The following is a 261,754-nucleotide window of genomic DNA, read 5'->3' on the forward strand; positions in this document are numbered from 1 at the left end:
CCCATAAGCAGTTGCTCCCCATTCTTTCTGATGTCTTCCATCGGCCAGACCCCTGTGGGGAGCAGGCATGATCCTAATATGCCCTGCCATCCTTTAAAGTTCTGCACAGCAGCATGCAGATGCCACGGGGCCCCCGGAGAGCATCAGGGTGTGTGAGTGGGCATGGCCTGTTGGAGAAGCCCCCACACTCATGTCTCCAGCTCTGAACCACGAGCCCCAGGCCCTGTGTTTCTTGCTCTGCCCCTTGGGGTCCCCTGACCACTCTCACTCCCCTCCCATCCATGTTCCAATATCTCTCCTTGCGTTTGTCGTTCCATCCCCTCTGGTAGTGTCCCCCTCGGGGTCCGCCAGCTCTAGACCCTGCAATGCGAGGACGAGCACCCTCAGGGCCCACAGGGCCTCAGAGTCAGGCCTGCACTGCGCTTGCCCGGGCTGCTCTGTTTGCTGTGGCCGTAGCGGGCTCAGAGCCCTTCTGGGGTCTGGTTTCCCTGCCGGTGAGGTGTGGGGGGCTCCTGCCGTTCCGATCAATGTCCCCCTGGCCCTTGGTTTTCATATGATTCCAGCAAAGCCATACTCGGCTCGTCCCCTTTGTTCTTTATCGGGGTCATTTGTGTTGCAAAGCACAGTGGCATTCTGTCGTTAGGCTTCCCAGACTGTGGAGGTGAGGAGCCAGGAACAGGCCTGACTCTCAAGACGAGTCCTCCCGCCTTTCTCCCTTCCCCATCTGGCTGCCTTCTCTGGGCTGGTCCACGCTGGGCCCTGGAATTCAGAAACCCGAGTCTTCCAGAGGGAGGGAGGCAGACACTTGGCGACCCGGGGGCTGCGAGGGACGGGTCCTTCCTGGGAGCTCTGCAGGGCGGCGGAACCAGGAGACAGCACAGGAGTTGAGCTCTGAGGCAGAGCAGGAGGCCCTGGAGCAGAGACGAGGGGCTGTGTGGGGTACGGCGCCCCCTCCCCAGGCCCACCTAGGTGGGGGTAGATTCTCAGCCCAGGAAAATTATGGGGAGGCCCTTGAACCAAAGTAGGATAGTGGTGTTGGGGTCCGGGAGACAGAGGCACCGGCAGGTGAGCGGGAGGAAGGAGGACTCGGTTTATTTCCTGCTCATCTCCCCTCACAGAGGCGCACTCGCCATCTAAATAACCAAGAGTGGTCCTTCTCCAGAGCACCTACAGTATTCCTCAGCGTAGATTCATCTGGCCATGTACGAATACCCAGAAATTACCGCTGCCACCATGAAATGCTTCCCATGAGGACAGAATTCAGCAACACAAAACATCTCAGAAAGGCAAAAGGAGGTTAGCGTCGTTTATAGTTTTCTAAACAAAAATAGCAAGCCACGGGACACATTGTGCCTCCAAGTTTTGGGTTTTTTGTAATTCTAGATTTACACTTATCTACAACAAACTATAACTCATAAGCAACGAAAGCGTTGCTAGAGCATTTCATTCAAAAGTTTTGCTAACTGGCATCAAAAGAGACACAATAACATGAACTCAGAGCCCTGTTTTGATCTGCTGTCACCAAAAAATGATAAAGATGGGGAGAAAAGAGAGCAACGGAGAGCTGCTGGACTCAGCAAAAACAACTCCACTCCTCTTTAAAAGTTTACCTTTAAAAAAACACTTCAAAGTCTATTTCAACGTGTGTATAACAGTCTTTTAAGAGGTGCCTTGCAAAGGTAGGATGCCCTTTACTCCCTGTGTGTCTCCCATGCTGGCAGACGTCCACCCATCAGTTTGCTGAGAGCAAAGTGGACAGTGAGTGTGAGCCAGGCCATCCGGGGCAGCCCAGGGTCCCAGATGGAAAAGAGCTGCTGGTGCTGTTCGAGGGGCCTCATGGCAGGTGCCTACCTGGCAGCTCTTTGCCCACACTTCTCAGGCCCCTGGCCCCAAGGCCAGGCTTCTGTCCACACCATTCAGAAAAGGCTCTTATGAGGTCACCAAGTATCTCCATGGTGGACCCCAAGACACACTTTTTGGTCTTGGGAGACTGAGTACACAGACAATGGCCCGACCGTCTATAAAAGTGGAGCCCTGACCCACAGCTGGCAGCAGCCAACCTGGGAAGCCAAAATGCCCCCTAAGCAATCACAGGGGACACCGTATCAGCCCGCTGGGGCTGTGTAACAAAGATCACAGGTTGGGCAGCTTAAAGAACAGACATTTATTCCTCACAGTTCTGAGGGCTAGAAGTCTGAGATCAAGGTGTGGGCAGGCTGGTTCCTCTGAGGCCTCTCTCCTTGGCATGTAGACGGCTGTCTCCTCCCTGTGTCCTTACATGGTGGTCCCTCCGTGCGTGTCTGTCCTGATCTCCTCTTCTTAGAAGGACATCAGTCAGATTGGATTAGTGACCTCGTTTTACCTTAATTACCTCTGTAAAGGCCTATCTCCAAATACAGTCACAGCCTGAGGTCCTGGGGGTTAGGACTTCAACGTAAGGATTTGAGGGGGACACAACTCACCCATAACAACACCCCATGTCTAGTTAGCTGCCTCACCTTCTCCACCAACACCATCCCCTCAGGCCACTTGAGCCGACCTTTTCCACTGTCAGTGTCCCCACCAGCCCGCCTGTGCTCTGGAGAAGCCCCCACTTGTCCTGGGCGGGGGGGGCTTCCTCCTTCCCACAGCCATGTCATGCTGACCACTCCCCTGTCTGTTTTCCTGCTGATCTGCGAGCTCCACGAGCCAAGGAGGGAGGGAGGAAGGGTGCAGGGGCTCATTTTTACTTCCTCATAGCAGATCAAGGTATCCAATGCCCTGATCACATGATTTTAGAGAAATGACACCAGACGATCGAGTTGTATAAATATTTTCCAAGACAGGGCCGGCTCCGTGGCTTAGCAGTTAAGTGCGCGCGCTCTGATGCTGGCGGCCCGGGTTCGGATCCCGGGCGCGCCCCGAGGCACCACTTCTCCGTCCAACGCGAGGCCGAGTCCCACGTACAGCAACTAGAAGGATGTGAACCTATGACATACAACTATCTACTGGGGCTTTGGGGGGAAAAAAATGAATAAATAAAATCTTTAAAAAAATAAAAAAAATTTTCCAAGACAAATGCACAAACCCATAGCCATTGTATGAAGTTTGCAAGAACTGTTTCCATAGTATATCAAGCCTCTCAAATATAATTATTATATTAGAACTACTTAAAAGCTGAATTTGAATCACAAATTTCAAACTTGCGGTGTCCTTTTTGGACTTTAAACCAGGAAAAAAATTCCTGGTCTCAAATATTTTCATAGGCCCTTGAAAAGTTCACAGCCCCAGTTTACAAAATTGGGCATGATGTGCCTGATCAGTCAAACAGCCCACACAACACAGGGACACACTGTGCCAACACAGAGAAATTCCAATTTATAAAGGGTCACAGCCACCACTGTTTACAGCAGCATCATTCACAACAGCCAGGACGTGGAAGCAACCCAAGTGCCCAACGGACAAATGGATAAGCAAAATGTGGTCCATCCACAAAGTTAAATATGATTCACCTTAAAAAGGAAGGACATTCTGACACAGGCTACAACAGGATGGGCCTTGAGGACAGCATGCTGAGTGGAATAAGCGAAAAACAAAAGGACAAATACTGTGTGATTCCACCTCTATGAGGTCCCTAGAGGAGTCAAATTCATAGCGCGAGAAAGTAGTGGTGGGCGCCAGGGGCTGGGAGTTGGTGTTTAATGGGGACAGAGTCTCAGTTTGGGAAGATGAGTTCTGGAGATGCACAGTGGGGATGGTGGCACAACAATGTGAATGTGCTTAATGCCACTAAACTGGGCACTTAAAAACAGTTAAGATGGTGAATTTTACACTGTGCATATTTTACTCAGGCACTGCTCACAGACGCTGGAGGCGGAGTCATTTCTGAACCAGAGGAACAGCATGTTCACAGCCTAGTTATGTCGAAATAGTCTTCCATGCATGAGTCTGTTTTCTTGTATATTTGTTTATAAATCTTTCAGATCAGACGTCTTTCCACAGTTTTCCTTCTAAACATCAAGGTCAGGTATGATTCCACAGTAACTCAATCGGCCAAATAAAAGCTTGATGCCAAATCTTGCAAATACATGATCAATTATTATTATTCCCTACACCATAGCTACCACATTTTCAGCACAAACCCCTCATGTTGGTGCCATACCCACTCTGCTTCCCTCACTCCCTACAGCAGCGCAGGGAGACCAGCTTAGCCTCTGGTACCCATGAGAAAGGCAAGGTCTCTACTCAAAGGCATACTCCTGTCAAGGGCACTGGGTCCCCACGAGGCGGCCTCTGCCGAACTTACAGAAAAACAAAGTATGCGAGTAAATGTGACTTTGGACATTCCTTGCAGAAAGATTCCCCCTAGCAGTTGATAATTGCTTAAGTATTCAGAGGTCCTACCTTTCTATCTTGGGTCCCACCTGCTCCTCCGTGTAGAAGTGAGACCGGCCAGGCTGTAATTCCAGAAGAGACTCCAACCCCCAAAGTGAAGGATCACACAGGAGCAAGGCTCCAGGGAGCCCAGGGTGAAGCTGTCACAGAATCAGTGGAGCATCTCCCAACCCCTCCTCCTCCTCCTCCTTCCTGTCCCCGCCTTCAGCCCATGAGAAAGTCTTTCATCGTTCCAAGTGAGAGACTGAATGTACGGTGGACAACGGCCGAGCCACACATGACAGCGGGACCCCGGCCCACGTAAGCAGCCCTGGCAACCAGCCACAGCCTCTGCAGCACTCAGCCCAGATGGCCAGCACTGGATCAGTGACCGCATCCTCCCTGGTTTTGCCCCATTTCCAACACAGGACCAGCCTGAGAAGCCAACTATGCCCCCTGATCAATCACATGGGATGCCCCCACCTGGTTAGCCGTCCCCTGCTACCCCCACCAACACCCCCCTCACGGCACCTGGAGCAGCCTTTTTCCACTATCCGTGTCCCCACCTGCCTGCCTGTGGGTCTGATTGAGGTTGGGGGCTGCCTCCCAAGCTCTAGATAAATAGCCTGTTCTCATTGGGGTGGTCTTTGTTTACTCCTGCACAGTTTGTTCGTTCAATAAACAGTCACTGACTTATTTATCATTGACTATGACCCAGGCACTGAGCTGGGGTCTGTGGAGGAAAAGATGGTGTGTCCCTTGTCAACCTACGAGTTCTTGGTCTAGTTTGGGAGATGGACTCATCAACAAACAGGTGGCATAGAGTGTGGTAGACACCACGAGGAGAGGGGTGGGGACGCCGGGAGGGAGGACCCGGGTCAGCAAGGAGAGGACTGGCAGCACTGCAAAGAGGCCTCTGGGTCCTGCAGGGGAGCGGAGGGAGGAGAGAGCTCCAGGTAGAGGGAGAGGAGGGAGACGGGAGGAGGGCACAGCCCGGGGGTTGGGGGGTGGTGGGAAGGGTCAGGCCCTGGAGAGCGGGGAGCCAAGTCCTAACTCTCGGAGTCATGAAGGGTTTCAGGCAGGGGAACGCCAAGCCCAGAGAGTGTTTTAGAAAGCTCTGGGCACGATGTGAGACGGGATGCGAGGCTGGAGCTGCTGAATCTAGGCGTTGCGGGTGGGGAGCAGAGCAGAGAAGCAGATGCCTGGAAGGAGAATGAGGTTCGATGTTGACTGGATGTGGGGAGCGAGGGAGTGAGGGCTCCAGAACGACTCCCGGGCTCTGGTGACAGGGGGACAATGGTTCCGTTGCTGCCCATGCCTAACAAAGCACCCCAAACTCAGGGGCCTAAACGGGCACTGGGCTATTCTCTCTCAAGTCCTGTGCTTTGACTGGGCTCAGGGGGGCAGTTTTCACTCAGAGCCACTTGGCATGGCCATCAGACGGCAGCTGGGCTGCCTGAAGTTACCTAGGACTTGACTGGGCTGAAGGTCCAAGACGGCTCCTTCACCCCAAGTCTGCTGCCATGGATGGCTGGAACAGCTGGAGCGCGTGGCCTCTCTCTCTCCATGCGGCTTCCTCACAGCATGGCAGCCTCCGGGTGGCCGATGCCTCTCTCCATGGATGTTCCAGAGTCCCTGGGGATCTGCGAGGCTCTGTGACCTAGCCCAGGAGTCAGGCAGCACCACTTCACCGCATCGCCAGGAAGGAGTCTCAGAGGCAGCCGTGGTCTGTGTGAAAGGAGAAAAACGATGAGTTATCTGAGCTGGGGTGGAGTGTTTGAGAGCCATCAGCTGAAACCAGAGGAGTGGACATTCTTGCCCAGGGAGAGCGTTCGGGGTGAGGATGGGTGGGGAGACTGGTAATGGGTGTGGGGTTTCTTTTAGGGGTGATGGAAACCTTCTAAAATTAGACCATGGTGATGTTTGCATACCCTGTGACTATACTAAAAACAATGAATTGCACACTCTAAACGGGTGATTTGTATGGCATGTGAATTTTATCTCAATAAAGCTGTTTAGAAAAGGAAACCTATTTGAACTTTTACTTATAACTTGGTTGTTTTACATTGTTATTTATAGGTAAAATTTTTATTCCATTCTTGCCAGAGAGCAATATTTCCTTTTAACCAAAGGTTTTAGAATTCAATTGATAACTTAATTTTTTCACTTGTAAAATGCCTTTTTAAGTAAAAAACCATTATGAGATTCAGTCCTCCTAAGACTAATTTTTTTAACCTATTTAAATTTATTAATGCAAATTACAGATTTTAATTGACACCTTAGTTGTCAGTCACAAATTCTGTGGTTGGGCAGCACTCACTTTCTCCCAGTCTGGAGAGTCTGCATCAGTTTTCCCTTGATTTCTTAATTTTTCTTCCAGCAGGCTTTGTGACACCTTCTCTAAACATCACAGTAAGCGTTTGGGCTCTCCCAAAACCATGAAACATAGGCTCCACACTGAATTTGAGAGACACTGGAGTTCTAGGGGATGAACCCTCATAACGCAACCTGCCTTCCTAGACACTCAAGCGCCCCTTGTCATCCAACATATTCTCCTGTCGACACAGGGCAGAAGACACATCCCAAACAATAAAAGAAATCATTAAATTCTTGGACAAACTTGAGATTACACAGCATACCTTTTCTTCTGAGAAAAGATAAGGAAAAACATTCCATGTATTCACAAGACAAAATCTCTGCTCACAGCCAACAGGGCAGTGCTTCCCCACAGGAGGAAGGTAATCTGCAGTGTGGAGAAATTCTCCCAGTTGGTATGGGTTTCTCTTCATCACTGGAATTCAGATCTTTCACCCAGACTTTTCTTAATGTCATCTTGCCTGGAGCCCAACAAGTCACACCAACCCGCAGAGGCAAGTCTTGTCCAAATCGGATAATGTCCTCCAATTATTTCTCCCAGCTCCCCTGCTCACCTTCCTTCTTGAACCTGTGACTCTGTTTTGGATCTGCCCTCTGCATCATTGCTCCTTCTCCGTCACAACCCCGGCTCTGTGTTCTGCTCTGAGCCGCTCAGCATTCCCTCCATTTGGTCTCATGGATGAGCATGTTCTCTTTTAGTTCATCTAATGGAATCATGATTTGGGCCCCAGAAGACTTTTTAATGCTCTACCCACACCCCCTGCAAGTCCTCATCACCTTTTTTGCAAAACTGATCCTTTTGTTAATGTTGAGTATCTTTTCATGTACTTACTGGCCATTTGTATATCTTCTTTGAGAAAATTCCTATTCAGATCCTTTGCCCATTTTTTAAATTTTTTTTTGTTATTTTGTTATGGAGTTGTAAGAGTTTTTTAGATACAAGTCTCTTATCATATATATGATTTGCTAGTATTTTCTCCCATTCTGTGAGTTGAGGAAGATTGGCCCTGAGCAAACATCTGTGCCAGTCTTCCTCTATTTTGTATGTGGGATGCCTCCAGTGTGGCTGATGAGTGGAGCATGTCTGCACCCAGGATCCAAACCCACAAACCCGGGCCACCGAAGCTTTAACCACTCGGCCACAGCGCCAGCCCCTCTTTTCACTTTCTTGATGGTGCCCTTTGAAGTGCAAAACCTTTCTTTTTTTGCTTATACTTTTGTTTTCATTTGTAAGAATCCATTGCCAAATCTAAAGCCACAATATTTACTTCTATGTTTTCTTCTAAGAGTTTTTTGGTTTTAGCTGTTATATTTAGGTCTCTGGCGCATTTTGAGTTAATTTTTGTGTATGGTGTGAGGTAGGAGTCCAACTTCATTCTCTTGCCTGTGGATGTACAGTTGTTCCAGCACCATTTGTTGAAACACTACTCTTTGCCCATTGAATTATTTTAGTACCATTGTCAAAAATCAATTTATTTTATTCTATTTTACATATTTATATTTTATTTTTTGGTTCTCAAATCAATTCCATAGATCTACATTTCTATCCTTATGCCAGTAAGTAGGAGTGGAATTGCTGGGTCCTATGGTAACTGTGTAGCTTTGTAGCAAGGCTTGAATTTGGGAAGTGTAAGTTCTCCAAATTTGCTCTTCTTTTTCAAGATTGTTTTGGCTACTCAGGTTCCCTTGCATTTCTGTATGAATTTTAGGATCAGCTTATCTATTTCTGCAAAGAAGCCACCTGGGGTTTTAATAGGAATTGTGCTGAAGCTGTAGATAAATTTGGGAAGAATTGCTATTTTATTAAGCCTCCATTCTATGAACATTAAGCCTTCTAATCTATGAACACAGAATGTCTTCCCATTTACTTAGATCTTCTTTAATTAAAAAAACATGTTTTATAGATTTCAGAGGATAAGTTGTACACTACTTTTGTTAAATTTATTCATAAGTATTTTACTCTTTTGGAGACTATTGTAATTGGAATTGTTTTCTTAATTTTCCAGATTGTTCATTGCAAGTGTTGTAAATATAACTGATTTTTGTCTGTTGATCTTGTATCTTGCAACCTTGCTGAACTCGCTTATCAGTTCTAATAGTTTTTAATGGATTCCTTAGGATTTTCTATCTACAATATCCTTTCATCTGCAGACAGAGATAGTTTTACTTCTTTCTTTCCAATTTTTTCAAATTTCCTGCTATTTGCCCTGGCTAGAACCTCCAAAACAATTTAAAAAGAAGCGACAGGAGACCATCCATGTCTTATCGTAGGGAGAAAGCATTCATGTTCTTCACCATTAAGAATGATGTCAGCTCTGGTTGTTTTGTAGGTATTCTTTATCAGGTTGAGAAAGTTCCTTCCTATTCCTAGTTGGTTGAGTGTTTTTATCATGAAGGAGTGTCACATTTTGTCAAATGCTTTTTCTGCATCTACTGAGATGATCATGTAGTTTTTAATCCTTTATTTTGTTGATATAGTATATAACATTATTAATTTTGGGATAGTAAATTAACCTTTTGGTCTTCTAATATTTTGTTGAGAATTTCTGCATCCATGTTTAAACAGAATATTGGTCTGTTCTTGTGATGTCTTTGTTATTTTTTTCCAGGGTAATACTAGCTTCATAGAATGAATTGGGATGTGTTCCCTCCTCTTCTAACTTTTAAAAGGTAACAGTTCAAGAAGAATTAACACCAATCCTTATCAAATTTTTCCAAAGAAATTGAGGAGGAAGGAACTCATTATAACTCATTCTATGAGGCCAGTATTATCCTGATAGCAAAGCCAGGCAGACACTAGAAGAAAAGAAAACTATAGACCAATATCCTTTATGAATATAGATGCAAAAATCCTCAATAAAATACTAGCAAACTAAATCCAACAGCATATTAAAAAGATCATACACCATGACCAAGTGGGAATCATTCCAAGAATGCAAGGGTGATTAAACAATGAAAATCAAACAAGGCAATACACCACATTAATAGAATGAAGGTTTAAAAAATGCATGATTATCTCAACTGGTGCAGAAATTTTTTTTTTTTTTACAAAATCCGAGACCCTTTCATGATAAACTCAGAAAAGTAGGAAAAGATAGGAACTTCTTCAACATGATAAAGGGCATTTATGAAAAAGTCACAGCTAATATCATACTCAGTGATGAAAGATTGAAAGCTTTCCTCTCAGATCAGAAATAAGACAAGGATGACTGCTTTTACCACTGCTATCCAACACTGTACTGGAAGTTCTAGCCAAAACAATCAGGCAAGAAAAAGAAATAAAAGGCATCTAAATCAGAAAGGAAGAAGTAAAACTGTCTTTGTTTGCAGAAGACAGGATCTTATATATAGAAAACCCCAAGGAATCCACAAGAAAAGCACTAGAGCTAATAAATGAATTCAGCAAAGCGGCAGGGTGGAAGATCAACCCACAAAAATCAGTTGCAGTTCTGTACCCATCAATGAGAAATCAGAAAATTAAATTAAGAAAATAATTCTCCTTACAACAGCATCCAAAAGAATAAAATACCTAGGAATAGATTTAACCAAGGAGGTGAAAGAGTTGTACACTAGAAATGACAAACATTGCTGAAAGAAATTAAAGGAGATGTAAATAAATGGAATGACGTCCCATGTTCATGAATTGGAAGACTTAATATTGCTAAGATGGCAATACTACCCAAAGCAAACTACAGATTCAATGCAATCTCTATCAAAATTCCAATGGCCTTTTTTGCAGAATTGGTAATGCTGATCCTTAAATCCATAAGGAATTGCAAGGGGCACTGATTAGCCAAAACAATATTGAAAAAGAAGAACAAAGTTGGAAGACTCACACATCCCAATTTCAAAGCCTTCCACAAATCTACAGTGAACAAAACAGTGTGGTGCCAGCATAAGGATATACATATAGAACAGTGGAATAGAATAGAAAGTCCAAAAATAAACTCTACGTCTATGGCCAATTGATTTTCAACATGGGTGCCAGACCCTTCAATGGGTAAAGAGTAGTTTCTTCAACAAGTGGTGCTGGGACAACTGGATATTCACATGCAAAAGAATAAACTTGGACCCCTACCTCACATCACATGCAAAATTAACCCAAAATGGATCAACAATCTAAATATAACAGCTAAAACCATTAAAATCAGAAGAAAACAGAGGTAAATCTTCATGACCTTGGATTTGGCAGTGGCTTCTTAGAAATAACACCAAAAGCACAATCAGCAAAAGAAAAAAATAGATAAATTGAACTTCATCAAAATTAAAAACTTTTGTGCATCAAAGGACATTGTCAAGAAAGTGAAAAGACAATCTACAATGGGAAAAATATTTGCAAATCATATATCTGATAAGGATCTAGTATTCAGAATATATAGAGTATTCTTATAACTGAACAACAAAAAGACAAACAACTCCATTAAAAAATGAGGGAATAGATATTTATCCAAAGAAATTATTTATTCTCTTTCATCCACTAAGATGGCAATAATCACATGAGCAGAAAGTAACAAGTGTTGACAAGGATGTGTAGAAATTGGAACCCTTGTACATTGCTGATTGGAATGTAAAATGGTTCAGCTGCTTGGAAAACAGTTGGTAGTTCCTCAAAAGTTAAACAGAATTACCATATGACCCAGAAAGTCCACTCTTAGGCACATACCCCAAAGAATTGAAATACATATTCAAACACTTGTATATGAATGTTCATAGCAGCACTAGTCACAACGGCCAAAAGGTGGAAATAACCCACATGTTTATCAACAACGAATAAACTGTGGAATATCCACACAATGGAATATGACTCTGCCATAAAAAGGAATATTGTACTGACACATGCTACAACCTGGATGGACCTTGAAAACATTATGCAAGTGAAAGAAGCTGGACACAAAAAGACAAATATTGTATGATTCCATTATATGAAATATCCAAAATAGATAAATCCATAGAGACAGAAAGTTGATTGGTGGTTGACAGTGTATGGGAGGAAGGGGGTGGGCGAGTGACTGCTTAATGGGTATGGAGTTTTCTTTGGGGCTGATGAAAATGTTTTGAAAGTATATAATGGTGGTTGCACAACATTGTGAACATACTAAATTTCACTAAACAACTGTACATTAATGGTTAATTAGATGCTATGTGAATTTCACCTCGAAGAAAGTGTAAAAAATGTATCATTTTGTGAAATCCTACGACGTCTGGGATTTGCTGCAACATAACGAGGTAGAGGTGGAGACATAAAAAGTTAAAAAAAAAAAATCCTCAAGTGGCAAACAAAAATGAAACAGGTCGGAAGTGGATAAAAGCATAGAGCTGGGAGCCACGGCCGAAGTCCCGGGGGAGGAAAGCGCAGAGCCGAGCGGCTCCGACGTGCCTCTGCGGATGAAAACAGGAGGCCTGTCTGGGCAAAGAAAGGATCCTGGGTTTTGTCTGAACCCAGGGGCAGGGGCGCCTTCGCTGAGCTTCAGAGGACCGCGGGCAGGAATCAAGGACGGCCCTTCCGAAGTCATCTCGTACACCTTAAACTTACACAGTTACATGTCGATCGTCTCAGTAAAGCTGGAAAAAACATTTTAAAATGGGATTGCCCTTCGGGTGAGCGCGCGTTGCCCATCAGACACCGGTGGCGACGCCGAGGCGGCTGGCACTTGGCCGCGTCTTCCTCCCGCATCTTAAGAAAGTCCGCCCTCACCACCCCCCACCGGACTCACGGCGTCCTCCCCCGGGGACGCGCGGGTCTCGTCCGTTCTCGCGCCCCCACCCCCCATCCCCAGAGCAGCAGCCCCGCGCTCGGGCCCCACCTGGCGACACCTGCCAGGTGCGCTGGATGTCCTCGCCACGCGCCCCCGCGCGCCGGGGACAGGACCTGGGGGGGACGCGCGGGGCGGGGCGGGGCCCGCGAGGCCACGCCCGTGGAGGCGGTGCCCCGGAGCCCCCCGCCCGCCCCCAGCCCGCCCGTGCGGCCGCGGCCCGACCCTCCCGAGCTCCGCGCGGCGGGGCCATGGCGGCCGCCCAGCCCGAGCCCCCCGCGGGGGCGGCTCGGCGCCTGGCCCGGGGCTGCTGGTCCGCGTTCTGGGACTACGAGACGCCCAAGGTGATCGTGGTGAAGAACCGGCGCCTGGGCGTCGTGTACCGCGCCGTGCAGCTGCTCATCCTGCTCTACTTCGTGTGGTGGGCGCGCAGGCCGGGCGCGGGGCGGGCGCGCCGGGGCCTCGGGGAGGGGGCGGCTCTGGGCTGGGGCCGAAGAGAACGCGAGGGGCCGCCGGGGCTCAGGGGGCCGAGAACGCGGGGTCCCCGGGCTGGGGGCTTCAGCCTGGCCCCTCGGGCCCCGCAGAGCAGTCCGGGCCCCCGAGAGGCGGTGACGCAGCCCCAGCCCCGCCGAGCCGAGCTGACCCCGCAGGGGAGGGGTCCCGGGGTCGCCCCAGAGCCGGCGCTGCCCGCCCCACAGGTACGTGTTCATCGTGCAGAAGAGCTATCAGGACAGCGAGACGGGCCCCGAAAGCTCCGTCATCACCAAGGTCAAGGGCGTCACCTCGTCCGAGCACAAAGTGTGGGACGTGGAGGAGTACGTGAAGCCCCCCGAGGTGCGCCGGCCCCCCGCGCCCCCGGGGTGGGACCGAGGGGGGACCGAGCTGCCCACACCGGCCGACCGCCCCCTCTTTCTGGGCTCAGGGGGGCAGCGTGTTCAGCATCATCACCAAGATCGAGGTCACCCCCTTGCAGACGCTCGGAACCTGCCCGGAGGTGAGGCGGGTCCGAGGCAGAGCTGGGCTGGAGGGAGGGCTCTGCCTGGTGGGCTGCGGGGCCCGAGCTGTGCTTGGGGCAGACGGTGTGGGCCCTGACCGAGCCGTCTCCTCCTTAGAGTATGAGGGTCACCAACGCCACCTGCGACTCGGACGAAGACTGCGTGGCCGGGCAGCTGGACATGCTAGGAAATGGTCAGTGTGCGCTGGCGGGGGCGGGCCGGGGGGTAGGGGGCGGGCAGCCGCTCACACCTGAGCCGTGTCTGCCGCAGGCCTGCGGACCGGGCGCTGCGTCCCCTACTACCACGGGGCCTCCCAGACCTGCGAGGTGTCCGGCTGGTGTCCGGTGGAAGACGGGGCTTCTGTCAGGTGTGCACGGCCGGTGCCCCCCCACCCCCACCCCATTTGGGACCCAGCTTCCACCCCAGCGCGACTCTGCTTTGCTCCTTTCTGCTCATTGACCGGAGGCAGGCGGGGATGGGGGGTGGGGCATTGCAGGGAGGAGGGGAGACTAAACACCCAGTCTGTGCCTCCTCAGCCAATTTCTCGGTAAGATGGCCCCAAATTTCACCATTCTCATCAAGAACAGCATCCATTACCCCAAATTCCAGTTCTCCAAGTAAGAGCCATCACGGCGTGGTGAGAGGGGATGGGCTGGGGGTGGGAGCTCCTCCCGGGAATGTGGAATATGCTGGTGGGAGGGGATGCAGCTTCTGCCGCCTCCCCACCTGATGCCACTGGGTCCTATCCTTAGGGGCAACATTGAGAACCGGAAGGATGGCTACCTGAAACGCTGCACATTCCACGAGGTCTCAGATCTCTACTGCCCCATTTTCAAGCTGGGCTTCATTGTGGAGCAGGCAGGGGAAAACTTTACAGAGCTGGCACACACGGTGAGGGGGCAGGGAGGGAGAGTGGGCAGGACAGCTCTCCTTCCAGTGCTGGCTCCGACCTGCACACCCTACCTGCACGTGAAGGGTCTGCTACAGCTGAGTCCCTTTGCAGTCTTGGCCAGCCCTGGCCCTGCTTGGGCACAAGGAGAGAAACATGATCGGCTGACTCATGTGGGTATGCATAGCTCCTGCTAAATTATTGACTCCTGGTCACACAGCTGGCCGCTAGCATCCCCTCATGCCTCGGAAGGGGGACAGTCAGCAAACCCCTCTGGCTCTCGGCCCTGAGCTACCCCAGGTGCCCCACAACCCCACCCCAAGCCTCTTAAGGGTTCTCTGTGTGCCCTCCCTGACCAGTCTCTGTGCCCACTTCTGGGCAGGGTGGTGTCATCGGGGTCATTATCAACTGGGACTGTGACCTGGACCTGTCAGCGTCGAAGTGCAACCCCAAGTACTCCTTCCGGAGGCTCGACCCCAAGCATATCCCAGCTTCATCGGGCTACAACTTCAGGTACCTTGGCCTTGGGATGCCTGGGTCCTCGTCCCAGGCTGTGGCAGCTCCAGGGGCACACAGGGCAGGTGCCCAAAGGCCCAGGGGTGCCGGCTGCCAGTGGAGTCTTGGAGCTGCCCCCTTGGGCGATGGGTGGCCATACTCCTCAGGGTCGGGCAGCCATGGCTCCGGCATTGGGTCATTCTGCCCCAGGTTTGCCAAGTATTACAAGGTAAATGGCAGCACTGCCCGCACACTCATCAAAGCCTACGGGATCCGCATTGACGTCATCGTACACGGACAGGTAAGCCCGCACGCCCTGCCCGCCTGGGATTCGGCCGGCCAGAACTGAGCTGGTCCATCCTCCATCTCCCCACCCCTCCCTTGAGCCACACTCGCCCCAGACCTGGCCGCCTAAGGCAGCATCTTCTCCCCAGGCAGGGAAGTTCAGCCTGATTCCCACCATCATTAATCTGGCCACAGCGCTGACCTCCATTGGGGTGGTAAGGAACACTCGCTGGGGTCGGGGGGCGTGGGGGCCTGCCAGAACCTTACGCATCGGTCTTGCTGGCCTCAGGGCTCCTTCCTGTGCGACTGGATCTTGCTAACATTCATGAACAAAAACAAGGTCTACAGCCATAAGAAATTTGACAAGGTGTGTACACGGAGGCACTCCTCAGGTAGCTGGCCTGTGACCCTGGCCCTTGTTTTGGGCCAGGCCCCTCCCCCACCCTGTCCCTGCTCCACAGAACCAGGCCAGGAGGGCCGACTGCAGGACGAGGGGCAGAGCCAGGCCGGGGCCATCCTGCCCCCAAGGGCTCGCCCCACCTCTGCCCCCTCCGAGCAGATGGTGGACGCTCCTGAGCAGGGTGCAGGACAAGGGCTTTGTGCCTCCAAGCCTTCCCAACAGGACTCCGTGCTCACGGACCCCCGAGGTTTGGCCCAGCTCTGAGCCAACCCCCCTACCTTCCATCATGCTGCACTGAAGACCCAGGCCTGGTAGGCCCCTGAAGTCTGCAGCCCCACGAGAGTTAGCCCGTGGCTCAGACTCACACGGCAGACCCAGGGCCCTGCCTATGCACCCCAACACTAAGTCTCCACGAAACTGGGACCCAAAGGACCCCCAGGCACCCAGGCAGTGGGCTGACAGGAAGAGGGCAGCTCCCAGCCTGCCCCCAACCTCCTCGGTCTATGGAGAGGGGCAAGTTCCTGCCTCTTCCTCCTCCCTGCTGACCTCCCCACAGGCTCCTGGCCCCTCCCCACCCACTCAGCCTGCGCCCAGTGGGAAGGGGCCGGCCCACCCCTGCTCAGACCCTTTGCTCGCCTTGTAGCCAAGAAATCACATGTCCAAAATCCAATAAACCTGTGACCAGAACCTTCCAGCCTTGTTTTTGGGGAAGAGTATCTTGAGGCCCTGAAGACAAATGTGTGGTGGTGGGTCCTTGTGCACGGGGCTGTTGGTGTCCCTGTCCTTGCTATCTCCCCTCTAACTAACCTGGGTGCAGAGGGTGCGGGCACATCTGCTGCCCCCATGGCGAGCCAGGTCACGGTCATGTCTGACCAGGGGGCCAGTGGAGGTGGGGGACAGAGGCTGAGTGCACGAGTAGCCCAGGACTCATCCCAGCATCCACCTCTGTTAGTGCATTTACCAGCTTTCTGCAGGAGTCATCCCAGACCCTAAAGCTCAAGATATGGGAAAAGGATGGTGACTCTGGATGAGGAAAACCAGGAGAGAGATGAGAGCTGTAGCCAAAGAAAAAGAAAGCTTAGGTTTCACTGGCTCTTAAACCAAAATGCCCATCTAGGTTCTGAGCCTCTACTTAAAACAGGGGCACAGGCGGGAGCAGGAATCTGGTGCTGGGGAACAGGGATGGACAGGGCAGGGCAAGGTCAGAGGAGCACAGGGCGCTGGCACCAGCTACATCAGGCCTGCGGGTAATCGGGTTACTGCATCCTTGGATGCTACAATGGTCATTACATTTAGTGGCTCCACCTGGCCCCTGTCTGGCCAGGCCTTGCTCTGATGTGCCCCAGAACTTGGCTGGATGGTGCTTCAACAACAGCAGCTATGGTGAGTGTGCGGGTCTGAGGCACGTTCCCAGTACCTTGCATAGATCATCCTACCTGTGATCTCATCACTCCCAAGGTCAAGGGGAAGGGGGTTTCAGACCCCATACCAGCCCCAGGATCCCCACATCTGAATAATGTTGGCAGGTGGCCAGAGCTGGTCCTCCCACCTGCCCACACCAACTAGGCGGGCACCACTGGCTGGAGCCAGCAAACACTTGGAAGCCCCTGCCCAGCCACCTTTGCAGACCCTCCTGTCCTTGGGACACTGGCTCCACAGGTCACCCAAGTGCCTGACACCCTGAGGGTCTGGCTCACAGACGTCCAGCTCTAGTTTTGGAGAAACTGGCTTTTCCAGTTGGGGCTAGGCTGCAGCTCAAGACTCAGAGCCAGAGGCTCAGGTTTCCCATTCCCAAACATGCAAGTGACCCTGGGGCCCTCCACTGCCCCAAATATCCCCAACCCCTAAGCCGACCTCCAAGGGAACAGCTGGGAGCTGTGGAGATGGCTCGGAGCCCAGCGCCCCCTGGTCCTGCTGCAGGGAATGCAGCAGCAGGGTGAGGTGTGTAGGCCCCAGGCCCCATCTCTACACTCCTCCACTCCCCTGGGACTTCTCTGGCTTCGCTTCCAGGAAGCCTAGTTAGTCCTTCTCCTCCTCCACTCGGCCCTAATTTGATTTGCTTTCCATCTGGGGGCTGACGAGGGCTCCGTCCACCTTCCAGGCAGCATCAGGTTTCTTGTGGCCATTGGGCCTGGACATGCCCGGCAGGCAGTACCCAGGGACCCACATACCCGGAGGAGCAGACATTAGCTATTTAGTTTTCTTCCCTTCCAGAGACTGAGGCGCCATGCACAAACTTGCATACAATAAAAATTTTAAGAAACACAAAATTCAAAGTGTAATTCTGAGTGACACTCAGAAAAATCAGACAGCAAGGACAAATTGAAACAGGCTGAGCCAACAGTGGGGTCCCCACAGCCTACCCGGGGCTTCCTCTGAGGCACCCATCCGGGGTTTCTGAGTTGATGATTCACTTTTAACATTCGCAGCCTTGCCAATTTGGCTGTTTTTCTTTTTCTGCTTCCAGTCACATTTAGTTAAAAGTGAGGTGCACAGAGTTGATCTTATGTCCTGGGGTTGATGACAGGAGGGAGGGAGAAATGAGCGCTCACCAAAGGCTTCCTGAGGTCATCGGAAAGCAGACTCCCCAGCCTAGCGAGTTCCCCTCTCCCAGCCCCACCCAGAGGGAGAGCAGGGTGAACACATGGTCCCACATCTCTGTGCAGCAACAGGGTTCTCTGAATAAGCTGCTGTACGTGTCCCATGTTTAAGGAGCCATGGCCCCAACAGACCCTCTTTGCGTTGGGCTGCAAACCCTGAGCCTGGGTGCCCTACTTGGCCATTGGGGATTGGGCAGGCCCACGAGGTCAGAGGTCTTGAACAGATCCTTGAGGCTGAGAAGCAAGAACAGAACTGCCTCAATGCTGATAAAGTTGCTGTTGCCGTTTTCTCCCTCCCACCCCAACCCCTCAGAGCTGAAGGAAAGAACTTAAAATCTCGTTGGTAAAGAATATTTTTCTAAACTCCAGGTGCTAACATATGATGTTCAAGTCTGTGATAAATGGTGTGCGTCTACCTTCCCCTGGGCCCTCGGGCTCCCTGCTGCAGGCTGAGAGCAGAGCACGGCGGGGTGGGTCCTCTTCACAGCACATGCAGGTTCAGAGGGCAGGGATACCGCACCCCAGCCAGCCCACGGCTGTGACTGAGCCCTGGTGTGAGAAGCCCAGGTCTGAGACCCTCCTCCTCCTGGGCCCTCCCGCCCCCTACACAGATTCCGGGCCTCACTACAGACCAGGTAACTGTGCTGTGATGCAGACACCCCTGCAGATTCTGCTCTGATCGGGAAGTCTCCACAGACAAAGAAGCCCAAGTCCCAGGAACATGATAGGAAAGATGCCCAGGTCCCCACGGGATCAGGGCTGGATCCCCTGCAAGTGGCCCACATCCCACTGGCGTGAAGCTGGGGGACAGCGTTTCTCTGTGGTAACAAGTGACTAGAGAGCAGGAGCTGCAGGCTCCCATTTGGGCGTCACCTTACCCTGGGTCTGGCCTCCAGCCACCCTCAGAGACTCGGCTCAAACAGAAGACCCCCAAGGACATCTTGGAGCAGCAGAGGAGAGGGTGAGGAGGGAAGGGGCCGCAGGGAGGACTGTGCAGCAGCAGCAGAGGCCGCACATGTTTATTTAGTGAGAAATGACCCCTCGGGGCCCCTTGCTGGAGATGCTTCTTGGGCCAACAGTGGGCAGCCCTGACCAAGGCTGGGGGCCCATGGAACCTGGAGGTGAAGCCACTTCCTGCTCTGCCTGGTTCATGCTTTTCTTCTGGGCCGCATGACCCGCTCCCCAAAAGCCCTCTGAGGATTGTTTTCCTTGGTGCCCCATCCTGGACGTGGTGATGAGTTTGGGAAGTCGGGGCAGAGAATGGAGACACTGCTCGGCTTGCTAAAGGCCCAGCTGGGGGTTCTTCTGCAGCAGCCACTCCAGAGACTCCATGAGGTATGACATGCCATAGTGCTGGGCAATGTTCCGGAAGATTCTGATCTGCTCCATGAAGACCTGCAGACATGACCAGTTGCATTGAGACCCAGTCCCAGAGGAGGTGCAAGGAGGCAAGACCGAGGCCTGGGCATGTAGGAAGAGAAGCAGATATGGGTGAGGGTCAGAAAGGGCAAATGGCGAAGGGCGCAGCAGGGTCGCTGCCCGTGGGAGCCCCCACCTTAGCACGGATAGTGAGGGTGAAGTCCCCGGCACAGCCACAGTACACAGGCATGTTGGTCTCCTTCACACCCCGGCACTTCAGGCAGATCTGAAACAAGGAGCAGCCCTGGTCAGGAGCCTCCCCTGCCCAAGCCAGTGCCAGCTAGTCACTCAGTGCACGCACCCAAGGGGCCCTCCCTGCCCCCCATGGCCTTTACCTCAACTATGAATAAAATTCAAGACTTTATAACAGGCTTTATCCAAATATGCCAGCTGCTTCCCAACATCCTCACTGTGGACATCCCACCCTTGACTGAGTCCCAGGGCTCCCTCACCCCGGCTCGTTCCCTGGGGCTCCCCAGTCCATTACATCTGACACCGCTGTTCTCTGCCTGGACCCTGACACCTCCCTCAGGTCTTCACTGAGATGCCCCCTCTTGGTGAGACCGCCCCTCCATCTAACACTGAATACCTCCCTCTTTCACACATACACACACTCCCTGTTTGTTCTTTTTACACTTACCACCACTTACCCACTATCTTGTTTACTGTCTATCTCCCTCAATGAAAGGTCCATAAAGCCAGCACTTGGCCACTGTAGGTGCCCAAGAGATGCTGTAGGAATGAGTCAATTGAGCTTGTGGACAAGGCCTGACCCAAGAGGTGGTCACCTCAGAGGACCAGGTTATGACTTAAGACCTGTGTACACCCCTAGCTGTCCATGGGTGCAAATCACTTATCAAGAAGCCCTCTGGGGGCTGGCCTTGTGGCCTAGTGGTTAAGTTTGATACACTATGCTTCAGCAGCCCAGGTTCAGTTCCCAGGCGCAGACCGACACCACTCGTCGGTGGCTATGCTGTGGTGGCGACCCACACACAAAATACAGGAAGACTAGCACAGATGTTAGCTCAGGACAAATCTTCCTCAAGCAAAAAGAGAAAGATTGGCAACAGATGTTGCTCAGGGTAATCTTCCTCAGCAAAAAAAAAAAAAAAAAAAAAGAAGCCCTCTGCCAAATGGAGGGGTGGGTTGGGGTGGAGCCAAGCCTCCAATACCAGGCCCCACTGCTCACCAGGTCCTGCAGGGTGAAGGCCATCAGTTTCTTCTGCAGGGCTTCCACCAGGGCCATCTCGATGACTGAGGAGTCATAGGCGACCTGACAATTGGAGCAGAGCCACTGAGGCAACACGGCCCCATCCTAGGCAAAGAAGGAAAGGGACCAGGTCACCCCTCTGTTCAGCCCTCCTTGGCTGCATTTCCACGTCTGGCTGAGAAGACCCCAGCATTGAGAAGGGACTGGAGGGAGGAGAGCTCTTGGGTGAGAGCTGCGTTACTGCATGCAGCTGGCTGCTCGCCCACAGCTCCAGAGCACGCTCATATCACCATTACCGTCACTTACATGTTTTCAGGACAGTGTTCTGGAATGTGGCAGTTGAGCAGCTTAAGAAAGGGTACCTGTTTCTAATTCACATCAGCTAGAAGGGGGCCCAGCAGGTGCAACCAAAAAAAGGTGGGATCACTCAAGAGCAGGCGCTGCAGGACCTTTCTGATCACCTGATGCCTGGAAGTTCGGAACCTACCAGCGAGGGGCCTGTGGGAGCTGGCCCACCTGAGAGAAGGAGGGGTCTTTGCACAGGTCCAGGTCCCGGCAGAAGTTACAGCTGTGGCAGATGACCTCAGGGAGCACATAGGAGCGGCAGGGGTCTCGGAACTGGGCCTCCTCCGAGAACTCGCCAACATCCACCAGGCGGAGCAGGTCCCGGTTCAGCTTGTTCACCTGGTTTGTGATGTTCGTGTCCAGAGACAGGACCTGCAGAGAACAGAGCCCACGTCAGGGACAGCTCCCGGGGCCACCCTGCTGCTCTGTCTGGACTGGAAAACCCTGCAGCCGACTCTTCAAGCCACAGTTTCTCAGCATCATCTCATCCCTTCCTTATGCCATGAGAAGCATCAGAGGGGAGAGCTGCCTCCTCTACATCATAGTCCCCCATGGGGCCACTCGACTGGAGGCCCTGCTGCTCCCAGGTCTCAGGAGGTTGTCTGCCCCAGGGGACCAAGACACATCTAAGTTTGCTCTACCTGTCGTCCTTACTGGCTCCTTTGTCCTCAGTGACAGGCAGTCCTAAGTCTTCTGGAGCTTTACAATCTCATTTGCAAAGCAGATGATTTCAACCTTCCACAGTGGAGGGAGTCCCAGGCAAACTTAGAAAGGTCTCTTCAACACACACATGTGTTAGAGCCTGCAGTGCTGGCACTGGAAGTCTGGCTCTCGTGGTAGTGCCTAGAGAACTACAGGCAAGTCATCTAACCCTCCTGTCTGTACATGAGAGACGACACAACTGACATCTTTTAGAGGACTCTTCCACCCCTAATACTCTACTGTCAGCACAAAGCCAAGAGCACCACAGCACCAAACACCACTTAGAAGGCTTCTTCGGGAGGAATGTTTATGGTTGAATTTGAAGCCCACTCTAGCTAGTGAGACAAGTAAATTTTGGCAAGTAGGTGAATCTGCAAATACGTATAACGAAGATTGACAGCCTGTTGGGCAGTATAATACTGTTTAAAAATATATATACATCATATGTTTCCTACACAAATGGACTGAGTTAAAAGAGACAGCAAAAAATGAAAAGAGGGGGGCCGGCCCCGTGGCTTAGCGGTTAAGTGCGTGCGCTCCGCTGCTGGCGGCCCGGGTTTGGTTCCCGGGTGCGCACCAACGCACCGCTTCTCCGGCCATGCTGAGGCCGCGTCCCACATACAGCAACTAGAAGGACGTGCAGCTATGACATACAACTATCTACTGGGGCTTTGGGGGGAAAAATAAATAAATAAATAAAATTAAAAAAAAAAAAGAAAAGAGGTTTCACTGGTAAATTTATCAAACGTTAAGGAAGAAATAATACTGATTCTACACAGTATCTTCCAGAAAACAAAAGAAGAACAATCCTAACTCATTTTATGAGGCTAGCATCATCCTGATAACACCACCAAACAGAGACAGTACAAGAAAACAACCATCATGTGTGCACACTCAAAAACTTTCAACAAAATACCAGCAAAGTGAACCCACCAATACATAAAAATGATAACACATCATGACCAAGTACGATTTACCCTAGGAACACAAGACTGGATCAACATCCAAAAATGTGTAAGACAATATGATCATCTCAATCGATGCAGAAAAAGCACCTGACAAAATTTAACATCCATTCATGACTAAAACTCTCAGGAAACAAGAATTGGAAAGGAACTTCCTCAACCTGCTGGAGGCGTCCCCTCAACAATCTACAGCTACTATCACACTGAATGCTTTCTCCCGAAGATCAGGAACAAGGCAAGGATGCCCACTCTGACCACTTCTATTGAACACTGTATTGAAATCCCTATCCAGTAAGGGAAGGAAAAGACATAAAAGGCATACAGATCGCAAAGGAAGAAATAAACTGTCTCTATTCATAGAGACCTGTTTACATAGAAAATCCTGAAGAATCTACAAAAAAGTTACTAGAACTAGGAAGTAAGTTTAGCAAGGTTGCAAGATACAAGGTCAATATACAAAACCCATGTATTTCTATACATTAGCAACGAACAATTGGAAATTGAAGTTTAAAAAAATCAGTGCCATTACAATAGCACCAAAAAACATGAAAACCCTAGGTGCAAATACGTGCAATATTCACATGCTGAAAACCTCAAAACACTGATGAAGAAAATAAAAGACCTAAATAAATGGAAAGACATAGTGGTTCATGGATTGGGAGCCTCAACATTAAGATGTCAATTCTCCCTAAATTAATCTATAGATTCAAAACAATTCCAATCAGCACTCCAGAAGGATTTTTTCTTTTTTAGAAACCAATATGCTGATTCGAAAATTTATATGGAAAGGTAAAGGAACTAGAATAGCCAAAAGAAATTCGAAAAAGAATAAAGTTGAAGCATTCACACTAGCTGGTTTCAAGACTCGCTGATAAAGTTACGGAAATCAAGACAGTGTGGTATCAGAGAACAGATAGACATTTAGATCTATAGAGATCCAGAAACAGACTCATGCATATATATGGACAGTTAAGTTTTGAAAAAGGTGCATAGATGATTCAATAGAGAAAGGATAATCTTTTCAAAAAATAGTGCTGGAATAATTGGACATGCTGATGCAGAAATATGACGCTCAGTCTATAATATGCACACTGTACAAAAATTAACTCAAAATGGATTACAGACTAACTGTAAAACCTAAAACTATAAAACTTGTAGAATAAAACATGAGAGAAAATCTTTGTGACCTTGGTTAAAGCGAAGATTTCTTCGATATGACACCAAAAGCTCAAACCATAAAAAAGTGATAAATCAGATCAAAGTTAAGAATTCTGCTCATTGGGCCGACCTGGTGGCTTAGCAGTTAAGTGCGTGCGCTCCGCTACTGGCAGCCCGGGTTCGGATCCCAGGCGTGCACCGACTCACCACTTCTCCGGCCATGCTAAGGCCACGTCCCACATACAGCAACTAGAAGGATGTGCAACTATGACATACAACTATCTACTGGGGCTTTGGGGAAGAAAAAAAAGGAGGAGGATTGGCAATAGATGTTAGCTCAGAGCCGGTCTTCCTCAGCAAAAAGAGGAGGATTAGCACGGATGTTAGCTCAGGGCTGATCTCCCTCACAAAAAAAGAATTCTGCTCATTGAACTCATTGAAGAATACTGGTAAGAGAATTTTGAAAAGGCAAGCCAAAGTTTGGGAGGAAATATTTGGAAATCACAAATCTGATAAAGGACTTGTATCCAGAATATATGAAGAACCTCAAAACTCAACAATAAGAAAAATAGCCTAATTTTTAGTAATGGGCAAAAGATTTGGACATTTCACCAAAGACGTATGGACAGCAAACAAGCACATGAAAAATGCTCAGCATCAACAGCATTAGCAAAATGCAAGTTAAAACATAATGACACACCACTACACACCTATCTGAACAGCTAAAATCCTGAAACTATCACGTTCTGGCGGGGATGTGGAGCAGCTGGACTCCAGTTACACTGTATACCACTGATGAGAATGCAAAAACAGAGCCGCCACTTTAGAAACATGCACTTGCCATATGACTCGGCAATTCCCCTCCTAGGTTTTTACCCAAGAGAAATGAAACTTAGGTTCACACAAAAACCTACACGAGAATGTTTACAGCAGCTTCACTACTAATCATTAAAAAGTGAAAACAATCCGAATGTCCTTCAATCAGCGCACAAGTAACAAGCTATGGTTCTTCCACACAATGGAGCATACTCAGCAAGGAAAGGAACGAAGCACTGAAACAGGCAACAACATGGAGGAAGAGCAAATGCATTTTGCCAAGTGAAAGAAGTCAGACCTAGAAGGCTACACAATCCATGATTCCACACATGTGATATTCTGGAAGAGGTCACAATGCAGGGACAGAGGACAGAGGACAGATTGGTGGTTCACGGGCTGTGGGTGGGAGGAGGCATTGAGCCCCAAGGGGCAGTCCGGGGAAATTCTCCTGGGTCGTGCCAGTCTGTACCTTGCTGTTGGTGGCACAGCTCTATCCATCTGTGAAAACTCCAACAGCTGCACTCCAGAGAGTGACTTACAGCACGTAAATTTTAAAAAGTAAATGAACACAGGACAGGGACAGACAGGTCAGCATGTGCCAGGGGTGGGGGCTTTAGGGGGTGACAGAATGTTCCTTATCCTGACTCTGGTGGTGGATACATGCTTATGTGCCTTTGCCAAAACTCATAGAATGCACACTAAAAATGGTGAATTTTACTGCATGTAAATTATACCTTAATAAAAACAAATTTAAAAAATTCTGAAGTCCACTGAGGAATTAAAATGGTACACTAAACTGTTTCTTCACCACAATCAGATGTCACTTGATCCTGAGGCATCCCGCCACTGTGAAATGCAGTTTGCTGGGAGATAACTTAATGGACAGTAAAGTGCTCTGTGAGGGAATGACGCCTTATCTGGCAATATTATTCCACCATTGATTCAGCCTGCCTTTCCCAGAAAGGCATTTAGCATCCAAGCAAGCTCTCCTCCTAGGTTCCATAGCAGCCTGGACATTTTGGGAGGTCTGTCCAGTTCCTGGTCCAGCCCATTAGCCCCACAAGATCCATGAGCACCTGCCATTTCACTGCTGTCCTGCTCAGCCTTTCACTAGCACCCCCAGACCATCCCACCCCAGGGCCTTTGCATCCCCTCTGCCCAGACGTCATTCTTCCCTGGGATCCACCCACGGTTAGACCCTCCACTTCGGTCTCAGCCTCAGGCCCCATCAGAGGGCCTTCCTCACCTGCCCCGCCCCTCCAAGCCCACCTCACAGCTCCCCTGTCCCTCACTGATTTGTTCCCCCCTCACTGGAGTGCAGGCTCCACGAGGACAGGGGTCTTGCCTGTCTTGTGCACTCTGCCCCAAATGCCTCACACAGTGGCTGCATGGAACGGGGTGCAGCATTTATCCTTGTGGAATAAATGAGGGACTTACTCCCGGCACCTTTGCCTCTACACATGTTAGTGTGAGCATCCTCACCTTGCATACATATTTGATGAACTCCAGAGCAGGGTTATTGAGCAGCAAGTGAGAACCGGGGAGGACAGGAAACATTTCTGAGAGCTCGGTTGAGTTCCGAGAGCCCGTGACTTTCTTCTGAATCTTCTGAGTGATGGTGAAGAAGTTTTGAGTGAGTTCATTTGCCACATAATCTTGAGAGAAGGTGATCATTCCTGGGAAGAGAAAGGACATGGTGCCTACTCCCAATTTCACAGTGATAAGCATGTCAAGGGAAGGACTCGGGGACCCTGCCCTGGAGTTGCAGACCCCCGAGGACCACAAAGGGGTCAGGTCACAGGCACACAGTGGTGGCCTCGTGCAGCAAGGGAGCACTCACCAGGAAGGGCTCCAGCTGCTCCCTGGGCCTCCTGGGAGGGCTGGCTGGCCCCCCTCCTCCTCACAGGGGTGCTCCCTGGGGCGCTGCGCCTCAGCTCCTCCTTCATGCTGTGGTACACAGCCACAATGTACGCTGCAGAGAGAGGGACAGTAACAGGCCTTGAGAGTTGGCAATGCCCAGAACACCCCAGAATCTGGGGGGACCCTATGGCTGGTCAAACAGCCAGCCAGACTGGGATGAAATGTCATTATTAGTGATGATTCTATTTGCTGCATTTAGATGACCCAAAGTCAGTTAGAGAAATGGGAGTAAGCAGGGCACTTGCCGATGTCCAAGTTCACACTTAGAGAGAGCGCCGTATAAATGAAGCAACCCACATGAACCTCTCCACCAGACAGTGACAAAAAGTGGCTCAGAACAAAAACAACCCTCCACTTCCAGAGTCAGCACACCTCTTGAAAAACTCCACCAGGCCCACACATTTCCAAAGAAAGCTTAAGAAAGCGAAAGACTCAAGGACAAGTAGACAACAATATAAAATAATCATAAATGAAACCATCTCTGGTACCATACACATAGGTGTAAGTATGTCTATCTGCTGACAGTTTAATTTATAGGCTCATCATTAATTGATCTGTTCCAATGATTGGCTCTGAGTTACAACGGGTGTTTAATTTATATGCTTCATTTGCATATTAACCTAGACAACGTGGTTTGTAAACACTAAACCTTCAGACCCAAATCAAATATAGGAGTTCCTTACAACTGAAGTTGGGCCTCAAAGACCAGCCAGTGGACAGTTGATTCAGGAAATGTCTAATCTTTCCTGCTCGGCGTTTATCTTTAGTCACTATATGTGCACACACACAAATCTTGGGGGCAGAACTATGAACCCTTCGGTGACACACCTGGGGGCAGCCATCCTCACCGGCTTCTGTGAGAGGTTGAGGGCCTGGGCAGAGGACAAGGGTCTCCTCTCGGCCTTCCAGGGTGGTGTGCAGCCAGGGTGCCTCTCAGGAACCCCCACGCTGGGCACACTCCCACCAGGCCTGATTTCCCAACTGTTTACCTTCTTGCGATGCAAACGCACCAGGGCCACATTATTCCCACTGCATGACTCAGATGTGATGGCTAGTGTGGACGGCTCACCTGAAACAATCATGAGGAAGTAGCTCTGGCAGGAGGCTGCCTGCGGGAGAAACTGCAAGATGTTCCAGTTGTTTTCTAGCAAGTCCTCCACATCTGGTTCCTGTGTACCTTCCTCCTCCTCCTCAGGTTCCTCCTCCTCCTCCTCCTCCTCCTCTGCTCTGCCCACTTTTTGAGAGTCTTGCTATAACACAAAGACAATCCCAGCTGGGTTTTCACCTTAGCAGCATCACACCATGGGAAGTGGACCTGAGTGGAGTCATTTTAATCCAGAGTCTATCTGATTGCATTTGTCTAGTGAGATGTTCATCAGTCATGTCATTCCCCAGTCATGTCATTCCCCAAGCCTAAGTGAGATTCCTGAAGGACAGGTCTATGAATGAGGTCCTTTATGCAGCGTGCCTGGTGCACAGAAGCACTCAGCATATAGGTGACCATCATTCTCATTCTGCTCTTTCAGAGGATTCGCTTTAAAATTATTCAACTCCCACGTCCCAGGCAGGAAGAATCAAGGGTGCTTCCCAGGTGATGTTCTCCTGTTTAGAGTCCTTGGACACAACAGTTCTACTATGGATCTGGCTCCACTGCAGACACCCCCTGCTTGACCAAGTTCCTCTCCCTACGGCACCTTTGATTTCAACATGTGAACCCTGACATTGCCATCCTCAGAGCAGCAACCATCACTGCCTTCCCTTGATCAGTTGACACTGCCTGTACTTCCTTCCTCCCATTGAGACCTCTACGGACCTCCAGACCCCAGCATCCAAGGGCAGCCTTCATCCCTGTCTGCTCTCAGCAGCACGTCTCCTTCCTTCTGGAGGCACTCTTCCTTTGATTCCTGAGGCCCCATCCCACGGCTCCCCTACCCGCTGGCAGCTTCCTCCATGAGGACCCGCCCTGGGGTGGGCTCGGTCCTCTCAACCCACACTCAACCCCAGGTGACCTCACCAGCCCTAGCTGCCAGGCTCACGAATGACTCCAAATGCCCACCCTCACCCCTCCCCAGATGCCCCTGCCTCCACCTGACCTTCCATGTCTGCACCTTGCACATACTGAGCAAACGTCAGGCGTGGCAAACGTTACACGCCCTGACCAAGTATGGGTCCCCTCACCCCACACTTGGTCTCTTGCCCCGTCCATCTCGTAACAGACACCTAGGTTCACACTCCCGGGCACAGCCCACACACAGCCCATACTCCCAGGTATCACTCCCATGCCCTCGGGCATCACCCCACATTCATCCCACTGCCATGACCACTCCACCTTCCATACCCACCTCAGTCCTCCTCCCTGACTCTGCCCTGCCCTGGACCCTCCCCTGGGCTGACACTAAGCAGGCTCCTACTCAGGCCTTGACCTCCTACAGTTTTGTCCACATAGGGCCCAAGTGGAAGACATGCCCTGATATGGCCCTGCTCAGAATCTCTCCATCACTAAAAGCCAAGTCTCCATCACTGCCCTCAGCCCCAAGTGGCCCGGCCCAGGCAGCTCTCTGCCCCATCTGTGACCACTGCCCCGCCCTGCCCTGTAAATCACAGCTGCTTCACACTACAGTTGCAGGCACAGCCTGCTCGCTCGCTCCCTTCAATCTCCACTTTCCAGTCATCCCCTCAGAGGCCTCCTCAACCTCCCCAACTAGACCAGCCCCTGCCCCCATGGCTCGCTCTCCGCCCTTACCCTGCTTTGTGTTTATTCTGAACCCTTACCATCCTGACTCTGTGTTCCACATCTGCTTGTTTAGTTGCCATGACCCCTTCCCTAGCAGACTCCATGAGACCAGGGACTCTCTCATGTTTGCTGCTGCGTGACCAGGGCCTAGAACCGTGCTGGGCAGTCGGTCCGTGACCACCAGCGTGTGTTCACGGGAATGAACCCTAAAGGCAGAGCAGTAAAGTCATTCAGATTCCAAGCTCAGCTCTCCAAAACTGGTTACCTCTTACCTGTCCACAATAAATGCTAGATGGAACATTTCCTTTGATTCCACCATAGTTAGAGGGATCCATCCAGAGAAGAAATTCCCAGCATCGAGAGAAAGAAATTGTCAAGGAATGGAAGATCTCTTTAGAATGGATGCTAAAAAGAAGCAAAACAGAAACTGCTTAATGAAATCAATAGTTTTTTCCCTTTTTCTCCACTTTCCTTCTTTTATTTTTACGCCTATCTGCTTACCCTCTACTTACTTAAAAATGAATTTAAGTGGATTCACATTACATCACCTCTCAAAGTTTCTAGGGAAAATGATAAACATTATGCCAAGGAGACTTCTGCATTTGCCGGGAGAGGTTTTAACAGGGACTGGATGGAGGGAACGAGAAGCAAGAGCTACAGAGGGAGAACCCCGGAACCTTCCGAGGCTTGCCCTCAAGCATCCGCAGAGCATGGATCACACACGTGTATGAGAAAACTACACAAGGCCAGGCAAAGGACCCCCGGAGGGCCTGCTCCCACACCGTCGGAGAGCCTCAAACTCTTGAGGCATCGGGGTCATGCTCACAAGAGTCCTGCTTCAACGATGGGGGATAATGAGCTCTGGACGAAACGCTGCTCTGGCCCTGCCTACAGATCTCAAAAAAGTGCCCCAAAGGCCAAACTGTTTCTAAGGAACATAACTTAAAAGCTTAAATATCTACAGGAATGCAAAAGTATTCAACAGACAAGGCGAGATTCACAGTGTCTGGCATCCAATCCAGTATCACCAGGTTTGCAAAGAAGTGGAGAAATATAACACGTAATAAGGAGAAAAACCTATCAACTGAAAACAACTCAGGGCTGACAGAGACATTAGAATGAGCAGAGTAGGACATATAACAGTCATTATAACTGTGTTATATGTGTTCCAGAAAGCTAGAGGAAAGATTGAACTTGTTAAGTAGACTCTAAAATATATAAAAAGATCCAAACCACACTTCTAGGGATGAAAACTACCATGTTTGAAATGAAAAAGACACTGAATGGGATTAATGGCAGATTAAACATGGCAGAAGAAGATAAGTGATTTTGAAGACACAACTGAAATTATCCAAAAAGAAACACAGATGAAAAAAAGACTTTCAAAAAAAATCCACCTACAATTCTATACCAGCGAAAATATCTTTCAAAAATGAAGGTGAAACAAAGGCTTTTTCCAATATCCAAAGGCAGAAAGAATTCGTTACCAACAGACCCACGCTACAAGAAATGTCACAAGAAGTCCGTCAGCAGAGGGTTAATGGTATCGGAGGAGAACACAGAGGAACGAGGAATGCTAACACCTGTTGGTGACGTACTCCACGTAGGCAATGGCATCTTCGACCCGCCGCTTCTTCGTGCAGAGGATGATGCGGTTGAAGTTGGCATAGATGACCGACGACCCCAGGCGCTTGAACTCGGCGATGAGCCTGTGGACCAAGTTCAGAGTCAACGGTCGAGACGCTACAGAAAATACCAGAAGACACTATGAGAAAAAAAGCTGATGGTCCTGAAGCAGAAAAGCCATTCTAAATACACTTAGAACCCAGAAGCAACAAAAAAGGGTAAAGATTCCTGCACTGCAAAAACCCACCATAAACAAAGCCAAAGATAATCACAGACTGAGGAAAAAATGTGCAACTCATATCACAGAAAAATGGCTAATTTTTACAAAGAAAGAGCACACACAAATCAATGAGAAAAAAACAACAAAATTACAGAAAAATAGGCAAAGAATATGAAGAGAAAGTCCAACTTCATTCATAAGGATTGTAAGGTAAGAGTACATCGAGATAGCATTTTATCCCATCAGGTTGGCAATAATACTCGTGATATTGGTGGGGGTGGGGGTGGGGGTGGGGGACACACACTTCTGATCACTGCTGGTAGTACAACCTCTACAGAGAGCTCTTTGGCAATATCGATCCCATTAGCACTTATCTACCTAGTTATGGTAGCTATCAGACCTGCAACACTGTTACTTCCTGGAGATTATTCTACAGATATATTCACAGGACCTTATGCACAAGCCCATTCCTTGGTTGGTTATTTGTAACAGCATAAGTTCTGGAAGAAGCCTAAATGTCCATCAGTATGGTACATCCACACGCAGATCTCCAAGATCTACTATTAACTAAGAGAAGCGAGGTGCAGAATAACAAACACAGTGTTCAATGTCTTGTGCAAAAAAGCGGCAGAAAGACTATGCATCGAATAGCCTCTCTCTGGAAGGACACTGCACAAAGCTGCAAGGGCAGCTAAGCTTTCCCTGGGACCCTTTTGATCACTAAGGACCACTGGCCCAGAAGTGGGTTCTGGATCCCAGAGGTGCTGAGCAGCCATCTCTCTGGTTTTGGGGACGAGGGATCAGCCCAGCCTGAAGAAAGCCGTTGGTGGCACTCACTGCAGGAAGAGTTTCTTCATCATGTTGTAGAGCGTGCGGTGCAGAGCAGGGTCATGGAGCAGCGAGGACGGGGACCGGAGCCAGCGGTAAAAGTGCACTACCTGGTTGTCAGCATAGATGTTGCGGTACTGGGTGATCTCCCTCACCCAGCCCACCACCATGCTCTTCAGGATTCTGGAAGAGAGTACCGAGGGCGTCCCCCACTGTCGCTGGCAACAGCTTTTCTCCATTCTGCTGTCACCTTTGCCCCTTCTCTCCTCCCTGTCCAAATTCCATCGTTCAGCCCACTCGGCCCTCTGCAACTCATCTGCATCCCTCAAACCAGGTCAAGCCTCACTGCCTCACTCAACACAACTTCCCAAACCCTCCGTACATGCTCAGTGCCCAGACAGAGGCAAGAAGAAGACAGCAGGTGCCCTTCAAGAGAAGCATGATGCACAGCAGCAGGTGTGCAACCTCACTTGCTGGGAAAACCAGGAACAAATTCAAGAGATCTACAGGGCCTCCTCTCCTGCATACCAGCCACGTCCTAACTGTCTGCTTCACCACCATCTCTGTTAAACTGCCCCGGATGACTCCACAACAGCATGGGAAGCCATTCCCTCAGGGTGACGGTTCTCCATCTGCAGTCTGGCCCACCCCTCAGGACTGAAGTGTCTGCTTCTCTGCCCAGACAGCCCCTGGCCCCAACCACACCATGTTACTTCAGCCCCAAGCCTCTCTCCAGCAGTCCCCTGGCCTACAGCCCCTCTCTGCTGTTCCCCAAGTCTTATCCTTTTGTGAGAAGGCAAGAGGAGTGATGGTTGAAGAACACGGTCCTGGAATCACAAGACTTGCTCTTGAACGACAACCCTTCCACTCAACCGCAGTATGACCACAAGCACGGTATCAGTCTCTCTACCTCAGTTTCCCCATCTCTGCAACGGGTGACAGCCACACCACCTCGTGGGCTGTTGTGGGGCCATTAAGAGCGCATATGCTCCCTGCCAGTGTTGCCCCGTCCACAGTAATTCTCTCCTGACACCCAAACTCTGCAACTTGTACCACTTTCTGCCTGGCTTAACCCATGTTTATGTCCTGCTGTTCGTTCCAAAGCAGATACTCGATAAACATTCACACCCCAAGTTTACTGGAGATTTCCTATGGGCAGGCCCCTGGCCACGGGAAGGGAACCAGAACTGCCACCCATTTCCAAGGGAAGAGTCTAGCCCCGTGTTGGTTTCTGGCTCTGCTGACCAGGCGGAGGGAAGCCCCGGTGACATTGTCCTAGCTCTTAGTTTCCCAAAATAAGGGCAGAGTATAAAGGATTTCTAATGCTCCTTGTAAATCCCAAACTCAGTGACTCTGCCTTTGGAGAGGAGAGGGCACGAAAAGAACAAAAGGTCAGGGGGATGTTCTCAGAAATGAAGGAACTGGCACCTGAAGGTGCTGGAGCAGAGGGCTGTCTCGTCATAGCTGGCCAGGATGCTGGCGGCCTGATTGCCGGTGATCATGTCCTCCAGTGAGGCCTGCTGGATCACATCGAAGCTGACACCCACACTGTCAGCCCCCTCCATGTCGTTGACATGGTGAGACTGCAGGATGGTGTTGACGGCCAGGTTCTGAAGGTCCAGCTCCACACACACTGCATACAAAGACACCACTACTTGTGACTCACTCCTGGATCTAGAGCCTGACCCCACCAAGCACCATCTCAGAAAAGTTACTGCTGCCCGGGGTGGCCGACCAGCATCTGACTTGGGCTGAGTGCAGAGCCCGCCCCGCTCTCATCCCACGCCCTCAGAGCATGCCCCACTCTCATCCTGCACCTGCAAAGCCCGCCCCACTCTCATCCCGTGCCTGCAGAGCCCGCCCCGCTCTCATCCCACGCCAGCAGAGCTTACCCTGCTCTTATCCCACACCTACAGAGGTCCCCCTGCAGGGTCAGCTCCCACACTGGCAGAGTCGAGCTCTGGGCATCAGCAGCTGGGCATTCTTGCCACCACAGAATGGCAACCAATGCAGAAACACCAGCTACTGAGGTCCCCATGTGCCTCACCCACCCACCTGTGGAGTAACAGCCTGAACTGTTGATCTCCACGGTAGCCTGGTCATCGAACTCCATGACGAGGCGGTTGTCATCAGCTTCCTTCCCGCCCAGGTCAGGGCGTGACGTGGGGGACAGCCAGAGCAAGTGGTTGTGGCGCTGGAGATGGCGGGCAAAGAAGAGGTCGGAGCCAAAGGTGGAGATGTCCTCAGGCAGATTCCCAACGGGGATGTGGAAGTACCTGCACAGGGACACACAGTCAGCCCCAAGGGGCACGGGGTCAGCCCCAAGAGGCGGACGGCACCTGGGGAAGGCTGACTTGCCACCAGAGACTCATGAGGCCGGCAATAACCAAGATGGCCAGAGCCGCAGAAATGCCAAGAAACACTCCTCTGCTCTGCTCACCTGCTCATCTCAAAGGCCTGTGACAGACAGGTGTCCAGGTTGAGGTAGTGACGGATCATACGCCGGGCTCCATGGCGCTGCCAGTCCAGGACTCCATAGCTGATCTTATCGGCCATGCGGATAGGCACCAGTGGGAATTCCTCCAAGACAGGAACCTCACCAGTCAGCCTCTTCAGCTCCCAGTTGGACTGAACAGCGATGAGTGTGGGCCCGCGGCGCTCCTCCTGGGTGCAGGGAGGAGAGCGGCTAAGCGGATCTGGCCTGGGGGAGCGGGGCGGGGGTGCTCGCACTGTGGGACCTCGACCGCACTCACCTTATAGGCCAGCAGGAAGCGCTGGATGGCTCTGCAAATGGTCTTCAAGTCGGTTTCAGCCCGAACTTCAAAAGTGTGTTTAGGAGGGGGCAGGAGCTCGGGGCCCAACTTCTCCAGCAGGAGACTGTGCTCGGCTGAGTAGAGGGCGCTAAGGCTGGGCATCTGATTGCTTCGCACCTGAACAAACAAGGGCCACGTCAGCCCTCTCCCTGCCAGAAGGAGGCCGGGCAGCCCTGAGAGCGGTGCAGGTGGCAGACCCCGCCTCAAGGTTCCACTTCGAATGCAATCGCCATAGGCACTTGTGAGCAAAGGCTTTTGGAAACAAGGCGGGGGGCTTACCATCCTCCTGCCCAGCAATCTACTCCTCCCCAGATCCCACCCCAGTGAGGCGCTCCCGCAGGCCCTTGCCCAGGAACTCACACTGTCCAACACAAACACAGACGCCCTGCGCTGAGAGGGCACGAAGATGCCGAAGAGCGCTTTGTGGCCCTGTGTGTGATGATACAGGTAGATGTGGCGGATGCTGCCTGCAGGAGGACACGGCCCGTCACTCCAAGATGTGTGGGAGGCAGGGCCGAGCGAGGGCAGCTGTCATGTACCATACCTGGTTCCAGGTAGCTGAACTGGGCCAGAGAGCGCATCTCCAGGTGCTCGAGAGCAAAGGTTTCTGTTTCCCTGCCTGAAAGGTGCCTCACCAGCTGTTTATTGACCACACACACACAGCCCAGCTGCACCAGGGCCCGGAACAGTAACGGAACCTGGAAAGGGGGCAGACAGGGCGGAGTGAGGGCTGTCTGGAGAGGGCCCACTGTTGGGGCACAGCCTACCACTCTCAGGGGTCTTTGGCAGATATGCTGTTGAAATTCACTGTCTGTGGGGTGGAGCCCATAGTCACTGCTGCTGGCCTATCCATGCTCTATGTGGGTGTCCTTTCCTCCATTCTGTCCAGTTGGATCCTGCACAGTTCAGCTAGGAAGTTACCTGAGTCTCGTATACGCCCTCGATGTCCGGGGCCGACAGCTCGGTGTTGATCTCATTAATGTGTTCTTGGTACATGTCCTCCGGCACTGAGTACTCATAGAGATTGTAGACCATGTTGGAGCGAGGAAGGACTCGATTCACCTGGGGACAATATGGCGATGACCTTGTCACACGGCTAAGTGGTAATGTTTGTTGGACGCACACCTACTCTTACACATGCACACACATCATCTAAACAGTCCTCTGACTTCCAGTGCCCACACCAGGGGGTAAACCCCGCAAAGCCCACCTCTCTCAGTGAGTGAAACTAAAAGCTCTGACATAACCTCGAGAAGCCACCTGAGGCCTCTGAAAAGCAGATAAGCTCTGACTGGGTGGGCAGGTGTTCCCAGTTTATTTTCCTCTGTTCTCTCCTGGGTTTAACCTGAGGGTACAGGCCACAAAAACCCCAAGAAACCACGTTTTCTTGGTTGGTCACAGGACTGAGACAGGAGCACCTGGGGGAACCAGAGAGGTGGGGGTCCTGGCTAGGAGCAGGTTACCCAAAGGGAAAAATACCCTGCAAAGTCACAACGCCATATCACATCCAAGACAACACAGGAACTCCAGATCTTCTGTTCTCTGTCGTCCTATACCCTCCTCGTCCTCTTTCTACATCCACTTTCTGTTGAATCTTCTGGTTGGAATCGAGTTTCACCTTCTCCACAAAGTCTCTTCAGTCTAGCTCCCAGTTACAAACAAGCAAGTCTCATCTCCTCAACCAGACGTCACCTTGTTATGAGATTCCTAGCACCTAACCGAGAGATGTGCACCAGACAACCACAGTAAACGGGTTTAGGGAGGAGTTAACTGGGAGCTTGGATAGAGACACCAGCTGAGAGCCTACGAGGACACCACAGCCAAGGGGAAGAAGGCACGCACAGAGGACCATCCACTGTAGGACTCCATTTATATGAAATGCCCACAACAGGCTAATTTAGGGGCAGAACGTGGACTGGTGGCTACCAAGAGCTGGGGGAGGGGAGAGAATGCTAAGGGGTCCGGAGTTTCTTTTTGAGTGATGAAAATGTTCCGATTGTGAGGGCTGCATGACTGTGAATATACTAAAAGCCAATGAATCGTACACTTGAAATGAGTGAACTGTATGGCAGGCGAATTACATCCCAATAAAGCTGTTAACATCAGAAGGGCCTACGGAGACAGAACCTGCAGTCTCTGACAAATGTCCACCTAGTTCCTTCCCTGCTATGTGGACATCAGATGCAAGAGGATGGCACACCCAAGGCAACACCACCAGCAGCTCCCATCACTGAGTACAGACATCGTTTCAGTGAATTCTTACAGCACCCCGAGAAGGTTCTCAGGAGACGGAAGCTCCAGAACACCTTGTTCAAGGTCAGACAGCTCACTAGGTCTTTGTATCTACAAAGCCCGATTCTTTAGGTGGCCTCCATCGTTGTAGACAACCTCCGAGGCTGAGCATGCAGCTGATAGCAGTGACCAGCAACAGCAGCTGCCTCCTATACCTTGTGATACGAAGGTCCCTCCTCCGCTTTAGCCACCCGCTGGTTCACATAAAACACGCGGGGAATGTTCAGTTTGATGCAGTACAAGTCACTGCTGATGACAGCCCACAGCCTGAACAGGCCAGGTTGGCTAGTCTCGCTGATCTGAAAGGGAAACAGATCATACAGCAGTGTGCGTCTTACCTTGTCACAGAAAGCACTCCATACCTGTGGACAGGCCACCTCCCAGGAGGCCTGCAGCACCAGCCCTGAGCACAAAGGCAGGAAGGTAAAGGCCTGTCCTTTCTCTTCCATCCCAGACTGCAGGATCACAGAACAGGATTGCGAGCCAGCCAGACACCCCTTCCCATTGGCCATGCTGCTACCTTTGGGGCACCCCACCCTCCCATGGATAGCTGTCCACACCTGCACAATCTGCCACGGAAGGTCCAGAATGCTGCGGGCGGTTCTTCGCAAGAAGCCCCCCAGCCCTGTGGTGGGCCCGTCTCGGATGGCCCCGGGCCGTGGTGCACCCTCTGCCACCTCCAGACGCTGCCTCTTCTTGCGAGCCAGGCGCTGTCGGGCTTGCAGCTGCCACTTCTTCTTGTGGAACCGAAGCCAGACCAGCCACTCTTCCTGGGACAGATGGCGGAGCAGGTCAAGAGGAGGAGATGGCAAACACAACGGAGGAGCACGCAGTAAAGCAGAAGCGTCCTTCCACAGCAACGAAACTGTGCAGCTTCTAAGCGCTCTGCAAGGACTGGGCATCTCTCACCAACCACCTCAGGGGTCAAGACCCATCTTGGGCTCCTATGCTACTCAGCAGACCTTGAAGGGAGACAGCTCGGGGCCCGACCAGCATCCCTGCTCCCTCCTCCCACTGGCCACTCCAGACTGCCTAAGGCTTCTTACCTGAGTGGTTCCAAGGGCCGGAGGCTGCCCCAAGATCTCCTGCCAGGGCACTGTCAGCTCCAGGTCCTGTGACTCCTCCTGACTCTCCCAGACAACCCGCTTCCTCTTAGTAGCAACAGGAACTGCCAAGGGAGGTGGCTTCACAAGGCCGAAGTCCTCCATGTCAGGAGCACCAAGGCTCTGGGTCCCTTCCGGAGCCTGGACCATGCCCACCTGCAAAGACCCAAAGGAGACTTAAATCCTTCATCAGGGGATCATCTGAATCGGATACATGCACACAAAGACATTCATTTACAGACTAATCTGTTTTTAACTTTTAATAGTGCAGAGGTCAAACAGAAAATGTCACTCAAGTACAGTCATGTGCTGCAGAATGACATTTCAGTCAACAACATACCACACATACGACAGTGGTTCCATGAGATTAGTACCATAGACCCGGGTGTGAAGTAGGCTGTACCATCTACGTTTGTGTAAGTACACTCTATGATGCTCACACAATGATGAAATCGCCTAACAACGCATTTCTTAGAACATATCCCGGTCGTTAAGCAACTCATGATTATACCACCGTTATGAAGCAAATGTTTATTTTTCTGTGTTTGCTCCAGAACGCTCTCCTTTTCACAATAAAATATTGTGAAGAATAGGTAAAGCCCCCTTCTTTCTCCCTCCCAGCCCCCAAGCGCAGTGTCTATCCCTCCCCACACATTCTATACTTATACTTTATACATAAACAACACACACCGCTTTAAGATGCAGTTTTATGTAAATAGATCCTACTGCAACTTGTTTTTTTCACTCAATAATCTGTTTTTGAGATTGACCCCTACTGATACATGTAGACACGGTCCACTCATTCTAACTGTAGGATATTCCATTATACAAATAAAGCAGCCTGCCTATCCACGATGTTCTAAACAAAGAACAGTTAGTTTCTTCTCTTTCAGAACGACAAATTGGGATTCAGCAACCACCCTTCCACGTGTTGCTTGAAGAACTTGCGTTTGCTCTCCCACCAGAAATACGAACAGGCTATTTCCCCACGTGTCAATACTCAATGTCACTATACTTACTCATTTTTTGGTGTGACGTGGTATCTAAACATTTCATTTTGCATTTACCTGACAGTGAGGTTGACACTGTGGTAGGCAGCCTTCTAAAATGGCCCCCATGACCCCACCTCCAGGGTTCATGCCCCTGTCTGACTCCCTCCTGAGTGTGGGCTGGACCCAGTGACTTGCCTCTAAAGAACAGATTACAATGAAAGTGATGGGATGTCATTACTGAGATCAGGTCATGAAATACTGTGACCTCTGCATTGCTGGCACTCTTTCTGGCTCTTATCCAGTGCTCGCACTGAAAAAGTCAGCTGCCATGCTGTGAGCTGTCCTACGGAGAGGTCCACGGAGCAAGGAACCCAGGATGGCCTCCACAGGTGAATCCTGTCACCAGCCACCACAGACAGCTTGGAAGCACATCCTTCCCCAGTCACTGGGGGAAGCCTTCAGACGAGACCACAGTCCTGGCTGACACCTGACTGCAGCCTATGGGAGACCCTGAGCCAGTGGACCCAGCTAAGCTGGGTCCAGAATGCTGACCCACAGACCACAGAAAGTGTGAGATAATAATACACGTGTGTTGTTTAGGTTGCTAAGTTCGGGGGTCACCTGCTACACAGCAATAGATAACTAATATACATGCTTATGGACCATTTCTAACTTTTGTACTTTCCAAGTATCTTCTTCAAATTGTGACTTGTCTCTTCATTTTATGGTGACTTCTGTGCTATAAAAAAGTTTGCGTGTTTGTTTTTGTTTACTTTCTATTATAAAAATTATGAAAGTACAGTAATGAAATCCTATGTTATTATTCAGATTCAACAATTATCAACATTCATTCTGCCATTCTTGTTTCAGACTATAGAAGATTTAAATTTTAATTGAATTTATCAATCTTTCCCTTTATGATGTGTTTTTTATGTGTACCTTAAGAAGCCCTTTCTGGGCCGGCCCAGTGGCATAGCGGTTAAGTGCGAGTGCTCCATTTCAGCAGCCTGGAGTTCGCAGGTTCGGATCCCGGGCACGCACCGACGCACTGCTTGTCAAGCCATGCCGTGGCAACGTCCCATATAAAGTAGAGGAAGATGGGCACGGATGTTAGCCCAGGGCCAATCTTCCTCAGGAAAAAAGAGGAGGATGGTTGGCAGTGGATGTTAGCTCAGGGCTGATCTTCCTCATCAAAAAAAAAAAAAGAAGAAGCCCTTTCTACTCCAGCATCATCAGGATAGTCTCCTGTGTTTTCCTCTAAAGATTTTTGTTTTCTTTTTCAATTTAGATCTTTATTTGGAATTTGTTTTTATATTCAGTGTGAGATAGCAACTTACTTCTTAAAATAGGAAAAACCATTCCCCCCAGCATCATTTATTGAATAAGCAGTCTATTCTCTCCCTAATAATTTGTGATGCCACCTCTGTGATGTATCAAGCTGCCATATATATTTGGATATGTTTCTAGGCTCCCTATTAGTTCTATGCTCTATTGTCTTATCAAGATTTACAGTGAGTAGTGGTTAAGTGCTCGCGCTCTGCTGCTGGCGGCCCGGGTTCGGATCCCGGGCGCGCACCGACACGCCACTTCTCCGGCTATGCTGAGGCCGCGTCCCACATACAGCAACTAGAAGGATGTGCAGCTGTGACATACAACTATCTACTGGGGCTTTGGGGGGAAAAAAATAAATAAAAAAAAAAAAAAAAAAAAAGATTTACAGTGAGTCCTGTTATATACTAAGATAAATTTCACCTCCTTATTCTTCAAAATTATTTTGGTTATCCTTCATCTTGCTCATCATATGAATTTTAGGATTAACTTGGCAAGTTTCATCAAAAATTTTTTGCAGATATTTTAATTGGAATTATGTTGAATTTTACGGATTAACTTGGAGCAAACTGTCATATTCCTTCCATCCATGAACACGGCATATATCTCTACTTATTTAGGTGAATTTTTATATGCTTCAATAAAGTTGTATAATTTCTTTCCATACAAGTCTTGCACACATTTTGTTACCATGGATTTATTCCCTGGTATGTTACTTGTTATTATAAATGGTATCTTTCACAAAATATTTTCTAATTGTCTTTAGTAAAAAAGAAAGCTATAGATTTTTATATATTAGCTTTGTATCTTAATAGTCTTGTTGAAATGTCTTATTAGTTAAAACAATTTCTGGATTTCCTTACATTTTATGTGTTAACAATTATATTACCTGCAAATGACGAGTTTTACATCTCCCTTTCAATCCTTAAAATTTAACTTGTTTTTCTTGTTTAATTATGCTGGCTAGGACCTCCAAACAATTCTGAATACAAGTGGTGGTAATAAGCACCCATTTCTTGTTTCTTACTTTAATGCTTCTAATGTTTTGCCATTAAGTATAAGGTTTGCTATTGGGTTTTGGTAGACTTTATTAGAGAAGCATCTCATCTTTTCTGATTTTAACTGCTCAAAGTTTTATCGTGAACAGACATTAAAGTTTATCAAATGTTCTTTCTGTATCTATTTGAGATGATCCTCTAAGTCTTCTCCTTTAATAATAAATTAACAGATTTCTCCTAAGATTAAGTAAATTAGCAGATTTCTAAAGTTAAACAACACCTGCCATTCTTTGCATAAATCCTACTTGGACACAATGTTACTGTTTTTATACTCTGCAGAATTTAGTTTGTGGCTATTTTTGTATCTATTGTTCCTAACTGACAATGGCCTGACTTTCCTTTCTTATCCTGCCCTATCAGTTTGTTATCAAGGGTACCAAAAGAGCTAAGGAGCCTTCTCCTCTTTTTTTATTCTCTGAAATAATTTGTTTACAATGTTGGGTAAAATTCCTCTGAAATACCATTTGGGTCCAGTGTTTGTTTCTTTTTAACTATGATCCAATTTTTTAACTGCTAAAGTTCTACTCAGGTTTTCTATTTCTTCTTAGGTCAATTTGTTTTTTTGTTTGTTTGTTTGTTTTTTCTTGTGAGAAAGATCAGCCCCGAGCTAACATTTGATGCCAATCCTCCTCTTTTTTCTGAGGAAGACTGGCCCTGAGCTGACATCCGTGCCCATCTTCCTGTACTTTATATGTGACTCCGCCACAACGTGACTCTACAAGCAGTGCGTCGGTGTGCGCCCAGGGTTCTGAACTGGTGAACCCCGGGCCGCCACAGCAGAGCACGCGCACTTAACCGCTTGCGCCACCAGGCCCTCTTCTTAGGTCCACTTGAATAGTTCTTCTAGGATACTACCCATTCCATCTGAGTTTTACAACTGTTTAGCAGAGAAAGGTAATTTTCATTTTTTAGGCTTTACTATATCTGCAATTATGTCTGTTTTCATTAAAATAAAACCCAAAATATCTATCTTGACAAAGATTTGCCTATTTCCTAAGTCTTTTCAAAGGTCAAGGTTTGGTTTACTATCTGTTTCATTCATTCCTTTCATTCTACTTCCTGGGTTTACTCTGTTGTTCTCTAATTCTTCCATTGGAAGCTAATTTAATTTTCTATTTGTTTTTCTTTTCTATTATATGCATTTAGATAGATAATATGCATATAATTACTCTTTAGCTGTATACTACAAATTTTGATAGTATTTTCATTAATGTATCTAATTTCCATTTTTGACTTCTTTGATGTATGAATTATTTATAAATGTTTTTTCTTTTTTAATTTCCAAACAACATAGTCTATATATAAATTATTTGGAATCTGTCACAACTTACTTCACGGCGTATGTACAGTCATTATTTTGTGTGTTCTTGAAAAGAATGTGTATTCTCTAATTACTGAGTGCAAGTTATATTTCTTCACTAAATATAGTTCCTAAATCTAGTTAGTTGTGCCACTCCAACCTTACATATTTTTACTAGTTTTTGATCTGCTCAATTGAGAAGATGTGTTAAAATCTCCCAAACTGACTGGATGTCAATTTCTTCTAATTAGGTAAATTTTTACATTATTTAATTGGAAGCTAAACTACTAGAATTATTATATATTTCTAGTGAATTGTGACTTTCAGTATTATTTAATAACCATCCTTATCCCTACTAATATTTTTTGGCTTAAAGTTTATTTTCTCTGGCATTAATTTAGCTACATCAGCTTCGTTTTGGTTAACATTTACCTGGTTAACATTCACCTGGTATATAAAAGATTAAAAGATTCATCTTTTTAATCTTTCTGTGCCCTTATCTTTTATGTATAGCTCTTATAAATAAGACAAAGTTAGATTTTAAAAATCCAATTTGAGAATCTGGTTTTTAGTAGGAAAGTTTGTATTTTGCTCTGGTCTAAAGCTCATTTTCCATTTTCAGCACCTGAGAATTTTCTTTTTGCTCTTCTGATTTTAGCTATGCCTTTCATTATACTGTCTTCAGCATTTTTTTTTTAGTGTTTCTAATAGATTTTTATTTTAGTTTAGAAAACTGAAGTCTCAAGGTACAGTGATTCATTCCAAGTTTAATTAGTAGTCTAATTAGTACACCCTATATTTACATATAAGAAGATAGTTTTTCACCCTTAACTGATGAAGCACAATGTGTTTCCTATCACAAAAGAACACCACTGGGAAGAATTAAAGAGTAAAGTACCAAGGAGTACATTTTTAGAAAGAAAGAAAAAAAATTCTAGATGGTTCAATGGAAGCATCCAAAATCAGGACAGCAGCATGGGGACTCTGGCGCTCTGGGTGCCCTCGGGACCCTGCCCAGCCCCGACCGTCGTGGCCTCCATTGTCCTGGCCAGGCCCCATTACCTGTCTCTTGCCCTCAAGGACGAAGAGCTCACTGATTTTCTTCTGCTTGTAGACGTCATTCTTCTCCAACAGTTTTTTGTGCAGCCAGTCGGGGTGTTTGACACGTGGCACTGGGTTCTTCACCTACACGAAGGTGACACTGATCACTTGTCTGACTCTGCTAGTTGGGGCCAGGACCAAGTTTCTGAGGCTTTGAAGCCACTCTGGCCCTGTTTCCACTGGCTCTCAACCTCACCTGCTGCAGAGCTGCAGGAATCGTGATGATCTTCTGTATGGCACTTCCTAGCCGCTCGATGTAGTAGTCCCAATCCAGAATCTGAGTGTGCAGGAAACGAACAGCAGGGGTGCATAAGAGAAAAGCAGCAGCACTACGCTCCACTCGATGCCGAGCACTGTACTGAATGCTTCATGTGTCTTATTTAATCCTTTTAGAAATTCTATGATGAAAGGTGCCCATTTCACAGAGGAGGAAACTGAGGTAGAGAGCTTAAACGACTCTCTAGATCAGAGCAAGTAGGTGGCCGAGCCAGCACTAGAACCGTGAGCCAGAACCCTTGGCCTTAGTCTATCCAAGAGAACAAAGGGCCTCCCTGCCTCTGGCTTTTCTAGTTTTTCCCTAAAGTGTAACCATTTCCTCACCCATCACATATCAGAAAGGAGGAAGTCAAAAGTGAAGACTTCAGACAAAATAGTGACCCAAGTGAGGGACACTCTGCTCTGTCTAGCTCTCCTAAACTTCTAGGAGCAGAAAAACATCAGCACGCACCGTCCGAATATCAAAGTCTTGAAGGGAAGAACTCTTAAGCCATTTCCGGAGAAAGTGCTTCCTCACCGTGGGCTCTGCCTGGAAAATGGCAAGTGGGATGGCCCTGGGCGAGAAGAGACATAAAACTCACAAACGTGAAAATCTCCCTAAATCCCATCACAACGCTCATCAGGTGTACATGTATTTTATGTGGAAATAGGACTTACAGCCTAGGTTGCAACCTATGTTTTCATTTCATGTTGGTATTTTGTATAAACTATACCTTATATCTAATGCTTATCATATTTAATAACTAAATAATACTTCATTTTATTAAAATGTCATGGTTTAACGCACAATCCCCCCACCGTTGGCCATTTGGTCTGTTGTGTTCAGCCACTGTTAACAGAGCTGGTTTACAAATGTCCTTACGTAAGTTATATATTCATGTGCATGCATATAATTAAACATTCTTAAGGTGTTATTTGTTGGGTAAAATACAGGAAGAGTCTATCTGCTTTCCTGAAAGAATATGTCACTCGCAAAGCAACAGGGCCCCTCTTCGATTCATTGGAGGAAATATTTGTTATTATAAAATATTATAAGCATAAAGAAACTTAGAAAGGACACACTTGTGTGTGCACCCACCTGGGCAGCCACACCTAGCCCTATCAAACTTCAAGGCTTGTCACTTTTACTTCACATGTGAAAAAATAAAGACAAGGATGGAGCCCCCTGTGCAGCTCTCCTGACCCTCCTCATACAGAAGTAAACACAATCCTTATTGTGGTGTTTATCAATCCCAGGCAAGCTTTTATACTACTCCTATTTGTATGTACCCATGAAAAAATAAGAGTATCTTCCATGTTTGTAAACTCTACACAGATGAAAGTATACTGTATATATCATCCTGCAACTTGCTGTTTTTGTTCAACAGTTTTTGAGCTCTATCAGGGTTGTAACATGCAGCTGTGATTCAATCATTCCAAAGCCTGTATCGCATTTCACTGCATAAAAAAATACATTTACCCATTTCCTGGTTGATGGACACTCATGGTATTCCCAATTTTGCTATTAAACACAATGTAAACACATGCGGTGGTAATGCAAGGCATGTCCCCAGAAGTGCTCAACTGTGGGGTGAATCAGGCATCTCCTACTTCATGCACTGCTGGTTTCTCTCCAAAGTGACTCATCCACACTCCTGTCTACACGGTGAGTGCTGGTCTATGTGGTTACCAACAACTGGTTTCATCAGACTATTTCCAACCAATGGGTGTTTTTAAATTATGCATTTCCTGATTACTGTAGTTTGAACATCTTTGCATGTACTGTCCATCATTTTTCTTCATTTGTGAACTGCTGTTCATATCTGTTGCCTACTTCTTCTTTAGGATGTTTGTCTTTTTCTTATTGATACATAGAAATTCTTTATTTTATTCTGTATATAATCTATTTTAGCCTTATATCAAATTCCTTCTCCTTTTGTTATGTCTCTGGGGATTTCTTTTTAAGAAGATATTCACTGTGTCTCATTCATTTTCTTTTCCCTCCAGGCCTTTCTAGCATAGGTTAGAACACTGATTATTGAAGTTTCTATCTTTATCAGTTATCTACTGCTGTATTACAAACCACCCCAAAACTCAGTAGACTGAAACAATAACCATTTTTTTGCTTGTAAGTCTGTAATGTGAGTGGTCTCGCCTGGGGGAATTCGTGTAGCTGCAGTGGCCTCCATTGTAGGTGTGGCAGTTGTTGTCAGCTAGGCCTCTCTCTGCTCACGACCTCTCAGGCTCCATGGCCTGGGCCTCTCTCTGCACACGACCTCTTCGCCACACCAGGCAGCAAGAGGCCAAGAGCAGGCCGGCCCCGTGGCTTAGCGGTTAAGTGCGCGGGCTCCGCTGCTGGCGGCCCGGGTTCGGATCCCGGGCGTGCACGGACGCACCGCTTCTCCGGCCATGCTGAGGCCGCGTCCCACATACAGCAACTAGAAGGATGTGCAGCTATGACATACGGCCATCTACTGGGGCTTTGGAGGGAAAAAATAAAATTTAAAAAAAAAATTAAAAAAAAAAAGAGGCCAAGAGCAGAACACAAGTCCTCTTACAACCAGAGTTCAGCAGTCACATGTCACTCCTGCCACATGCCATTGGTCATAGCAAGTCATAGGACCATCCAGATTCTGGGCAAGGGGAGAAGACACACCTTGTTGTGGGAGGAGCAGCCAGCTCCATTACCAAAGTGTCATGGATGCACTGCCAAGACGGTCTTCAAAACAGTTTCTCTTGATGGTGCTTAGCATTTTCCCGTGTCTGCCCACCTGTTCTCAAGACTTGCCCATGGAGCCATTTCTAGTCCCCGAGCTCTTGGCAGGAAAACTCAGCCATGGTCATGGGATGACAGGCAGAGTGAGTCCTTTCTTTCATCTTATGCACCAACAACAGGAAAAACCAGGCTGTCAATACTCTGTATTTTCCTGTTTCATTCACACAGTCTTTGCACAACTCAAATGGTCCAATGGCACTGGGTGACAGAACTGCCCTGCTGACCCTGAAGTTTCCACAGTCGGGACTGGACACTGCTATCTGATGGAATCCTTTGCTGTTGCCTTTGTCATGTTCCAAAAGCTAGAGGACATTTCCTTCTGGCCATAAAGGGAGTTGGGAAACTTGGCCCCCTCAGTGCAATGGAGCCTTAGGTGCTGGAGCATTCTGTGAGGCATGCCACTGTGACCTCTCCAGCCAGGGCCGCATCAGTCTCCTTGAGGATGCGAGTGATGTGGCACCCTGTCCTAAACCTGAACTGGACCTTGTGATGGGGCCCATCATAGCTGACCCTCCAAGACACTCCCATACCTCTATGCCTGAGAGGGTGCTTTCGGTCTGGCCTCCCAAGAACCTAAGCCCCAGGTTCCCTGGGGCTCCAGGTGGACGGGCTTACCACGCCCTCTCAGGGGTCCTGCCAGTGCCCCAGCAAGCCTTCCTGTCATCTGATCTCCAGGGGGTCAGAGGCCAAGTCCCTCCCTCTTCTAACACTTGGCTGTTCCTGTTCTTTTTAAGGAGCTCACCTCTCTATGGAGGGACAGAGGTTCCACAAAAGACACAGGTTTCCAACATGAGAATCCAAGTCCTTAAGGAATTGCTTCCTTAACCCTGGAAACCCCTACCTCTCTGTGACCGGAGACCCCTCTGGCTTCCGGGAAATGATGTAGCGGCAGCTCAGTCCTGCGTCTTTCACCATCTGATCTCCCAGGAACTCGGCCAGGCGCTTGGCCGTGCTGATGGACGTCGACTTCTGCTCCCCATAATCTTCCAGCTTCCGAGACATGGAACGGTTCTCAGAGATCAGCTCAAACAGCTCAGAATCAGGCATGTTGGCTGCCTGGAGAAAGAGGCAAGGGGCAAAACATCACACAGAGGTAAAGGAGCCTCACCCCAAGCTCACCCTGGACTTTCCTCCCATGGAATCGTGCGTTTCTCTAGCCTGATGAGCCGACGGCAGCAGCGGAATGGGGCTGTCACCAGTGTACAGCAATACTTAAGAAAACCACGCACAAAACTTTAACTTTTATTAAACTATGCAGAAAATATCAAGAAATGTTTATTGAGCCATAAGCATCAATGCTGCAGAAAAAGGAGAAGGACAAGACAAGAACTGGTGATTTTTCCTCTAAAAGGAAGAGAAAGACAGGGAAGGGAGGAGCCAAGAGGGAGGAAATAGAGAGAGACTGGCCAGCTGGAGAGCCACTGGAGCAACTGAGGAGCCAGTGGTATTCCTGGTCGATGAGGAGTCCGAGGAGCCTGAGGACAAACAGCCACATCTGTTCCCGTGCACACGCTCCTTTGCACACGCAGCCCTGACCCCCCGCCCCTGCCCCTGTGCACCCGCATCCCTGACCTCTCGCTCCTGATCCTTTGCACACGCAGCCCTGACCCCCCGCCCCTGCCCCTGTGCACACGCATCCCTGACCTCTCGTTCCTGCTCCTTTGCACACGTGGCCCTGACCCCCCGCCCCTGCCCCTGTGCACACGCATCCCTGACCTCTCGCTCCTGCTCTTTGCACCACGCGGCCCTGACCCCCGCCCCTGCGCACACGTGTCCCTCACCTCTCGCTCCTGCTACTTTGCACACACGGCCTTGACCCCCCGCCCCTGCCCGTGCACATGCGTCCCTCACCTCTCGATCCTGCTCCTTTGCACACGCGGCCCTGACCCCCTGCCCCTGCCCCTGTGCACACGCGTCCCTCACCTCTCGCTCCTGCTCCTTTGTACACGCGGCCCTGACCCCCCGCCCCTGCCCCTGTGCACACACATCCTTGACCTCCCACCTCCAACATCCCATAAGATTTACTTGGCTAACGAGAGTTTCGTGTGATCTTCCCCCTTGTGCTTACTCTCGTGTATGGGTCAACTCTATGCAGAACAAGATGATATGCCACGAAACACAGGAAGCCAGAAAAATGTTCTAGAATATTCGAGTATTCCTTTCTCCCAGAAAGCCTCCTCCTAGCAAACAATGCAGGAAAGGAGGGAATGGCATCTGTACAAAGATGTTTGATGCAACATTATTTATAACAGCGGAAACCTGAAGCCTGATACCCAACAGTAGTGGACTGGTCTGTAAATTAAGCCACGCAAACTTGATGAAATACAAAGACTACAGAGCAACATAGGCTAATGATAAATTCCACAAGAAGGTGTATTTAAGGATAAGGCAATACTGTCATTTAAGTTGTAGAAATTATGTGTGTGTTTATAGAGCCTACAAAGATTTAAACAATCAGGGCCAGCCCTGTGCCTTAGCAGTTAAGTGCGCGTGCTCCGCTGCTGGCGGCCTGGTTTGGATCCCCGGCGCGCACCGACGCACTGCTTGTCGGGCCATGCTGAGGCAGTGTCCCACATACAGCGGCTGGAAGGATGTGCAACTATGACGTACAACTATCTACTGGGGCTTTGGGGAGAAAAATGGGGGAAGAAAATTTAAAAAAAAAATTTTCAAAAAAAAGATTTAAACAATCAAGCTGATGTGATCATCGGTAAGTTTTTCTCTTACCATTCCTGTTACTATTGTGTATTTGCTTCCTTCACAGAATCCTGTCACTGGATGCAGAAACTGAGGGGGATTCTGAGAGGCACTGGAAGTCTTGGGATTTTGTCAGAATTAGCCTGAGTTCATCTGTCACCTGCTCCTCCAGGAGCCCAGGGAATACTGGGTCCCTCTGCCCACAGGATCCCTCAGAGCCAGGTGAGGAGGAGGGCGGCCTTACCTTGCTGTACAGCACATCCAGCCAGTAATCGGCCACCTTGGCAACAGAGCCATACACTTCCTCTAGGGTGCTGCCCTTAAGGAAGGCCTCAAACACTGAGGACTGGAAGATTTTAATCAGCTGCAGCTCCCCGCGGCGCTTGACCTCGAAGCCCTTTAGCTCAGCCAAGGAACCATCCTCGTTGAACACAGCATATCTAGAAACACAGGTGAGCACAGCAGTGAAAGACAGCCTGGGATCCTGGCTTTTTGCCTTCCTCCTTTTCTTTCTGAGCCTCCCCTCCAGCATCCATCAGGCAGCAAACACCTCTCCATCCTGAGGTTTATGCTTCTCCAACATAAAACAGATTTAAGGGCCTGGAGCCTGTAGAACCAGAATCTAACAGGTGGAGAAAGAGCTGGTGGCATCGGTGGCAACAACAGCTTTCCAAACTGAATCAAAAAGGTCATAACCAGAATTGAGGTCTGTTTCCATCCTGGCTCCTGGTCCGTTTCCTGGATGGGTTGCTAAGTTTCATCCTTCCTTTTCCTTTCCCAAGAACAAAGGCTGTGGGACTCCTACCTCTTCTTCAGTTTCTTCCCTTCTTCCTTGGAGGCTGGAAGGATCATGGCAAGGTAGGGTCCATCGACCTCAAAAAAGATGCTGTTCTCTGAGTGGGTGACATAGGTGAGTGAAGAAGGCTCAGCCAGTTCCTGGTACTGATCGTTAGTGAAACCTTCCTGTAAAACAAGCACGTGAAGAGTGGGCAGCCTCACTCATAATTGTCCAGACCTGGGAACAACTGACTGCCCTCCAAAGAGTGGACGGATCAGCAAACTGGGGCTCTTCTGTATAATGGACACCACTCAGCAAGAGAAAGGCATCAAGTTCTGACACACGTCCAAGGTGGATGAACCAAAGTGCATTCTGCTAAGTCCAGGAGGTTATACACCATGTTTCCATTCATAGGACATTCTGGAAAGGGCAAAATCATCGCCCAAAGAACACACTGGGGCAGCCAGGGTTTGGGGGTGGGGAGAGGGGCTGACAATAAAGGGGCAGCTCTCAGGAATCTGTGGGGTGTCTGTGGATGGAGCTGTCCTGTGTTGCTCTGTCGTGGTGAACACCAGACTCTACATGTGGGTCAAAACCCACAGAACTGCACTCTATCAAGAGAGAATTTTACTGTAAGTAAATTAAAAAGCATTTAACCAGGACATCGAGTGTCCCCAAGACAGACTGCAGACTGGGACAAATGACCCAAATGCATTATCAACATATGACAGAACCCTGCTGAAAGGCTGGGGAAGAAAAGAGCTGAATTAAGTGACTTTGGCAAACCCTGTTTTGACTAGGGAGCATAAGACTAAGGTCAAAAACAGCTTATGCAAACACTGCAGTGCAGCTATAGATTCATTGCTCACAGCAGTACATTCTGATCTATTTTACACATACTAAAGTTGAACAAATAAGTAAATATATTGAGAAAATTAGAGACAGGTTTCTCACTGCAGAAGAAAGAAGTTACTAATAAAGAAAGGGGACTAGATTGGAGCCAGATATATCAATACAGACTCACCTTATATATTTAAAATGTATGTGCAAATAGACAGAGAAACAAATAGATATGTGGGGGGGGGCAGCATACATACACACATTTCCTGGCTCAATGCACTGTGAGCAGCTAGAAGCAGTGACACCCCAGCAGCAATGGGCACACCAGCACCTTATTTTGGTTTCTAACACCATTCTCCAGTGAAAGAAACCCAGGCTTCTTGGAGAAATGGCTTATTCTAGGGCTGGAACAGGGAAAATGAGGCTGGAGCATCTCGTAGCACCAGGAAATAACAAAGTGCTTCAAAAAAACCCAAACCCAAACCCAAACCCAAACCAGAGAACAGGGGCATATCTCAAGAACATGTGGGTAAAGGTGAAGAAGCACCCAGTGGCCAAAAGGGAACAAGATAAGCAACAAAACACACCAGGACAGCACTGGGCTACAACCCAAGACCACAGATACCCACGAACCCATACTGATGCCACACACGACTAGGTACAGCAGTAAGCGAGGGAATAAGTGGGAGAGAAGTGGACAAGCCTTCCTTACAGGATTCCAGTTAATAAATGTACAAGGAATGAGGGAAATGGAATCACCACAGGGGAAACCACCCAGAAAACACCAGTGCTGACTACTGCAACTAGAGCGGCCGAAGGTGCTGAGACTAGTGGGCCAGAGTTTAGGGAGAAACGGGACATCTGCATAGCCTCAAAATATCTCCTCCACAGTATTTATTAATTACTGTGGTGGCTTTAATATATGGCCAGACTCTGACACTCCTTGGTCTTCGAGGGGAAGCTTAATTCCTCTCCTGGGTTGTGGACTCACTGACTCACTCCCAGAACATGACTGTGGGGAAGCCAGCAGGCAGCAGCTGCACCAAGTGACCGGCAGCACAGACCCTGACACTGGGCACCAACAGAATGCCAACACACGGCATGTCATCTCTGTGGCCCTCCTCCAAAAAACCCAAATAACCTCAATCCAATAACAAGAACCAACAGACAAGTCCAAATCGAGGGGCAGTCAACAAAATACCTGAGCAGTACTCATTGAAGTGTCCTGGTCATGACAGACAGGAAAGACCGAGGGGCTGCCAGACTGAAAGGGACTAAGGAGACAGGACGACTAAAGGCAGTGTGGGGTCCTGGAAAAGCTGAGAAACCCAAATAAAGACTGTAGTTTAATTACAGTGTTGTGCCAACATGAATTTCTTAGTTCTGACAATTGTATTGTGGTTTATAGAAGATGTTAACACATTAGGGGAAGTGGGCTGAAAGGTATATAGGAATTCTCTATCTTTGTAACTTTTCTGTAAGTCTAAAATCATTTCAAAATAAAAAGTTAAAAGCAAGATAGTCTGGGTGCTACGCTGAAGGGGAACACAGACTCACTCAAGTAACTTTTAAGCATAGCATTTTCGGTACAGATCCGCAGGCTACAGAAAAACAATCTGAATGGTGGAGGAAGCGTGGTCTGAAATTAGGAAGCAGAGTGTGCCAGTCAGAGAGTCAACACAGCCCCCTTTCCCAAAACCCTGTCAGAGCGGCGGCGCTAGGAACCCAGGCCCCGATGGTAGCCCCTCGCTGGAGACCCAGACTCACCTTGACCATGATGTTTAACATGGCCCCAGGGTAGGAGATGGTCACCTTGGGCTTTTTCATGTTGGTCGTCTTGATGACAAAGTTTTCAGGGAAGCTGTTGGGCAGGACGCACCATATTCCATCTGTGTCCAGCTCTAAGGGCCTCCTTCAGAGAAGCAGAGAAATGAGGCCACAAGGATGCTGGACAGTGGCCCCCACACAGTGAGAACCCAGTGTCAAGTCCTGACAGCAGACAAGGCCCTTCCTGGCCATGAACCCATGAAACGAAACATCCACCAATTTCCAACTCCATCTTTGCCAACCTGTTTCTTCCCACTCCCGGACCTCCCAGCTTTCCCTACTAGGCCACGCCACACCCATGGCTGACCAAAGCGCAGCGCTCACCCAATCTGCTCGATCAGCTCCCGTGCCTGGGTGATGATGTTGGCCCCCGTGAAACAGACAATGCCGGCCATCTCCATGGAGTACCACCGGGCCCTGCGAAGGACAGTCACAACTGGGGGCGAGAGAGGCTCCCTCCAGAGGGTCATGAGGCAGAGGGAGAGAAGGATGTCAAGAAGGGGATGTCTGAAGCAGGGAAGGAGAACTAAGGCGGAATCTAGCTCTGTGCTGAGGACACTTCTCTGTCCCTACTTCAGGGTGTGAGGCTCAGCTCAGGAAAGTTCTGGAAGAATGCAGCACGCTGCCACTGTAACAGCTTATGACCTCAGCCTCAGCAGGACTCAATACTAGCCCAGATGGTCACGTGTTCCCCATAAGCCTTCTCCCACTCTGCCCATCATCATCTCATGCCTTCTCCATTCTCCCAAACCCCAGCTCATCCTCCGACTTCTCAGAGAAAATACAAGCCTGCAGACACCCTCAGCTTCCCGCCTGGCCACCTGACTCATTGTTCCTACACAGGGTCTCAGCTAGAGGTGTCAGGTGACCTGAGGCCAGCCCATTCTGCCCATGGAACTCTGCTCAGGTTCTAGCCTTGCTCTCTGCCCCTCTCTCTCTGTCATTAAAAAGCAACAACAAATACACAAAGGACCCTCCCTCAAACCTAAACCCTGACGCCACCACCACCTTTCTCCTTCTCCAGAGCCGCTCGTGTTGACCCTCCTCATGCCCCCTACCCACAGTGGCCAAGCCACTTTCAGTGACCTGCTCTCCCCATGGCCCCCACTCACCACTGTGTCCAGTGGACACACTCGGGCCCCACTTTGCCTCACCTCCTTGCAATGCCCAATCCTGGAAACACCCTCTGTATTGGCTTTAAGACCCCCTACTCCTGGCTTTCTCAACTTCTCAGCCGGCTTTACACCTCTCATTAGTCACACGGTGTTGCTTAGCAACTGCCCAGACCCTCTCCACATCCCCAAATGATGACATTCACTAAGTTATAAATAAGCCAGAAACTACCAAACCGCTGCCTCCAGCCTAGGACATTCAGACAAACACGTCCAGTGATATTGATCTTCCTCAGCATCCTAGACCTTCTGAGTCAGCACGGCCCTGCTGCTCAACCCCCCACCCCAGCCCTGCTCGCTCCCAGATTCCCTGGATGGAGGCCTACAGGTCCCTGACTCTCCCCTCTCGCCCATTCGTTCACTCGCCCTGCAGGCATCCAGAGCCCCCAGGAAGCAGCGCACCCTTTGCGCATGACGTAGCCATAGAAGGAGTTGAGGATGCACTTGTGCGCCAGCTGTAGGGAGTCGTACAGCACCTCCATGTTCCTGCAGCGCTTCACTTCAGCCGCGTCACCCACCTCCATGGCTGCTGAGAGCTTCTTTTTCCACACCTGAGAACCACACAAAGACTGATCACCTCCTAGATTCTCCCAGCTCACATTCTTCAGTCAATGGCCCAAGGTTTCAATAATTTGAAAATTTCAAATCCACAGAAAACACAGTACCGTGAAGATTGTACCCACTTCTCCTGGAGGAACTACTGTTGTTTTGCCACATTTCCTTTATTCCATTCTCTCTCTCTATTAGCACAACCCATTGAAAGTTGTAGATGTCATGACCCAACCCCTCTAAATACTTCAGCACACAATTTCTAGGAACAAGGACATTCTCCTACATAACCACAATACCATCACTACACCCAAGAAATTTAATGTGGATATAGCACTGACTTGTCCCTTACAGGGTCTGCACGACTCCCAGGCCAGAACAACAGGGTGGCTTCTCACATGTTAGGAGTCACCTTTAATCTACAACTGTTTCGTGTACGGCAGATGTCCTGAAAGGAGTTCTAAACACAGAGGAACATGTCCACGTCACATTTTTGTTTTGTGAGACCAATGACTAGGAGAAAATATTCTGTTACAGCAACAACCCACTTGGACACCTCAGACTTGGGGCAACTTCACTCTCCTGGGACAGAACCCAGAACCTGACAGCTGGCTGGAGAAGCAAATGAAATCCACGTCTGAAGACCAGCAACAGAGGCAGGGGTTTTGCTCCACCAAAGAGGTCCAGGGGCTTCTAATCCGAGTCCTGTTATTCAATTTACTCTTAGTTACTGCACTCGACAAGCTGAATTACAGGATTTCTCAAACAACAGACCTCAGAAACCGCTGACAGGCAGAGAGCAAAGTACACATCATTAGAGGCAACATCTTAAGATAACAGTTTACTCATTAGCCATCAGATGGACCAACTGCTTATCAGGTCCTGTTTCAAGCACTGGAAGACGGACACAGCAAAGCTAACAAAGGACCGTGTGCTATTCTGAATGGTTGCAATGGAAACGTTCTGTTTACTGTGGTGGTGGTTACACTGCTGTGTGCGTTTGTCAAAACCCACAGAACTGCCCACCTGAGAGGGTGAGATTTACCCTATGTCAATTTCACTTCAATAAAGTGGACACGACCACCAGGGAGGGTGATGGACATGGGTGCTCAGGGGCATGTGAACTCACTCTTGCCTGAGCAGCATTTCTTTCCCTGTTTGCTGAGTTAGATGCTGTCACAGTGGTCAAACATTTACATTCTCCTCCTGTCTGAGAACATTTCACCTTTACTCCCCCAGCTCATGTATTCTCCGTACCTAGAAGAGTGTCTGGTACATAACAGGCACTCAACAAACATCTCAAACGAATGAAAGGCTCCACAGAATTTGTATCAGACTGGAAGCCATCAGATCAGGAACACTGGGCCAGGGGGGTGGGGCACAGGACCCCAGTAACACCCAGTCCCAGCCGAGGGACACATGGTGACACCTGGCCCTCATGTCCACAGACAGGCTGCACCCCCAGGAGGCCGAGCCTCAGCGAAGAGGCCAAGGGACAGCTCCCCCACTGTGCTGGTGGGGGTCGCGTTGGCAGATCAGTTCCCCCTGCTTCACGTGAGGAAGCCAGTCTTAGCTAACAGGTGTCACGGGGTGGGCTTGAGACACCACATTCCCGGCTTCTGTGATATGGCTGGCCATCCTGAGGCCAAGGCGTCCTAAGACGAGGAGCCAGGCCTGTGTGTGTCTGTGTTAACTGGACTTAGGTGAGCAAGAGCTACCCAGGAGGTCCCTGATAAAAGCAACTGATAAAGACATGCAGAGAAGGCCATAAATATTTCAGCAAATTCCCCATCCAATGTGAGAAGAATTTTTTTTTAAAGGTTTGATAAAGAAAAAAAAAAATTAAGATACTTATTGAGTGCCTACTATGTGCCAGGTACTGCATTAGACTCTGAAGGAGACAGTAACTACACTTTCAGCACTTGTCTGATTCGGGAGATGGATGAAGAAGTAACCTAATAGTTATAAAGTGAGATGGTGTGGCAGTTCCTCAAAAGATTAAAAATAGTTACCATATGATCCAGTAATTTAACTTCTGGGTACATACCCAAAAGAACTGAAAGAAGGAACTTGAAGAGATATTTGCACACCCATGTTCACAGCAGCATTATGCACAAAAGCTAAAAAGTGGAAGTAACCCAAGTGTCCACGGACAGATGAATGGATAAACAAAATGTGGTATATACATACAACGGAATATCATTCAGCCTTAAAAAGGAAGGAAATTCTGACACATACTACGACGTGGATGAAACCTGAGGGCATTATGCTAAATGAAATAACCCAGTCCCAAAAAGGCAAATATCATACGATTCCATTTATACGAGGTTCTTAGAGGAGTCAAACTCACAGAGACAGAAAACAGAATGGGAGATTATTGTTAAATAGGTGTAGGCTTTCAGTTTTGCAAAATGAAGAGTTCTGGAGATGAATGGTGGTGATGGTTGCACAACAATGTGAACGTACTTAATGACACTGAACTGTACACTTAAAAAAAGTTGTTGTGTTATGTATATTTTACCACAATAAAACAACAACAACAATAATAGTAATAATAATAATAATAAAACGTGATGATAATTGTCTATCAGGGCAGGGCAGGATGCGAGATGATCAAGCAGCAGGGACCTTTTTGAGTCTAGCAGTGAAGGAAGGTCTTTCAGAAGAAATAACTCAACCTGCTTAAATATAAAACTATTACCTGTTGATATTACAGCTGAGGTGTTGCTATGTATTTTCCTTGATCCAACTGGATTAAACATGTTAGTAAAAACATTCCCCTAACTCTTCCCAGTCTGAGGTCAGCAAACTAAAGGGACACATGGCAAATACCATAGACGTGTGGGCCTCAGTTTCTGCCGCAGCTGCTCACCTCCCTGCTGCAGGGGAACACGGCTCGGTTCCAATAAAACTTTATTTATAAAAATGGCCAGCCCACCACAGTTTGCTGACCCCTGCTCTAAATAATTACTTCAAAAGCAATCATTCAGAATAGTTGCAAGGCCTCAGGCCCTTAATTCTTTAAAATTAAAAACAACTAGCATTTATTGTCTGAATGCATGTGCCAGCCCAGAGGTCAGAGAGCAATGCATCCCAGTTGGGGGAGCCACGACTGTCCAGACAGCACTAGACAAGGATTCTCATCCCAGAAACTAGACTCTGTTCCAACCTCACAAAGGTCAGACTCACTTTGTGGAGACCTTTAAACTCATAGCGCCTGTCCCGGAAGGCGCGCACCGTGTCCACATAGAAAGAGTTCTCCCGCTGGCAGATGGTGGTGAGGCGCTCCTCCACCTTGGTCACATGGATCTTCTTGTATGCTTTCCGGCAGTAATCTGAGGCACAATGGAGAGCAGGGAGCACATGAGACTCAACACAGCAGACAGTTGGACCTTCTGGACAAGGCCAAAGAAAGCTAGGATGCAAGAATGTCAATAAACATGGCTTTCTAGGTTAACACAAAGGAGCAGAAAAGTCAGAAAGATATGCTGCTAGTTTGTCATATCAGACAGAGGGCAGCCCCAGTACAAACGGGCCAAATACGCCAAGACCACAGCGGGGAGAGGTCATTATCTGAACACTTGCCAAAAGAGAAATGAAGAAAGGAAGCCTACAGGAAGAACTAGTTCACACAATCTGATCTGGTTCAACAACTGGTTTAACTGACCTCAGGCTGTGATGTACCAACACAGCCCAACGCAGGCCCAAAAGTCAGAGGAGACACAGTTTTTAGAAAGCTGCAGCTAAGTCCCAGGCTGCTCACCTGCCAGCCTCCTCTTCTCATATTTAGCCTGCTCCTCTCGGGACAGCTCATGGAAGGCCCGGGCTGGGCCCTCTGGGGTCAAAGGAGGGAACTTCTCTGACTCTAGCTGGTGCTGGATCCGATGGTACTCACTGCGACTGGCTGGCACTAGGAGGGGTAATGGGAGAAGAGTCTGTGATAAAGAACTGCCCACCTGCTTCCCGCTGAGCAGCCCCACCTGGGGCCGACACTCACTGAACTCGCCCCTCCACTGCCAAGCCATCTTCCTTTGGCAGTTTGCTCCAGGCTTATTGAAGTCACAGGCGGCGCATGTGGCCTCGTCCACCATGGCAGAAGGCTGTGGAGGGGATGGAGAGGGAGCAATTAGAGTTCAGGCAGAAAGAGCTTGATTCTGATGTGGGAATCTGTCTTACCTGTAGGCGGTTTGTCAGGATGATGTTGGGGTACATGGCCCCCACATCCAGGTGGTAGATAAGGGGACACTCAATTCGGTTAGGAACATCTTTCAGGGAGGCGAGCTTGGTCTTAATCTGATCACACACCTAAAGAGAAAGGGGAAAGAAGTGGAGGCTAGTGACCAAGATAAAAACTGGAGACTGCACAGCCAGAGCAACAAAGAAAGCACCACAAGTCCCAGATGGATGACTAACAGTGGCCACCAACAGCAGGCCCCAGAGGTGCTGGAGGCTTGCAGGAAAGGGCAGAACTCTAATGAGGACAACATCGTGGGAAATAGCAGCCTCTACCCCAGAACAACTTTTGGGGTTGGGAGAAAACTGCCTAAGACTGTCTGTGGCCCACTTGCCAGTGAGTACAGGACCCGGCTGGAGTATCAACAGCTACCCTTCCTGGGCGCCCCCGCGGTGCAGGCACGTGACACGCTGTCCCCGTCCCAGCGAGCCCTCACCTGATGGATAAGAAGGCTCTAGAGGTAGCGTGGGCTCAAGCACAGGCCCTCTTGGACCAAACACCAGGCTCTGAACCGCATGGTTCTAGACTGTCTCCAGCATTACTTTATAAACCAACGAATCAGATTTCTGTTTCCAGTTAAGGGTTGAGCTGTTAGCCTAAAAACTCTCCTGATACCAAACACCTAGAAATCCTGCATGAAATATGAAAACTATCCCTGTAAATGCAGAACTGAGCTTCTAAGTTATCCCAGAGTGCAAAAGTGAAGAGCAGACTCAAAACCAGAGCAGTGAGTTAACTCAGAGGGTGCCTAACAGAAGCTGGACCCTGTGTGGGGGTCCCCAGGACCACCCGCAGGGTTTGGTCACTCACAGTGAAAGGACGCAGCTCAATCAGCAAAGGGAAAAGGTGCATCGGGTGAAGTCAGGAGGAGTCCAGATTCCAGCTGGGATGAGCTTGATTCTTCCAGCACCAGACTGTGACAACACGTGCCAAGTGCTGTCCCCCAGGGAAGCTCCTAGAGACCCAGCACCCAGGGTTTTTATTGGGGATGGTCACATGGGCACCTCAGCCTGCATGTACTAAAACTACGGACTCCCATGGGCCGGCTCCGTGGCTTAGTGGTTAAGTGCGTGCGCTCTGATGCTGGCGGCCCGGGTTCGGATCCCGGGCGCGCCCCAAGGCACCACTTCTCCGTCCAACGCAAGGCCGAGTCCCACGTACAGCAACTAGAAGGATGTGAACCTACGACATACAACTATCTACTGGGGCTTTGGGGGGAAAAACATGAATAAATAAAATCTTTAAAACTACGGACTCCCAGAAGGAGAGCAGGTGCTCAGCATAAAACACAATGTTTGCACAAGCAATGTAGCTACGTGAGGCACTCCTATCAGAGAAAGGCGAGAAACCTCCTGAATCCCAAGTTCCCAGGTGCCAGCCAAGGGCCAGCCTTGCACGCAGGCCTTTCTGAGGACGGCCATCTCACGCCCACAGTGTGAGCTCTTCTGCACATTTCTCATACCTCCTCGGAGAAAGGCAACCTACACACTACAGGAAGATGAAATGCAGAGCCCCAAATAAAGGCAGGACTCTCAAAGGCCACTTCTGTAAAATGATAAACTAGAACAAATCTGCTCACCAAAACCACCACTATTCTGGGCTTTGGACGAAGAAATGTCTTCCCTGAGCACCTGTCACCACAGGCCAGCCCTTCCAACAGGTCTGTAGTTTATGTACTCCAGTTGGTCTGGGAACCCTCCAGCCAAGGAACCAGATAAGAAGGAACCCCAGGCAGGCGTCACTTCTGTGGAACCAGGCAGAAACAACCCTAAAACTACCTGATGGCCCTCAACAGGCTGCCTGGGACTTCCTGCTGAAGATGAATTCACATTCCAAAACTACAGATCATGGGAAGAAACACCCAAGACCAAGAGCAGACACAGTGGGAAGAGACCCCTGAGAACTTCAGAGAATAAACCTCCTGGAGTAAATGCTAAAATGAGCATTGCTAAAAATACTAAAGACCAGAGGCAGCTGCGTCAGGTTGCAGGAGAAGATGGCAGTCTCCACAGACAAATTATGAAAACAGAATATATACATATTGGGGCTGGCTCCGTGGCTTAGCGGTTAAGCGTGCACACTCCACTGCTGGCGGCCCGGGTTCGGGTCCTGGGCATGCACCAATGCACCGCTTCTCCGGCCATGCTGGGGCCGCATCCCGCATGCAGCAGCTGGAAGGGTGTACAGCTATGACATACAACTATCTCCTGGGGCTTTAGGGGAATGAATGAATGAATGAATGAATGAATAAATAAATAAATAAATAAAACAGAATATATAGCCTGAATGAATGAATGAATGAATAAATAAATAAATAAATAAAACAGAATATATAGCCTGAAAGTAGAATGTGGACCTAAATATCCAGAAGCTCCTCCACCAGTTAGATTTGTAACCAAAATTAATATGAATGGAATAAATAATTCCAGTGCAATGGTGGGTGCACGGAGCATACCGGTGTTAGCAAAATGGCAAAATTCATATAGCATTAAAGTTGTACTTCAAGAGCTAAGACGTCTAATGATGTCCAAAAAAAAACATGAAGCTTCCACAGCCACCAGAAGGACAAACATACAACAATTAATTTTAGTGGATCTCAAACTTGTCTTAAATCAGCAACCTTTTACTCATGTTAATGTCTTGATTAAATATCACGATGCAGAATACCCACACATTAACTAAAAGAATTCCAGCTGGTAAACATGACGTGGACATTTGTAAGAACATATTTAATATATGTACACCCATTATGTTTTTAGGTAACAGGAGGAAAAATGCAGCACAATTTTTTTTCTCTTAAGGCATTGTCATTTAAGCATAAACCTGGAGTACTCAAAATGGAATTCAGGTTTACAAGATGAAAGCATGGCGAGAAGCGTCAGATGGCTATTTAAGCATGTGTGTTTCTGAAAAGTAAAAATCTCAAGAAGGAAAAACAAATAGCATGCTTTATCCATCTTGCTTAATGAAAGAGCTTCAGTTGAAATTGTCTAAAGCAGCAGGCACAATGAATATTGTCATAAATTGCGTTAATTTTTGAAGCAGTGTGGGTGCTAACTACTAGTAGTATCAAAAATATGTTCAGGATTGGGGCTGGCCCAGTGGCACAAGTGGTTAAGTGCACGTGCTCTGCTGCAGGGGCCCAGGGTTCGCCGGTTTGGATCCCGGGTGCGCACCGACGCACCATTTGTTAGGCCATGCTGTAGCGGCGTCCCATATAAAGTGGAGGAGGATTGGCATGGATGTTAGCCCAGGGCCGATCTTCCTCAGCAAAAAGAGGAGGATTGACAGATGTTAGCTCAGGGCTGATCTTTCTCACACACACAAAATATATATATATATATGATCAGGATTGTTTTTTTGTTTGTTTTTTTTCTTTTTTCCCCCAAAGCCACAGTAGATAGTTGTATGTCATAGCTGCACATCCTACCAGTCGCTGCATGTGGGACGTGGCCCCAGCATGGCCGGAGAAGCGGTGCGTCGGTGCGCACCCGGGATCCGAACCCGGGCCGCCAGCAGCAGAGTGCGAGCACTTAACCGCCAAGCCACGGGGCCAGCCCTGTTCAGGATTGTTTTGATACCCATATTTATAATTAAAAAAAATTTCATGGGTGAGGTCGATGAATTTCTATTAAAAGTTGTTCCTGTGTATTACATGTAACAGACATGGTAAATATTTGTTTACAGTGTTTGACAAACCATGCATTTAAGAGTAAGGGAAATCAACAAAAAGGAAATAGGTGTATGAATATGTGATTTTGAGATTAAAGATAGTCTTAAAATGTAAATAAAATGTGGAACATGTCCTCAAAAAAAAAAAAAAAGAAATACTAAGGACAAAACAAACATCTAAAATACAGGAAGAGAAAGAGTCCCCTTTAAAAAAATACATAAGTAAAGCACATTTGAAAAAGAACCAACAGGGCCAGCCCCGTGGCTTAGCAGTTAAGTGCGCATGCTCCACTGCTGGCGGCCCGGGTTCGGTTCCCGGGTGCGCACCGACGCACCACTTCTCCGGCCATGCTGAGGCCGCGTCCCACATACAGCAACTAGAAGGATGTGCAGCTATGACATACAACTATCGACTGGGGCTTTGTGGGGGGGGGGAATAAATAAATAAATTATTTAAAAAAAAAAAGAAGAACCAAGAGAACTTTCAGAAATAAAAATATTGTCCTAAAAAACAAAAAATAGTCACTGAAATCATATAAGTCTCAATAAAGCTCAACAGGCTTCTTTTTTTTTTTTTTTTTTGTGAGGAAGATCAGCCTTGAGCTGACATCCACGCTAACCCTCCTCTTTTTGCTGAGGACGACCAGCTCTGAGCTAACACCTATTGCCAATCCTCCATTTTTTTCCCCCCAAAGCCTCAGTAGATAGTTGATGTCATAGTTGCACATCCTTCTAGTTGCTGTATGTGGGACGCAGCCTCAGCATGGCCGGAGAAGCAGTGCGTTGGTGCCCGCCCGGGATCCAAACCCGGGCCACCAGTAGCGGAGCGCGCACACTCAACCATCAAGCCACGGGGCCGGCCCTCAACAGGCTTCTGATGGTCATATATTTTTGTTCACTCCCCACAACGTAATACCCAGTTAAATCAGAACATTAGGTATGTACTTATTTTGATAAGTTTATTTTGTACAAAACGTACACAACACCAAAATTTGAAAACTACTATATTTAGGAGTTAATCTAATAATATTTATTAGATAATTTAATACATTGGCATTCTTAGACAAATTGGCTAAAAAAATCGTTTAGATCTGGAATTAGCAACCTCTGTACAGGACCAGATAATAAATACTTTAGATTTTCTGGCCACACACAGTCTGTCACATTTCGTTTTTTACAACCTTTAAAAAATGTAAAAACCATTCTTCACTTGCTGGCTGTACAAAAACAGGCCTCATGGGGTGTAGTTTGCCAACTTCTGCTTTAGACATTCAAGAGGAGAGAAAACTGAAAAACACCTAAATAGACGCAAAAATTAGCCAGAAGAAAAAAATTAACCAGGAGGGTGGCCATCTTATTTTTTTTTTTTTGTGAGGAGATCAGCCCTGTGCTAACATCCGCCAATCCTCTTTTTTTGCTGAGGAAGACGGCCCTGGGCTAACATCTGTGCCCATCTTCCTCCACTTTATATGGGACGCCGCCACAGCATGGCTTGCCAAGCAGTGCGTCGGTGCGCGCCCGGGATCCGAACCAGCGAACCCCGGGCCGCCGCAGCGGAGTGCGCGCACTTAACCGCTTGCGCCACCGGGCCGGCCCCTGGCCATCTTTTTTTAATAAATACATTAAATTTGGTAAAGTCAGATTAGAAAATCACTTCAATGCAAAATTGCCCTTGGTATTAAAAAATTCCATAAAACCCTCCAAAGTAGTGAAAATAAAAAACACACCCAAATTTGTAAGGAAAAAATGATTAAAAGAAATAATATCTATCATACAGAACAGGACACACCAGAAACGTAATACTTATTATTTCTCATTGAATTAATCATTAAGAGAACAATCACTCTATCCTTCTCCGCTCTAAGGCATGTTCTAAAATACTGCTTAGGGAGGGAAGACGAGAAGGTCCAAGCAAGAAGGGAGGAAGGCTGGGATGACTAAAAAGCTAAGTTCGGATGGGGGGACTACACCTGGACATGTCAGATGTTGCTGTGAGCCCCCAGCTGACACCTCCAACTAGCCGTGCTCCACACCACTGCCGGGATGATCACTCAGGAACACAAAGGTGACCCTGTGGACCTTTTCCTAAAGATCCTCAGCTGCCCTTTAGGGAATACTCTCAGGGACTTTGGAAACACCTAACAAGAGATCTACCTGTCATCTAGAAAGAGCTCACTTCTGGATTCACTAAGGCGTCTGGAGGCCCCTGATGAGCATCAGCCTCACTCTCCTCACTCATTTAGTTGTTTCTTAGACTTGAAAGCAATATCTTTGTTCCTTGTAAAGCATTCTTTAACTCATATTTGTTATTCAGCCTAGACTCTCTTCTTCCCAGGTTGGTTCATTGAGAGTATATGATAGCTGTAGCTGGCAAGAGCTGCACAGTACTTTACAGTTTGCAGAGAATAGTGAATCTGCTACAAGATGTTTCTTGAAATCAATCCTAAAACTGGTAAAAACTCCAAACCACTAGAATCACTGAATATGCTGTAGTATTGAGTAGTGCGAGACCCGAGGTGTGCCACGTCCAAAGGAACAGAACCAGCAAAGTGGGAGGTGCCTGGGGTCTCCAGTCATGGGAACACTTTGTAAATGGCGCTTTCTAACTATTATTTGATGGATTTTATAGTCACTATATCCTACTCTGTAATATGCAGAAATTTACTGTCATCATTTTTATTTTTTATTTATTTATTTATTTTTGTGAGAAAGATCGGCCCTGTGCTAACATCTGCCAATCCTCCCCTTTTTTGCTGAGGAAGACTGCCCCTGGGCTAACATCCGTGCCCATCTTCCTCCACTTTATATGGGACACCGCCACAGCATGGCTTGCCAAGCAGTGCGTCGGTGTGCGCCCGGGATCCGAACCGGCGAACCCCAGGCCGCCGCAGCGGAGCGCGTGCACTTAACTGCTTGCTCCACCGGGCCCACCCCCAACTGTCATCATTTTTAAAGTCTCCTTAACAACAAAAAATAAATAAGAAGCCTCCAGTGGCTCCTCACTGCCTACAAAATAAAGTCCAAGTGAACTGGGCGTGAGACCCGTCGCCTGCCTTTCTCCATCCCATATCAGCCCACCACCTGTTCCAAGAGCCAGCTCAGGAGCCCATCGCCTCCTCTGCGAAACTCTCCTACTCACTAAGTCGGGTCATTCATCGTGACCACGACACTGCCCTGTCCTGCCAGACCAGACCGGAAGAGACCCTGTGTCTTCTATCCCCGTGCCCAAGCACCAGCACGCAGTAGGCACATAATAAACCTGCTACTGAAAGAAGCCAGTCTATAAAGCAGAGCATGTGAACAGACGGCTTCTCCCGCCTCCCTGCCGAGTGTTACCTCTTGAAAGTTGGTGACTTGCTCCATGGGCACCTTCTCCTCTTCCTCAATGGCATGACGCATGGTCTTCTCCACCCGCTGCAGCAGGAAATCAAAGGCAGCAGGATTCTAGTGCAAATGATAGAGAGGACACGGGTGAGATGGGAAAACACCCTGGTACCACCCAACCTACCTCAGTTAGGAGGCTGCAGAGAGAATGCTCCAGGAGGAACCAAGTGCTTGCCCTGCAGTGCCCTAGATAAGGGCAGGCCAGACAAAGGACGTCCAGTGAGGGGCCCTCAAGGCGAGAAGTGGGCAAAGGATTTACTTCAGCCCTTGTGGCTTCGGGGTCCCACCCCAGCACTCGATGGGAAGAGGCCCAAGCCTCAGGAAAGCTGGGAGGGGCGCACCATCCTGAACCGGCAGGGGATGTCACTGCGGAACACGCCTGACTCGAGAGCCTCCACATGGCCGCCCACATAGGTCTCAGCGTCCAGTACGTGGCCATCGTCTGTCAGCTTGTTGAACTCCTGCTCCTGTTTGTTGGGGAAGATGATGTTGGCGTGGAACGCCTGCACCATCAGCAACGCCTCGCACAGTGTCCCGGAGCCCTTCCGCAGCACCTACAGGGAAGAGCCAGGCTTTGAATCAAACACCAAAATCCCACAGCCGCATCCGCCTTGGCTGTCCGGGACCCGATCCGTTAGGTAGTGTGTTGAGAATGGTTTGAGGGGCCAAGCGAGACACTGACCTCATCAGGCTCCATGGGGATAATGGTGCACAGGGCAAATATAAAGGGGTGGACGTACTTCATGTACAGGTAGTACGTGGCTACGGCATCCGACACCGAGTACGTGGCCAGAGTCTGAGGAGAGAATCAGTAAGTCAGGTCAACAAGGCACCCAGTGAGCACTGCACCAGAGCGGAAGGTGAATGCACGGAGGTGGTGCACATGCCTGGGGCTGCTCGGTGGCCATCCGGCACATGTCCTCAGGGTCCAGCTCCACGGGGTCGTAGCCCAGCTTGGCTTTGGCAGCTGCCTTGAGGTTATGGCTGCCCACAGGAAGGTAACTATCCCTCTTCACCCACCTAGGAAGAAGATTGAGAGCAAAGGCCAGAGGTGATTCCAACATGAAGCCCAGGAACCCGTGGGGGGGCAAAGCTGAACATATCACAGGAAGACACAGAGTCCTAACAGGTACCTCAAGGATCTCCACCAAGACCCTGCATGCCGCAGGCCTCTTGTGAAAACCTTTCACCCAGATCCAGTTAATTTCACAGATGTACCCCCAAACACTAGGAGATGCCAGAGCCAGTCTTCTCAGCCCTGTGGCCTTCCCTCTCACCCTCAGAGAAATACAAAGGTGAGCGGGCAGGAACCCACACCCTCCAGCCTCTCCCAGACCCCTCCGCAGCTTGTCCCTTTGGTGCTGCTGGGGTCGCCCTGCTCTCCCCTCAGGCCCGTTGTCAAACTCCTCTACTCTCCTTACACAGTCCTTTCAGCATGGAAACACTCAAGGCCACTTCATGCCCCTCAACCCTGTGCCCCTCTCCACTTCCTCCTCACCACTGACACCACTGTCTCCCTGAGACCTGTAGCTTCCTACTGGCTGCGTCCAGTCTCACCCCCTTCAACCTCTCTACGCTACTGGCCATCCTCTCCCCTAGAAATGCCCCGCTGTGGCCTCCCTGGCATCGCCACCTCCCTTGAGGGCCCCCACCTCTTTCCTTTTTACTCCTCTTCTCGAGTCCATCCACTACCACAGTTCTTACCACGTTGCTGTGCCTCATGGTCTCTGGATCATCCACGTGGATGGGGCTGCCAAGTCTGCTTCTACCTTGAATGTGAGCTCTGCCCTACCCCTCAGGAGCCCATCCCAAACCCTGAGAACCAGCATTCCCCGTGCCTCATGCGCCCCTCCTCCCCAATCCATAGATTCCCATGTCCAGCCCTCTCTTCACCCATTCACATTACGACTCGGCCTGCACCCTCCAACCCACGTGCCATAACACCAAGGCTAAACAGAAAATGGATCAAGCTTTAAATGTGTCGATGGCTGTCCGTGATGGCCAAGATAAAACCCACCTTTCTCACAGGGCACAGAAGGCCCATGAGACCTCCTTCCTCTCCTGGTGCTCCCTTTGGACACTTTGGGCTACCTCACATGCTTATCCTGAGCCTAGACACCTCAGCCTGTCTGGACACTGTGCTTGTCCTTTGAGAGATAGCCTGGCTGCCGCCTCCCAACCTCATGTAGAGAAGCTGAGGCCCCTCCAGGAGCCCCCGAAGCACCAGGACCTCACTCTACCAGGCCTTTCTTTCTGGTCTGGCTTACCCACCCCAAGGGCCGATGCTCAACATCTGTTTGCTGACTGAATGAATCATGAAGAAACGATGAAAGACAGCACATCCCTAGATCTGGCCAGAGCTGGCAGCTGCTGTCCTCTCAAGTGATGGGAGCTGCTTCTCAGAGGCCATCTTCCTCCCTCAAGAGGGTGTGACAGGACCAGCGTGTGTGAGAGGGGAGCCTTGGATCTCCCTCACAGGAAGCCCTTGAGACACTAATATGAGCTTCCGGGTAAGCTGCAGGGCCTACCTGAGACAGTCCATGTGGATGCACTGGGACGCCTTGTACTCCCCCTGGCTGTCCTTCTGGAATCCTATTTCCTGGTACATGCTCAGTCCGTGGACCGCTGCTCTGGCCTCCACAAACGGCCTAGGGACAAGCACAAAGGGGCATTTAGTCTCTAATTCCGTCAGAGACAAGGAAGACTGCCCCCAGGGGACACTCGAGCAAACCTGGGAAATCCTAACGGAGTGAGGAGCCCACTCACGCCACCAAGTGGTGCTCCTCATCCCCTTCCCCCAAACACCTTTTCCTTCCATCTTAACTGTTTCTAAGTGTACAGTTCAGTAGTGTTAAGTATACTCACATTGTCGTGCAACATCCCCTCCTGAACACTTTTTAGTTACTCACAAATTAGACATAAGACTCACCAGTCAAAAAAATCCCCGTTGTAGGTGACCACAATGGTGGGTTTGGTCTCCTGGACATGTTCAAACCATCTTTGGATGAGATGAACCTGAACTCAACAAATCATAGCAGTCAGTCGCTTTTTCTCTTCCTCAAGCTATTTCCAAGTACCTCTCCCAAAGTTCAGGAAAGGCAACCTCACGTCAGCCCTTTATTTCCACCTCCTACCCATGCCTCCAAGTGAACAAGGACCACACCACTGACAACCAAGTCCAGTGAGCTGCTGTTCTGATTAGATAAACGCCAAGGCCTTAAAAGTGTCAACATGCCTCTTATTCCCATTTTACCCCAAATATTGGGCAGTTTCCCAAGTGACACCTCTTTACCTCATCGGGTTCATTGAAGACACAAAAGGGCCCCTCATATTCTGGCTTGGGAGTGAACTCGAAATCTTCAATATCTTCTGAAACAATCTCCCTGTTGGTGATGAGGTAGCCCTGGGAAGTTCATTAGCAGTCAGCGTGAGTTAGAGACACAACGTTGAAGATACACCTCTCAACACATGGACCAGAAACTCGAACTACAAAAATCTCTGCAGCGGGGCCGGCCCTGTGGCTTGGTGGTTAAGTGCGCGCGCTGCGATGCTGGTGGCCCGGGTTCGGATCCCGGGTGCGCATCGAGGCACCACTTCTCCATTCATCCTGAGGCCGAGTCCCACATACAGCAACTAGAAGGATGTGCAGCTACGACACACAACTATCCACTGGGGCTTTGGGGGGAAAAATAAAATAAATAAAATCTTAAAAAAAAAAAAAAAATCTCTGCAGCAACTTGAAGGTGCCCTAGTTTCCTAAGAAGAGACACACTACTTAAATCCCAAATGTCTCGGATTTCTATTGGAAGGCAGGAGCATGGCTGGATGTCAAAACAGCTTGCTTGTTCACTTTCTTGGACTCCACTCACTCATTATTTACCCAAGAAATACCAATTGTGGGGTGGATGCTATTTTGGCTTGGGGACTAGATGATGTCCCTGTTCCTAGGGAGCTTATATGCCAGAAGGCACTGCTTACCTGACCATCAATCATATAGGAAATCATCATAATCTGGTCAGTCTCAGCATCAGGAAACTTGAGGGGCAGTTTGGTCGTCTCAATGTCAAATGCCAAAACCACAGGGTCCTGGAGGGACAAAACGTAGTGTTAAGTTGGCCACAAACAAAGCTGAGATCTGGAGACCTCAGTGGTCCTCTCGACACCCACCACCTCCACCTCCAACTCCAGTTGCTAAAAGCAAGAGTCAAGCTGCCATGGGAAAAGGTTCCAAAAGAAGTGGGACAGGTATCTTGGGGTTGACAAACCTATGTCAATACCACGATTCACTGATGGTATGAAAATTAAAACATGTACGAGAAAAGGCTAGAGCAGCTGATTCTAGGAAAAGCCTAGAATTACAGAACACCTGAGTCTCAAAGCTCTTTAAGATGCATTACCTCATTTTGACCTTGATGACAATCCTGACAGGAGATTGCAGTACAGAGCCAGTATCTTCATTTTAGAAACGAGAAAATGGAGTAGAGATTTTCCCAAGATCACAAAGCCATCCTTGAACCAAGGCCTTCCAGTTATGAACCCATTTTTCACATCACTTTGTTATCAACCACCCAAAATGGAAGTCAGAGCTTTCCCTCAAACATTCAGATCCAGCCTAGCTCAAATACTGATGTCACGTGGTGATGTATAGATGCAAAGTGAAATTAAACTCTCAGGTCAGTAACTGATGATAAAAGTGACTACTCCATAATTCTTTTAAGAAAGTATTTGACGAAAAAGCAAACAAATCGTTGAATTAAATTCCCCTTTCAGCACTGAATTAGATCTCTCCAGAAAAAAGTGGAAATTCAGGATGGAGGAAATGCAAGCAGTACTTACGGGTCGTTCAACAAGGTCATCCCGGCGGGCAATTTCCACTGGAAAGGCGTTTCCTCGGTATCTGACATTGTACCAATGAGCCTGCAGGACATGTAGTACATTAACTAAAGAACTTGACTTCTGTCCAGGGCAGTCTGTTTCTCTACGGATTTATCCTTCAATATCACCTCCTGGCTGTTAGGAATTGCCTGTAAGCGATGGGCCACTCACCACATGGATCTTCAGGTCAATGGAGAGGCGGATGTGGTAGGGCACATCATACTCTCGCATGTCCACAATATTGTCCAATTGGTCAGCGATCTTCTTAGAGGTTTCCTCTTCATCGATAATCACACTGCCTCCTTGCAGAACACTGCAAAATGGAGAGAGAGAGCAGGTTCTCAACTACACTCTGCTAGGGGCTAGAGGAGGGGAAGACTAGAGTCCAAACGGAGTAAACACAAAAGGTACATTGAGGTGGCTCAGATGACCAGGACAGGCCTTTCTTAAGGAATGACCTTGGAGGACCCCCCTAGCTGAGGAGCAGACACAAGAAAATTCAGCATACACTTAGGATGTGTGCGTTTTCTAGGATTCAAGTTACACCACAATTAAAAGAAGGAAACACTCTGTGACTTGGGAGGCACATCTACAGACATGACCCATCCTGGTTGAGCTTGTTTCATCAAGAAAATGAGGATGACAGTAACAGGCCTACCAGCAGGAGCATCGTGAGGTAACAGCCACAAAACTCTCGGCATGGTGAAATGAATGGTAAATGGTAACTATTTCTGTATCGTAGTTATTCTTATCATATCCAAGGGGGAAAAAACCACCACTAGAATATTCACTCAATATTAGTCCACTAAGCTTCCAAATACTGAATCAACTATTAACGGAAAAAAAGGACAGACTGAATTTAGAAGGCTCAGGCCTCTGGGGACTCAGTCTCTGGTTATATCTTGCAATACACTCTGAAAAGTAATTTATGGGCCATAGGGGGAGGGAGGCTACAGAAATGTTCAGCCATCACAAATTGATATTCTTTTGCCAGAGAATATGATAGTTCTTCTGAAGTCAACATAACTTTTAATTAGCCAAGATTCCCTCTTCTTAATCTCTTACTCTGTTTCCTATTACTGTTTTTTGGTGTGTTTTTTTGTGAGGGAGATCAGCCCTGAGCTAACATCCATGCCAATCCTCCTCTTTTTGCTGAGGAAGACTGGCCCTGAGCTAACATCCGTGCCAATCTTCCTCCACTTCATGTGGGACCCCGCCACAGCATGGCCTGACAAGTGGTGTGTCAGTGCGCACCCGGGATCCGAACCCAGGCCGCCAGCAGCCGAGCACGCGCACTTAACCGCTAAGCCACGAGGCTGGCCCCTCCTATTACTGTTGATGCCTAAACACTTGATGAACAGTGTTTGGTGTCCTGAATTTAAATTTTTCTGTATAAAACCCAAAGTTCTCTGGAGAAGATGTGCTACGTAAATCTAGGCATTTAATAAAATTAGTAGACAGTTTAACACTTGCCATAAACCATGAAAACAGACTTGTGTTAAGGTTGTGGGATCAGGACTCTATGTCTTTACTGTTACAGCAACTCAATTTGGAGCCACAAATCCACCCCCTATGTAAGAAAAGGACAGTGAAAATGTAAAATAAAACACAACCTGGGAAGCCACCATTTATTTAACACAAATGGAGCATTCAAGAAACTCTACCTAATTGCTCAAGTGTTTCCACATCAAACAAAGCTGATCATTAAGGTAACTTTATTGATGAGTTTTCCCACCTCCTAGCCATGTTGTCAACTTAGGAAAGATGGGGAGCAGTCCTGCTCTGCTTATGAGAACGAAGCTGACCTGGAGAGCATGGCTGTGTAGGTGTCGCTGGCACGGCCCTGCTCCCGATTCTTCTTCACGGCAGGGGAGATCTCCTTCCTCACTCTGACAAGGTCCTCCACGGTGTTGAAGGACAGCTTAATGTAATTTCGCTTCAAACCCACCAAGTGATTTGGCTACAGTGAAGAGATCGTGCTCATGAGTTCAAGAGAAAAAGGACTTTACTGGGAAATCAAACGAGAGAAACCCAAAGGTAAATGCACAAATCAAAGAGTCAGCAACTCCAAAGCACCTTGCCCAATCCTGCGTGTTCTCTAAGAGGACGTACGGACAGTCCCAAAGCCCCAGCATCTGTACTGCCCCACACCCACAGTGCTGAATTTGGCCTCTTCCCACCTCACCCCATGGGCAGGGTGGACTCGGCCTCATTTACCCTGGAAGGTCCAGGTGATACTCACCAAATCCAGATCCTCTTTGGGGACAGTCTCTACTTTAGCAATTTTACCCTGAAACTTCTTGGAGAGAAAAGATGAAACTTCTCGCTCACAACCCTAAATCAGGATCAGAATGAAAGGACTTTCCGTCAGTAAAATCCATTTCTTTCCTTGCTTGTTTCTCTAGAAGCCTCTTGATTTCCTGTTCTGGAGCCCCCACAGGACGAGGCACAGGTCATGTGATTCTATGAACCACAGACTTACCTTTCTGGTTGCAATGTAGAAATATGGCTTGTAGGGCAAGGCCACCTGCAAGAGTCACCAATCCATCCAGGGGCAACAAGAAAGAAAAATGGGAGAAAAGTGAAGACAGGCTGTTTGCTGTTCTACCTGTAAGCACCCTAGATCAAATGCATCCTTGACCTTGACATCTCTTAAGGGAGATGGTGCAACAGGAAATTAGGAACTGTGCATATTGCAGGGGCAAGAGTCTAAGAAACATAACACCGCTCATCTTTCAGTCTTTCTGAGCTAGCTTCTCTTAGGACATCTTAAGTGGGGACTAACGCCACTTCAAGGGGCCCATGTTCCCCATGGCCTTTGGGCAGCTGCACACTAGAAGCCTCCCAACCTTTCTCTTCATAGTTGCAGAGACAAATGAACACTGATTATTTTGGGCCCAGCCACGCCACATCACCGAGTAGGTGTTAGCTTCTTGGAGTTCAGGGGCTTACCTTAAATCTGCTCCCGTCATCTTGAATAAAGTAGTAATCCACTGCACTGACCAAGCGTTTATCTTCATCTAGAACCTCAGTCTAAGAGAGAATCAGTCAACATGGCACCAAGTTACCCTCTACACAGTACAAGAGCCCTTTCCTCTGACTCTTTGGGAAATGGAGCACTCTAAAAAGAAAACCTTTCCCCACCCCTGCATAAACAGTACCAGCTCCATTCACAAGAACCACATCATAACAGCCTCCAGACAGGGATTTCTCTCAATTTCTCCCTCATCCTTGAAAGCTTTATTCTTATGGGTAACAGGGACACCCCTCACCTTAGTCTTCCCAGTGGCCTCTTTATGGCCCAATGATGTTAAAGAGGAAAGCAGGAGAGCTACAAACAATCCCATCTCTACCTGTATCACCCAAACAGGTTCCTGCCAGGTGTCACCCACTCTTCAGACAAGGGCTATGTCAGAACAAGGGGTGCAGCTGCCATCCTGAGTGGGAAGAGGACAGAAGACAAGCCCAGGTGCTTACAGGGTGCATGTTGATAAGCCAGCCTGTCTTCTCACCAGGCTCCTTGAGTCTCTCAAAACCAAACCGCAAATCCATCTTATCCGTCCACTGACTGCGCTCCAGGCGCTTGAGCGCGGAGACAGAGGAAGAGGGGCCATCATCCCTGAGTGAAAGGAGGAGAGAAATCCAGTCTTCACTGATCATGACGCCACCCACTCCTGCAACCCTCAGTCCACCCAGGGTAAGCATTTCAGATGTGACAGGGTAGATGCATCTGCATCCCTGAAAAGCCTCACATTTGGCAAAACAGCCCATTAAAATAACAGGACTCATGGGAAAAATATGACTGGAGCAGGACCCTCAAAACCTGTTCAACTCTGTAACCAGAACACTAATGAAAACAACAATCATGTCTGGATGCTCCTGCCTCATGGGATATTAAAAATGCACAGGGCCGGCCCCGTGGCTTAGCGGTTAAGTGCGCGAGCTCTGCTGTGCGGCCCGGGTTCGGATCCCGGGCGTGCACTGAAGCACAGCTTCTCCGGCCATGCTGAGGTCACGTCCCACATACAGCAACTAGAAGGATGTGCAACTATGACATACAACTATCTACTGGGGCTTTGGGAGGAAAAAAAAAAGGAGGAGGATTGGCAATAGATGCTAGCTCAGGGCCGGTCTTCCTCAGCAAAAAGAGGAGGATTAGCACGGATGTTAGCTCAGGGCTGATCTTCCTCACACACACACACACACACACAAATAAATAAATAAATAAAATGCACAAAGCCCAGCATTTCACTCTTGGGCATTTATCCCAGAGAAACAAAAACTCACATTCACACAAAGGCTTGTTTGTGAATGTTCACAGTAGCTTTATTCATTATAGCCAAAAAACAGAAATAGCCCAGATATTCCTCAACAGGTGAATAGTTAACCTGTGTTATATCCATCCCAGAGAATACTATTCATCAATAAAAAGGAACAAACTTACTAACACATGCAATAACTTAGATGGATCTCAAGAGAATTATGCTAAGTGAAAAAAACCAACCCCCCCAAAATTATACACTTCATGATTCCACTTATATAGCATTCTTTTGTGTGTGTGTGAGGAAGATCAGCCCTGAGCTAACATCCATGGCAATCCTCTTTTTGCTGAGGAAGACCGGCCCTGAGCTAACATCTATTGCCAATCCTCCTCCTTTTTTTTTTCCCTTTTTTCTCCCCAAAGCCCCAGTAGATAGTTGTATGTCATAGTTGCACATCCTTCTAGTTGCTGTATGTGGGACGCCACCTCAGCATGGCCAGACAAGCAGGGCGTCTGTGCGCGCCCGGGATCTGAACCCAGGCCGCCAGTAGCGGAGCGCGTGCACTTAACTGCTAAGCCATGGGGCCGGCCCCCTATATAGCATTCTTGAAATAACAAAATTAGAGATGAAGAACAGATTAGTGGCTGCCATGGATGAGGGGGAGGGAGGAATGGAGGTGGCACTGGCTATAAAAGGGTAGCATGCGGGATCCTTGAGACAGAACTGTTCTGTGTCTTGATTGTGGTGGTGGTCACGAATATACAATATGCACCCAACTAAATACACACACAGACATAAATGAGTGTCTGTGCATTCTGTCTATGTCAATTTCCTGGGTGTGACATCCTGCTCTAGTTATGTAAGATGTTACCATTGCGGGAAACTGAGTTAAGGGCATATGGGATCTCTCTGTATAATTTCTTTTTTTTTTTTTTTATAATTTTATTTATTTATTTTTCCCCCAAAGCCCCAGTAGATAGTTGTATGTCATAGCTGCACATCCTTCTAGTTGCTGTATGTGGGACGCAGCCTCAGCATGGCCGGAGAAGCGGTGCATCAGTGCATGCCCGGGATCCGAACCCAGGCCCCCAGTGGCAGAGCACGCGCACTTAACTGCTAAGCCACAGGGCCGGCCCCTCTCTGTATAATTTCTTACAACTGGATGAGAATCTGCAATTATCTCAAAATAAAAAGTTGTTTTTAAATTTATTTTTTAAATATTAGTTCCCAAATTTATTAGTTTCTTGCTAAAATGGAATTAACAACACCTACCATACAAGATTTTTATGCATATTATAATAGACAACAAATGTAAACGCCCTTTGAAAACTGCAAAGTTGGCAGCACAGTACAATGCATAAAAGAGCAAGAATATTGATGACTAAGTTGGATGGGATTCTAGTTCTGCCAAAACCGAGCACTAATGATTAAATCACATGATGCATATGATGTGCAGATAGGGTTCTCTGTATACAGTGGGTGCTCAATAAATAGTATGTGTGATATTTATTAAAGATCAATACAGGGGCCGGCCCGGTAGTGCAGCGGTTAAGTGCGTGCGCTCTGCTTCGGCGGCCCGGGGTTCCCAGGTTCGGATCCCGGGTGCGCACAGACGCATCGCTTGTCAAGCCATGCTGTGGCGGCATCCCATATAAAGTACATGAAGATGGGCATGGATGTTAGCCTAGGGCCAATCTTCCTCAGCAAAAAGAGGAGGATTGGCATCGGACGTTAGCTCAGGACTAATCTTCCTCACCAAAAGAAAAAAAGGAAAAAAAAAGATCAATACAAATATAAAGGCATATCCACTTTTAGTTGTCTACAAGGTAAAATTTTGTAATGACAGTTATTTGAAACAAATCAGTTCAATGAACTATTCAATTCATCTGTGTTTTCAGTCATGTAATTTGAGTTGGAAAAATATTTACTGAATGCTTTGGGTACTACTCTGTGCTAGTCCCATGTAAATGACGCACAGTACTGGCACAACCCCTGAGGTGGCCACAGCACATCTGGGAAGGTGCATTTCACATGAGTCAGTAGGAAAGTGAAACAAGAATGTTTGCAATGTATTGGGCTGCATGGTTCAGCCTCAGTGTATGAGCGTTTAGAGAGGGCAGTGATCCAAGCTAAGCCATTTTCTCCTTTACCTAGTTTATAGACATTGAAAGATGGCTTTAATTTCTATACAGCAAAGTCATTAACCATATTTTTACAGAGATGTTTGTTTTAAACGCACAAAAACAAGAGAGCCGAGATGCTGGTTTATGACTGCTGAGCACAGAGAAAAGTGCAGCCTGCCATCTGAGATTTGTGCAAAGCTGAGGTACACCTCACTGGGGAGGGAGGCCCTGGTGCAAGCGCTCATATGAAGTTTGCTTCATATGAAATTTTCTTCAAATAGAGCCAACAGGGCACATAACTGTGCAACACTCCAGCTAAGAGCTTTTTCCTTTCCTAATGAAGATTGTAATTCTACCCCTCTATTCCGATCCCCTTGCCTAGGGAAAACTGCAAATGAACCAATGTAATCGCCACATTTTACTGACATCATTCTCCTGTTTATCAATTGCATATGAGCTAACTGGGGTTAGGGAAACACCTGTTGCAGCAGAATAAACTATACCTTAAAAACATGATATATCTTCCGGGATGCCTGGGTTTAGATGTCAGTACAACCACGTATGGATAAAAATGGGGATATAATATTGCTCTGTGTGAGAGGAACTATCTTAACTGACAAGGAAACTCACTTCTCAGCTCTATAGTACCAGTACATCTGCCTCAAACTTCCCAAGCCTCTCTGGCTAGGATCTTGTAACAACTCTTCACACGGATTTTATCATAAACCTTAAAATAAGTACTTGATGAAGACTTTCCACCACCAGAACTATCTAAACCTGTTAGGATTCTAGAGCTTAGGTTCATCCCAAATGGTTCACAATCTTTAACTCCGGAGGTGTGATTTCATCTAGATAAACCAGAATAATTACAGTTTATCCATGTTCGAAAGAGAACAATCCTTCCGTTTACTAGCATTCCCACTTAAAAAAAAAAAAATTGTTAGTTTCTTCTTTAAACCACAGTTCTGAGATTCTGAACCTGTATATTTTTGGCAAGAAGGTCTATTTATTTGTTAAGCCAAGTATATTCTCCACTCCTCAAAAATGTATAGCTAAGAATCAATATCCCATGTCTTTTTGTCTTAATGTAAATAAATGAGTTACTTTGTAAAGCAATGAGCAGAGAAAATATGCACGTGTTTAGAGTGATGCTCTAAACACAAGCAAGTGGAGGGCCGGCCCGGTGGCTTAGCAGTTAAGTGCGCGCGCTCCGCTGCTGGCGGCCCGGGTTTGGATCCCAGGCGCGCACCGATGCACCGCTTCTCCGGCCATGCTGAGGCCGTATCCCACATACAGCAACTAGAAGGATGTGCAGCTATGACATACAACTACCTACTGGGGCTTTGGGGGAAAAACAATAAATAAATAAATAATTTAAACACAAGCAAGTGGAGGTGGTGAGTGGAGATGGTAAATATCTATTTCCTGTGCAGAATCGACCAGATTCCCACCACTCTGCATCCTCAAACAGGCATATGTAGATACACTAGTTCTCATTCTTGCTAGACTGCTCTCCCTAAAAGTGTTCTTCCAAAGAACAGGGCAATGTGGGTTGTTTCACAGTAATCCAGGTCTCAAAGACATTCCCTCCCAACAGGAATAGACATTCATTCCTTCCCTTCCATCGCCTCTCACTTCCCAGGATCTGATTCCAGCTCCTTGCTAAATGTTTCCAGGTTCTTAGGATACCACAATTCTTGATGAAATTATATGACCATTCCATCTCTGACCACTATTAGATTTCTCCACAAGGTGAGTGTTTTCAAAATATTGCCCTATCATTTTTTTTTTTTTGTGAGGAAGATCAGCCCTGAGCTAACATCCATGTTAATCCTCCTCTTTTTGCTGAGGAAGACCAGCTCTGAGTTAACATCTATTGCCAATCCTCCTCCTTTTTTTCCCCTTTTTCCCCAAAGCCCCAGTAGATAGTTGTATGTCATAGTTGCACATCCTTCTAGTTGCTGTATGTGGGACGTGGCCTCAGCATGGCCAGAGAAGCGGTGCACTTAACCACTAAGCCACGGGGCCAGCCCTGCCCTATCATTTGACCTTGCAATTCCACTTCTAAGAATTTATGCCAAGGAAACTGATGTACGGGAAATAATTTCTTTTATGTAGATGTTCATCACAGATTTGTTTATAAGAGGGGTAAAAAAAGGAAGCAGTCTAAATAAGCTAAATATACAAAACAGAGATCAAAGAGAATTAAAAAAAAGGTTTGAACCAAGTTTGTGCAGAATTCATGTCCTTAATTACCACAACATATTTCACCCATTGTTAATTCATCAACAGAAGTGGATAGAGAATTGTTTCTTAAGAAACACTCTTCCTTCGCCTGAACATATTCCTTGGGTCACCTCCACTCGGAGAACAGAATGACCTATTTCAAGATTAGGATCCTTACTTTTCACAAAAGATTCTAACACCTGTTGTAGGCAGAATAATGGCCCCCTCAAAGATGTCTACGTACTTATCCTGGGAACTTGTGTTACCTTACACGGCAAAAGGCACTTTGCAGACGTGATTACATCAAAGATTTTGAGATGGGGATTATCTAGGTAGGCCCAATGCAATCACCAGGGTCCTTATAAGAGGGAGACAGGAGGGCCAGAATCAGAGAGAGACAGAGACTGGAGGTGTGACCCTGTTGGTTTTGAAGACGGAGGAAGGAGCCACAAGACCAGGAATGCAGGGGGCCAACGTGGCCCCTAGAAGCTACAGAAGGTGAGGAAACAGATTCTCCCCTAGAGCCTTCAGAATGAATGAAACCCTGACGACACCTTTTTTTTTTTTTATTTATTCCCCCCAAAGCCCCAGTGGATAGTTGTATGTCGTAGCTGCACATCCTTCTAGTTGCTGTATGCGGGACTCGGCCTCAGGATGAACGGAGAAGTGGTGCCTCGATGCGCACCCGGGATCCGAACCCGGGCCACCAGCATCGCAGCGCGCGCACTTAACCACCAAGCCACAGGGCCGGCCCCATCCTGACGACATCTTGATTTTTAGGACTTCTGACCTTAGAAATGTAAGAGAATAAATTTGCATTGTTTAAGCCACTAGGTGGTAATTTGTTAACAGTAGCAATTGGAAACCAACACACCACCATACTGTATGACTGTTTACTCTCTAAAATACCTGGATTCACTTTAAATCAAAAACACAGGAAAACTGGATTCCAGGCCTTGCTAGAGAACACACATAAATTCAGTCTGAGGTCCAGATCTCACGAAAGTCAGGACTGAATGCAGGGCTGCCCATGGAACATTACTCCAGGGCCTGCAGCCCTCTGCACTACATTCCTCCACATACCCTGCGTTCCATCCTCGCATCAAATGCGCTGATTAAGCAGATAAGAAACCCGCTCACTCGGATCATATCTCCTCCCAAAACTGTTTTCTCTGAGTGGCACATCTCACTTTTTCTCCCGTGATAGTACAAAATCTGAAAAACGGAGCTAGTAGTCACAAAGATGGTAACTACCGTTTACCGCCCTTCTACATGACCGACGCTGTCCAAGCGCTCTGCGCGCTCCCCATCAATTCTCACGACAGCCCCGAGGGGGACTGGCAGCACGCCGTTTCGCGGCAGAAACGGAGGCACATCCCCCAGCCCACGCCCTCGACCGCTGCCGCAGGGGCACGCTTGCCTCCCAGGCCTGCCGAGAGAATTCAACGAGGTAGTCCACGTGTCGCGTGGGACCAGGGCAGACAGGGAAGTTGACAGCGACGACGGCTCCCCACTACCGCGGCCTCGCCTGCTGTGGGGACGGTACTGAGGACGGCGCCGGCGCGGCGACCACCAGCTCGGGCAACACTCCACCCCTGAGGCCCGCGCAAGCACGAGACGCGGGTAACGGCACCCGCCTCGCAGGCGCCCCGTGAGGACTGAGGGACGCGGACAGACAGCGTCTGCCACAGGAACTACCGCTCCCGTCACGACCGCCGTCCTCCACGTCTCTCAGCCGCTCTGAAGACTGCGTTCAGAGCGGAGCGTCAGTGGCGGCTCCGCGCGCCGGCGCGCGAGGAAACCACGCGGACGCGCTGCTCCGGCCCCGAGGAGCCCCCTCCCCCCGGGGGCCCCCGCCGCCCCCTGGCTCCGCCCGTGTGAACACGGCTGCGGAACAGGGGCCGACGTGGCGCCGCGAGAGCGCCCCGGGGACGGGGCCAGGACGCGGCGCCGGGACACCGCTGACCACCGGCCGCACGGCCGTTCCGCCCGCCCGAAGGGGCAGCCGAGACGCGCAGACCCCGCGGCGGGCGAGGCGCGGAGCGAGCCCGCGCGGAGGCCACGGCGCCGGGCGCGTCCCTCAGCGGAGCCCGCGCGGCTGAGGAGGAGCGCCTGCGGCCGCCGCCGACCGCCGTTCGGGCCCGGCGCACACGGGCTTCCTGCCTGGCCTCAGGGGGACCCCTCGGCTGCGAGCCCAGAACCTCCGCAGAAGGGGAGGGCCAGCGCCCGCCCGCCCGCTCACCGGCTCGCCTCGCCGTCCGCGCCCGGCTCGGCGCGCCGCCGTCCGCTGTTCCTCAGAACCATCTCGCCGCCGCCACTTCTGCGGAAAAATTTGGCGCGCTCCCACCAACTCTCGCGAGAGAGCGGAAGCGCCCCGCCGCCCAATCAGGATGCTCGTTGCGCCCCGCCCCACCGAGCTCCAATCGCCGCCGGCGCCCGAGGGGAGGTGGCCCGTCGGGGAAATTAGACGAGGTGTGCGCAGGCGCGCGGAGCTCCAATCGCCGCCGGCGCCCGAGGGGAGGTGGCCCGTTAGGGACTCCGGGAAAAGTGTGCGGAGGCGCGCGCCCCGCACGGCGGGGTCTGCGGGCGGCGCTGCGGACCGCGGCGGGGCGGGAAATGTCAGGCCGTCCCCGCCCGGCGCCCCGCGCCCCGCTCCCGGCGGGCTGAGGCGGGGCCGGCACCCGGGCGCGCGGCGAGCGGGAGGTGATGGCGCCGGCGGCGTCGAGGCTGCAGGCCGAGCCCGGGCTCGGGGCGCTCCCGCGGCGGGCGCTCGCCCAGTACCTGCGCCTCCTGCGGCTCTACCCGGTGCTCACCAAGGCGGCCACCAGGTCGGCGCGGGGGGACGGGACCGGGCGGGGGCGGCCCGGAGCCCGGACGGCCCCGGTGACCCCGCTACATAGGTGCCTCTTCCACGGGGGTTTGAGTGTGAAAGGCAAGAATCCCCGTGCCTCTGAATGACCCTCCAAAGACCTTAAATTAACCAGAAAGCTCAGCATATGCGGTTTTGTGTCTTCGGTTCCGAAGAGTAACTCAGGCGCTCTGAAATGTGAACTCCAGGGAGCCCGACTAAAGGAGTGCACGGAGGACTGCCTGCAGACCTCTGCGCCTTTGGTCCCGCTGCCCTGGAGGGAGCGTCCCGAGACAGATGGGGCCCAGCTTCTCGCACAGCTTGTCTGTGCCTGCGCTTGTTCTGAGAGTTAGGATGGCGTTGAGGTAGATGCCTTGAGGAGCGCACAGGAGGCCTGGGCAGGGTGGGAGGTGTGCAGGTTTGCCTTCTGCGGCAGCCTTGCATTTGGGAGAAAACTGAAAGCGCTCTCGGTACTGCTGGGTAACTCCACCCTTTGATTTGGAGCACTAAACTTTTTATGAGACATCTCCCCCTTCATTACTTTAATTAATTTCATGAGTTTGTCCCTTTTTACTAGTTCAGTCTTTTGTAAATATGTACAGCGTGCTTCTTGCGTGCTGGGCATCGGCAGTGATTAAGATAGGTAAGGTCCTTTCCCTCATGCAGCTGGCGTTCTAGTGAAGAGCCAGACAAAAAGCAGATAAATATGTAACACAGGTAAAGTGGTCAGGGAAGTTTTATCTGAGGAGGTGACATCTGAACAGAAACCTAGATGAAGAGAGGGGATAGGCCATGCAAAGAAGGGAAGCAAAAGCTCTCCGGACAGAGGGCACAGCAGGTGCAAAGGTCTGGAGGGAGGAGCAAGCTATTGATGGAGGAGTAGAAAGAAGGTCTGTGTCCCTGGAGAAAATGAAGAGTGAGAAAGGGAGAAATGAGAAAGAAGTAGCCAAGGATCAGATCAAGAAGGTCCTTATCGTCCATACTAAGAAGTTTGGATTTTATAGCTCAGAGAGCTTCTCAGAAGGCAACTATAGACCAACCCTTGGAGCGACTGTCTCCACCGTTTTATTGAAATTTTACAGGGAGATCCCTCATACACTTTGCCCAGTTTCCCCCATTGGAAACATTTTGTACAAACAAAATTGTAGTACATATCACAACCAGAACACTGGCATGGATACAGTCACAGATCATATTAAGACTTCATACTCAGCTTTGCTTGTACTCGAGTGTGTGCCTATGTTTAGTTCTGTGCAGTTTTATCACATGTATAGGTTTATGTATCCACCACTACAGTCAAAATACAGAAAAGTTTCATCATAAGGATACTTCCTGTTGCCTTTTTATAACCACACACTCCCCCCTCCCACATGGTAACCTTTTGCAAAATTATAGTATAATATCACAATCAGGATATTGACATTGATACAATCCACTAATTGGAAAGCTTACTGTACTCCTGTGTTTTTGTGTGTGTGTGTGTAAGTTCCACTGTGTCTACGTTTTTATGTAGAAGCCTTACACTGTGGCTGCTGTAATAAGGACTCCTCTCCACCCCTCCCCAGCATAATCTCAGGAACAGATGCCCTCCTGCAGTTGCTCCTGTTTTCTGATTACCTCTCTGTCCACAGTGGCATTTTGTCAGCACTTGGGAACTTGCTGGCCCAGATGTCTGAGAAGCAGCAGAAAAAAGAAAACTGCTCTCAAAAGCTAGATGTCAGTGGGCCTCTCAGATATGCCATTTATGGGTGAGTTCCATAAAGGGGCTGGTTTACCCAGTAGCAGACTAAGTGCTACAAAGCTAGGGTATCAAGAGCAAGTTTCTGAAATAATCTAATTTGGAAAAATAATTTTTAAAAAGCTTTGAAGTAATCATGGGAAAAATCAGAACGGTGGATAACATTAACCACTTATTTTATAGTTTTTATGTGGTCCTTATTTTGAATTGCATGGGTTGAGGAGGCTGTCTTAATTGGGCTGAGAGACCTGAGGGCAGATAACTCACCTGACCCTGAAGTCAGACTTCAAGACTCAAAGACCCTGAAAGAGGAAAACAGACTCAAATGTGGTCAGTTTCTGTTGTTATTTTCATATCAAAAACATCCAGAAAAGAAATACTTAGGTATCCTGAAAAATGTCCAGTTTCTGAACCACTTTTTTTTTTTTTGTGAGATCAGCCCTGTGCTAACATCTGCCAATCCTTTTTTTTTTTTTTTTTTTTGCTGAGGAGGATTGGCCCTGGGCTAACATCCATGCCCATCTTCCTCTACTTTATATGGGATGCCACCACAGCATGGCTTGCCAAGCAGTGCGTTAGTGCGCGCCCGGGATCCAAACCTGCAAACCCCGGGCCACCGCAGCGGAGCGTGCGCACTTAACTGCTTGCGCCACCAGGCTGGCCCCTGAACGACTTTTTGAATTGCAGTAGCACAGAGATTCAGGAGTTTTACCAATTAAGTCCACCCTGAGTTCTCTGGCCAACAACAGTGTTTGTATAGATGGATTATTTTGAAATCTTTTGCAACAAGAGTGATTTTTTTTCAGTTCAAAATTTACAAATATCATTTTTGTATCTGTGAGCATGCTAACTTTAGTCATTGCAGCTTTTTCTGCAATATATTTAGTTGTAATCCCCCCGATGGGGGGGCAGGGTTGAGTATACCCGAATCACCTGGGAGGCTTTATCCCATCACAGTTTCCATCCTCAAGACTTCCCTTCTCCTCCCACTGTGAACTCCGGCTCTAGGCCACTTCACCTTCTGTGGCAGGGTGGGAAAAGACAACTGAGAACCACTTGTTTAAAGACTTTCATTGTCAGGTTGGAAGACCCTTGGGCTCTGTCCATCTGTCATTGCTGGATTTTATGGAGCTGTGGGTCTGTTGTCCCAATAGATGTAGTGGCTGGGTTCAGTTCTCTCCCAAGCACTTTACACTTTGGAAGAACAGTGGCAATACACACAAGCCAGTGTGCTCACTAGGTTTTGCTCTTGCTAATTACCCAAGAGGGTTTGATGAAAAGTTCTAACACCAGTGATGCTTCCAGTTATTTATTACCAAGCACCATCTCTGAGCCAGGCCCTGTTCTGGGCACTGAACAGACAGGCATGATCCTGTCTTGTGGCGTTTACCTTCTAGGGGCGAAGAGAAAGCACTGTGTAACTAAACCAAGGAGATTGTGACATGTAGTGATAAATGCTATGAAGAAAATGAACAGGGCCTGGAACGGAGAGTGGCTGGGACAGCGGTGGGTTCATCATGCAGGGCAATCAGGAAAGAACTCTCCAGGCTGACAGGGTTGAGAAGGAGTGGGCCACGTGAAGATTAGGGGGATCCAAGACAGGAACAAGTCTGGTCTGTGAGAGGCAGGAAAGAATGCTTGAAGTAGATTCGAAGAAAGCATATTTTCTAGAAGGATCACACAGACCTTTGTGGTCAGTGCTGAGGGACTACAGGGAGGCAGGCTTTAGGACCTGGGGTTTGGGGGTGAAGCTGGACCCCAGAAGGGCACGTCCAGAGAGGGGCAGTCCAGCTCACCCGCCACCACGGTGCCACAGGTTCTTCTTCACAGGGCCACTGAGTCACTTCTTCTACCTCTTCCTGGAGCACTGGATCCCTTCCGAGGTCCCCTTGGCAGGGGTCAAGAGGCTCCTCCTGGACCGCCTCCTCTTTGCACCGGCCTTCCTGTTGTTGTTCTTCTTCATCATGAACTTCCTGGAGGTTGGTCTCTGCTGTAGTACGACAGCTCTTCATTTGGCACAGGGATTCTTAATCTGGCATCGTGGGTGGAATTCAGAGGGTCTGTGAGCTTTTTGCTACACTCAAAGTTTCGCATTTTCTTTTATGAATGTCGGAAGCCAACCACAGCGTATTAACAATACCTGTTGGTCCGCAGTAGAAATCACAGATATTTTGATATCACACATAAGTTCATTCCTTGCACCTGCTGTCAGGTCTCGTCACTGAATGTTAATAAATATGCACATATGCTAGTCTATCATAAAATTGTTTTCTGAATATTTTGATAACTGTATTTCAGTATAATTGGGTCCTTTGTAGTCCTATATATTTTATTTTATACATTACAAAACACGATTCTGAGAAGGGCATCCGTAGGCTTCATCAGACTGCCAAAGAGATCCATGGTACAGAAGTTTCAGACCCCTAATGATGTCACAGAAGCCTGTGCTAAATCAGTGCCTAGACATTGTAAGTGCTTTGAAGAGGTTAACTTAGCAGCATAAACTTAACATCAGAACCCACCACATGAAAGGTGTGTTCACGTGTAATCACCGGGCACATCTGTTATCCTAATGTGTCCAACCTAAGTCCCTTCTCAGTTCACTGGCACCTTCAAGCGCTCACCATCTCCTCTCTGTCCGCTGTGTGCCTGAGATGTGTCACGTTCTGCCCTGTAAGTAATTTGTTTCAACCAATCACAGCAGGTAAATGATTCTTTTTTTTTTTTTTTTATAATTTTATTTATTTATTTTTCTCCCAAAGCCCCAGTAGCTAGTTGTATGTCATAGCTGCACATCCTTCTAGTTGCTGTATGTGGGACGCGGCCTCAGCATGGCCAGAGAAGCGGTGCGTCGGTGCGCGCCCGGGATCTGAACCCCGGGCCGCCAGCAGCGGAGCGCACGCACTCAACCGCTAAGCCACGGGGCTGGCCCTGGTAAACGATTCTCACTCAGGTTTTATTTTGAAACAGCATCTCGAGTTCTTGTTACTGAGAACACCCCTTGTTGTCTAAAGTGACCCTGGGGGGAGGTAGGAAAGATGTTTAAACTTAACTGTGATTGCTAATAAGTCCCTAATAGTAAACTAAGAAATGTTTGGAAGTCCTTAGGAAATCTGAGGTAGGAGGAAGTAAAGGGTGCCCACATTAGAAATGAGGGTACCACAGTGTTTTCTTCTTTTTTTCCTTCCAAATATGAAGGGAATATATTTTCATTAAAAAACAAAAACCCTGTATGTTATGTCAAATGTTACCAAAGTGCATAGAGTACCCAACACATAAATGATATGTGTGGGACCACACTATTCCACACACACTACAGATGCTTCTGCTTCTAGCATTTTTTGATCAGAGACATCGTGTGTTACAGACTGCACAGCATTCCACCATCTGCCTGTCCCTTTTGTGTAAGTATTCCTGTTTGGTTAATTCCTAGAACTGTGTCCCAAAAGGCTGTCCTTGTGTGTCCTCCATGCAGTGGTGCAGCATAACAGCAACAGCTGACCTTTATTGACACTTGCCTTGTTCCAAGCTCTGCGTCCAGCGCTTCGTGTCATGTGAGCCCCACGTCAACCCCACTTGACAGCTAAGGGAGCTGAGGCCCACTCGGGAAGTAACTGGCTTTCGTGTCCTTGAGTCGGGATTCAGACACTGGCCTTGTGACTCCAGCTTTTCCCTCCTGGCTTTTTCCCCTGTGTCAGGCTGTCCCCCCACACCCTTCACCACCCTGATTGTACTTTTCTTTTAAGGAGTTTGCAATCTCATAGGTGGAAAATATTTTAATTTACATATCTTTATTTGAGGTTGATCACCTTGTTATATGCTTACCTGCATTTCTTCCATGAACTTTGCTTATATTCTATTAGTGTCCTTGCTTTTCTATTACTGATTTGTATATTTTTATATATTAAGGCTATCAATCCTTTGCCAAATACAAGTTGCAGATATTTTTTCCATTTTTTAGGTGTTTGTCTTTTAACTTCATATAAAGTTAGAACATTTGTATAAAGTTAAAAATTTTAAGTTATATAAATAAAGTTTTTTATAGTGTCTTTGTCTATTCTGGAGTTTAAAAAATTCATGTATTCAAATCTAGCATTCTTTTCTTTTGTGGTCTTCCTTAAAGGAAGATACTGGAAACATTCTCCTATACTTTCTTCTTCTAATAATTTTATTTTGTACATTTTGATAAACTCAAAGATAATATTCTATACTTTCCTCTAGTATTCTTCTGGTTTTATTTTTATTTATAGTGGGAGATATACTTCTGTCTTGGTGTTTTCCACTTAAATAGTAAGTTGTCTGATTACTGTTTATTGGACAATTCCCGGAATTTTGTTTTTGTTGAGGAAGATTAGCCCTGAGCTAACACCCATTGCCAACCCTCCTCTTTTTGTGAGGAAGATCAGCCCTGAGCTAACATCCGTGCTAATCCTCCTCTTTTTGCTGAGGAAGACTGGCTCTGAGCTAACATCTATTGCCAATCCTCCTCCTTTTTTCTCCCCAAAGCCCCAGTAGATAGTTGTATGTCATAGTTGCACATCCTTCTAGTTGCTGTATGTGGGACGCGGCCTCAGCATGGCCGGAGAAGCCGTGCGTCAGTGCACGCCGGGATCCGCCCCAGGGCCCAACCGTGGCCGCCAGTAGCCGCCCGCTGGCACCTAGCCGCTAAGCCACGGGGCGGCCCCAAAACCCTACAGTTTAAAAAACCAGTGTGCTAGGGTTTGGGGCCCTGCAGACCCTGGTGCCCCAATTTCCGACCCACCGCAGTGGGGACCGCTCACCGTCTGCATCTCCCTCTTCTCCAGGGGAGGGACACGGCCGCCTTCGCTGCCAAGATGAGGAGTGGATTTTGGCCGGCGCTGCGGATGAACTGGCGAGTGTGGACCCCGGTGCAGTTTATAAACATCAACTATGTCCCTTTGCAGGTGAGGCCGGCCGGCACCGCGCAGAGCCAGAGGGGCTTCACCCTCCACCAAAGACCATTTCCCACCAGCCTTTTTTTTCTTGCAACAATCTGGTTTTCTCGAATCTCGGTGTCGCCCCACGTTCGGCACTCCTTCTGGGGCTTTCCTCGCCGTCCGGAATCCTTAACAGTTCTGGATTCGGAGCGGGTCTCCCAAGCGGTGCCCACGCTTCATCCATGGATCCCGCAAACGTTTACAAAAGCCCCCCGTCCAGGGACAGCGCTCGGGGTCTCTGGTGACGAAGCGTTCCCACTGCCCGCGCAGCTGCCCAGGGGCGGCCTCACCTGCAGTGACGTCAGAGGCGCACCTGAGCGGCGGGTGGGAGGGGCCCCGAGGGGCGGGGCGGCCCCGGAACGAAGTGCCAAGAGAACGCGCCCTGCGGGGCTGTGAGTGATGGGCGCTCCCTCCGGGGGCATCGGCGGCGGCCGGCCAGGAGGTGGAGGGACCAGGACAGTGGGAGCCGGGAGGGTCTGAGCAGGAAGCAGCCGCCGGGCCCCCTGCAGAGCGGGCGCAGCTGGCCGGCCAGGCGGCTGCACCGATGAGGACCGCGCGCCACGCCAGCGAGGGAGGCCGGCGCTCCCGTCTGTGGCCCGGCCCCACCATTGTCCAACCTTTACACACCCTGCACGGCCCATCTGTGTCGGGCGCCCAAGACCACTCCCAGGGTTGGAGATTTGCTAGAAGGGCTCACTGCCGAGATTTGTTACAGCCATGCAGCAGGGATGTACAACTGGATCCTAGGAATCCCGCGCAGGCTTCCTGTGCGCCCTCCCTCCATGAGGGTCACACAGAGCAAGCTCTCACCCACCAACAAAATGCAGCAACACGTGGTCCATGTTACTGCCCAGGGAAGCCCATTGGAGACCCAGCGACCAGGGTGTTTATTGGGGGCTGGTCACGGAGGCAGCTCTGCCTGGCACATACCCAAATTCCAGACTCCCGGGAGATTCCAGACTCCCCGGAGAGCAGGTGTTCAACGTAAACCACTTTGTCTTTGCAAGCAGTCTAGGCACAGGGAGCCATTCTTATCAGCTGGGGAAGATGGCAACACTACCCGGCCTCTCCTAGGACAGCAGCCTCTGGCCTGCACGTTAACCCTTTTCTGCACACCATCTAAGTAACCTGCTTGAGACTAGCTCATAAAGGCTGGTTCCACCCCTGCCTGAGAGAGAGGAGAGAAAGAGACCTGGGCACAACCCCTTGGGAAACAGCTATATTGGAAGGATGGGAAGAGGGCAGGAGGTGCCAGCTTTGTAGACACACACACACACACACACACACACACACCAGGAAGGAGCAGGAAGCCAGGAGAAGGCACAACAGACACTGCAGCAGATGTTGCAGGGAGTTAAAGCAAAATGAAAATCAGTTTCCATTGGCTTTAAGGATGACCCTTATCAATGACCTTCCCCAGAGCAATTTCAGTGGTGGGATGGGGCTGGAAGCCAGATTGCTGTGAATTGAGGAGTGGGTGGGGAAGTAGAAAAGAAATTGCAAGTCTAGAAAATTCTCTCAAGAAGTTTGTGAAGAGGTGGGGACAAAGGACAGTTAGAAGAGGGCCAGGGGAGGGGCCGGCCCCGTGGCTTAGCAGTTAAGTGCGCGCGCTCCGCTACTGGCAGCCCGAGTTCGGATCCCGGGCGCACAGACACACCGCTTGTCCAGCCATGCTGAGGCGGCGTCCCACATACAGCACTAGAAAGATGTGCAACTATGACATACAACTATCTACTGGGGCTTTGGGGAGAAAAAGGGAAAAAAAGGAGGAGGACTGGCAATAGATGTTAGCTCAGTGCCTGTCTTCCTCGGCAAAAAGAGGAGGATTGGCATGGATGTTAGCTCAGGGCTGATCTTCCTCACAAAAAAAAGAAGAAGAGGGCCAGGGGAGAAGGCTTTGAAGCTGTGTTATATGCACAATGCAGATGCGCACATGCTCACCCTAAGGACGGGAGGGATGGGATTGGGATAGGCAGAGAGGCGCTTTAGACAGAGGGCCCTTCTTCCCTATGACAAGAGAGGGGAGATGACTGTTTACTGGGGACTTCCCGTTCACCCCTTCTCTTTCCTCTGGGAGGACAGAGGGCAGATCAGGCTGGACTGAGGGGAGAGGCTGAGGGATGGGTATTTTGAGGGGCGTAAAGGAAGGGTAAATTTGTGATGAACGGGAGAGGGAGCTGACTGGAGACCCTCCTGCATGGGCCTGGGCTTGGGGGAGGTGAGACGGCAGGGATGAACGAGGTTTTTCCAGGGAGCGCAACTGAGGGACAGGAAGGTCAGGGAACTACCGCTATGGGGCGTGGATTCTGAGATACACAGAGAAGGAATAACAACGTGAGGAATGGCTGAGGATGGGGAGAGGCTGAAAAACGGAACTCTTGTGAGTGGTTTAGGGACAGCTGCAAGGTTGTAGTCCGAGTTTCCATTTTAGGCGGTTGCAGGTGAGTGCTTAAGGGACAGTGGAATTTAGTCAACAAATATTTATTGAGCACCTACTGTATGCCCCACTGCTCTGGACACTGGGAATACAGTGATTAACGAGATAGACCAGACTGCTACTTTCGCGGAGCTTATGTGCCGCGGAGACTCAGTAACTGACTAAAGGTCATGTCAGGTGGGGGTACGTCTGTCAGATCATTGAAGCATGGTAATGGGACAGTGACACGTTAGAGTGAAGAGCAGGGCATGGGCGTGTCAGGGAAGGTCTGGGTAAAGCCACCCGCACAACCGCGGGCCCTGGGGTGAGAGGCTAAGCCAGGAGCTAACGTGCTCAGTAGAGGAAGGTAAGGGACAGTTACTGTTTTACCTCCTCGCCTGTAAACATCAGGCAGCAGCTGTTTGTCCTCCTCACCCTTCTCTGCTGGGGGCCGAGCACAGTGCTTGTACACAGTAAAGGCTCAGTAAATACAATAGTGGGTGGGCGCACCGCCCAACGAATGAACTCTGTCCGGGGGGCCAGTGCCTGATAAGTGCGGTCAGGGCCTTACACTTACACGGCCTGTCTGTGTTCTTTGGCAGTTCCGGGTGCTTTTTGCCAACGTGGTGGCTCTGTTCTGGTATGCCTACCTGGCCTCTCTGGGGAAGTGAAGATGGCCTGGAGAGAATGTCAGACGCACTGCTGACACAGGTCCGGGGGAAACGCTCATCTGCCCAGGGTGAGAGGAGAAACAACCCAGCCCGGACTCTATTTGACTCTAGATCATGTGATTCAAGATGCTCTAAAATGATGGAGAAATAGAAACCTATTAATGTCAGAATCTTGTGTTTTAAAAAGGCAATAGCTGTCTTCAGGTGTTGCTGCCCTAGAAACTTAACACACAGTAGAGATGATTTCACTTGTCACCTTGGATTGAATTAGGATCACAATAAAATTTAAAGTAGCTTTTTCAGTGGTGATTTTCTCAGAACGATTGTTGTTTCTTTGTAAAAAATGTGTGGCCAGAGGGCTGCCCTCAGATTTTTTTTCTTTTTTTAAAATTGTGGTAAAATGTACAGTGCTACTGCTTAGCTACCTGGCGGCATAGGAAAAAGGGCCTTTTAGACCACGATGTTCCTCTGGCGTTCTGAGAGGCCCTATGATGAATATATGCCACGCTTCCTGCTGATTTCTTTCTGCTCTCCTATTGCTCATTGACATTAACCCTCCCCGCCCCACCTTCTCGCTCGTAGAACACTCCTTCCTGGTAGTATCCCATCCTTGTTTCACAGATGCCATATCCCTTGGGATCTTAATTATATATTTTTTGGAATTTTCTTCTGTCCCATATGCTGTTTCTATTTTCTCAGTGTTCATTTGTTTGTTTGTTTTCTTGTTTGTTTGTTTGGATCTTTGTCTTTCAAGATTTCCTCAAATGTCTGTTGATCCTTGATTGTGCAGCATTGTTGGAGAGTCACAGCCACTCAGGCATTCTCTGAAGCTTAGTGTATGTGGGCTGCACTTGTCAAATGGTACCCTCACTGTGGGCTGGCCAGTCATGACCCAGTTCTGTTGGGGATCAGGCATTCTTAATGACTGAGGCCTGTTCTCTTGGGCTGGTCAGTTTCCCCAGAGAGGAATCCTTTAATTTCTTGCCTGGAGGGAAGTATGTTGGTTGTGGTGGAGCATGGTATAAGCCTTGTGGCCAACGTTCCGTGGCTAACTGTAGGAAAGGGGTTAGAGGTCCCACCATTAGTATGTGAACTTCATATGATCTCATCTTTATTACTGCATCCCAATCTCGGCTGTCTGGTGTTCCCAAACCCAGAGTCCTTCTGGTTAAAATCCTCTGGAATGAAATTTCTCTAGTTTCCTGCCATGAAGGAGATGAGGTTTTCACCTGAATGTACAGGAGATGGAGGGCGTGTAGAGGGCAACCTCTTAGAGATTTTTAATCAGTCCTCCTGTATTTAACCCCACCCACCGTCCTCAGAGGTGGAGCTAGTGCCTGTAACTCCCCAGACTCTTCTAGACTCTCTGGACTAAATGATCTTGTTTCTTGGCTTCCCTCAATGCAGGCAACTGATGTTCCATCTTCTCAGGACAATAATAATCTGATTTCCAGATTCCAGAATTTTGTCAACTGTTCTTTTTGTTTCTTCTTGTGGACTCAAGTATGTCCTTGTGGATTTGTCTTTTCTTTTCCTTTTAAAATCTTTGTAAATCTTCCTTTTAAAATCTTACCCGGTGGCGTAGTGGTTAAGTTCACACACTCCACTTCGGCGGCCCAGGGTTTGCAGGTTCGGATCTCGGGCGCGGACCAACGCACTGCTCATCCAGCCATGCTGTGGCAGTATCCCATATACAAAAAAGAGGAAGATGGGCACAGATGTTAGCTCAGAGCTAATCTTCCTCAGCAAAAAGAGGAGGATTGGTGATGAATGCTAGCTCAGAGCCAGTCTTCCTCTCACACACACAAAAATAATAAATAAAATAAAAATTTAAATCTTTTTATTATCGTTTCAGTAAGTGACCTCCTAGAAGAAGGAGACATAAATGTTTAGGTTCAAGACATCATGTTTAAGCAGAGTTCTGGGTTTTTCTGTGGAATAGATTCAATCTCCAAAATCCAGAGTGATTTTTTAAAGATGTAAATCACATCATGTCAATTCCCAACTTAAAAACCTGCAAAGATGATCTAGCAATTCCATTTGTGGATATACACCCAAAAGAATTAAAAACAGGGACTTGAAAAGATATTTGCATACCCATGTTCAGAACAGCATTATTCATAAAAGCCATAAGGTGGAAGCAACCCAAGTGTATTCAGCCATAAAAAGGAAGGAGATTCTGATACATGCTACAACATGGAAGAACCTTGAAGACAGTATGCTGAGTGAAATATACCAGTCCCAAAAGGACAAATACTGTCTGATTTCAATCATATGAAGTCCCTGGAATAGTCTAATTCAGAGACAGCAGAATGGTGGTCACTAGGGTCTGACGGAGGGGAAATGAGTTAACAGTGAGAGACAGAGTTTCAGTTTGGGAAGATGATCAAGTTCTGGAGCTGGACAGTGGTGATGGTTGCATGACAATGTGAATGTACTTAATGCCACAAAACTGTACACTTAGGGCTGGCCCAGTGGCACAAGTGATTGGGTGTTTGCGCTCTGCTGCTGCAGCCGGGGGTTCGCCAGTTCGGATCCTGGGCACGCACTGACGCACTGCTTGGCAAGCCATGATGTGGCAGTGTCGCACATAAAGTGGAGGAAGATGGGCACGGATGTTAGCCCAGGGCCAGTCTTGTTCAACAAAAAAAAGAGGAGGGGGCCAGCCTGGTGGCTTAGCAGTTAAGTGCACGTGCTCCGAGACTGGCGGCCCTGGTTCAGATCCCAGCGTGCACCGACGCACCGCTTCTCCGGCTATGCCGAGGCCGCGTCCCACATACAGCAACTAGAAGGATGTGCAGCTATGACATACAACTATCTACTGGGGCTTTCGGGGGGGGGGGGGTGGGGGGGGTGGGATTGGCAATAGATGTTAGCTCAGAGCTGGTCTTCCTCAGCAAAAAGAGGAGGATTGGCAGATGTTAGCACAGGGCTGATCTCCTCACAAACAAACAAACAAAAAAAGAAACTGTACACTTAAAATGGTTAAGATGGTACATTTTACGTTATGTGTATTTTGCCACACACAGTAAAAACAAGAAAAAATCCTGTCCCATGTCCCACAACCTCAATCCTTCCCTGGACCTAGAATCCCAAGCTCTCATCTGCAAGGCCCGCCTCCCACCCCCCACCCTGCTGCAGCTCCTCGGCCCTGAAGCGCGGGTGCCCCAGGGCGCCTTCGCAGGCCCGCGCCGCCGGTCCCGCCCGCCCCCTGCGCGCGCAGGTGCGCCGTCGTGCCCCCGAAGGCGGCTCCACGGGGCAGCGGCGTGCGAACACTTCGCTGGCAGGCAAGAATAACTCCGCCCCGCGAGTGCTCCCGCCCGCACCACCACGCCCCCGCGTCTCTGTTCCCGGAAGTCTCTGGGGCCGCCGGCGATCCCCACGGGCCCCGCGCCACCCATCGGCCGGAAGCGGACGCCCGAGGAAGCGTGTCCCTCGCGGCGCGCCGTCGGCGCCGGAGAGCGCCTGCGCGGGGCCGGCGCGGGAGGGCCGGTATGGCGTTCCGGCAGGTGCTGCAGTTGGCCGCCTGCGGCCTGGCGGGCGGCTCGGCCGCTGTGCTGTTTTCGGCTGTTGCGGTGGGAAAGCCTCGCGCGGGCGGGGACGCGGAGCCGCGCGTGGTCGAGCCGCCAGCGTGGGCAGGGGCCGCGCGCCCCGGGCCCGGCGTCTGGGACCCCAACTGGGACAGGTGCGGGGCCGGCGGGTGGGGGCCGGCCTCCGTGCCCTCCGTTCGGGCCGACGTGGTCGGCGAGGCAGAGGGGCGGGCGAGGCAGGCTGCGGGCGGGTTTCTTTTTCGGTTTTGGCCGCAAGACGAGCTGCGATGTGGGCGTCCCTCGACCCCTTAGCCTCAGCTCCCGGTCTGTCCCATGTTCCACCGACCCCTCCTCTGAGCCTCGGCTCCCCTCTGTCCCATGTCCCACCGACCCGTCCTCTGAGCCTCGGCTCCCCTCTGTCCCATGTCCCACTCCCCCCTCCTCTGAGCCTCAGCTCCCGTCTGTCCCATGGCCCCCCCCCCCCGAGCCTCAGCTCCCGTCTGTCCCATGCCCCCCCCCGCCTCAGCTCCCGTCTGTCCCATGTCCCACCAACCCCTCCTCTGAGCCTCGGCTCCCCGTCTGTCCCATGTCCCACCCACCCCTCTAAGCCTCAGCTCCCATCTGTCCCATGTCCCACTGACCCCTCCTCTGAGCCTCGGCTCCCATCTGTCCCATGTCCCACTGACCCATCCTCTGAGCCTCGGCTCCCATCTGTCCCATGTCCCACCCCTCTCCTCTGAGCCTTGGCTCCCCATGAGTCCCAGGGTGGTTTTGAGGAACGAATACAACGGTGCCTGGACAGTGCCTGGCACACAGGGAAGCCCAGGGTGGTCATTTTCAGTCCTAGACAGAGGACTGGGACCTCTCTGTAGGGCTGTCATCCTTGTTTCCTACTCTCAATTTCTGAATCCTCGAATTGGATGATGGCATATTGATCCTGTCTTTGCCTAACAGCTGAGAGAAAGAGATGGATGTTGGCTGAAGAATGATGGCCTGGTGCTCAGAAGGGCCTCTTTGCAGGGAAGGTGTGCAAGGACTTGACCAGCAGACATCTTGAATAGGACCATGAGTCTCCAGGGGTCTTGGGTCAGTACCTGATCACTAGCCACAGGTCCTTAGTGAGCTCTTGAAATGTGGCTTCTGTCATCAGGAAACGATGTTTAGTCTTGTTTAATGTTAATTAAACTTAAAAACCAAAGCAGTGCAGATTTTTTATTGTTTATGTGTTGAAATGATAGTATTTTTTGATAGATTGGATTAAATAGAGTTATTGAAATTTCATCTTTTTTTTTTTTACTTTTTAAATGTGTCTACTTGGAGATTTAAAATTACGTCTGTTGCTGGTCTGTTTTATTGGACAGCACTGCTCTGGAGTCAGGGAGTGGCCATCATGGGATGGTTCACCCAGTCCCAGCTCCTTAGTACTTGATACTTTGCTCTGAGTGAGGGGGCACAGAACTAATACTTATTTTTAGCCCAGTTATATCAGGAACTTCATAGGTAATCATTTTTCTCACCTTTGATTTTAAAAAAATAAACATTTTAGAATAGTTGGAGGTTTACAGAAAAATTGCAGAGCTAGTAGAGTTCCTGTTTACTCTACACCTAATTTCGTCTGTTGTTAACATCTTACACTAGTATGGTATATTTGTCGCAAGCGGTGAACCAACCAAAATTGATATGTTATTATTAACTGTCGTCCATGCTTTATTGAGATTTCCTCAGTTTTCACCTATTGTCCATTGTCTCTTCCAGGATCCTACATGACAGTTTGTCCTCATGTCTCCGCAGGCTCCTCTTGGCTTTGACAGTTTCTCAGACTTTCCTTATTTTGATGACTTGGACAGTTGTGAGCAGTGCTGGTCAGGGCTTTTGTGGAATGTCTCTCGACTGGGATGTGTCTGGTTTTCTCATGAATAGACCAGGTCATATTCTCTTTTTTAAATGTCGGTACAGTCTTCCTAATTTCTTAGGTCTTTTTAAGGAAACAGATTCACTCTGAGGTTAAAGGATTTGCTTGAGGTAGAACCGGACTCCAGCTTTATTGGTTGAAGCTGTATTTGCTCACTGAGTCTAGATTTATGGAAGCAGGGGCTGTCCATGCTGGAAGGTTCCAGAGCCTTATCCAGTGAAATCTCCAGCCTCTTCCTGGGTCACTTCATCCAGTTCAGGCTTCCTGTGTCTGTGCCTGTAGTTCCCGGATGTCTTCTCGGCTCAGCCGCAGGCTCCCACGTGCCTAGCCACGCAGCATCTTGGCCTGCTTGTGCTGCGGGCACCCCAGGTTCACACGGCCCCGCCAGAACCCTTGAGTCACCACCACTCCCCTCAAAACTTATTCTTCCATGACTCTGTCTCAGCTAAGTACATTGTTTTCCCAGCTCTGCCTTTTATTAACTTCAGTTCCGTGAGCCACCAGGCATGCCTGTCTTCACAAGACTTGGTCGTTTCTCAGCATCTTTGCTGTGGCTGTCCCCACTCTGTCAGCTCCTTCTCAACATTCCAGCAGCGTCTCCGATAGACTCCATGGTAACAGGAATGTTTTCTTCCTCACTGTCCAATGTGATAACCACTATCCTGTGTGCATTTAAAATTTGTTTAGTGCTACTGGGGAAATACGGTTTTATTTAATTTTCATTATTTTGAATTTAAGTAGTCACATGCCTAGTGGCTACTATTGGACAGCACAGTTGCAGACTCTGCTTCAGTGTCCCCTTCAGCAAGACCACACTGGCCGCCCCGTAGGCACTTCCCAGCTGCCCTCCCACAGCCACGCCTTCCTGTCACCTGGTTCCGTTTTCTCCGTGTCACTGATCACCTTGTTGTTATTATCCACCTCTCCTTACTAGAATGTAAGTTGCACAAGGGCTTTGTTTGTTTGTACTGTTTACCATCCAGTCGCCTGGAACAGGCCTGGCAGCACTCAGCTCTGGGCTGAGTGAGATGTGCCCCAGGAGGCTGGCCTCTCCAGAGCCGGTGGCAGAAAGCAGAGTGCCGAGGGCACTGGCTTCTCCCCTGTGCCTTCCCAAGACGGAAAGACCATCTTGTCAGAAATATCCAGGGTGACTTGTGAACAGGAGTCAGAGGACATACCATCTCATATTTCAACATTAGGCGAGAACCACTGTCCCTGGTCAACCTGCGGAAGAGGAACCTGGAATCTGGAGAAGAGGAACTGGCCTCCAGGCTGGACCACTACAAAGCCAAGGCCACGCGGCACATCTTCCTCATCAGGCACTCCCAGTACCATGTGGACGCCTCCCTGGAAAAGGACCGCACTCTGACACCCCTGGGTACGTGCTGGGGGCTCCGGACCCGGACTGACCCCCGAGCCCGGCCTCCTTGGACCTGTGTCAGAGACTTGGCCCAGATTCGAGCATTGTCATTATCATAATTATTAGCCTAACTCCGACACATGACAGGCTTTAAAAATGTCCTCAGCTTTAAAAAATACAATGGTTAGGGGCCGGCCCCGTGACTTATCAGTTAAGTGCGTGCGCTTCGCTACTGGGGGCCCGGGTTCGGATCCCGGGCGCGCACCGATGCACCGCTTCTCCGGCCATGCTGAGGCCGCATCCCACATACAGCAAGTAGAAGGATGTGCAACTATGACGTACAACTATCTACTGGGGCTTTCGGGAGAAAAAGGGGAAAAAGAGGAGGAGGATTGGCAGTAGATGTTAGCTCAGGGCCCATCTTCCTCAGCAAAAAGAGGAGGATTGGCATGGATGTTAGCTCAGGGCTGATCTTCCTCACCAAAAAAAAAACTACTACAGTTGGGGGCCGGCCCTGTGGCGTAGCGGTTAATTGCACGCGCTCCGCTGCTGGCAGCCCGGGTTCGGATCCCAGGCGTGCACTGAGGCACCACTTGTCAGGCCATGCTGTGGCAGCGTCCCATATAAAGTGGATGAAGATGGGCAAAGATGTTAGCACAGGGCCAGTCTTCCTCAGCAAAAAGAGGAGGATTGGCATGGATGTTAGCTCAGGGCTAATCTTCCTTACCAAAAAAAAGCTATGGTGGATCCTGCTTGCAGACAGTCGAATCCAAAGCACACAGCAGAGGTGTCTACTCCCTGCTGCTCTGCAGGGCGGCATGCTCTGGGCGCTGTTTTGCTTGAGTTGATTTTTTGTTGAAGATCCTTCTATTTGTGTGTTGAGAGTCTGCTTCACAGAAATAAACACGCGAGACTGAGTGATGGCAACTCTGACTGTCGCTCTGGCAGAAGAGTGGCTTTTTGCAGTTTCTTGCTGTTGTGAGCAGTGCTGCTGGGCGTGTGCTTCCAGCTTGGTCTTTGTGGCCGTGTGCAAGCGTAGCCACAGGAGAAATTCCTAGGAAAGGAACTGCAGGGTGGTCTGAGGTAGTGTTTAAACTTTTAAAAGTTTCTTTGTTTAATGGGATATTACCCATTTGTGTGCATATTAAAAATTCAGGTGGTGTAGAAGGGTTAGTGGTCTGTTCTCCAGCCAGCTGTGCCCCCGCCCAACCCCCACTGCTCCAGGTTCCAGGTGCACAAATGGGAAGTGAAGCCATGTCTGTGAGTGGCACTGCATCCAGCTGAATCCAGCTGAACTTTTTTTAAAGATTTTATTTATTTATTTTTCCCCCAAAGCCCCAGTAGATAGTTGTATGTCATAGCTGCACATCCTTCCAGTTGCTGTATGTGGGACGCGGCCTCAGCATGGCCGGAGAAGCGGTGCGTCGGTGCGATCCCGGGATCTGAACCCGGGCCGCCAGCAGCGGAGCACGCACACTCAACCGCTAAGCCACGGGGCCGGCCCTGAATCCATCTGAACTTTCTGAGGGCATTTTCAACTAGATTCTAAGATATATTTGAGGAAAGCCATTGGTATTTACACCCAGTCTGTACTTGGTAACACTGAGCTCATCGGGTCTTTATGTGTTGACATCTGCAATGGCTGCACAGCTGGTGCATCACTGGCATGCTGAGACTCTCAGTCTTTGGACAAACTTGAGTAAGAATGGAGTGAGGGACCCAGAAATAGTAACAAAGTAGTAAACAGGATCCCAGCCAAACTTTAGCAATGCTCAATCTTGGTCATTGTTTTTAATGTTTTTTCTATATGGGGCTGAAGGTAACTGGATTATCTCTTTAATTCCTGACCCCGTCTTCTCCCCACGCCTAATGGTATTTGGTAAGGACTGAAGTATTTGTGAGGTAAACAAAAGAAGGACTCCGGTTTTGTGTAATTCTCCGGTGTACTTCACTTCCTAGGTCGTGAACAGGCTGAACTAACTGGTCTCCGACTTGCAAGCTTGGGGTTGAAGTTTAATAAAATCGTGCATTCTTCCATGACCCGCGCAATAGAAACCACTGACATCATCAGCAAACACCTGCCAGGTGAGTGCCTGTCTGGGTCCCTCAGCAGCAGGGAGGGAGGGAGGAGGGAGCAGGCGCGCTGAGTCTCCGTGCTTCTCTGCAGGCGTCCGCAAGGTCAGCACAGACCTGCTGAGGGAAGGTGCCCCCATTGAGCCCGACCCGCCCGTGTCTCACTGGAAGCCTGAGGCTGTGGTAAAAACGCCCCCACAATGGTAGTCTTCCTCCCCGGGGAGCAGCCTTCACTCTACCTTGTTGGCTCACTCTCCCCACCCCCTCCTCTCCTGCTCCCGCAGTGACGGGCCATCCTTTTCCTGACATCGGCATAGCCTGTGTGCCACCTCCATACTTATGATTCTTTGCTCTGCCCCCTAGCAGTATTATGAAGATGGAGCCCGGATCGAGGCCGCCTTCCGGAACTACATCCACCGGGCAGATGCCAAGCAGCAGGAGGACAGTTACGAGATCTTCATCTGCCATGCCAACGTCATCCGCTACATCGTGTGCCGGTGAGGGGTCTCGGGCGCCCTGGCCCAGCTGCTTCCTGCCAGCCTGGCCGGCGCTGCGTCTTTCCCGTCTCATGACCTCCATGCTTCCCCCAAGGCCTAGTCGGTTGTCTGGCAGAATCTTGCAGTTTGGAGTTTCTCATGATTGTGTTTTAGGAATAGCACAGATGCACTCTGCTCATCCCAGCGTGGGTCAGGTGCCCGAGGTCGATGGCTTTTCCCGGCGATGCTAACATAGTCACTTGGTTAAGGTGCTGTGTGCGCTGGACTTCCCGTTGGTGATCGATAAACGACTTGGGAGACAACACTTACATCCCATTTCCCTCAGACATACTGGTGCATTTTAGCACCTGTTGGTGGATCCTGCCACATCAGTTACTATGGTGGTGTTTGCCTAGTGGTGGTTTCGTGTTTCCCTTCATTCATTAATTGGAATTCTTTTCTAAGAACTGACTCTTCCCCTCCGTTTACTGATTTGCATGACTGTGGACTCTGGGACCTTGGTTTTGGGCTGTGGATTGTACTTCATTTCCCACACTGGTCACTCCGCTGCCCCAGTTACTGCAGCTGTGGCTGCTGGGAGCTCCTTCTGGGAGCTCCTGTGTCCTTTGGACCTGCTCTTACTTCCTGGCACCACAGAAAGTTCCAGGGCCCTTTTAAGTGACACCTGTTCTGAGCAGCAGCCACCTGTCACAGAGGGCCCTGTAGGTGGGAAGGCGAGCTGGGTGCTTATGTATTTGACCAAATACCACTTACTGCAAAACTTGAAATAACTGGAACCCTGCCCCCCGCCGGATCCATTAGAAGGTGTTTGTCAGGTGCTTCAGTAGCTGAGGGGGGTTCCTCTTCTTGTGTGACGATGAGTTTGGCAGTGGCAGGACAGGACACAGCACAGCCAGCAGGCCTGTGGTGCTGTCCAAAGCCAGGCCCGAGGTCTCTGCTCACTGTGTTTGACCCTCGGACCTGTCACCAGGGCTGTAGGGGGCCATTTCCCCTCAGAGGTCATATGCTTGGCCCCCTATGATGAGAAGCCCAAGGGTGCAGGGGAAGTGCCTGTGTCAGGGGAGCCAGGGTTCTCAGCTCGCTTATAGGGGCTCCAAGCCAGATCGAGTGCTGCTGGGGAATGGGGCGGGGTGGGCACCTGGCTCCACACCCTCCAACCACAGTCTCAGAGCGCCTGGCTCAGCAAGTACCTGCTTTCTGGGCACCATCATGTTTGCAGCTCTGGGCACCCGTGAATGAGCCACTTGGGTGATTTTGTGCTGTGTAAACACTATGTTGTCCCATATCCTGGGAAAAGGCAACCTGAGCAGTCACTAGGAGGTGACCCCACTGCTGAAAACACACCAGAAATAACGGGACTTGGAGTAGAGGCTACCTGTGTTACGTACAGGGCTACAAGGAGCCAAAGTGTCACATTCACAATACGTGAGGGCACTCTGTGCTGCTAATTCAGCAGAGAGCGCTCTGAAAATTGTGAAGGATGACACTGAGAAGGCTAAAAAGCAGTGTGAAGGTAGTTATTCCTTTAAGTTGACAAAACTCAGGGCAGGGAAAATGTAGGCTGATGGCTGCAAAGCAAGCCGCAGGGATGCCGCTGTCCACACCGATGCTCTGAGGCATAAGGGGTGTCCCATGACTCAGATGAAAGTGATAGCAGTTCTGGGCTTTTCAGCAAATACTAACTGTGCCTAAAAAGTGTTAAGAATGTTAAAATGCTGAAGGTTGTGGATGATACCATCCTCCGTCCCTCCCTGGGGAGAACGGAGCAGGAAGGGCTCTGTTGCACTATCGATCGCCCCCCCCCCACCCATTTTGTTACACTGGAAAAACAGAAATTAAATTGTGTGCACTTTTAAGAATTGGTGTATTTCTGACTCACATGCAAACCTTGAGTTGGGTTGAGCCCCTGCCCCAGAGAGGGGCTGGGCTGCCACCTTACTCCTTATTTGACGGGTTGGCATCGGCCCGGCAGCTCCTCCCTGAGAAATCCCTTGCTTGAACATGGGAGGGACTTACTGATGGTCCCAGCCTGGAGAAAGTCTGCTCTGAGACCTTATCTGGGGTTGGGTGGTGGTAGCTTTGCTGAGACCGTGGCCCATTTTAAGACAAAGCCCCCCCATTCTAGCATGTTCTTCTTCCCCAGGGCGCTGCAGTTCCCTCCAGAAGGCTGGCTCCGCCTTTCCCTCAACAACGGCAGCATTACCCACCTGGTGGTCCGGCCTGATGGCCGAGTGGCACTCAGGACCCTCGGAGACACGGGATTCATGCCTCCTGACAAGATCTCCCGCTCCTGAGGGCCGCTTTGAGGCCCTACTCTCCTCAGCCCCCTGCCCGGCTGCAGCGTGGGTGCCGCCAAGAACATGGGCTCCTTCCCTCTGTCTTCCCTCCACAGGCTACTATTCATTTCTCCAGGACGAGATGGCAGAAAAGTAGAAGTATCTAAAATGCAGCATTTCAGTACTTCTGGCCCAGGATGGAAAAGGGAAACATTCAGATCCGATTAGCCTGATTTCTTTCACATGGTTTTCTGCCTTACTCTCGTCTACCAGGACGAGCCTGTGGGGTTTAAGGAGGCCTGTTTCGGGGACGGGACAAGGCCTCACAGATGCCGTCACTGCAAGGACCATGGCAGATCCGCACCGAAGGGTCTCTGGTCATGGCCACACTAGCTGCATGACCCCTTCGACGCTCCATCAGCAAACCTGGACAGGCACGAGGACTCAGAGGAGGGCGCCAGTGCTTCCACTGCGCTTCATGCGTTCTCTTCATTTCTTAAAACGCTTTTCTCAAATATTTATCAATTCAAGATTCTCATCTGGGTTCTTGCTTTGAACACCCATTTCTCACTAAAGTTACACACCTCTGACACTGCTGGATCTGAGCTCAGCCATGTCGTTAGGCTTTTCAGGCACACAGGAGCACCTTGGCAGGTGAGGGAGGTGACTTGACCTGCTGGTCTCATGGGACGGGCTGGGCGGTGATGGCCCCGGAGAGGGTCCTGTTTCAATAAAACATCCGACAGTTTAATCTTTGTTTTCCTGTGGCTGTTAATCTTTTATGCTTATGGATTAAAAATATTTAGACGTGTACATTTTAAATGTTCTGTTAATTTAGTACATTTTAAATGTTAATTTAGGAAAAACAGTACAATTTCTATAAAGTGGTTATGAACATTTTCTGCAATCATTGCAACTAATGGGGATATTTGATCCATTTCTCTGTCAACTTTGGAAATAACTACAAAATAAATTTTATTTTACTGTTTTTTTCAAAGTACGAATTGTGAATGTTTTAAAGAAAATAGGAAGCCTGTGCAGCGCGACAAATGGCAGCCCCAAACTTACTGAAACAGTTTCAGTGGAAAGCTCTTTTCCGCAGTATTTCATGTCCCCAGGGCTGATGGCTTTGCCAGGTGTCTGCCCACCAGGGGCCTTTGTTTGTTATGCTCTGACCCAGGACAGTGAGCTTGATAAATGGTTCTCTAGAACCAGCAACCAATGCACCGTTTTTCTTTTGGTGAAGAAGACTGGTCCTGAGCTAACATCTGTGCCAGTCTTCCTCTATTTTGTATGTGGGTTGCCACCACAGCATGGCTTATTGAACAGTGGAGGTCCATGCCTGGGATCCAAACCCAGGAACCCAGGCTGCCAAAGCAGAGCACACCGAACTTGAACCATTATGCCACCGGGCCAGCCCCAGTGCACCATTTTCTAGGAATAGTTTTGACAAATAAGCCAGGGGCTGTGCCAACTTCTAAAACCACAAAGTAACAGGTGGCACTCACAACTGACCTCAGGTGTGAACGAGGCCAGGAAGGTGAAGGGCCCCACAGGGCCTCACACCCCACATGAAGTCTGAGCCCTGGACCCTCTGGCCTAGGATGCCTCAAGGTAGGTGGTGGGTCCCCTTCCCGATTCCCTCGAGGGGTCTGCAGACCTGCCTTTTCAGCAGCACTTCTGCCCTTTACACTTGACCTTTGAGAAACAGGGCAGCATTTCAAAAACCAGAAATGAGCCCACATGCAGGTTCAGGGAGGAGGGGAACAGACAGACACATGACAGATGACACACGAGACACGGCCAAGGAGCAGAAGGGAGGGTGTTGGGATGGGTCAGTTACAGGGGCCGAGTGACATTGTTATGGAAATTGTTCCCTGAGGTGGGACAGATGACTGAAGACTTCTGAAACGTCCATAATGATACTGTTTGGCCAAAACGAAAATTGCACACCAGGAACCTGTGTAACATGAGGGAGCCTGAACTGACACCTGGGAGTTTGTTCCTACTGACTGTGTCATGTTGCTGTTTATTCCAAAAAATTTTCTTCTGAGACAGCTGCAAAATGAACTTAGCTAGAGAATACTATGGGTTTTATGCACAAATGCAGAATGTCGGTGCAGGACACAAGAAGAGCAGGTGCTGAGAACAGCCCAGTGGGCAGACCTGGCTCAGGAGGACAGGCTGGCGACACATCTGACGACGTCTGAGATGACGCCCTGATGCAGCAGCTACCCCTCAACCTGCCATGTTCTCTGGAAGCTGTGCAAGTTTCTGGAAACATCCAAAAATTCCCAAAGGATTTGTCTGCGGTCCTTGCCGCGTGCAGCAGACACTCCTAAAATTTTAGAACACTGTGGCTCCTGCTTTCCCCCCAGAAGTTAACAGGGAACTTTCTAGTGCCCTCTTGCACTGCAGCCCCTGGCCCAGCACCCACCCACCTCATGGTGGCAGAGTGGCTCACAGCACCTCTTCTGAAAGAAGGAATTACAGCCAATTAGTAACACCACAAGAAAGGCTTCCCGTTTCCAAGGGCAGCTATGAAATCTGTGCTAGTTTAACTTAACGCCAGAAAGTTTTTCACAACCGTGTTAGGAACGAAAGGAGCCAAAAACAGCCAATAAACTACTCTCAGATTAATAGACTGTTTCATTAAAAAAAAAATGCTTAAGATTTTACTAACGAGCATTTTGCCCAGGCACAGGTGAGAGAGGTCTTTCTGAAAGCTTAGAATTATTAGCACATGGTTTTAAAAATAATTTATTTCATTAAGTAGTTTAAAAAAGACCATAAAAATCACCATAGGGCACAGGATAATGCATTCATGGGGATCAGGGCCACCTTCTATAAATGAACAGAGAAGTAGTCAAAAGAGGCCTAGAACTTCAGAAAACAGTAACAGCAGTCTGCAAAATTAGGGCAAAAACACTATTTTAATTTCCATCTGAATATTTACAACAATATACAGGACAGTATGGTAAGATTTTAGAGAAAACAGATCATTACTGTGAATATAAAACTGTATTCTGAGTTTTGAGAACAAAGATGCCTTTTAAAAAGGCCGTTTGGTTTTTAGAAGAGAATGTATTTTTCTATCTCATATCTAGATTGTATGTTACACAAGTGGAAACACCCTGTGTAACAACTTTTTGAATTTTAAAATCTAAATCTTGATTCCATACTCCTGACCTGTCTCCTGTAATCACATAAAAGAAATAAGCTTTTTTAAATACAAGTTTTAGTTTAGAAATTTTATGAACAAAACTTAACGAACAAAAAAGGATCTCACTTACACCTATTTAGTATCACTGTCTATTCTCAAAAAGCAAGTTTACAAAAATCAAAAATGATTTATAAAAGGCACTGAAGTTAGCAAAAGCACTGGTGAGTTTCTCATTTGGATAAAACACTGGAAATGTTCCGAGAATTCTGCTTGTGTCGTTTGTAACACCCAGAAAGAAATCAGCCCTCACTCTGTTGTTTGGTCTCTGGTCTCTGGCATCCTCGAGGCGCATGGCACTGTGTGGGTCCCAGGCTCCGTGCAAAGACCCTCCAGAAGGTTAAAGCCAAGGGGGAGGCTAAACTAAACCACGCTCAAGTCACTGAATTGGGACTCAAAGCTGTCAAAAGACAACCTCTGGTTTCTGTAGTAAAACACGACGCTCTTTTATAATCCAATTGAAATGAATTCTAAAATATGGGATGAATTTCAAAACTAGAGAACAACTCACAGATCATTTTATTACCACTATATTGGCAACTAAATCAAGATCACTGTGAAAGCTCAAGTGCTGGCAGAAAAGAAAAACACCTTCTGGTGACTGCTAGTGAGTTCTGTGTGACTATCTGCACGACTCTAAGGGCTAGATTTTTTCCAAGAGAAAAGATAATTTTATATTCTGGTCACTAATTAAAATGTTTTTAATGACCCAAATCATAAATATCGTTGCAAGTCTAAGACACAGTCAAGGTTCATTTATTTCTGGACATCCATCCACCTTATCAATTCGTCTAACCAACTGGGATCAACTGGCAAAGCAAAGAGGATTTTCTATCACGAACTAGAAAGTCAAAGACCCTCCCCAGAAAGGAACATGGCACAAAACTCATCTTTAAGAACTGAATTGAAGTGAGGTGCTGCTGCTGCCAACACAGCCAACCCCTCCTCGGGCACTCACTCGGACTTTCTGGCACAAACTGCCTTAGTACCCTCCTCTGTTATATGTCAACCAGGAATGGCTAACTGAAGCCTGTATCATTACCACACTGACAGTTTTCAGAAAATTTTTATCTGAGTTTGCTTTCAACTTCTCCCAAAATATCAAAATCTAAATTTTATACAGAATACTTGCATTTTCTAAAACTCTTTTACTCTCAAAACGAAGATTAATAAATTAATCAGAACATATTCTTCCCTGTGAAATTTTCGCAATTAACATATTACCCTTCTTTCTTTAAAAATGAAGACTGAAATACAAGCCCCAGCACTGTGCACTGGCCCTACAAGGTGGCAAGCTGGGCCAGGCGAGCCATCCTGCGAAGGCGGCCCCCATCTGCGGGGCTGTAGCGCCCAGGGCTGCCCAGGCCAGGGGAGTGGGGGCCGGGGCCGGGCTTCCCGGGGCTGCAGCTGTGAGGGCAACCGAGCTCTGGTGGCTGAGACTTCGACTTCCCCTTCAGTGCCGGGCTTGGCCAACTGAGGAAACAAGAAAGGTCCATCAGCAGACGGTGAGGGGTGTGCAGGAAGAGCAGAGGCCGCTGACAGGACCTTGGCCCCGCACCCAAGCCCCAGGGGACCACTGGGGCTCTGAGAAGAGGAGCTTCGAACCTCAGAACCATGGGCCCTGAAGATTAAAAGCTCCTACAATTTTCCACAGGAATCCCATGACCCTGACCAGAATCCCGACTGCTTCCACCCTGCACCCTCACCCTGTGCCACCAGCCATGGCCACATGTCAGGGGAGCTACACGTTAGCTTGACTGACAGGGCTGCCAGTGTTCTAGGTGAACCACTATGTTCATATGAGTCGGAATCAGAGAGTTCCAGAAGCTAGCTACCAACAATCCCTATCTCACAGACAGACCTTCCTCTCCAGGGTCCACTAGTACCTCTGTCTGTCGGAGGGCGGGAAGCACAGGACAGCACTCTTCCATTTGTGCACAGCTGGGTACTGGAGAGGGTCCACGTCTGCACACTCCAGAGCTGCCAAAACATCCTGATCCAGTTTTGATGGCTCCTCTCTAGAAGGCACAAAAAAAGCAGTGATAGAAAAAGCGGACACGTGTGATTAAAAACACAGACTTCCCACACCAATGCATTCTTATTCTTAACTCAAGAACCCAGTACAGGAACAGAACAGCGTGCAGAAACACGTCTGGTCCTCAGGCACCAGCTGTCGGGGCTGTGATCCAGGCTACAGAAGAGCCAAGGCTAAGGTGGCAGAGAGGACACACTGTCCCACAGAAATAGTGGAGGAGGCGACGGAGAAGAGTCGCCAGGACCCGGGACCTATGCCTGCACATTTCACATCCAAAGACAACCAACCAGAAGGCTGGGGATGGTCCATCACCTGGGAGACTGACCCCAAGACAGTCTTTCTTCCTAAAACAAACTAAATACTTAGGATGGTTCCAGTCATTCTGGGGGCAATGACTTCCCTGAGAAGTACAGTAGACGGAAAGATGAGCTAGAAAGGAGGATGCTGTCTCCTACCAATTGGGAAGACCACTGAGGACATCAAGAAGCTACAAACTCATGACAGAGGTGACCCTGCAAGTGCACATCCAATCAGGTTGTGGGCAGAGAAAAGGTTTGAGAATTACAACCGTGTTACACGTGCTCACACCTCACTGCTCCACGTCATGTGTGCACACATCCAACTCCTACACAATCACATCTGCGCACACACGCCCAACTCATACCCAAAAAGGAAGAGCCTCTGGCCGGGCTCCTTCATGGCGGGGACCCTTGAGGGCGCCAAGAACACAGAAGTGCAGCTATGCTGGGCCTCGTGCCGGGGACTGTTGGGACCCAGGCACATCTTAGCAATTCCGGCTGACATTTCACTTTCTGTCCTTAGTTGGCTATTTCCAAGTTTGTCAGGAGGAGGTTCTAACGAGTCACTTTCTACTCCGTCCACTCCTGATGTCAGGGTCTTCTTATCTCTGGTTTTCAGATTTTTATTTGTTGTCTTAGAAAAGCTACTTCCTAGATTCTGCAAATTCAGTTTATCAAACTCAACAGTCAAGCTGGAGACAGGTGCCACGAGGGCTTCCTCCTGGCTCGGGGCCTTGGGCCTCTTCCCACTCAGGGTCTTGCTGCCACTCAGGGGACTACAAAACCCATTTCTGCTGCTGTGGGAACTGGTCGAGGATGAGGCTTCTATAAGATTTGTCTTCTGCTCCAAGGGAAGGATTTCACACCGTGAGTCTCCAAAAACATCGACTGTAGGCTGGGTGTTGTTTCGAGCTGTGTTTTGCCGATTTTTAATCTCTTCCAAGCTCATGTCATCATCTTCATCTAGAAACGCCCTCACAGAAATGGAATTGCTGCACTTCCTACGATGGGCTGTGAGGGAGAAAGCAGCTGAGGATGACAGGAACCCATGAGAGGGCCACTCAGCACCACCCCAAATCCCTGCAGCCAGCAACAAACCCCTCTCTCATTCAGAGCCTCCTCCTCAGATTCTAGAACAGAGAACCACCTGCATTGCTCCTTGGAAAAAGGCAAGCAGGACCTTACAAACAGAAATACAGCCTCCAGGCCCAGCTCTCCTCCCTCAAAGGCAGGAAAATGAGAAGACAGCCAAGGTCAAGGGTAGGCACATGTGGGGGACGGGAGGGATAGCACCCGGTACCTCCCATCTGATCTGCTAGGATGCCGGGGGCGCTCAGAACATGAGGAGCAGAGAGCAGCAGCAGGTGGTCACTCGTTCACACAACTCACTTCTTGGTCCGAGTACTGAGAGCCCATGGACGTGCTGTGTGCCCTTACCAAAGGCAGAGGCGTTCTCCTGACAGCAGGCTTCGTTTTCTCCCGTGTCTTGTTGGGCCTTTTTGCCCACTTCCTGCTGAGTGAGATATTCTTCTAGTTTTTGCAGGCCCTCCTGGGAAGACAGATCAACAAAGCAGCCCAGAAAGTCCCAGTACTCGACCCAGGGATACCCCAGCTCATGAGCCAGCTCCCTGCAAGAATAAAGTGCATCGGTCATTTGTGAAACCAGAACAAAAACTCACAGAACTGACTGCACAGAAAGCAGCACTTGATGCTAGAAGTGCTGAACCACCTCCTACAGTCTTGGTCACATTTTATCAGTTATCCTCAACTGAGGCTAAACTAGCTCTCTGCGTTTTCTGAGGCAGCACTCCCCTGACAGTCTCACCCACGCAGCTCTGTTACCTTACGGAGCGAGCCAAGGAGATGGCGACCAAACCTCCATTCACACCAACAAACTTTAGAGGCAGAAGGTTAAGCAGACTCCACAGACAGGCGGACCTTCGTGTTTTCATACAACTATATAAATTTGGACACGATTCTGGTTTTGGCCAGGCACATAAAAATATATAAGCCCTTCTCAGGTTCAAGTTGTAAACCTGAAACTAGGCACATATTTTGAGAAAAAGTTCTAAAACAATTCAAAGAAGCTTTATTTGATTACAGTATAATTCAGCTTCTTGACTGTGGAAAAAATGCTTTTCAGGGACTTTTTAAAGTTTTTTTTCGGGCCGGCTCTGTGGCTTAGCGGTTAAGTGCGTGCGCTCTGATGCTGGCGGCCTGGGTTCGGATCCTGGGAGCGCCCGGAGGCACCACTTCTCTGTCCAGCGCGAAGCCGAGTCCCGCGTACAGCGGCTAGAAGGATGTGAACCTGTGGCATGCAACTATCTACTGGGGCTTTGGGGCGAAAAAGCTGAATAAATAAAATCTTTAAAAACAAAAATAAATAAATAAAGTTTCTTTTCTTTTTTTTTTTTTTTTTTGAGAAAGATTGGCCCCCCGCTAACATCTGTTCCCAATCTCTTTTTTTTTCCTTTTTTCTCCCCAAAGCCCCAGTACACAGCTGTGTATCATAGTTGTAGAGCTGTAGCTCTTCTATATAGGACGCTGCCTCAGCATGGCCTGATGAGTGGTGCGTAGGTCTGCGACCAGGATCCAAACCAGCGGACCCCGGGCCACCGAAGCGGAACGTGTGAACTTAACCAGTACACCACCTGGCCAGCCCCTGGGGACTTTTTTTTTACTAGTCGTTTACAGCCACACCTGCCTCTTGTGTTTTATTTTTCCTTCACTGCCAAGGAAACACCTGCCGTAGGCACCTCGTATGACTCACTGACTCCCGGAGACAAGCTGCGTCTGGGGGAGCTGTTTCCACGGACACTTTTGCTACACAAACTGCAGTGTGTGCAATATTTGCAAGGAGTTAGACCTTAATGAGAAGAGTTTAAAATTTCCTGGTAAACGCCTCCTGTGAACTGTTACTGGGAAGGCAGCTGTAATGAGAGTTTCCTCCTTGATCAACATGTAAGCAACAGCACAGGAAAGACTCCACACCAGCTCTTTGTCACTTCGTGTTATGCCCTTGAAGTACCTTCCCACTCTCTCAATGCCTCTCTCTGGGTCCGATTTTCTGACATTGTGAAAGAAGCCTGCTTTCTCTCGAGGCGGGGTTTTCCAGAGTCTGCGAAAATCTTCTGCCTGTGAAGAGAAAATGTGTTGAGCTATGCTATGCACCAAGTTGCCGGGCAACATAAGATGGCCAGCATCGCAGAGCCATCCGGACGTCTCCCAGTGTCCCTTCTCCTCCTCCTGGGCAACATGCCCACCTGTCTTGTAGCTAAAAGACCACAGGGCTGTGTTCTGATGGAGGTGAAGAGGGACTTCTGGCAAGGCTCCATAAGGGTGGGGCCCCTCTCTCTTCCTATGGCTCGGGCTGGGCTCTGAGGGTCAGAGCTGTACCAGGTGGCCCCGAGGATGAAGCCTGGCCTTGAGGTAGACACCGCAGAGCTGCCACCCCGAGGCCTCAAGTCGTGTTCCCATCATACGAGAAGAAAACAAATCTTTATGCTTTTAAGTCATGCTTACTAGAGTTTTATGTTTTATGCAACTGAATCTAATCCTAACCATTATCAGTGGTTTTTGGAGACATTTTTATAGCTGCAGGTAACTAATTATTTAGAACATTTTTAAACAAGAAGATTACATACAGATCAGTGTATGAAATCCCTCAGTCCAGAAGGTGAACTTCAGAGTTTGCAAATGGAAGTTTCCTAGTGACAATACAAGTCCGACAATACTGGAATGGACAGCCTAGCTAGACTGGCAGTGTGTTGTGAGAAGGGCCACCAGCACAGACAGGAGAACTAGGGGACGATGCATGGGGGGTCAGCCCAGGGGACTTCACTTTGAAGTATAGGCTCACCACCACGTCCACCCTGACTAACAAGCGAGGAATGGGGTCAAGACACTCTTGTTTCTCCAGCAAATGTGCTGAAGCCTCATTGCCAACTCACTGGGGTTCCATGGGACCCGGTCTCTAAAACCAAGCACAAAGCAAAGAGGCTGGAACACCCACCACTTCTGGCAGGGACCGGTAGGAGCCGGTTTCAGAAGCTTCCACAGCAGCTCACCTTGGACGGACTCAGGGGCCCTGCGAAGGCTCGCAGGGTCAAAATGGGGTCTCTGGGGCTGCCTCCACCATGGCCGACGTAAGGTGCCTCGGCCGTCTGGTCTGAAGACCACAGCTCCCCGATCACTGGAGAAGACGTGTCCTCTGCTCTCAGGAGTGGTACGTAGTACTGACCTAGAGGAGACACCAGGGCTACATGCATCTGCTCAGGCGGCTCCTCACCTCAGTGGATGTGTCCAGCATTGGGTACACAGCCTGAGAAACAACGCGTTCATGACACCCCGGGCTTTGCAGGTGACTCCATGACAGTAACAGCAGGAGGGCTGCAAAAGCTCTGGGGCTGAAGGACCTGCGCAAGAGGCCAGTTGTGCCAGACTCACTTAAGGAGCCCTGCGCTCTTCCCCTGCTGGGAAGAAAATAAGAAACAACGAAGGGGGAGCAGCGAACACCTCCTCACCCCCAGATACTCAAAAGGACTGAGAGGACGGACCTGTGTGAACAAGATTAGCACAGGTGGGAGCTTGAGAGATGTTAAAAACAAGTTACATTTTAACCTTTCTCCCTTCCCAATTCCCTACTCTTTTTTGTATGTCACAATTTTATATCATTGAATACACAACTCTATTCAGAGCAGGAACAACACTTTGATGTGAAATCTGGGAAGAACAAAGGTAGAGTGCAGTGAGGTCACTGGGAGGGTGCGGCGGGAAAGCGCCCAGAGACAACGTGCAAACGCATGGCTGTGGCTGTCATGTGCCAATAAAACTTTACTTACAAAAGCAGACAGGCCAGATAGGCACCTGCAAACCTCTGCTTTAAATGGAGACCAACAGGATTCAGACAGGAATGGAAACCAAGAGAGAAGGAAAGACAGGCAAACAGGAGAGGTCAAAAAGCGCCAAGTATCTGTGGCAAGGTCATTGGCGAGCAGGACCACCAGACTTCTGGCTAAAGACGGCAAGAAAAGGCACTTCTGCTGCCATCTTCTCCAACTCACTGGAAACAACAGAGGAAGACAGCGGGGACAACCCCTTTCTGAAACGAGCCATCTCCACACTCCTGAAGCCTGCAAGCTAGGAGGCACAGATGCCAGGTCCTGGAAGCTCCTGACCAGAGGAACAAGGCCCCAGAAAGCTGAGGTGAACCTCTAGACCTGAAAAAGAAGGCCTGTCCCGACAGGTCACGGTCTTGAAAAGCTGAGCTTGTAATTCAACTCTAGGTCTAGAGTGATGAGATACAGGGCCAGTGAGGCTGCAAGAGGGTTGGGGACTGCCCCGGGAGCTGAGGGAGGAGCATCCCAGCTTTCCCAAGGAGAGGGCAGGGCTAGGTAGGGAGGCAGGCTAATGTACAGGGCTTCAGATCAAAGAGCTGACAGGCATGGGCCGGCCCAGTGGCGCAAGCGGTTAGGTGAGTGCGCTCCGCTGCGGCGGCCTAGGGTTCGCCGGTTCGGATCCTGGGCATGCACCGATGCACCGCTTGTCGAGCCATGCTGTGGCAGCGTCCCATATAAAGTAGAGGAAGATGGGCATGGATGTTAGCCCAGGGCCAGTCTTCCTCAGCAAAAAGAGAAGGATTGGCAGATATTAGCTGAGGGCCGATCTTCCTCACACACAAAAAATAAAAATAAAAAAAATAAAACAAACCAAGAGCTGACAGGCAGCTACTGACAAACCAACTGACTGACCAACCAAGGGGCTCTGGGATGGCCCCTCTCGCTCTCTTCTCTGCGGACTTGCAGGCTGTACTGAGGAGATGGGATTACAGACATTGCTGCATGAGGGGCCTGCAGAGATTAAGGGGTAAGATCAGAGCAACAGTCAAATAACAGACAACCTGGTCTCTCAGAAAAGCTCAAGGCTTCAAAGGACAGATTACATGAAAACAGGTAGAATGCGAGAGCTGGGGAGTTCAGGAAAGAAAACGTAAGCCTGAGAAGGGCTTCCGAGAGGAGTTCACAGGCAACCCTTGGCTCCCCTCCCCAGAACTCAAGGCCAGGCTTGCACGCTGTCCAGGACCTTCCCAGCGATGGGCCTCACGCTCCAGGTGCTGATCCCCACCTTACCCTTTAAATATTCTCTAATCCGGTCCTTCAGTTCCGCAGAGTTATTTTTGCTTCTTTCACAAATAACCTATTTATAAAAACAGAGTAAGTGAACACTCTAAATCTTAATTTATCACATTTTCTTATCATTAAAATGATTTTATAAAAGCTAGTTTTAAAGTCAACAAAACAAGGATAGTATCCTAATGCTGAATATTTCCTTAAAGCCCACAATCAAAACACAAGTGTTGAACAGTACAATGTTTCTTCTAGAATGTTTTGTAAAAGCTTATGGGACCAGGACAAGAAAAACACACCTCAGATTATGGGTGAATTTTGTTTTCTTTCTTCGAGCTACTCTACATTTTCTGATTTTCTGCAAGGAAAGGAAACCTTAAGGTGCACTATCAAGTCAGAGCAGAGACATGCAGAAACGCTTACAATTTTCAGTTCTATGAGTTCCACTGTCTGAGGTCCTGTTTGTTGTTGTTTGGCTGGGTTGACACAGAACTCCTATCTAGCATGGAACACAAATGTTTTATTTTTGCAACTACAGGAATCAACTTTCTCTGCCCTTGGATAACTGCAGTGACCAGAACACGTTTTTGCTAGAAACAACAAAAAATCCAGTAACTTTCAAATAAGAAGTAAGGAACCACAAAATTACCATCTCCTGCCAGCCTGTGAGAGAAACAAACTACAGCTGTATAGTGTACCCTGCAATTAATAAAACTAAGTACTTTTTTTTAGTCTAACTGATTGTGAGATGTCAAATGCTTTAAAAATGTCAGTTACCAAATAGCATCTTATATTGAAAAAATATACATAGGCACACAAAAAGTCAGATATATGTAAAATAATGGTAATTTCTGAGCTGTAGCATTATCTGGTGAATTTTATCCTTTTTGTCTACGTCTATTCCAAACTTTCTACAGAAAGTGGTCACTACTTATGTAACCATAGCAACTACAAAGAGGCTTCACTACCAGAGTAGGATCCTTACACATTCTGCTTCCACACGCTGGCAGGTCCAGGTCAGCTAACAGCTCCAAGGTACAGTATAAATCAACCTGTCCTTCAGTTCTTACCAGGTCCATTTCCCTCTCCATCTCATAGGCACAGATGCACCTGTGCCCTTTCTAAGGTGCATTTTGTTCAACTGTCAATATAGATCACGACAAGGCCTGCTTCATAAGGCTTGTATGGGTTGGCTGAGAATGCAGGAGGGGCTTAGGACAGTGCCTTGTACAGAATGAGCTGAACACATGCCAGCTTCTTTCAGCATCATCAACCTCATCACTACCACCATAATCCTCACCATCACCACCATTACCACCATCATCATCCCATCACAACCATCATCATCACCACCACCATTATCACCATCAACACTACCATCATCATTCCCATCATCATCCCCATAATCATCACCATCACCACTGTCATCATCATCACCACCACCACCATAACCCTCACTATCACCACCATTACTATCATCATCATCATCCCCATCACAACCATCATCATCACCATCATCACCACCAGCATCATCATTACCACTACCTCTGTTGTTCTCCCTGACCCTGGTCAACTGAGGTGTGCACAGAGGGAACTTGATAAAAGACTGTGAACTGTTGAGAAGTTACTGCCAGTTTCAGGAAAATAAAACCAGCAAACTGGGGCAGTTCACGCCCTCCTTGCTCTATAGGTGCATCTTCTTCACGGAGTGCCTTTTACTCAGCAATCAGGATTCTAAGGTGCCCCTGAGGCAAACACACTCACACAGAGTTATGTGTGACTTCACAGTAGCTGTGATATAGACTGTATTTTATGTATTTTCATTGTTAACACTATACAGTAATGGCATTTTAATAGGTACATACATACTTACTTATAGGTACTTACATCTTCAGGTGTTTTATTATATTTATTCCTTGGGTTTTTTACAATCAAAGGGTGTGAAGAAAGTACGCTGACCACATCTGCATTCCCAAACTTGCAAGCAAAATGCAACGGTGTGTCATAGACCTAAGAGCGGTGCAGAGGAAGAACACCTTTCTTATTTACACTTTATTTCATAAGGTTGCTTTAAAATAGGTATTTAGTAAAACAAACAAAACCCTCCAAAACAAAACACCATAAAAAGACATTGTTTTTATAACTGAAAAATAATTGGCATACTAGCACATATCCCCTTTATGCCAGGGCTTGAGCCCAGCAGAGTGCCCCAGTTGCTGTGTGTCTAACGCCTGGGTGTTCAGGTCTGGTGGGGAGCTTACAACTGAGCTGGGGCGTATTTAACAATTCAGGGCCTGGTATAATGTCATATAATCAACGCTCAAAAAGTGAAACAGATGAAGGCAACATCCAGAATAAAGCAAAGTCTATGAATTTGGTCTGTACTAAAAGAAAACCCTCTCTAGTGGCTAATACTGCAGTAAATAAAACTTTCCACTCCTGACTCCAAGCTGCTTTTCAATGCTCCAACTAACTTCCCCTTGGTGGTACCATTCCCCGATATCCCGACAGCTGCACCTTCAACGGCTGCCTACAGACCAGAGGGCCTTAGGGTAACAGCGCTCCCTGAGCCTAAGAGCTGTGGAGCCAACCATTTCTGGGCATCTTCACTTGGATGGCCACAGGCTCAACTGCAGCACACCCAAAACGGAACCCATTCACCACCACCAGAGCCAGAAACACGGCCCTGCAGTCCACCTGTGATTACCGAGGAGGGCAGATTCCAGCTCTAAGGCCCCTGGCAGGTCACTCATCCCTCTGTGTGCCAAGGCTGCCATCCCCTTAGCTTCTTGTCCAGATTACCAAGACGCCTGAGGGGCCTTGCTGCCTTGGCTCACACTCCCAGCTCCAGTCCACCCTCCACTAGGTGACCCCATATTTGCAAGCAAATATCCTCAAGTCAGCTCCTACGCCCTGCTCCACATCCTCTAGGACAATCTCACCACCTCGTACAATTTCCCACGTGAACCAGAAAAGGTCTCGGCATTTGCCCACACGACAGCTCTCTGATGCACCTCTCCTTTTGCCTGGGGTCACCAAACTTTCTCAGTCAAGGGCCAGATAGTAAACATTTTAGGCTCTGAGGCCATCCAGTCTCTGCCACAACTACCCTACTTTGCCTTTCTCTGCAGCAGCAGACAATATATAAAGTATGAGCACAGCTGTGTTCCAATAAAGCTTTATTTACAAAAATGGGCTGTACTTTGCTGGCCCTGCTCCAGTGCATTCTCTGAACTAAGCCTTTCTTGATTCACGTTCTGCCTGAGACAACTCCAGCTCTGTGTAACAGCCAGACCTCCCCTGTCTGGCCTGCGGAGGACAGAGGTCGCTGCACATCAGGGCCAACTGTTTTCACTTGGCATTTGGAGTATCAGACTTCAAAGAGCCCTCAGCACTCCTGCTTCCTTCTGGCCGCTCATCTTCCTCGTGCCACATAACACTCTTCTCTAATCTGCTCCAAGCTCCACAAACTTGACCCCAACCTCTCCCCTCACCCCTGCCAGGAACTTCTGCTCCTATGCAGACAGCAGGCTCTGGGTCTGAGACTAGACCCACTTCTCATTCACACCACATTCTCTGGTGAGCCCCTGGGCTTTCTAAGTAGTCCAAGGATTTGTGGTCAATGCTTTAACTGATTCCTCCTCTTAGGGGGCTATGAATAGAGCATGTGACCTGTAACACCTAATTTCAGGAATTTACTGAGTGTTCTTGGTACATTTTCTGTGAGTACTGCACAGACATTAAGAAAAGAGCGTGTATTTTCCGTAGGGCACACAGCTCTACGTCACATCGTCACTTCCTGACAATGTGCTCTAGTCAAATCAGACATCCTCACTGATTGAGTTTGTTCACACTTAGTCTGATATTCTTTGATTTTGTTCATTCTGTCCTATTTTACACTTACTATTGCTTATGTAACCATTGTTTTTTTTTTTACTCCCTTCTATAATTTTGCTAGTTTGGTCAAATTTATCTCTATTCCCCTTTTTCTCCTGTTAATTTAAAAGTCATTCTTTCCAAGTCTGCAGTTTAATGCATCATATTCAATATGTATTATGAAATAATAAATTATGCTCCACTCCAATATGCTTCTTTTACTCCCTCTCCTGCCAACCACAACCTTCTAGACTCCTAGGTTTTGCTGACTTTGTAATTCTTGGCTCTACGCCATCATTGGGTTTTACATGATAAAACATGTGCAACTTCTGCTTCAGGAATCCTTACTAAAGCCTTATGTGCCATTAAAAACCATCTCTTTGAAATTTTTAACCCCACAGGAAATATTCCTAGTGTCATGTTAAGTGTGTGGGTGGGGGAACCATATACATAGAACACAAAAATAAAAGGTACCAAAACTTTTTTACTTTCTTCTCTCTTTAGCTTTTTGGCATTCCCCAATCCTCCAAAGCCCAGGTTGGGCCTCTCTGGACAAAAGCCAGGAGGGAAGTGTCCTTGGAGCAACGCTGTCCACAGCCAAGATCCACGTGTACCCTGCCCGGTGGGGTGGACCTCTCATGTGTGAGCAGGGCTTATCTTCCATATCTTTCTAAACTCTCTGAGCTCAACGAATGCGAGTCTCCTCTCTGATCCTCCACATGCATGCTGACGCAGTGCAGGGACACAGTAAATATTCACATAGTAGGAACACTAATCTTGTTTTAAGACTGACTGTAACTTCTACCAGAAAAGAGAGGAGGAGGCACACTTACCATTTTGTCAGGAGTGTTCAGGTACAGGTCAACGATGTAACAAATGCGTTTCTCCAGCATGCTCGGGTTGTCATCCGGGTACATAAGCCGCATGAATTCAGGGTTTTCCAAGGTCTCTAGAGTCAGCTGGCAGATGGAAGCCTGATTCTCTTTGGCAGCAACGTGCATGACATTGTACCTACATCCTTCCTGAAAGAACACCGCAGATTTTGAGTTTCCTCTTTGTCAACCACAGTCTTCTGATGCTAACGATGCTGCAAGCAGGATTACCTGTACGATGGTTGGGTTGTCCCCTGAACCAATTAGATATCGGGGATTACTCCAGATAAGATCAGAAAAGGTGTCTTCTTCTCCCCTCTCCACAGCTTTTCGAAGTTTGGCAGTGAGATCTTGTGTACGGGGATTTTTATAACTGTTTGCTCGCTCTTTGTTTACTGTTTCTGACTCAGATAAGTACAAACCATCTGTCATTAAGAGACAATTTAAGAACATTTAATTTCACAAACATTTTTCTCATCACCCACTATGTGCTACACTCAGGGCGATAAAAATCCCACAGAGGCTTACAATCTAGTCGGCAGTTAACAGATAAGAAACAATTACAATAAGTAGCAGAAGGACGTATGTCCCAGCTTACAACCGTGGCGCACACACACTGCTATAGCATGTGAGTGAAAGACCAACGAGACCCGACTGGACTCCAGCTAGGAAAGGCTTTGTGAAAGCGGGATCAGTCTCAGTGGGTGGAGGAGGGATGAGGGCACGTGGCCACAGGAGCACCACGAGCACTGACACAAGATCTGCAAAGCGCACAGAGCATTCCCATAAAGGCAGAGTGAGCCAAAAGTGATTTCTGTTCGTTTAATTACAACATCTGAGAATGCACGAAAGCAATCTTCTCAAGAACTTTCACAAACTGGGAAAAGGGTAACTGTTTACATCATTCCAGTTTCTAGCTAAGCAGCACCTGTGTGAGGCCAAGTAAGGGAACAGAGGGAAGGAGGCGGATGGGACTCTCGACTGGAGGCCAGGCGTCTGCAAGGAGAGGGCACCTTCCTCTGGAACCCCTGAGAGCCTGGGAAGCAGGATAACTGTGAGCTCTGAGGGAGGACGAGACTGAGGCTTGGCCAAAGTTAAAGACCATCAGGGTTCTGCACAATGCTGACTGCAAAGGCCCCCTCATAAGGTCCTGGTTCTGAGCAGGGAGTGGGTGTGGTTGCATTTGCGGCTGGATCGCTCCTGCAGGCGAGCCCAACTTTTGCAGGATCTTCTGGGTCAAAGCAGGTGCCACAGTCCTAGAAGTAGGTGTAGCTTCAGGTGAGAAACAGACTGCTTTGGGCATCCAAAAAAGCCCCTGAATCCAACAGGCAGCAGGGAGAAAGCAAGACAAAGAGAATAGAAGGGGCAACAGTGGTCCTTTCAATGCTTCTCCCATGACCTCATCGGCTTCGGGGCCTGGCGTAGCTGCCTGGCCCACTTAACCCCCATCACCTCTACCTTCACGGTCCCTGGTCCTTCCCAGAACAGCCAACTGACCCATTCTTCTTCGGCTGCTCTGCAGCCTGGGCCTCAGCTCTCTACTCCCCAGCAAACTGGACTTCTCTCAAAGGTGGAGGAAACCAGTTACCATAATTCAGGAAAGAGGGCACAAAATACCTGGGGGTAAATTTGATAGTAATGCCAAGATGTGAACTGTTATATGGTCTACGTTTTAACCCACCATTGCTAAAGAGTGGTGCTATTTTCACAGGAGAAAGTGGTAAAGAGGTTTTGTTTGGAGAAGGGAAATAATCACAAATTCCTCTAGCAAATTTCTCTGCATCTTCTCTGCTTGAAAAAGCTTTAAATCGGGATCCTTTGATCATTTTGACAGCTTGCAATGCTTCCTTTTTATCTTCATAAACATGAATCCTTTCTGCGTGGGAAAAGTAACAAAGGAAAATTAAAGATGAATAACCGAGGCCACTGTCATTTAAATCACACCTGAAGGCCCTGGGTTTAATAATAAACAATTGTTTCCCAGTTGTCTGATTTTTCTCTCACATTAATATTATAGATTTTTAATCTTGAAGAAAAAAGGCCTTAGCTAACCAAAAGAACACAATTAATAAGCTTGATGATATATATATGTGTGGATATAAATAACATGACATATTTTATACGTACATGAAAATACAAATCATAGACGGGGAGAAAAAATTTTTAACTGATATAACAGAAGAATGGTAATGTCCACTGCCCAATAAAAATGGTCACTAGATATAACTAAGTGAGTCATCAAATAAATACAAATAGACTATAACCATATAAAAAAGGTAATCGACCTATAACAAGATAGAGGTTTACCTTATTCAAAAGACAAATAGGAAAGTTCAGTAACATGCAGTACAGCTGACAGAATGGCAACAAGATACCTGCTTTTTAAATAGATAAATGTGAGTTCAATACCGTATTGTAGAGAGACTGGAAAAGTTACTCATACACAGGGAATGGTTATGCCTTTTGGAGAGCAGTAGCTTTCATGATTTTAAAAACACATACTTTTTTTTTTTTTTTTTTTTTGGTGAGGAGATCAGCCCTGTGCTAACATCCGCCAATCCTCCTCTTTTTTTGCTGAGGAAGACGGCCCTGGGCTAACATCTGTGCCCATCTTCCTCCACTTTATATGGGACGCCGCCACAGCATGGCTTGCCAAGCAGGGCGTCGGTGCGTGCCCGGGATCCGAACCAGCGAACCCCGGGCCGCCGCAGCGGAGCGCGCGCACTTAACCGCTTGCGCCACCGGGCTGGCCCAAAAACACATACATTTTGACCCAACACTTCTACTTACCATTTTTATAAAAATAATGTACATTTATATATATATTTATGTTAACTTTAAATGAAAATATATTAAAAATAAAACAATCTTAATTTATACTTCTAAGTAAAACAGCAGGGTCAGGAATGACACACAAAAACAGTTAAGTGATTACTTCTAGTGAGTAAGATTTGAGTGCGGAGGAGGAAAGAAATTACACTTTTACTTTCTATTCTGTACATATAATATATACAGTATTTATGTACTTTTTTTTGCGAAAAGCAACTTTCATAGTAATAAAGATTAAAAACAAAGAGAAAGTGCAACCTGGCCATTTCCAACATCACTAAATGTTCTTTAAAATTCTCATGGTTGAATAATATCCATTCTACTCATGGTACATAATACGTCTAAGCAATCTCCTGTTTTTGGGTACCATCACAAATGATAACATAATAATAATAATGATACTATGCAACTTCTGACATTCTAATCAACATCAACTTTTCATTAATTCTTTCCAATGCTATGTTTTTTTTTTTTGGTGAGGAAGATCAGCCCTGAGCTAACATCCATGCCAATCTTCCTCTTTTTGCTGAGGAAGACCTGCTCTGAGCTAATATCTGTTGCCAATCCTCCTTTTTTTACCCCCAAAGCCCCAGTAGATAGTTGCATGTCATAGTTGCACATCTTTCTAGTTGCTGTATGTGGGACACCGCCTCAGCATGGCTGGAGAAGTGGTGTGTCGGTGCACGCCCAGGATCCGAACCCGGGCCGCCAGCAGCGGAGCGTGCGTACCTAACCGCGAAGCCACAAGGCCGGCTGCTGCTATCTATTTTAATTTTGTTTAAAATTGAAATTCTTTGATGTTTTTAACTATTTACACCTTCATTAGCCATCTGCATTCATTAACATAAAAGGTATTCAGGGGGCTGGCCTGGTGGCATAAGCAGTTAAGTGCGCGTGCTCCCTACAGCGGCCCAGCTTCGCCAGTTCGGATCCTGGGCACGCACTGACGCACCGGTTGGCAAGCCATGCTGTGGCGGTGTCCCAAATAAAGTGGAGGAAGATGGGCAAGGATGTTAGCCCGGGGCCAGTCTTCCTCAGCAAAAAGAAGAGGATTGGCAGATGTTAGGTCAGAGCTGATCTCCTCACAAAAAAAAAAAATGGTATTCAGGTTATGATGAATAAAAAAAAGGAGGGAGATGATTAATCAACGGTAGCCAGCAAAAAAATATTTTTAAGTGAAGTATATCTCACAGAATCCAATTTTCTTAATTTTTAAAAATTCCTTATATAGGTTTACAAAAAATTCAGGAAAGTTCTATATAAAAATGCTAATGATTGGGGCCGGCCAGGTGGCGCAAGCGATTAAGTGCTTGCGTTCCAGTGTGGCGGCCCTGGGTTCGCCGGTTTGGATCCCTGGCGCGCACCAACGCACTGCTTGGCAAGCCATGCTGTGGTGGCGTCCCATATAAAGTGAAGGAAGATGGGCATGGATGTTAGCCCAGGGCCAGTCTTCCTCAGCAAAAAAAAACAAAAAAAAAAACAAAAAAAAAAGAGGATTGGCAGATGTTAGCACAGGGCTGATCTTCCTCACCGAAAAAAAAAAAAAAAAGCTAATGATTAATTTAGGGTGATGAGATGAGGGTGATCTTTTCTTCTCCTGTGTAGTTTGTGAGTCCCCCTGCTGTCTCCACGCACCACCTGTGTACCAGACACCACGCGCTTGTCACATTACCATTTCTCGCTGGGGCATCCTCGTATGCCGGGCATACCCCATAATACAGAGGTGGCTCCATAGAGGCCCTCACCACGGCTTTGTGGCCACCGACCCCAGCCGCAGCACTGAAGGGCACCGAGCAGGTCTTAGCTGTCACCGCATCTTCCTCCGGAGGGTTCAAGCCCACGCTATAACCAAAATCTCGGTCTTCAGAAAAGCTGACCTGCTCAGCCTGGCTCCCTACAGCAGACTTCAAAATCTCTTGTGTGTCCTGGCTGAGAGATGTGGCACCTGGGGCATCGTGGTTGGTAGGGTGTGAAGGCAGTGTTCTTCCATGCTCTAACAAAGCCTGAGCCAATTTTTTCTCAAAAATGAACCTTGTAGTTGATGTAATGGGTCCACATTTTAATCCAGCTTTGACAATTTCTTCTCTAAGGTCATCTGGATTCAGGAGTTTCAGTCGAGCCAAGATGGCATCCATTGTCATTTCCCCTAGGCCCAAGACAACAAAAATCAATTCAATGGCTATAAGTACATCTTTCCTAATAAAAAAAAAAGTGGCAAAAAAGCTAGCTTCAAAGTTTTGTTTCAATCCAGTGTTTCTCCATATTCTTTGGAGTCTATGAACTCTGAGGATTTCCATAAGTTTTTTGTTTCCAAATCTATAATAACCTTAACAAAATTAAGATAAGCAGCTTCTAGTTCATTTGGATAAGGATCTTATAACCTAGTACTATTATGTGATATGATAATATGAACACTCTAGGTGGGGAAGTACACTGGGGAAACAGGCATACTCATTTACTGCTAGTTGGCGTGTAATTGGGAACAAATCCCAAGGAAGGCAATTGGACAATATCCATCAAAACTCCAACTCTAGAAACTTATCCTACAGATATACTTGCACTTTATTCCAAAAATGATGGGAAATCACACAAAGATTTAAACAGAAGAGCCACATAGATAGCTCTGGCAGTCATTTTGTTAATACTAATAACAAACAGCTAATGTTTAATGTTTTGGGGGGTCTTTCCATGCACCCGGATCTATTCTAATTTTATTTATTTATTTTTTCCCCCAAAGCCCCAGTAGATAGTTGTATGTCATAGCTGCACATCCTTCTAGTTGCTGTATGTGGGGCGCCGCCTCAGCATTGCCAGAGAAGCGGTGAGTCGGTGCGCGCCCGGGATCCGAACCTGGGCCACCAGTAGCAGAGTGCACGCACTTAACCGCTAAGCCACGGGGCCGGACCACCCGGTTCTATTCTAAGCACTCTGCATACACTAAATTATTTGATAGTCACAATAACTCCGTGTGGTAGGTATCACCATTATTCACCCCCACTTTACAGATGAAGAACCTAAATCACAGAGAAGCTGAGTAACTTGTTCAAGTTATACGGCCACAAACTGTGTATCTGAACTGAAGCTGGAGCTTTAATCAGCGTATTTGGAGAAATAGCAGTTAAATCTACGGAGTCCACGCCTCAGCGTGGTCAGCTAGAACCTGGGGAGAAAGTAAGAAATGACAGGGCAAGACCCCTGTTGCAGTCATGGGACTGGAGACGAGGGCTCAGACTAGAAAAACAGGAGGTCTTAACGACAGACGATTAGATGCTACATGGAGGGGTTTGAGGGATTACAGTCGGCCCAGGATAATACCTACATTTCCAGTCTAGATGCCTAGGAAGTGATTCTACCTGAGGCAGAGAATATTAGAGAGAGAACAAACGGAGATTTAGGCCTTGAGAGGTAGAAACATCTGTTGCACACCAAGTGGACATTCTGATTTTCAAGTCTGAGATTTAGAAGAAGTTCAGAATGGGATACACAGATTTGGAAGTCATCAGCATATATATGGCGGTTATGATACCAAGAGACTAAACCAAGGATAACAAGGAACATACAAAAAGACAGTGAGCCTAAAATGGAATTTGAATAATACCAAGGCTTAAAAGATAGGAGACAAAGAAGAGAAACTCAGGGCCGGCCCAGTGGTGCAGTGGTTAAGTTCACACACTCTGCTTCAGTGGCCCTGGGTTCGCAGGTTTGGATCCCGGGCGTGACCTACACACCGCTCATCAGGCCATGCTGTGGCGGCATCACATATAAAGTAGAGGAAGAGGGACACCGATGTTAGCTCAGAGCTGATCTTCCTCAACAAAAAAAAAAAAGAAGAAAAACTCAGAGGAGAGGAGATCAAGAAAAAATTGGACATATATTAATCATTGAATATATCACTGAAACCAAAGAGGACAGTCATGCACTGCTTAACGATGGAGATATAGTCTGAGAAATGCATCGTTAGGCAATTTCATTGAGTGCGAACATCATAGGGTGTCCTTACACACACCTAGGCTGTATGGTACTGATCTTATGGGACCGCTGTCATTGACCGAAAAGTCGTTACACAGTGCCTGACTGGAGAGGGTTTTAAGAAGTGTTTACAGATGAAATGATAGGATATCCAGAATTGGCTTTAAATTACTCCAGCAGGAGAGCAAAACACAGGGAGCAGTGACAGATAAAAAACAAGATTCACAACATAGTAATACCTTTTGTAGCTGGATGATGGGCAGAAGGGGCTCATTATATTATCCTATCTGTTTTTGTGTATTTCTTTTTTTAAAACTTTTTATGATGCCACCTCCCCTCACCCAACTCCAAGATTTCAAAAATGGCTGTTACTTATTTGCAAAGGGGACGTTAGTCTTTTTTTTGTGTGAGGAAGATCAGCCCTGAGCTAACATCTGCCAATCCTCCTCTTTATGCTGAGGAAGACTGGCCCTGGGCTAACATCCATGCCCATCTTCCTCCACTTTATATGGGACGCCGCCACAGCATGGCTTGCCAAGCGGTGCATCGGTGCGCGCCCAGGATCCGAACCAGCGAACCCCGGGCTGCCGCAATGGAACGCACAGACTTAACCGCTTGCGCCACCGGGCCAGCCCCGGATGTTAGTCTTTTAAACAATGAATGTATTGCACAGCCTCCTCTGAAGCTGCCAAAGAACTTGCAAGGGGAGGCCTACTGACCACAGGATTCCACCCAGGGAGAGAACCTAAGTGGATTCTCCGTGTACCTGGATATAAGACAAACAGAAGTGGCTCAGTGATAAGGAACTGATATGAAAGGCACAGGGTAGGCCAAAGCCACATGCAAGGCAAAGCATGGGGGGTGGCATTAGGGGCAGATGCTATGAATAAACAGAGAGGAGCTGCATCCGTTCCTGACAATATTCTGTTTTTCATACCATCCCTGTGTCTTTACTCTAATGCTACCTTTCTAATGTGGGCAGTTTGAAGGCGGTTTTTGCCCTTGCAACCAAGCAAGCCCTAAACAGACCAATTACATTACATTATATCACTAACTGTGTGACCTTGGGCAAGTTATGTAAACTCTAAGCCTCAGTTTTCCCATCTATAAAATGGACATAATAACAGCTCTACTTCTGTAATGAGAATTAGATAAAATAATGCATGTAAAGTGTGTACCACTGACAAATCCATAAATGTCAGCTGCAGCTAGTAAGCTGTCAAGTGACACAGGCTTACTAATCTTGCAGAATACATAATATGCCAGAAAATCAATTTTAATAAAAACAAAATACACACTCTGTGACTAATATTTTTAATACAAGATACAAGTATCTGCTCACGTGTGCAAAAGAAACAAAGGATAAAGTAGAAACTAATGAGACTGCTTACCTGTAGAGGTGGGTGGGAACTGGACAGGAAGAATGGACAGAGAGCCCAGGGCAGGGGAGAGCAGAACTTCTGAATATAAGTTTGTATGTTCTGACTTTCAAGGACATGTTTCTGATTCACGTACTACACGTACTCAAAAAATAAGCAAATAGGGCCGGCCCCGTGGCTTAGCGGTTAAGTGCGTGCACTCCGATACTGGTGGCCCGGGTTCGGATCCCGGGCGCGCACCAACGCACCACTTCTCCGGCCATGCTGAGGCCGAGTCCCACATACAGCAACTAGAAGGATGTGCAACTATGACATGCAACTATCTACCGGGGCTTTGTGGGGGAAAAAGAAAAAAAAGGAAAAAAAAAAAAAAAGCAAATAATCAAAAAGATGAGGGGAGACTCCCAAGTGGAATACAAACCAAAACAAATGAGCTCAACTCAAGGTGGGGGAGAACTAACCTAGCAACTGTGAAAAACAGTAACATGTGACTATATACTCCGACGATGAAGACAAAATGAAGGGTACACAACGACTGTACTCTGGCTGGTAGGTGTGTTCCACAGTGGTATAGGTTAGCAACCCTGAAGCTATTTTATGTGTCCTCAGCAAATAAGTGGATATATTGTGGCTAATGAGAGCCAGGTTCCTCACTGACAGAGAAGGGAGTTACAAATAAGCAGAGGGGGAGGCTAGAGTAGGGGTCAGCCAACTATTGTAAAGGGCCAGAGAGTAAATCTTGAGGCTTTCTGAGCCATAAATTCTCTCAAACGCTCAAGAACAGCTATAGACAACAGAGTGTGGCTGTGTTCCAATAAGACTTTATTTACAGGCCAGCCCCGTGGCTTAGCGGTTAAGTGCTCGCGCTCGGCTGCTGGTGGCCCGGGTTCGGATCCCGGGCGCGCACCAACGCACCGCTTCTCCGGCCATGCTGAGGCCGTGTCCCACATACAGCAACTAGAAGGATGCGCAACTATGACATACAACTATCTACTGGGGCTTTGGGGGAAAAAAAAAAGGAGGAGGATTGGCAATAGATGTTAGCTCAGAGCCGGTCTTCCTCAGCAAAAAAAGAGGAGGATTAGCACGGATGTTAGCTCAGGGCTGATCTTCCTCACACACACAAAAAAAGACTTTATTTACAAAAATAGGTGGGGGCCAGATTTGGCCTAGCAGGCCATAGTTTGCTGACTCTTGGGCTAGAATTGGAAGTATCTGCAGGACCTCGATTGACTGATAGACAGAGACATTAAGATATAAGAAATTGAGTTAGGTCTGCAGACGGGATAATGCTTCCTGGTTTTCCTACTTATAGTATGATTATGTAGGATACTAACATTGGCAAATCTAAGTGAATGGTATACAAGATTTCTTTAACTCTTTATTTTGAACAATTACAAACACAAAAAGTTGAAAAATAGTATTGAGAGGTCCTGGGGACCCATCACCTGGCTTCCCCCAATGGCAACCTCTTACACACCGTACTGCATTACTCAAACCAAGAAACTCACACAGCACGATGAAGTAGACCATGCACCTCATCAGTTTCTGCAGTCACTCTTTTCTTGTGTGTCTTTGTATATAATTCCATGACCATTTATCACACATACAGATTCATAACCAATTACCGAACTGTTCCATCACCACAAAGATCTCCCTACTGCTGTTCCTTTATAATTACATCCAATCTCCTCCACCATCCTCCACCCCTGGCAACCACTAATTTGTTTTCTATTGCTACAATTTTTTTCATTTTGAGCATGTGATATAAATGGAATCATACACTATAGACCTCCTGGGATTGGCTTGTTTTACTCAGCATAATGTCCTTGAGATCCATCCACGTTGTTGAGGGGATCAACAATTCCTTCCATTTCAATGCTGAGTAGCATTCCATGATGTGAATGTGCCAGTTTGTTTAACCACTCACCTCCAAGAGACATCTGGGCTGTTTCCAGTTTTCGGCAATTACAAATAAAGTTGTAAACATTCGTATATGGGTTTTTGCATGATTTTAGAGTCGCTGCACCTTTAATAGTTTCACCAGCAGTAAATGAGAGACCCAGTTTCTCAGCATTTAGTAACACTGGTATTTTTTATTTTAGCCATTGTAATAGGTGTGTAGTGATATCTCATTGTAGGTTTAATTTGTCTTTCGCTGCTGGTTCGTGATGTTGAAGATCTTTTTACATGTGTTTATCTGCTCTGTACTATTTCTATAATTTTTTATAAGTCTAAAATGCTTTAAAAATTAAAGACAAATTTTTAATGAAAAGAGACACTCCAAACTCTCATCTCTTAGCCCCATACCCTATTGGCCACAGTCGTCCTTTAGCTTTAGTGTCTGGGTACTTTTTAGTCTCCGTGTCCTGCACTGAATCTGTTGACAGTGTTGACAGTGTAAGTGGAAAATCAGCACGCTATTTACTAGAGGTGCCACTTAAAACATTCTTAAGGGGATGAGAGAAAGTACAACAATCACCAACCCAACAGGACAGAGGGCCAGCTGGACCTGGTGTGAACAAGCCTACATCCCCGGCTGGCCTCAGCCTCCTCCTCGTGTTATCTCGGCCACACCCTCCTGGGGCCTGTTTCCTCAGCTGTAAAGCCAGAACATGATAAATAAGTCACCCCAAGGACCCCTTTAGCCCTTAGATTCCACGGTGAGGTCATCAACTTTGCCTTCTGCTAATAAAATTTCATCTTACTATCCTGGGACTAGAGTAACTCCTGTTTACCCTCCAGAAAGACACGACATTTTCGAGCAAGAGGGTGAACGAAATGTGAACAAGGACGCCCTGGATGCACGCAGGGCGCACACCGCCTGTAAGCCTGTACACAGAGGGGTGAGCGGCGCGCAAGAAATAAACACAGACTGCGGGAAAACGGAAGAGGGGCTTCTCAGTCAAATCAGGGATTCAAACACACAAGCGAACAAGCAGAACTGCCGAGAGACTCGGCACCGGAGCGTCCAGCCTCACAGCTCTTCCACGGTCTGTCCGCTGAGAACGGCTGAGTTTTACCCCAGCTCTTTTCCCAGAACATCACACTCAGGCCATTGCGAGGGCCCAGGGCGGCGAAAGGAGGGGGACTCGCAGAGGGAGGAAGAGAGGGGAAGGGAGGGGCCCAAGATAGCGAGAGAAGGGGGGCCTGGGGAGGAGGGGAACCGGGAAAAGGGGAGAAGGAGGGCCCGGCGACGGAAAACGACCCGGGATGACGAATGAAGGGGGTCTGGGGAGAGGAGGGGAGAGTCTGGGAGAAAAGGAGGGGGACCGGGGAGGGGAGCCGGCGTGGGGCGCGGGTCCACTGGCGGACGGGCCTTACCTGGGTCGGGGGCCGGGCCCGCGGCCGCGCAGAGCAGGGGGTCGCGGACCCCACTCCGGCCCAGGCCCCGCGGCCGCTTCTCCAGCCGCCGCACCAGCCAACGCACCGCGATCAGCAGCACCGAGGCGCCCAGCAGCTCCCAGGCCAGCGCCGCCCACTCGGCCGCCGCCAGCTGAGGCCACAGCATCGCCGCCGCCGCCGCCGCCGCCCGCCCGGCCGCCGCCGCTGCCTCCGAGGAGGCGCGCGCCCTCAGGACCCCGCGTCCTGGGCTGTCCGCGTCACTGCCTGACGGCGCCCCGCCCGGTGGCGGCCTGCGCGTGGTCGGCGCTCACGCGCTGGTCACGGCGCTCGCCCTCGCGCCCGGCGGCCCGTCGAAGGACGCGGCCACGGCCCCTGGCAGCGCGGAGCACAAGAGCGCATCGTCAGGCAGTGGCGCGGGCAGCCCGAGACGTGGGGTCCAGAGGCGGGCGGGGCCCAGGGGCGAGCGGGGTTCTGTGGGCGTCTGGTCCCGAGGCGGGCGGGGTCCCCAGGGGTGCGGGGTCCTGAGGGGGGATCCTGGGAGGCGCGGGGTCCCCGGGACTGGGTCCCGGGTGGGCGGGGGCTGCTCGCCGCGCCGGGGTCGCCCCGGGGGCACGGGTGAGGCAGGGCCGGTGACGAGCCCCGCGGCCCCCGACCCCGAGGCCCCTCGTCGCGTGTCCCTCGCCGCCCCCGAGGTGAGGACCGGGGCCCGGCGCCGGCGCCGACACCGACGTTCCCGCGTGGGCCGCGGCGGGCAGCGAGGCGCCGAGCCGGCAGGTGAGTCTGCAGGTCGGGAGTGTCCGCGAGGGCTTCAGCCGGCGGCCAGGCCTGCGGGTCCCCTGGGAAGGCCCCGCCCCGCTCCCGGGAACCGGGACTGCTCCGCGGGGTCAGAGCGGCCGAGGTGTGTTTTATTTTTACTGACACTTTCAAACGTCGCAGTGTCTGCTGCTTGAGAATTTAGAGACGAGTTTCTCCGTGGGAAGAAAGCAGGAGACTTTCCCGCCGCAGCGTGTGCTTGGGAGAAATGTTTCCTGTTAACTTTGCAGCTTTTTCCGTCTGGCTTTAGCTGGCCTGTCGGATTTTATTTTTTTAGTCTGAGTTAACGTATTTTCTCACTACCCTGGCCTTGGGGACACGGAGGGCTTCCCGGAGGGATGGATGGAAGCAGCTGTGCCGAACGTCTTACCAGGCTCCATGCCCTGTGATCCCATTTGTCTGACGTTCGCGCGAAGGGACAGGGAGCAGAGCAGTGGTCGCCGCGGGCCGGGGAGGGGTGGACTGTAAAGTGACCTGGGAATTTTAGGGACTGATGGAAGCACTCTGTCTTGATGGTGGCGGTGTTCACCCAACTGCATATGCTTGTCAAAACTTTCAGGTGTGTACAATAAAAAGGGTGAATTTTACTCTTTGTGATTTATACATTAACTTTTAAAATGGAAAAACAAAGACTTAAAGAAATATAATTGACATCCTTGGTAAAAAGAAAAATTTATTGGATGGTCGATTAACAGTCGATTGGGCACAAAAGAAGAGAGAGTCAGTGAATTTGAGGATGAGTGAAATGCAAATTAAGCCACAATGAAATACTCCTTTACACTCACCAGACCAGTTAAAATTAGAAGACTGACAACGTCAAATTTTGGTGAGGATGTGGAGGAATTTTGGAATTCTCATAGTCTGCTGGTGAGAGTGTAAAATGTTAACCACTTTGGAAAACAGTGAGGCAATTTCTTTTCAAGTTAAACAGACACCTCTCTCTGGCTTAGCATTGCGGCCCTAGGTATGAAAATGGAAGTCCACAGAATGTTTATAGCTTTATTTGTAATCGCCGCAAGCAGGAAACACCCAGGTGTTTGGATAAGAGGATAAACCCCAGATGAGAGGATAAACAAATGTGGAATCGTCATAGGATAATGCTGTGGTGGTATACTGTTCAGCAACAACATGGGTAAATCTGAAAACCATTCTAAGCAAAAGAACCCCCACACAAAAGTACATACTATAAGATTCCGTTTACAAGAGTCTCAAGAACAGGCAAAGCTTATGGGGGTAGAAATCAGAACAGGGTGCCTCGCAGTGGGGTGGTTAACTGGGAAGTGGCACGAGGGAACTTTTAGTGTGAAGGAGACGCTCTGCATCTTGCTTGGGTTGATAGTAACACAGGTGCACATTGGGTGACATTTGTCAGAACTCACCAAACTGTACACTTAAAAGCTATGCCTTTTTTAGTGTAAATTTTGTCTCCATTTAAAAAGAAAGAGTGCCTTATTAGAATGAAATCTTACCGTTTGTTGTTGTTTTTAATTACTAAGTACCCTGAGAACAGATCTCTGTCCCCAGCCGCTCTCCAGTTTTGACCTTTTTATGAATATGTGTCATTGTGGCGTGATGAGAGCACCAGGCTTTGGGTCAGTATCCTGTCTGCCTCCTACTTGCTAGGTAACTGGGTGAATTAATTTCCCTGTGCGTCAGTTTTCTCAGTGGTAAAATTGGGGCTATTAATCACACCTATCTCAGAAGTGAGGATTAGTATGTGCCAAGTCCTTGCTACAGAGTCACCACACAGTAAGGGCTTAATAAATGTTAGCTGTTATTACTGCTTTTATAGTTTAAATAACATAGAAACTTACATATATATATATATACACATGCCTTTAAGGGGTGGCAGGGTCCTTCCTCATCATGAGGGATTTTGTTATAGTAATCACAAACCCCAGTAGTTGAGAGAGGACTGATTTGAGAGATTGTGAACTGTGGTAGAGGCTGTTGCCGGCAGCATGCGTTCTCCATGTAATAATAGAAACTCCCAGCTGTGGCGGGACACGCTGCTGTCTAGCTAAGAGCCACATCCTGTGGCACAGTGACTAAGTGGAGGCAGTGGACAGTGGCGTTCGCAGCTAGTGACTTGCACCCTTGAACGAGGGCCTGCAGCGTGCCTGCCGTGTGGTCTTTCCTTTCCACTTGGGAAATACAGACAGGAGGCTGGGACCTGCAGCAGCTGTCCCAGGCCACAGACGGAAGCTGCACATTATGCAGAGAGAGAAGCCACTTTTGTCCTCAGCACCGTGAAGCTGCCACTTGGTCCTGTTTCTGTGCTTGGGCTGTTACTTGAAAGAGAAGCTTCTCTCATTTCAGCCACTGAATTTTGGGGTTTCTTTTAGCGGCTTCATTAGCCTAGTCAGTATCTTAATACCAGGATTTTCTGTGGAATCCAGCTAACAATAGGGATCCTATTATGTCTAGATCCTCACCACTATCTAATGCCATCTACACTCGATTAAACAAGACTGGAATAATCAAGGGGGAAGAAAAGGAAAACAGTTCCACTGTTAGGAAGCCAACCCTGTTGTTGGCCACTATTTACCTTTGAGGTGGAAATGAGAGCATTTGAGACGTAAATCCTTGCAAGGTAGAAATGGGTTTCCAACGAATGAACAGAAATTAAGCTTAAAAGAATTGATGGTCTTTTCTGAGAGGAGCAGGTTTGATCTAATTCCTAATTGTAGTTTGTCTAACTCCTACCCTAATCCCCAACTCCATTTTTGACACCAGATCACGAGAGAGCCAAGGGACCAAGTCAGCCCCAGTGATTGAGTGGGGAGGTCTACTTTTCACATGGATCTTGAATATCCTTCAACAAGAGAAGGAAAAGCATGTGGAGGTCCAGCCACATATGATGTTTCATAAAGTGGGACTCTAGTCAAGAGAGCAGCCCATACCAGGTGATTCAAGAGGGGACTGTAGTCCTGGGAGTGATAAGGGACAGCCACAGCAGGAAGCCACTGTGATCCTGGAGGAGGGCACAACAGAGCCCAGAGACAGAGAAGATGCAGCCATTGAGGAAGACTTGCTGGCAGGGGAGCCTGGAAATGTCATTTGCAGATTAGCAAAGGAGTTCTTCTCCACAAAAGTGTCAGGTTCTTGCAGAATTTTAAGAGATCTTCAATAAAGGGTAGATATTATTTACTCCTAATTCATAAATCTGCTCTATTAGCAGTGTTCTGTTTTGGTTGACTATATGTAGCCACCATTTCTACACCAAATTAGCAAGGAAAGAAATCTCCCAATTGGTGTTTGTTTACATGTCTCTAAAGTGACTGAAGTAGGCTAATTAAGGCTCATCTCTTCCATGGAATCCACTGAGTAGGGTAAGAGATACTGTCCTCCAGCCCTGGGTGCCCTATGATCTAATAGGAGAAATAGTGACTCTCCACAAATAACTATAATAAAAAGAAACACGATGCAAAATGGTATAAACTTAATTCCATATATGTAAATGCACACAGGGAAGGATCACTTTGAGTTGGGAATCAGGGAAGGATTTATAGAGAGACCAGCTGAGTTAGGTCTGTTTTCTGCTCACTGTCGCATCTCTAGGGGACAGCGGTGTGCTGGAGTTTCCTACCCCCTTCCCAGCTCCAATGACAGCACGTTGAGAGCTTTAGATCTGCCTTGGTGTGGGGGATGTTTACACCGAGGAACCATCAAATGCCACACACCAGGCTTCCCCCCCTGCAGAGCTGGTTTTGAACTCTTTCTGGGCATAGTGCTTGACATCCACAAACACTCAGACATCTGCTTACAGAATAAAGGCACAGGCGGCACAGGGCATGGGAAGTAGGCAGAATGTCCAGGCAAGGCGTGGGGCCCTCACGGCATGCCGTGGGCACTCACACTGGTCAGGAGGGGCTATGTCACGTTGCAGTAATAACCCCCAAGTCTCAGGAGGTATGGAGAACAAGGTTATTTCTTTTTGTTGTTTTCTTTCTTTGGTGAGGAAGATTGGCCATGAGCTAACGTCTCTGCCCATCTTACTCCATTTTGTATATGGGACGCCGCCACAGCACGGCTTGATAAGCAGCGCGTAGGTCTGCACCTGGGATCTGAACCTGTGGACCCCTGGCCGCCAAACCGGAGCACACGAACCTACCACTACACCCCCAGGCCGGCCCCACAAGGTTTTTGCTGGCTCTTACTTCCCGCCCATTGTGGGTCAGCCACTGGCACTTGCCTCACTCAGGTACTTTCTCGCTGACAGGCACCACCCTAGAGTGATGCTGTCTCCATGGTGGAGGGTTTTGCAGCAGCCCGTCAGTGCTCTGGCCTGGAAGGGACACATCCTGTGTGCTACCTCATTGGCTCAAGCTAGCCAAGCTTCCTGCTCCACAGTGTGCATCTGCCATCTCCCCGGAAGGTAGAGGAGGAAGAGTATTCGGTGGAGAGCGCTAATGATTACTGCAAAACTCAGTAATAGTTGCGTGGACTAAGAAAAGCTGGAGAGGTTGATTTGGGCCAGATTGTAGAGGGTTTGAAAGCCAAGCTGTGTGCACTGAACTTGATCCTGTGGAGTCAGTGGATCACTAGAATGAATGAGCAAATGTGTCCTTCAGACAGGAGTGGGAGGAGGACGATTCTGAAGGCCAAGAGACCATTACCAGCTGGCTCCATAACTAAGCCAGGTTTGAAGCTGGTGCAGAGAAAGAAGGGGCACAAAACGGAAACATGGAAGGAGCTGTGGGTGTGGGCTGGGCTGGGACAGCAACAGGAAGAATGTCGAGGATTGCAAACCTTGACGGATAGGAGACCAGAGTGACATAATAGCTTTCCACATAGAGAATTAAGTACTAGGAAAATCACTTTGAAATGTCCATCAGGTATTTAGAAATGCACATTTAGCACTCATTCCAAGCTCACATAGAAAATGAAGCGTCCTGGAGACCCTTTATAAACACTACTATCACTCTGTGGAGTTCTGACCCAGATTATGTGTAAAAAGCCCACGGTTCATTACCTCCGGTGATTCCCAGACCAAGTGAAGGGGAGCTGAGTAGATGAGAACCTCTAGGTGCTTCCTGAAGCCACCGCCCCCCCTTCCCCAGGTGCTGCCATGATCCACACACTTCAATCCAGCCCAGAAGCACGCTGTTTTGGAGGGACGTCACTGCCCTGCTTGAGGTGCCACCTCCAGCCTAGAGAGGAACCTGGACATGAGAAAGACCTGCCACAGGAGTCCTGCCCCACACCAAACAGGCAGACAAAGGGATCTGCAACACAGTTTAATATCTTCCCTTGTTTCCAGGAAAAAGATGTTGGCAAAGTATACTTTTTACCAGAATCTGCAACATTCATTGTCAAGTGAAAACATGCATAAAGGAAAGCAGGATTCCAGTGCTGCTCTGGTTTTAGAAGTTACTGGTGGCTGAGAACTCCTCATCTAGGAAAGGCTTGGAGACTCTTCGAACAGCTATCATGTTTATCCATCAAACTGGATCGCAGCAGCATAAATAACCCTATTTATATTTCCCACATAATCTGCCTGAGGTATGAGATTTCTCAGTGACCTGGTGATTTTTAAACACCAAGCCTCCCATCAGAGGTAAGTCCTCAGTTCTACACTCAACACACATTCCTGCCAGTACTCGCCACCCCTCTAAGCCAGGAAGCAGCTGCCCATAAAGCTGCAGCCAGACTATTCTAACACCCACTGTGTAACTATAAGAGGATGTAGCAAAGAATATCTCTTTGATGAAGGAGATACAGCTTAAAAAATAACCCCATCAACTCGTTAGTTCAGTGCCTGCAAACGTTTAGCAACGTTATAGATAAAAGTAAAAGGTTCAGATACATATAACTATAGGAAAAAAATCAGTGCATCCTCAATATTTCAGGAAGTTAAGGCCACAAAAGGAGGTGGTCAAGGAATCTTCATTTAGATCTGACCCTTGGCTATAGAAGCTAATAGAGTGGAGTCATAGGAAAAAAATGTGTAAATCCCACCACAAAATTACATCTGTGATCACTGGTTTACTCTTTTTCTGCATATATTTTTACCATGCTGAGTATTAGTAATATTGAACTGAAGGCTCTTTACATTTGGCTTACTCTTATTGATCAGAAATAAAGTACGGGGCCGGCCCCATGGCTTGGTGGTTAAGTGCGCGTGCTCCGCTACTGGCGGCCCGGGTTTGGATCCTAGGCGTGCACCAACGCACCGCTTCTCCGGCCATGCTGAGGCCGCGTCCCACATACAGCAACTGGAAGGATGTGCAACTATGACATACAACTGTATACTGGGGCTTTGGGGAACAAAAGGAGGAGGATTGACAATAGATGTCAGCTCAGAGCCGGTCTTCCTCAGCAAAAAGAGGAGGATTAGCATGGATGTTAGCTCAGGGCTGATCTTCCTCACAAAAAAAAAAAAAAGTATGGATGAAAAACTCAGGTGAAACTGGGGAGCCACAAAATTGAGACTTAGAGTTATGGTCCCTTTGCTGTCAATAAATGACGATCCGTAGAGGCCAGTGGCTGCATGGCGGCCCTCCAGTACAGGAAGCACATGTAGGTGCATGTCTACAGCCTCAGGAGCAGCTGCCATCCTTTTTTCTCAGTTTGCTCAGAAGTACATCCCCTGTTCCTATACATGCTTCCCTCCTTTGTAATTACTTGCATATGGCAACAAGTGAAGTGTGGGCTAATGAGGGAAGAAATAAGGGAGAGATGCTACTCTTCTGCTGTGGTCAAAAGCAACCACAAGAAGTTCGATTTCACAGCCCGTCTGAAACTTTGGCAGAACAGTAAAATTCTCTTTTAAGACAAGTATTTGAACAGAGTTTGTCACAACATGAGATAAAAGTTGCTCCAAAATATGACAATATAAATATTAAAATGAAGCCCCTCAATGAAATATGAAAATCTTTAACAAAAAATAGTTTATTGCACAAAATTTAAGGAATTCCCAAGCACGCTTAAATTTATAAAAAATCAACATGCTTTTTAAAGTTACAATTTGTTGTGCATGGCGACACCTTTCCCCTGAACAGCCCCAACCTGAGGACTCCCTTTTATGAGGAAACTTTTAATAGAAATGAATAACTTAAAACCACCGAGTTTTCTAGACCCTCTAAAACATTACCCTCAAGGATCCTATTATAACCTGAGACCACCATACAATGATGATGAAATGTGGATTCAGTGAACTTGTCTGAATAAGGCTCGGCATGTCTCAGACAACACAGCATTATTCACGTCACGGGGATCCTTGAGAAGGCTCCAGGACATGTCTCTTTCAGATACACTGGTCCCTTTCATTACTAGAAATCTTTACACATGACATTAAATTTTTGTTAAAAAAACAACTCCTGGAAGTAGGAATATATGTCGTGGTGACTTTGCAGGCCCATGGCTTTTGTGGTATACCTATACCAAAAAAAGTCTTTAAACTGAGAAAGAGTTTAATGAGAATCTTCCTACTGCAGTGTAGCACAGGCTGTCTTCCTAGCAGGCCCTGTCCTGTTACCTGGATCCCAGGCCAGAGTAAGAGCCAGTTTCACAGCCTGTCAAACACATGGCCTGTTATACCTTCCAAATAGTAGAACAGAGGTGTATAAATCTGTAAGATCCGTGGCATCTATCTGATGTGTACTGTGGAAAAATCAGTGATACACGTTGCAATAAGGTTTTTTTGGAACATAAGAAAAACAAGTAATGACATCATGAAGTGTCCAAGCCAACATTCTCTGCAGTGAAGACATGCCATACAGTATTCATCATACAAGATGGATAATATACACAAATATAATGCAATGGTGAGCCTGTTTTTATAAATACTCCAGACTTAACTGTTGTTTTCCATGAATAAATTCCTAATTTCCACTTCTGCCCAAAATAGAAGAATATTTCAAATGTTATTCACTGAAGAATCTAGTGCTGGGAGGTAGAAGTGCCAGTAAAGTCCCTTGGAGATAAAAAAAAAAAAAAAAACCCTCAACAAATCAAAAGCAGGCAATTTGAAAGTCCAGCTTCCTCTTTTGGGTGACTTGTTAAGGAAGCCTAAAGGTGATGTCAGCTTGAACACAAGACCCCAGACAGAGAACAGTGAGCCACACATGAAAGCTCGAGGAGCACAGTGGGCAGGGAGACAGCCAGAGAGCTGAAACCACAGACAGGCTGGGCGCTTGCGGAACTGAAAGATGGGGACTGACCACATGGGCACAAGATGATGACAGAAAACTAGAGGTGCTGCTGCTGAGGGCGTGCACACACATGCACATGGAGAGTAACTAAACAAAGGAAAAAGGGGTGAGGAACAGAGATTGGCTTTCACGTGATGGAGATATTCAAAATTAGTTTATCCTTTCCTAAGAGAAAAAATACATAGTGAACGGCATTCACTGGAAGACCTTCTATAAGCAAGGAGAGAGAAAGCAGCTACAGGATGAGGCTACGTGTTATTTCTTGGTTTTAAATTTAAACAGGATATTGCAGCCAAAATAAATAAGAATGTAAATTATCATTTTTCTTTTCTAATGGTACAAAAACAATTTTGTCAAAACCAATTACCGGGCCGGCTCCGTGGCTTAGCGGTTAAGTGCGCGCACTCTGATGCTGACGGCCCGGGTTCGGATCCCGGGAGCGCCCCGAGGCACCACTTCTCCGTCCAGCGCGAGGCCGGGTCCCACGTACAGCAACTAGAAGGATGTGAACCTATGACATACAACTATCTACTGGGGCTTTGGGGGGAAAAAACTGAATAAATAAAATCTTTAAAAAAAAAAAAAAAAAAAAACCAATTACCAATTTAAGATGAAAAGTAGGATGTAATTATAATGAAGATTTCAAGTATTATTTCAAGATTAACCCTGTACAAATGATATATGTATTTTAGAAGTTCCAAAACTTGCTAGGGAATTTTTTGAAACACTAAACATCTTTGAGGTTAATGCTACTTTAACCTTATCAATTAACCTTCTAACAGCATATTATAAGAAAACACAAACAGCTTAAAAATACCATACTGTTTTCTCCACAAAAGAGACACAAGTAATATATTGACACTAGTGTGTCTGGCCTGATCAGTAACACTTCAAAACTTCATCTTCAGACCAGCATCTGCACAGGAGGCCATGTGGACCCATTCTCTCTCTTCTCTAACTTCTAACAATAAATATTATTTTAGATTTTCTTAGCAAACTAGGAGGACAAACTTAAAACCTCAAATCTCACAGTCAGTCAGTTTCTGCAGCGTTGAAGTATTTCAGGTGGAAAAATGTATACAAGTAAATCTCACATACTCAGGGTGCCTGATTTCAAATAAGGCATTCTACTACGGAGAGCAGGGGAAACCTCAGCCGCCTTTCCTCAGAGTGCAGACCTGCCCCTTCTAGAAACCTCACTGCTCTCCAGATTAGAGGTTAAAGGACCTTCTAGGCCTTCTGAAGTCACCACTAAGAGTCCAGCTTGTCTTGATGACCACAAAGGCCCTGGTGAATGTTTTCATGTGGGGCACAGAGTGTGAGGCCTGGAGAAGCCTTGTTACCTGGGTTGGAGCCCTGCAGAGAGCTCCACCCTCTTCCTCCTCACCTTCTCTCCTCTCCTGTGGTCTCTCCCCGCACCTCACATGTCAGGTCAGTGCATGGTGACGTCAGCGTCACCATGCAGAAGGTGGGCATCCTTCTGGCTGCCAGGCCTGCCGGGAGGTCAGCTAAGGTGGGTGAGGCTGTGCAGGGCCAGGGGTCAGATGGGTGGGCATCGTGCACTTATGACAAAGAAAAGACCCTCAAAAAGAAAGTGAAATGAAAACAACAAAGAAGCCTCTCTATCTTAATAATATTTGGTTTTAGAAGGCAGAGTAAATAAAATAATTATATTTCTTAAAATATAATTTCCAACTGATGTCCCTAAATCCTACATGTACATTATTTCCTGACAGCAGATTTTCAAAAAGCAATCAATAAAAAGACAATTCGAGTCATTCTTAAATAATATGAGCATATACTTTTTAAAGATTAGATTATGATTTTCAGTATTTATATACACATCCTATGGTGGGATGGCTATTGAAAATAAAATAAAATAAAAACCAAAGGTGCAAATAAAGTTTCATTTCTGCGGGGAGGTAAAGCTATTACTGAACCAAAGAAGAATGTGAGAAACCAGACCCAGCCATGCCGGGTGTTTCCACCAGTGACCAGCTGGTTGGCGTTACCCTCAGAGAGCAGTGTCTACTGTCACTCGTAAGATACCTCCTCCGGCAAATAACCCTTCAGACACATTCAAAAATTTCTCACTGAGATCTAAACTAGGCTTTTAAGATTTGGTCATTTTGTGGGGAAAGCTAGTTGTGATCTGCAAATGACTATTTCTCTAATCCTTGCCTCTTGTTCTGTTATTTTGCTCCTTATAAAGGCAAACGCAGAAGTTAAATTTCATCTCTTAGAAAAACATAGAGCACAAGGTCAAATAAATAATATTGATAAGAGAATATTCCTCTGGGTAGTTACAAACACTTGGGGTTGGGATGCTCAGTGGCCACTGCTCCAAGCCCCTCTCTGGAGGCCCTGCTCTGGCCATGTCGTGCTGTGTCTCCCCTGGGGTTCGCATGATCCCCAGGGGGAGCGGGGCCAGTGGCAGGGTCCCCCTGAGTCCACGAGGACAGCGACTCATGCACGGTGACTGTATGAGCCTCCATCTGGCGCTGCAGGCTGTCCATCTCTTGCCTGGGGAGATAGGGGAGGCAAAGGAAGAAACACCAGTCAGACGAGAGCCAGAAAAGACACCGCTGCTTCCCCCAGAGGCAGGGCCATCACAGACGCCAATCCTAACAAGCTTGAACTAGACAGCAGTTTGCTCACACATCTGTGGTGCCTTCAGGGACCAACAGAACCTCTCAATTTGGACGAGCAACAATGATGCGGTCACAGAACTTAAGGGACTCTTGGCATTTTTCTCTGCACTGTGCAGAGGCCAACAGGCTGCGAGACTCCGCGCACAAGGGCCTCTGATCAGGGAGAATGTGGGAAAGACAGAGTCGAGGGTCACACATGGCTTCCACTCACAGGGTCAAAAAAGATGTCCCCATGTGGCCACACCCACCAAACGCTGGCCTCATGCTGATGGGTGCAAAAATCCAGTTTTGGGGTTTCTAAGGGCTCAGGTGGTCCTGGTGACTTAAGGGCTTCTCAGGGTCCTTTAGCTCTAGGCAATTCTCACCTTACAATGTGAATTGAGAGGCTGAGTGGCCCCAGTTAACACAGACCTGCTCAGCCTTTGCTAAGCATTCAATGCTGGCAATAGGAAAGATTCTTCAAGTTAAACATGCAATTTATTTTTAAATACTAAGTGAAATGGAGCACAGAACACAGATCATACTTCAGTTGCTGGAGACAGCTGTTGAGATTCTTGAGGGGCTCCTTGCTCACGGCAGGTGGGGGCCTCAGCAGCTCCTCCAGCAGCGAGGCTGGAACGGGGCAATCGGGGATCTTAACTGGCGTCACGGGGCTGGAAGAGGTGGCCTCGCCTTTCAGTTCCTTCCTCTGATTTGAAAAGCACAGTTAGCTCTCACTTGAGGTTGACACCACCGCCCCCTCCCCTAATCGGTCTCCACCATCATAAGAACTTTCAGAGGTGCCTCCCCAGCTCCACACAGGCCTTCCAGGAAGGCACGTCCCACGCGTCCTGTACCAGCAAGAGCCAGCAGGCACAGGGGTTCAAGAAATGCTGGCTGATAGAAAACTGTCTTCCTAATGCACATAATGGAGCACAAACAAGGCAGTCCGCTCCTCAGGAGGACAGAGCTGAATCCTAAAGGAGAACTCCCACGTGGGCTTCCATGAAAGACCAAGACCTTGACACTGAGTTTCCCTAAGAAATTAATTCAACTTTCCGACTCATAAGACTCCGCTTGCTAGGACTTCAAACTTTTTACAGAGATAGGCAAATGATGCTAAATAAACCTCTGAATCTGAGCAATTTCTTTGCACCTGGAAAATACTCATATAGACTGAGTAGGAAAACAAATGCCGGGTATGTAGACAATCTGAGCAGTGCTCATGATGGCAGCTGCAGGGGTCCCTGGGCCCCCAAGCCCATTCTGGCAGCTGCTGTGTGCTCACTGAGCTCACCAAGTGGGCTGGGGGCTCTTGTTACCACAAGCAAACGATGCCTTCATTTGGTTTATAAAGCATATTACAACAAAATGGCAACTGAATTCATGAAAAGCAAACATTCTGTTGGAAAAGGTACCAAAATAACAAGATTTGGCCTGTTGTCTGAGCAGAATACTCCATCATCATTTATTTTCACCCAATAGTTGCTCAATGTTGGTTAAATATAACTTTATGTCTGAATGACTAGAAAATCCACCAACCTCTTGCTCAAACAAATCGACAGTGAACCCAGTTAATCTGAAAAGGGCAGGGAGCCTGATACCGTCTTTGCTGCACTGCGTCGCAGGTCTAGCTGGAGCTGTTGGTTTTGTTGAAGTAGAGTCTTCATGTTGTTCTTCAGTTCCGACACTTTAGCTTGAAGCATAAACTTATCTTTCTGGGTCATGGACAGATCTTCCCGTACCATCTCCAACTCAGATTTGATATTCTAAGGGAAGTAAAGTCAGATTTTTAAAAGCTAAAAGATCCTCAACATACTGCTAAGATTCTTAGTTTGTATGTCACAATTCTAATGGGCTAAAAACAGAACCCTGATTTTTATGTGATGAAGCATGTGATGTGCTCGTCTCAGCACAACTTCCTCTCCAGTAGTCTAGACTGTGAAGCATCCAGTTATATTCATGTCCTCAGTGTTCTCACTGAAATTCCCATTTCAGACCTCTGCCAAGGAACCAGCAATATTCCCACATCTACATTCTACAATGAACCCCAAGAGTCATCTGTTTCAATTTCAAGGTCAGCTACTAGAATAAGCCTAACCATTACTAAGAAAGGACATAAATCAGTTCTAATTGTTACTCAAGCCATCCATTTACAAGGAGGAATCTTGGCAAGAGAGATGTTCCTGCTCCTTTCCTCAAGTATTCAAAACTGTACATTTTCTTTGTAGAGAAGTTTATCACAGATTAGTGAACTTTTCACATGTACTGTCTCATTTATTGGAGTTAATGAGATCCCATTCCTGATGCATTTCACATAGCTCAGCCCAGGGCATGGTCTCTGCTCAGCCTCCTTCAGCTGCATGACCTGAACTTCTTTCTGAAATGGGATTATGTCTGCAGAATGGTTTGGTGGGAGTATTCAATTCATCGAGAACTCCTGTTATGCACTTAACACACTGCCTGGCACAGTAACTGGACTAGGGTTATGATTATCAACTACCTTATGAAATGCTGCCTCTGACTTTCTGCCCCAGGGCCCTTGAAGAACAGATACCTGTAATAGCTGCTGTATTCCATCCAATTCTTTTTTACTCTGCTGTTCAGTCAAGTCCAGCTGCTGCTTCAAGGACTGGATTTCTCTCTCTTTCTGATCCACCTCCCATTTGAGATTTTCCATCTAGAGAGAAAAAGTCACATGACCAAAAGAATAGTAAGGTAGCTTTCTTGCACAATCAAGTTGCTCTAACTATATCTCTGTGTATTGTTTAATATCATACTTAGAAAAAATAAATATCCCTTTCCAAGCAGACAGGGAATGAAGGAATTGAATGTGTCAACTAGCACAGTGTAGCTCTGTAAACTCTGGTAACTGCAGATGTAAAGCCGCCTCAGCAGGTCACCTCTTGGTTTCCTACGGGCTGCTTGCTCAGCTGCTCGTCCAGCTGCTTCTGCAGGAGCTGAAGCTGGGTCCGGGCCTCTGCCAGCTCCACCTGGAACTGTGCTATTTCCTTGGAATGTTTCCCCTCCTGAATCCTAGCATAAAAACAAGGAAGAATGAAATTACAGCGTTCTTCCAACTTACCCTCCCACTCCTAAAATGTTATCAGTTGAATGCTATCCACCCTGGGTGAGACTCATAATGACAAAAACTCACAAACTGCTCACCTTGGGAAGAGACTGTTCTAGGAGCTTTGCAATGCACTGTCTTGACTGACCTTCACAAAACCATCCAAGGGAAAGGCTTTGTTAGCCCATTTTAAAGATCATGGTGGGAGGGAAAGTGCCACGGAGACCAATGCATGTGCAGTGCCCAACATGCATCCCCGCACATGTCCAACTTGAGGCTGCCCTAATTAGAGCCTACAGTGAGCCTCGGTGGTGGGGCACAGCCCTTGGGGAAAGTGTTCCTCACACTGGGGCTCTCTCTGTTCTCAACGTAGGACCAGTAAGGTGCAGAGTAGGGACAGCAGCACCGGGACTGAAATTTTACAGTTAACCTACAGGCTTCTTGAGACACGAATCAGATACTCTCCTTCTTAGATCTGCCTCTAGAGTACCCAGTGATTTGCTAGAACATAGGTTACCTTAACGTGGTGAATGTGCTAATCAGAGATGGAAGAGAAGAATCCTTATGAGGACATCTGGTGGCGCTGCTGCCGCCCACCCCAGAAGAAAGCGGGGACCCAGCCCTCTGCCCGCCTAGGCACTCACTGGAGACCATCAGCCTCTGCCTGCAGCTTCTGCACCAGGTGTTCCTTGGCCTGCAGCTCCTTCTTCACCTCGCTCAGCTCTAAGATGGCAGCCTTAAAGTGGCGGCGGTTATGCCCTGCTTCCGCCTTGGCAGCAGCAACCTAGAGGGAAGGGACCTGCACCATTGAAACAAAGGCAAGAGCGACACAGAGCGCCCAGTGTGGCGTCCACGCCGGGGAGCCCTGCCTAGTCCCACTCATGTCCCAGTGCTCTGCAGACTTCTCTTCCAAAGCTTTTCAAGTTCCCCAGAAAGAATCAAAGTACCTAACATATGCTTGCAACACAATACACCTACTAGCTCCTGCTGAATGAACAAACGTTCAAGATTTTCTGGGTCTAAACTGTTTTTATAGTGTTTTTCAAGTATATCTGCATATTTTTTATTAAATTTATTCATAGTTCATGTATTTTGAGAGGACTCTCTTCCATCATACCATCTAACTGTAATTAAGCTATTGATTTTTGTCCATTTATGATGTAACTTGCCTTTTCATAGATAACAATAGTTTCTCTCAAGGTTTCTGAGGAGATAAGCAAATTCTGAGAATATAACAAAATTTTCCATTTTCTTTTCCAATAACTTAGTTTTCTTGTCTAATTGCACTAGCAAGCACTTCATTTAAAAAAAGTTTAAAAAAAGTTTAATGAAAATATAATATATAACAGAGGAATATAGAAAGAACTCTTATAAGTAAGTTTAAAAAAAAACTTCCAGGAGAAGAATTACCAGTGATTGTTACTAGGTAGAGATTTGAGATGATCTGTACTTTAATCTTCATGCACTTTCTTTTTTCTTACTACCATCTACTATTTTTACCATCAGGACAATCAGACTAAATGCATTTAGAGAAATAAATAAGCACCATTCACAATTACTGCCTTTAAAAGAAAGAAATTAGGGCCGGCTCCGTGTCTTAGCGGTTAAGTGCATGCGCTCTGATGCTGGCGGCCCCGGTTCGGATCCCGGGAGCGCCCCGAGGCACCACTTCTCCGTCCAACGTGAGGCCGAGTCCCACGTACAGCAACTAGAAGGATGTGAACCTATGACATACAACTATCTACTGGGGCTTTGGGGGGAAAAAACTGAATAAATAAAATCTTTAAAAGAAAGAAATCAAGTCACATATACATCATTTTCCCACAGAACTTTTAGTTATGAATTTCCTAGTTATAACTTCTTTAGGGTGGGAATAAAATTAGTAAGTGATATGTGAGCACAGAGCAAAAGCTCAGAAGGTGGGGAACAGGGAAGCAGAGAGTGTAGCTGACCCAGCTCAGAGCTGTCAGATCCGCAGCAGCTCTTCACAAGGACTCAACATCGACTGCAGACGAGGCAGATGTGAGCCAAGAACAAGCCGGTAATGGTTCACATTAAAAATTCTTATCATGTCTTAAAACTACTTCTCTTATTTTTTTCTTTAAATTTTATTTATTTATGTTTTCCCCCAAAGCCCCAGTAGATAGTTGTATGTCATAGCTGCACATCCTTCTAGTTGCTGTATGTGGGACGCGGCCTCAGCATGGCCGGAGAAGCGGTGTGTTGGTGCACGCCAGGATCCGAACCCGGGCTGCCAGTAGCGGAGTGTGCACACTTAACTGCTAAGCCATGGGGCCGGCCCTACTTCTCTTTTAAAAGAATGTTTTCCTGTGTCACCCAAGAAATGAAGAACAATTTTTCTATCCCTATTACTTCATCACAGAGAAACTTTTAAAGGATGTGGCAAAACCTAAGTCATGCACACCCTTGCACACACGTGCACGCAGCAAACATGTCCTGAGCATCTGCTCAGTCCAGCCCTGGGGACGTGAGAGTAAATGAGCCACAGCCCTTGCCCCAGGAGGCTTACATTCTCTGCAGCCGGCTGAGTGGGTCTGCTTCTGTGGGTCGGGGAGCGTGCACAGGGTAGGACCGTGTTGACAGGGTGTGTGGGCCTGTGGGTAGTGAGGCTTGTCAGCTGCAGCACACTTATGCTTCTCAAACAGCCACATAGGGGACTGGCCCCACCTTCCAACGCCTGAAACAACTGTGTGCTGCCACACCTAGGCTGGCCCCGCCCAGCAGCACTCCTGAGAGGTCTGACAACAGCCTTGCAGGCCGGAGGTCTACAGCAATTGTGAGCCCCTGAGCCTAGCAACGAGCCATGCTAGGGGCCTACTCACTTAACAGAAAAACTGCAGCAGGAATGTGCTATTAGACCTTGCAGCAAACTGTACCGGGGCTCCCCATGCCCAATAAAGTGACTGAAGGGACCACAGCAGCCACATGTGGCTGATCATTACAACCAGCCAGCCAGGAGGGCAGCCTAGCCTCCCCGTGCACCTGCAGTACAAGCAACTCTGCCACAACAGAAGGACACATGTAGCCTACACAGGGGACACGCCTGGACCATTTGGAACTGGTGACCGAGAGGGAAGCACACTGCTGGGCCTCATAAGGCATCTCTTACATAAGGCCACTTCTCCAAAACCAGGAGATGTAGCTGATCTGCCTAAAACATAGATATAAGCACAGAGAAAGAGGCAAAATGAGGAGACAAAGGAATATGTTCCAAATAAGGGAACAGGACAAATCCTCAGAAAAAGAACTAAATGAAACAGAGGTAAACAATCTATCTGATAAAGAGTACAAACTAATACTCATAAGGATGCTCGACAATCTCAGGAGAAGAATGAATGAATTCAGTGAGAACTTCAACAAAGAATTGGAAAATATAAAAAAGAACCAATCAGAAACGAAGAATACCATACTGGAAATGAAAAATTCACTAGAGGGATTCAGTTGGAGAGTAGATGATACAGAACGGATCAGTGAGCTGGACTAGAGGAAATCACCCAAGCTGAACAGATAAAAGAAAAAAGAATTAAAAACAACGAGGACAGTCTAAGGGACCTCTGGGACAACATCAAGTGCACTACCATCCGTGTTATAGGTGTCACAGAAGAAGAGAGGACAAAGGGGCAGAGAATCTATTTGAAGAAATAACAGCTGAAGACGTTCCTAAGGAAGGAAACAGACATCCAGGTACAGGAAGCACAGAAAGCACCAAACAAGATAAACCCAAAGAGGCCCACACCAAGATATAGTATAATTAAAATGTCCAGAATTAAAGAGAGAATCCTAAAAGCTGCAAGAGAAAGGCAACAAGTTACATACAAAGGAAACCCCATAAGGCTATCAACTGACTTCTCAGCAGAAACCTTACAGGCTAGAAGGGAGTGGCACGATATATTTAAAGCACTAAAAGGAAAAAACCTACAGCCAAGAATACTCTACAGGCAAGGTTATCATTCAGAGTGGAAGGAGAGATAAAGAGTTTTCCAGACAAGCAAAAACTAAGAGAGTTTATCACCAAGAAACCAGTCTTACAAGAAATGCTAAAGGGACGTAAGTGGAAAAGACCACTAATAGGAATAAGAAAATTATCAAAAAAACCCAACAACAATAAAATCACTGGTAAAGGCAAACATATAGTAAAGGTAGCAGATTAACGATCTATGAGTCTAACATGAAGGTAAAAAAACAAAAGTACTAAAATTATCTATTTCCATGATATGAGGATAATGGATACACATGCACAAAAAAAAGGTTAAATATGATATCAAAAACATAAAACGTGGGAGGAGGGGAGTAAAAAAGTAAAGCTTTTAGCAAGAGGTCAAACTTAAGAGACCATCAACTCAATATAAATTGCTATATATGTAGGTTATTATACATGAACCTCATGGTAATCACAAACCAAAAACCCATAAAAAATACACAAAAAATTAAGAGAAAGAACCCAAACATAATACTAAAGAAAGCCATCAAACCAAAAGGGAAGAGAATAAGAGAAGAAGAAAAAGCTACTAAAACACCCAGAAAAAAAGGAACAGAATGGCAATAAGTTCATACTTATCAATAACCACTTTAAATGTCAATGGACTAAATGCTCCACTCAAAATGCATAGGGTGGCTGTTTGGATAAAAAAACAAGACCCATATATATGCTGCATCCAAGAGACACACTTCAGACCTAAAGACACTCACAAACTACAAGGGAAGGGATGGAAAAAGATACGCCATGCAAATGGCAATGAAAAGAAAGCTGGGGTAGCAATACTTAGACAAAATAGACTTTAAAATAAAAACTGTAACAAGAGACAAGGGCACTACATAATGATAAAGGGAACAGTCCAACAAGAGGATATAACACTTGTAAATATCTATGCATCCAACATAGTGGGACCTAAATGTATAAAGCAATTACTAACAGACATAAAAGGAGAAACAGCAACACAATAATAGTAGGGGACTTGAACACTCCACTTACACCAATGGATAGAATGGATAGATCATCCAAACAGAAGAACAATAAGGAAACACTGGCCTTAAATGACACATTAGACTACATGGACTTAGTAGATATATACAGAACATTCCATCAAAAACCACAGAATACACATTTTTTTTTTTTGCTTGAGGAAGATTAGCCCAGAGCTAACACCTGTGCCTATCCTCCTCTATTTTGTATGTGGGTCAGCACCACAGCATGGCTGATGAGTGGTGTAGGTCTGCACCCAGGTTCCGAACCCATGAACCCTGGCTGCCAAAGCAGAGTGCGCTGAACGTAAGCAGTAGGCCATGGGGCTGGTCCCAGAATACATGTTCTTTTTGAATGTACATGGAACATTCTCCAGGATAGAGCACATATTAGGCGACAAAACAAGTCTCAATAAATTTAAGAAAACCAAAATAATACCAAGCATCTTTTCTGACCACAACGGTATGAAACCAGAAGTCAACTACAGGAAGAAAATCAGAAAAGGCACAAATATGTGAAGATTAAACAAAATGCTACTGAACAATGATTGCGTCAACAAAGAAATCAAAGGAGAAATCAAATACCTGGAGACAAATGAAAATACGACATGCCAAAATTTATGGGATATAGCAGAAGTTCCAAGAGGGAAGTTTATAGCAATAGAGGCCTACCTCAACAAACAAGACATATCTCAAACAAACAATCTAACGAGGGCCGGCCCCGTGGCTTAGCGGTTAAGTGCGTGCACTCCGCTACTGGCGGCCCGGGTTCAGATCCCAGGCGCGCACTGATGCACTGCTTCTCCGGCCATGCTGAGGCCTCGTCCCACATACAGCAACTAGAAGGATGTGCAACTATGACATACAACTGTCTACTGGGGCTTTGGGGGAAAAAAGGAGGAGGACTGGCAATAGATGTTAGCTCAGAGCTGGTCTTCCTCAGCCAAAAGAGGAGGATTAGCATGGATGTTAGCTCAGGGCTGATCTTCCTCACAAAAAACAAAACAAAAAAAACCAATCTAACGTGCACCTAAAGGAACTGGAAAAAGAAGAACAAAGAAAGCCCAAAATCAGTAGAAGGAAGAAAACAGTAAAAATCAGAGCAGAAATAAATGAAACCGAGACTTAAAAAAGAATAGAAAAAAAATAAATTAATGAAACCGAGAGCTGGTTCTTTGAAAAGATAAACAAAACTGACAAACCTTTAGCTAGACTCACCAAGAAAAAAAGAGAGAAGGCTCAAATAAGTAAAATCAGAAATGAAAGAGGAGAAATTACAACGGACACCTCAGAAATACAAAAGATTAAGAGAATAGTACGAAAAGCTATATGCCAACAAATTAAATAATCTAGAAGAAATGGATAAATTCTTAGAATCATACAACCTTCCAAAACTGAATCTAGGAGAAATGGAGAATTTGAATAGACCAATCACCAATAAGGAGATTGAAACAGTAATCGAAAACCTTCCAAAAAACAAAAGTCCAGGACCAGATGGCTTCCCTGGTGAATTCTACCAAACATTCAATAACTTAATACCTATCCTTCTGAAAATCTTCCATAACATTGAAGAGGAGGGGAAGCTTCCTAACTCATTCTATGAAGCCAATATTACCCTGATACCAAAACCAGACAAAGACAGCACAAAAAAAGAAAATTACAGGGCAGTATCGCTGACGAACATAAATACAAAAATCCTCAACAAAATACTAGCAAATCGCATACAACAATACATTAAAAAGATTATACACCATGATCAGGTGGGATTTATTCCAGGGATGCAAGGATGGTTCAACATCCACAAATCAATCAGTGTGATTCACCACATTAACAAAATGAAGAATAAAAATCACATGATCATCTCAACAGATGCAGAGAAAGCATTTGACAAGATACAGCATCCATTTACGATAAAAACTCTGAATAAAATGAGTATAGAAGGAAAGTACCTCAACATAATAAAGACCATATATGAGAAACCCACAGCTAATCTCATCCTCAATGGTGAAAAACTGAAAGCTATCCTTCTAAGAACAGGAACCAGACAAGAATGCCCACTGTCACCACTCCTATTTAACATAGTATTGAAAGTCCTAGCCAGAGCAATCAGGCAAGAAAAAGAAATAAAAGGGATCCAAATTGGAAAGGAAAAAGTGAAACTGGCACTATTTGCAGATGACATGATTTTATATACAGAAAACCCTAAAGAATCCACCAAAAAACTTTTAGAAGTAATAAATGAATATGGTAAAGTTGCAGGATACAAAATCAACATACAAAAATAAGTTGCATTTCTATACACTAACAACGAAGTGGCAGAAAGAGAAATTAAGAATACCATCCCATTTACAATTGCAACAAAAAGAATAAAATACCTAGGAATAAATTTAACCAAAGAGGTGAAAGATCTGTACACTGAAAACTATAAAACATTGTTGAAAGAAATTGAAGAAGACACAAAGAGATGGAAAGATATTCCATGCTCTTGTTTTTTTTTTTTTAAAAACTACAAAATTTTTTTAAACAGTTTGTTTGTTTATTTATTTATTTATTTATTTATTTATTTTTTGTGTGAGGAAGATCAGCCCTGAGCTAACATGCGTGCTAATCCTCCTCTTTTTGCTGAGGAAGACCGGCTCTGATCTAACATCTATTGCCAATCCTCCTCCTTTTTTTTTTCCCCCAAAGCCCCAATAGATAGGTGTATGTCATAGTTGCACATCCTTCATAGTTGCACATCCTTCTAGTTGCTGTATGTGGGACGCGGCCTCAGCATGGCCGGAGAAGCAGTGTGTTGGTGTGCGCCCGGGATCCGAACCTGGGCTGCCAGTAGCGGAGCGCGCGCACTTATCCGCTAAGCCACAGGGCCGGCCCTCCATGCTCGTGGATTGAAAGAATTAACATATTTAAAATGTCCATATTTCCAAAAGCAATCTACGGATTCAATGCAATCCCTATCAAAGTTCCAATAACGTTTTTCACAGAAACAGAACAAAGAATCCTAAAATTTACATGGAACAAAAGACCCCAAAATAGCCAAAGGAACCCTGAGAAAAAAGAACAAAGCTAGAGGTATCACACCCTGTGATTTCAAAATATACTACAAAGCTACAATAATCAAAACAGCATGGAACTGGCACAAAAACAGACACACAGATCAATGGAACAGAATCGAAAACCCAGAAATAAATCCACACATCTACGGACAGCTAATCTTTGACAAAGGAGCCAAGAACATACAATGGAGAAAAGAAAGTCTCTTCAATAAATGGTGTTGGGAAAACTGGACAGCCACATGTAAAAGAATGAAAAGAGACCATTATCTTACACCATAAGATAATGGTACACCATAAGATAATCTTACACCAAAAATTAATTCAAAATGGATTAAAGACTTGAATGTAAGACCTGAAACCATGAAACTTCTAGAAGAAAACATAGGAAGTACGCTCTTTGACACTGGTCTTAACAGCATATTTTCAAGTACCATGTCTGATCGGGCAAGGGAAACAATAGAAAAAATAAACAAATGGGACTACATAAAACTAAAAAGCTTCTGCACAGCAAAGGAAACCATCAACAAAATGAAAAGACAACCTAACAATTGGAAGAAGATATTTGCAAACCATATATCTGATAAGGGATTAATCTCCATAATATGGAAAGAACTCATGCATCTCAACAAGAAAAAAACTAACAACAATTAAAAAATGGGCAAAAGATCTGAACAGATATTTTTCTTTTTTTTTTTTTTTAAATTTTATTTATTTATTTTTTTCCCTCAAAGCCCCAGTAGATAGTTGTATGTCACAGCTGCACATCCTTCCAGTTGCTGTACGTGGGACGTGGCCTCAGCATGGCTGGAGAAGCGGTGCGCCGGTGCGCGCCTGGGATCCGAACCCAGGCCGCCAGCAGCGGAGTGCACGCACTTAACCACTAAGCCATGGGGCCGGCCCATGAACAGACATTTTTCTAAAGAAGAGATACAGCCAACAGGCACATGCAAAGATGTTCAACACAATTAATTATTAAGGAAATGCAAATCCAAAGTACAATGAGATATCTCCTCATGCCTGTCAGAATGGCTATAATTGACCTGACAAGAAATAACAAGTGTTGGAGAGGATGTGGAGAAAAGGGAACTCACATACACTGCTCGTGGGAGTGCAAACTGGTGCAGCCACTATGGAAAACAGTATGGAGATTCCTCAAAAAATTAAGAATATAACTACCATATGACCCAGCTATTCCACTGCTGGGTATTTATCCAAAGAAGATGAAAACACAAATGTGTAAAGATATATGCACCCCTATGTTCACTGCGGCATTATCACAATAGCCAAGACTTGGAAGCAACCTAATTGTCCTAATTTGTCCCTCAATGGCAAGGGACAAATGTATAAAGAAGATGTGGTATATACACACGATGGAATACTACTCAGCCATAAAAAAAGATGAAATATTGCCATTTGTGACAACAAGGATGGACCTTGAGGGTACTATGCTAAGAGACATAAGTTGGAGCGAGAAAGTCAAATACCGTATGATCTCCCTCACAAATAGAAGATAAAAACAACGACAGACACATAGAGACAGAAACTGGATTGGTGGTTACCAGAAGGGAAGAGGGTGAAAAGGGTGATTAAGTACATGTGTATGGTGATGGATGGTAATTAGTCTTTGGGTGGTGAATAATGATGTAATCTACACAGAAATCGAAATATAATGATGTACAGCTGACATTTATATGTTATAAACCATTGTTACCTCAATAAAAAAAAAATAACACGGGCCGGCCCCGTGGCTTAGTGGTTAAGTGCGCGTGCTCTGCTACTGGTGGCCCGGGTTCAGATCCCGGGCGCGCACCGATGCACCGCTTGTCCAGCCATGCTGAGGCCACATCCCACATACAGCAACTAGAAGGATGTGCAACTATGATGTACAACTATCTACTGAGGCTTTGGGGGAAAAAAAAAAATAACACAACTGGGGTCATAATTGTCCCGCAGTTTGCTTTTTTGTGTGTGTGTGAGGAAGACTGGCCCTGAGCTAAGATCTGTTGCCAATCTTCCTCTTTTTCTTTTTTATCCCCAAAGCCCCAGTACATAGTAGTGTATCATAGTTGTAGAGCTGTAGCTCTTCTATGGGGCATGCCGCCTCAGCATGGCTTGATGAGCGGTGAGTAGGTTCGCGCCCAGGATCGGAACTGGCAAACCCCAGGCTGCCAAAGCGGAACCTGAAAATTTAACCGCTACGCCACTGCGCCGGCCCATGCAGTTTGCTTTTTTAACTCAACACTACATGCAAGACATCTTTCCCCAGCAAAATACGTATCTCTGGAGCTCTATGCACACATCTTAGACCCACTACTCTTCTACTGACGAACATCAGGGCTCTCTCCAGCCTCTCACTGTCACCAACACCATGATGACACCTTTGTTCTCAGAACACGTTAGCAAAGGTATTCATACAGTCAATTCCTGGAAGGGAAGTGATGTGTCAAGCGTACCCATACTCAGTTTTTAGATACTGAAAAACTGCATTCCAAAAGGCTCTACGAGGTTGCAATTTAGAACCAGATGGAAGCTGGCCACACACCTGTTCCTTGAGGCTGTGTACTTTCACCTTTTCTTTCTCTAAAGCGGCTTGTAAGGCTTCGACAAGCTGCTTCATGTGGCGGTCCTCCTCCTCTTTGCGCTGCAAAACTGCCTGCACCTACAACACATTGCAGTAGAGAGAAGTAAGGACGGACGTCAAATTTCACAAGCCTGCAGAGCCCCAGGAAAAGCACGGGCCACTCTGATCAGTGCCACGTGGGGAATCTAGACAGACACTGGCACACAACATCACATTACAGTACCAGCAAGTGTACAACTCAGGAAAGGGGGGTGGAATTCCATTGCTGGAGACTATTGTTACAAGAACAGAAATCTAAGATAGCAGGAGTATGATCACTTGATCATACACAAGCATATGGCCAGGAACCCAGAAGATGCATATAAATCAGGGCTTATCGATGCAAATCCCTCTATGGTGAGGCAAGCAATGCAGGTGTGTGAGGCAGCAGGTATGGGAGTGGTAGGAACTAGTGCCAAATAAAAGTCTGTAAGCTCTGTAATGGCTGGATAATTCAAGGCGGGGTACATTTGGCCACTGTCTGCCATTTGAAGACTTCCCTGAATGCCTAGCCTTCTCTATCCCCAGAGAGGCTGCAGACCCTGTGGAGCTGAGAACAGCATCTGGAGTGAGACCCCAGCTGGGGTTCAAACCCCAGTTCTGAATCACACAAGGCCTTCAGGAAGGAGTCCCTTACCTACAGTGTTACTGCCTTGAGCTGGGAAATGGTCCCGTCTGCAGCACCAGGAGTCACCCACAAGGAAACTAATGGACTGAGCACAGTACTTCCACAACTTAGTTAAGGGGGAGTTAGAAGTTCCCCAGCTCTACCGCCCACCTCAGGGCTGGAAGATGGGGCTCGAGACTTCCCCAGACTCCCTGAGCCTCTGTTTCCGCAGTTCTTAGGTGGGGATGTAACATTTCCTTGCAGGTGGTTGTCATGAAGAAATAGAAACAATACAGGCTGACATTCAGAGTGCTACCTGGCCTACAGCAAGTCTCTTTCTGCTTCTGGTAAATGAGTTTCAATACCTGAAGATTCAGCTGAACTAGGTCTGCTTCTCTCTTGGCCAAAGCTGTTTCTAAGATGCTGTTGTGTTCCCGCAAAGCTGCATTGGACTGTCCAAGGCCTGTAAGCTTCCCTCTCTCGTGCTCTAATTCAAGAGCCAACTTCTTATTCGACTCCTCTAGGCGCTTTATCTTCCTCCTAAAGCCTCTGGATTCTTGAAGCTGAAACAAATCAAAGTCACTGTGAAGTTATGTAATTATAAGTTCTGGGTAATGGAGCTATCACACACTAGAAACGAAACAGCTAAACTAAAACACGACGACAAACAACCCTTGAACCACACCGGATGCAGCACACCCTTGCTTCACAGCTGGGAGGGCTGCAGCGGCCACAGTCGGTTCCCTTCCTTGCCCCCACAGCCAAGAGCCCAGCTTTCTCCTGGGGACCACGTGCTTCTGGAGCACATCCAGGGGCGGAGCCCAGGTGGGCATGGAACTGAGTGTGACACAGCGACAATGAACAATGCACACCGCCCCGCAGTTCCTGACAGAACATCTTGGGACCTCGGGACCCTGTGGAGAGCCCTTGGTGACATCACCAAGCTGCTGTGTGGGGCACGAACTGAAGCCACAACTGTGGCCAGGCCTGAGACTTACATGGAGTTTTTTTACAGGTTTAAGCCAGTTTGAACTGCGTTTCTTGCATTCTAACCAGGAGCAGGGCTGCCACTAAGAACTCCAACAGGCACCACACTGGAGAGGCAGTGAACACAATCATCCTAGCCAGAGCACTGATGTCACCAGGCATGTGGGGGAGTCTAGTAGTACGGGTGGTCAGACATATAGAGAAGCAGTCAGAGGGCGCACAGAAACGCAGAGTGCTGATGCCAAGCACGCAGGCCAGCTCTGACTCTCCAGGGCCCCTTTCTCTCTGCACCAGAGCTGCACCTGGGGCAGCGTGGCTTGCCCACTCCGCATGACGACGGAGCTTGGCCTACCTCGTCCTCCAGCTCCAGCACCTTCTCCCGGTACTCCTCCAACTCTTGGCTGGTCATTGCAATGATCTCCTGGAGCTCCTTCTCCAGCATCATTTTGCTGTGGCTGACGGTCTGCAGCTCCACCTCTAGGGCCTGGATTCTCTCCTGACAGCCAGGAGAGGAAGGTGGATTTGGTCATGGGTTTCAACATGGCTGAGTGACAGGTGCTGACCTCCCTCCCTGCGTAGCCCTGCGTCATACCTACGCGTGAGGCTGCTGACCATACTCGACAGGTGATATGCTCTTTACAGCACTTCCCTTTCCTTTAAAGGACTTAACTGACTAACCATAGTATGCACACAAAATAACTTTTTCAGTTAAATGCTTTGAAAATGCAGCAAAATTTTAACTTGCAGATGAGAGTTATAAATTACTATCTGTGGCAAGTAAGCTGCACCAGGCATAACATAATCAACACTACACGTGCATGCACACACATATGTGCACATACACACGTGAACATGTATGCACACACATGCAATACATGTGCAAATATACATGTGTACATGCACGCACACACACACGCTGGCTGCTGCTATGGTGCAGGCACTGTTCTGAGCACTTCATGTGTCTCTTCACTTAGCCATTCTATTATTTACCTCATTTTCGTCTCATTTTACTGAGGATCAAAAAGGTGGGTAACCTGCCTAAGGTCCCCATCTTACAAGTAGTGAAGTGCAGACTGAACCAGGATTTTGGCTCTTGGGCTGTGCTCCTGCTCAGCTGCCACAGGCGGTGCAGCAAGGGGGAATAACAGATCCTACAAGGCATTTATTTATATCCTACTACCAGTACCGTGTAAGCCAAAGAATTAAAAAAACAAACATTTTAAAGTAGAAGGGAGATTACAATTAAATAAATTCTCCCCTCTCAACGTTTTATAAAGTAAGCAGGTGAGAAGGAATATTTATTTAATTTGGTAAGAAAGCACCATTCTATGATATAGTCTCTTCCTACTCATAAATTCTTAAATGGAGAAGAGAAAGAAACAAACTTCATGTAAGAAGAAATATAATTACTAAATGTAAGTAAAAAGACTCAAACTGGAGAGTAATAAATGAAATGCAAATTAATTTATTCAGGTAGAATTTCACACCTAGTAGCAAAGTGAAAGGAAACAGTGGTCAGATCCAAAGCTGGCAGGGATGTGAGGAGACCAGGACACTCCTTTCTGAGGGACAGAGTGACACTGGGAGGCCCTGAGCAAGTCTGAGGCTTCATCACATGAATACAAACCCCCCGGCAAGCCAAGAGCTCCCCCCCTGCTGCCCTGTCCTCTATCCTCCATCCTCCTCAGGGATGCCATCCATCCCTTTATCCTAAAAATAATCCAAAAGCAAAAGGCTTTTGCCTCAGGACGCCACCACAGGAAGAGTGCTCCCTCTCCCATGTGCAGGGTCCCTCTTCCTTCTGAACCGGAGCATCTTACAGCCACTTCCATCCCGCTATGTCCCACACTGACCTCCTTCCCCGATTCCTCCAGAATGAGGCCATGCCGTCTGTCAGCAGAGCTGCCTGCAACCCACCTTCAACCTGGATGCCGGGGTCCCGCCCGCTCTGCGGCTCATGGCCCACCTCGTGCTCATGCACATGGATTTCCCTCTGGGCACTGACTACCCAGTGCCACCAGTTGGTGCCACCTCAGAGAAGCCTTCCCATCGGCCCCTCCTGTTTCCTATTCTGCTGCCTTTGTTTCTCGTCATCGCTAAGCTGCTGCTGGAGAGTCCACCTGGTCTCCCTGTCGCAGCCTCTCCCGGCCTCAGCCGTCCTTCTACCACTGCCCATCAGTGTCCCCCCAACTTGAGAGTGAGCATCAGTCTGCTCTCCATCATATGCAAGATCAAGTCCAAACTCCCCACCCAGCCCCCTCGCCCTCCCCAGCCATGCAGGCCCACCACACAGCATCTCACCGCCATGTCCTGCACAGGAGCGCCCCTCTGCTGAGATGCCCCTGTCCACTCCAATGCCTCCCCCTTATTCAAGACCAGTTCAAGTGTAACCTCCTCCAAAAAGCTTTTCTGGGCTCTCCAAACAACCTGAACCCTCTCAGCCCCCACTCACGCTGCTCACAGTACTTCATCCACTCACAGAAATTCCTTCCCAGACACTGAAGGGGCAGAGAAGGACAGGAGCAAGCAGGGAGACACATGTGGACCCTGCTTCGCCTCCTCACGGCGAGGACCCAGGTGCCTGAGCCAAGGAAGAAGAGGTGACATCACGCACGTCACAGGTTTGCAGGGATTAAAGAGAGAACGTACATACATAGTAGAGTCCCCAATCATGTCGATACTGCAGTGTTTTAAAGAAATGCTGCCCACGTGCTATTTCCGCCCCTCTCTTCTAGACCCTTTCATGAGGATTTCAGAAGGAAAATCTCTGTAAACATCACGTCCCTACACTGAGTCTCCTCGGCTGGCCAGGAGCAAATAGGTTACTCACGTGCAGAGTGAGGTCGTTGCCGCTGATGGCCACCTGGGCTCTCAGCTGGCTCAGCTCTGCCTCAGCTGACTCCTTGGCTGTGAGGGCCTCCTGCAGGCGGCGGCTGAGGATGCCCACGGCATTCTCATAGGCCTTATGCTTGCTCTTCATCTCCTTCTGAGCACTGGTCAGGTCTGAGCCCAGCCGCTTCATCTTCTGCTTCTGTTCAGTGATGGCCCTAGGGTGTGACGGAGGAGACAGAGAAAGAAGTCTGAACTCACCTCCATTGCGATCATCCTGGCTTTCTAGCATGTAACATCAAGAGAAGGAGAAGTGTGCCCTGGAAGTCCATCTTTATCCGCCCCACCCTCTCCAGCTACCGCACCACCCAGAACCCGATGCCCCAGGACAGGTTGCTGTTAAACCTGCCCTGCTCCCGTGTTGGAGCTGTTTAAGTGATCTCCTGAGGCAGGGAATAGTCCTCTCCTACCAAACAGAAACGCTTCCAGTGTTCTCGAACAGCAGCAATAAATGCAACCAGCAGGTTCATGAGTAAATCACCAGCTAATAAAGCAGGTCGGGATGCGCATGGGGGTGAAAAGGCCCCAGCGCCCCCTGTATGTGTGCAGGGTGGAAAGGACAAACCCGAATGCTGGCCCGTCAGGGATCAGCAGGGGGATGGGTGCTGCAACAAGCGCATAACATGAAAACACACAAAAGGGGAGCGTGCATTAAAAGGAGGCATTAGCACATCCGCATATCACCACCAAAACACTGTGGAATCAATCTTCCAGCAGGACACGCTAGGTCTCCTATAAGCAGATCCCGAGCTGCTTCTCCTCGGCAAGGGTTCGATGGATGGTGTGCTCGGGGGTTTCCCTGGCCCTCGGTGGGTGCTGCACCCCAGCAGAGCTCACGGCCCCTGTGCCCGCGCCCCCGGCCAGCACACGCCTCAGAGCCCACTCACCTCGTCGCTTCCTGCTGAAGCTCTTCTACTTGTTTCTTGAGCACCTCGTTGGCCTCTGTAAGAGCAACCATCTGCTCTTTATCGAACTGCAAAGACTTCAAAAGAAGGGAGGAAAAGACAACATGAGGAACAAAAGCACTCCCCTGCAGCTGATTCTCAGACTGGCTTCTTGCTGGGTAAATGGTGCCACTTCAGGGCCACCCTTGAGGACATGGGCTTTGAAGAATATCCTAATGGAGAGTTTGCCCTTATTATAAATGATCACTTTATAGAGGTTCAAAGTGTCCTGAGCTGCCTGTGTCCAGAACTTTGGAGGGAACACGCGGCTAAGGGGAAAGTCGCTGGGTTGTCTCTCACAGGCTCCCACCTCTACGCTCGCCTCAACCACGGGGACCTCCACACCTGCACCTCAGATCCCATCGCCGGCTCCCACTGCACTTAAAGCCCAGAGCCCCAACCAGCTGCTGCAGCGCCACCAGGCCAGGCCCAGCACATTCCTCATGCACCGGGTCACCTGCCCGGGACTCCATGTTGTCCCTCAGACCCAGGAGACTCCATGGCTTTCTGCATGGTGGCTGAACTCTGAACTCAACAGCCAGCCCCCAGAGCCCACGTGGACTCACCTGCCTGTCTGCCCCACCTGCACACAAGCTCTAGGAGGGCCTTGTTCTAGGCTTTCTGCTCAAAGCCTCTCCCCGTGCCCCCACCCACAGTAAGCCCCCAGGCATGTTTGGCTGCACCTTAACAAATCCAACACATCCCCAGACCTGTAAGTGCGTCTCCATCTGGTCCCGCTCCCTCTGCACTGATTGGAGATGCCCTTCGAGATCCGCCATCCGCTGATGGACTTGGGACACTTCCTTCTGCAAGCGCGAATGTTCCATCTCCACAGACTTTTTTTCCCCTTGAAGTTTAATCAACTCTTGCCTCAGCTCCTTCATCTCCGAGTCCAGCCTCTTCTTTGTGGTCTTCAGCTCACTGATGAGCTGGTCTTTGGAGGTGGCATCCCGCCGGTAAGCCTCCACCATCACCTGCTCAAGAAGACAGAAGCTGCAGCCAGCGTGGGGTGGGGTCTTCCAAGGGGTCAAATGGCTTAAACAAAAATGCTCACCACTTATCCAGGGCGTTAACTTTTTTTTTTGTTTCTTTTTGCTGAGGAAGACTGGCCCTGGGCTAACATCTGTGCCCATCTTCCTCTACTTTATATGTGGGATGCCTGCCACAGCATGGCTTGATAAGCAGTGTGTAGGTCCGCTCCTGGGATCTGAACCTGCGAACCCTGGGTTGCTGAAGCGGGAGCGTGCGAATTTAACCACTACGCCACTGGGCTGGCCCCCAGGGAATAACTTTTTTGGGGCTAAAGATAACATATTTCACCAAAACCGAGACACCGTCAACTGAAATGACATTCTTTTATGCACCTGAACAAGCCTGGGTGATGCACAGAGTGGTCATGCCAGCTGCTGGGTGCCTGAACTATTTCGTCTTCCCTGAGAAATCTGGCAATTCCTTCTCCCTTCAGTTGCGCTGCCTGGCTTCTGACACGTAGTCCCCTTGCTTGAATCTCAGTAGTAAAATCTAACACCACTTACACTGCTCCTTCAGGGGGTTGTCCTTCCTCAGACCCTTGGCATTTGGCACCACCTGACACTCATTCCTCCAACAGCAGACACTGGCTTCACTAACATAAAATGTAATCATGCCCTTTTGCATATACCATGGCTTATTTCAATGCTGGATCACGGTGCGATTTCTTCAAAGACACGTTAAACAGAAACTGCAGCCTGTGCGGCAGTGATGCACACTCTCTCTGACATGACAACAGGGCAGGATCCTCGCGATCACACATGCCAACCCACTGTGAAAATGCATCCTGACTTTAGAGATATTAAAATGGGAAGGGAAGAGGAGCATACCTTAGGCTCAATGAAGTGCCCTGAAAAGAATAGAAGGCTGGGCCTGCCCAGTGGCATAGTGGTTAAGTTCGTGTAGTCCGCTTCAGCGGCCTGGGGTTCACAGGTTCGGATCCTGGGCACAGACCTATGCACCACTTATCAAGCTATGCTGTGGTGTCATCCCATATAAAGTATAGGAAGATGGGCACTGATGTTAGCCCAGGGCCAATCTTCCTCAGCAAAAAGAGGAGGATTGGCAACAGACGTTAGCTCAGGGCTAATCTTCCTCATACACAAAAAAGGAAGGAGTCTAGATATTACCTTCCTCTTGATTAATTTTGTTCTAGTGAAGTGATTAAACCATACAGGATTTTTTTCACGCACTTGTTTTACATAAAGAAAACCAACAACACAGTTTTACCTTTTGTTGAAGAAACTGTTCCTTTATTTTCTGTGTCTGTTTTTTCAGAGTGGTAGTCTCCTGCTCTAACTGTTCCACCTACAAAAGACATGTTTACACAGATGTTACAGTGATGGCTCCAGGAGGGCCCTGCACCTACAAGGGACACGCACGCACAGATGTTACAAGTGATGGTTCCAGGAGGGCCCTGTGCCTACGAGGGACACGCACACACAGATGTTACACTGATGCCTCAGTTCTAGTTCCCAGGGTTAGGGTGACTCTGGGTTCCTGAGTCAGGAAAAGAGCCTTCAGGGTTGGAAAGACAGCTTTCCAGTGAGACAGAAATGCCACCACCACTAGCCCCTGCTCTGTTTTTAGGATAATAATCTTAATCCAAGGTGTAGCTACCAGTGACTTTGTTAATATAGGCAAAATTCAAATATGATAAATAATGCCTAGTACCACCAAATGCCTCTGTCAGAGTTTTCCAAGTGTCAGCTGATGTCTCTCTTACTGAGCTAACAGGAAAGAATTCGTACAATTCCTCTAAACTACCTCCCTACTGCATCAAGGACCAGCCTCAGTGCATCTATCCTGGAAAGTAACTTAGCACGGCTCAACGTCTGCAGAGAAGACCCAGCTCATTTTATTTTACTTCCCCAAGAGAACACACGTGATTGATTTCCTCTTGTCCTTGATGCTTATGAAACCTGATTTGAAGACAACATTACTCTGACACTGACTCTACTTCCTCCACACCATGCAGCTTTCTTGTCCCGTCTGTATTCTCAAACGTTCACCTATGTCAAGTCATGTCACACTGTTAGCACAACAGCTCCCAAGTGTGGCATGCTAGGTCATGTCCACACACACCCAGACCCTCAGGCCGTCTCCCTGCCCTCACCCACTGACACACTACAGCTGACCTGCCAGCATGTCCAGTGGGTCACACCACAGTCAGGAACACAGGAAGGAAAAGCCAAAAGTTCCAGGAAGCTTTTCCCAAGTCTGAGCTCCATGTAATCCATATATAGAAACTGGTGTTTTCTAGTAGATTCCTTTCAAAGCCCCAAACATAACTCAGTTTCCCAGTTCCCGGCATTTACACACTTAGTGGCAAACACAGGACTGGAAGCATGCCACCAGCTGGTGTGGGCCCCTTCCCCAACCAAGCCCTGAGCCCTGCCCTGGAAGCCTTCTTCCAGGGCACTTATAAAACAAGGTGTTCAAACCAAGAACCAAACAATCAGCATCAGTTCTTACACGGATGATTTCAATTCACAACAAAATGACAGCAAATTTCATTACCTGGCTGGACTTGATGGCTAATTCTTGTCTCAATTGATCTAAAATTTCTGATGTTTCCTCGGTACCTTCCTCCAAGCGTTTTGCTCCTCTATCAAATTCCTCCCTGCTGCTCTTGGCCGCTTGCAAAGCCACCTCCAAGACAATCTTCTCGTTTTGTAGGAAGCGAATCGTGTCGTCCCTGGAGGCGGCCTCCCCTTGCAGCTCCTCCAGCCTGGCCTGCAGCTCATCATAGTGCACCTGCAGGTCACCCAGGGACTGCTCCCTGGTCTGCAGAGTCTCCTGCGTCGAGGTGAACTGCTTCAGCAGGTCCAGGTGCTCTTGCTGCAAGGCCTCAAGCTGCTGGTCTCGCTGATGCAAAACCAACTTCACCTGGGAAAAAAAGAACTAGATTCAATATAACTGCTCTTAAATTAAGAGTTTATACTTTTTCGCTGTTTAGGTTTTAAATAATTTGGATGGACCCTCTGGAGGCAGTCTTTTGTAAGTCAAGTTCTGGTGTGGAAGAATGCCAGCAGAAGCAAACCCCCAGCGGGTCTGCAATAGCAGCCGAGTCTGATGAGATGACATTACGATGAATCTGATGGAAAGACCAGCGGACAGCCACGAGAGGACCGCCACACAAGGACAGCCATGTGTGGCCCTAGGGCGTCTACACAAGGCCAGCCACACCAGGACAGCCACGTATGGAACCAGGGCAACCATGTGAGGACAGCCATGCGAGGACAGCCATGTGCGGCCCTAGGGCGTCTACACAAGGCCAGCCATACCAGGACAGCCATGTGTGGAACCAGGGCAACCACGTGAGGACAGCCACGCGAGGACAGCCATGTGCGGCACTGGGTGTCTACACGAGGCCAGCCACACCAGGACAGCCATGTGTGGAACCAGGGCAACCACGTGAGGACAGCCACGCGAGGACAGCCATGTGCGGCACGGGGGCGTCTACACAAGGCCAGCCACACCAGGACAGCCACGTATGGAACCAGGGCAACCATGTGAGGACAGCCACACGAGGACAGCCATGTGCGGCACGGGGGCGTCTACACAAGGCCAGCCACACCAGGACAGCCACGTATGGAACCAGGGCAACCACGTGAGGATAGCCACGCGAGGACAGCCATGTGCGGCCCTAGGGCGTCTACACGAGGCCACAGCAGATGCTTGCCTGCTCCAACTGCTGCTCCAGGGTAGCTGCTGAGGCCGCCATCTTCTGCAGCTGCTCCTTCTCGTCTTCAAACTCCTCCAGCCTCCTCTGCAGGTCCTCCTCCACCATCGTCTTTGCCTCTTGAATCTGCACAAAGGCAGCTTCCTGGTCCAACATGTCAGCCTGGGCACAGAAGACAGAGTGTCTTTTAAAACGCAGGATAACCTGACAGCTACAGCAGAGTGAGCAGGGAAACCCGCCACCCTGGTGAGAGGTGCTCGTCCACATCACCATCCTGTCCATGACTCGCAAACGGAGGGCCAATGGCCACAGGGGGGGGAAGTCTGGTGACTTCCCATTGCCCAAAAGACAGGCCACCCCCGCCTACTCCTCTGCCCATGGTTCCTTCTGCTGACCTTCAGGCCTGGCCGAAGGAAGAAGCAAGGAGACAACCCAGTTCTAAGAACTGGAATAAAGTCATGGATAAAATCTCCAGGGCTGCCTCTTACAGGAAGACAAGTTGTAGCGTGTCCCTACTTTTGGGGTGTGCTACATGAACACTCTCTTTCACAAGATTCTCTCCTAACAACACATTTAAAACCAGACACCCGGGCCGGCTCCGTGGCTTAGCGGTTGAGTGCGCGCGCTCTGATGCTGGCGGCCCGGGTTCGGATCCCGGGCGCACCCCGAGGCACCACTTCTCCGTCCAACGCGAGGCCGAGTCCCACGTACAGCAACTAGAAGGATGTGAACCTATGACATACAACTATCTACTGGGGCTTTGGGGGGAAAAAAATGAATAAATAAAATCTTTAAAAAAAAAAAAAAAAAACCAGACACCCGGAGCCCTGGGACAAATACGGCATGCCTTATGTTTTGACCACGTAACTAACACCCAACAGCTAGGGGTGTTTCTTAGGGAAAAAAATGTTAGTTTATAACTTATAAAAAAGTTTATAACTTAAAATTCTTTTAGTTCTTTGACATTGAGCCCTTGAAGTATATGTTTGACAACAGACGATTCTATTCCATCACCCACGTCATTCGTGAGGACAAAGGGGCGTGAAAGCAGGGAGGTGAGAGACCACACCAGTCACAGGACGCTGACTATCCAAATGACTGTGCAGGGCCAGTGACATGCTCTGCACAAGCTGCCATGATGTACACTGCTGAGACGTCGCATATCTTTTCTTCTTTACTTTTCCCAACAAGCCTACTAAGTAGGTCTTATTATCCTCATTTTATAAAACAGGGAACAAGGCTCCGAGAGGTTAGAAGTCATCCAGGGTCTCACAACTGAAAAAGAATAGGTCAAAGCTACTGCTTCCCACTATCGTGGAAATACTCTGTGGAGGCAGCAGAACATAATCATAACTACTTCAGACGTTGTTGGAGGATTAAATAGTAAGGTAGGTTGAATGCTCAGAGATAAGAAAATGCTTATTACCACTAGGCTCTAGAATGCTCTCAGACGTACAAGATACTAAACTCCTTCCTCCCACCGGCTCTCTGCCCAGCACTGCCCCAACTGCCTGGCCGAGCACTGTGAGCCAGGCCCATGGCAGCTCAGAGTAGAAGAGCCCCAATTACCACTGACAATTCAGAGAGAGAGATGCGCGTACAGCGAAGGTGAGGAATAGAATCCCCAAACCTTAAATCACTGCAGGTTGTTCAAAATAACATTTTAAAGACGTATGTACGTGTACGCATAATATTGTTTATGTATGTGTATTTGTAGTTTCTTAACCTTGACCAGTGTCAAAAAAAGGCCCAAACCCCCAAAAAACCATCAAGACGCCACAGCCTCAGAAGTAGCACAGCTCTCACCTCGATGCCCTGCAGCTGGACAGCAATGCGCTCCTTCTCCTTGATGGACCTGTGCTGGGTTTCCGTCAGCTGGTGGGACAGGGACACGTTCTCAAGTTTCAGATGCTCCAGGAGGCCTGCCTGGGTCATCTGTCCAACCTTCAAAGAGAAAGACCGCAGGGTAGAAAGTTGCTAGATTTCAAGCCCAAGTGCAGACTGGCTGTACCCTGAGGCCGCCAGGGTGAGGGTCTCTGCCCAGCAATAGCCCAGGGAGGGCTGCTCCCCAGGACCACCACACTGGGCCTCCCTGCCCACCCTCCTGTCAGCCACCTTGACACTCAGGCCATCTGGGTTGTGTGTGCCCAGGAGGGGCGGGCTGGCAGTCTACAAGTCAGTGGTCATTACCCCCGAGACTGAGCAGTTTGTGGCAAGACCTACACGGAAGTTCCCATTGAAGGTACATCTGTGAGCCCCAAGGTGAGGGGTCTCATCTGGAAAGCAGGGACAGCCAGGATGGAATCCACCCATAAAATGAACTGACTAACTATGACCAAACACATTTCGGGCCCTGCCCTGTCAGTGCCTGACTGTCCTGGACACTCGCCAGCTGACCCTGGCCATTCCCAAGAAGTGGCATTGGCAATGTAGCACAGGGTCTGACCCAAGCCATCATAAACAGTCAGGCCTCCTCTGACCAACCATCTCCTCGAGAAAAAGGAGTCTGAGTTTGCAGCACTCCAACACGCCGGCCCCCAGAGGAGGGGTCAGTAAAGAGAAGTCTGAGGGCACAGGGCTGTGTGACTGGACCTTCGAGCACATCCCTTCCAGATTCAACCTCAACACTCCTAGACTTAAAAGATGCCAGAAGTGACCAGAAGTTGTGCATTTCAGAGGCTAAATGGAAGGTGCCCAGAGCAAGGGTGACGCCATTTGCTGGGATCGTGTTTCAAGGCAACGAAAGAATAAAGACTACACTGCACTCTCCTCTCTCCTCAATGTTCCTGTGAACACTTCTATGTTACTGGGAAAAGATGGAGAAAATGTATTAAACACCCTAATCAGGGAATGCTGAACCTGAGTGCCAAAGGTCTTCGAAAACAGCAGTCACAGTGCTCAAACTGCCACTCCCTGGGACTCTTCCTCTCATGTTTGTCTTCCAAATTCCATTTCTGATTTATGTCAGACACATAAATCTGGCCTCTTTAAATATTTTATGCCTCATATCAATGCACTATCCCTTCAAAATTGCATTAACTTGTACAATGATTTATTTATTTATTTATTTTCTTTTTTTTTTTGTAAGGAAGATCAGCCCTGAGCTAACATGCATGCTAATCCTCCTCTTTTTGCTGAGGAAGACCGGCTCTGAGCTAACATCTATTGCCAATCCTCCCCCTTTTTTTTCCCCAAGGCCCCAGTAGACAGTTGTACGTCTAAGTTGCACATCCTTCTAGTTGCTGTATGTGGGACGCGGCCTCAGCATGGCCGGAGAAGCGGTGCGTTGGTGCACGCCCGGGATCCGAACCCGGGCCACCAGTAGCAGAGCGCGCGCACTTAACCGCTAAGCCACGGGGCCGGCCCCAAGGATTTATTTCTAAGTATGGTGTAAGTAGAACAAATACTTGTTTGTATGGTCCTTCATCTTAAAAAATATGTAATATAAGTTTAAGAACACTTCTGTTTTGTATATTTGTAGACTTTAGATTTAAAAAAAAGGAGCATTTGGCAGAGTTAGTACTTTACATCCTCTACTTGAGAAACAGTTTTAATCTACGATTTTATCTATACAAAGACAAAAAAAAGAAAGGAGAGAACAAAACCCACAGCTAAATTAAAAAAGACAACTGAGCTGACCAGGTCCCATCCAGCACCCTCAGATCAATCTAACGAGTCTGGAACCAAGTGCCTTTTAGCAACTTGCCTACTGTCCCGAGTGCCTCCAGAGCACACGGGGCCCAGAGGGAGAGGCCTCAAGACGAAGCACAGCACCCCAGCGTTACTCTGCGTACCTGGACTGATACATGCTCCCACCTCTGCAGAACCAGAGGTGACATGCCTGCGCCCCTAACAAAATGGAAAGAAAGAGTGTTCACGCTGGAAAGACCTGGTGACTAAGCAGCTGGAGAAAGGAGAAGCTCCAACCAGGAAGGTAACATGTGCCGTGCTCTGTGCACCTGAGAAACAGTGTCAGGGGAGGGCAGTCACCAGGGCAGGGGAGTCGGGTGTGAGAGTCCTGAGGCCCAGGCAGAAGTGGACTTGAGAGCCGGGTTCAAACGATGAAAGTAACCCTCCAGAAGGGATGAGATTCACTGGTCAGAGCTCAGCACACAGCAAGTTCCGGAGAGGAGGATTTTAGAACTGAAAATGCTCAAGCAGAAGCTGTGAGACTCCCTGTGTCAGAAGGTTATGGAAGGCAGTTACTGTACAGGATGGCTAGATAAGTGGTTAGCAGATTTTTTAAAAATGTATCTGTGATATCTAAAAATAGAAGTCTTTTTAATTTAGTAAAAAAGCAATTGTTCCACACGAGACATGAGATGTGACCTGCCAGGCCATGTCAGGGGCTGTACGTACCTGGATGTGGGCCATCTCACCCTGCAGTCTGACCCGGGCCTCCTGGGCCAGGGCAAGCTGCTGCTGGTACCACTGCCGGACATTCTGCAGGGATGAGATTTCCGCCTGGGACGCCTTCAGCTTGCTGGTCAGTGTTGTGCGCTCCAGCTGCACTTGTTGTAGCTGGCTCTGCAAGGCTGTCATCTGTTGTCGCAGGTCATGCACTAAAAGCAAGCAAGCACAGCAGCTCACACCACCTGCTACAAACAGGAGAGCCTGCAGCTCCGCACATTCAAACCAAAGTCAGTCTCTGCAGAGAGTGAGAAACCCAGCTGGTTCTCACTAGTCACAGTCATGCTGTTCCATAAAGGTGTGTGAACACTGCAATAGAGGACATGGAACCACAGCCCCTGGGGGGAACACAGGGTTAGGTTCTGGTTGACTCACCAGGACAGCCTCTTTGTTTCACGTGTTTCTGTTTAAAGACACCTCACTCTATACTGTGGATTCATTAACACTGAACTCCCAGACAACGGCACCATATGTCATACCTGAACGAAGCTCATCTAACACACATGTTCTCTCCATAAAATACATCACAGCCTTCTTGCACTTAGGAACACCAGACAGTGTTAGGGGTTCACTCTAAACAGCAAAACCACCCCAAAAAAGCACAAAAATGCAAAAAACGTGGCAGTAAACAGACCATCAGAGGGCGCTTGTCTGCGGTAGGAGAGCTAAAATGAGAAGCCTGAGTGTCACCTCGTTCACCTCAGCTAGGAGCAAGCATATCGGGCGACTCCCATCTTCACTAGCCTGCACCTGTCTGCAATGACTGTGCAAGTGCTGATTTTTGGGTTACAGATAAACTTAAGCGAGTAGGTGAATTCACAGATAGAGACCCTGTGAATACTGAGGATCGACTGTGTGTCTACAAAGTTGCCACGGGTGCCATGGCTCTAGTCCCTAAATGGCCTGATGACGTCTGTGAACCATCAACAGACTCAGGAACGGTGTTGTGTTGCCAATTCCACACTAAAACCTGCTAGTTTGCTGATATGGTCAACTCTTTACACTGATGAGGGCAGCGCAGGAGGAGGGAGGAGACAGGAGGTCAAAGACAACCCAAATCACAGTACAAACAAAACCAGTCAAATATTTTAAAATTAAAATTACCCCCAATATCAAAGAAAACATTTACCATTTTAAAGACAGTTTCCAAAAAAAACCCCAAAAAACAAAAAACCGAACATGATACTTTAAGAGGATCCTCAACCCCTTATCTGAAATTCTTGGGGCCAGATGTGTTTCAGAGTTCAGAGTAGTGAGATTTTAGAAAGGCAACAGAAGCCACCACTCCACACCCCAAATCCAACATAGGGCAGAACACATCTGCAGCTCAGTGTGTGGACGTTTGCACTGCGCTGTGAAATCAGACTACGGCCTATGTGAGCGTAGGTCAGATGAACTCTGGTCAGGTCAAGCCTTGCAACTAGAGTTACAAAATGATTTTGGTGTTCACTTTTTGGGTTTTATAATTTTCTTAAGGGACTGGGCATCATAAAATGCTCAGAGTAAAAACCGTTTATTTTGTTTCTCAGCTGGCACTTTCTTTTTTCTAGTATCAGGATAAAGCCTTTGTGACAGCAGTTTGTCACTTTTTCTTTTATGTCATCAGATCTGAAACCAAGTCTCACAAGCCTCATGGCCAAGACACCATGCTGGCAGATGTGATCCTTCACAGCAGCCCCACTAGCCACTCTCGTCGCTCAGACGGCCCAGAGCTCTGCCAGAAGAACATCTATCCAGCCTGCCCTGGAGGATCTGGGATCTGGGCCCACTGTTCCTCCTCCGGGGCTCTGATCTTCAGTTTCCCCATCCCTACTTCCCGTCCTTCCTCCTCCAGTCAGCCAATCTGAGATGTTGTGAGCAGGCAGTCTTCTCGGCACCTAGCTGGGCATGAAGCATTGACTCTGGGGATGGCGTATGCACCCCCAGGATGAGGAGACGGCACGAGGAGAGGGCCACACAGGTTCTCCGTGCATGGCCTGCCACCAAGGTCCCCTTGACTCCATTATTCCATTTGTCTATCATTCCATAGGTGATTCCCACAGGGATCCAGCTAGACCAAAAAGCTGAACTCGGGGTAGGAAAAATAAAGGTTTACACAATCTAAATGTTGCTTTTAAATCTTTTAAAAAGAATCTGCAATTCTGTGGAATAAGCAAGTGGCTCTAGCCCCCCAACAACAATGGACTTTGAAGGCAGAATGAGTGGGAATGACCTACTGACTATTAAGGTCCCAAGTCCATTTCTAAGACCTAAGCTGTTCCCCTTGATGCACGTGCAGCAATGTACAGGAGTCCATGAGCTCAACCAAAAACAACACCTACTTCAGAAAACTCAACACCTCACGTATAAATGAGAAGGGAACACAACAACCCTACAACCCCCAGCACATCAATATGACAAAGGTCAATCCCCAGAGCAGATGAGAAGAACTCCACCACCAGGCCCCAACCCCCTGGGCACCTCCACAGGACAAAAGAACAGAAACGCAGACCACCGGGAGCCACTCACCTGTGTTGTCCTTACTGAGGATGCTTCTCTGCATCTCTTCTACTTTGGCCATGAGTCTTTGGTACTGCTCCTCTGCCACCTGCAGATCGCTGTTGGAGGACGCCAGGCTGGCATTCTTGGCTTCCAGCATGTTCTGCAGGTCAGTCATTGCTCGCTCTAGGTCCCAGCAAGACTGCTTCAAGGTGTCCACCTCTGAACTGAGCAAGTCCTGCTTCTGCTGGCTGCTATGGCTGTGCTCCACCTGCGCCTGGAGCCTTGTGTTCAGGGCAGCCAGTTGAGCCTGCAGCTCTGCCTTTTCTTTAAGTGCCTGAAAGATCCCCAAACAGCCACACTGACTTTCAGAAAAATAAGTCACTTCCACCCTGCCTATTAAGAGGGCTGCCAAAACAAAACAGGGAGACAAAGAAAGGTATCCGACAGGTGAACTTTACAGAAAAGTACCATGTTTTCCAGACTGCTCAGTCACTCTTACACATTGGTTATCCCAAAAGAAGGCAGATTCTCCAAACGAGCCCAAGAGGCAGGAGGAGCCTGCTTGTTTTCTGCAAGGCTGCACCTGAGCAGGGCAGCATTCGGGGAGAGCTGTGCAAGCACCCATTCACCAGCAAGAATGTCGGAAAACCTAGTTGTTAAAAAAACAACAAAGCACACCAGCATGCACACAAACACACACACACACAAAGCAAGAACACCCGAGTGGTGAGGAACCCCTCAAAGATAGAGAGCAGTCAGTCATATCTAGGAAACAGAACTGGCAGAACATATCTGCAGGAAAGGTGGCTGTTACCCCAGAGGAGCTCTGAGGCTCCACGAGGGCCGCTGGGCACAGAGCAGCCGGAGGCACTGTCCAGTGCTAGGTGGCAGGACCACAGAGACCACTCTCCACAGGATAAAGCCACAGTGAAAGGAAAGATGGGGCCTCGAGAAGCCCCAGGGGCAGCAGAGAACGTCCAGAAGAAGAGGAGCAAAGGGCACATGCCCACCCACTAGTCAGCATCTCCTTCCCATCCTACAGTCAGTCTCTCAGGGGTTTGCATGGGAGTTCCAAAATGCAAAGATGAGCAGACAGTGGCACATCTGTACGCTTTAGGAGAAAACCAACATCATGAGAAAAGACAACAAATTCAACAAACAGAAGAACAAATGCCCAAAGAAACCGAGTTAACTGAGCAAATGTAATGAGATTTCACAGTAAGCATAACTAGTATCTTCTACAGAGACGCCAGCAAGTGTCATACCCGTAACACCCACCAAGATCTTGGTTTGGACACAAGTGAAGAGCAGATCAGTATCCCAGGAGTGTAAGAAGGTAAAGTCAGGTAAAAGCTAAGGTTCTTGGATCGCTCATGGAGGGAACGTGCACATCAAGTGGAAAGGCATTGGATGAGGTGACCTTCTAAAGTGGGATGGAAAGTGACAACTGAGTACAACCAAATTAACCTCGAAATCTCAGCCATCACCTCTTCAGTCGACAGTTTTATGTACACAAAGTGGTCTGTCTGTGTCCCAGGACTGAGTTGTACAAAAAAGCCACATCAAACATGAGAACAGCATTTAGCAGAGTGAGCTATTCTCCACGTCAACAGCTTCCTGTCACCCCCCGCCCCACCAACTGGAGTGCACGCTCCTGAAAGAAACACTCTCTTGCTGCGACGTCACACCGCTCTGTGCCTGTGTGCATGTCTCCGAGTCTCCACGCTAAATGTATACAGTCGAATTCAACTGAACTGACTGACTCTGTTGACAGGAAAGCTGAAAATTCAGGGCTCGAAAATGATTTTTCAGGCATGTGCTAACCAGATAAAGCAAAATTCCCATCAGAAAAAGCAAAGCCCGCAGCAAAAAGTATTAAAGGGGCAAAGATGACAACTTTACCATGCCAGAAAAAGGTGAAATCTGCTAAAAGAATTTAACTATTATGGATTGTTAGGTATCTAACAACAGAGCTAGGAAATATTCCAGGCAGATCCTGATGGTGATTCAAGGAGAAACTGAGCCATGCACAGTCAGAGCAGGAAACGAACAAACCTCTTTCTGAGGCAGAAAAACCAAGTAGAAAAATGTGAAGATACAGAAGACTTGGCTGATGGTGACAATGATGATGATAAAGCTTATTCTTAAAGACGTATAAAACTTTGCACCCCGTGAACATGAATCACACATTAACACATCCATCAAACATCCATTACCTGACTAGCCTCCAATGATAAAGCTTCCAGCTGCCCTTCAAGTCTCATTTTTTCTTTAAGAACCTGCAACATTTCATCATGAGTTTCAGCAACAGAGCTTTCCACAGACACGCTGGAGGATAAAGGCACAAAGGATGAGGCAGTGGGAATATGAAGGATCACTATTATCCCGCTTTTATACTTTCCCATATTCTCCAAATTCCACACGCTCCTGCTACTCTCCCCTAAATTTTTAAAAATAAGTAAAAAGATTTAAGTAGAGAACTAAAGCTCTTACAAATGCTACTAATCAACACCCCGACCCAGTTGGGCATTTTCAGCCCCCATGTGGCTAGGAACATCCTTATTGAAATGGGAGCCCAGGTTAACTATCTGTGCAGTTTGAGAGACAGCTCTAGACAAACACTGGAAGATAGCATATCTTCATACTGCAGACGATTACTGATGAGATCCAATTCCATTTCTTACAAAGCAACAGAGTTGTGTAGAAATAAAGCGCTAAAGACTAAGGATGGAATTAAGAGAGAAAATCGGTGTATCACTGGCTTCAGTGCAGAGCAGGGTCTGCAGACATCACCCACCTGCTGCCGATGCTGTCTGTCCGGCTCCGCATCTCCCCGTTGACCTCCTGCCCCCGGTCTTGGTGTTCAGCTGCTGCGGCCTGCAGCACATCCGTGATGGAGGGAAACTGGCCCAGGGCACCGGTGGCAATCTCCTGGCCGTTGACCATGTAGGAGGCTTCACGTGTGCCCACGGTGTTCGCCAGAAGGCCAAGTGTCCCGCGGGTGGAGACGCTGCTGTAGGAGGAACTGTCACTCTCATTCCCATCGGCCTCAGATGCATTGTCCCCCGTCAGGGATGAGTTCTCCAGGCGGTCCTCAGCCTCAGGACACAGGCTGATCTCAGACACCACCGATGTCGTGCTGCTTCGGCTCTGCTTCAGGGAACCCCCGGCAGAGTCTGCAGCCGGAACATTTCCACCAGAATTCCCGGCATCTGAGTCTTCAGTTCTGTAATCAGCCAGAGACCGAATTTTGCCTGATTTTGAACTTTTTTTCTCCTTAGGATGTGCCAGGAGCCCTAAGCTGCCCACCTTTGGCCCCCGAGGGACACTGGTGCGCAGGAAGGAATATTCTTTCGTCATAGCCACAGCACTGGCCCTTGGTAAGGTTTCTGGGTTCAACATGAGTTCAGGATCAAGTGTGCTAAAAAGTCTCATTTTAGTTGCAGGTTGACTGGACTGAGAAGGAACAAAAGTACAAAAACTGTGTTTAAAATTGACAAGCAGCATTCAAAAACCGCCATCCAGAAAAGCTGCACCAATTATCTTCCCTCCTCACATAAACAGAGCACCCTCCGCCACATCCCTCACCACCCCACTCCACCCAGGGCTGCCACCCTCTGCAGTCTCACTGCCTCCAGCTCATGGCCCAGTGACGGGCCCACACATGCCTTTAATGGCAGTGACTTGATAACATTGTAAAACATCAATCAGAGCACGTCCTTCCCCACCATACCGCCTTTACAAACTTTTCCTGGCTATTCTCCCATGTTTATTCTTTTAGATAAACTTGACAATTTTCTTCAAGTTAAAAAAAAAAGTCCTTTTGAATTAGAACTACCTTAAATTTATAATTACTCAGGGGACAATGAGCTGTTTTCCTCCATTTATTCATATTTGCTTGCATGTCCCTCAACAAAGGAAGTCACGTAGTGTTCATTTAGATTCTAAACCATTTTTATTGCCATTTTAATTCTTAGATATTTTATCATTTTGTTATTATACTATTGACAACTATTGATTTTTCATATTCATATCTTTAAACTGATCATTTTCTGAACCCTATTTTAATAATTCTATAATATTTTCATAAATTTATAATAGTAATTTTTTTTCAGTTGATTCTCTAGAGTTTTCCAAGACATTTCCAACACATGCAAACAACAATAATATTCTCTTTTTCAATATTTATGTCTCTTACTTCTTCTATTATCATGTTAGCTAGAACTTCCCAAATGGCCTTAAATGAGGTTGGGGATGAAGGAAGACACTGCTCCTTGTTTCTATCTCAACATGACTCTCTCTCACCTAGAAATATTCAATCTTATGTTATTCTACAAAGTCAGTGCAATCCCAGCAGGGCAGAAGGACAAGGGGAAGGATGAAAAACATCTCAAAATGATACAGGGATGCAACTGGAAGAATAAATAAGCAAGAATACAGGCGTATCTCGGAGATATTGCAAGTTCAGTTGCAGACCACCACAGTAAAGCTAATACTGCAATAAAGCAAGTCACACGAAGTTTTTGGTTTTCCAGCTCATATAAAAGTTATGTTTACACTATACTATAGTCTATTAAGTGTGCAATAGCATTGTGTCTAAAAAAACAATGCACATACCTTAATTAAAAAATACGTCATTGCTAAAAAATGCCAACCATCATCTGAGCCTTCAGCAAGTTGTAATCTTTTTGCTGGTGGAGGGTCTTGTAAAAAACGCAATAAAGCGAGGTATGCCTGTAGCTAGAAGAGCAAGTGTCTGGGCCTGCAGGTAGACTGGACCACCCAGCGTTATCATGACTATAGAGCTACAATTAGACCCACCAAGAGCTAGGAAAGCAGCAGACAGGCTGATGACGTAGAACGCAGCCCAGAAACCAGCCCAAGTATAGGCGGGATTTGTAGATATTCGAGAAGGACCCCAATAAGGCAGCACTGCAACCAGCGGGGAAAAGACAGACTACGGAACAAGCGATTTTCCATAACCGACCAGCTATCCACAAAAAGGCTAATTCCCACCTCTCGCCTTCATCCAAAACATTTCAAATGGATTAGATTTAAACAGCAAAAAAACCCCCAACTTTGGAATACATTTTATACTATCTTATACTTTTAGTATAAGAAGAAAACATTGGTGAATTTATTTACAGTCTTCAAATGAGGAGATCCTTTTGAAACATGACATAAACCCCAAAAGAAGTAACAGCAAAGGCTGAAAAATTTGTAAATATTTAAAACTGATGTGCAGCAAAAAAATATACCAGAAAAGAAGTGAAAACACACGACAAACTGGGAAAAAATTATCTGCAATATTTACTAAAAAGGCATGATTTCCTTGTATGTAGCACCTACATAGCAAAAAGACAACCAACAGAAAAATGGACAAAGACACACAGCCAGCGAATACATGAAAAGATGCTCACTGTTAGGAGATAACGGTTATTTTCACCTAGCAGAGGACAAAAATTCAATTTTTGTTATTTCTAAAGCTGCCAAGGATGAGAAAGCTGGCATTCTTATACGCTGCTAACCGGAGTGTAAATTGGTCCAGCCTATTCAGAGGGCAATAAATATCAAATAACAAATACATAAAACCTTTTACCTAATAACTTGACATTTAAAAATTTACCCACAAAAGTATACCAAGACACAAAACATTCACTGAAACACTGTTTACAATTTCAAAAAATCAGAAACGACCTAAATGTCAATCACTATGGGAAACAACCTAAATGTCGATCACCACGGGTTGGTTAATGAAATGCTGGTACATACATAGTTAGAAAGGAAGAGGCAGGTCCCCACTGTGCCTATGGAGAGGCGCTCGGGACATGGCTAGTGAGAGAGGCAGTGTGAAGAACAGTGCAGAGGGTGCTCCCACTGCATAAAAACCAACCATCATCTGTGTGTGAGGGCATATGCATGAAGATGCTCCCGAAGTATTTATCAGACTAAATAGGAGAGAACTTTTACATATCATCTATGCCATTTAAATATGAGGTTTGAACTACATTTCTCATGTTAAGGAAATATTCCTAAAGAAGTAACCTTCTACTCTTAGTTTAGTAGTTTTTGCTTGTTTTGCGTTTTTTGAATCAAGAATTTTGAATTTTATCAGATACCTTTTCAGCACCCACTGAGATGATCCTAAGTTTTTTCACATGGACCTACTACCATAATGAGTGCTGTCGACAGATTCTCCCATCTTGAACTAACCTGTACTCTTACAGAAAACCTCCTTCCGTAGCCCTGTGTTACTCTAAAACTGACAGGCAGTGCTGATTGGTCACAAGCATTTCCATTCACAAGCACAGCACAGCTCTGCGCTCAGACAGGTGGGATCAAACCCCAGCCCCGCTGTTGGCACCACTATGGTGGGCACTTCAGCTCCGAGCTTCAGTGAACACCATTCCTCACCGGGTTGTGGGAAGCAGGAGGGCACCTCCCCAACTGCACCCTGCCTCACCCGGCCCTGCCCTGAGGGTCTCTAGAGCAGGGGACAGGTGGTGGCCAACGTACCCAGCAGCTCACTGCCCGCCTTCCTCCGTGTTGGGGTGGCTGAGTGAGAGGGGACTGTAAAGTCGGTCAGCCCAGTGTGTGATCAGCATGACATTTCCATCAGTTTGAGAGAAGTTATCTTACTAAGGACTAAGGAAGTATCCTTCCATTTTAACTACCAGTTTTTTATATTTATACATATATATAATTTTTTAAGATGGGGAAAAGATGTTAAATTTCACATTCGTAATTTTACACTGAACTCCTGACATACTGTGACCGCCTAATGTTGAACGATCCAGGCAGAGCCTGGGACTCGCGGTGCAGGCCTCTGGGAGGAAGAGCATGGACAGGCCCTGGCACACGGATGCCGTCTGGTCTGCATATTGGCTCTGCCACTTTACCACTGAGTGACCTCCAGCGAGATCCTTACCCACCCAAGGCTCAGTTTCCTCTTCCAAAATGTCACTCATTTCACATGATTATTGTTAACATTTCTGTTATATGAAGTCCTTGGGGAATTTAACATAGTACCTGGTGACTATCACGGTAACTTTTCTGGCAGGCCACCTGGGTAGGTCCCTGGAAGCCTGACCAGGCAGGAGCCTCTGCCAGAGCCCATGTGGGGTCCTCGAGGCTCTTCACACTGGCTTTGGAGCAGTGACACCGGCACAGCCACGGTTCCCTCGTGCAAAAACAAACGGCCAACCCTGACGGGGATTCATCACTACTAAATCATTCACTGACAGCATTTTTAAAAGTTAGTTATTTTAATTTTAAATTCTTTTAATTTGAAATTTTTCAAATCCACAGAAAAGTTGGATGAAGTGTGAAATGAACATTCATACCCCCTTTGCCTAGAGTCACTCGATGTGATTAAAAAGACTGCTTTCATTAGCATCCTAAAGAGCTTTATATCTGAATAAAACTGACATTAGCCTATCATATGGACGTGGCAAAGTCCAGTGGAAACTGTTCACTCATATACTAACAACTGAAACCTAGGACTGGCTGCTCAAGTACAGGGAGCAACAATACCCAAGTATTTGCCATCTCTGCTTTTTAAATGGAAGATTTAGGAATAAAACATGTTTGTTCCAAGGGAAGAAGGACCAGACGAGGCAGGAACCAGAGCCCTGTTGGAATCTCCCAAAGGGTGGAAACTGCATGAGAGAAATGATCTTTCCAGAGAAGCAGAGACTTAAACAGCAGATCCTAGAATTACATCTGACTAATTACTGTTTTCACGCATGAAGTTTTCCATGAGTTTGTTCAGGGAGGGAGACTCACTCTTTCCTGCTGGCGCTTCACCCTGTACTGTTTGAGCTGTTCTTCCAGCCGTTTCCGAGCCTGAAGTCGGACCTGCTCTTCCTTTTCCAGGGGCAGTGAAGCCTCTGTTGAGCCTGCAGTGGGGAAATGGCCATTTAGAAATTCATAAAGCACTGGGCACAGAGGACTAGTCAGAACAGCAGCTTGGTTGTCTTGCGCATAATTACCAAAATGATTTAGGTTCTAAACAAAACACGGCCGTCTAGTTTAAAAAGCCTATTTCCAGATGGAAAGAAAACTATAAGCCTCGGACACTGGCCACAGACAGGACCCACCTGGCAGAAGACCACTGGCCAAGTACAGGGTCTGTGCTCACGCCACAAGTATGTCGCTCCCCAGGGCATCCAGCTGGTAAAACAGGACACCGGCAATTCACACCTTTAGTAACAAAAGAACTGAACTTTAAGTCGGTGCCAGCGCTGAGCTCTGAGGCTGAGGGTCCTCGGCTCTCACCGAGCTCTACTCTGCTCTCTGACATTACAGAGGAACATGTGAAAGGAAGTTTTGATGGAATTACACCCAGCGATAGGGAACAAGAACATGCCTAGCATGTGGTCAGGTGATACCAAACATGCTTTCTTTATGCAGTTGCATTGGTGGATATAATCTGATCCACAAATTATATTCAAACTCCTGCAATAACAAGTCAGGTTATAGTAAGGTATACAAAATCACAAGAGTCCTCAGACATTATTTCTTAAGGAAAAAGCAGCTCACAGTGACCCCCTTAGGATTCATTGCAGACTGAAGGCCAAGCAGGCGTCCCAGCAAGGCCTGGGGCTGTTACCTCAGTTTCCAGACAGAGGCAACTCCAGTCCAGAGACTACACTCAAGAACAGGAGGGGAAATGAAAACTTTTTGGCCAATAACAGATTTTGAAATATCTAAAACCCCAACCTTTTATTTTGGGTAATAAAAGGGCTGAATAGTGAGTAAAAGGGTTCTTTCACATACAGCAGACATACGTGTGGAACCCTGCTGAGGGCCAAGGCAGGTCAGCTAATACCCTGACAAGAACACACAAATGTCATAATTTAACCACTTCATAGATGGCACCATCTTCAGATATGGATTCTGAGGAGATAAGCAGCTGTTGTTTTAAATAATCCCTAAAACCTGAGCAGTTGCCAAGAATTTTACTAGGAATTCACCAATGTCCTTACTAATTTGTGTTTATCACTGAAAAGGTCTCTAGTTCTTTTCACAAGGCTAAGTGGTCCAGATGGCAGAAACCCAAGGGCCTGTGGCCTCAGGCAGGGAACCCAAATCAGCGAAGTCAATGCCAGAGACACAGCCCCAGGGCCCGGTGACCAGCCAACACCACCAGGATGGGCAGGGCCGGTGACAGGCGAACACCCACAAGGAAGGCCACTGGTGGCTGAGGCTGCTGCCATGTGGGCACCTGGGGCAGAGCTCACAAATCCCTCAAATCAGGAATCCAGACCTTATATGATGTCTCTTGACTTAAATGTTGACAATTAGTTTACAGAAATGTTTAAAACACACTGCAGCTCTAACAAAATAATGCCTATAAAGAAAAAGGCAAACAGTCCAAAAAAAAAAAAAACGGGCCAAACATATGAACAGACAATTCACAGAAAAGAACAGTCAAATGGCCAACAGATGGAAAGATGCTCAAAGCCTCTGGTAATTGGGGAGGGGCAGGTTGCAAATTAAAAGGAAGCACCTCACACACCCACCAGACTGGTAAAAACAGAAAAGAAATGGTGTCTGTGCTGCAGAGGTGGGAGACAGTGTCCTCCTATGGGTCGTTAGTGGGGGCAATATGGCCACGCGTGATGGAAATAAAGATACTCATTGCTTCTGACCAAGAATTCTGCTTCTGGGATGAAGCCCACAGAGATTAAGGCTGATGATGTGGACACATGCTCACTAACGCTCAGTGAGATGGTCACTGCAGCACCAGTCATCATGGCCAACCCAAAAGCTGCAGAGACTCCACCCGGCCACACCCAGGGCTCCTGACCAGCCTTCAAAGAATGAATCTGGAGGGGCCAGCCCAGGGGCCTAGTGGTTAAGTTTGGCATGCTCTGCTTCGGTGGCCTGAGTTCAGTTCCCAGGCATGGACCTACACCACTAGTCAGCCATGCTGTGGTGGTGACCCACATACAAAATAGAAGAAGACTGGCCACGGATGTTAGCTCAGGGCAAATCTTCCTCAAGCAAAAAGAGGAAGATTGCTGATGGATGTTAACTCAGGTCGAATCTTCCTCAGCAAAAAAAAAAAAAAGAAAAAGAAAAAAAAGAATGAATTTGGAGCTGCATCAGTGAGAAAAACATGCAATAACGTGAACAATATAATCCCATTTTAAAAAACAATGACCAAAAACCTGGCTGTTTACAGAGGGCTGTAAAGGATCACACGAGAATGCGGCTGACCTGGAGAGGTGGGGAGGAGGTACTGAAGAGGGGATGGAGCGGTAAAAACAGCATGAGTGACATGATCCCATTACGTAAAATCTTATATGTCTGTATGAAAACATAAGTGTTGGAGAAAGGCCGGGAGGCTTCTAGGGCTCACAGGCTGCCAGTCTGCAACTTGTTCACCCCTGAATCCCCAGGGATCAGCACAAAATAAATGTCGATTAAAATAATTCATAAAAGAAAGCCATCGGGGCCAGCCCCGTGGCTTGGCGGTTAAGTGCGCGCGCTCTGGCGGCCTGGGGTTTGGATCCCAGGCGCGCACCGACGCACCACTTCTCCGGCCATGCTGAGGCCGCGTCCCACATACAGCAGCTAGAAGGATGTGCAACTATGACAAACAACTATCTACTGGGGCTTTGGGGGGAAAAAAAAGGAGGCGGATTGGCAATGGATGTTGGCTCAGAGCCGGTCTTCCTCAGCAAAAAGAGGAGGATGAGCATGGATGTTAGCTCAGGGCTGATCTTCCTCACAAGAAAAAAAAAAAAAAAAAGAAAGCCTTCAAAGTGTACCTATCAAGATTAATTTCCCACTGACTGCTTGCTCCCCATTCAGGGTGACACGAGACACACATGCACAGGCCCTTTAAATCTGGCCCTTGAGCACCACTGTCAATATCAGACCATGAAGAAGTATACTTTCTCTCTAAAATGGAGCTATTCATTAAATGCACAGCCCAGCATAGTGATATAACAGCAAATGACAGAGAGATAAGCAGCGAGCTGGTCAGGGCATGTATCTCTTAAGGGTGGTGAGCGACAAGGGACACGGGAGGAGGGGTGGGAGAGAACAACGAAGAGCCCGGCGAGAACAGATGCTTACACAGTTGCGTTTCTTGCATAGGAAGACTGAGTCTGAGAGACTGCAAGGCTTCTTTTCTAACACTGCCCTCAGCACTAGTCCCCTGAGACTTCCTTAGGTTGTCATGGAAACCAGCCACACCTGGGGAGGCATCAGGACCCACTGGGCTTGTGGTGGGACCAAGAGATGACGGAGGGTCTGGGAACTGTGGCGTCGGCCCGTTCTGACAGGTGTCCCCCTCGCTAGGTACATCCAGGCTTTCTCCTTCATCTGAAGCTCTGCTCACCTCAACAGTGGCACCTGGAAAAGAGAGCGTGCTGGGCCATCACGGTTTTAACAACTAGATCAAGTTGTTTTTCAGACACACAGCTAAAACCGGACAAAAGAGAATCTCAATACATGAGCAAACACCATCTCCCCATCCTGTAAATCTTTTCGCTCTGAGAGGAGAGCAGGCCCTGGGTTCTTCTCCCGTGGGCAGGTGACATGGACAAATTGCTTGACCTCTTAGGGCCTAACATCTCCACCTGTGGAACACCCTCTCCCCTGCGCTTTGGTCACAGAACTTAAGCGGTAATGTTTCCTTTTCATTTAAATAAGACCAATGAGAAATCTTATTCAAGTCTTTCAAAAAACAGCAAAAGAAAACAAGTGCTTAAAACATAGCTGACAATGTTTCTAACAGGTGTTTCTAACAGCCGTGCTAATCAGTCACAGCCTCACATTTACAAAGGGCTGATTCCAAAGTCATTTCAAAGCATAAGTTTATCCTCCAAAATGAGAAATCTAAGGCAAAGAGGTAGATTAGCTGATCAGAACAATTACGGCAAACTTGAACACAGAACCCAGAGTCTGTTCTTCTGCTTGATGAACACCTGTTAGATAAAAACCCAAGTTTAGGGCCAGCCCCAGTCGCCTAGTGGTTAAATTCAGCACACTCTGCTTTGGGGGCCCGGGGGGCCCGGGGGTTCAGTTCCCAGGTGCAGACCAACACCACTGTGGCCATGCTGTGGTGGTGGCTCACATACAAAAAGAGGAAGACTGGCAGTGGATGTTAGCTCAGAGTGAATCTTCCTCAGCAAAAAATAAAACAAACAAACCCAAGTTTAACCAATGATGACTATACACCCACGTATCAAGCTCAGTTTCACCCACTAACATTTTTATACATAGATTTGTTTATACAGTAACTAAAACTTATGTCCTTATCAAAAGGAAAAAAGGAAGAAAGACTTCTTACAATTAAATAATTTTTAGTCTCTTTCCTGCCCCTTCACCCTGGTGGGTCAGTCAGTCCGCATTCCAAGAACCAAGATAGATGTGGAGGGAGGGAGGAAGGGTGCAAGTGTTTCCCACGAACAGCAGCGCCCAGTATCTCACAGAAATCAGCATCACTGGGATCTCGTGACATACCCATTATGCATCCAGGAAATTCCCTTTTTGCCCAAGCAAATTCAATTAAATGTGTTTCTGTCACTGGAAATGTGAGTTCCAACTAACACAGCCACTGACTGTCAGGCCTCCCCGGAAGGAAAACCAGAATACAAACGGGGTGCCACAGAGCTCAAGCAGAGCCACGAGACCCGGCCACACCTGACACGACTGTCTGCTCTCACACCAATGACCCCTGCAGCTCCACTGCGGGGTGAGGGGAAATCCTGCAGTTCAGGTACAAGTCACTCAGGTCAATACCACTTTCTGGGGCCGGCCCTGTGGCTTGGTGGTTAAGTGCACGCGCTGCGATGCTGGCGGCCCGGGTTCGGATCCCGGGTGCGCATCGAGGCACCACTTCTCCGTTCATCCTGAGGCCGAGTCCCACATGCAGCAACTAGAAGGATGTGCAGCTACGACACACAACTATCCACTGGGGCTTTGGGGGGAAAAAATAAAATAAATAAAATCTTTAAATAAAAAAAAAAAAAAAAAAATACCACTTTCTGATGGGTTTACAGATCGGGGAGAGTGTCTACATATTCCCGTTTACATAAAAGGAAATTTTTGAGCCATCATATTGCACTTTAAAAAAAACCTAAAAGAAGAGCCAATAAACAATAACACTTAATTGTTTCCAAACACATACCTAATTATGGATAAACAAATAATGATGACAACGATGATGCGGGGACAACAACAAAAACGGCCACTACCACTTCCTGGATGCTTCCCGAGCGCCTGCCTTTCATGGGCGCCATTTCTTTTCGCCCTCACGACTACCCTAAGATGCAGGTACCACTGACCTTCCATTTTACACAAGAAGAGAGTGAGGCTGAGACAAATTAAGGATCTTGCTCGAGGGCTCATTACTCTTCGGGGAGGATCTAAAAGCTGGCTCCCTGTCTGTCCCACTGTAGAATCCTTGGTCTGGGGCTCATGCTGTTACCAGTCTTGCCTGGCATTTAAAGAGTAGTAATCAACAAAGCCAATTAGGTGCGTGAACATTGTTTTACAAGAATCAGAATGCAATTTCTACTAGTAAATGAGTACCTATACACTCTACGATTTTCAAGCACACACTACACTGACCCTCCTGAGAAGGAAGAGGCATGAGAACTGAGTGAATAATTCACCCTGTACTTCTGATGCACAAATAACCCATCAGCTAACAGGCAAGTGTGATCTGATAATCCCTGGACCACTACTGGACCATTTCTGGATCCCAGTAAATAAAATTTTGGCAACCCAAGCAACCAAAAAGGTAGAATGCTAGGCAGGGAACAATGACGTGTCAGTGAGGACTCACAGAAGCCTTAAGAGAAAACAGTGCTGCTCCATCCTGCTGGAGCAGAAGAGTGGGACAGTTCCTATTCTATTTAACATGCATGGTGCTTGATCTAAAATTGGCATCTTGGGGCTGGCCCTGTGGCATAGTGGTTAAGTTCAGCACACTTTGCTTCAGCGGCCCGGGTTTGTGGGTTCAGATCCCAGGCGTGGACCTACACCACTCATCAGCCATGCTGTGGGGGCGATCCACATATAAAAAAGTGGAGGAAGATTGGCAAAGATGTTAGCTCAGGGCTAATCTTTCTCAAGCCAAAAAAAAGAGGAAGACTGGCAACAAATGTTAGCTCAGGGCCAATCTTCCTCACCAAAAAAAAAATAAATAAATAAAAATAAAAAAGTTGGCATCAACCAAGAGAAAACACTTATCTGTGTACTAAAAACACACTTTGAATAAATAAAAAGTTCATTATGATCTTAAACACCACAGTCTTCCTCCAAAACCAAGCTGATCCACACCCTCCTGTTTAAAGGCAAAAAGTCAGCAGCACACAGAGTAACCAGAGACTTACGCTGTGCTTCATCACGCTGGTCAGGCGGTGCCAGCGAGCCCGGGGACTTTGGGAGGGCCTCAGGGTGAGCTGAGGTCCCATTGCCAGCTCCGTCCTCCAAGAGGCCATCCTGCACAGCCGACACACCATCCATGGTCGGGACGACACAGGCTGGGCTGACACTCAAGGGCTGCAAGAGAACTGCTAGCAAGTTTGGTTTCTGCCATTAGCAACAGCCAAGAGCTCCTGGGAAGGACTGCACTTGGTTTTCCATTTTCAGGAGGAGATTTAAAGTCTCAAAAATAGCTTGAAATCAAACCAAGTAATATCATGATACCTGACAGGAGAAAGAGAAAGAAGGTTTTATCAAACTTCATTTGTCAGATTGAGAGTAAGAATTCCAAGATTAACATTTGGTTCCCAAATTGCATCCGTATAACAAACAAATACACATTTATTGATGCAACAAATAATCCTAATCACCTACAGCATCCTAGGTTCTGAGTATAAAAAGCTGACCAGCCACACCAGGGCCCATTCCTGAAGGCGCTTATGTCTGTATGGGTGCTGGCTGAAGACCAACCTGCAGGCAGAGAAGCTCCATAACTGGCTCTGTAACTGTCACAGGTGGCCACCGAGCTGGGATGGGGCCTGGGAGACTGAGGAACTAGGTTTTTATTTATCTAAATTTAACTCATTTGAGTGTAAATAGCCACATGCATCTGTATTGGACACACAGGCCTAAGCACTCACAGGGCAAGCTCCCCTCCCAGGAGACCTGGCGTGACAGTGCCCAAGGCCACAGCTTGGATCTAGAGGGGCAAAATGAAAGAAGCACTGCATAGGACATGGTGACTATGCACTGTATGGGGGAAGCAGGGAGACAAGGACACATGGAAAGGCAGCCACCTTGGACCAGGGGCAGAGAAAGCATCTCACAGAGGTGGCTGGTCCCATCTTTCATTTCTAGCAGGATCAGCTATCTTTTAGCCCATCCTGGTGGCTAAGTTTAAGGGAGCAAAGCTTTGCCCAAAGTTTGGCAGCTGGTTACCCCTTCTGAAGTGTACTGAGGATGTTATCAGTTCACTTCCTCATCAACAGATAAGGTGTGAGCTATTATTCATGCTGCAGAAATGTTGGCATTTACTTTATTTAAAATAAGTTTCATATTATCCTATGTACTCTTCTGTGTTTCATATGTTTCAGGACAAAAATGTACGTGACTTTCCTCTCCAGCTTACAAATCCCACAGACTTTTCAGATAAGAGCCTAAGCAGTGGCCCTCACAAGGAGGGGCCAACACTGACTCAACAGCAGTAGGACGTAGGTGCACCTGTTTTTCCAGGAGCATTTACTCTGATAATCCTCTCTCACTCTGTCACCACGAATAGGCACCCACTGGTGGTTGGCATAACCTGGTCTACCCATGCAGCGAGTGACAGGTGATGGGAGTGTCCCTGTGTGCGAACCCAGGAATGTGTGGCTCTAATAATCCACACATTCCTCTCTGTTGTTGGCACCCTACAGACCAAAGACACTATGGGATAATAATAATGCTGTTAAGAATATAAAAAGGTTAGGTCTACTATGAAGTATAAAACTAGCAGTGAGGGTTTGTATTAGAAAGGACTGTTGACTGAAACGTGTGAAAACCTGGGTAACTACCATCCAGTGTAGCTAATCAAAAAGCACTGGGCGCCAGTCTGGCTCACGGTGCCTGGCTCACAGAAGTATTTGAAAACTGAAAGGACACCTGAGTGAGAGAAATGGAGGGAGTTACTGAAGTAGGCTGGTCAAAACGTGATGCTGTATGCAAGTTCTCAATCTCGTTTCATCTCTGCAGTAACTGGTAACCTCTTTCACCCCTGGAGAGACTTTCCAGGTGGAGGGGTAGACAAATGGGCCCTTGGAGGCTCCACACCTGTCCTTATACATCCCACAGGCCCCTCTGAAAATCACCATTTCACAAGGTCCCAGCTCCATGGAAAACCATCAAGATGCCTAGCCTGCCTCTCAACTACAATCCCAGACATTCCCTGGGAACAGCTGGTGGCAAGCCCACGAGGCCAGGATGTAAGGCTGTCGAGAAGAAGCCCACAACGCAAGGCAAGGCACTTCAGCCAAAGGATGGCTAGGCTGCCCCTCCATCGCAGGCCTGCCACTTCAAGGACAGACGATTACAGACAGATGTGTAGGAACAAGCACGGTGGAATATGGAATCAACTGTCACTGCATACGGCCTACTGCATGTGCTGGTCATCCCAACAAGTTCCTTGACAAAAGAAAACGTTTGCATTTTGCTTTGAAACGTCTCTGTTTCTGCCTCTTAGGGGGCAGGGGTGAAGATGTCTAAATCACCAGTCTGCTGTCCACAATGCCTGGAAGGATAACAACAATAGATGAATGATTTTCAGGCAGAAGCTGGTCCCTCTGCTGCGGACGCCCTTCTCCTCTTGACCACCAGGCAAATTCCCACGGATCCTTCCAAGTCTACCATTAGGTGCTGCTCTGAAGTCTCTCCTGGGCCTCAGGTAAAGCACCTGGCCCACTGCCTTCTGCCACCACGATATCCCCTGCATGCACATCACACTGCAGTGTGTCTCCTCCATCACACCGTAAGATCCTTGAAAGCAGAAACCACCACTCCAAGACTGCCCCTACCCCTCTAACATCTTCCACTCAGAGCGGTGCTCAATGCAGGCTACTGACGGAAATCCTTGGCTCCATTGAGTTCCCCACTTAGGGACCAAGATAGTGGTTCCAAAACAAAATGATACAGTATTTGCATCCTTGAGTGTCAACACTGCCTTTTCAAATACAGAAAAATTCTATTTCTACTAAAAATACCTGGGAGCTACAGTTCCAGTGGGGGCAAAGAAAGCCCCTGGGAATCATAAACTGGGAGGGCAGCATGTAATGGTCACAGCCCAGATAAGCAATGTCACCAGGATGAGGAGGAGGAGCAGGACAGCCAGCAGGACTGGATTTATCTACTAAAGACAGAACATGCCAAGCAGAGAAGTGGGGGCAGCCAAGGAGCCGCAGAGGAGAACGTGCCACCACAGAGGAAAGGCACATAGTGACAATGTCTGACCCTGATGCTGTCCAGGAAAGGGGAACATAGGCCGAGACGTCTGAGGTCCACTGATGAAGGCACGCTAAACATGGAGACAAATGCGTCAGCTTGTCTGAGCCCAATGCCATCACACACTACACTCATTTAATTCCTTTTGGATTTCTTGCTACACAAGAAACCTTCTAATTCCCAAGCAGTCCTACCCGCTCCAGAGATGGATGGTGCAGCCCTCCAGAATAGAGACCCTGTGACTGTGACTGGTCATGAAAGTGGCTCCTGTTCACATGCAGCCTGAAGCCGGACAAGAGAGAGAATTCACTGACTGCCCAAAGCAACCTTTGGTGAAGTGACACTTCTCCTGTGGGCACTGAACTGGCATTCCCTGTCTATCCTCAGTCTTAGGTGAATTTTACTTAGCATAACTCAGTCGTTCAGGGCCTCATTACCTCAGACTGCTGACAAAAACAGAACAAGGAGGAGGGTCAGACAGCTGGGAGCACATCACAAGGAAGCTTTTATTAGTAACATGCACTCCATTCTGTGATTTAAAAAAAATAAATAAACAAAGAGATCAGTCTTATCATAGCACCATTTTGACCACCTGCACTCTGCTGTGTTTCTGGAGGGAAGAGACAGGGCAAAGCCATCACTCACAACTACGCAGAGTGTTCGTACCTCTGGGCTCACCCCTGTCTGACATCAAGGGACTTCATGCTGAGAAACCACGGTCTCAGGCACCTGCATGACTTCCCGCTTTGCCCATACAGCAGATTACACGAATTCGGTGTAGACACATTAACAGCTCCAGATACCCCATCTTATTTCAGTTGTTCCTACCGGCAATTAGGAACAACAGAGAACGGCTAAAGATAAACAGGATTCCTTTAAGAAGGTAATATCTAGCTGAGGCCACACTCGTAACCAAGTGAACAGAGACCAAGGCACCAAGTGAAAACCCTGAAGAGCCCCAGGTCACCGTCCAGCAGTGCTCCGTACAGGACAGGCTCTGGCGTCAGAGATCTGGGCTTCGGGTCGGGACTACTCCACCCTCAGCTGTGCGGTCACGGGCAGACTTCTAACCACAAGTCGCCAGTTTCCTCATTAGTAAGATGAGAAAAAGAACACGAACTTTCTGCCAGTATTAAATGCAACAAGCACAGGGTCTGTCCTACGCGCTCAATAAATGGTAGTTATTATTATTAGTGTTATTTTCCTTTCAATTGTTATTTGTCAAAACTAATAGGTAAAAAGCGACTGAAGATATTCTCACTTAAGAAAGTATACTGCTGCTTAAAGCAACCGGCCAAAATAAGGCTACTTCTGAATCTGGGTAACATCAGATGACTTTTCGTTTCTTTTCTTGCCGTTCAAGGTACACTGTGACTGAAAGCCATCAGTCCAGTCAAGAGCTGTTTGCAGTTAAAGGGACAATTTACAATTTAAAGAACCCATAAGTCACCCGTTAGTGGCTCACGAGGTCCTAGCGGTGTTCAATCGCAGTGACAATAAAACCCAACCCTCGCAGGTGCACCGGAGCCGAGCACGGCGGCCCTCCCGCGGCGCCCGTGTCCTGCCACCCCTCCTCTCCCGCCACCCCTCCTCCGACCCCTGCCCAGGACGCCTGACCCCGCCCGCCCCGGTCTCCGCACGCGCCGTCCTCTGCCCGCAGCCCGCGCACCCGCAACGCCGCGCCGCCGGCTCCTCGTCAGAGGCCCGGGCGCCAGAGCCGCCTCCCCGCAGACCCCCGAGCACCCGGCGCGTCAGTGTCGCCTCCTTCGCCGTCTGCGGCCGGGGCCGGGCCCCGACAGGACTCCACCGCGCCCGCGACGGCCACCGACGGGCGCTCCGCAGACGCGCTCGGGACGGCGGGCCGCTGACCCGGGCCGGCGTCCCCGCGCCGGCGAAACGCCCGGAGCACCCAGCGCCGAGGCGGCACCGACGGAGCGGAGGCGCGGCCACCGGCCCCTCGACCCCGGCCCCGGCCCCGCGCCGGCGGCCGTCCTGACGGGACTCCCGCGAGAGGCCGGAGCGGGCGCCCGGGCCCGAGGCGGCGCCACGGGCGAGAGGGGCGCTCGCGGGCCCGAAGGCAACGGGTGTGCGGCCCCGCCGCCCTGCCGCGCCCTCCCGGCCCAGCCCAGCCCCGCCCCGCCCCGCCCGGCGCCCGGGACCCTCACCCGCGCCGCGGAGGCCGCGCCGCGGAGGCCGCGCCGCCGGCCCGACTGCTCCGGCGGAGACGTGGCCGCGCGAGGGGCGGGGCGCGGCGCGGCGCCGCGTCGGGCCCCCCGGAAACAGCCCGTGCGCGCCGCCTCCGTTCCGGAAGAGAAAACGTCCTCCTCTGCGCGCCGGCAGCGGTCCTCAGGCGGGGCTGCCCCGGACGCAGGGTCGGGATCGAGCCCCCTAGCAACTGGCCCGACGCGGATTTCAGAAAGTGAGTTTGCGCCTCTTCCCTGTAGAAACTCAGCTTCCCAGACTTGCAGGACCGACTCCGACAGGAAGCTGGCATTGAGCTTCCGGCGGAAGTGGCGTGGCCTGCGCTCCGGTCCCCGCCCGGCCCATCCCGTCAACTTACGGGCGTGGCCGCTCTCGCCGCGGCCCCGTTTGGGGCGTGGCTAGTAAACGCGGGGGGCGGAGTCATGCGGCGCGGAGGTGGGGCGCGCCCACTGCTCCTCTCCGCCCACGGCACCCCAGACCCCAAACCTGCGCCGCGCCCGTGCTTGTTCATCTTTTCGTGTTTTGGCCTTTGCTTTACAGCAAGCCCTAATGTGGGGCAGTGGGTCCTCCCGCTCTATTCTTTTTCATGATTGCTCTAGCTATCTGGGTCCCGTGTCCTTCCGTATAACTTTTAGAATAAACTTGTCCATGTCTACAAAAATCCTTACTGGGATTTTGATAGGAATTGCATTAAAACTATAGATCGATTTGGGGAGAATTGATATCCTTACTATGTGGCTTTCAATCCATGAACATGGTATGTCTCTCCACTTATTTAGGTCTTCTTTCATTTCTTTCATCAGCGTTTTCTAGTTTTAAAAGTATGCGGGTGCACCTGTACATGTTTGGTGAAGTTTACACCTCAGTATTTCATTTTCTTTGGAGTGATTGTAAATGGTATTGTGTCTTAAATTTTGGTTTTCACGTGTTCATTGTTAGTGTATAGAAATGTGATGCGGGGGCCGGCCCGTGCTTAGTGGTTAAGTGCGCGCGCTCCGCTGCTGGCAGCCCGGGTTCGGATCCCGGGCGCGCACTGACGCACTGCTTCTCCCGCCATGCTGAGGCGGTGTCCCACATACAGCAACTAGAAGGATGTGCAGCTATGGCAGACAGCTATCTACTGGGGCTTTGGGAGAAAAATAAATAAATAAAATCTTAAAAAAAAAAAAAAAAAAGAAATGTGATGCAATTGTTTGTGTTGGTCTTGTATCCTGAGACCTTCCTGAATTCACTTATTAGTTCTAGGTATTTTTTTGTTGTAAATTCCTTGGAATTTTACATGTAGACTATCATGTCATCTGGAAATGCAAAATTTAATTCAAAATGATCATGGACTTACATGTCAAAATGTATGAAAATATAAAACTTTTACAAGAAAAATAGGAGAAAATTTTAAGGACTGAGGACTTCGTGAAGAGTTCTTAGACATGATGCCAAAAGCACAATCCACAAAAGAAAGCAATAAATTGGATTCCATCAAAAAAACTTTTGTTTTGGGGCCAGCCCCATGGCTTAGCGGTTAAGTGCACGCACTCTGCTACTGGCAGCCCGGGTTTGGATCCTGGGCGCGCACCGACGCACGACTTGTCTGGCCATGCTGAGGTGGCGTCCCACATACAGCAACTAGAAGGATGTGCAACTATGACATACAACTATCTTCTGGGGCTTTGGGGAGAAAAAGGAGGAGGCTTGGCAATAGATGTTATCTCAGGGCCGGTCTTCCTCAGCAAAAAGAGGAAGATTGGCATGGATGTTAGCTCAGGGCTGATCTTCCTCACAAAAAAAAAAAAAACTTTTGTTTTGAGAATGACTCCATTAAGAGAATGAAAAGACAAGCTATCGACTGTGAGAAAAATTTGCAAACCACATATTTGATGAAGGACTGGTACCTAGAATATATCGAGAACTCTCAAAACTAACATTAAAAAATACAATTAGAAGATAAGCAAATATATGAAGAGACATTTCACTGAACAGGATATACGAATGGCAAATAAACTTGTGAAAAATGTTCAACATCATTAGCTAGTATAGAGATGCAAATTAAGACCACCTGAGATATTACTACACACCTATCAGAGGAGCTAAAATAAAATAGTGGCAATACCAAATGCTGATAATGATGTGGAGAAACTAGATCTCTCATGCATTGCTGCTGGGAATGTAAAATGGTACAGCCACTCTGGAATATAGTTTGGCAATTTCTTTAAAAATTAAACATACGCTTAATTATATGACCCAGAAACTGCACTCCTGGACATTTAACTCGGAGAAATTTATGTCCACACAAAAACCTGTACACTATTGTTCACAGTAGCTTTATTTGTAGTAGTTCAAAACTGGAAACAACCAAAATTCAACCAGTCCTACAATGGATGAATGGTTATACAAACCATGGTACATCCATACCATGGAATTCTACTCAGCAATAAGAAGAAACTATTGATACATGCAACAATTTGGATCAATCTCAAGGGCATTATGCTGAGGGGAAAAAAATATCTCAAAAAGACTATAATGTATGATATGATTTCATGTATGTAACATTCTTGGAATCACAAAATTATAGAGATGGAAAGCAGATTAGTGGTTGCCAAGGGTTAGGAATGATGGGATGGGTATGACAAAACAGGACAGGACGAAGGAGGTCTTTGTGGTGATGGAGCAGTTCTGCATCTTGATTGCAGTGGTGATTCCATAAATCTGCACATGGGCTAAAATGACGTGGAATTGTGCACACACTTTGGACCATGTCAGTTTCCTGGTTTTGATGTTGTACTATAGCTATGTAAGATGCAAGCAATGGGGGAAACTGGGGAGGTAATTAAATTAGCAAGAAAAATGTGACAAACACTAAATCTAAAGACAAACAGAAACAAATGAGCCTAATGATATATTAAGTTGATGGCATATCCACACAGAAAAAAACTACTAATCTAAGTAAAGTTTTTAACAGTTTTATTAAGGTATTATATACGTACAATATAATTGACCCATTTCATGTGTACAATTCAATGATTTTTAAAGTAAATTTACAGTTACATTTACTACATTTTTATAAATAGAACTGGATTTACTACATCTAGTAAATAAAACTGGATTTACTACAGTTCAGTTTTAGAATACTTCCATAACCCCCAAATGATTCCTTTTGCCCATATGCATGCAGTCACTGCCCATTCCTTCTTCTCCAGCCCCTGACAACCACTAATGTACTCTCTATCTCTACGGATTGGCCTATTCTGGATGTTTCATATGCATAGGATCACACAATATGTGGCCTTTTGTGACTGGCTTCTCATTTACTTAGCATAATGTTTTGAGATTCATCCATGTTTTAGCATGTATCAGAACTAGTTCCTTTTTGTGGCTGAATAATATTCCACTGTCTGGATATACCACATTTTGTTATCAATTCATTTGTTGTTTTTGTTTTTTGGTTTTTTTGCTGAGGAAGATTGTCCCTGAGCTAACATCTGTGTCCATCTTCCTCTATTTGTATGTGGGACGCCGCCACAGCACAGCTTGATGAGTGGTGTGTAGGTCTGTGCCCAGGATCCAAACCTGTGAACCCCGGGCTACCGAAGTGGAGTGCACAAACTTAACCACTACACCACCGGGCCGGCCCTTATCATTCATTTGTTGACAGACACTTCCCAGTGCCTCGAACATCCTGGGCAATGTTCTGTGTGCAGGGTTAGATGGAGGAAGAGCAGGGACGAGATCCCAGCTCCGGTCTGGCTTCCTTTGTGTGGGGAGACCAGGCCTTCAGAGCAGTAACGCGTGTGCATTAGAGTGGGAGGGGCTGCTGTTTACATTGGGCTGTCATTCGTTCATTCATTAAGTATTCATTGCGGCCAGCCGTATCCCGAGGACTATTCTAGACGCTGTACACAGTCCCTGCTGTCGTGGAAGTTACATTCTATTGGAGAACCAGACAACAAAAACAGACACGCAAGACAGGAAGTGAGGAGTGAAGAGAAGGACAGGGTAAGGAGGGGCAAGGAGGCGTGCAGCTATTTTAGACAGATGATGTGGGGTGGCCCTCTCCCATGGGTGTGAGCAAACAAATGAATAAAGTGAGATGAGGAGTCCTGCAGGGAACTGTGGGATCAGTGTTGCAGGATCGGGAACAGCAAGGGGAGCCATGTGTTCAGAGGTTTCTCAAGGAAGGCATTCTTGAGCTGAACTCGCACGACGAGGAGGCATGTAAAGCTCTGGGGAAAGAGCTTGACGAGGAAAGGAATTCACACGTCCAGAGGGTCCTCGACAAGGCTGAGGGGGCAAGCCGCCAGGGTCCGTCAGAGTGGTGGGGAGGCATCTGGCATGTTTGAAGAGATGGCTCAGGGGCCAGGCGGATGTGGGTTGTGGGGCAGCTTGAGACTTGGGCTCTGCTGGCCGTGGGCAGAGGCCGTGAGATGGAGCGCAGTGGGAGGGTCAAGGCCGACTTCTGGAAGTAGTGCTCAGTGGACTTGCTGATGGGGGGCCGGTGGCACTGAGGGAAGGAGAGACCGAGGATGACTCCTTGGGGGTCCAAGCCACTGGTGGGGGCCGAGCCATTTTCTGAGATGGGGGAGACTGTGAGGGCAGGCATGCATGGACAGGGCAGGGCTCTGTGCTGGAAAGAGTTCTCTTTGCCAAGTGGAGACCGCAAGCCAGCACCTAGAGATGAGTATTTGGGGTTCAAGGGATGGGCATCTCCCACGTAGACACGAAAGCCGCAGGGTGGAGGAGCACCCGGGGAGCAGGTGTCGCTGGAGCAGGAGAGCTGTCTCTCATGCTTCAGAGTGGCCCCAGCCCAGGGCAGATGCTCAGCCACATCCCATCAAGAAGCTAAGGTGCCCCCGGGGGCTCAGCTGAGCAGAGACTTCTCCACCTCTTACTGCAAAGCCTCAGAAAACACTGGACCCTTCCTAAACACTGAGAACCAAAGGATAAGAGTGTGGGGTGTGTGTATTAGCTTCCTGTTGCTGCTGTAACAAATCACCACAAACTTAGTGGCTTAAAACAACAGTTCATTCTCTCACAGTTCTGGAGGTCAGACATCCAAAATCAGGGTGTCTCAGGGACATGTTCCTTCTGGAGGCTCTGGGGAGGGTGTGTTTCCTTTGCCTTTTCCAGTTTCTAGGGCATCTCTGGGCTCCTGGCCCCTTCCTCCATCTTCCAGAGCCTCACTCCAATCTCTGCTCTGTCACTACATCTCCCACCTCTAACCTTCTTGCCCCCTTTATCAGGACCTCACAATTATATTGAGGACCCACAGGATAATCCAGCATGATCTCCTCATCTCAAGGCCCTTAACATAATCTGCAAGGTCCCTTTTACTAGATAAGGTGACATATTCACAGGTCCCAGGGATTAGGACATGGGTGTCTTTGGTGGCAGAGGGCATTATTCAGCCTTCCATAGGGTATTAATAGTATCTAAGGTGTGGGGTTTGCGCAAAAAACCACCAGATTTTTATAAAACCCCATGGTGTTTGATGTTTGATAACAGTGTTATGGGCTGAATTGTGTCCCCCAAATGTTGCTCTAACCCCCAGGACCTCAGGATGTGACTGTATGTGGAGACAGGGCCATAAAGAGGTGATTAATGTAAAATGAGGCCACATGGGTGGGCCCAATCCAACATGACTGGGGTCCTTATAAGAAGAGGAGATCAGGACACAGACACACACAGAGGGACAAGCATGTGAGGACACAAGGAGGAGACGGCTGTCTACACACCAAGGAGAGAGGCCTCAGAGGGAACTAACCTGCTGACATGTGGATCTGGACTTCCAGACTCCAGACTGTGAGGAATAAGTGTCTGCTGTTTAAGCCTCCTGTCTGTGGTGTTTCTTATGGCGCCAAGGAGAGTAACACACAGAGCTACTGCTGAGAGGAACAGCGCTCCCACACACAATGAATGGCCGTAACTCCTGCTCTGATTGGCTGTCAACATTTCTTTCCCGTACTGTTCTACAGACGTGAACTACGTCCAGTCTGCCCCGTGCCAGACACAGGAGAACCAAAGATGAAGACGCAGCCAGGCTCACCGTTCAGAAGGAAACAGACACAGACACGTCAAGCAAAAATAAGAGCGTACGGGGATCCGTTCATTCAGCCCCCGGTGATCATCAGATGCTTGCCCCGTCGGACGTTCTGGCTGAGTACACAACAGTGAGCAAGACAGGAAGTCCCCACTCTGGATTTTTGAAGGGGGAGACAAACAGTAAGCAAATGTTTACTTTCCAAAAATGACAGGCACCAGGAAGAAAACCAAACAGGCTGATACTAGAGTGGCGGGTTGGGGGCCCATGGCCAGGGAGGCCCCTCTGAGGAGCGAATCTGAGCTAACCCTGAGTGATGAGCTGGTGTCGCCATCTGGTGCCCTACAGGAGGAGCAGTAATGAGGAAGCGGCACGTGCCAAGGCCCAGAGGCAGAAACGGAGCAGAAGACCCTGCGGGTGGGGTGGATAGAAGGGGAGGGTTCCCAGGGGAGGGTAGGGGCGACCCGTGCTGGGCCTTCATGGGCCATGATATTGTCATTTGCTGCTATGTCACAAGCCACCCCAAACGTAGTGGTTTCAAACAACTATTTATTATTTCTCACGATTACATTGCTTGAGTGCAATGGTGTGCTGGTAAGTGTTTAACAACCTTCTCTCCAGAAAAAACAAAAATGAAATGACCCTGATTTGTAGCATTTACCCATTTCCATGCTGTGAACACTGCCAGCAGGGCCAATTTCAAGCTCCCAACTCGAGGTCCACAAATGGGTGGGTGGGAAGGGCCGTGCACCATCATAGAGAACCTCCACCAGGCAGAGGCACGTGAGAAAATGCCCACGAGAGCACAGGTAATGGTCACGTGGAGTCAACTCATTAGGAAGGAATGAGTCCTGAGGGCCTATTACCTATGTTTTTAATATGACTGGGCCGGCCCTGTGGCTTAGCAGTTAAGTGCGTGTGCTCTGCTACTGGTGGCCTGAGTTCGGATCCCGGGGGTGCACCAACGCACCCCTTGTCCAGCCATGCTGAGGCCGAGTCCCACATACAGCAACTAGAAGGATGTGTAGTTATGACATACAACTATCTACTGGGGCTTTGGGGGGAACAAAAAAGGAGGAGCAGGATTGGCAATAGATGTTAGCTCAGAGCCGGTCTTCCTCAGCAAAAAGAGGAGGATTAGCAGGGATGTTAGCTCAGGGCTGATCTTCCTCACAAAAAATAAATAAATAATATGACTTATGAAATCCAACTTTATATGATTTTTCAAATGGCTGTGTTTAGGTTACCAGCTTATGACATTCTTGAGACCATAACAATTATCTCTTGGGAGCTGGCAAGGTGGCTCTTCTGCAGGTCTCTGGGGCTCTGGTGTGGCTGGCTGCCTTCAGCTGGTGGATTCAGGGGCTGGGCCTCCCTCCTGCTTCTCTGTACAGCTGAGACAGCAATGGAGAGCAGGAAGGAACACACACGGATTATCACTGCTGCATTCACTTTTGTTGATGTCACGAGAGATAGGGTAGAAAAGAGGACATTTGAAGCAAAGGGCACTTGCAACAGAGACATGAAACAGCATGTGGCATGCCCGAGGACGTGCTGGAAGGTTCTGCCAGGAGGTAGGATAATTGCTGACCCAGGCCGAGAGCCTCCTCCGTGCCAGGCTGTTCTGAGCCCCTCACTTCTCAACACTGCTTGTGGTAAGTACTGTATTGTTTCCCTCTCACAGAAGAGGAAACAGGCTCAGAGAGGCCGGGAAGCCATGGGAGCGAGGAGACTACAGAGGCCAGATGGGGCTGCACTCCCAAGGCACCCGGGACTTTGAAATTAATTCTTCAGGGACCCATGAATCCCACCCGGAAAGAGTGCCCGGGCTCCTCCACATCCCTGCCTACACGTGGCCTGGCGTTTCCAAGGGGAGTAACTGACCTGGCCGGAGCTCCCTCTAGACCGCCACCAGCACAGTCCCCATTGGGGTCAGGCCTGGGCAGGCTGTCTGGCCTGCTGGGTTTAAGCCCTGGCCCTGCTGGCCCAGCAGCCAGTCTGCTTTCTTCGTGGAGACATCGACCCTTCCTCTTCCTCTTCCTGGGGCTGCCCCTGCCCTGTCTCACCTGCCTGGGGGGTGCTGGTGGCCCAGCAGACAGTGAGAGGCTCAGGTCTGGCCCATCACTGATGGGGTTGGGGATGGGCTTCCCTTTGAACCAGTGGGGAAGCCGCCAGTTAACCGCTTCTGCCTGACGGAAGCTGAGGTCTGGGAAGCTGCCATTATAAACAGAGGGAAAGAAGGGTCCCAGGATGGCGTTCAGGCTCCTTCGTCCAGCCACGCTTGAAGTCAGGTCTGCCCTGGGCTTTTCCGGTCAATTCCCCCTTTTTGCTTTTTTCCTCCAGAGAGGTTAGTTTCCTAGTGCAGGGCTGCTAGTGTCCACTGCAGCGGCAATCCTAACTGATTCAGAACCCTGCCACTCTGGGCCTCTTCACTGCATGAGGGCCCCCGCTGGGAGAGGCCCGGCTCAGAGTCCACCTCCTCTCCCGGTCTGGGCACTTCACTGCGGCAAAATCCACAATGCCCCCCTCCTGCTCTCAGATCTGAGCTGTGATCTGATCCTGTTAGCTCCGAGGCATTCCAGATGACTTGCTGCGTGCCTGGTTGCACTCGGAGCCCTGACAGATGCTGGCCCAGTGAGGCTTCCACGGGATCAACCGCTCACCTCGGAGCTCAGACCAGCAGGCCAGGAAGACCTAGTGCACAGCCCCTTGGAGGGTGCACGGCAGATGGGAGGTGTGGGCGGGGCTGGCACCTCTTCTGATGGGGGCACTAGGAGCACAGGAGGGACAGGGTGAGCAAGGCTGTAGGACAACGTGGGGGGTGGGAAGCAAGCAGTGGAGACCCAGCTGGGCCTGCTCTGGGGCTGGGCCCAGACAAGCAGGTGGGTGTCTCCCTCTGCAGGAGCTGGCCACACACCCCAAGAGAGCCTGTGCCACCAGGACAGTTGCACACGGCAGGGCTCCAACCCAACCGTGGCCTGGCTGTGGGGTAGGAGGGTGTTGAGGAACAGGAAGTACAGAAAGTCGTGAGAGCACACTCATCCAGCCCTGTAGAACAGCTCATCGTCATCACCTGGAGAACAACCACCCTGGTCCCAAGGCTCCTCGCGCTGGTTAAAGCCAACCAGCTCTGTTCTGTCCCCGTGTGCTCATCAGAAATGGAGCGCCCAGGCTCCAGCGGAGTCAGTCCCGCACCATGGACCTGGAGTCTGATGGGGTGTGTGCCCTTACCTTCACTGACAGATCCAGTGCAGCCTCAGGAAAGTCGCATGTTCTGTTTAAACCTAGGCAAAAAAAGCTGGTATATCCTCTAAGGGGCTGAGACTTTGTTCTTACTTTTCGGGAGAGGGAGGAGGAGGGAGTGAAGGGGGTGATGAGCCCACGTCCTGAGGTGCGGAGCCCAGGCCTTACACACAGAGCCGAGGCTTCAATATGACCAACAGGCTGTGGCTCCCTTGGGGCTGGCGGATCCAAGACCCCGTGCCTTTCCCCAGTGCTCAGACCTGGGCCCCGACCCCGAGTCATGTCTGCCTGCAGGGCCCACTCACCCAACGCGGCTGACCTGCCAGGTGGCCTCTGGCTGGCAGTAAGTAGGTAACTAGTGCCGTCTGTAGCCTGTCGCACTGTGACGGGAAGAAGCACACTGCAGCACCCCCCCACATACACACACACACTCCGGGGAGAGAAACAGACACGGCTTGTTTATTAGGACGCAGGAAGGAGCTTCTTCCGCAAACAGAGTGCTGCTTCTCAGAGTCTGTATCAAGAGCAATTCAATAGCTGAAAATCCTATTCCTGAGAAGAAGCAAAAAGTTACAGTTTTGCAAACAAACATAACAGGTGATTTCAACAAAAGATAAAAAACTTTTTTCTTTTTTTACAAAGAACAAAATTTCAAGTATTATTCCAGATGACACGGCAACCCCAACGCAGGAGGAAAAGGCAAGGACTAGCAGAAGCAAAGGCCCCTCGCGATCTCCACAGGAAGGGGCTGCTGGTGGGGGGGTGCCACCAGGGCCAACCTGTGCCCCTACACCTTGGCCTGTGCACGGCCCACGGCCTCACGTGGAAGAATAAAGAACATGGACAGCTCGGCAGGGCCTGCAGCAGGGACCAACGCTTTGCTCCACGGCAGGCTCAGGATGGCAGCGACCCAACTTATCGCCTGCCTGGGAGGGGGCCGCACTCTTAATGTCGGGGGTCTACGGTTAGCAGTCTGGACATCTGATGACTTCTTTTTAATAAACAGAAACATATATCCTTTCAAAAACCATACTATCCCCAATTTTAGTCAATTTGCAAATTATAAATTATATTATTTGTGCTACAGTCTGTGATATTTAAATCTTATTAGAAGATAAGCACCAAACCTATTAGAATAAAAACATACGAGATGCTGTGGCTTTCCCGAGGCATGGCACTCTGCACAGCCTGGGCTTGAACTGTTGCTCCCTTTTCCTAAACAAGAGAATGTTTCTGACAAAGTTTCCTTTTCTTCCCACGAAGATTTTCTTGAAGAGAGACATCCGTTTTAACCACAGTTGTGGGAAAGGGACAAAGAGCAAACCTGCACCTCATCATCTCAACAGGAGGGGACAGCTGTCGGCTGTTCTTTCGGCCGAGGCGCTCCAAGCAGCCCAGGGCTCAGAGGACAGGTTGTGCCACCCAGACTGCTGGGGGTCTCACTAAGAGAGTCTTGTCCCACAAAAGAAAGTCACACTAGAGTGCAGGACACAGAGACCCCAGTGTCCCCTGAGGGGGACTGGGAAATGCCCTTAAAATGTTTATATTCGGTATTTTCCGAATCACGCTGTCATTGACCCCTGACACTCCCAAGCCGTCTCGGTGCCTCCCTGGACGTTAGTTCTTGAACCTTGTCTGTTCACAGATATGATTGAATTTCCTGCAGGGAGAAAAGAGTCAAATTACACAAGAGGGCATCAGAGAAGCATTCAAATAAACCAATTCTGAAATTGCATCCTGAAAGAACGACATGAGAAATCAACTGTGTGCACACGTGGGGGCTCACAGAGGCATATTTTTAATACCATCAAAGAAACTAACCCCCAAAGGCAGCCTTCTTTTTTCCTTTTAAAATTTAAAATAAAAGCTGAACATCTTAGGTAATTTTCTTAGAGAAGACTTAAAGCTGCGCCTTCTCAGCACCCTCCTGGTGCCATGAACCGCTCCACAGGGCTGATGGACATGCCCACTGGGTGACAGCACTGCCACCCACCTCTCCACGAAGAGCAGCGCATCCCTGGAGGAAGACAGGTATGCCTCTGCTAGCGTTACCCATGTTTTTATTAAGAAAGATTAGCCAGTTACTGGTAAAATCTCTTATCTTATAATAATACAATTGTCTCTCCCACCACTGTTTATGCTCAGATACAAAGCAGGGTTTTTATTCCACAGACTCACTCCTTGGAAGGAGCGGCCTTTTCCTGACTCCTCACCATGCCTCTTGCACTAAGGGCATCCTCTCAGTTACTTTAATTTAAACGACAAATGACTGTTTGAGGATTAGAGTAGCTTCAAACAGCATCAATCCAAGAGACTGATTTATACGATCACTTCACCTATGGTTTAAAAGCGGAGATGAGCTTACTCCAGCAGACAACCTGACGTCGCAATGTGGATGTCACCATGAAGCGGCCTTTAAAGACCCTGTGGGAAACACCCAGTGAGAGTGACCCAGTTAGAGTGATCACAGACACTCATTCACAGCACTAAACACAGACCCGGTGCACAGCGGCACGTGCACGGGGCCCATGGCTCCGGAAGGAAGTTCTCATTGACTGCAGCCACTGATTCGGAAAGTGCTAAACCTCGAATGCGTCGGCTGGGAATGACTGGCTATGCTCTGGAGACACGGAGGTGCAAGACAGAGGCAAACATTTGCGTGCAAATGTTTCATGAAATGAGATAACAGAAGAGCAGAATTTCTAAATGATAATGCTATTCTATACACCATGTGACTTTATAGATGCATAACGGCTAAATTAGTATGTTTATCAGTAGATCGTTGACTAGTTCATGGACATCCCTAAAAGCTGAGATATCAACTTGGCCAAAACACTTAAAAAATCACTTTCCTGTTAGGAAAAGGAGGGACTGATTACTGCAGGACTACTTCTGCTCCCTCTCCCAGCGTCAGGACCCTCACTGACAGTCCTGCCCCCACCCGTCAGGGCACGACTCACTCACATTGCGTGGTGGGCCTTCACCTGGGTGCGGCAGTTGCGGCCCCAGTAGCAATCAGGACGGGACGTTACAGCCACTAGGAAGAGAAAAAATTACATATGTGTAATACATATATCACACTTACACACTCAGCTCAGTGAATTTAAGTAGAGACCCAGAACGAAACTAGCTGAAGTGCATGGCATTTTGTCACACTTTATATCTAGTTTCCTTGGACTGTCCCAAGATTTCAGAAAAGGAAAAAAATGTTTAAATAAAAACTAGTTTAGAAGTAAGATGACTCCAGTTGTCTATAGGATGTTCTTGTGCATCTTGTTTTAGAAACTCGTGTCACGGCAGACAGGCCCAGAGCTGAGCTAACATCAGACAATGGCCCTGAAATAAGGGCAGCCCTCGTGCAGGCTATCTGCCCAGCTGTCTCCTCGATGACGTAGACACAGAGCAAAGGCCCAAACAGACTGACTATCTAATAGGAAGGAGCGTAGAAGCCAATCCAAACAGCATCGAGTTGGGGGGGACCTTACCTGGCAACTCGGAAGCAGGAATGTTCTGCCGATACTGGTAGGTCAGCTCTCGGAAGCTGCGCAGGCCGCAGCAGTAACACAGCACGGTGTTCCCGGTGATCCTGTAATCTGGAAGGAGCACACAGGGGCACAGGCAGTCATCAGGCAACCTCATGTTTCCAGCACGGCAGGACAGACATGGCCTAGCAAACTAGTGGGAAACTAACGTATTGATTCATAAATGGGCAAGACACAATGGGCTAGATGTTTGAAAAACAAGAACAAAACCAATCGAGATACCAATTTATTTCCTTACAGCAAAATAATTCCACTTGGATAAAAAAATTCAAATATTTTTAAAAGTCAAAAAAAGTACTAAGGGGCCGGCCCCGTGGCTTAGCAGTTAAGTGTACACGCTCCACTGCTGGCGGCCCAGGTTCGGATCCTGGGCGCACACCGAAGCACTGCTTCTCCAGCCATGCTGAGGCCGCGTCTCACGTACAGCAACTAGAAGGATGTGCATCTATGACATACAACTATCTACTGGGGCTTTGGGGGAAAAAAATAAATAAATAAAATTAAAAAAAAAAAAAAAAGAACCTGCATAAAAAAACAAAAGTACTTAGAAGGATGAATATTATTTTTCTCTTGAGCTATTTCTAAGTATGTCACGAAAACTACATGGCACATAGGAAGGGATTTGTAAAATTAACTGCCTACAATTTAAGCATCACAATGGGACACATACAACAAAAGTGAACTACTAATGAACTGGTGGAAAATGTATTTGCAACACAAATGACAAGTGTTGTACCCTTAATTAACCAAGATACCATCCAAATCCATCCCCTCAAATCTAAAAACCCTAATATAAATATAGGCCAGGGTCACAGACAAGCAAATGACCCATAAAACAACAAGATCTTCAATTTTGTTAATAATCAAACATGGGCAGATAAAACAATGCTATATATACACTGTTTGCCTCTTTCATTTTTTGTTTTTGTGACGAAGATCAGCCCTGAGCTAACATCCATGCCAATCCTCCTCTTTTGTTTTTGCTGAGGAAGACCGGCTCTGAGCTAACATCTATTGCCCGTCCTCCTCCTTTTTTCCCCCAAAGCCCCAGTAGATAGTTGTATGTCATAGCTGCACATCCTTCTAGTTGCTGTATGTGGGACGCGGCCTCAGCACGGCTGGAGAAGTGGTGCATCGGTGCGCACCCGGGATCCGAACCCAGCTGCCAGTAGTGGAGTGCGCATACTTAACCGCTAGGCCATGGGGCCAGCCCTGCCTTGTTCATATTTACAAGACCTAAAAGGCAAATGCAGGGCTGATGGGCTCAGCGGGATGCTGGCCCTCACACCATGAGGCATATCCTTGGGGAGGACTGTTCCCATGACAAAGTCTCAACTGTGTGTACCACTGTCCAACAACCCTATTTATTTACTCTAAGGGGACAATTTTTCAAATCTACAATGCTGCAGCTCAACAGGTGCAGTGTTGTCTCACATAATGAAAAGCTGGAAGTAACTTAAATATCCTTCACTAGTGAATTGGCTGAATAAACTGATGTTAGAGTACTAAACAATTAAAATCAAGGTATAGACTTTTATTGACACAGAAACGGGCCCAGATACATTGTTGAGTGAACTGTAGGTTATAAAACAGCATATATGGTAGGATTTCACTCATGAACATTATGTACACACAGGAGTGTATGTGCTTAGAAGGGTGGTCATGAAAACATCATCATGGGTTTATCTTTAGGTGCTGGGATTTCCGATGGTTTTTACTTTATCCATCATACTTCCCTGTACCACTCGCATTTTCTTTGTGAGCCATCTCATTCTTATAAAAACAGTGAGCCATTAAAAAGCAAAACGAGTTAAGACCCAGCTGACAGATTTGGGCAACCCCACAGAGCTGCCCCAGCGCCTAAGACACTCAATGGGACGTGTCCATGAGACAGAAACACCTTGGAAGGATTCCCAGCAAACCTCTCACGTCTTTCATAATAATTTATGTCTTAGAAAAAAAGTCACTTGCTGGTTTTTCTGCAGCCTCCCACTGTGACAAAAATCACATGTCACAACACACTGGGTGTCCCTGGGAGAGCAGGTGAGCCTTCACCAAGTCACCAACACACGGAGCAACAGGCCAATGGGGACCCTGAGGGTTTGGGAACACCAGGCCCAAGATCTCAACGCTGAGAAGCGGTGGAGCCAAGGTCTCTCCAGATGTGCCCTCTCCCTCCCCTGTGGAGAAAAGATCCTGGAATATGTCATGTGGGCTCAAACCCAACTTTTAAAAAAATTCCAAAAGGATGAGGACTGTTCTGTCTGTCTCTGCCAGGGTGGGCAGAGGTTGAAGTTGTGAATGTGGGAAAGCAGATAGGTGGTACTGCCAAGGCGTGGCCTGGCAGGTTTTACTGTGTTATAGGAGGCAAAGGCACCCTTGGAAACGCACCACCATCCCAGAGGGGGAAAGCAAGTGCAATGCAGCTCACCAGACAGTAAAAACACTCCCCTCTGCAGAGCCACGAGACTTTCAGTCAGCATGTTCTTCCACGTCAAACCCCTGGTTGCCAAGTAATTCTGCGATGGGGAAACAAGAGCGATAGAAGAAATACTAGCTTGGAGAAAGAAACACTATGACAAGATATATGTCAGACATAGAAAATGTCAAGACAAGACAATGATAAGAGGGGTAAACATTCCATAAAAGGCCCTTGAGGGTGGGTGAAGCCAAAGCATAGCCAACCTGAACGTGGCAGGCATTTGCAGAGGGCAGCCCAGGGCGTGCAATGCGTGCAATTGTGGGGGGCCTTCTTCGAAGACCATGGCTTAGGACACCCAAGACAGCCCATGGTCCAGGACGGCCAGGACAGCCTTGTAGACCGTGACATCCGGCACAGCCTCATGGACCAGGATGCCCGGGACAGCCCAAGGACCAGGGCGGCCGAGACAGCCCCATGGACCAGGATGCTTGAAGAGGCATGTGGACCAGGATGCCCAGGACTGACATGGCACCACATTCACAAACTAGTACACACAACGATTCTTGTCCCAGATGCTTCTTTGCAGCCTCAAAAGGCAGGCTAGCTTTAGAATCTTGAGTGTAAGAGTTACCACATTCTCTCTAAAATTCTGCAAAGACATTCCTAGCATAGGAGTGGTGAGATATCCAATCTTGGCCGCAGCGGCCACAGTGCAGCAACAGGCCCATGACCACATGACAAGGAAGCCGAGGGTCTGGACTCAAGCTCTGCCCTTCAGACACACGAAGCTGCTTGGCTCCTTTTGTGCAAACCTACAAGAAGTGCCATGTGGACATCTAACCAGAGTACAGTAGTGTTGAGGAGTATGCCACGCAGGCGAAAAGACCCTCCGTCTTGTGTGTGTAATGTGGCACATAAATGGGGTGAAGGAAGATTCTTGGCAAGAGACTGATGTGCATATTAAACACTGAAATTCCAGGAGCCGGGCTAGTTTCCTGAAACATGGAATGGAAAATGGCCAGAAAGGAAGACAGCCAGAGAGAAGGCCCTGGTTCCACCCAAGGGCTGGCCTGCCCCTTGCCCCGGCCCCAGAAACCCTCTGCATGGGGCAAGCAGGAGTTGGAGCTGTGGGAAGCAATTCCTGTGGATTCATGGCATGATGGGCATAAAGGAAGTACCTATTTTTGGAATATGGGGAAAAACAGACATACACCAATGGCGTGCAGAAACTCTGGCAGCGATAGTCAGAAAATGCAGAGAGTCATTGGGGGAACTGAGGAGTTCTGGGGAGCCTCCTCCTGGCCTGTGCCTAACCCACATCTGCACGAGAAGCCTGGTACCTTCAGGATGTCCGACTCATAGTTGTTGTTGCTCAGCACCCCGTCCAGACACCTGTCGCCCAGGTTGAGTTCTGTCGGGATGGAGAAAGCAATGTTATCTGTTTTATACACTTGATGAAAGCATCGTTCATCCAACAGTTAAGATAACTAAATTTCCTTCATTATAGAGTCTAAAGAGAATAAAAAGTTCCATGAGAAAATACTACGTTTTTTTTTTTTTGGTAAGGAAGAGAGGCCCTGAGCTAACACCTGTTGCCAATCTTCCTCTTTTTGCTTAAGGAAGAGTGGCCCTGAGCTAACATCTCTGCCAATCTTCCTCTATTTTGTATATGGGATGCCCCCATAGCATGGCTTGATGAGTGGTATAGGTCTGTGCCCAAGTTCTAAACCTGCGAACCCCAGGGCACTGAAAACAGAGCGCGCTGAAGTTAACCACTGCACCACTGGGCCAGCCCCCTAAAATACTACTTTAAACAGAGAACAAGTAAAATGACTTCTGTTCCACTCCCTCCTGAAACAGATAGCTCTCCAAGTTGCCTCAGCGCCTGGTCTGTCATTGTGAAGTCTGAACACTGAGCCAGACTGTGTGTTTTTAGTGGTGGTGTTCCTTGTGCATAAATAACCCCTCCTCATTTTGAATTCAGCGTCCCCCAAGTGCTCTGTTATTGCTTGGTTTTGAGCTAACAGGGACTGACATTTCTACATGGCAAACATATGCAGAATGAAAAGTCAGGAAAAGGTAGTTAATTTGTGGTGACCAACAGTGGCCTCCCACTTCTCGGGCACACTGCAGGCCATCCCACCCCGTCACCACCCTCAACTGCAGCAAGAAAACATGCAAAGGCCGAAGTGAGTCTGCTGAAGAGCCAGCATTACCACAGAACGGGGCCAGGCAGCCGAGGCAGCCAGTCCGGGCACAGCCCCAGTACAGGTGGCAGAAGGGCTGCAGGCAGACAGCACCTGTGGACACAGAGCACAGCCACCAGGCAGGCATTTCAGGGAGGAAGAAATTCAAATAAGCATTAAGTAAATGACAGGCTCGATTCCAATAGTAATCCAAGAACTGTGAACCACAGCATCATATTCCATCCATTTAGATTTAAGAGTGACACACAGAACTACTGTGGCCCTGATGGGACAGATGTCAGAAGTGGACTTCAGAAGGAGAACCACCCATTATGGAAACTCGGTGTGTGACGGGGGCAGCGTTATCAATTGGTGGAAAAAGATGGATTATTCCATACGATCACGCAGGGACAACTGATTATGTGGATGAAAGACCAGACCTGCACCCTCACTTCAAACCATACACAAAAGTCAACAACACTGAAACCTGAGCCTGGAAGGACATACAGGAGAGGCACCGTGGCGGGGAGGTTGCTCAGGCAGGCAGCGTGCACCCACACCCTGACTTACACTGCTGGGGGGCGATGCGGGGGTTCTGCTCGCGCTCCGCCCTTCGGTCGGGCATGGGCTGGAAGCAGCAGGTACATATGGCGTGGCTTCCTTGCAGGGCACACACGTAATCCTGGGCTGTGGAACAGCCAGGGTGTTTAGGCGGCACATGTCAGGACACAGGCAGAAAGAGCAGATTAGACCCACATCTAGAGGGCAGCTACAAAGTACACACGAGGAGAGACAGACCTACGAGAAAACCCAGAAAGAACTCAGTCCTATTCTCCTAAATGCCAAATCACAGCCTACCATTTAAACTAAGGAGTTTAAACAGACTGAAAAATAGCCAGAGTTATCTTCCAGTTTGGTAGTTGTATCAAGATTTCAAAGATTACTTAAAAGTTTTCTACCATTTCCTATTAATTAAGGGCAGGCCATAAAGCACACACCATAAAACAATAAAGCAAGTACCATATTTAATCTCAGCCTCCTCCAAATAAATACGTGACAGGCCTGGAGGGTAAGACTGGCTGACCCCGCCCCAGGAGCTGTGTCCACGTGGCCCGGCCCCTGGACACACTGACCACCCGGTAGGCTCTGTCTATGCACGCACAGTTGCTACAGGCCCCGTCCCAATGGGGACTTTCATCTGCACCCTGCACACGACACAGCCTGCCTGGTGAGTGGCAGAGTCAGGAGCTGGCCAAGTGCTGCACTGCCCAGCCCCATCCATGGGGCTTACAGGAAGCCACCTAGAGAGCCGTGGCACGGCGTCATGGCAGATGGTAAAGAACGTGGCTCTGGGTCACAGTCCTGGGTCAGTGGCCTTGTGACAGGCTCAAGCAGACAGTGGCTAAGAGGCCAGGCCCTTGTGGGGCCACAAACCACAGAATGGCCAGGGCTGAAAACACAGATTGCACATGTCCACTCTCCCTGTCTTGATGGCACTGAGGACTCACCCATTGGAAAAGGGCAGTGACAGAGCTCACAGTTCTGGGAACACCATGACCCGTCGCAGGAAAGAGGCCAGTCTTTCATCTGAGCGCCCATGTGTGATGGTGGTTTTGGCTTTGGCAAGCACCCCTGGTGATGCCAACTGCCTGAAGCAGAGGGCTGGGGGGGCCAAGTGTTAGAATCAGGACTGAATCCCCAGGGGTGTCCAGGAGCGGACGCCCAAAAGTGATCAAGTTAATTATCTGTTTTTTAGCCCAAAACAGATTATGAGAAGTAACAAGCTACAAGAGGTGGGGGGACTACCTGAGGCAGGACAGCAGAGCAGGGAGGAGCCAGAGAGGCCAGCAGAAATGGCAGCCGGCATCCCGAATGGTCACAGCAGAGCAACAGCACGGAAGGCGCGGCTGTCTCACCTGTCGTGACGCTGGCAGATGTTGACGGTGTGTCCCCCAGGGCCTGCGGTGCCCCTGGCTCACTGCCGGGCTCTGGGCAGGGAAGGGGCTGCCCCGCTTGCCTCCGGTACTCAGGGCATTGTCGGCACACAACGTATGGCTGGCTGCAGGGAAAGCAAAGGCAGACCTGGAGTGTGCAGGAGTCGGGGGACACCTGGTCTCACGGGTGTGGGTGGTGGCGAGGATGCCCCAGTCCCGATGAGAGCAGACCCAGATCCCCAAGCAGGGCGGCCCCTTCTCACACCTCAGCTCTGCACCAGCTGCTGCTGCCCAGTGGGTGCAAAGGGGAAGGACAGCACATCCCCGCCTAGCACCCCATCACTGCTCACCCTGGAACAGCAGCAGGCAGAGGGCTCTCCTCCCTGCCACGTCCCGGCTCCCCTCTTCCCTAGGGTTTCCAGAGCCCTCACACCCTTCAGCTGTTCCTGGGGTCCTGAGACATCTCCTGACTGCCCTTCACTTCGGGACGCCATCCCCTGGGGCAGCACAGCCACTTAGCCCCTACACTGGGCAGGACGTGCTCTCGGAGGTTCAATGCTGGGCAAGCTGTGAACCATGTCCAGAGGCGCACTTAGCTTGCCCGGGGCACTCAAGACTGTCACCCTGGGCACCCAGGAAATGTCTGCACATCCTTCCCTTTGTTAGAGTCAGAGCCCGAGCCACGGTTGAATGCTGCTGTCCTCAGGGAGCTTTCCAACTGGCGGCAGAAGCCCTGCACCACACCTAGTCTTATGCACTTCAGCTGAGCTATCAAACACTGCCAATGGCAAAAAAACAATCCACAGGAAAGACAAACACAGTGTCCTCCCCTCATCTCAGTCAGAGAACACCTTCCCGGGCCTGCTGCCAACAGCAGGAACCAGGGAGGGAAGAACAGGTAAGACCTGACGAGAAAAAGCAAAAACAGTGAAGATGCTCAGCCTCATTCGTCAGAAAAACATCACGTAAATGGGAACAAGATGACCTTCCTCTCCTGTTACGCCGCGTGTCGGCAGGAATTACTGAAACCCCTCCACACACCCCTGAATGCCAACTAGGACCTTTCTGAGGGGCATCTGATGACACAGAAGTCACAAGTCCAGCAAGGCTTCAGACTCCGGTCAGACTCTGACCTGACCGTTCCACTTCCATCTACTTATCTCCATGAAATAACTGGAGATATTAGTAAAAAAACTATAAATGCAGGATATGCACTGCAGCATTGTCTCTAAATTCAAAATATTGGAAATAGTACAAAATCACACGTACAGTGTAATTCCATCTTCATAAAAATATTTATTTACATTACATTCCACCTCATTAAAAAAAAGTATGTATGACTGTGTATGAATAGCCAGATGGATATACAATAAGATGTTCACACTGAAGTGATTTTTGGTTTTCTTCTTTTTGCATGACCATTACTTGCTAAATTTTGTGAAAAGAAACTCAAATAATAAATTTTGGGGTTTTGTTTTTTGTCTTTTTAAATATCATGGCCTGGACTCAAAATCCAGACCCCGCACTTCCAAGTCAGGAAACATCAGCATTCCACGGCAGATGAACTAAGGTCTCCCAGAATCGCATCCTCTCAGCCAGGTGACCATGGCTTTTCTGTAATAATATCCTGACAAATGATAAATACTGCAACTTACACAGCAGGACTTGATGGCCACTAGATAAGCTACAGAGAGTAAGTGTGCTCACGTGGGACAAGGACACGTTAAATCATAATCGTGACGTTTGTCATAGCCAGTGAGTCAGGGAGCTTGATGAGGAGCCCGAAAATTATCGCCTATCGTGGTCATCATTTCACAATGGATGTAAGTCAAGTCATTATGCTGTACACCTGAAACCTACATAGTGCTATGTCAATTGTATCTCAATAAAACTGGGAAAAGATACAGATAAGCAACAAAAAAAAGAATAAATGTTCCATGTATACCTGGAAAAAAAAAGGGTATCCGAGGAGGCAGGGCAGCGAATACCCTCACAGTCACCTGAGCCAGTGGCTGTCCTTAGCACCCACACACCCTTGCCACACTCAAGGCAGGCGATATCACCACCCAACCATCAGAAGCGAGCCCAGACCACCAGGAACTGGGCTGCTCAGTGCAGAACCCGGACTCAGACCTCGTGCCGCCCACCCAGGTCCCTCCTCCACTCCCAGCCAGGCGCAGGCTCACCTAACATCCGAGGACTCACTGTCCACATCTGACAGCTCCAGCAGGTCCTCCGAACTCCCTTCCTCATCAGAGAAGGACCTCCTGACTTTGGGCTGCAGCATGTCTTGAGTGATCTTGTTCCTGGCGGCCATGCTCCGCACATCTTCCTCGCTGCGACTCTTGTCTGGAATTCAAAGAACACAGCTCTGCTGGGTGGTGGGCCCCTGGGGAGACATGCCTCCATCTCCCGGTGCCGGGCAGGCTGCCTCACTTGCCTGGGTGCTGGAGAAGGTACGCCTCTACCAGGTTGTTGAGGATGTGGTTTTTACAGATCCGTTCGACCGGACAGCGGCAGGTGGGGCACAGGGCAGAGCGCTCCATCCAGCCTGAGTAGCAGGCCGCGCAGAAGGTGTGCATGCAGGGCTGCAGGCTGAGGGCACAAGGACAGGTCTTCAGAGGCCCCCTCGGGGCACTCGAGGGTAGAGTATCTGCCCACCAGCTGCAGCAGCCCCCAGACACCAGGGCACGTGGGGCACGGCCTGCCTGGAGCATGAGAAGTAGAGGCCCCGGGTCACGCTGCCTCTTTCCCCAGAAGAGGACGTGACCTTGCTCAGGCTGAGGGTTGGTTACAAAACAGAAAAGCAAGCGAACTCCCTGCTCACCGAGCCCTCTTGACTCAGCGGGGCCTCGAGCCCGTGCTCCTCATGTGGTGCCCACTGTAGGCAGTGTCTGTGTCCTCGGCTAACAGATGGGGAACGCCACCTGCCTTGCACAACCCACCTGAGAAATGGTCCCCGCACAAAAACACGGCATTCCACCTAAACTGCTTTAACTGGGTCCCTGTTAATTAAAAGAAGCTAGAGGCCACGAGGCACTCTGTGTTCCAGGAGGAACAAGAGAGCAGACTGTGAGTTCAGGAACACGAGGAAGGGAGACACCGAGTATAGGAAAGATTGGCTTTTCAGCTGAAATTCGGACAGGCTCTAATTCTTACGTTCCCACAGAAAAGCACTGAGACAGTGCTCCCCTGGCCACTCCTGGGATCTTCATTCTGGTACACTTGTTCTACACTGACTGTTACATTTCCTTAACTCAGTTCAGTTCACCTGATCTATGTCTGAGGTGGACTGGGCCACACCGGTTAGACGTGACCCCTGTCAATCAAGGCCATCCCCATGTCGGTCTTGGGGGTTCTTACAGCCTCAGTCACCGGCGCCAGGTGTTTGGCTAGTTGGCACCCAAGTAAAATGAAAACGGTAACCTCAGCAGACTCAACCCCAAACATGATCCAGAAGCTTGCTTCACCTGCGCCTCCTCCTCCAGAGCCCACAGCCCCTCCACTGGACGAGTCACCCGTGACGCTCCCCGCCAGCTCCCCGCGCTGCAGCGTGTGTACCTCACACAGTCGTGCAGCAGGTCCTGGCAGATGATGCACGTGAGCGTCTCCTCCATCTTGTCTGGCTTCATGGCCACAGCGCTGACATCCTCGAGGGCAGCATGGGTGTCTCTACACTGGTCCACGACCAACAGCTGCAGGTTTGGGTCAGGCTCCCCGTCTGTGAGAGAAAGGGACATGTTCTGACCGTCACAAACAAGGAGGAACAGATGCTCGGTCTTTTTGTCTTACGAATGTCTTAACGTGTGGACAGAAGACAAAGTTCTCACAAGTGTTTGCGCTTTAAAGGGCATTTTTAAGAAGGCCCAAAATCAGCCTCATATTCCAGGATGCTTAAATTTTGTTTTAGAATAGTTAATGACAAAAAGCACATTTAGGATACATGGTTAAGAGATAAGGGCCAGTTGTCAAAGAGTATTTGTGTATAAAGTCATTTTTGTTTAAACAAACAGCATGATTCATGTACACACAGGAAAGCGCTGGGAAGCATGGGCTCTCAGATGTCACCAGGAGCTTTAACATTTTTTTTCTTTTCTTCTGCTGACGTCTTTTAATTTTCCTATAATGCTCATGTGTTGCTAATCATAGATTAATTTTCAATTAAAGAAATACTTGCACACAATTTAAAAAGTCAAAGATTTAAAAGAAAACAGAAGGAGCAGACCACTGCCCCAGCCTCTCCTCACCGCCAACCTCCATCCTCTGAGGAAACTACTCTCATGTCTTTTAGCTGTTTCTTCTGTGTTTCTGACCTTGAATGCTACCATCTCCTGACATCTATTAAGGCAGAAAAGGATTTTGCCCCCAGACCCCCTTCCTAATATTACTGTAACACAACTGTTGGTTCAGTATATTGTATGTACGTTGTTATGCTTAAGGAAGTATTCACTGCTGAGACAAACAGTATACTGGAGTTAAGTTTTCTTCCTTATACAATTTTTCATTTTTGATGGAGTTAAAAATCACTTCATTTTTATACTTGCTTATCTTTTTGTGTACCTACTGACGATTCCTTCCACACCCTCCCCAAGCCGATCGATTCAATTTTCCACTCAATACATCAGATATCTAGTTTCCTTCCCCCGAGGCCCCCCTCCTGGAGTCTTGCTGTCACACCATGCCAATCAGAGGCTGCTCTCAGGCCTGCAGACCAGCTACTGTCCTACCACAACGTTCCCAAATATTCTTTACAATCTTTTAACTTTGGCTTTTAAAGTGTAGGTTTTTCTCTAAATCACCTTTAATGTGAAAGTTCAAACTATCACTTAAAGATAACATAGTCTTAAAAATTGGTTGTCATATCAAGACAGAGCGGCAATTCAGAATGCATTGTTTCCAGACCAGGAGCATATCCTGATAGTAAACAGTTTGATCCCGATGATGCAAACAGGAAAGAAAAGGCCCAGATTTCCATTTGGAAAATGCTTAAGTACCACAGGCATCAGCCTGAGACAACGTCCTCATGCTTTTGCAGAAGATGAGGTCCCATCGGGGGCAGATCAGACAGTCCCATTGGGGCCCCAAGGCACTCACAAGAGGGTGAAGGGTACACAGAACCATGAGACTCTGACCTCCTTTCATCCTCTTCTTAATGGGCTCCAAATCCTCCTGATCCTGGGATTCCAACAGAGAAAAGGATGCTCCCTCTCTGTCTGGGAAAACTGAAGGGAGGCTGGAGATTTCATCACTTGCCATGGATGGACCATACCCTTTCGGGGAGACGCCTGCATCTCCAGAGCCTGAGAGAGGGGAAGGACAAACAAGAAAGGTTCTGATTTATCCACCTTGGAAGGAGAGAGCATTGAGGGTAATGTGTCACTGATTCAAACCAGGTGCAGGTAATCCACGATGCCTTACTTTAAGAATAATATATGCTTATTAAAAAATACTCGTTTACTCAACTCACATTTCTCAAATGCATTTGTGCCCATCGTTGTGCTCGGTAGAGCTGGGGGAAGCAGCACATTCACGGAAAAGAGGCAGAGATGTTTGTGATGGGGATCAGTCTAACGCAGGGCTGGTCACACACTGGTAACCGTGTAACACGCACTATACTCTAGACAGAGTTAACATGGAGGTACATGTAAAGGAGAGACCTCGCAGAAGACGGATGCAGCAGCAGGATGCAGACTACAAGGAGATGGAGACCAGACAGGAGATGGCAATGGCGAGTGCGAGTGTGATAAAGGGAAGGAGGGGAGAGAGTGACCCGCAGGTAAAGTACTGATCTACACAAGCAAGAAGCTCGAGTCATAAACTGAAATGAACTTGGCAGAAAGGTATGGAAACTTGCCAATAACTTTTATCTTAACAAAGACCTAGTTTATATTAATATGAGAGTATGATAGATATCTAGTCTATAATCTTCATATGGTGTTACTATTTTGAAAAAGGGAGAAACTGGCCTAGAGCAGCTGAAAAAAAGAAGTGAGAACTGTCTGGGAACAAGTGAGCTCAGACACTAAGGGAAGAGAAGAGGCAGCCTCCTGGGCTGGCTCCTGGCTCTGGTGCTCACTCCTGCTGTGGTCTTGAGGGGCTGCTTTCCGTGGGCATTCTCACTCCAGAAGGAAGATTATAATAATGGTGCCTCCCCGACAGGCCTGTGGTGAGAATTAACTTCCAACTTATAAAAAGCCCTTGGTACCCTACCTCACATTTAGCAGGGAAGTATTAACTATGGTTATTTTGTTAGTATGTATACACTTAGGCATTCAGATAGAAACATTTCCCCAAGTTTACATAATGGGAGCTAATCTTTCCATTTGAAGAATTTGCTTACAGCAATATTTTTTTCTGTTTATGTTTTTATTTTTTTAAATAACACAAGTAATATATGAATGCACTGCCCTTTTATAGCAGAATATTCCACCGTACGTGTATGTACATGTGTGTATATAATACATATACATACTATATAACACATATATATACACACACACACACACACACACACACATTTCCTTTATGCATTCATCCTTCGATGGGCACTTAGGTTGTTTCCATGTCTTGGCTGTTGTGAATAAGTTGCAGTGACCATGGGAGTGCAGATGTCTCTTCAAGATAGTTATTTCACTTCCTTTGGATATATATCGAGAAGTGGGATTGCTGGATCATATGGTAGTTTATTTTTAACTTTTTGAAGATCCTCCATACTATTTTCCATAGTGGCTGCACCAATTAAAACTCCCAGCAAAGATGCACAAGTGTTCCCTTTTCTCCACATCCTCACCAGCATTTGTTATCTTTTGACTTTTTGATAATAGCCATCTAACAGGTATGAGGTGATAATACTGTGGTTTTGATTTGCATTTTCCTGATAATTAGTGACGTTGAACATCTTTTCATGTACCTGTCGGCCACCTGTATGTCTTCTTCGGAAAAACGTCTATTCAGATCTTCTGCCCGTTTTTTTAATCAAATTGTTTTTTGCTGTTGAGTTGTATGAGTTCTTCATACAGTTTGGATATTAACCCCTTATCAGATATATGATTTGCAAATACTTTCTCCCATTCCACAGGCTGCCTTTTCATTTTATTGATGGTTTCCTTTGCTGTGCAGAAGCCTCATCCAAACAAGTCCCACTTGTTTATTTTTGGTTTTGTTGCCTTTGCTTTTGGAGTTAAAACACTGCCCTTTTAAAGAAATTAAAACATTATCAAAAAATTATCAAAACCTGATCCCTAATACTGTACACTGTGCTATACATACAAAGAGAATAGAAAGAAATTCTATTGCTGAAGTAGCTCCTCTTTATAGGCCAGAGCTGTTTTGTGCTTCATTTCTGAAGAGTTATAATAACCACAAATCACTCAGCTTGGGACTGGAGACGAGGCACATTTGGTCTGGTTGGAGATTTGCGCTCAATCCCAAATGCCCGTAACTTTCCATCTTACCTGTGCTTGTACTTGACACACTCTGGGGCCACGCTCAAGTACACTGAACACTTTTCTCAGGGCTGCCACTACGTGGGGTGAGCCTTCAGGGTGTGGGACCAGCAGGGGAGCAGCAGCCACCCCAGCTGTGCGTGCCTCTGCGCGTTAAGGAACGCAGGTGATATTGTGAAGGGCACGTGGGCCTCTAGAACCTGTAGAACTTCCACCATCTGGGGAGTTTTCCCATATCTGGCATGTTTTCATTTTGATAGCGTGACTGCCTTTTCTTTCACTCAAGAATTTGAGGTAATGACACTAAAACAGAGATAAATCAAAAGGCCTCTGAGTAACTGGGATTAGTTTAGGGATTACCAGGAGACAGGCCACTGGACCTCTTTTTATCACTGGTTTAGTATACACGGCCTCTCTTCTCTCCGAGGTGCTGGGCGAGACTCACAAGGCACTCTTGGTCCACAGTTTTTTCTGCTAAGCATGGCTGATGAGCCTTTAAGAAGCCCTGAAAAGTCACAACCACACACCCGAAAGGTGTTCTTCAGACGGTGGGGGGGTCACAGCTCTGGGAAAAGAGTGAAGTATGTGCTTGGAGCGTGCTGCTGCGGAGGAGTTAGGCTGGGCAGGGCGGCCTCTGGACAAGGAAAGGTGAGGTATGACAAAGCCATGAGGAGGACAACAACAGGAGGTGGAGCTGCCTGTGCTAGCAAGAGCAACAGTACTGGCAAGCAAAAAACCGTCACAAAAATGGAAACAGGTGCAAGAACGTGGGAGAAGACCTCCAATCAACTGAGTCCTGCGTTTCCTGCCTCTCCTTCCCCAAACCCCACCAGAAGAGATGTAAAAAGAAGGACTATTTTGTAGCAGAGCAGCCAGATTGGCTAATGGGATGGATTTCTCCAGAAATCTTCTGGACGAGCTTTCTTTGCTGCTGCTGAGCAGTGGAGAGAGCCACTTGAAACAACGGGCCTTTTCACAGAGGCTCCCCTGGTTCCTGCTTTTGAATGTGGTTGTGATGGCTAGAGCCCTGGCAGCCATATTGCAACCACAAGATGAAAAGCAAGAGGACAAAGAGGCAACACGCGAGGGACAGAAAGTGTCTGGTGACATCCCGAGCTGATGAGCCGTGCTGGGCTGCATATGTCCGGACTTGGTTCTGGGAGCCAGGTTTTCTGTGACTCACATCCAGACACTCCCTCACTGAGACTTAAGAGGGTCTTCTGTCCATGAAAAATCTGTAGAGTGCTCCACAATGTAAGAATGAGCAAGCAAGCGTTCTAGAGATAAATAAGAATCATCCCAAAACTAGATGAAGAAGGCTATAAAACTTCACTGAGGAACATCAAAGAGCTCAATAAACAGGGAAAATACCATTTTCTTGGGTATTATAAAAATGTCAATTCTCCCCAAATCAAAATCTCAAAAACACTTTCTTTTAAACTTGCAAAGGTAATTCTAAAGATAATCTGGAAGAAAAATCAGGAGATTAGCTAAGAAAGTAAACTAAAAAAATTAACATGTATAGCGTGATCCAATTTAGGAAACATAGGTACACATATATTCTACGTTGTAACAACACCTACAGGGAAACCTTCACATCACACTGCACTGAGATGGTCTGAATTTCTTCTGGTGACCAGGGAGGAAGGTAAAGAATTCACACTGTAAGGACCAGTATACGTAAAACTGGCTTTAAATAATATGCTACTCTGGATGAGTCTTGAAAACATGGTGCTGTAAAAGAAGCCAGACACAAAAAGCCACATAGTGTATGATTCCATTTATATGAAATGTCCAGAACAGACACATCCATAGACACAGAAAGCAGATTAGAGGTTGCCAGGGGAAGCGGATGGGGAGCAACTGCTAGTGGGTATGGGGTCTCCTTTGGGATGATGAAAACGTCCTGGAATTAGATAGTGGTGACGGCTGCATAACACTGTGAAGATAGTAAAAACCACTGCAGTGTACACTTTAACTGGGTGATTTCTATGGTATGTGAATTACATCCCAATAAAACTATAAAAAATACCACAGAACTATGGTCTCCCACCTTCAGCATTTCTCTTGGGGATGGAACACGAAGACAATATTTACTACTGTTGAGAGCCGATGCCACCTCTGAATTCCTTAGTGGCTTATTTGTTTGTGACAATACAGGTCAGGCTGAGTAAAAGCAGCTCCCACCCGAGATCCCCATCTCACCGGAGACGGAGGGAGGCGCTCGCCCTGCGGAGGTGGGCTCTGTGGAAGAGGTAGAGGCCATGGGGAAGAGGGCTGACATGGACGTCGATGGCTGTGGTTCCTCAAAGCACGCCTGAGTGGTGGGCGACGGCAGGACCTGGGGATCGTCGCCTTGCCCTGCCCCTGAGGTATCTTTGGTCATGTGGAACACATTTTCTTTATTAGCTTCTGTGAGCACAAAAGGAGCAGAAGGAGCGCACACTCAGGGCTCAGGAGGAGCACCGCTGCTTCAGGCAAGATGCTGCAGCAGATCTAGAAGCTCTCCTCATAAGAATCGACAGCCCTTCATACGCACCCACTCCTTTGCTACAATCTCACTTACCAAGGGAGTCCTGTGTTATGCTTTGCTTCTCATTTAAGGATTCGTAGAGGTACGCCACATCTAAAAGGAAATTAACCATCTCAGTGCAGTGTCGGCCCACGTACCAGCAAGAACTCATTTTTCTCCTCTCTTCCCTCCAGTCACTCCACAGTCACTTTGTCCCTGTTGACTCTTTTGATTTATCAGCTAGTAACAACATTCACCAGTTTAACGGATTTTAAAACCAGTGATCCAAACATCGTAACCAACTTTAAAATAAATAAGCTTCAGGAGAAAACGTCTGGAGCCAGGAGGCAGACGGAGGGCAAGCAAAGCGATGACTGAGTGACGGATCTCCGCCTTGCTTATCGTTTTGGACTACCAGAAGGAGCAAACGGAAGATGGCTCTGTGTGGCCAGGGGCTGGCTTTGACTATGCCTAAGACAACCTTGGGAATATTTGCCCCTTCTTCCTATTGCGGGGGTGGCCTTTGAAAGACTCTCCTTCTTCCACAAACACAGATACGTGCATCTGGAAAAGCCCTAACGGTATCCAGTCTAACCTTTGCTGTCTCCTTAACGTCTCCAAAAACAGAACCATCAGTGGCCTCCAGTGCCCTAGAATAGGTCTCAACCCCCACAACTCAGACTCCAGCTATGTGACCTAACCCATCCCCACTCATGTCTCCTTGGCTGCCATTCTGAGATTCATGGCTCATGACCACATGGTATTTCTGAAGCCTGGCTGGGGCTCAGACTGCAAAGAGAACACTGCCATTCCTCAACAGACACCACTCACACCCAGAAGCTTTATAAACAACAAAGGAATGTAGCTGACAGTGACTTTCCTACAGGCACTCTTTCCACGATGCTACCCAGCTGTGGCAGGACTCCCCACCCAACACCACCTGTGTGTCCACCCCAGCAAGCGTCCCTCTTTCTCACTGTGTTCTGGCTCATTCTTCCTGTACACCAAGTAGATGACATCCCCGGTCTGTAAAGGGCACATCTGCTTCTTAACAACCTTCAGCTTGTTAATTACTGTTCCATTGGTGCTGTAAAGAGAAGAAAAATGAAATTTATCCTACTCAAAATAACTTGGAGTTAAAAATGTCTTTTTCTACCACCACTAGGAAAGCAATTCAATATTACACTTTGAAAATGATAAAATACTTACAGGCATGATGTCAATATCTAATGAGACACACATGCAAATGCTACCTTACAACTCTCATGAGAAAAGCTCGCCGACTACCCCTTACTGACAGCTCAGTAGTCTCGCCAAGTGTTTTAACATCTCTGTGTTCCAATGCCACATTTTCCTCCATCTGACTCCTGGGGGACCCTCGCACTTCCACCAGCAACACCGTGCTTTGGTTTCCAGCTTCTCTCCTACTTCTGTGCTTCTCTGTCCACAAATCTAGCCCTCCCTCCAGCAGTCACGACCCAGGTCAGTTTATTCCTCAAATGAGCACTGATCCCTCCTATGAGACACTTCTGGGCAGAAGCAAATAAATGCTGGGGTACTGACTGGAAGATGGCGTGGTCCCCGCAGTTGGGAGGTCACTGCCGTAGGACAGGGACCACGTTGCGGTGGGAGAGATGCAGAGTGCAGCGGGGACAGACAGGAGCCTGAGTCAGGGGGGACGGGAAGCGCTTCCCTGAAGAGTGCCTCCTGGGTGGAGACATGATAGAACCGCAGGGGTGGACGAGGAGCACAGCTCGGACAAGGGAACTGTGTGTAGGACAAAAACACAACTCAGCAACTCGGCAAACCAACGGGGCATCAGGCACATAAACCACGTGCCTGACCCTGACAGCTTTACTCCTGAGGTCAGCCTTTACAGCCGTGGTGAAGGGGCTTTACTTTTACCTCTGAGCACACTTCACTGCTTTAGTTTTCTACAAAGGGCCCAGTTCACGCTGGGCAGTCATGCAGGCTCCGTCCCAATTACTCAGCTCTGCCACTGTTGCGTGAAGGCAGCCACAGACTGCGGAACTGCAGGGCCGTGGCCGCGTCCCAATAAAACTTCACTCACAAGAGCTGCAGCACTGCCACGATACTGCCAGGCCTCTGCTGCCAGGCTTCTCCTCCCAGCCCATCCTCATGCTCTTCCAAACTGAAAGTCTGACTTCACTCTTCTGCTTACACCCCTTTGATGACTTCTCACTGCTCTCAGGCTCAAGTCCAAACTCCCCAGATTGGACATTGGGGCCTTCCTGCTCCAGTCTCCTGCCCAGCTTTGCAATCACCACTCACTCTGACCACGTAGGGCCTGCTCACGCCTCTGGGCCTCTGCACCTGCGGTTCCTTCTGCCTGGAACACCCCCTTCCCTCCAGCCACCGCAGCCAAGGAATGCAGCAGCTTCTAGAAGCTGGAAAAGGCAGGGAAGGGATTCTTTCTTAGAGCCGCCAGAAGGAGCCAGCCCTGCAGACGCCTTGATTTTAGTCCAGTGAGACCTGAGTTGGACTTTGGACCTCCAGAACCATAAGATCATAGATTTGTGTTGTTTTAAGCCACTAAATTTGTGGTAATTTGTTACAACAGCCACAGGAAGCTAATACCACCATCAAGCCAGTGTGGGAAAGCCGGGACCTGATGCAGGAGGATGGCTCTAGAACCAGCACTGTTAGTGTCCACCATGCTGAGAAATAAAGAACTCGGTCTGCTACCTATTAGAAGAGAGAAAGGAGTATCTGTTCCTCCTAATAAAACCTAATTCCTAGTCTTCTGTCCTTAAAAATGCTAGTTACCTAAGAATCTCATAGCGCCTGACCTTTACAAAAATAAAAAAAATCGCTTGGTGGGAAAGGCACGCTCTCAACATACTGCTGGAAGGCCACCTGCCACCTGTACCAGGTTTAACATAGACACATTCGGACCCAGCGTTCCTTCCTACAAATTTATTCCAAGAAAATGATCAGACATGAACGCAAAGAGTATTGGAGGAGAGTCACTGCAGTGTCATTTATAATAAGAAAAAGCCAAAATAATAAATTTCCATCAGTAAAGGAGCTGACAAATAAGTTATTATATAATAATAATGAAAAAGACATGACAGATCTAGACGTACTGACAGGTCAAGCACTCCATAAACATGAGTGAGAATGGCAGATACAACAACAGTATACATCGTATAACCTCATTAATGCAAAATAAACATGTATGTATTTTTAATGGGTGAGTGGGATTTTGGAAACCTTTTCACTTTTATGTGTTACTTATGTTGTGTAAGAATTAAGAAAAAAAAAAGATTTTTTGATTTGGGGGAAAGAAGTCTAACATGAATAGATTTGTAAGAAACAAAAATTTATTACTGCCTTTTAAGTCTTATTTCTGAGATATTTTGCTTTAATTTGAATACATTCAGGAAGGGTCATAGACACCAAAAGGTCACTGAGTATCCCATCCTGAAACCAGAAAATACATTTCCTAATACCTTGAGAACCTAGCAAACCACTGTGGTATAGAAAATGAGCCCTTGCTTCTCCTCCACAGTAACTGGCTTCAAGTTAGGTTCCTGACGCTACAAGAGGACAGAAAAGAAGTTCAGAAAGAGCTTACCTGGTATCTTCCAGCGACACCTGCCCAGATTTCTCATCCACTATAATCTTACAGTGATCTCCAGAGACCAGTTTATTGCCGGGGAAAGAAAGGTCACAACCTAAAACAGAAAGGGGGACATGCTGGATACAACTGTGGGTATCACGCACAGTACCACCCTCTGCTTAACCAAAGCATGTGACTGGAAATCGGGACCCACGTTGCACAAACATAAGGAGACAACATTTAATCAAACAAAGTACAAAGACATTTTTTAAAAAGCATTTAAGTTTTAATCCAAAGCAAAGGGACAGAGACTGTGTCTTGAAACTTTCTGTCTCCCCATGACCTAGAGGATACCCCATCAACACCTCCAGCTACACATCAACAGCTTCTTGGTGTCAGTTTTACAATATGCACACATATGCAGCTAGCCTGATAATTATAGAACTTTAAAAAAACTAAGGGGCTTTGTTAAGTAATCCTTCAGTATCTTAACTCAGTCCTTAATTTCTTCTCTAAGGTTTCATAAGTCATCACAAAATTGAAGCCATGACAGAGAGTCACAGAAAATACAACTGAGCAAATTATCATAGGCATATGCACGTTTAAGAAAATTTAAAACAGAAGGGGGATGCACCTATAGCTGAATACAACCATTCTCTCCACATTAAATACAAAGAGACAAATTCTAAAAACTTTTTTCTCTCCTTAAATCAAAAGAATAAAAGCTTTCAGGAGCTTTTTAATATCTCATCACTAATCTTTTACAATAGGTTTATACTATAGCTACTAAGGTTTATAGCAGCTTTTTCTTAATAACCAAAAGTGGGAAGCAATACAAGTGTCCATCAACTGGTGGTGAATTAACAAACTGTCGTACATCCAAACAATGGACCACTACTGATACACACAACAGCAAGGATGAATTTCAAAAGCATTACGCCAAGGGAGGGGCCAGCCCAGTGGCATAGTGGTTAGGTTTTCGCTCTGCTTCAGCAGCCCGGGGTTCGATGGTTTGGATCCCAAGTGCAGACCTACACACCGCTCATCAAGCCATGCTGTGGTGGTGTCCCACATACAAAATAGAGTAAGACTGGCACAGATATTAGCTCAGGGACAATCTTCCTCAAGCAAAAAGAGGAAGATTGGCAATGGATGTTAGCTCAGGGCCAATCTTTCTCACCAAAAAAAAAAAGCATTATGCCAAAGGAAAGAAGCCAGACACAAAAGCCTGGTGGAATACTGTGAGCCCACGTAGATGACATTCTGGAAAAGGCAGAACTATAGGGATGGAAATCAGATCAGTGGTTGCCAGGAGCCAGGGCTGAGGGGAGAGGACTGGCTCCAAAGGGCCAGCAGGGAACTTTCTGGGATGATGGGAATGTTCTACATCTTAACTGGAGCGGTGGTCCCATTTCTCAAAACTCACTGAACACCTGGAAGGGGTGAACTTTACCACACGTGAACTACACCTCCATGAACCTCAAGTATTAGAAGTCTTATTGGCACAAACACTCTACATTCTGAGAAGTGCTTTGTTACGTTTATCCAAGTCGAATTTCATCTGCGCTCGACATCGTCCCAGTACACAGCATAAACACCAGGACAGTCTCCTCGCAGCCCTAAACCCAGCGCTAGTCATCATGTCACTGTCGTGGGTTTTTAACAGGCTTCTTCACACCAGAACATCAGCATTCCAATTTGGAACTTAATACTTTGTGCTGAAGTTCTATTCTTTTTTTTCTTTGCAGGGGAAGATTCACCCTAAGCTAACATCTGTTGCCAATCTTCCTTTTTTTTCCTTCCTTTTCTCCCCCGCAAAGCCCCAGTACACAGTTGTGTATAGTTCTAAGTTCTTCCAGTTCTTCTATGTGAGCTGCTGCCACAGCATGGCTACTGACAGACGAGTGGTATGGTTCCGCGCCCAGGAACCAAACCTGGGCCTCCAAAGCGGAGGGTGCTGAACTTTAACCATGAGGCCGTCAGGGCTGGCTCTAAAGTTCTATTCTTGGCATTTGCCCTGCTTGTCATTCAGTTGGTTGCATCTCCCACATGGTTGGTACACATTTCTGCCACTCCCCTAGACTGGGGACCTCTTTGGGAAAGTGAGGCCCTTATCTCCCTTCCCACATGTCAGCTTGGTGATCCTTTTCCTCAAAACAATGCTTTGTATGTAGTAGGCGTGTAATCATTTTAAAATAAATATAATCAAGTTATACAACTCTTCTGGAATGTTTATGTCCCACCAAAATTTATACGTTAAAGCCCTAACCCCTAATGTGACTGTATATGGACATAGGGCCTGTGAGGAGGTGACAAAGGTTAAATGAGATCATTAAGATGGGGCCTTATTCTGATACGGCTGGTGCCCTTACAAGAGGAAGAGACACCAAAGCTCTCTCTGCCCAGCATGTGAGGACACAGCAAGAAGGCAGCTGTCTGCAATCTAGGAAGAGGGCTCTCACCAGGAAACAAATCAACTGGCACCTTGATCTTGGACTTCCCAGACTCCACAACTGTGAGAAATAAATTTCTGTTGTTTAAGCTTCCTGGTCTGTGGTATTTTGTTATGGCAGCCTGAGCAGACTAATATAGCAACCTTTATGTTTTACTGGAAAAGTTAATACATTCACCGAAACAACAACTATTAAGTAGATTAACTCAACAACATGTTTTTTGCTCCTTGTATTAATGTCAAACAATGTTACAATATTGTGTTATAATAACAATGGCTAACATTAAGTGCTAACTCTAAGCCAGGCTCCTTCTAAGCACTTCACACGTAGGATCTCATTTAATCTTCACAGTGACTCTATAAAGTAGATACAAAGGCACAAAAAGAAAAGTTATTAGCCCAAGGCAAGTTATGTGGTGGTGGCGGGTTGGAAACACAGGCAGTCTGTCTCCAGGGATTCTCCCCTTCACCAAACTTCCTATTACATCAATTAAAGACAATTACTGCATTTTTCAAAAGTTTCTAATGCTATGCAAATAATTTCACAGTTGTAAAAAAAAAAAAAAATTGGGACCAGCCCAGTGGCATAGTTGTTAAGTTTGTGTGCTCCGCTTTGGTGGCCCAGGGTGCGCAGGTTCAGATCCCAGGCGCAGACCTACGCACTGCTCATCAAACTATGCTGTGGCGGCGTCCCACACACACAATAGAGAAAGAGGGGCACAGATGTTAGCTCAGGGCCAATGTTCCTCACCAAAATAAATAAGTAAATAAATTTAACTTGATTTTGGGATTTAAGACTGCCAAAAAAACCCTCCCAAAACAAAAACAGCTGCAGGCACATCCTAAAGGGTAAAATGAAACCAAAAAACACTTGCCTTAGAATGGTAATCTTTCTCATTCTCTCTTTTTTTAAGTATAAAGTCATAGAGATTATTTATTAATTTCCAGATAAAGTAAATATTTTTGTTGGTCTGACCAGTGCATTTCTCTCCCTGCAGGAAAGCTATGAGGTCAAAGTACCAAATGGTCACTTAGGAGTTCAGAGGCAGTAAGCGTGGAGGGTGAGAGTACTTTGTCTCACTAGCAGTGTGACTTTGTTGAGTCTTTAGCATCCCAGGTTCACTAAATCAACAAATATTTGAGTGGCTCTATTCTAAGAGCTGAGACTTGAGATCTTTTTAATGTAGCTGTCTACAGCTATAAATTTTCTTTTGAGCACTGCTTTAACTGCATCCCATAAGCTCTGGTATACTACATTTTCATTTATCTCAAAGCATTTTCTTTTAATTTTTTTTTCCTCCCCAAGGTCCCAGTACATGGTTGCATATTCTAGTTGTAGGTCCTTCTAGTTCTATGTGAGCTGCCACCACACCATGGCAACTGAAAAATGGATGGTGTGGTTCCCCCTGGGGAACCGTCAGGGCTGCAGAAGCAGAACTTCCCAAACTTCAACCACTAGGTCATCAGGGCCAGCCCTCAAGGTATTTTTTAATTTCCCTTGTGATTTCCTCGACTCATTGGTTGTTTAAATGTATTATTTAATCTCCACATATCTTTGAATTTTCCGGTGTTCCTTGTTATTGATTTCTAATTTCATTCCATTGAGGTCAGAAAAGATGCTCTGTGTAGTAATGAACTTGAGAAGACTGCATTCCAGGGAATAAATTAATACACCTAGTGCATAAAATCGTAATGAGGATTAAATAATTTCCATGAAGCACTCAGAACTGACCCGACAAACCAATAAGTGAATAAATGGCAACTCTTACATGAGAGCCCACTCTACTGGAAAAACTGGATAGCACAGCGCGCCCTGCCCAGGGGCCTCCCTCAGCCTGGCGGGCCCCGTCTCGCCCAGCTCCCATCCCCCGTCCCACGTCCCCCCTCCTGGGTCCCCGATCTCGGCTCCCCAGCCCCAGTCCCAGGTCCCCATCCCTGGTCCACGCCCCACGCCCCTCACCCCGGGTCCCCGGTCCCCGCCCCCCAGCCCCCGGCCCAGGTCCCCCAGCCTCAGTCCCCGCCCCCAGCCCCATCCCCGGTCCCCGCCCCCCAGACCCCGGCCCACGTCCCCAGCCTCAGTCCCCGCCCCCTGGCCCATGTCCCCATCCCCGGGCCCCGGGCCCCGCCCCGCACCTCTCCTCCGCCCGATGGTCCACTCGCGTTTCCTCAGGAGGACGTGCGGCTCGCCCTCCTCGGCGCCCAGGCGGAGGAGCCTTCCCCAGGGCTGCTGCTGCGGCGGCTGCTCGCCTTCCCCCGGCCGCTCCATCGGATTCACATCTGACGAAACCCGGAAACGTCGGTGAGGCTCGGGCCGCAGAAAAAGAGGCCGGCCCGGCCGCCCCTCCCCGCAGCCCTCCGGCCTGGGCGCCCACGCCACGCCGCCGCGGGCCGGGCCGCACGCCTCAGGCCTCCCGCCGCCCGCTTACCCCCTACCCCGCGCCAAACCCGGAACCGGCCGCGCCGCCGCCGCCGCTGTCAACAGACATCGCGGATCCCTCAGCTGATGCGTGGGGCGGGCCAGCGGCGTCCGCGCCCTGCGATTGGCTGGCGGTGGCGCCCACCGAGTGCGGCGGCTAGAGCGGAACCAGGAGCGGCCATCGAGAGTGGGAGCGTGGGGGCCAGCGGAGCGTGCGCAGACGGGAGGATGCGGGTCTACACGCCATCTTTGGTGCTGGTCGGGATGACTTCGTCTTCGCGGATCTCGGAAGTAGCTGTGGTCGGCGCCATGTTAAGTCGGGGCAAAAGGGACCGAGTAATTTGTGGGCTGGGCACCGAAGCAAATTCTCAAAGCCGCGTTGGAAGTGCAGATGGCGTTTCGGTGTGCGAGGCGGCTGTCCGCCTTACATAGACGAGATAAATGCACATCGAAACTTTCGTAATTCCACATGTCGGGGGGCGAAGATCGGAACGTGTGATGACGCCCTGGAGAGCTCCGGCGAGTGGGGCCGCTCCGCTGTCAGTGGCCGGAGTGTGGGGCGCGTCACCTCCGGAGGGCGTGTGCCGCGTCGCCGTTCTAGACGCACGTTTCCTTTGACTCAGCAATCCCGGCGGGAATCCTGCGGCATCCCGGTGTGCGCGCCAAAGAGGGACGCCCTGGGGGGTCCCTGCTGGGCGTGGCGGGGCACGTGTCTGGACGCGCGCCGGTGAGGCGGCCTGCGCTCCGAGGGGCGGGCAGGGGTCGGCGCCGACCCGGCGGCGAGGGGGTTCTAAAAATGGGAATGGGCACCCGTTTGTGTGAAAAGAACTAGTGTATTCATAGCCTCATAAAAATAAGTCTGAAAACAGGAACTATCAGTGACTGTCTTGGGAAGAGGGACTAGAAGTCAAGGGAGTGAGGGAGACGTCTTTCACTATATACTCCTTTATGTAGTTTAAATTTTACATCATTTGTACTATTTACCGTTGTTCATTTATTACCTTTTTTTATTTAAATAAAAAATGTAAATGTTCTTTCCGTGACTGTTACTCAGTATTATTTTGGGGCGAATTGAGGTCTCTGGGCTTGCTCTTTGCTTGCCTGCATCAGTCCATAGGAGGCAGACCCTTCAGAGAACTGGGATGAAGCTGAGCCAGAGGAACAGCCCCAGGCTTCTTGGGTGACAGGCTTCTGTACCGCCGGGAAAGACACCTGTGGACTTAGCCTTAGTAAAGTGCATCTCTCCTGTGAGTCTCAGGTTCAGGACATAGGAAAGACAGAATTTAAAATTCCTCTGAAGAAGTTTGGTTTAGATGGAAGAAAAGCAAATCACAGCACCTTATTGGATTCTGGGTGTTGGAGACGCTATGTGCCTGGCTAATCAGGTGTTTTTGTTCAGATGGAAATAGTATATTCAAGAACACAGCTTGGGCCGGCCTGGTGGCTTAGCCGTTAAGTGCTCGTGCTCCGCTGCTGGCGGCCCCGGTCTGGGGGCGCACCAACGCACCGCTTCTCCGGCCATGCTGAGGCCGCGTCCCACATACAGCAACTAAAAGGATGTGCAGCTATGGCATACAACTATCTATTGGGGCTTTGGGGGGAAAATAAATAAATAAAATCTTTAAAAAAGAACACAGCTGGTCTAGCCCCAGCAGCATCTCGGATTTACGTGAAGAACTGGCAACTACTCCCTGGTTGAAACTTGATCCTCTCTGTCCCTCCCTGTCACCTGAGGCAAATCCACTGGCTCAGTAGGGCCCTTGATTGACAGAGAGTCCCCTAAAGTCTGGGCCTGATTGGCTCATGGTTTGGTCTTGGTGTCCAGAAGGCCGCAGTAGCTCTCCAGCTGTGCAGATATGAAAACACACATACTCACTCAGTGGACAGAACTGAAGGCCATTCTCATAGCTCTGGCTGACACCTTGATGTTTTTAACCCTTGAATTGTTGCCAATAGTGTAGCTGTCCCGTCTGTCACTTTGAAGAATACTGACTGACAGATTAAAGACATTACTCTTTGGGGCTACAGAATATAAAAACAATTGTGGCTGCCTATCAGACTGTCTAGGTCAGTCATGTAGATGCCCATGGTTCTTTGATGAAAGCAAACAGAATTAAGCTATCAAGCCTACCCCTCCCAGATCACCAATTGCCACCTGCAACAGTCATCACACTGGAAATTCCAATGTCTCCTCTATCATAGACTGGGAGAAGGAAAGGATTCTATGTTTCTGACGTAGAAGCTAGCAGGGAGCTTGCCAGGAGGCAAACCTTATACCTTGTTCCATTGGAGACTTGTGACTCCTGCCAAAAGTTGGCTCATTGGTTTTGTGTTAACAGAGGACACATTTGTTGGGACATTGACCTCCCTGCTCCTGGAAAACGGACTATATCGCTCCTTTGACGCCTTCTCAGGGCTACCAGTAATGTCTTACCACTGTTGACACTTTTTCAGGATAGGCTGTTGTTATTTCATCTGATCAGCCAACTCTGGACACACTGATTTGGTAGTTGCAACTAAACTAAACTCTGTCATGTTTTTGTGTGTCTGGACCATCTGCCATCTGACAGTGGTGCATCTTTTGTTACAAAGGCTATACAACAATGACTTATAGTCAAGGTAGTCCAGGGATCTGCCAAGATCCCTCAGCATTTCCCATTCTACTCACCTGTGTTGGGTTGTTTGGTTACTATATTAATTTCCCATTACTGCTGTAACTGATTACCAGAAATTTAGTGGCTTAAAACAACACAAATTTGTTATCTAATAATTTGGAGGTTAGAAGTCCAAAATGATTCTCAATGGGCTAAAATCAAGGTGTTGGCAGAATGCGTTCCTTCTGAAGGATCTAAGGGAGAATCTCTTTGTCTTTTCTAGCATTCTTTTTTTTTTTTTTTTTTTTTAAGATTTTATTTATTCATTTTTTCCCCCCAAAGCCCCAGTAGACAGTTGTATGTCATAGGTTCACATCCTTCTAGTTTCTAGCATTCTTTAGCTCATGGCTTCTTCCTCCATCTTCGAAGGCAGCAGTGGCCAATTGAGTCTTTCTCACCATGCTACATCTCTGTTTCTGACTCTTGTGCCTATATCTTTCACTTATAAGGACGCTTGTAAGTAAATTGTGCCCACCTGGAAAATCCAGGGTAATCTTTCTATCTAAAGATTCATAATTTAATAACATATGAGGGGCCAGCCCAGTGGCACAAGTGGTTAAATGTGCGTGCTCCTCTGCGGCGGCCTGGGGTTCGCAGGTTAGGATCCCGGGCACGCACCAATGCACCACTTGTCAAGCCATGCTGTGGTGGCGTCTCATATAAAGTAGAGGAAGATGGGTACGGATGTTAGCCCAGGGCCAGTCTTCCTCAGCCAAAAGAGGAGGATTGGCATTGGATGTTAGCTCAGGGCTAATCTTCCTCACAAAAAAATAAATAAATAAATGAAAATAAAATAAAATAAATATATGAAAAGTCACTTTTGCCGTATAAGGCAACATATTCACAGGTTCCAGAGAATAGGCAGTGGACATATCTGGAGGCCACTATTCTGCCTACCATATAGTTACTAAACTCTGCTCTCCCCAAAAAGGGATCATCTCCTCTTGCATGCTTCCTGGATAATGTTCAAGAAGGAGTGGTAGGGAGATATGTGAGATTATATAGACATATTTTAACAATTTAGGTTTCCACTCTGACCATTCCTGGGCACGATGCTTCCATGTTTCACCTACAAGCAACATCAGACCAGCCTGATTGTAATCCCCTCCAGGTGGCTGTCCAAAAAGAATCCCAAAGGATGAAAATAAAGTAAACTCTAGTTCATTCACCTGAATTTTCTTGTTGAAGTGACATGGTCTCGAAGCATGAGAATAATAATCACTTGGTTAAGTATACTGCTTGCTGATTTCCCCTACAGTGGCCCACATAGGCCAAAGTGGGAGACATAGTGAATTTTTGTAAAAATGCATTTGTCACAATCCACACCTTCCAGATGAAAAGTCTGGGTGTGAATTTGAGTTAGTTGTTGAAAAGATTACCTTATAACTCCTGAAAGAGGACACACTGATTCTGTAGCAGTGAAGAGAAAGCAACAATTGTGGCAATTTGGAGCAGGGCGAGCCTTAGACCCTGGAAGGTACAGGGAGGTAAATGGGACAGCTAATACATGCTTTGTCCCCCTCAGCCAGCACTGCTCCCATTCAACAGCTGCAGCTGGCAATCTGACCTGCTGCCAGATTTGTCATGCCCACCCACATCCTATAAAAACCAGAAAATTGACTTCCAGATTCCGGTCCAACATGTAAGTAGCTTGAAGGTATCACTCCCATCCTCACAACAGGAAAAAGCTGAAGAAAATCAACTGGAAATCAACAACTCTTCTTAGATTCATCAGATAACTGAGGTCACAGGGCAAACGCCTAGCCCCCCAAATTGTCGAAACAAATACAGGGAATCAGAACCTACTGGAGCAGAAGCCACTGCTGGAGCCCGCACCAGGACAGTAAAACTTAAACTGCAGTGGAGAATTGCCGGAGGCCCCATGTGGACAAACTTGAAAGTTAAAAACTCCAGGGGTGCCCAGTCCTACAGCAGTCCCCACACTTTTGTGAGTTTTACCCCCAGCAATCAGACTAGGTTGTTAGGGGGTAGATCAAAGAAGAACCACGTTGTGCTTCTGGCAGGAGGAGGGGAAAAGTAACCACTGTGAATACACTCAGAGCATTCTGTCCTCCTTAACAAAGGTCAGCCCTCAGGGAAACTGTCTACCAGAACCTAACCTACTGGGCTTTTATGGGAGCCTACCTGACATAGGGGAAGGGAAACCTCCAACCTCAGCCTCCTCCTGCCTTTCTATCTCACCTAAGGTGGGGCAGCAAGGAACCAGACAACCTGAGAAGAACTTGTGAAGGTCACAGCCCAGGAACACAGGCTCAGTACATGCTGAGACCTAATCCTAAATCTGTAGAATGCTTCCCCAGCCCCACACATGAACAACACATCAGTAGGGACCATGTATAATAAGAGGAGGTGACTGCTGAAAGAACTGCACAGCTCAGACCTTATTTAAGGAGTCTCCAGGGAAACCCAAAGATAACAGGGGAGACAAAAACAAGGACACCAGAGAGGAAGTCTTAGCCTCTATCACCTACACCTACAGCAAACAATAGGCAGCCTAACTCCTACCTATATACACAAAATCTCACACTAAAGGCCTATTTACCTCAATGCCTTTTACCTAATACATCACGTTGCACTTTCAATCAAAAAACGACAAAAAATACTAAAAGACAAAAACACAGTTTGAAGAGATGGAGCAAGCGTCAGAATCAGACTCAGATATGGCAGAGATTTTGGAATTATAAGACCAAGAATTTAGAATAACTAGGATTAATATGTTAAGGGCTCTAAAGGAAAAAGTGGACAACATGTAATAACAAATGGGTAATATAAACAGAGAAATGGATATTCTAAGAAAGAATCAAAATGCTAGAGATAAAAAAAATTAACAGAAATTAAGAATGCCTTTGATGGACTCATCAATAGACTGGACATGCCAAGGAGAGAATAAGAGAGCTTGAAGATATGCCAAAAGAAACTTCCAAACTGAAATGCAAAGAGAAAAAAAATTTTAATGAAACAGAATATCAGGGCCGGCCCCGTGGCTTAGCAGTTAAGTGTGTGCGCTCCGCTCCTGGCGGCCGGGGGTTCGGATCCCGGGCGTGCACTGATGTGCCGCTTCTCCAGCCATGCTGAGGCCGCGTCCCACATACAGCAACTAGAAGGATGTGCAGCTATGACATACAACTATCTACTGGGGCTTTGGGGGAAAAAATAAATAAACAAAATAAAAAAAAAGAATATCAAAGAACTGTGGTACAATTACAAAAGATGTAACATACATATAAAAGGAATACCAATAGGAGGAGAAAGAGAGAAAGGAACAGAAGAAATATTTGAAATAATAATGACTGAGAATTTCCCAAAATAATGATACCAAATCACAGATCCAGGAATCTCAACACCAAGCAGGATGAGAACCAAAAAAATATACACCTAGGTATATCATCTATGCATAAACTCAAAGACAAGAGAAAATCCTGAAAGAAGTCAGAGGAAAAGACACCTTACCTATTGAGGATCAAGGATAAGAATTACATCAGATTTCTCCTCTGAAACCATACAAGGAAGAAGAGAGTAGAGTGAAATATTTGAAGTGTTGAAACAAAAAATCCACGAAGTAGAATTCTGTATCCTGCAAGATTATCCTTCAAAAGTGAAGGAGAAATAAAGACTTTTTCAGACAAACAAAAATTGTGTTTGTTGGCAGTCATCCTGCGTTGCCAGAAATGTTGAAAGAAGTTCTTCAGAGAGAAGGAAAATTATAAAGTTCACAATCTCAGATCTACATAAACAGAGGAAGACTGTCAGAGAAGGAATAAATAAGGTAAAACAAAACCTTTTATTTTTTTATTCTTAATTGATCTAAGAGATAACAGTTTACTCAAAATAAGAGGAACAATGTCATCAGTAATTACAGCTGTTACAAGGGCTAGGAAGAAGGAATTGGGAATATTCTGTTATAAGATTCTTGTGTTACCCATGAAGCAGTATAGTGTTATTTGAGAATGAACTTGGATTATTGCAAACTCTAGGGCAAACATTGTGAAAAGTTAAAACAAAACAAAACAAAAAAAAACACAGTATAATTGACATGCTAAGAAAGGAGAGAAAATGGAATCATGTAAAATACTCTACTAAAACCAAAAAAGGTAGAAAAAGAGAATAAGATTTAAAAAAGGAAACAAGAGCAGTGAATAGAAAACAGGAATAAATAGGTCGATATTAACCTAACTCTATGAACACTCGCTCTGAACAACAATGGTCTACACACACCGATTAAAAGACAGAGACTCTCCAAGTGGATCAAAAAACAAAAAACAAGACCTAACTATATGTTGTCTACAAGAAACCCTCTTTCAATATAAAGATACAGATACACTAAAGCTAAGTGGATGGAGAAAGCTATACCATGCTAACACTAATCAAAAGGAACTGTGAGCAGCTATATTAATTTCAGACAAAGCAGACTTCAGAGCAATGAAATTTATCAGGGAAAATGAGAGGCATTACATGATGATAAAGGGGTTGATCCTCCAAGAAGACATAACAATCCTTAATGAATATGCACTAATAACACAGCATCAAAATATGTGAGGGAAAAACGGAGAGAACTACGAGGAGAAATAGACTAATCCACTATGATATTTGGAGATTTCAACACTCTGTATCACAATTGACAGATCCAGTAAGGACATAGTTGAGCTGAATAGCACCATTAATCAATTGGATATAATAGACATTTATAGACCACTTCATCCAACAAGAGCAGAAAGCATATTCTTCTCTAGCTTGTGTGGAACATTCACCAAGAAAGATCACATTCTGGGCAATAAAACACACTTGAATACATTTAAAATAAAAATTATACAAAGTATGCTCTCAGACCACAATGTAATTAAACTAGAAATCAACAGATAGCTAGAAAATCCCCAAACACTTGGAAACTAAACAACACACTTCTAAATAACAAGTGGGTCAAAAAAGAACTCTCTCAAGAGAAATTTTAAAATATTTCAAACTAAATAAAAATGAAAATACAACTTATCAAAATTTGTGAAATGTAGTAAAAGCAGTGCTTAGAGGGAAATTTATAGCATTGAACGAATACATTAGAAAAGAAGAAAGATCTAAAGTCATTAATCTAAGACCTCACCTTAGGTAACTAGTAAATGACGAGCAAATTAAACATGAAGTAGGCAGAAGGAAAGAAATAATAAAAATTAGAGAAGAAATCAGTGAAATTGAGAACAGGAAAACAGTAGAGAAAATCAATAAAACCAACAACTGGTTCTTTGAAAAGACCAAAAAAACACACAGATAACTCTCTAGACAGGCTATCTAAGAAGAAAAAAGAGAAGATAGAAAAGAAAGAGGAGCCATCACTACTGATCCCATGGATATTAAAAGGATAATAAAGGAATATTATGAGCAACTCTTTACCTACAAATTTGGTGACCCAGATGAAATAGACCAATTCTTGAAAGACAAAACCCATCAAAACTCGCACAAGGAGAAATAGATGACTCCAACAGGCCTGTGTGTATTGAAGCCTTGGAATCGGGAGAGACTCTCAGGAGGGGAAGGCTGTCTGCTGCTGGGTCGTGACCTCTGTCCTGCAGGGGAGATTTCCAATCAGACAGGTGAGTACCTGCAGGGAACACTCCTTCAAATATCCTTCTTCCCATGAATTCAGTGGGATATGAAGGTGCTGAGACAGGTCTCTGTGGGCCAAAGTAATTACTAGATGACCTCAATAAATCCATTGTTATGACCAATAATAGTATTCATTAATTGGGACCTTTTTAATGGTGTTTTGATTCAGTTCGAGTATTTACTACACAAGTAATGAAATTGGCCATCCTATGCTTGTGACACCTCCATACTGTACGCTTTCTACAGAGGAGTCCATTTTATCTCAATCATATAACTTAATGCAATAGTATATGTAATGCATATAAAGTGTATTTCGTGGGGTTTTTTTGCAACCAAACTGGTGTAATTTTGAATGTGTGTTGTCACCAATGGCAGGATTTTCTTCTTTTCAAAGGCTAAATAACATTCATTGTATGTATATACCACATTTTCTTTATCCATTCATTTGTCCATGGACACTTCCATATCTCGGCTACCATGAATAATACTACAATGAACGTGGAAGTGTTTTGGAAGGAGTGTGGCCCTGCTGACACCTTGAATTTGGACTTCTAGCTAAAGTACTCTGCCACTATGTCGCACTGCATTGTGTAGGGAATCAAGGTTCAGGAAAAATCATGGTCTCTCGCCCTTGAGGTCCTAAAAATTCTTTCTTTGTGATGCAAAAGTAAAGGAAGTTAGACAATCCTGGAAAGAGAGGAAGACCCTAATTTCATTAGTAAATGTACAGTAAAATAATTAAAATAGCATTTAAAGATTTTATTTATTTATTTTTTCCCCCCAAAGCCCCAGTAGACAGTTGTGTGTCACAGCTGCACATCCTTCTAGTTGCTGTATGCGGGACGCGGCCTCAGCATGGCCGGAGAAGCAGCGCGTCGGTGCGAGCCCGGGATCCGAACCCGGGTCGCCAGCAGTGGAGCGCGCTCACTTAACCACCAAGCCACGGGGCCGGCCCTAAAATAGCATTTAAATATCATTTCCTGTCTAATAGAATGACAAAAACCAACAAGAGAGATAATATCTAATAATGACAAGAATTTGGAGGAAAGGCCATTGCACACATTTAAGTGAATTGCATAGACCTGTGAAAAATAATCTGAATACTTCCATTTGAATTTCTTTTGACAAACATATTCCACAACTGGAAATGCATCCCACAGAAATAAGAGCACTATCAGGTACAGGTATACGAAGAAAATTCTTTCTTTTTATTGCAGCTGCTTGTAGCAGCAAAAATTGGAAAATCTACAAGTTTCCAACAATATGGGAATGTGATTCATTCAGTCCTCAAAATACTATGGTTCTGTTAAAAAGGATGAGAGAGCTAAACAAGATTTCATGAGTTCTCATGTTAGAGAATCAACATGCACAAAAGTATATATAATATCTATGCATCTTTTTAGAATAAAAAATGAAAAAACTATATGTGTATATTTATTTATATTTTATTATATGAGGCCAGAAACTGATGTGGCAGATTAAAATCAGGCTGCTAAAAGTGACTACCAAGAATGAGAAGGGAAAAGAGGGTGCACAGAGATGTATACAAAAATTTTAAGAAAAAAATTAAATAGTTTATGATAAATATAACATAGGTAATATATCATATGAAATGCAGAATCATATTAAACGAGTATCTACAGAATATCATCTGTGGTATCCCCTTTGCGGAGGATGTTGGGGAGTTTTTTACTGCCTGACCAATACTTTTCTGTATTGTTTGAATTTTAAACTATTAGCAGATATTCTTTTTTTTTTCTTTTAAGATATAAAACGTGATGATTTAATATGCATATACAGTCATGCGCTGCATAACAACTGTTTGGTCAACAACAGACCGCATATACGACAGTGGTCCCATAAGATTAGTATCATACAGCCTTGGTGTATGGTAAGCTATGCCATCAACATTTGTGTAAGTGCACTCTATGATGGTCATACAAGGACAAAAATCACCTAAGGACACATTTCTAAGAACACATCCCTGTTGTTAAGTAATGCATGACTGTACATCGTGAAATGATTACCAAAGTCAAGTTAATTAACATACCCATCATCTCACGTTTTTATCACTTTTGTGTGTGATGAGAACACTTAAGATCTACTCTCTTAGGGCCGGCCCCGTGGCTTAGTGGTTAAGTGCGCGCGCTCCACTGCTGGCAGCCTGGGTTTGGATCCCGGGCGCACACCAATGCACCAATTGTCTGGCCATGCTGAGGCCACATCCCACATACAGCAACTAGAAGAATGTGCAGCTATGACATACAACTATCTACTGGGGCTTTGGGGGGAAAAAAATAAAAGATCTATTCTCTTAGCAGATTTCAAGTACACAATCCAGTATTATTAACTATAGTCACCATGCTGTACATTAGATCCCCAGAACTTATTTATTTTATAATTGAAAGTTTGTACTCTTTGAACAACATCTCCTCTCTTCTCCCATCTCCCAGCCCCTGGCAACCACCACTCTGCTCTCTGGTCCTATGTGTTCAAATTTTTTAGAAACCACATATAAGTGAGATCATACAGTATTGTCTTTCTCTGTCTGACTTACTTCACTTAGCATAATGTCCTCAAGTTCCACCCATGTTTTTGCAAATGGCAAGATTTCATTCTTTTTTTATGGCTGAATAATATTCCATTGTGTATATATACCACATTTATATATTGTACTCGTAAAGCTCTACTCACAAGTCATTCAAATAATAACTCAGTGTATGTAACCAAATCTTTAATTTAGGAATCCTGAAAGAGCACGCTACGGAAGTCACTGAAAGCAAGGTCAGTGCTGCACTGGATGACCATGGAAAGAGGCCAGCTCACCAGACGTACACTGAGAGAAGACACCACAAGAGCTGTCCATTACCAAAGGCAGAGATAACCAAACAATGGCACCCTTTTTGCGACACTCAATTCTTTGAGATGTAGGTCTTGATCAAGACCCTGTTCCACCTCCCGAGGCCCTCCAGGAAGTAACAGCCAGGGAAATAGAGACCAGGATTAGAGGAGAGGAATGGAGGATAAAGCACAAGAGCAGTTTACAGCTTTGAATTGAATAAGCCAGTAGGGAATTAACAAGGAAAAGGAATAAATGTGGGGCGCGTGAGGCGGGAAGACCATCATGGTTCAGATTTCCCAAGTGTAAATTTCCACATGTCCCGCAAGCACCTTCCATAAACCAAAGTCTCCTCGGAAACTCAAGGGCCCTTCGTGCCCTGGGCTTTCCACCTGACACCTGTGTCCAGGTGAAAAAACAAAGCAAGTGAAGTAAGTTGGACGTCCCTTGTGAACGCTGAGACCCTCAGCATTCGGTCCATTCTAAGGGTAGCGATTAACGGTGACAAGAGATTTTCACATATTGAGGTATGTGGGGTAACTATTTGGGTTCAAAACTGATTTGGCTTGAACTAAAAAGCCTGACTTATGGCCTATCAAACATACATTGTACATCTGCTTAACCATTAAAGTAAAGAATGCACTCTCTCAAGATAAGAATGCATACATACTTCCCCTCCTACAAGTAACGCCCTATTGGTAACGGCCAGATTAGTCCCTTTCCTGACATCATGGTCACAGTGACCTGCTAATTTGCGACTGAATACCTCTTTGAAATTTTGATAAAAATGTATCCTGGGTGGGTTTAATGTATGTTCTTTGTTCTAAAAAGATATAAGACTGTACTGAAAACCATGCTTCTCCGGAACGCTTTCTAAGGCCTTCCTGGGTTATAATCCTCACTCTGGCTCAAGTAAACTCCCCTTATTTCTCTTGTCTATAGAATGGTTATTGGTTATTTTGTGTCGACATTGGGAACAGCTCCTCCAGATCCCAGATCTCCCAACCTGTGGCAAGAAGCCAGGAACAACCAAACGTGGTGACAGAGGAGCCTGTGTGGGTGATGGTGAGAAAGCATAACCCCTGAGTCGGGGTTTAGTGGAGCGACCCCAACCCCATGCCGAGATGGGAGCAGCCTGTGGGCCCCCTCAGGGGTCCTCATCACACATTGCCCTGCATCTCCCCCCACACTGGCTTGGGGAAGTGACAGGCACAAACAATGAAGGACACAGTCACTGAATAAGCTCTTAAAAATCACACCCAAGGTCAAGTGGGAAGCAAAGTAAACAGTTCCTGTCTAGTCTGAGGAGAGAGACCCCAACTCGTATCCTGTACACAGGATGCAAGACCATAAGCCGGGTCCTTTTCTTGATGCTAGGGATAAAACCATTAGGAGCACGTGGCATCCAGCCCTGGAGTGGGACATATGGGTGGAGGCTTCCCTCTGCTCTGCCCCCTAATTTCTCTTCCACATTCCCCAGACTTGCAGCTCTCTGTGTCAGGCTCCCCCCACCACAGAGACTCGGAGGTAAGGGCACTGTCAGGGCATCTTCCCCATGATTACATTTCAGAGATGGTCCGCAGGTCCCTGAGAAAGACATTCTTGGGTCATAAGGCTGGCAAGAGGCTTATTTAGCCTTTAAAAAATTTACATACATTTCAAAGAGACAAAGAATTTACAATTACAAATTTTCTAAAGCAAATGCTCTGAAAAAAAGGGGAGTCTCTTTGCCTTTTGCGCCAAGGAAAGTGCCCACCTCCCAGCTTGCATTTACTCGAGGGCAGGATATGTGCCCTCTGCTGCCTGCTGTGGCAAGAGCAGCCTTGTAATTGACTTAAAAGAATTGCAAACTCTCTGACAATAACAACTTGCTCACCTGCTCCTTCCTGATCTTTAGCTGAGCGTCTTCTTTCTGCATCTAAGGATTTGCTGGCCTCATCTTTGCTTCAGTAACTTGAGCTTCATTAAGGGCAATTTGAACCTAAAGCAAAACATTCCCATTAATTAATTAATTTCCAAAAAAAAGGGAAAAAAGTTACATCATTGTAAGTATACATCATATCATTTTAAGCTTCTGAGATATGAAATATTTATTCATTATTCAACAAAGCTAAGGTATATAATGAAAATCCTGCAACAAATGTAGGCAGCTTCACTTAGGAAATTTTTGAGGCATTCATTGAAATAACACTGAGCTAACACCTGTTGCCAATCCTCCTCTTTTTGCTGCGGAAGGTTGGCCCTGGGCTGACATCCGTGCCCATCTTCCTCTACTTTATATGTGGGACCCTGCCACAGCATGGCTTGATAAGTGGTATGTAAGTCCGCGCCTGGGATGTGAACCTGAAAACCCCAGGCCACCAAAGTGGAGCACACAAACTTAACCACTATGCCACTGGGCCAGCCCCTGAAGTAACACATTTTAAGTTCTCTGTATGTTTTTCTTCTTCCAACATCTGCATGTAGGATAGAAACAACATGTGTTTCAGGATTTCAATAGAAACACCGTGCGATATGCTAAGAAGAAGAAAAAGTATTGGCAAAATATACCCTATAGCTAGCCACCATATTCCAGACACAAAGAGTTGCTCCAGTGTGGGCCTAGGAGAAAATTCAAGCACATAAAGAAATGAGGATGGAACAAAATCCTTGAAAGCATAAATATTTTGTGGCAACTGTTACCGCAGAAAGGACACGATCTGCTCACTGCAAGACAAAAGCCAATCGTCAAGAGGCAAGATGGTGGCAGATAAAGGGCATTTTATTACAGCTTGCTAGCAAGAGGGAAGATGTCCAACTAGTGTCTGAAAGAACCATCTTATGGGGGCACAGAATCTTGAAGCAGTTATATAGGCCAGTGGGTTGGAGAGGTGGTTGGGAATGTTGACCCTCTGGTGTTACAGACTGGGAGTGGCCACACCAGATAGACTCCCTGTCAGGGGGCCATGACATTCCTAAGGAACTCAAAAGAACAAAGTTATCGTCTTCTCGCAGCTGAGAGGTACGTGCACAAGCAGGGGTTGTAAAATCTACAGGGCAGTTAGACCTCCTGGAGGGAGCATATCCAGCTGGGTTAGTTAGTCAGAGGTCATTCAAAGTTACAGCAGGGTTTCTTTCCTACAATATGGCTTCCCTCATGTCAACCTTATGTTGAGCTGGTATCACAACCACCTCTTTCCTGCTTACAAGAAAATGAGGTAGATAGCTGGATGACAAGGGGAAAGCAGACGTGCTGGGAAACCTCTCGGGTCAAACAGCTCAAATCAATGGTTTTTCTTAATGACAGAGAAAAAAATCCAAAGTTCACTCTGAAAATTCTCTCTTCTCAAATCCCAGTTCTGCCACTTCCTACATGGGTAACCCTAGGCCGGTTGCTTAACCACTCTGTTTCTCTGTAAAACTGATGATAACCATAAAGTGACTATGAGATGCAGCCTCAGCCCAGCTCTGTGCCCCAGGAAGCTGATAAAAAGGAAAAAAGAAAGAGAGAGAGAGAGAGAAAGAAAGAAAGAAGGAAAGAGAGAAAGAAAGAGAGAGAGAGAGAGAGAAAGAAATGAAGAAAGGAAAATTCTCTCTTCTGCCTTAAGAAGATTGGGCTGCTCAACTTGGCTAGAAATCTCACTGGTCATCTCTCTTCCACATTTCTCCAAGCACAGTGACATGTGATGTGAAAATTACCCCATGTTGTGGGAAAAAAATACTCTCTAGGCCCTTAAAAATAATAATCCATTGTGGTATTAATACTTGAAATTTCAGATAATTTTTCTGAAGAAAGTACAGAGTCTTAGACTCCCACTCTTAACTGTTGTTTACAGCACGAAAAATTGTAGGGCTCAACTCACCCAATGTACTAAATTCACCCAATGTATAAAAAAAGCTCAAAAGGCAAATTCTGCTAACACCCAGCAGTGAAACCGAAACTGGTAAACGGCCATTTATGATCAGGTAGTTAGTAACTAAAGTGTTTTTTGCAATTACTAATTATAGCTTTTAGTTGTTAGCCCACTGGTTGTTAACTGTGCTTAGGCAATATGCTATCTGACTCCCACTAGGTTCCTATAGATGACATCTCCCTGGAGCCTGGGTCACCATGATGACTGATGTTTGAGCTGTTTTTCCGGAATTAGGACCCCTTGTCCACTTCAGGCCAGCTGAGACTACCAACCTATCAACTGGGCCTGCACAAATTCTCAAGTGACCTTCTTGACATCAAGAGGCTAAAAACTCCAGCCTCAGATGCCGCCATTTTGGGAACATACTTCTTATGAAGAGGATGAAGCTTGACTACCCTTGCTCAGATCATCAATTGCCTGACTTCTCTTCACCTCCAATCATCTATTCCCACACTTCAGACCACCTTGCCCCCTACCCCCTAGATATCCCTGAGCCCCCATTTTCCAGGAGGTAGATCTGAGATAGATTCTCACACCTCTTCACTTGGCTGCCTTGTGATTAAATCCTTCCTCTCTGCAAACTCGTCATCTCCGTGATTGTCTTAATCGTGTGGCAGGCAAAACAAACCTGGTTCAGGAACAAAACTCTTACCAAATCCTATTCTTGACATTCTAATCCCTCTGGTTCCAAGAGACCACACACACTTTGAGTTATGTCACCAGGACTTGGTTAATGGTTTCGAGTGTTTTGATGTTATTCTACACAAAGCATATTGAGGTCAGTAATGATTACTCAGTGCTTTTACTTCTGTTGTGAGGGTATAATCTAGGAGAATGAAGGAGGTTTTGTCTTAAATTTACTTGCTTCATCAGAGAAAGTCTTATTGCCTTTTTTAACAAGTTTATTTCCTTCACTGATATATACAAATGTGTAAAAAAGGATTCAGAGTTCAAAAATAAAAATTACAGTGGTCTCAAAACCTACCCAAAGTGGGTGGACCCTTTCCAGACTAAGGGTTATGGGTCTGCTACATAAAATGCACAGCAACAGCAGAAGTGTCAGCTAACATCTTCTGGAGAGGGTGAGATGTCCTCCAAAACCCCAGTCGTCCCTGGAAGACACCCCTAATGACAGCATAATATTGTTCAGGTAGGACTATATTTAAACACCATGTCAAGTAAATTCTCTTGCCACCTAGAACATATTTCTCCCTTCAAATACTATAAGCAATATTGAGGCCAACCTGAAAAACTTGTCACAATAATGGAATATAATTGCAATATGGAAACACCTCTTATATGTTATAGGAAAATGCACCCAGAAAGGTTCAACCTGGAAAATCACGGATATTCCCCAAAACTGGCAGCCTTGCTCGTGAGACAGTGAGCCTCCTCTACCCCACAGCATCCAACCCAAAAGCAGGGGCCTCTGGGGCGGGGCGATGGGCAGGTGACTGCAAGTAAGCACAAGTTTCAAGCAAGGTGCTGCAGGTGAGGAGCACACGCAGAACCCGAGAAAGTCAGAGCTGGGCCGGATGTTTGAAACCAGTGAAACAGGACAGGAAATCCTTCCCACCCTCATTTACCTCTGTGCTGTGTGCTGACCCTTCATCTGCAGGAACCCTGGTGGGAGGCAAGCGGAGATGAGGGCAAGTGCAAAAACACTGAACAGAAGACGCTGCTTTTGCCTGTGTGGGGGAGGAAGAACTATTCCTCTGCCCTTCTAGGTCCTTCGGGCTGGTCTAAGAATTCAATTGACATGACACAAAATAACAGGAGTAAAACAAAGTTTAATAATGTGTATTCACGGGAGAGACTCTGGAAAACTGAGTAAATCCCCCAAATGGCCGAAGCCATCTCCTTCAATACCATCTTCAGCTAAAGACAAAAGAGGGTATTGGGTGTAGTGGTTTGGGGCTTCCAAGGGGAGGAAGGCAATTCACATGGAGATGGAAAAGCAAATGTTTGGTAAACAGATGTTTGCATGCCTTGCAGAGACAATGGGACAGGAGAGGACTCTGCTCTCCAGGCCCTGCCCAATCTCCTCACCACACTTAGCCCGTATTTGTAGAGATCTCTGGTGATGGTTGTTCCTGTTTCAGGCATTTACCTAAAGTCTTCTAGGCAGTTAAGGGGGAGGTAAAAGAAAAGCTTCCTGAGCCCTCTATTTCTTGAAAATAGTCAACCTAAAATAATCAACATCCCAAAGAGGCATATTTTGGGGTGGCATACTCTTTCTTTGGGATTCAATGAATGGCTTCCTGAAGTACGTGCTTTTGTGGTCCTTTACAGGGGCTTTGAAGTAATGAACTATTTTGATCATTTTGTCAGAAGATGCCTTTATTTCACCCTTCTGATTTGAACTTTTATTGAAGTTATATGTGCAGAAAAGTACACATAGAATACAGAGCATGAATTTCCACACTGAACACATGCATCTAACCAGCACCTCCACAGCCCCCTTGGCCCCTTTCTAGACTCTAACTCCTCTCCCAAGGGTAATCACTATCCCGAATGGTTAGTTTGGCTTGTTTTTAAACTGGATCTGAGGGGAATTATACATGTGTCCTCTTTTGGGTATGGTCTCTTTCCTCAATGTTATGTTTATTAGATTCATCTATATTGTGCATGTGGTCGTAATTGTAGTTGTGAAGTTTCATCCATTTATTCATCCCTTTTACTGTTGGTGGATAGCTGGGTCATTGCAAGTTTTGGCTACTACTAACAGTGTTGCCATGAACATTTTTGTGTAAGTATTTTGGTGACACATATATGCATTTCTGATGGGAGTGGGATTGCTATCTCTTTGAAAAAGCATATGTTACATTTCATTAAATATTGCCAAATAGTTTTCTGAACCGGTTGTACTAATTTATACTCCTCTGGGAAGGAGGACACAGGGTAGAGAAAGATGAGGAAGGCAACTGCTATTTTCTTCATTAGAAATCTTATTATATTTTATCCGTTGGTTTAGGCACGGCAGCATATCCCAGGGGGAAAAAGGTGATCTAAACAATAAACTAAAGAAGTTTATTTCTTTCTCATGTAAAAGAAGTCCACAGGCAGGCTGGTGTGCTGGCCCCACGAAATCATCAGACGCTCCTTCTCTATTTCTATTGCACCATCCTAGTTAGTGGCTTTCATGTCATGGTCAACTGATAGTCCAGGATGGCTCTGGGAGTGCCCGACATTAGTTCCAAAGTGTAGGAAGAAGGGAAGAAGGACAAACAAGTCCTCTTATTAGCTGAGGCAGTCTTTAGACCATTTTTATTGGGGAATTCATTTTTTTATTGATTTATAAGATACACATGCACATACACACATATAGTATTAACCCTGTCTGTCATACATGTGAGAAATATATTTTCTAACTAATCATTTGCCTTTTAACTTTTGTTAGTTCAGAAATTAGAAGTGTTTACAGTAAAATCTGATAGTATTTCATTTAGAGTTTTTGCCTTTTGTGTCATTCTTAGGCCATTCCACTCAAGATTGTAAAATATTCATCTAAATTTTTTCCAAGTGGCTTTATAAGATCATATATATTGTTATTTTAAAATTCAAATCCATTTGGAATCAATTTGTTGTTATGTGTGAGAAAGTATGCAAATATTTTCCTAATAGTTAACAATTTCGACTAATGTCACCAATCAACAAATTTATTCATTCCCCACCTTCAGCATGTGAAAAAGTCATATACATGTTTTATCTGCATGTATTTTTTAAATTTTATTGAGGTCATATTGGCTTATAGCATTGTGTAAATTTTAAGTATGTATTATTATGTTTCAGTTGCCCTATAGATTGCACCATGTTCACCACCAATAGTCTAGTTTTTACCTGTCACCATACATATGTGCCCCTTTATCCCTTTCGCCCTCCCCCTGCCCCCTATTCCTCTGGTAACCACTAATCATTTCTCCTTATCTATGTGTTTATCTTCCATATGAGTGAAATCATACAGTATTTGTCTTTCTCTGACTTATTTCACTTAGCATATTACTCTCAAAATCCTTCCATGTTGTTGAAAATGGCACAATTCTGTCTTTTCTATGGCTGACTAGTATTCCAGTGTGTGTTACGTATATATATATATAACACATCTTCTTTATCCATTCATCTATTGATAGGCGCTTGGATTGCTTCCACATCTTAGCTATTGTGAATAATGCTGCAATGAACATAGGGGTGCATAAATCTCTTTGAATTGTTGATTTCATGTTCTTTGGATAAATACCCAATAGTGGGATAGCTGGATCATATGGTATTTCTCTCTCTCTTTTTTTTTTTTTGAGGAAGTTTGGCCCAGAGCTAACATCTGTCACCAATCTTCCTCTTTTTCTTTTTCTTTTCCCCAAAGCCCCAGCACATAGTTGTATGTTGTAGTTGTAGGTTCTTCTAGTTCCTCTATGTGGGACACCGCCTCAGCATGGCTTGATGAGCAGTGAGTAGATCCACACCCAGGAGCCAAACTGGTGAACCCCGGGCCACCAAAGCGGAGCATGCGAACTTAACCGCTATGCTACTGGGCTGGCCCCACATATGGTATTTCTAATTTTTAATTTTTTGAGAAATCTCCGTACTGTTTTCCATAGTGGCTGTACCAGTTTGCATTCCCACCAGCAGTGTATGAGAGTTCCCTTTTCCCCACATCCTCTCCAAAACTTGTTATTTCTTGTCTTGTTAATTATAGCCATTCAGACAGGCACAAGGTGATATCTCATTGTAGTTTTGATTTGCATTTCCCTAATGATTAGTGATGTTGAACATCTTCTCATGTGCCTGTTGGCCATGTGTATATCTTGTTTAGAAAAATGTCTGTTCATATCCTCTGCCCATTTTATGATTGGTTTGTTCAATTTTTTGTTGATGAGATGTATGAGTTCTATATATATTTTGGAAATTAACTCCTTGTTGGATATATGATTTGCAGGTATTTTCTCCCAGTTAGTGGGTTGTGTTTTCATTTTGTTGGTTTCCTTGCTGTGCAGAAGCTCTTTAGTCTAATGTATCTGATGTGTTTCCTAGACATACTCACACTGTCCATTCTCGCATCTTTATAACAAGTATCAGTGTCTCTCAGGAGGTTCCTCCTCAGTTTCCTGCTTTAAAAAACCTCCAGGCCTTCCTCACAGTTATCACGTTGTTGTTATTTTTACAGAAAAACTTTAGAAAATTTTTCACAGGGGCCGGAGCTTAAGCGCCCGCACTTAATCTCTGGTTAAGTGCGCGTGCTCTGCTTTGGCGGCCTGGGGCTCACAGGTTCGGATCCCGGGTGCACACGACGCACTGCTTATCAAGCCATGCTGTGGCGGCGTCCCATATAAAGTAGAGGAAGATGTGCACGGATGTTAGCCCAGGGCCAGTCTTCTTCAGCAAAAAAGAGGAGGATTGGCATTGGATGTTAGCTCAGAGCTGATCTTCCTCAAAAAAAAAAAAAAGAAAACAAAACAAAACTTTTGACAAGTACAAATAACGTTCATAACAGTGGCTTATGGGAATGGAGTCTTGTGGTTCGTGGAATGCTCTTCTCCTATCATGGAGCTGGGTAAACTGTAAGCAACTGGAAAAGGTATTTTCCCCAAATACAAATGATGACATCAGTTCTGAAACCAGAACACTGGGCCTCGAAGCATTACTGAGGTAAAGGAGCTGAACCTTAGATTCACACGTGCAGCCGGGATTTGGAGAGGGGCTGGAGAGGTCTCAGGTAGGTAGCCCCACTGGGCTTCAGCAGAATCTAATGCAAATTGTCTCTGGGAGAAAATGTCCTCCAATTTATTCACCCAACATGCCCACAGATTAAAATTAAACAAATAGTGGTTCACAAACAAAGATCACCAAACCCACAAGGAAACAAGCCATTTTGAGGGAGAAAGTCACCCAAATGATAAGCAACAGATTTAGGCCCAAAAGACATCAGATATTAGAATGATCAGATACAGACTATAAAATGACTATTTAAATAAATTAATTAGGAAATTACAAAAATAGGGGCCAGTCCAGTGGCATAGCGGTTAAGAGCGCGCACTCTGCTTCAGTGGCCCAGGTTCCCAGGTTCAGATCCTGGGCATGCACAGATGCACCACTTGTCAAGGCATGCTGTGGCAGCATCCCTATAAAGTAGAGGAAGATGGGCACAGATGTTAGCCCAGGGCCAATCTCCCTCAGCAAAAAGAGGAGGATTGGCATCGGATATTAGCTCAGGGCTAATCTTCCTCACTAAACCAAACAAAACAAAACAAAAAAAATGGAAGTCACAAAAATAAATATGCAACAAGAGGCTACAAAAATGACCAGGCAGATTTTTTAGTTTACTTTTATTTATCTTAAATACGCATATAGAAAATTCACTATTGTTGACGCAAAGTGCTATGAGGATTGACAAATGCACAGTCATGTAACTGTCACCACAATCAAGATACAAATGCTTCCCTCATCCCCCTAAAGTTCTCCCCAAATCCTCTCTTGCCACGTGGTTGAAGGCACATTCTTTCCTCACCTCCAACCCCTGGCTATCACTGATTTCCCTCGCTATAATTAAAGCTGTTTCCAGGTTGTCATATGGATGGAATCAGACAGTAGGCAGCATTTTGAGTATGGCTTCTTTCACTTAGCATAACGCATAAGATTCAGCCATGCCGTTGCGTATATCAATGGGCTGTTCCTTCTTTTTTTTTTTTTTTTGTGAGGAAGATCAGCCCTGAGCTAACATCTGTGCCAATCCTCCTCTTTTTGCTGAGGAAGACCAGCTCTGAGCTAACATCTATTGCCAATCCTCTTCCTTACTTTTTTTCCCCCAAAGCCCCAGTAGATAGTTGTCTGTCATAGTTGCACATCCTTCTAGTTGCTGTATGTGGGACGTGGCCTCAGCATGGCCGGAAAAGCGGTGCGTTGGTGCACGCCCGGGATCTGAACCCGGGCTGCCAGTAGCAGAGTGCGCGCCCTTAACCGCTAAGCCACGGGGCCGGCCCTGGTCTGTTCCTTCTTATTGCTGAGCGGTATTCCATTGTATGTGGTACCATACATTTATCTATGCTATTGGTTACAGTATGTTTATCCATTCACCAGCTAGACATTTGGATTGTATCCAGTTTTTGGTGAATATGTAAAAATGGCTATAAACATTTCAGTACAGATTTTTATATGAAAATAAGTTTTTCTTTCTTTTGGGCAACAATTGGCAATATGGTAAATGTATACTTAACTTTAGAAGGAACTGCCAAATTGCTTTCCAGACTGTATTACCTTGCATTCCCACCAGCAACGTATGAGTTCCGGTGGCTCCACATCCTCACCAGCATTTAACATTCAGTTGTTCTGTTGTTTGTTGTGAGGCTTTCTAATAGATGTGTAGTGATACCTCATTGTAGTATTAATTTCCCTAATAATTAATGATGTTGATCACATTTTCATGTGCTTATTTAACATCCACATATTTTCTTTGATGTTTTCAAGTATTTTGTCCATTTAAAAAATTGAGTTGTTCTATCCTTGAGTTTTGAGTTCTTCATATATTCTGGATATAAGATCCTTCTTCGATACGTGATTTGCAAATATTTTCTCCCACTCTTGACTTCTTTTTAATTGTCTTAAAAAATACTTTAATTGAGCTGACTTTAAATTCATTAGCCCTGTCTTCTGCCATATCTCCTCTGCTGTCAATCTCATTCAGTGAGTTCATAATCTCATTATATGTTGTTTTAGAATATCCACTGATTTTTTTATACATTCAATTTGTTGCAATCCTACATCTTTTCATTCATTATGTCTACCCCTTCCTCTAGCTCCTTCTACTTATTAATGACAGTTATGTCAAGGTCTGCCCATTCCAGCCTCTGAACCATTTGTGGGTCTGTTTCTACTGACTGTTTTTTTCTTTTGATTATATGTGACATTTTCCTGATTTTTGGCACATCTAGCCATTTTTGTGTTAAATATTGTGTAAGTAAGAAATGTAGAGGCTCCCCAGATAATACTCTCTTAGATCAAAGAGGATTACCCCATTCTTATTTCAGGAAAATAATATAGGGACTGTGCACTTCAATCAGAGATTGAGTCGTGTTGGGGCTGAGTTGCAGGTTTATCACTAAAGCATAACTTACATACAGTAAAACGTGTATTTTAATTGTGTGGTTTAATGAGTTGTGATAAATATACACCTGTCTCCAATACCCCAAGAGATAAACTATGTCCAAATCCCTCAAAATGTTCCCACTTGAATTTCATCAAAAATTTTTTTGCATATGCTGAGATGATTTTTCTTCCTTATTTTGTTAATGTCGTGAATTACATCAATTGCTTCTCAAATATTCATTAAAATTTGCATTCTGGGGTTAAATCCCACTTGGTTATGATGTATTATCATTTTTATATGTTAATATTTGCTAATTATGATATGCCAATTCTTTGTGTAGGATTTTTGCATCTATATTCATGAATCGACCTATAATTTTATTTTCTTGTAACATCTTTGTCAGGTTTTTGTATCAGGGCTGTGCTGGCCTTACAAAATGAGCTGGGAAGTGTTTTTCACTCCTCTATTTTCTTAGTTTGCATAGGATTGGTATTGTTTGAATAAATTCTTTCATAGAATTCTCATCAGTGAATTTTCCTTTGTGGTGAGGTGAATTTAATATATGAATTTAATATCAATAGATATAGAGCCATATATTTTATCTTGTGTGAGATTCATCTAAGTGTGCATTTCATCTAAGTTGTAAAATATATTAGCATAAATCTGTTTGTAACATTCTCCTATTTTCCTTTGTTTTTATTGATGTTCTAATAGTTTATAACATTGTGAAATTTTTGGTTGTACATTTTTGTTTGTCCATCACCATATACATATCTTCCTCCACCCCTTGTACCCACCCTCTACCCCCATTGTCCCTGGTAACCACAATACAGTTTTCTCTGTCCATGTGTTGATTTATATTCCACATATAAGTGAGATCATATGGTGTATGTCTTTCTCTTTCTGGCTTATTTCACTTAACATAATACCCTCCAGGTGCATCCATGTTGTTGCAAATGGGACGATTTTGTCTTTTTTTATGGCTGAGTAGTATTCCATTGTATATATATACCACATCTTCTTGATCCAATCATCAGTCGAGGGACACTTGGGTTGCTTCCACTTCTTGGCTATAGTGAATAATGCTGCAATGAACATAGGGGTGCATAAGCCTCTTTGGATTGTTGATTTCATGTTCATTGGATAGATTCCCAGTAGTGAGATAGCTGGATCATAGGGTATTTCTATTTTTAATTTTTTGAGGAATCTCCATACCATTTTGCATAGAGGCTGCACCAGTTTGCATTCTCACCAGCTGTGTATGAGGGTTACTGTTTCTCCACATGCTCTCCAACACTTGTTGTTTTTTGTCTTGGTGATTATAGCCATTCTAACGGGTGTGAGGTGATAGCTTAGTGTTGTTTTGATTTGCATTTCCCTGATGATTAGTGATGTTGAACATCTTTTCATGTGCCTATTGGCCATCTGTATATCTTCTTTGGAGAAGTGTCTGTTCATTTCCTCTGCCCATTTTTTGACTGGGTTGTTTGTTTTCTTGTTGTTCAGTTGTGTGAGTTCTTTATATATTATGGCGATTAACCCCTTGTCAGATATATGTTTTGCAAATATTCTCTCCCAGTTGGTGGGTTGTCTGTTCATCTTGATTCTGGTTTCGTTTGTCTTGCAGAAGTTCTTTAATCTGATAAAGTCCCACTTGCTTATTTTTTCTTTAGTTTCCCTAGTCTGAGTGGGCGTGGCATCCAAAAAGTTTCCTTTATGACCAATGTCAAATAGTGTGTTGCCTATATTTTCTTCTATGAGTTTTATAGTTTCAGGTCTCACCTTCAGGTCTTTGATCCATTTTGAGTTAATTTTTGTGAACGGCGATAGCAGATGGTCCACTTTCATTCTTTTGCATGTGGCTGTCCAGTTTTCCCAACACCATTTATTGAAGAGACTTTCCTTTCTCCATTGTATGTTCTTAGCTCCTTTGTCAAAAATTAGCTGTCTGTATATGTGTAGTTTTATTTCTGGGCTTTCAATTCTGTTCCATTGATCTGTGTGTCTGTTTTTGTACCAGTACCATGCTGTTTTGATTACTGTTGCTTTGTAGTATGTTTTGAAGTCAGGGATTGTGATGCCTCCAGCTTTGTTCTTTTTTCTTAGGATTGCTTTAGCTATTCGGGGTCTTTTGTTGCCCCATATGACTTTTAGTATTCTTTTTTCTATTTCCGTGAAGAATGTCACTGAGGGGCTGGCCTGGTGGTGCAAGTGGTTAAGTGCGCACACTCCGCTGCGGTAGCCCAGTGTTCACCAGTTCGGATCCCAGGTGCACACCCACACACTGCTTGTCGAGCCATGCTGTGACAGCGTCCCATATAAAGTAGAAGAAGATGGGCATGGATGTTAGCTCAGGGCCAATCTTCCTCAGCAAAAAAAAAAAAAAAAGAGGATGATTGGCATCAGATGTTAGCTCAGGGATGATCTTCCTTACAAAAAAAAAAAAAAGAATGTCACTGAGATAATGATTGGAATTGCATTGAATCTGTAGATTGTTTTAGGTAATATGGACATTTTAACTATGTTTATTCTTCCAATCCATGTGCATGGGATGTCTATCCATTTCTCTATGTCATCATCGATTTCTTTCAATAATGTCTTGCAGTTTTCCTTGTATAGGTCTTTCACCTCTTTGGTAAGATTTATTCCTAGACATTTTATTCTTTTTGATGCAATTGTAAATGGTATTATCTTTTTGAGTTCTCTTTCTGTTAGTTCGTTATTAGCATACAGAGATGCAACTGATTTTTGTAGATTGATTTTGTGCCCTGTGACTTTGCTGTAGTTGTTGATTATTTCTAACAGTTTTCCAATGGATTCTTTAGGGTTTTCTATATAAAAAATCATGTCATCTGCAAATAGTGAGAGTTTCACTTCTTCGTTGTCTATTTGGATTCCTTCTATTCCTTTTTCTTGCCTAATTACTCTGGCTAAAACCTCCAGTACTATGTTGAATAAGACTGGTGAGAGTGGGCAGACTTGTCTCGTTCCTCTTCTCAGAGCAATGGCTTTCAGCCTTTCCCTATTGAGTATGATGTTGGCTGTGGGTTTGTCATAAATAGCCTTTATTATATTGAGGTACTTTCCTTCTATACCCGTTTTGTTAAGAGTTTTTATCATAAATGGATGTTGTATCTTGTCAAATGCCTTCTCTGCATCTATTGAGATGACCATGTGGTTTTTATTCTTTGTTTTGTTGATGTGGTGTATCACGTTGATTGATTTGCGGATTTGAACCATCCCTGTGTCCCTGGTATAAATCCCACTTGATCATGGTGTATGACCTTTTAAATGTATTGCTGTATTCGGTTTGCCAATATTTTGTTGAGGATTTTTGCATCTATATTCATCAGCGATATTGGCCTGTAATTTTCCTTCTTTGTATTGTCTTTGTCTGGCTTTGGTATCAGGGTGATTTTGGCCTCGTAGAATGAGTTAGGAAGTGTTCTATCTTCCTCTATTTTTTGGAATAGTTTGAGAAGGGTGGGTATTAAATCTTCTTTGACTGTTTGGTAAAGTTCACCAGAGAAGCCATCTGATCCAGGACTTTTATTTTTTGGGAAGTTTTTGATTACTGTTTCAATCTCTTTACTTGTGATTGGTCTATTCAGATTCTCTATTTCTTCTTGGTTCAGTTTTGGGAGGTTGTATGTGTCCAAGAATTTATCCATTTCTTCTAGATTGTCCAGTTCATTGGCATATAATTTCTTATAGTATTCTCTTATAATCCTTTGTATTTCCATGGTATCCATTGTAATTTCTCCTCTTTCATTTCTAATTTTATTTTTTTGAGCCTTTTCTCTTTTTTCTTAGTAAGTCTGGCTAAGGGTTTGTCAATTTTGTTTATCTTCTCAAAGAACCAACTCTTTGTTTCATTGATCCTTTCTACTGTTTTTTGGTCTCAATTCCATTTATTTCTGCTCTGATTTTTATTATTTCTCTCCTTCTGCTGACTTTGGGCTTTGTTTCTTCTTTTTCTAATTCTGTTAGGTGTAATTTAAGCTTTCTTATTTGGGCTTTTTCTTTGTTAAGGTGGGCTTGTATTGCTATGAGTTTCCCTCTCAGGACCACTTTTGCTTCATCCCATATGATTTGGTATGGCATATTTTCATTTTTGTTTGTTTCCAGATATTTTTTGATTTCTCCTTTAATTTCATCAATGATCCATTGGTTGTTTAGTAGCATGTTGTTTAATCTCCACATCTTTGTCACTTTCCCAGTTTTTTTTTCATAACTGATTTCCAGTTTCATAGTCTGAAAAGATGCTTGTTATGATTTCAATCTTCTTAAATTTATTGAGGCTTGCTTTGTTTCCCAGCCTATGGCCTATCCTTGAGAATGTTCCATGTGTGCTTGAGAAGAATGTGTAGTCAGCTGTTTTTGGATGGAGTGCTCTGTATATGTCTACTAGGTCCATCTCATCCAGTTTTTCATTTAAGTCCTGTTTCTTTATTGACTTTTTGTCTGGATGATCTATCCATTGGTGTAAGTGGGGTATTAAGATCCCCTACTATTATTGTGTTGTTGTTAATGTCTCCTTTTAGGTTTGTTAATAGTTGCTTTATGTACTTTGGTGCTCCTATGTTGGGTGCATCCATATTTATAATTGATACGTCTTCTTGGTGGAGTGTCCCTTTTATCATTATATATTATATAATGATATATATTATATATTGCCCTTCTTTGTCTCTCTTAACCTCTTTTATCTTGAAGTCTACTTTATCTGACATGAGTATGGCAACACCTGCTTTCTTTTGTTCGCTATTAGCTTGGAGTATTGTCTTCCATCCTTTCACTCTGAGCCTGTGCTTGTCTTTAGAGCTGAGATGTTTCCCAAAGGCAGCAGATTGTTGGGTCTTGCTTTTTAATCCATCCTGCCACTCTGTATGTTTTGATTGGAGAGTTAAATCCATTTACATTTAGAGTAATCATTGATATATGAGGGCTTAATGTTGCTGTTTTGTTACTTATTTTCCAGTTCTTTTGCATTTCCTTTGTTTCTTGTCCCATTTGTTTTGGACTGCCAATTCAGTTTGGTTTTCTGTCTTATGACTCTTTTTTTTTTTTTAAAGATTTTATTTATTTATTTTATTTCCCCCCAAAGCCCCAGTAGATAGTTGTATGTCATAGCTGCACATCCTTCTAGTTGCTGTATGTGGGATGTGGCCTCAGCATGGCTGGAGAAGCGGTGCATCGGTGCGCGCCCGGGATCTGAACCCAGGTCGCCGGCAGTGGAGCGCGCTCACTTAACTGCTAAGCCACGGGGCCAGCCCTGTCTTATGACTCTTCTAGTTTTCTATTTGTTTATCATATATGATTTTGTTTTGATTATTTGTTTAGTGGTTACCTCGAGGTTTCTATAAGAAATCTTGTGTATGAGATAGTCTATTATCTGTTGGCCTCTTATTTCCTTATACCAAGTCAATTCAATCTCTTTCCTCTTCCCCTTCTATGTCATTCTTGTTACAACTTATTCTATCTCATGTTGTGGGTATGCGTTTACAGTGATGAGGTTATATTTATTTTTGGTGATTTCCTTCCTTTGATCTTTGATTTTGGTATTTAAGTGATTGCTAACCTATTCCAGTAAAGATCTATTATTTTTCTGATTTTGTCTCCCTATTTTTCTCCTTGCTCCAAGCTTTGTATTCCCTTTCTCTTCTTTTTTTCAGGCCTGAGGGCCTTCTTGAGTATTTCTTGTAGTGGGGGGGGGTCTCATGGCCATGAACTCCCTTAGCTTTTGTTTATCTGGGAAAGTTACTATTTCTCCATCATATTTGAAGGATATTTTTTCTGGACAGAGTATTCTTGGCTGAAAGTTTTTGTCTTTCAGTATTTTGAATATATCATTCCGGTCTCTGCTAGCCTGTAAAGTTTCTGTTGAGAAATCTGCTGAGAGCCTGATGGGAGTTCCTTTGTACATTATTTTTTGTTTTTGTCTAGCTGCCCTTCATATTGTTTCTTTGTCATTGACTTTAGCCAGCGTGTTGACGTATTTAGGTGACGTATTGGCTTCACTTACTGGTATTTCCTGCTCCTTCCCCAGATTTGGGAAGTTCTCAGCTATTATTTCCTTGAATAGGCTCTCTGTTCCTCTTTCCCTGTCTTCTCCCTCAAGAATACCTATAATTCTTACGTTACATTTCCTAATAGAGTCAGATATTTCTCAGAGACTTTCTCCATTTCTTTTTAGTCTTAGTTCTCTCTCTTCCTCCATCTGGAGCATATCTGTATTCCTGTCCTCTATAACACTAATTCTTTCCTCCACATTGTCAGCTCTGTTCTTTAAAGATTCCAGATTCCCATTTGTCTCCTCCATTATGTTCTTCATCTCCATCAGCACTGATTGGTTTTTCTTTATCATTTCAATCTCGTTTGTGAAGATACTCCTAATCTCATTTAATTGTTTGTGTTATCTTGTATTTTGTTTAGTTTTTTTATGATAGCTATTTTGAAATCTCTGTCATTTAGGTTATGGATTTCTGTGCCTTCAGGGTTGGTTTCTGGGTGCTTGTCATTTTCCTTCTGGTCTGGTGATTTCATGTACCTTTGCATTGTGGTTCCTGTATTTGCTTTGTTTTTCCTCATCCTGGAAATATCTGGTTGCAGTTTCCACCTGCCACCACCACGTGGGGGTTAAGGGCTGTGTAATCTGAGCCCCCTGTGCTCTGCCCCAGCTTCTCCCTGCTATGGGCCTGGCCGCTCTGTCTTGTCTGGTCGGCTGAGCTGCAGTGTCGGGCATGCCGGGCGGGGGGGCTCTCTCTTTTGCCCGCTGGGTCCCTGGAGTGGGGGGCTTCTTGCTCGCCCCTTGTTATCCACTCTCCTGGGGTGCTCAGATGTTGATGGCACCCCTGCAGCAGTTCTGAGTCCTCTGTGTGGGCATTTCCCACTGGCTGAGAGAGCCTGAAGAGCTACGGTTTTCCCACAGAGGGCCGCTCCTCCCCACTCTCT

At 47.2% G+C, this 261,754-nt stretch overlaps 7 protein-coding genes and 1 pseudogene across 20 annotated transcripts; 4 read left to right on the forward strand and 4 right to left on the reverse strand.

Annotated features, from left to right (window-relative positions):
- Positions 1-12,697: 12,697 nt before the first annotated feature.
- Positions 12,698-16,258, forward strand: P2RX2 (purinergic receptor P2X 2). Of its 4 annotated transcripts, XM_004430159.3 has the most exons (12): positions 12,698-12,903; positions 13,181-13,316; positions 13,405-13,476; positions 13,595-13,670; positions 13,748-13,844; positions 14,014-14,094; positions 14,230-14,368; positions 14,749-14,879; positions 15,072-15,162; positions 15,296-15,361; positions 15,436-15,513; positions 15,706-16,258. In XM_004430159.3, the coding sequence occupies exons 1-12, from the start codon at positions 12,734-12,736 to the stop codon at positions 15,808-15,810; spliced, it is 1,242 nt and encodes a 413-aa protein (XP_004430216.2). In that variant the 5' UTR covers positions 12,698-12,733; the 3' UTR covers positions 15,811-16,258. The 4 variants fall into 4 exon arrangements, with proteins under 4 accessions (XP_004430216.2, XP_087279654.1, XP_087279655.1 ...); XM_087423528.1 differs by having other exon boundaries at positions 15,436-16,258; XM_087423529.1 differs by having other exon boundaries at positions 12,698-12,826; positions 13,200-13,316; positions 15,436-16,258.
- A 1,525-nt stretch (positions 16,259-17,783) lies between these two features.
- Positions 17,784-82,086, reverse strand: POLE (DNA polymerase epsilon, catalytic subunit). Of its 5 annotated transcripts, none has more exons than XM_087423525.1 (49): positions 81,990-82,086; positions 74,614-74,755; positions 74,089-74,169; positions 73,619-73,663; positions 73,379-73,471; positions 72,942-73,096; positions 71,308-71,449; positions 71,098-71,178; positions 70,240-70,347; positions 69,554-69,664; positions 69,191-69,276; positions 68,790-68,909; positions 67,149-67,281; positions 66,944-67,057; positions 66,603-66,815; positions 66,214-66,321; positions 59,148-59,276; positions 58,969-59,071; positions 58,735-58,881; positions 58,161-58,306; positions 54,825-54,973; positions 53,575-53,667; positions 53,191-53,335; positions 50,611-50,768; positions 50,050-50,245; positions 47,950-48,164; positions 44,805-44,907; positions 44,274-44,354; positions 44,039-44,161; positions 38,241-38,453; positions 37,755-37,964; positions 37,350-37,493; positions 35,824-35,964; positions 35,447-35,600; positions 35,263-35,369; positions 34,843-35,019; positions 34,530-34,753; positions 34,145-34,365; positions 33,518-33,722; positions 32,099-32,272; positions 30,999-31,124; positions 29,688-29,820; positions 27,751-27,931; positions 26,602-26,733; positions 26,244-26,437; positions 21,292-21,492; positions 20,755-20,838; positions 19,702-19,791; positions 17,784-19,541 (listed from the first exon to the last, which is right to left on the reverse strand). In XM_087423525.1, the coding sequence occupies exons 1-49, from the start codon at positions 82,049-82,051 to the stop codon at positions 19,428-19,430; spliced, it is 6,807 nt and encodes a 2,268-aa protein (XP_087279651.1). In that variant the 5' UTR covers positions 82,052-82,086; the 3' UTR covers positions 17,784-19,427. The 5 variants fall into 5 exon arrangements, 3 of the variants coding, with proteins under 3 accessions (XP_087279651.1, XP_087279653.1, XP_087279652.1); XM_087423527.1 differs by having other exon boundaries at positions 20,755-20,880; positions 81,990-82,085; XR_015549838.1 differs by having other exon boundaries at positions 19,495-19,541; positions 21,263-21,492.
- On the forward strand, positions 61,528-61,896 carry LOC106801745 (ubiquitin-conjugating enzyme E2 variant 2 pseudogene; annotated as a pseudogene).
- Positions 82,087-82,453: 367 nt separating the features above from the next.
- PXMP2 (peroxisomal membrane protein 2) lies at positions 82,454-92,679 on the forward strand. Its single transcript, XM_004430086.3, has 5 exons — positions 82,454-82,575; positions 84,227-84,343; positions 86,150-86,312; positions 89,139-89,258; positions 92,310-92,679. Exons 1-5 carry the CDS (start codon positions 82,454-82,456, stop codon positions 92,376-92,378), a joined length of 591 nt encoding a protein of 196 aa, XP_004430143.3. The 3' UTR covers positions 92,379-92,679.
- A 3,169-nt stretch (positions 92,680-95,848) lies between these two features.
- PGAM5 (PGAM family member 5, mitochondrial serine/threonine protein phosphatase) lies at positions 95,849-105,023 on the forward strand. Of its 2 annotated transcripts, none has more exons than XM_004430087.3 (6): positions 95,849-96,063; positions 99,020-99,198; positions 101,140-101,265; positions 101,348-101,436; positions 101,617-101,750; positions 103,894-105,023. In XM_004430087.3, the coding sequence occupies exons 1-6, from the start codon at positions 95,873-95,875 to the stop codon at positions 104,042-104,044; spliced, it is 870 nt and encodes a 289-aa protein (XP_004430144.1). In that variant the 5' UTR covers positions 95,849-95,872; the 3' UTR covers positions 104,045-105,023. The 2 variants fall into 2 exon arrangements, with proteins under 2 accessions (XP_004430144.1, XP_014642690.1); XM_014787204.2 differs by having other exon boundaries at positions 95,853-96,063; positions 101,620-101,750.
- A 1,747-nt stretch (positions 105,024-106,770) lies between these two features.
- ANKLE2 (ankyrin repeat and LEM domain containing 2) lies at positions 106,771-132,156 on the reverse strand. Its single transcript, XM_014787203.2, has 13 exons — positions 131,955-132,156; positions 124,955-125,428; positions 122,135-122,329; positions 120,685-120,878; positions 120,415-120,603; positions 117,593-117,715; positions 115,709-115,775; positions 113,648-113,820; positions 112,609-112,715; positions 111,018-111,208; positions 109,946-110,591; positions 109,133-109,264; positions 106,771-108,719 (listed from the first exon to the last, which is right to left on the reverse strand). The coding sequence occupies exons 1-13, from the start codon at positions 132,139-132,141 to the stop codon at positions 108,527-108,529; spliced, it is 2,871 nt and encodes a 956-aa protein (XP_014642689.1). The 5' UTR covers positions 132,142-132,156; the 3' UTR covers positions 106,771-108,526.
- A 7,508-nt stretch (positions 132,157-139,664) lies between these two features.
- GOLGA3 (golgin A3) lies at positions 139,665-194,210 on the reverse strand. 4 transcript variants are annotated; one of them, XM_087423532.1, is made up of 24 exons: positions 193,922-194,209; positions 188,693-189,008; positions 185,544-185,702; positions 182,121-182,233; positions 177,133-177,791; positions 176,552-176,663; positions 174,363-174,669; positions 171,804-172,006; positions 169,251-169,388; positions 167,445-167,606; positions 166,280-166,648; positions 164,990-165,067; positions 163,441-163,704; positions 162,674-162,768; positions 161,728-161,944; positions 159,250-159,393; positions 158,276-158,473; positions 157,226-157,342; positions 147,289-147,428; positions 146,478-146,610; positions 146,132-146,254; positions 145,179-145,343; positions 144,120-144,283; positions 139,665-143,467 (listed from the first exon to the last, which is right to left on the reverse strand). In XM_087423532.1, exons 2-24 carry the CDS (start codon positions 188,823-188,825, stop codon positions 143,248-143,250), a joined length of 4,413 nt encoding a protein of 1,470 aa, XP_087279658.1. In that variant the 5' UTR covers positions 188,826-189,008; positions 193,922-194,209; the 3' UTR covers positions 139,665-143,247. The 4 variants fall into 4 exon arrangements, 3 of the variants coding, with proteins under 3 accessions (XP_087279658.1, XP_087279657.1, XP_087279659.1); XM_087423531.1 differs by having other exon boundaries at positions 185,424-185,702; XM_087423533.1 differs by lacking the exons at positions 185,544-185,702; positions 188,693-189,008; positions 193,922-194,209 and adding an exon at positions 182,435-182,543.
- Positions 194,211-203,671: 9,461 nt separating this feature from the next.
- CHFR (checkpoint with forkhead and ring finger domains) lies at positions 203,672-231,831 on the reverse strand. Of its 3 annotated transcripts, none has more exons than XM_004430088.3 (18): positions 231,735-231,831; positions 231,442-231,585; positions 226,872-226,971; positions 224,251-224,360; positions 223,328-223,387; positions 222,967-223,173; positions 218,449-218,616; positions 216,878-217,037; positions 215,757-215,911; positions 215,503-215,665; positions 213,299-213,441; positions 211,953-212,069; positions 211,413-211,496; positions 210,537-210,607; positions 209,206-209,293; positions 206,718-206,825; positions 206,197-206,269; positions 203,672-204,892 (listed from the first exon to the last, which is right to left on the reverse strand). In XM_004430088.3, exons 2-18 carry the CDS (start codon positions 231,572-231,574, stop codon positions 204,850-204,852), a joined length of 1,983 nt encoding a protein of 660 aa, XP_004430145.1. In that variant the 5' UTR covers positions 231,575-231,585; positions 231,735-231,831; the 3' UTR covers positions 203,672-204,849. The 3 variants fall into 3 exon arrangements, with proteins under 3 accessions (XP_004430145.1, XP_087279660.1, XP_087279661.1); XM_087423534.1 differs by having other exon boundaries at positions 231,742-231,806; XM_087423535.1 differs by lacking the exons at positions 222,967-223,173; positions 231,735-231,831.
- Positions 231,832-261,754: the final 29,923 nt, after the last annotated feature.

This window comes from Ceratotherium simum, chromosome 35, assembly GCF_057802395.1.
Source record: "Ceratotherium simum simum isolate JZ-2026a chromosome 35, ASM5780239v1, whole genome shotgun sequence".
Taxonomy (NCBI): Eukaryota; Metazoa; Chordata; class Mammalia; order Perissodactyla; family Rhinocerotidae; genus Ceratotherium; species Ceratotherium simum.

What these genes read in the sequence shown, in the direction of transcription:
- P2RX2 (XM_087423530.1), top strand. Translation starts at nt 12,734, where the DNA reads ATGGCGGCCGCCCAGCCCGAGCCCCCCGCGGGGGCGGCTCGGCGCCTG. An exon ending in GAAGACGGGGCTTCTGTCAG is followed by an intron (nt 13,845 to 14,013) that starts GTGTGCACGGCC and finishes GTGCCTCCTCAG; the next exon opens with CCAATTTCTCGGTAAGATGG. An exon ending in TCATCGGGCTACAACTTCAG is followed by an intron (nt 14,880 to 15,071) that starts GTACCTTGGCCT and finishes ATTCTGCCCCAG; the next exon opens with GTTTGCCAAGTATTACAAGG.
- POLE (XM_087423527.1), bottom strand. Translation starts at nt 82,051, where the DNA reads ATGGTTCTGAGGAACAGCGGACGGCGGCGCGCCGAGCCGGGCGCGGAC. An exon ending in GAGCTGATCGAGCAGATTGG is followed by an intron (nt 53,336 to 53,574) that starts GTGAGCGCTGCG and finishes GCTTCTCTGAAG; the next exon opens with GAGGCCCTTAGAGCTGGACA. An exon ending in TTCAGGCTGTTACTCCACAG is followed by an intron (nt 33,723 to 34,144) that starts GTGGGTGGGTGA and finishes CTTTGTATGCAG; the next exon opens with TGTGTGTGGAGCTGGACCTT.
- PXMP2 (XM_004430086.3), top strand. Translation starts at nt 82,454, where the DNA reads ATGGCGCCGGCGGCGTCGAGGCTGCAGGCCGAGCCCGGGCTCGGGGCG. An exon ending in CTCACCAAGGCGGCCACCAG is followed by an intron (nt 82,576 to 84,226) that starts GTCGGCGCGGGG and finishes CTCTGTCCACAG; the next exon opens with TGGCATTTTGTCAGCACTTG. An exon ending in TCAACTATGTCCCTTTGCAG is followed by an intron (nt 89,259 to 92,309) that starts GTGAGGCCGGCC and finishes GTTCTTTGGCAG; the next exon opens with TTCCGGGTGCTTTTTGCCAA.
- PGAM5 (XM_004430087.3), top strand. Translation starts at nt 95,873, where the DNA reads ATGGCGTTCCGGCAGGTGCTGCAGTTGGCCGCCTGCGGCCTGGCGGGC. An exon ending in CATCAGCAAACACCTGCCAG is followed by an intron (nt 101,266 to 101,347) that starts GTGAGTGCCTGT and finishes GCTTCTCTGCAG; the next exon opens with GCGTCCGCAAGGTCAGCACA. An exon ending in ACTGGAAGCCTGAGGCTGTG is followed by an intron (nt 101,437 to 101,616) that starts GTAAAAACGCCC and finishes TCTGCCCCCTAG; the next exon opens with CAGTATTATGAAGATGGAGC.
- ANKLE2 (XM_014787203.2), bottom strand. Translation starts at nt 132,141, where the DNA reads ATGCTGTGGCCTCAGCTGGCGGCGGCCGAGTGGGCGGCGCTGGCCTGG. An exon ending in GGGCCCGGCCCCCGACCCAG is followed by an intron (nt 125,429 to 131,954) that starts GTAAGGCCCGTC and finishes TCTTGGGCCTAG; the next exon opens with GGGAAATGACAATGGATGCC. An exon ending in CCGCCCTCCGACAGACAGAG is followed by an intron (nt 108,720 to 109,132) that starts GTACTAGTGGAC and finishes TTGTTTCCTCAG; the next exon opens with TTGGCCAAGCCCGGCACTGA.
- GOLGA3 (XM_087423531.1), bottom strand. Translation starts at nt 188,825, where the DNA reads ATGGATGGTGTGTCGGCTGTGCAGGATGGCCTCTTGGAGGACGGAGCT. An exon ending in GTGAGATGGCCCACATCCAG is followed by an intron (nt 169,389 to 171,803) that starts GTACGTACAGCC and finishes TTCTCTTTGAAG; the next exon opens with GTTGGACAGATGACCCAGGC. An exon ending in AGATGGAGACGCACTTACAG is followed by an intron (nt 162,769 to 163,440) that starts GTCTGGGGATGT and finishes CTTCTTTTGAAG; the next exon opens with TCTTTGCAGTTCGATAAAGA.
- CHFR (XM_004430088.3), bottom strand. Translation starts at nt 231,574, where the DNA reads ATGGAGCGGCCGGGGGAAGGCGAGCAGCCGCCGCAGCAGCAGCCCTGG. An exon ending in GAAGAATGAGCCAGAACACA is followed by an intron (nt 223,388 to 224,250) that starts GTGAGAAAGAGG and finishes ATTTCCTTTTAG; the next exon opens with ATGTGGCGTACCTCTACGAA. An exon ending in CCGCATCGCCCCCCAGCAGT is followed by an intron (nt 211,497 to 211,952) that starts GTAAGTCAGGGT and finishes CTGTGTCCACAG; the next exon opens with GTGCTGTCTGCCTGCAGCCC.